This window comes from Oxyura jamaicensis, chromosome 1 (genome assembly GCF_011077185.1).
Source record: "Oxyura jamaicensis isolate SHBP4307 breed ruddy duck chromosome 1, BPBGC_Ojam_1.0, whole genome shotgun sequence".
Lineage (NCBI taxonomy): Eukaryota > Metazoa > Chordata > Aves > Anseriformes > Anatidae > Oxyura > Oxyura jamaicensis.
In genome coordinates this window covers 64,529,760-64,796,814 of record NC_048893.1, presented here as the reverse complement: position 1 = coordinate 64,796,814, position 267,055 = coordinate 64,529,760, and the positions used below count along the sequence as shown (strand labels likewise).

Genomic DNA, 267,055 nt, shown 5'->3' with positions numbered 1-267,055 from the left:
GGGAAGGGAAGGGAAGGGAAGGGAAGGGAAGGGAAGGGAAGGGAAGGTCGCCCCGAGCAGCGGTCCCGGGGGCTCAGCCCCGGCACCGCCCCCTGCCCGCCTCCCTCCCTCCCTCCCTGCTCTCCGGGGCGGGCCGGGCGCTATTAAAGCGGCGTGAGAGAGTCTCTGGCGGCGTGTGTGGGGCCATGGCGACCTACGTGCAGCTGAACACGGCGGCAAAGATGCCCATCGTGGGGCTGGGCACATGGAAGGTGACTGCGGGGGGCCCAGCCCGGGCAGCGGCGCGGGAAAGGGGGAGGCCGCGGGGGCACCGGGCCGCTGCCCGGCCTGCAGGCGGCCTGCGGGGAAATCTGCCTTTTTTTGGTTTGTTTCTCGTTCGTGATTTTTTTTTTTTTTTTAAAGGGTGTTTTTTGTGGGGTGGCTTTTTGAATTTTTGTCTTACTGGGCACGGGGCCTACGATGTGTTTCGGTGGGCGCTCTTCAGGCGCTCTCCTCCCCCTTCAGTCCCCGCCAGGGAAGGTGGCAGCCGCGGTGATGGCCGCTATCGACGCTGGGTACCGGCACTTCGACTGCGCCTACGTGTACCAGAACGAGAACGAAGTTGGGGACGGGATCCAGAAGAAGATCAAGGAAGGGGCTGTGAAGCGAGAGGAGCTCTTTGTGGTCAGCAAGGTAGGGGCCTGGGGATGTACAATCCCCAGGGAGAATGGCTTTTTTGTGCTAACCCCCCACCCCATTCCAAGCTTCTTCCTTCACCCCCACCTGCATGGAGAATTAGGTGGGATACGTGCTGAGTACAGGAGTGATGCTAGTGATGCTTTGAGCTTTTCCCAGCACTAAATTTTGCTGCAGCCCCTGACCTTGTAGTGGGTAGCTTTTAAGCAATGTCTTAATTGGTTGAGGCTGCTTTTGCTGCCTGCCGTGACCCCCTTCAGTCCTGTCTGCTGCCACTGCATCCACTGGCCTTGTTATGGTGGGCTGTTCCTGGCCACGGAGCAAGCCTTGTCTGAAGAGAAATAAGATGACTGAATTTCACACTGGCTTCCAAAAGAGATCTCTCCTGATTGGGACAGAAGTGTTCCAAGAACTTTAACCCAGCAGCTCATGGCGTGGCTTGGCTTTTTGTCTCCAGCTGTGGTGCACGTTTCATGAAAAACATCTGGTGAAGGGAGCCTGCCAGAAGACTCTTGCTGACCTGAAACTGGATTACCTGGATCTCTACCTCATCCACTGGCCTCTTGGGTTTAAGGTACAGTAACACTAATGTGCCTGGCTTTCTGTTATAGTTGACAGTTTTGAAGAGTTATACATGTTTACAGCCCAACAATGTCTCAATTTGAGAACGATAACCATGTGCCTGCACATGAGTCAGGCTGTTGATTCCTGCCTCTGAGATTCCTGCTTGCACAGCACCCTCTCTTTTAATTCTAGAAGAGGTAGACCTAGTAGTGGGGGCAGGTTTCCCTGCTGCAAGCGTAAGTTATGCTGCTCTCCTTTTGATTATTACCTCTGTGTTTTCTCTTACAAATCCAGAGTATGCTCAACAATGACTTGCTTCCTGCTTTGTGTGAAGGAGGGTGGTACTTTGCTGCCTAACGGAACTTTCCTCTGTGTTACAGACTCAGAGCAAGAGAATATCTGTCTACTTCTGTCTGTAATCACTGTGTCCTTAATATTAATACAAATTGAGTTGACCTTTGCTGTAGGAACCTTAGTGTTCCACAGACGTTGCATTTTAAAAGGTTGAAGCTTTTTAATTCCTAACTTTAATGGCCTACGTACAAAGGAATTGATGTCTGGTTGAAAACTTCTAAGCTGACCATTTCTAAGCTTAGACTTTATGTTACAGCCTGATCAAAATCTGTGTCCTACCTGTTGCTTCTGAGATCAACTGCTCTTCATGCTTTTCATAGCATCAGTATCTTTAAAGTTAGATTAATGTCAACAGAATTATCAAAGTGAAAATGTGTTGTGGTATAGGAAGGCATCACTAGAAAACACCCGCTTTTGGAAGTTCGTAAACGGTAGCCATTTCTAACTGGGACACAGGCTGTTGCAACATTCCCTTTGCCAGCAACTGAAACAATGTGTCTCCATGTGGAAGACCTGTCAGCAGATATGGTCCTTATGGACTGATGTTCCTTGGTCCGAAGTGGGTCCTTACTACAAAAATGCACAGCTCTTATGTGAGCATAAGTGTATTTTATTAAAATGCATAACACAGGAAGTAAACTTGTAAGCTGGAAATAATTCCAGAAGAGAATTGTCATGTTTCCCATAGGTATTTTGGTGAGCCAACAGACTTTGCTTTGTCCAGTAAAGTACTTCTCTTTGAGATGACTGCTGACAAAAAAGCCACACACCCACATGAAGGCAAAAGAGAAGACTGAAGAATGTAGACAATGAGTATTAGTATTTCTTGCACTAAGTTTGTGATATCATGATCTTCAGCTGGTGTTAACCTAACCTTTACAACAGAGAATGCTTCAAGTGTTTTTTCACTGACAGGCAGGAGAGGACCTGTTTCCAACAGATGACAAAGGCATGTCAATACCCAGCAACACTGATATTCTACATACGTGGGAGGTAAGTCTACCCACAGCAAGAGTCACATCTTCTCTCCTCAGCAGTTTCTCCCATGCCTTTGTTACCTTCAGCAGTCAAAGTTGTCTCATGTACACAGAACTACTTGAAATAACACACTGGTACAATGGTGGATAGTTAAATGTTTTTTGTTTCTAAGTTGTCATGAATTCCTGCAATCTCAAAGAATAAATCTTTGGGCTTTGAGACTGGAGATATGGAATAAATATACCAGTGCTTTGTTTCTCTCTCAAGGCAAACTCTGCAGATCTAAACACTTATTTTGTCCTTTTCACGAAGAGAATAAGCCATGTTAGGAAAAATGTCTTCAGATCCTTTCATGCATATCAGATGCTCATTTGGCTTTTTCTATTAGGCCATGGAAGAGCTGGTGGATGCTGGTCTGGTAAAAGCCATTGGAATCTCCAACTTTAACCATGAACAGATAGAAAGAATCTTGAACAAGCCAGGATTGAAATACAAGCCTGCCAACAACCAGGTAAGCAGCTAAGTGACCCAAGATGAATGTATTTTTTCCTGTTTTTCAAGGATTACTAAAGTCTTATGGGGTAAGATTGGAGTTTCTGCACTACTGCTTGGAAGTCTGGCAAGGAGCAGCTCCAGAATATCTTATTTTGGAGGGGGAAAAATCCCCTGAGCTTAAATCTGCTTTTCAGTTGAGTAAAACCCAGGATATATACAGAAGTGTGGTAGAGAATTGAATGATTTTCCAGCTCTTCTGTGGAGAAGCTAGTTCCTGTTGTTGATGACTTGAGACTAAAGGAACTGAACAGGGAAGGCTTTATAGACTGCTTACAGATTTGAGGAAGGCTGGGAGGAAACGGACTTGGAAGGTGGGCTGCAAAGTAAAATTGTCCGGGTATATGGGCAACACTTAAAATCTTAGAAAAGCTCAGACTGCAGAAGACTCCAGGATATAGTGTAATGTACAGGCAGTCAGTCTCCAGCCTGTGTCATTGCTGGGGACACTTCCTTCCAAAGTGCAGGGCTTTGCATGCAGCTTTCTTGAGTTTTGTAAGGTTTATGTAGGACTTCTCCCACTACCTGAGTAGGTCCATAAGAAGTGGCAGCCCACCCCTGAGTGTTTTGTCTGGTCCACTTCTCTCCACTGGTCAGTTTGGCATGACCTGCAAGCACGACAAGATCGTAGCCTGTCACAAGTTTGAGGAAGACAGGTCCTGTGATAGCTACCTGTGTTGTTTATCTAGTTTTGCCCTAAACTGCTCTAGTTATTGAAGGACTGCAGTAAGCTCTCAATCTTGAATTACAAGAACTGGTTAACTTACTGTGATAGCTTGAGCATATGTACTAAAAAGAGATCTTAACGCCATTATTCAGAAAGCTAATGGGAATGTTCTCTGCAAGTCTGTCCAGTGTCAAGCAACCCTTCTGACAACTGCAAAATTCATAATTCTGCACTAACTTCATATTCAATCCAATCTACTCTTAGGAAACTTAGAAGTCTTATCAGACCTACCACACCTCATTGCCAGAGAACATTTCACTGTAGTTGGTAGCTACTCCTCTGTCACTTGTATAGGGGAATGTTGACCTTATGTCTCTTCCACACTTCTACGTTTTCTCAACAATGGGCCTTGGTCCTTCAATACTTACTGCTTCTGAAGAAACAGTTGCAAGTCTGAAACTCTTGTCTTATTAACTCTTACCAGTTAGCCTAATATAAGATTATAGTGCTTCCTGCAAACCATTTATCTCTTAGTTGGAATTACTGGATTCTAAATGAAATGTCTACGGTGTCATTCTTGTTCTTAACTATAAATGAAGTCAGTATGCAAATTGGTTTCATTCATGGTGAGATACCAGTTTGGCAAGGCAGTAATTACACTATGATAATATTGCTAATTAGTTCCCGAAGGAAATCTGAGTCCAAGTATTTGATCATTGTCAGCGTGTATTGCAATATCTTAAAACACATTTATTATTTTTTTATTTTATTATTTATTTAAATGTATCAGAGGCTTTTCACCATGGCCCAAACATAGCACTAGATAATGCAACTCAGGAGTTTTTCAACGTGAGTTTAGGTGGGCAGGTAAGGATGACTTTGCCTCACTTTTATGGTCTGAATCTTACTTATTGAATAGTGGAGAAAATACACAACCTGGCTAAATGCTCTGTTATTCTGAGTAGATATTGAAGCAAAATAAATATGTATAACTTGCCTAAAAACTGAGTTGTGCCCTGTTGCGTCTATTTCAACATACTTCGGAAGAGAAGCAGCCATGCAAGCTTCTTATAACAGCAAGCAGCCAGAACCATAAATAAAGCAGTCAAGGGTGTAATCTAATCCCATGATCTACACTGTTGCTCCACCTGCCAGTAACATGTTTCTTTGAAAGCTTGAATGACAGTGTAGTCAAAAAAGGTTCTTGAGTTTGCCTGCTAAAAGAAGAGTACTGCTCCCCGGTGTGTAACTATCCTGGAAGTCCATCTATGTAAAGCAGCAAAATTTCATGTTCACTTAGTGCTGCCAGGTACTTGGATAATGTCTGTTCTGTACTGCATATCAGTGCATTAACTTGCCAGAACACAGATCAGGTGCACTAAGAAGTCTGTATTCTGTTACGTAGGTAGTCTTCTAGAAACTAATGGTAAGCACAAATGCATTTCTAAAAATTATATAATGAAGAGTAATCTGAATCTAGAATCTTCTGCAATTAGTAGCTACTTTCAATATTTGCACACTGGGAATATTCAGCATGCTTATTGACATAAAGCAGATAAAAAGGAATGAAACAATGCCTGTATTGAGGCAGTGTAGTAGCTGTAAAAACCTAATGCTTTTACAACATTTAATTAGGTAAGAGAACTTTGTACTCTGTATTGCTCTGCTATCCCATTGTTATGACTTCATGGTACTTCTGCTTGTGTGTCTCATTGAACTGTGAACTCCACTTCAGGAGTTATGAAGATGATGATTCATGTTAGAAATAATATGGATCAGGAAAGTTTTAAGAAAATGGTGTTACAGTTCTTGGATACCTGCACTTGCATGGAGAATTACTACAAATAGCAGAAAGGGAATGGGGATATACAGAAACAAATGCCGCATAATATCATGCGGACTATACATTAGAATAAAAATCAACCCTTGGTTGGATTTTAAAAACTAATGCTACATGAAAGTAGCTGTGCCACGGTCAATCTCTGTACCCTTGTGTTTCAGATCGAATGCCATCCATACCTGACCCAGGAGAAGCTGATCAAGTACTGCCAGTCCAAAGGGATCGCTGTGACAGCATACAGTCCCCTTGGCTCTCCTGACAGGCCATGGTAAGACTCCCATTTTGCAAGGGAGCTGGCAGGGATTACACTTGAAGCATTGAGACTACAGGTGCTCCATTAATCATTCATCAAGATACAGATTTCTGTTGCTGGGTTGGCTCTTTCCATGGAGGTTTCTTGCCACTGGTCTTTCTTCTGTGTAGGGCTAAACCAGAGGATCCTTCCCTTCTGGATGACCCCAAGATTAAAGAGATTGCAGCCAAGCACAACAAAACGCCAGCACAGGTAGGTGGGTGCTGGACAGTGGGTACTGCTTCCTGTAACACAGGATTTGTTATTCTTTAGAACAGCTAATGACAAAGGACGTAAGATGAAGAGCTTGACTCTTCATTCTCTGAGCTGCAGTGTTATGTAACAATGCAGCTTGTTTATTACATGATCTGAAATGCATTCTTGAAAGGGTTATTTGACCATCAAGAAGAAACACTTTCTTGACCCATCTTCAGATGTTTGTCTTCCCATCTTAAGCTGGTGCAGAGAAATGAGTGCTTCTATAGACTGCTAACCTCCTAGGTAGGAAGAAAACAAACCTTGTATCACAAGACTGGATGGGCTTCCACAGGGCTCCACTGCTCTTCTATTTGCACGTCAGAAGGTGCTGCTTAGACTCAGGTACAACTTGAAATGCAGCTCTGCTGTGAGTGGTTAGTTCTGCTGAATTGTACAGTTTACGGCAAACAGCTGTTGAAATAGCTTCTACTTTCTTACAGAACAAGAGTTGTTCTATCTCAGTGGCATGCTCTGCCTTCTCTCTGACTTGGTGGTCTCTTCTTGCAGGTTCTCATTCGGTTCCACATCCAGAGAAATGTGATTGTGATTCCCAAGTCCATCACCCCGCAGCGCATTGTGGAGAACTTCAAGGTGGGTGATTACAAGTGGCCTGGGTGCTGCCCTGCAGGGATGGCATCCCTTCCCCCTCCAGAGCAAATGGTTCTTTCTCAGCCTTCCAAAGTCATCATCAGATGAGGACTAGAGTATTTCTTTCTCACATTACCTATAATGAGGGCTAAGCTAAAGCTGAAATTGGAGATGCAATGAATAGAGATGCATCCTTCACAAATAGTGTTGCTGAATGCCTCCATCCTCTAAGTGCTCAAAAAGCTTCTTGAAACAGCTGGCATATAACTCCAACTTCTGAAGCAACTTCTGAAATTTAAAATGCTTCCTTCCCTCCTTCTCCCACTGCTAGTGGAGTCTTGGAAATCCAAAGGTGCCTTTTTCCCCTTCCTCCTTCTTGAAGCCACCATTTCTCTTTCACTCCAATGTGGACTTGTGCTTTAATTCTGTGAGTCTTGCTTAGTGTGATTGGTTTGAATAGGTGATTTCTAGCTGTTTTTCTTGTTAGGTGTTTGACTTTGAGCTGACTAAAGAAGAGATGGCAACTATTCTCAGCTTTGATAGAAACTGGAGAGCCTGTGCAATGAGCACGTAAGTGATAGCTTTAAACTGATAAGTTGTGTCACAGTTTTGTGTACTAGACTTGTTTAAGGTTCAGGATACTCAAACTCAATTTCCAAAGGATTCATCTTCAAAATATTTTTTTCACAGTAAAATTTCAGATGTTCATATCATGAACCAAACTATGATGATCATAGAGCAAACTCAACATTCATTTTGAGTTCAGTTGGCAAGAAGCCTTTTGTAGCTGGAATTCCAAGAAAAGGATTCTTGTTCACAATTTTCATTTTGTCTACATTGGAGATAGAAGTACGAGGCAGACTCAAATTTGTGATTAACTTTGCTTGTGGAATTTTATTTTGTCTGTCCTAACTTTTAGGTATGTTATAAAAAAGGCACTATGATCTTAATGGGTTACTGGGGAAGTGGGTGAACATTCAAGAAGTAAAGTGAGGATTTCTAACTTAAAAGCCTAAAGCTAGATACAAAGTCTTTGAAAAAGACGATCAAAAACGATCCTCTAGGCAGTAGGTAGTAAAACCTCGAATTGGTGATCTACAAAGTGTCTAGGTCCCACAGCCTGAAGTGCTCAGCCTGAACAACAGGAAGATACTTGAGGATCTTTGTTTACAAATGAAACACATCACCAAAGAAAACGGAAGTCTGAAACTGACTCTGTTTATACAGTTCAGTTCCTCCTCTGATTCTCTGCAGGGATTACAGCTGCATGTAGTATTTTTCAGCTGTTAGAATAATCTTCTCTTTGACTTCTTTCAGGTGCAAAACTCACAAGGACTACCCTTTCAATGCAGAGTACTGAAGATGGTTTCCTGCCTATCTCCAGACTTCTCAGATATGCTTCTGCTGTTGCCTTTGAGTTGTCTATATAGCTTTCTCACTGCATCAACCCTCTTTTGCTCACGAAGAAGTGTGTGTACCCAGTGACTTTGGGTGTGCTTTTTGATGTTTTTGTTTTGTTTCCTTTTGAGGAAGGACATGCTAAAATCTTTTTGAAGAGCACACTGTGTGGACTATAGTAGAGTGTCTTTGCCAAACTGCATGTCTGGAATTGGTAAGCAAAAAAACATTAAGAAAGTTTGAGCTACTAGTCACTCTTACTTTGTAATATTGTGAATTGGAGCTAGTGACAATTCTTGTCTGGATCTCGTCTGGAAGGACCAGGATATGACAGATTTTGCATAACTAAGTTGAGGTCAGATATTTTCTAACTACTTCTGGGTTTGATTTTTTTGTCTCTTTTTTTGTAACACTCCTTTCTTTTTTCCTCTAATTGGAAGTACCAGTTGATTTATTTCTTAAGTACAGCAGTTGCTACATGGGTAGCTCTTTGAAAAGTGTATAAGTCCTGGTTTCTTGGTGATATAAAAGCTGGGTTTGCTTAAATAAAATATAGTTTCATTACTGCGTGTAATGAGATGGTTATTTCAGCAGTGCTCTTAATGGCAGTGTAGAGAAGCTGTATTATGTTAGCTGTCTGGTTACACAAATGCAAGGAAAACTACTCTCCCCCTTAGAAATAACTGCAGTTGATGTTAGCTTCTCATGTGTAGCCTGCTGGCTATCTACTGAACTCATGCTACTGCTTGTGGAATGCATGGGTGTTATGCATTAGTGTGTATCAATGGCCACAGGTTCACCTTTGGCCATTGAGTAGCCTACCTGAGCCTCTCTTTAAATACTGCTCTTCCAGTATGTCTGACAGTTAATATACTAATGTTTAAGTCAATCTTTATTTTATTAAACTGGCAGTATATTTTGGCTAGTAGAAAACTCATTCCTTAAAACTCATTCCTTTAAAGACATTAAGTCTACACAGAATCCTATGGGATATTTTACATAAACAATAGAAAACATCTGCCTTCCAGGCAGGCAGCACGTGATGCAGGAAAGACTTCTGTGCTTGTACAAGCAACAAAATGGATTTCTAATAAACTCCTGCATCACGAGCTGGCAGACCAAAAGCTTACTACCATGTTTGGGGAGTACAGAAGTAAGCTTATGGCCACATTTTGACACATGAGAGACCCTTTGCTTTATTCTCACAATACATGCTGGTAAAGATTTTCAAGTTGTTGCCTTCTGAGAGCTGCTTAAGTCTATTCACAACATGCATTTAGACAGATGTAAAAATGGTGGCTAGTGCTGGGGTGACTTTCTTGGGTGTTCTCTAAAATTTCTTTCCAAGGTCTGAATTGATCTAGAGTGTGAACCTTCGTCTGAAGGAGGGTGTGTAGTCCTGACAGGAAGAGCCTTCTTTCTGAAGGGATGAAAGTACCAAAACTATTCAGGCATGATTACCCCTAAGCAGTGAGTGTAAGGTATGCCATGCAATTACAGAACCAGAATCCTACCTTCAGGCAAACTCTGCTAACTTGAAGGGCACCGTAATAAAACCTTACTGCCCAGTGAATGCAGCTGTTCTCAGAGTATTACTCTAAGTAGGCTTGTTTCCTAGTTCTGACAAAAAAAAAAAAAGGTACTGAGGAGTCATGCTAATTTAAAACTTGCCTTTCTGATGAATTGAAATTATATTGGGGGGGAGTGGGTGAACACCATTTCCGTTATCCTCAAATGCTTAAAAAAATCTTTCCAGTATAGCTGAGGCCAGACTTTGTGCAATACATGTTTGGTCAGAATAATTCACAACAGGCTCAACAGACAGGACTGAGTTAACTTAAAATGCAGTGGGGAGGGAGGAGAGAATCAGTGTCTGACTCTAAGCAATATTCTTCTCCAGTGCTGATTCTCCTAACATAAATTGATTATAATCACTTTAAAGTCTGGCCTTAAAGGCAAATACAAAAAGTTTCAGCTCAGAAAGTGGTTCTGTATATTTATAATGCAATAAATAAAAGCCCAGAGGCATCAAGAAAAAGCAGACCAGCTAATGTTCTTAGATTAGTCTGAGCTGTGACAGAAAACTGTTTGCAGCGGTGTTGACTTGCTTGGAAATAACATCTTTGTGCCAAGTGTTCCAGCAAGAAGTTATATTGCGGATCAGGGATGCCAAAATAGTACATCAGGCTCTGGTCACTTCCTTTGTTTTCATTTCACTGTAACTTTATGGAAGTTTATGCCTGAAATTTTTCCATTCTCAGAGTAGGAATTTTACTGGAGAATGCTTTCAGACAGACTGCCCTGCAGCAGAGGGAAAACCAGCAAGCTCTCTGAGAGGAGTGGTATTTTAACAGGCTCTCTGTATTTTGCTGGATGACTTAAGGGGGAAGAATTTGGGAAGGGTCATTCTGGGACACAGGGCAGCACTTAACCAACAGAGGACTTGGATGCTTGGTGAAATGAGTGGGAATAGAGGAAAAACATAAATATCTGAGGGAAGAAACAATGATGCCTAAGCTTGAACAGAAAGCTGGCTGTTGACAGAGGATGAAGAGAAGGAAGGGAATGAGAGAGATTAATGACCAAGGTTTTATATTTTTTTGAATTGAATCTTTTAATTTTTAATACTTAACTTTCTATAATTATTCATCTCCAAGGCCAGATATAATTAAACAAGGCTGAAACGGGAAGAGCCAGTCTTCTAGACTACAGCCAAGTCTTCATTTAATTTAAACCCCATGCTTGGGCTACTCTACATACCAGGGTAGACATTTCCTTTCATCTCCTAAAAGGTAAAGTGGAATGATCAAAGAATATGATATCTGGAGCCTAGCATTCCTGCCAACTGAGTTCTTCCTGCTATAACTGTTCACAGCATTTGTTTTTCTATTGTGACTTGACAGATCTCTGGACTTCTGATCAAAGAAACTTTAAAGGACAAATACAATCTTGTAGCTCTTACAATGAAATGTTTTTTTTTTTTGGTTCTTTCTCAATTTCAGAACTTGTAGTTCAACTCCACCTTGTTGACATTCTTAACTAGATTTTCTCAGGACACTACTGCAACAGTGAAGCTCGTGTGGTACTGTAGGAGCCCTAGGAAGGGAAGTCCAGCTGGCTCACAGGAAAAATCAAGAACAAGATGTGATCAGTCCTAGGACCTGTAGAATTAGTACTTGCACTCAAAATTCATGTGTGTTTTTTCAGTTGCACTCTTGCTATTTGAAATATTAGACTAGCAGGCCTTTTTTCATCTTAAAAGAAGACTTCTCGGAGAGAATAGACATGTTTCAGTAGTAGCCAAGAGCAGTGGTGAACTGGCTTATTGGGGAAATGTGTATCTTTTCAAAACCCAAGTTTGGTCTGGGTTGCAGAGGAGAATACAAGAAGCTGCCATCAGTATCAGATTTGTTTGAGATGGGATACCACCATCAGTCTTACAGGTACAATATGTTTCAGCATGCAGTTAACATTGCTTTAGGAGAAAATGGCTTGACTTCTGATATTGGAACACAAGCCTGGCTGGTTGGAACCACTCTGTATGTAATGCTCTGTAACTTAGTCTTTACTTCCCTTTGGGGAAGACAAGGCACTTCCTGCTGTTCTGAGATTGAACCAAGTGCATATTGTAATGCTTGTGCAGAGCTGTGAAAATGGGGCCACAGGAAACTCCTCAGGATATTCCTTGTATTCATTCACCAAGGTGAAGGTATTACTAGGAAACTGAGATCTTTGGGGCACAGAACGTTTGACTTGGGACAAATAACTTTCTTTTTAATCACTTAATCCCTAGTTTATCAACCGTAAACTGTCAGTAGGTATTTGTAACACACCAGACATACCTGGCCTTGTCCTTGGTCACTTAAAAGGTATAGAGCTGAGTCTTATTCTGGCAGGGCCTTGCTCATTTAAATGGAGAAGCCACTCAAAACCCTTTCACAGGTCATGTTGCTCTCGCATTTCAGTTCGTTAAAGTGTATGGCATGGGACTATTAGTACCAACACTTGCAGGACTACATTTTGCTCAAATTCCTCAGAAAATCTAGACAGCATATTCAGCTTAATAGAAGTTTTCTTAACTGATTGTTTCCTTAATTGCATGTCAAGTAAAACAGTTATTCTGCTAGGATAAGCCTGACTACAGCTGATAGCTGTTCATAAAAGCAGCTGAACTAAATCAGATTAAATGTCTACCAGCTGCAGCATCCTAGCCAACTATGGCCAAAACAAGTTTTCTAAGGTGAGTAAGAGTATTATAGTGGTGTTCACTGAATAGTCTGACTGCAGTTTAAGGTATTTAATGTTTAACAGCCATCGGTTAACTTCCTCCTTCAGTTACCTTGTGAATCTTATATTCCAAGGGAATAACTTTCACAACAACATGCTTTTGTGAAGATTTTGTTGTATTTGTTTGGGAGTTGTCTGCTGCAAGATTCATTTGATGCTCCTGACTTTTATGGTGGAGGAGATAGTAGCTGGTCTATCTCTGTTCACAATTTCCAAGCTGCTCCAGACTTGGTAATGTTCTGTCATAGTTCCTTGCATTGGTATCTGATCAAGGAGAGTCTCAGCCTACTTAACTGCTACCTGTATAAATTATTCCTGTGCTATTGATCATTCTCAGAAAGATTTATAGAAGACTTAATAGAGGGAAGTATGGGCTAGAACTCTCTATGCAGGACTGAATGCAAAAAAGTTCATATTGGAACAGGTCTGCCTTAATGTTTCTTCTCATTCTGGTTGCTTTTGAATGATACTGAGTTCAAAATAAATTGTGGAAAAACTTGAATTACATTAGATGGAAAACTGGAGCAGCAAAATGTTCTGAATTTTACCTGTTGTTCCTCAGCTATGTTCCCATGTTGTTCCTGTAAAACATGGGCATAATGTTATTTTTTCACCCAGCCCCTTTGGAACTGTTAACAAAGGGCTGACTGTACTGGAACAGATGAACTGTACAATAAAAGCTCAAGTCATGGGACAACGTTGTGATACAAAGGCAAAATGCTAAGCTATTGTCTGTTCAGTGTGGTGCTACAGATAACCTCACTGCTGACTCTGAAAGATGTATCTGAAGGTTTGCTTTAAGAGCACTGTGATGTAGCTGATGGAAACTGATAATGATTTAGGATAATTTAACCTTCTTGCTGTAGTTCTAACAGAAAGTGGGTGCTGAGGAAGTAGGCACATGGGAAGAAAAGCTGCTAGTCCTTTGAGGAACTGCTAGTCCTTCAAGGATCTTACTCAATTTCTTTCCTCTCCTGTCAATTGAATTTACAATAGCTGTAAAAGAATCCCAAGTCTTTCCTTGCCTGTCATGGCAATTATTTTCTTCACAAGCAGGTTCTATGTAAAGCAAAGGCTGAACTTGCAAAAACAGAAGAGAACAAACTTTTGAAATCCTCAGTACTGAATACAGAGGTGATTATGCTTAGTGGTTTCCTTTCTACAGATCTCTGTAGTTAGAGCAGTGCCCTGGTGACACCTGTTGGAATAAGGGAACTGGTGAAGTAATGAAAGCGTGCTTCTCAAGCAGCTTACAGCAGGCTTGCTACTGTTGTGGTCTGCTGTGAGGCAGCGGTAGTCTGACAGAAGGATATTTTGTCTGTAAATTGTATGGCTGCAGCTGTGCTGCAAAACAGAAGATACTTTATTGCCCCATAACTGATGCCACCCAGTTCTTTATCCTTCTACCTCTGGTAAAGTCTCGGGCGGGGGGGGGGGGGGAACAATTGTCTGTAAAAACAAATGAACAATCTCTGGCTTCTGGCTTGTTTGGAATTTTATACTATTATATGGCTGCTGTGATCATGTAGTCCGACTTCCTGCCTACTACAGTCTATAAACATCCTGTAAATAACTTTGATAGTTGTGATTAAGTTGGAATGTTGTTAGAAAATTCCTATGAAGCAGAGTATGTTTCAAGATAGGCTGTGCACCACAGCCTTGAGCGAGCATTGCTCTTCCTGCTGTGGATTGACAGACTGCTGCTTCAGAAAAGCTCTGGCTCTTCTCTAAGAGTATTTCTGACAGAAACAAGGCCACAGTTTCAATCCCGGGAAGCACAGCCTGTTCCCTGCAGCTTACTTTCTAACTGGGGTTATGATGATGCACTGTAACTGACCTTTTCAATTAAGCATATTGCGGGAAAAAAAAGTGCCTGTTGCAAGCACCTTTCTGTTCATACCATTGCACTAAACAGTTTGGGGTCAATGGCTGATAGGTGTTTCAGAGCAGCACTTTAGAAGAGCTGCTGTAGGAAATTAATTTGACAGAATTGCTTTCCCAGTCATAGGGCACCTGTTATTATAGCATTTTGTAAGAGTCTGAAGTAGCTAAAAGATGTCATTTCCTTTGTAGACTTAAAAACCTCAACTTCAAAGAAGATCAGCTGGCAAAGGATATCCATGAGGTCTGTATCCTAGCCCTGAACCTTAATTACATAATCATCCTTCCTCTCTGCAGGCAGTGCTGGTCCACATTGTTCTATTGGACTGAAAGAGCCCAAAAGAATTACAGGAGTTTTGTGGGTCAGAGTTCAAGAGCAAGAAGTCTTGATTAACAGATACTTCATTAGAACTTGAGCAGATGCATGGGCTGCAGCAACACTGATTCCCCACCCCAAAAACAGCATTCAGTAACATCCTTTGGGTCAAAACACAAAATGGTATTAAGGGAATGACACAAGGGTGAAAATCTACTCCTGGCTTCTAAAAGCTGTCCAGATTTTGCTTGTTAAATAAGACTGCTGCCAAACAAAATAATTCCTGTGTCCTTTATCAGACTGGATTTGCTGGGAGAGATTCACACTCTGAACGGCAGGTATTCTACTGATAAAGGCAGTATTTATATACTTGCAGATACAATAAACCAAACATACAGATCTCCTACTAGTTTTAGTGTTTAGCAATTCATAGATGTGGAAACCTCATTAAGAAAACAGCTCCAGAACTATAATTCAGGGTCCTCTGAAGTGTTGTCAATCATTTACAATGAAATTACTGAACCTGGTAACAATCTAAAATCACATTATCTACTCATAAGTAATTTAACATCAGAAGACTTTTATCTCATATTAACAGCTAGAAAATAGTTAGCATGTTTTGACCTGTTAACCAAAAATACAAGCACTAGGAGAATCTTTAAGTTTCTTTACAGCTTATCATGACTTGTGATGAAGGGGTTCAGGATTATTAAACTTCTTTAACTGTCATTACAAACTGCTAATACGGTATGTATTTTGTTACAACTGACAGCAATTACAAGATCAAAGTAAAGATACAGATAAAGGAGGGATAGAACTGTAGTTGATACTAAAGAAAGCAAACTCATGCCTGCTTGAAGTTTACTCCTCAGTAGTCCCATGAACTATGTTCTTCCATCTTGTGAAATACATATTCAACTTCTGCTGTGATTTAATATGCCTGAAGCACTACAAATCACTTCAACAATGAAATATAGTCCTTCTGATCCCTGAAGGATCTGAAGATAACATCCACCTTAGTCCTCCAAAAAGATAGTCCTTGGGGTTTTTGCATCAGAAAGAGAGCATATCATTAAAATGCTCATATCATACAGTCTTAAAGCTGAGGGGAAAAAAAAAAAAAAAAAAGAGCTTTCCCCCCTGCCCCAGTGAAAGCTCTGCAGAGCTAAAAATGTGAAGTGCAGTAAAAACTAAACCCTGATTACCTTACATTAGGGTAGTGGAAGTTCATGCTCTGTAACCTTCACATATGCCAATGACCTCGTTCTCAGAAGATAAGATAACATTTGCATAGTGGAAATTGCCAATCTTCTCTGCAATATCAAATGATTCTCATGTGAACTGGAAGTTTGCAGAATTAGATAAGTGAGTAAACCCAGGGAAACAATAAATGGCAGATCTTGCTAAGTCTGTATATAACTGTTCTGATATCTAGATGCCCTAATAATGTTGGCAGAAATAGGTGGGCACAGCTTTTCACTTTAAAAAAAAAAAAAAATGCAACTCATTCTTAAAATTGAGTTTATTTACAGTGACTCTCTGTTACATAAAGTAGCCAAATAAAACAGGAAAAAAAGGCCTTTTTTTTTTAAGAATTTCCAACTGATTTTGATTTTCAGGCATTAGTCTAAAATCCATTACAGGTGTCTTAACATACAATATCCCCACATATTTGAGCATGAAAGTGCTCTATTAAACCCTGGTGCTGGATTCCAGCAGATACGGATGTGCCAGGTACTGGCTAAGCTTACCTCTTTCTTTAAGCAAAGCTATCAAGGTATGTCTGTTAAGAGGCTATGCAATGAAAATCCAGTCCTGCTGAAAGACAGAGGACGGGGGGAAAAGGGAGGTACTCACTCATTGCACAGATTTGGTGTTGCTTCTTGAAGGTGAGGAAGGTTTCCATCTCCTCTTTAGCCAATTCACAGTCAAACACTTGAAAAGAAGATCCTGAACAGCTGACTTATACGAATTTGCAAAAGGACAAGTATAAGTTAATTTGCAGAAAGAATACCAAAAGCAGAAGTAGAAAAGTGTTGTGTTTGTTGAAGCGCTAGAAAGCATGTAAAGGATGCACGTTCGTAGTGAACAATGAAATAATGTCAAAGTTATAATGCTAGTGGAAGCCTAATTGCATCATTTTTACATCACCAAGTGGAAAAGTTACTATCTCTTTCTTGATCTGTTTTAATGATGGAGTCTTAGGTCCTTACTTTTAAAATAATATCTATCATTCATAAAGAAGTAACCTACATGGTATCTGACAAATAAAAGTTTTTTGCAGTTCTAGGTGTGAAGGGGATACTTCGTTCCACTGTCAGAATGGATTTCTCTGTGTAAGACTTACACCACTAAGAATTTTGTAAGGTATCCTCTTACCTTAAAATTTTCCTTAATATGGTGTGGAGTGACAGATTTAGAAATTACACTCACATTTCTTTGAATATGGAGCTGGATGACCACCTGAAAGAACAGAGATTTAAAGCTGAGAAGTTCTGCCCATCTTCTGAAAGCTGAAAATCATACCTGCCTACATGGCTACAGGGAGCAGCCCTACTGATAATCAGAGATGATTTACATGGGAAAAAACACAGAAAAAGCACTATAATAAGCACTTCCTGATTATTGCATGAAGTCATTTAATCGTTATTTTTCTCAAGTTGAGATGACAGCACGGGAGTGCATTGAACAAGAATTCAGAATTGGCCAGGGATGCTGTGTGTAGAAGTGGCTAGTGTGGCAATTACAGCCCACCAGTTAAAATCCAGACATTGGTGATCATTGACAATCATCTAACACTAGGTCTTTATAACTAGTCTTAGAATATTTTTTAAGCGTTACATTCTGGATGAGACAGCTGGAACTCAACTTTCCATAAAGTCTGTAAATAGTTATTTTGGCACAAGTTGGAAAACTACATGCCACAGGGGAAAATACAGTGAGCAGTGGGCAGTTGTCCCATCATTCATAAGCATAGTTTCTCTGGTAAGTCCCAGGTCAGAGAAAGCCATGGAGACTGGAATAAAAGCAAATTTCTTCAAGTCATCCATGTAAAAACCTCGGGTCTCAGCAGGACAGCATGCTTCCTATTTTTGCAAGTGTGTGGTGCTTTGGCTTTTGTTTGTTTGTTTGTTGGTGGTTTTTTTTAGATCAGAAGTTTTCTTATGTGTTTAATAAGCTCACCAAAGTTCAATTAAGAATTATCTTCACAACTTTCATCAACCAAATGATCCTTTTTCTCCTAAATGTGAAGATCTAGTAACAGCACAGGAACAAACTAGTGGACTGGATATCACAATAAGCATGAGAAAGGTTTCTGTCTGTTTGTCCTTTTTAAGCAATTATCAAGCATTTTTCTAGTTATATCAGTTTTACTCTATAAGGGCTTATCCACACACTGATTCTGGTCATTATATTGGCTCCGATATGTGTGTGAGAAGAAGTCTCACAAAGCATTCTTACCATGGCCAGCTGGGTGCTCCAAGGGGGCAATATGTAGTGACAGAGATCCCCTTGGACTGGCAAACTTAATCAGCTCTTCCTGAGGAAGGTATGAGTGGCTCTCAATCTACAAACATAAAAATATGTTGGTTTCTTCAAACACAGAAGCGACTTCAAGGTTAAACATCACTATGGTGTCCTACTAACTCCACATCAGCTTTGAAAAGACTGCTCTTGTGCAGTTATGTGGATTTTAAGAGTTTCAGCCAGTATTCCAGATTGTTTCCCCTTCTTTTCAACCCTGCCCAGCAAGGCCCAATCTTCATACATTAGTTTCCCTTTCCAGTTCCCTGCCTCATTTTTCATAATTTCTCATAGTCTGATATTGGCCTCCAAGCTCCAGCTGTCCACGTCCAGCTGGAGCACCCACCCATCATTGTATCCAACCCTACCTATTCCAGTCCTGCCCAACCCACCAGTGGTGTAGCCAGCTCTGATCCTCTCTTCACGCCACCCCTTTCCTGCCAGCATGTGGGACACACATGGGGCACCAGGAGCAGAGCGGGGCAGCCTCCAGCCCTGTGGCCTCAGCTGCAGAGCTCAAGTCCTGGCCTGCAGGAGCTTGGCCCTGTGGTCAGAGGTAAGGTGAAGCTTTGTGAGCCAGCTGCACTGCAGGCTTGTGTAACTGCAGCTTCCTGTACAAGTGAGGGCACAGAATGCAAGTCCTGTGTTTTCTATTGCTTGGTAATTCAGCCAAATACAGGTGTATTCTCACAGGGATATCAAAATGCACACCCCTGACATTAAAGCTATTTGCATGGCCAGACACGTTCTGCCAAATGCAACACCACAGATGGGTGTGATGCACGTACTGATGAGGTGAAGAATTTACCTGATTATTTGCAGGTTTGTGGTTTAAATCTGGTTTGCTCAAGAGCTAATCTGTCTGTCTACAGTTGAAGCTGGAGATTCTGATGGCTTTTACCATTCCCACACATCCACCACCTCTTTGTTGGCCTAGAAATAGCACGGAGTCAGACTTGTTATTGAATTAGGATTTTTTTATTTTTTTTTTCCCATAAGGAAAAAAAGCCTGTGGAAAGACTTCAGTGAAAACTCATCATGGCTGAGATGCTCATGTGATGTGGCATTAGTACAGCACAGTGAACACTGGGATCCTGGTCAAAGACTCAGGGTGTCACATCATGTGTCATCATACATAAAAACAACAGCTTTATTCCAGATTAACAATTATTACACTGTGATTATTTCAGTGTAATGCAACTATTTTGAAATGCTATCCCTAAGTAGACTTTCTTTTCCAAAATACCATTTTTATTTTTTTTAGAATAATTCCTCAGCTAACAAAATAAATATCCCAAAATAAAAACCCTGTGGTTGGAACAGAGTGACTGAACAAGGAGCTATTTTGGGAGAGCCAGAGCAGAGAACCTGATCCCCACTGCTGATGAATTTCCCAGGGGAGCCATACCACTTAGCTCTGTCCGTGTAGCACAAGCAGAGCTACACTCCTTCCACCTCCTATTTTCTTTCACACTAACAAACAATAAAACAGTTTGACAGCCTTAATTAGCTTGGCACCTCCAACAGAGAAGAAGCAGGAGACAATCTATTTACTGCCTTCAGAGCAGAAGAAACACCTCTAGCAAAACAGAAATCCTATTCATTTGAAGTTGCTATCATAAGCAGCAGCCTGACATGACCAGGTTTTTCCTTCAAGCAAGAAACAAAATTGTGCTTTGTTCTTGGGGTCAGACAGAAGACAGAAGGGGAAAAGCATCACTGAATTCTTTTGACTGGCGAGTCTCTGGTCCTCTTTTGACCTGGCCATGCTGAGCACAGGGGGGCAGATGGCCCAAACAAACAGCAAGCAGAAACTGGTGCCTGCGCCCAGGTCTGGAGTCATGCACCCAGCCACCAGGACCGGGCAGCTCCAGCTGCTGCAGGGTGCATTCACACAGCTTCCCTCCTGCCATGCCCACCCAGCAGTAGGCATAAAAATACCTCAATTTTGGCAAAGTGAGGCAAGAAGGAGTCCCAGGGCACAGAGCAATCGGCAATCTGGGATTCTTCACATTGGAAATTCTCCCTAGATGACTCCCAGCATGGTCAGTGGGAAGTTTTCAGGCTGTTATTTCAAACTAGCAAGAATTTTTCATCATATCAACAAGCATTCCTCCACGTATTCAGAAAATCCGTACCACTGGGAATGATCATACCATTGCCATCTGCAGGAAATAGCTCCCCTCCAGCCTGTCATTGCAAAAGAAAAGTGGGTTTAAGGTAGGCTGAATCATATGTAGTTAAAGGGATCATGTAGAAGTCCAGCGAGCAAGTGGAGCTGGAAACACGGTGGATTTCCTGGCTTATGTTTGTGCTGGGGAGAGAGGTGGCCAAGAACACTAAACTGTATGAGCACGGTAATCTTCAAGAAAATCTGCCTTTGGAGAATCCGTCCTGCAGGCAGAGGAAGGGCAGACACTTTTATGTGCTGCAGTTGGGTTGTGGGAAATCTGGGGATGTGACACAATGGGGAAGTGAGGATTTATTTAACCTGGGGGTAGAGAGAGAAGAGAAAAAAGGGAATTCACAACTGTTTGATCCTGGATAAGCAAAGGAGAGCAAAACCCCAGGCTTTAAGAGGGATGTGATCTGGATGGTGATTTGATTCATGACATGGAAATGCTGTGCAAGAGAAAATAAGGTGATTCAGTACTATGAGACCCGTCTTCAGCAGCCATGACTTTACCTTTCCTCCTGGGCACTCTGTACTGAGGTTCATTATTATGTCTTAATGAGGTTTAACAATGCTCTTCATTAGAGAGCAATAAGGACTCATCCAGTCCCAAAGGAAAAACTGGCAGAGCCCCAACAGGGCTTATGGGAGTTCAAGCCTCATACCTTAAGTCCCATGGGCCATCACATCAGGTAGAGATCCAAATAACCCAGCAGGAGGGCAGCGAGTGCTTTCTGGCACCCCTCCTTCACCAGGGACTCCTCACGGAAGGTGCCCCACAGCTGGGGGGACACAGAGCCCAGGAGCTCCTCTCCCAGCCTCACAGCTCCAGAGCATCCCAGGCAGGGAGGACACAGAAGCAGCTCACGGTACAGGACGACTCACTTTGAGGAAGGTGCCCGTTCATGCACCTGATTGTATTTGCAGCAATACCTGTCTGCTAAGTAAAATAAGACAGAGAGGCTCTAAAATTCCAACAGTTTAGACAACAATTAAACAAAATGAAATAAAAAGCAAAACTGGTTTTGATTAAACCAGTTTTGATTAAAAATCAACCTGCGAGTTTCCAGCAGATAGAAGTTACTTTATTTTTCCTACCATTGTTGTCGGGGGGAAAACCAAAACAAAACATAACACCCGGGAGTTAACAGGCTGAGCCCGGCAGCGCAGCAGGAGCGACGACGAGTACAATAGCCAGGCTTCCTATCTCAGAGGCAGCTGAGAGCACGGCCTCAGTTCCTGTCTCCATTGCTGACAATGGATATCGACTACAAAAAAATCTCTCCCACATCAAGCCATTTTTTTTCAAGAGCTGACCTCTCCCTTCCCTCCATCCACAAAAGGCTTACACCTGACAGAAAGGAGTTAACTCCCAGCCCGGCTCCATCTGCAGGCTGGGACCTTGTCTCTCCTCCTGAGAAAGGGCCTCATCTGAGATGAGTTACCCAAGGACGCACCTTACTGAGGTCTTCTCACCTCAAAACGCCCTCCTCAATTTCTTCTCGTAGTCCATCCCTGATCTCACTCTCATTCTGGTACACGAAGGCACAGTCAATGTGGTGGAACCCAACATCGATAGCAAACATCAGCACATCTCTTGCTTTTCCTTGCAGAGACTGGAACAAGAAGGGAAGTCACCAAGTCGGTATATAACAGAAAAAAGAAGTTTGCTGTCCTCCAAATCTGGAAACTTTAACCCCAAAATGATGAGGTGCTCTATTTTGAATCTTGCTTTTGTTGGTTTTCCAGAATAAGGTGAACCCTTTGGCACTTGCCACAGCAGTCACAAGAGTTGCCTGAGCTGATCTGCCTTTTTATAAGGATTGAATGCTCACATTCAGACAGCAAGGTATCTTGAAATAAGTTCTAACTTGCCCAGAGATAAAAAGCAGTTTCAGTATGAGATACTGGCAGCCTAAGAAAACGAGCCGTCCCTGGAAAGGCTGCCAGCCCTGCACGCGAACTGGCACAGGACAAGGGACGCCAGAGGACTGCAAACCACTACAGACAGTGCCACCTCCCGGGGAAAGTACACAACACGAGATGTGAGACCGAAGTAAAGCACCAAGTTCTTGGCTCAGAGACATGGAAGAGTTGCTTGATGACTGCAAACCAATTCTGGAAAATGGCACTTGAAATGGGAACATGATTCAAAACCACGACCACTGCCTACATTTATCTTAATAACATCACCTTTTTAAAATGATTTCAGTTTTCCAAGTATTTCCAAACAAAGGGTGCTTGGTTGGTTCACCTTAATTCAAAATGGTATCACATGGAACACACAGCAGGATTTGGGGTTCTTGGTTTTGTTTGTTTATTTTTTTTTTTGCATGAGGTTATGCATGACCAAGTTTAAAGTTGCTCAAGTTTTCATTTTTGCAGCCTTTCCCAATCCCACCCCTTCTGATGAATAAATAATACTGCTCCTTGTGCGTCATGGGAAAGCAGACTAACAACAACACCTTGTAGACAACACAGCACAGAGTATTCATTATCTCTGGGTGCTGCTGGAGCACGGGGAGCTCTTTGCTGTGGCTGCCCCATCACTGGAGGTGCTCAGGGCCAGGCTGGATGGGGCTTTGGGCAGCCTGGTCAGGTGGAAGGTGTCCCTGCCCATGGCAGGGGGTTTGCAACTCAGTGGTCTTTAAGGTCCCTTCCAACCCAAACTATTCTGTGACCCTGTGCAGGAGAGAGCTCCCTGTGAGAAACCACAACAGCAACTGTGCTGCTTTTGAGTGGAGGAAAAGCCATTGGAGGTGACAATACACCTTGTCATTACGTAAAGCAAGATGCTTTCAGAAAAAATAATCTATTTTATATTACATTGTGCTCACTGAACAGGACTTCAAATTTCCAAAGCCAGTGTAATGGGGTTAAAGAGTACGCCCTGTTGTTCTACCAAAACACAGGGAGTTGCAGCACAGGTTGTGTGGGAAAATCGGTATCACAAAGCTCTGATTAATTAATCTCAGTAGGTTTGGGCCACGTTTTCATTGCAGTACTATAAGAGATTTTGTGGTGACAGAGATTACATGAACAAAAATTTCCGTCGGTTAGTGTCCTAACAGGTTCCTTCAGAGAGCATTAGTGCGCTAAGAAGCCTCACGCAAGGCACTTCATTTAATCCTATTTATTTACATTTAGGCTTCTTAGTGTCTGCTGTCATCAGACCAGTCAAGACTGAAAGGGTTAAACAGCTCTGTGCAGGAGATGTTCTTGCAGCTCCTTCCTACAACCTGATCGTGTCCACAGCAGTCAGCACCTCAACCCCGTGTCCAAGGATTTTCATCAAGATGTGAAAATCACTGCAGCTCTGGGACAAGTCAAAAGAGAACCTATTAACGAGAACCCCTAACCAAAGGAGAACCCCTAAGGAGAGGGACTCCCCCTTGACCATGGCGCTGCTCTGCCAGTACCAGCACCGGCCTGGGGAGCAGCACTCCTGCCCTGGCAATACCTTGCTCAGCAAGGCACATTTCCACAATGAAACAAGTTATACATCCCACCAGTGTGAGGGCTTTCAGTCATTAATCTATTTTGGAAAACAATAATTAACTCCGAGCATGCTTTTTTAAGTCTGCCTGAAGGTTGTGGTTCACTTTGCCTTTAACTCCTTTTTCCATTTTTCACCACACATATTCCTGTTTGTTATGTTTTCTTAATTCAGGTAGATTTACCTCAGAAACATTTCCAGTTTCTTAACCACATATGTATCAGAAATGTGTTCTCTTTTAAGCTCTTTAAAGCATTTGTGACTCCTGGGCCTACTTTTGCAGGCAGGTGCCTGCTGTCTGCCAGCTTCAAGCTGGTAAAACATAAACCATCCAGGGTGGGAAACAGCAAGGGATCAGAGCTGAATAGCCCTATACTGAAACAAACTGCTTCATAAAATACCTCTGAAAGGTTTTCTGAGGTTACTGTTTGCACTTGAAAACGCTGCCCTCCACGTACAGCTTCAGGCACAAGCTGTGTTGCCAGAAGGAATGCCAGCTGCTGGGCTCCCCTCCCCTTGGTCCTCACAGCTCTGGGTGCCATGGGCTGCAGGGGGACAGCCTGCTCCACCAGGGGCCTCTCCACATGGAGATCTGCTCCGTGTGGGACCCACGGGCTGCAGGGGGACAGCCTGCTCCACCAGGGGCCTCTCCACAGGCCGCAGGGGAACTGCTGCTGCCTGCCTGGAGCACCTCCTGCTGCACCGACCTGGGGGGCTGCAGAGCTGGTTTTCACCGGTCTCTCCCAGCTGTGTTGCACAGCAGTTTTTTTCCCCCTTTCTTCAATCTGCTCTCCCAGTAAGCCCACCCAGCATCAATTACTGGCTCGGCTCTGGCCATCGGTGGGTCCCTTTGGAGCCAGCTTAAACTTGCCCTTATCTAACATGGGGCAGCTGCTGGGCCCTGCTCACAGAGGCTGCCCCTGCAGCCCCGCTAATACCAAAACCTTGCCACGTAAACCTTGCTACGATTTCCCTGGGCCTGAGTTTGGGCAGGGCAAGAAACTTGGCTCCAGTGACGGGAGGGCAGTAAGAAAAAGCTGCCTGAAAGGAAGAGCTGTTTGAAATGCCTGAGGGCCATGGCTGGCTTCAAGAAGGGCAAAAAGTAAAGCTGCAGTTGAAACCATAGGCACCTGTTTGAACCCCAGCTTGCTGAATGAAAGCTGGCTTTTTATGCAACATCTCTCTGGGGACAAGTGAGGACTGCACTGGAGAAGATCTGCTCAGTAACGGCAAACCCTGTGAGAAGAAGATGCCTTAAAACTACAGCTCATTCCCAGGAGTGCTGTCACAGGATTCATTACTGGACTCTATCAGTCAGACAAAACAGGTTATTGTGGTCTGTTATTAGTTATCAGTAAAGCCATTGTTATTAAAATTATTAGTAATGCTAAGTCCAAATGTGTATTACACATTTCATTGTAGTTTAGAGTAACTACAATTTTATTAACCCGTGGTTTTTATTCCATATTAGGATGGCTCCTTTCTTGCAGACCTTTTTTAAACATAGAACGCTTCTGTGCAGTGTTTCTGTGTAAACACCAGTGATAAATAGTTAATAAGTGAATTAAAATTATACTGGAAGTAAAACATCAAGGATTGTTTCTCTTCTACTTTCATATATAATTTGGGGATTTGCAACATATAGAACCTTTAGATTCTAGGTATGATATATATATGCATCATATAACATCAATACATACATATTTATTTAAAACTTTCTATTTTTTAATGTGTTTGTTGAAACTGGGGAATGCCAGTTTCATGAGTGCCAGAGATGAAGCCGACAATCTGTATTTTACTACTGCGCTATTGCTGTGTCACAGACTCTTTCCCTTAAGACAGTAATCCCAAAACAAACCAAAAAAAAAAAAGGAAATGAAGATTTACCAGAATTTAGAGTAATCTCTCCACCCATTTATTCTTGGCTTTATCTTGCTTTTCAAGGACTTTGCTACCTGTGCTAGCTTTCATTTGCACAGTGGCTCTAGCACGGGGCAAATAATCCCAACTCCTTTGAAGGGACTCTATGGCTGTGTTGGCACTTCTGGAAGAAATCCAGGAGGTGTTTTTCCATACCCTGCCCCTATGTAAGGTGGACTCCGCATTTTATATATATAAATATATGTATACAGCTATTTTGCAGGGTTTGGAATCTCAGCGCAGACTGTTTTGCCTAGCATTTAATACCATGTACTTAATTAAGAGTCATTCATATGCGGTTTATCTAGTGCACAAACTAACTTTGCTGTGAATGCAGAGGCATCCATGGTGACTTTTTGCAAAAGCTGCACAGGTCTGGCAGAGTTTTTGAATCTACATGCAACGCACTTTGCACACTGTCCCACTCCTCCCACTCCATGGCCCAGCTGGCCCTGGAAGCAATATAGGCTGACAAGAAACCTGACAAGAAACCCTTTGTATCTTCAGTGCAGGAGCCAAGTGCTCTGGGAAGGTTTAGTCTCATTTTCTCAGCTGTTAGTTACATCCTGAATACTTCTGAGGTGGAATTGCTCCAGTGTAGGAGCTCTGCAAGTGTGGCCCATAGCCTCCCAGCAGTGCTCCCTGCTGTGCTGTACAATAGAGTGAAAAGGGTGGAAAAGGAAAGCTGTACGTTTTACCCAGTGCAACCCTTATTTTTCTTCAAATGCAGACGTATTTTAGTTTCCACACACCATCCAGGCATAGCAGTTTTTCATAGGGCTCAGTCAGTCTTCCTCAGCATATATGTCTCCCAGACACAGTCTTGTAAGCAGTGACCCCAAATTTGCAATGAAGTAAACTACGTTATTAGTGGTTATTAAGTACCAATAACAAGCTCAGCCTCTTTCTGTATATAATGCTGTGGACAACCAGCAAATCTGTATCACCCTGAATTTTGTAAAGGGCAAGCAGCAGTGAAGAGGTCAAAGAGGAGCATGATATTTAGAACTAGAGAAGTTAACCCTCTTCATCCTCAGGAACGCACAGTATCTAAGATTGTGTTTACTGTTAATTTTAATGTGACTTTTCATCATGGAAATCTAAAAGGAAGGAGACAGAGGTTTCATATCAAGCTCAAATAGCTCAGATTTGATCCCACTCATCCTTGGGCTGTGTTTCAGAAAAGCAGTCCTGAGGCCCTGCTATGCCGGCAGTAGCAGCGTGTGCGTGTCGGAGAGCAAGTGGGAGCCAGTGTTGTGGCCAGTGCAGAGCCTGTGCCACGGCTCCCAACATCTCCTCTTCTTCCTGATCAATGCACTGTACGCAGTGTATGGCTCCACACCTGGTAAGAACTACACGATGCGTTGATGCTGATCAGACCTGTGTTTGCTTCATGCTGAGCAATGAAGCCTACCTGTCAGGTCCACAAGTGTACCGACAGGCTCCTGCAACCTCTTTTCCCCTGCCTATGGGTTGACCCCAGATGTTGCTTCTTTCCCTCCCAGCCTCATGAACACGATGTTCAAGGGCAGAAGTAATATAGGGCAGCTGTAATTTTGGCTCAGACAATGGTGAGAAGAGACAAATCCTGTGAAAGAGCTGTGCAAAGCTCTACCTGGAACCTTCACTCTGTTTTGAGTGCTGCCTTTGAACCGAGGCCCCCACCCACAGTTCCTGCTTCCTGACGCTTCCTTGGAAAGACCTCAGAAGAAAGGTTGTAGGCCAGAAAGCCTCTAACCTCAGATGGCTCTGATTCAAGTTCAAATACATTTCTTATGATGGGACTTGCAGTCTTTGGGGACCCTTGGTTATAGCCTGCCATGGCAAAGAGAAGCAGTCCCAGTGTTTGTTAATCCAGGTCATGAACTTGGATGGTCCTGACGTGGGTACAGCACTCATTTTACCACTTCTGCTCTGGGACCAGTACCACAAAGAGCACAGGGTGGAGAGCTTAGGGTTACTGCAGGGTTATGGTAAACTGCTAAATCTCTCTGTCTTTACCAGCCATAGCCTCTCTGCATGTTTAGAAAGCCAGCCAGTGCGGACAAATCACATAGCTTGTGTTGTCTCTTACAGCATCTCTGTTCTCCCCCAGGTGTTCCAGCAGCTGATGCGAAAATGTCCCCAAGGAGCCCTAATTGTTAGAAATAACCCACTGGGGCTTCCAGTATTAAAGGTGTAAGCTTTGTGCCCATTTCTGTCTACACCACATTTGGGACTTGACAGCTCCTGGCTTCCAGCACATAATAGAACACCACACTCACAGAAACGTTTGGTAGTGGGGTTGTGCTGTTGCTGGGGATAATGCAAGCTAATAAGCACTGGGAACCGAGTGGCTCCTACTGGGCAATTTACGATTTGAGGGAAAAACGGACCAAAAACAATCCAGAAAGCTTGTTTTCTAGGGAATTTATCCCATCATGGCTGCTCATGGCTTGGACTGGCGTACACTTCGTTGGGTTAAGAGCTGGCTGGATGGCCGGGCCCAGAGAGTTGTGGTGAATGGAGTCAAATCCAGTTGGAGGCCAGTCACTAGTGGAGTCCCCCAGGGCTCGGTACTGGGACCAGTCCTCTTTAACATCTTCATCGATGATCTGGACGAGGGGATCGAGTGCACCCTCAGCAAGTTTGCAGATGACACCAAGTTAGGTGCGTGTGTCGATCTGCTCGAGGGTAGGAAGGCTCTGCAGGAGGATCTGGAGAGGCTGGACCGATGGGCCGAGGCCAACAGTATGAAGTTCAACAAGGCCAAGTGCCGGGTCCTGCACCTGGGGCGCAACAACCCCAAGCAGAGCTACAGGCTGGGAGATGTGTGGTTAGAAAACTGCCTGGCAGAGAAGGACCTGGGAGTGATGGTTGATAGTCAGCTGAATATGAGCCAGCAGTGTGCTCAGGCGGCCAAGAAGGCCAACAGCATCCTGGCTTGCATAAGAAACAGCGTGGCCAGCAGGTCCAGGGAAGTGATTGTCCCCCTGTACTCAGCTCTGGTGAGGCCGCACCTCGAGTACTGTGTTCAGTTTTGGGCCCCTCGCTACAAGAAGGACATGGAGGTGCTCGAGCAAGTCCAGAGAAGGGCTATGAAGCTGGTGAAGGGTCTGGAGAACAAGTCTTATGAGGAGCGGCTGAGGGAGCTGGGACTGTTTAGCCTGCAGAAGAGGAGGCTCAGGGGTGACCTAATCACACTCTACAGGTACCTGAAGGGAGGCTGTAGCGAGGTGGGGGTTGGTCTATTCTCCCACGTGCCTGGTGACAGGACGAGGGGGAATGGGCTAAAGTTGCGCCAGGGGAGGTTTAGGTTGGATATTAGGAAAAACTTCTTTACTGAACGGGTTGTTAGTCACTGGAATAGGCTGCCCAGGGAAGTGGTTGAGTCACCATCCCTGGAGGTCTTTAAAAGACGTTTAGATGTAGAGCTTAGGGATATGGTTTAGTGGAGGACTTGTTAGCGTTATGTCAGAGGTTGGACTCGGTGATCTTGGAGGTCTCTTCCAACCTAGACTATTCTGTGATTCTGTGATCATGTTTTATTCAAAGAACAAAAAGCATAGATTTGTTTTTATTGAGAAACTAACTAAAAAGATTCTTAATATATCTCAGTAATTCCTTCCCTACCAGGTGCCATTCCTTTAAAGTCATGTATGATACATTTGAGGCATTTTTTTCATAAGCATAGCTTGTTTTTAAATTTCAGGTTATAACGAATCAGAAATGTTCTTTCAGTCTTTTGACATATTCTCAGTTTTTGGAATTGAACAGTCTTTCAGCTACTTCACAAATACAAAGTGATCGATAAGGCAGACCAGAACTTGATTTTCTTATTCACCAGTCACAAGGTACTTTAGAAGGAGTGTAAATCATTCCTGAAGTAGAACAGGCTGAAAACTCCTCATGCTGGTGACAAAGAATAGATTAGGATTTCTTAAAGCAGAATGAGGAGTGCAAGTACAAGAGAGTTAAACAGAATAATGGACCTTGCCAATATGGTGAAATAAATACCTGCTAGCTCACAACAATTTAATTCTACAGCTATGATCCAAACTGTTGATTTACCTTCCATATACCAACAGAAAACGGACATGATTCAGGACTTTCATCATAATCCAAAAAAAAAAGATTATATATAGCTGCTAAATTAGTAGTTTTTAAATGCACCCAGTCCCACAAAAATAGCACCCTTGTAAAGGTACCGTCAAAGAATACTGCTAGGCTAGAAGGTACTTTTAGGTATCAAACTATGGGAATCACTGACCCTTTTGCACTGTGGTAGGTCAAAACATACCATGACGAGCGCTTTAAAAGCATTGTAACCTAACTTCTTAACTTTCCTCACAGATGAATGATGAGATTTTAGACCACTCTTCTGATTGCTGTGTGATACTGACCTTCCTTTCTAACTATTCCTTTCTGCATTTTCCTTCCAGCTGGGTAGTCTTGCCATGAGAGCACAGGCTGGACCAACAACACAGAATGACAAGATTTAACAGAAGATTTTTAAATGACTCACTTTTTTACAGACTTGCTCTCTACAGAATATTTTCTGCTTGAGGGACATTTCCACTGCATGGGCAAAGAAGGAAGGGAGAGAGCAAGACAATTCTTGCTGGCAAAGAGCTGAAGAAAAACAAAAAATCCCAAAGTTCAAGCATGTCAGGGCTTCTCATTTCTCCTCTTATCACATTGTATCAAGTGTATTGCACAAAATCACTAACTACCTTCCAAATTTCTGGATATCACTCTGAGTATTTTCCTCTGTACAGGAAAAAATGAATTAAAATGCCTGATAGGCGTGCTAAAACAATAATCATCTAAATAAACATATACAAACTCATCTCCCAGATCAGAACTACTACAATAGCTCCTGATTTAAAAACACTTCATGCTGACACCAGCTTTCAATAACATCTCAGTTCCTGCAGTGATACATTTCCTTGAAGGTTTTTAGGAGCAAACATCACTGATGCATGTGTGATAAGGACCCTGGTCCCTGATCCAGTTGTTTCTCAAGACTTTTGGGGTTATCCCTCCCATCATGCCAGCATCTAACAAGGCCTTAAAAGGGCAGAGTAAGCCTCAAGATCACATGACCTTATGGCTATCATGGCTCTCTAGCCGTAACATATGCCTTCTTGGAAGATCATGAAGACTTTGAGGACAAAAGATTCCTCTGTATTGGAATCTAGGCATCAGCATTCAATAAACTGCTAAATCAGCAGAGACAATGACTAACTTTACCATTATTTAAGAGGAAATTAATATATAGAATTACATAAATATCAAGGATACAGTAAATAAATAATCACATGACATGAAAGAAAAAATTTCTAGATGCAACAGCTCTTAGATCCTTTCTCCAGCTGAGTTTGTCCTCCATTTCTCTTATCAAAAAAAGGTGAAGGCAGAGGTCATAGACTGAGTGCAGGTCTTTCCTGTGGAGCATTTTTACCCATCCACACTGGTACACAGATGCTGAGCTTCATGGACAAGGAACAGCTTTCCAAAACACCCTGATACACCTGGATAAGCCTATTGGGGATGCTTTTTCATGTAAATCAAGAGATAGGCTGTTTGTCCCCTGTGGAAGAAAAGAAAAAGCATAGCAAGTATGTTTGAAGATCTTGGTAATCTTTGTTGCAAGCAACCGCCCAGGTTTTCTCCTATTCATCCTTTTTGAGATTTAGGTCAGCAGAAGTGGCTCTCCCCAGTGTTCCTATGGCAGCTCATAATGCTAACCCCCTGGCTGCACAATAGCTTATGGGAGGAATTCTCTCTCTCCATGCTCATTGTCTTATGATGCATCAAAACACAAAGCATGGAGAAATCCTGACTGATGCACCTAACTTTACTCAGGATTGAGGGCGGCACTGGTGACAACCATAAGGAACAATACTGCTCCTGCAGCCCCATTTGTGACTACTCATTAATCCTGCAGGCTCAAGGTACAGCCATACACAGGTGTATCAAGTAACCAGATTGCAGCAATGCCCCTTCTACACTTCTGTATTCCCAGCTCATGCTAGGCAATATACAGTTCAAATAATTAGTTTTCCCTCTCTTTGCTACATCATTTTCCAGACCCCAGAAAAACATTGAGTGAAAACACAGAGGCTCTCACTTACCAGTTGAGGTCTGAATGTCCATACGTACTTTTAACATCATCCCACGATACCTGAAGAACAACACACAAGATGAAGGTGGTAAAAACTCTTAATGGATGGGCATACAGTGACACCAGTACAGCAGTCCTCATGAGGGTGACACAAGTCATACTTTCAGGAACTACAAGCATTTTAATAAAGCAGTTTATTACTCTTAACTTTATGAGGAAAATCAGTTCCTCTGCCTCTATTGAACATAAATTAAACAGATCTAGAGTACATAATGTAGGGTAAATGGTCAATGGCTGTTTCTGCAAAATGCAAAACAGAGCCTGAGGTCTTTTTTGGTACAGAAGCTAGAGCCATTTTGCCCTTAGCTCAGAGTATAATGTAGCAGAAGAATGAGGTGCACAAAGCTCTGCTGCTTCATTTTTCTCTCCTGGTTCTCTTTTATCAGCAGTCAGTCAGACTAAATAAGATCTGTAGGAGTGTCTGGAAAGCTACAAAGGAAATGTGGATTTGTGTCCTCACCTGACGAACGATAGAATCATTGAAGCAATACCATTTGCATTCTGTGAGACTTCGAATATAGGCACAGTAATGTCCAGAATTAGTTGATCCTGAATGAGCAACAACAGCAAAAAGCTCATACTGCCAGGCAGCCTGTAAAGAGCCACAAAGAGTAACTTTCAGTGAAGCAGTTTTCATTTATTGCTGCTGAAGAAAAGCAGCAGCCAGGACAGCAAGAGCGTGCGTCTCATAAGCAAAAATGAGAAAGATTAGATTTGTCTAGAGTACCCTGTCTTTTATACTATTGCCCTCAGAGTTCTGCCTGCCTGCTGTGGACTGGCAGTCTCCCTGGAGGTCACAGCAATGTCGAAAAGGCAGTAGGACAGCAAAGAGGCAGTAAAAGGGTGACAAAGGTGCTACGCTGCAGGCAGCACTGCACCAGCAAGGTTTTGCTGTTGCCACACTTTCCCTTGTTACTTCTTAGTAAGGCGAAGAGACCCACATTGTGGCAGATCACTCAGCTGCTTGGCAAAGCTGTTGTCTCCCTGCTAACTTCAGCTCTGTGACAAACCATAATGTACGGGAAACCGCCAGGAATGAAATTCCCCTGTCTTGGGCTGCCAACCTCTGCAGATGGTATGTCTGGGGCTCACTGAGGCTGTCTTGCCATGGAAGCTGAACCCCAAGTTGACTCTAAGACAACATCTGGATTTGGCCATCCAAATCAACTGTGTTCAAGTCTTTTTGGTAGTATATTTAGACATATACGAAAAAAAGTTATGTTAACCATTCTCAGAAAAAGAAAAGGTTTTATTTCCATAAAGGCTGATTTCTGTCCTAATAGCAGAAAGCTCCAGTTACGGCACCTTTGATGATTTAATCTAAGCACAGAAACTTTAATAATGCCTGAAATAGCCAGAATCATGGGATGTGAGACAACTCCAGACACAGGTAAAGACTGAGATGTACATTTCTGAGACAGATGCTTTTAACTGAGGTGAGCACTGGTCTGATCTCTAAGTTTTTATCAAACTTGAGCAAAGGGGAGAAGAAAATCTACCTCTTTTAAAGAAGGTATTAGGAGTATCTCACCTTTTCACTGTCATGTGCTTGGCTCTGCTGTTCTGTCAAGACTGCATTGAAATCAAGTTCTTGTGGGAATGGCAGACAGTGACTAAGTTTGTGGACGTCAGTTGATCTTTCAAAGCAGAAGCGCTTTAGTTGTATGGTCAGGGTCTGTGGCAGATGGACTAGCTTCATGCTCTGTAAAGCAATAAATGATGCAATTTAAAACCAAGGAGCAAACCCCGGGGAGCTGGGATGGAAACAGCTATTACCACCAAGTGGATGTAACAAGGGGAGCAGCTGGTGCTACAGTGAATGAAAACCAACTGCACTGGACAGCAGGTACCAAACCTTAGTAGCCCATCTATGCAGAGGAGACACATACATGTAATAAAGCCGTGATGACCAAGTTTCTCAACTTCAGCATGATCAACACTGAGACTTGGATGTCTCATGGGCTGCTTCATTCCTCATCTGCTTTCCTAACTCTAGGTTGGTATCACTCTGTTGTGGTTTAACCCGGCTGGCAGCTAAGCACCACACAGCCGTTCGCTCACCCTCCCCCCTCCCTCTCTGGGATGGGGGAGAGAAACGGGAAAGTGAAGCCTGTGAGTTGAGATAAAGACAGTTTATTAAGATAGAAAATAATAATGATAATAATAATAATATGTACAAACAAGTGATGCACAATGCAATTGCTCACCACCCGCTGACCGATGCCCAGCCCAACCCCGAGCAGCCGGCCCCCCCACCCCGGCTAGCCACCCCTATATATTGTTTAGCATGACGTCAGATGGTATGGAATACCCCTTTGGCCAGTTTGGGTCAGCTGTCCTGGGTCTGTCCCCTCCCAGCTCTTGCTGCACCCCCAGCCTGCCCGCTGGCAGGACAGAGCGAGAAGCTGAGAAGTCCTTGGCTTAGTGTAAGCACTGCTCTGCAGCAATTAAAACATCGGCATGTTATCAGCACTCTTCTCATCCTAATCCACAACATAGCACCCTACCAGCTACTAGGAGGAAAAATAACTGTCCTACCTGAAACCAGGACACACTCCCATACCTGTTCCCTTGGATCACTGACCCATGGACTGGAAGATGATGGTGCTCAAGACTTTTTAGGCAACCAAAGCAGCCACAGCATAAAATACAGATGGTGCAGCATGCTAGATAGCTGCCACAACCAGCAGGCTGTTCCTACACCATGAAAACTGGTCATGTTCAGAAGGAATTTCTCTCTTGAACAGCTTGTCTGTGAAGATTACTTTGAGTTGCTTTACTATCTGCTGGGTTGGCTGTACTCTTCAGTGACAAGATAGCTGATGTGCTCATCACCTCCTTAAACCTGAGCACCACAACATCATCAATAAATAGATAAGGTCTTGGGCAGGTGGGTTGATAGGCAACCACAGTGCCTGGTGAGAAGAGGCGAGCCAAATTCCTTGTGACATGGTCAGCAGAGTTCTGTGGAGGATGCCAAGCTGACAGCTCACTCCTGCAAGCACTGCCTTTGTTGACATTACTGTTGCTGCCACCAAGACATACGTATGCACTGCAGCCTACAAGGGCAGCCCACTCCTGAAAATATTGTGGAAAGTCCCCTCCAAGTCTTGAGCTGAGGTACTCTCCCCTACACATCTCTCTCTTCAACGTGCTTGTCTCTTCATGAAACAGCTAATTCATCTGCTGGCAGAGACCAATACTGTAAGTGCAAATCCCAGTGGAGAGCAGGGGAGAAAAGAAATCACCCTATGGTATCCTACTCTTAAGGGTATGCACAGCAACAGTAGAGTATTCTTGTCTAACCCTAGGTGACTTACATTAAAACCTAGGAAAGCATTCTTTTGTTTTTAGAGCTACATCCACAGCACAGATCTTCCTAATCAGAAAGACGCATATGGCTTATACCTAGTTGATGCTGCCATGCAGACAAATCGTCAGGTTACTCACCTCCTCTTAAATTTATATGGTTCAGTCCTTCCTCCATCCTTCCCAGTCCTACAGGGAGTTCTGGGTATAAGAAACACATGGGGAAATACTTCTCTGATTACCTGCAGAAAAGGCGTTTTCTTTTCACAGTATTCACAGAAGCACATGTTGTGACCAGTCAACTCTTCTGGATGGAAAAAGCATTGCAGACAGTCCTCCTGAGAAGACAGAGAAGATTTCTTTCAGTTGAATTCCTTCAAGCCAGTTTTATATTTCTACTTTGTTTCACAGTGTACATACAAACAGCAAAGCTACAGAAGGCCTATTTTATGCAAATGACAAAAGAATGCAAAATACTTTTCTCTCCTTTATCATGAATTAAAGTGAAATCAAGTACTGCTAGTTAGTTGGATTTTTCTGCTTGTTTTTAATGTTAAAAAGGGGATTTTGCCTGCCTTACTTTCTTCTGATTTGTATACTATAAGTTAGACTCCTTCTTGAACAACTACACAGGCAGTTAGAAAATGTGACATGTTCAGTGACCTGTACACTAAGCAGCAAGTGGCACTGTAAAACATGCTAGTCACAGTAGCATTAATGAATTCAATTTTTTAATCAAACAAAATAGGAGGAGTTTGTCATGTCAGCCCATACAGGTACTTCAGTTTTCCTTTTTTTTGTTTAACTTGATCTGTGTTTAACAACATAGTTTATTTTGTTTTCCTGCACACAGGAGAGTGACAGAAGCAAAATTGCCTTTATTCTTCTAACTACAAAGATGGAATTCATGAAGGAAGTTTACAGGAAGAAGACTTACTGGGTATGAAGACTGGCTAAGGCAGAGCTGGAAAGTTTAACCAAATGCAGAAAACTAGATTGGTGGACATTCTGACCCATCTGTTTATAAGTGACTTGTGACATTAGATGCCTTAATTTCCAAAAGGCCGTGCTTAAGATGTCTTAGGACTGGAAGCTCTCATTTAGCACTGAACCTCCAAAAAGAGCCTTTAAGTTGGGACACCCAAAACCAAGAGATTCTAAGTCACTAGTGACTTTTGAAAATGATCTTCATTTAGCCACAGTTCTTTATCTTCCACCATCTCAAGACAGCAAACATATGACTGCAAAGCTTCTCTTTATACAGTGACCCTCGTATTATAAGTGACTATACAGACAGTCACAGTCAGACTACACTGACTAGGCATTCACATATGTACACACGCATACACACACACAAGTTTGTGCCACTTCTATTGCAGTGTGACCAGATGTCCCATACGGGCCAGGACAGTCCTAAAATAGACATTTGTCCCATTATGTCAACATAGGAAAGAATATCTTCTTTGTATCAACAAAAACATCCACAAAACATCAAGAAAGTAACACCAACAGAAATACACTGTTCTAGCTCCAACTTTAGAATGAGCATGTTTGAGAAATAGTTGTGCATCTTTCACCCAGGACATACATTGTACACTATCTCCCTTTTCATACTATAGCCCTGAGAGGTCCCCTATTCTTACCCTTGCATTGGGTAAAAGTTGAATCTGGGATCTAGTCTAGTCCTTGCCCTATATTTTAGCCCAGTGCAAGACTATATCCCCACCGTGCAGCCTGGTACAGGATCATCCCCACTACGTTCATTTTCTTTAAATTTGATAGTGGTACATTGTGGCAAACACACTATAAACAATCAGCTCCCTGTGTATCCCCTCTTCCCTAGCTCTGGGTGTTAAAAATCATGTGGTGTTTCAACAGCAGTTAAGAAATTAGAATGCTGCATTGCACAAAAAAGACCCTGCTGCATGATTTTATTTTACACCTATTTAAAAGCCTCAGAGGTTCTGAAGGAGGTCCCTTTATCTTGAAACAGTACAAAGTAGTCAGAATAAGGTTCAGTTGTCCACTAAAGCTGAAAACATCCACTCCCTATTTGTTGCAGCACCCACGTAGCCGCCAAAACTGATATATCTGGATATCAAACAGCAGTACCGATTTACCAGTAAAAGGACACTGCACTGGGCAAATGCAGCGTGCCTGGCCAAGGATTACAAGTTTTGTAGGGCACTTCACTGTGGTAGCTAAGCTCCCACAGGTGTGCATCACTGTGTAAGTCTGAGTCTTATATTTAGTCAACAATCTTCTCAAAAAGAACTTTCAAGGACTTTATTTTCCAACCCCAAAATCGAACAGATTTTTTGGAAAAGTTTAGAACCCCTCAAAACAAACAAGAAATGTGAATGGGAAAAGGTGGCCTCAAAACCCCAGACAATCTGCAGAGATTCCAGATGAGTCCCAGGAAACAGCAGTCCTGCAGGGAGAAGACTCCCACAGTGAATAGACGAGAATCTCCTTCCTAAGGAAACAGCACTGCCACTGATCTTACCAGTGTCTTCAGCATGCGGGAACTGGAATCCAACACTGGGACTGGAAGGGTTAACATGTTGCTATTCCTCTTCATTTCAGAAGAGCATATCTGACAGGCCAGGTGCTCCTGTACACAGATAGTGTACAAATCACTCAACTTTGTAACCTGGAGAAAGTAAAAATAGCCAAAACATGGTTTGGGAAGAACACGACAGAAGTATTTCCCCCTGTGGGTGGGAAGGGCTGTGTGGGCATGTCACTTCACTCAGTGTCACTGCTTTAAGGCTTGAACCCAGATCTGATATTGACTTATGTGGACAGGGCACTTCCCACCATTTAAAGGAGAACAACTCCTTCCCCTCATCCCCTAGCAGAGGGAAGAGACGCATCCTGTAACATGAACAGACAGCTCAATGTCTGTTTTAATGCAGTTTTATTGTTTTGTTTGGAATTGCAACAGGAGCCCATCTTTTGTATGAAGGGAACTGCGACACTGGCTTGAGGAAGAGTCACTTTTCTCTTATTTTACACAGCTCCCCTGGGAGGAACTGCCATATACATAACATACCAACAGTGACTAATACTAATGAAATGCACATAGGTGACTTCAAAGAATGAAGGAACTGTGTCAAGACATGCCAACTAATGCTGACAGAAATTTGGGAAGTAAAGAAATGCATGTTGAATAAATTTGGTGCTGCACAAAGATCAACCGTTTTGTTTATTAATAAACTCTCCCATTAGAAAGAAGACCCTGACATGCTCTAAAGACAGGATGAACAAAAGTTAACTGTGGTTCAAACTGATGAAGCCTATGAAACCAAGACTGTCCATTTGAAAGATGAGAGAGAAGACCCAGATGGGAGATAATTCCAAAAATTTCATAGGATAATTGACAATGGATGGGATTCTTCTTAGAGAAGCAGAAGAAACCACACAGGACAAAGGCTAAAGAGCCTGGTGTTCATTCCAGTGACTGTCCTTACCAGGTCTTGGTCTTTTATCTGCCTCTTTACCAAGTTCCAGAGAGTCAGAAAGAGTTGGGCAGCATCATGTTGCATAAACACTGGACAAACAGAAAACACAACCTTGATCAGTATTATTGAGAACAGCAAGCACGTGCTTCTCACAGATGGCAAATAGACTCATTCTCCTTAACCCCATTAATCCAGTGTCCTGTTCCTTTGCCACCCTCCACCAGGGACAGAGCTTAGACAGAGCAGGGACACAAGCTGTGGTGGTTTATGTGACCTGAGCAGGCAGGGGGAAAATATGGGAGGGATTGAGTGCCCCATTGTACAACCCAGTGCAAAAGGAATGTCCCTGTCACTAGACACAGAGCCTAGCATATAACCAGTACCTCCTGCAGGACAGGGCTTTGATGCCTCATTGAGTTGAGGGGTGTATTTATTTGAGTCCATCTTACAAGCAATACAGAGAAGCTTCTGTTCTCTTTCTCATCTTCGCTACTCCACAACCTCCCCCAGTCCCTTCCCAAGGCTATTACACTCCTGAGTGATGAGACAAATGATATGGAGACCTATCCATACATCTCAAACACAGAATTGTACAAATTACTTAATTGCTACCCAGTGATAAAGCATACAATTCCCACGCAAGAAGCCAAGGATGATACAGTAATGTTATGCTTTGGCTTTCCACTCTGGCTAAACTGGCATATTGAGAACCAAAGATGGTGGGATACAGCTCATTGAATGGGTTGCTATAAAATGTCTCAAAAGGGAACTACTTCAGAACTGAACTTAGGGAAACAAATCCACGTCCATGAATACAAAGACCTGATGTTCTCAGCCCATGAGGAACTCAAGATCTAGGAACTGGGCAAAAACTATACATGGTTTACACCTTTACATTTCTGGACTATCTGTATGCTTGATCACAGGTGAAACAAATTTTGTGGAATAATTCAACACCCTGAGATGGAAGTGCTTTCAACTTCCCTGAAAGTCTGCAAGACCTGCCAAAGGTATTGAGTTCAGCTGGTTTCTGTTAAGATTACAGGCATCCCTGAACAAAGAAATCTCAGAAAATAAACCTTTCCCCATGTCTACTAGCACATCTGTGATCCAGGCAAAGTACCACTTGCCAGGATATATAACTTTATGAACCACACCTGAATTTTAAGGACAAAGTGTCAAGCTTTACAAGCTCTGTTTGGGCATCTCTCTTTAACTAAAAGAGAGAAGGCAGAATGCAGAGCTATTCAGTCTCAGAAGGAATTACATAAACAGAAATATGTTAGCTCATGTTCCCGCTTCACATAGATCTGGGCTGGCTACTGTCTTGTCCTTTTCAGTGTTGCCCCGTTTTGTCTTTTATAAGATAAAGATCAGGGCATTTGTATTCAAACTACTATTTTTATTTGTACACATAAACAGTCCCTCAGTATCACGTCCTCACTGGTCACCTGTGCATTCAACAATTTCTCTCCTTCAGGCCCATGTCCAGGTGGAAGGTGAAACCAGCAAATTCTTCTCTTAGCATTTATAACAACAAAGAAGAAAGGGATCCTTGGGAATTTGGGTAAGCTCAGTATCTTTTCCACATGAACACTTCATTCTAATTAGAAATACTATCTGTTTCACTGTTACCATATCAGTACAGTGAGACAAATCAAGCTGTAAACTGTCCAGCCCATTCTCTGCACAGCCCTCTTTCATTCTTGCCAGCATAAGTAGCTGAGTCTTCCAGCAGCCTGAGTAGCTGAGTCTTCTCATCCTTTGGACATCAGCAAGGATATCTGGCAGGGCTTTTTTTTTTTTTTTCTTCCCTTCTTCAGAAGACAGAGCACCTCACTCAAGCTTTAAAAAGCACTAAGTCATCAGCTACCTATTCCTCATGTTTCTGAATCCCTGAATGAGATGACAGAGTCTGCACTGCTTGCTAGTGCTTGAAAACTGACATCCCCAGTCTGCGGAAAGAGGTGGACGTGGGAAAGGGGCTGCTTACAATCCACTCTGTGTATTGAAAGACAGCGAGCAAGCTCTGTGGGAGAAACAGCTTTCTGCTTGCCAGACTGCATCTTCTCCAACAGCAAAAGCATTTGGTATGGGACATTCTTCCTCTTCAGTGAAGCATATGGGGGCACCGTGATCCTATAAAGAGAAGACATAACATGAATGGTAATCAAGCAGCACAATGGAGAAGTATTAGACGCCACACCTGAAGGAGCAGAGGGGTATGGCACAGAAAGCAAGCAACTCCAGAAGAATCAGAATGGGCACATTTTTAACAAAAGAAGGAAAAAGAGAAAGCCCCCATTCCCTGTTCCTCTGCACAGCTTGTGGGGAGGACGTAGAAGAGGGTAGATGGGGGAAAGGTGTTTCTAGTTTGCTTTTAGTCTGTCACTATTCCAGTCAGCTAGAGATAGACAATAAATTATATTAATCTCCCTATGTTGAGTCTGTTTTGCCTGTGACAATGTTGAGTGATCTCCCTGTCCTTATCTCAACCCTTGAACCCTTTCCATCACATTTTCTCCCCCTTTTCCTTTGAGGAGGGGGAGTGAGAAAGCAGCTGTGGTGGAGTTCAGCTGTGTACCTGGGTAAAAACACCACATTAATTTCTGAATAAGAGCCAGACTGAGCAGGACCTGAAGTGTCTTCCATGCACTAGAAGCAACATTAGTTACAGCTGTTTTCAAAGCTGCTCTTGTCTCCCACCTATTCTTTCCTTCATTTTCAACATACCCTAAAATTTCATGGGCAGGTATATCATAATGCTTGTATTTCAACCATATGCCAACTGGGAATCTCTTTATCCTCTCTAAATTTATTGCAGTCAACAGTTTTTTTCTGAGCCTTTCTTCAAATAGCGATGGTAACCTACAGCCTACATTATCTAGCTCTGCCCATTCATGGCATTTATCTTCTATGCATGCCTGTAATTTTTTTTCTCCCCACTCTGCACACTGGTGAGTGTGGAAGAGCGAGGTACAAGTCATAAAGGCTGCATTCAGGACTGCAGCATTCTGATATGCAAACATCACAGGAATTAAAGATGACTAACAAGTCAGAACCACAGCCTCTACCTTTGAAGGCCCCAGTCTGTACAAGAGAGGCACAACAGGCAGAGACCTTGCTGAGTGAGCTGAGAGAACCTAGCACTCCTGATGAGCCAATCCTTCAAATACACCTCCCATACAAACAAGGAACAGAGACAACAGTGCAACAGGAGAGCTATCTCGGGTAGTTCAAACGGGTGGTACCTTCGTAGTATCCTAGTGAAGTGTATGTTCATGAGGAACACTTGGAGTAGAGAGTTCAGACAGCAGGTCTGCCCAATGTTGTAAAGTCCAACAGCTCCTGTAGGCACAGAAAAAGAGGAAGTGACTTCAAAGATAAGCACAAGAAAAGAAAGTGAAAATCATTTAAGGGATGGTAAACTCCTTTTTGTACATATTCACCCATTCAGTGTACAGGCCCAACATCTTGCTCAGACCTTAAAGAGGGTTCTGCCTATGTTCAAGTAGATAACATTTACTTTTGTTTGGCAACTGACAGGAAAAATCCAAGTAAGCAAGGATCTTGATACTCAGATGTCTTCCTTTTTTGTTTTTTTTGGTCTCAGTTTTGAAGAAAGGAACTAGCCTGAGAGAAGTGGGAAAAGTCAGCTAGAGTTGTTCACAGTGCATACAAAAGAAAAGGATATTCTGTGCCCCAAAGCAATATTAGTAAATTACAATCAGAAATTCAGAAATTCTGAAGTCATCACCAAAGAGAGAGAGGGTATGGAACAGAAACTCAGAACAACTGAATCACATGCAGCTAGTGGTAATGAGTGATATATCTGAGACAGAACAGCACGTACACCTGAAATACTGATGACAGCCCTCGGGAGGCCAATCTAGTAATGCAGCAGAATAACCAGGACCTCGTCCATGGTTTAGCAAATCTTGAAGCAATGCTGGCTGTGTTTGGAAAGAGGACAGCATCTAGGTGTTTTCAGCTGCAGTAACCATTATGAGGACTTCAAAGGGGAGAAAGCTCTGAGATCCTCATGTAAGCCCTTCTCAAAAAACAAAATGGTTACTTGACAGTACAAAATGAGAATCATTTGCATGTTCCTCAGCAAAGAGGTAACGAATAGAAGATGAAGCCTAAGGACAAAGAATGGAAGAGAAGGCACTACAGACAGAAAATATGTGTGAAAAATAGGCAAAGCTTTATTACCATTTTTTAAGTCTGCCACACCGAAGACTACTGGTAGCCTCTGGTCTTTAGTCTTCAGCTCTTTGTTTTCCTCTTTATCACCTTCTTCTTCTGCCTTCACGTTCTCACTTGGTGACATCTCTGGCTTTTTTCTCCATTCTTGACGTCCACTTCTTTGGCCCATCAACAATATGGTACTATGACAGAAAGACTGCAGAAGGACACAGAAAAATGGGGAACACCCAGAAACTTAAGATTTGTCTTTGTATTTGATATTTTCATGATGAAAAAGCTGAAATGTCAATAAAATTAGTATGATTACTGCAGTGACATTTGGTATGTTTGAATTAGTATGGATACAGTAGCTGTGCAGTATATCAGCAAGGTAAGAGACATTGAACTGGAAGGCAACTGCATATCCTGTATTCCTTGTATGACTAAATGGCCTTCCAATTCCACAGAAATAGCCCCACCTAACCTGTGAACTCCAGATATACCTGTTCACGAAGATTTGGTGAATAAAATAATCAAAATTGTTCAAATACCAGATGATGCAAAATTTCTCTGTACAGTAAAAGCTATGCTTTAAAGCCTAAAGTACTCCAAGTATTCAAAGGGGCAAATTTCACCTTTTCTACCTTTTGAGCTGATAAGCATTTTTTTTTTTTTTTTCTGGTTGGGCTCTTCTCTGCATTGCTTTTAAGTGCCATAGTCACAGATCTAGAGGGGCACCCTGGACTCTAATTTTGAAAAGCATTTAAGCACCTAAGTATCATTTTTGTTTTACAATCCTTCAGGCAAAGGAACTGCTTAAGAGAACCATCATAATGCCTTGATTTTAAAGGGAGTATTGAATGGACCATTACTCTGACAGTCTCTTATGACTCAGCTACTGGCTCTTTAAATAAAACTCAAAAAAAAAATCACTAAACTAAAGCAAAGTAACAATACTCAAGCAAAACAATGTGATAAATGCTCCAACGCAATTAAACAAAAATTAAACATTTTTAAGAGCCCGCATCGAACATGGAAGCTGAATCAGAAAAAAATGCTATTGTTAGGGAAACATTCATAGGGAAAAAAAAAAGAGAGAGAGAAAGAAAGAAAGAAAAAATCATATGCTCAGGAATCATTATTACACAAATACTGAACAGCATGAAAAATGAACCTGAGGTCATTCCAGGTGCAAAAAGAATGAAGAAAAGCTACCAAGAAAGGGAAATAACCAAAACATCCTGGTTCTGCTTTTCATGAAAGGAAATTTTTGTTTCAAAAGCTTGTTATTTTTCAGGTTGACTCTGCCTAATAATGTTATATTTCAAAGTTTATGAAAAATTTATCATGAAAACTAGAAAACTATAAATTATTTTTTCCCAATTACCAATTTTTAAGCTTAAGTATATTTTTCCCAACTGTCCTTTATCAAAGTTACTTTTGAACTCAAAGTGTCTTACACCCAGATATGCTAAATAACATCAAATTTGCTGAGGAGATTTATCTGGGAAAAAAAGAAAAAAGAAAAACTCAGGCATTGAAAGATAGGTTCAGGAACATTGCTAATGGTATTGAAAAGCAGCAATTAGGACGGCTATGCGGGAAAAGTAAAACTGGATTTCAATTTCTTCTTCTGCAAAACACTCTGAACGCACGCTGCCTTTTCCCTGGGAAGCAATTTAACCAGGCATTCAGGTTTCTGAAAGCCCAGCCAGAGGAGCAGCATACTTCTGCTTGAGCATCAAAAGTTGGTGGATTTAGCTGGTGTAGGATCAGCCAGAGGGTGAGTAATGCCCACAGCCAGGGGGGACGCAACTGGAGACAGAAAGGAGGGGAAATGGTCAGCAGAGAAACTGAACAGCAGCTATGGGTGTGCTGGGGATGAGCAGAACTTGTTAAAAATGGTTGTTGGTAGAATTAAGGGCGGGATGAACGAGCAAGCTCGGGGCTAAGAAGCTTTGGATGATTTGAGAAGTAGGTAGAAAGATAGTAGGGCAAGAAGGTGCAGGGGTCTAGAGATGGCAGGATTTGAAGGATTTGGCTCTGTGGTTCGATGACACTCTCTCCCAGGCACCCTGGCACTGCTAACAGGAACCCTGGGTTGGGAGCAGGGACAGGAATAGAACTTTCCAACCCTTGCACAGAATCGCCTCGTTTCAGCTATAAAAAATACAGTATTGCTAAGATTTGCCATGACCTTCCTTTCCTGACAAAAACATAAAAAATCTCCCCTCACTGGAAGAGCAGGGATCCTTCTCAGTTTCCTTTGCAGATGAGGGGGATGGCTCAGTCCCACGGCCTCAGCGCACGTGGCTTGGCCGAGCCAAGCGACCACGCTAACTCTGGGCAGTGAAAAGGCAGCAGCGATGTCTGCCTCGCATCCTCCACCCCGTGATCGGCGAGCCCTCTTGCCCACCCTCTCTGCTCAGCCCAGCGTCCTCCATTTCGCTCTCGCTCTGCGCCAGGTCGCTGGCCTGAGGAGGGCCTTTCCGTCCCTGGTCGTCGGTCACTCTTTCCTAGCATCGCCACTCCTTTCCCCTCGTGGTTATCAGGCTGCCAAGGGCACCGACCTCAGCCCTGAGGAGATGGTGGCCCCCGGGTGCTCCCCAAAGAGCGGCTGCGGGGATGGGTTGGACCCGCGCCCTTCACCTCCGTTCTTCTCATGGACACCACTGAAATAACACTTTTCACTGTTCTGTTCAACTACGTGCTTGTCCAGCTCCCTTTATATACATATATTTTAGCTGTTAAAGAATATTGGTTGAAACAGAAAAGATAAACCATCCCAGCCACTACAAACACCCATTACTTGCGCTCCCTTGACGGCATGCCCAATACCCTAGCGGATTCACCAGCTCAAAAGTTATTTTCGTCGGTTAGAAGAAATACAAATGACCAAGCTGACGCGGTACGCGTTCGGAGTCACCAGGGCTCCGACTCCGTGCATGCAGTCATTTAGCCGTCCACCCGCGGCTCTGGCTCCCCGACCCCGACAAGCAGCCACAGCGCTCTCTCACGCCTCCTACCTCGCGCGTTTGGAGCCTCGGCCGACCCTCAGCGACCCCCCGGAGCCGCGGGCGGACCCTGCGGGCCGGCACGGCGCACATCGCCCCGCTCACCTGCGGCTGCCGCGGCGGCGCTGCCTGAGCGAGACTGCGGGCTGTCGGCGGCGCCTCGCCGCCCTGCTCGCCGGCTGCGTCAGAGGGCAGCAGCGCCCACTGGGCCGCTTAGTTTTGATTTCCCGCTTCGCTCAGCCCAGGGACGGAAAGTGAAACTTCACGGCGCTGCTCGCTGCTTTCCCTTCTCGTCGCCAGGGGCAGCCCAGCGGCGGGCAGGGCCGTGAGATGGCGGCTGCTTGCTGCCCCAGGCCCCGTGGAAGGGGTGGCAGGGAGCCGAGCTGCGAAGACACCGCGCTGGGGCTGGGACAGGGACCCTCGCCAGTCTGGGCCTGCTTCGCTTGGGAAAAAGCGTGTTTTAATGGCACGGGGAGACGCTGAACTCTGTAGAAAGCAAGCTGTTGCTCGGCTGTGGCTGCTCCTCAGGAGGTGTGTGCTGCCTGTGCTTACAGCGTTCCTCACCTCACAAAACTAGGCGTTTGTTAGCACGGTGTTGGCTTCTTGTAGCAGCAAAAGCAACAGGAAAGCCAAACTCTTGTCAAGGCCTACTATAAACTACATAGAAGTGAGAAATAGCTCATTTAAAATAACCCCAGTTAAGTAACTGTCTTAGAAACTTAACCCCCATTCCAACCTAAAAGACTCAGGACCATGGGCCCTGGTCCACAGTAAGGCAGCTGAATGGCAGCACCGCGGTAAACAAAGATACCCCAGCAAACCCCTGTGCCACATGATGTCCGGTGTCAACAAGGCCAAGGATGCCCAGACCAGCAGAAGTGCTTGGGTGGCTGCTCCTCTGGTGTGTGTCGGGGTTCCTGGCCTTCCTCTTTCTGTTTGTCAGCAGAAGGAATGGAGGGGCACAGCAACCTGGAAGGGAGCTTTGCTTGTTGGAGGATGGCCATCGGCCTGGCTTTGCCCCACATGAAGAGGCAGGAGAGTTTAGAGGTGAGTGGTGCTGCCCGGCAGAGCTCTCCTGACTGGAGAAACGGTGCAGGAGAAGTAGGGGATCCTGCTGTGCAAGTGGAAGAGATGTTGCTACCTTCCACAGGCTATGGGGAGCTCCTGAAGGCCTCTGTCTCCCTTTTTTTTTTTTTGCTTCCTAGAACCTCACTGGTGTCTTTGGTATGCACCTTTACCCCTCGGGAAAGCCCCTTCTTTGAGCTACTAACAAACTGAATTTGCAAGTGCTGTGCAAAAGCCTTCTGCTGTTGTTTTACTAATTTACTAAATTTGGTGGATGTTACAGAAAAAGAGAGAGAAAGAAGGGAAGGAAGGAAGAAAAGAGAGAAAGAAAAGAAAGAGAAAATAAGGAAAGAGAGAAATGGTGAGGAAAACCATGGCTTAACATAGCCCTGCCTTGCAGGCTTCTTCCTGTATAATAAAAACATTTCACAGCTAGTCAGCACAGTTGCTGGGCAGTCAGAGCTCCTCAGCTATGGCAGCACTGGCAGTAAAAAGCTTCCTGAACCGCCACACAGACATATATGGGTAGCTGTAGAGGCTGCAGGCAGAAGATTACAAATGACTCAGCATCTTTCTTGTGGCTCAGGTGGAGCCTGTTGGGAATGACTTAGTGGTGTTCACTTTCTATTCCTAGCTTGTGTGGAGTCTGCCTGATGGAAGGAAGGAAGAGAGAAAGAACTGTGAAGCCATAAATTGCCTAGAGACAGGTAAACCACCTAAGCAGATTGCAAATTGACACCAGAGGTTAAATAGGAGCTAGGTCTGACAGATCTTCATAAACCAGTGAGGAAGTGTGCAGGTGTCATGGCTTTTGGTAATGATTCCTGTGAGAGCCTGGGTACTAGATTAAGAGGAGCATATGTCTTGTTTAAGAATATTTTAAGGTTTGCCTGTGGAATCTGGTTGTGACATTCCACTTCCAAAATTGGTATTGGGCAGAAATTTGAGCCTGGAAGATACACTTAGATGATAGGATGGCTAAAAATGAATAAATTCAGTGTTTGGGGCCCAAATACACTGACTGTTGAGTGTCGTGGTATAGTATCACTTTGAAAAAAGCTGCTCGCTTCTGATAACTGCCACAGAACTTCTACAGTAAATAAAATAATCCATAAAATAGATAATCAGGATGTGGTTTAAAAAGCACTCGGAGTTAGGAACTCCACCCCTGTTGTTTCAGAACACATGAAGTACTCCACACTGGATCAGTAACTTCAAGTTCTTCATTGCATCAATTTCAATAGTTTTTCAAGGAAGAGAAGGAAGAGGGCAAGCACTTCCTCTGCCATTTTTTGTCACTTTTTTTTTTTTTTTTTTTTTTTTTTTTGTCTTTAACTGTGTTTCATGTACAAAATTTCCTGTTTCTGGTTTTGGTCCCAATTCAGGAAACTTTGAGGGAATAATCTAAATACCATCAGTCTGGGTAATACTTATTCATGTTGCTTCAATTTAAGTACCTAATCAAGTATATCGTGAAAAGGGATATTCTTCTAAAGATAAGCATTTCTGGTACTCCATAAGTACATAGTTTAGTATTTTAATGATCTAGATAATTAAATGCATGCAATGCATATAGCATATACAAGTGTTATGTGACATACTGCAAACTATAACTGACAACAGAAATAGAAATCACAGAATATCCTGAGTTGGAAGGGATCAATCTCTACATGAGGAAGATCACAGAATCACAGAATAGTTAAGGTTGCGAGGGACCTCTGGAGGTCATCTGGTCCAAACCTCCAGCTCAAACAGTGCCACCCAGAGCAGAGATCACTCTGGATGGCAGCACAACCCTCTGGCATATTGACCACTCCTCCCAGTTTTGTGTCAACTGCAAATTTGCTAAGGGTACGCTCTGTGTTCAGTTCTGTTCAACATCTTCATTAATGATTTTGATGATGCTGCCATCCAGAGAGACCTCCCTTGGCAGGCAGGAGAAATAGGCCGACAGAAGCTCATCGAGCCCCACGAGGAGAAATGCAGAGTCCTGCCCCTGGGGAGGAACAGCCCCGGGCACCAGGACGTGCTGACGGCCGCCCAGCTGGAAAGCAGCTTGGCAGAAAAGTGCCTGGGGGTCCTGGTGGGCACCAACTGGACATGAGCCAGCACCGTGCCCTTGGCTAATGGCAACCTGGGCTGCATTAGGCAGGGCATTGCCAGCAGGTCAGGGAGGTGAGCCTTCTCTACTCAGCACTGGTGAGGCCACACAGAGTCCTGTCTGCTGGGCTATCCAGCATGAGACACATGGAGATACTGGAGAGAGTCCAGTGAAAGGATAGTTAGGGACTAATGAAAGGCTGAGACAGCTGGGACTATTAACCTGGAGAACAAAAGGCTCAGGGAGGATCCTATCAATGTACATAAATACCTGAAGGGAGGGTGCAAAGAAGGGGGAGCCAGGCACTTTTCAGTGGTTTGCAGTGACAGGTCAAGAGGCAATGAACACACACGGAAACAGAAGGTACCATCTGAATGTTAGGAAACTTTTTTATTGTGCAGGTGACTGAGCACTGGCACAGGTTGCCCAGAGAGGTTGTAGAGTCTCCCTCCTTGGAGATATTCAAAAGCCATTTGGACATGGTACGGGGGACTGTGCTCTAGGTGCCCCTGCCTAAGCAGGGGATTTGGACCAGATGACCTCCAGAGGTCCTTTCCAACCTCAACCATTCTGTGATTGTCCGGATCATTAATGAAGATGTTAAACACAGCTGAACCCAGTATTGGTGCCTAAGGTACACTGATAGTTACTGGCCTGCAACTTTGCATCACTGATCCCCACCCTTTAGGCTTGGCTGTTCGGACAACTTACAACCTGCTTCACTGCTCATCCAGCCTGTACTTCAACAGCTTCTCTATGAGGATCTGACCAGAGACTCTCAAAACCCTTACTGAAGTCTAGGTAGGCTATACTCACTGCTGTCCCCTAGTCTACCAGGCTAGTCATTTCATCATAGAAGTTAATCAAGTTAGTCAGGCATGACTTGGTGAATCCATGCTGACTACTTCTGTTGGTTGTCTTGCTGTTTATGTGCCTGGAAATGGTGTCCAGGATTAGCTGCTCAAGGATCAGGGTGACGCTGACCAGCAGGTAGTTCCCTGGATCCTCCTTCTTGCCTTTTCTGAAGATAGGAGTGACATTTGCTTTCTTCCAGTCTTTGGGCACTTGCCATGATCGATCAAAGATTATTGAGAGTGGCCTCACAATCTGCTGCCTCCTTCACTTGTGGGTGCATTCCATCAGGACCCTATATCTAGATAAAAAGTTGCAGAGAGTTCTGCTAGTCAAGAAAGATTGTCATTGCCTAGGATGTGAATCCTATCAATACAAAATCTTTGTTCACTATTTTGAATTATCTTTGAGTGAACATTCAAATGTATGTATTGCATACTCACTTGCAGGTGGTCTGCTAAGTAGACATTGCCACAGGTGGCGCCATGGTCTGCTGGGTAAAGGAGAGTGCTGCTTGCAAAGGAAGAACCATTCAGGTAAATACTTAAATGTTTTATGACTCCATAGGGATAATGTAAAAAAAAAAAAGTAGTGTTTGTTTGTTTGTTTTAAAGAGGCGATTTTCTCATAGAATTTCAGAGATAATTTCAATATTCAAAAATATTCAAAAATGTTCAAAATATTCAAAATATTTCACCTGCTGCAGCCATAAAGCCTTGGACCCAACCAAAAAGGATATTTGTTTCAAAACATAGGTATTTATCCTCCAAATCTGGAAAAAAATGCCCTGCTTTAACATTTCTGATTAAAATGTTTGTTTTATCAGAAATGGTGTTTCAAAGAAACAGAGGATAGTAAACCACAGAGCAGAGGATCCATTTCTCCATTATTTTTGCAATGCCAACAAACAAAAGTCAAATTTGAGATTTGAAATCTATGCTGTTTCACTGTTCTCCATTTTAAGCTTGTATATATTGGATTATAGTGTTTTTACCTCATATTAGAGCTTGAAGAAGCTTACATTAAATGTGCAAGGAATGAGAGCAACACTTAGTGCGTTGCTGGGAGTGGTGGGACATCATTAGTACAACTGATCATATCTTACAGTGCAATTTACTTGTGGTTTATGGAATAAAAAATGTCCTTACATGACCCCTTCTATATTTCTGTATATTGCACACAAAGGGGTGACATAATGGTAGACATGCAATACAAGGATACAGAGACAATTCTGTGCTCACTAGGAGCAAAGTATATTTTAAAATTCCTCCCCATCATTTTCTTCTTCAAATGAGTCCGTTCCCACTTCTTCATAGTCCTTCTCCAGGGCAGCTAGGTCCTCACGAGCCTCTGCAAATTCCCCTTCCTCCATACCTTCACCCACATACCAGTGCACAAATGCTCTCTTGGCGTACATCAGATCGAACTTGTGGTCGAGCCTTGCCCAGGCCTCTGCAATGGCTGTGGTGTTGCTCAGCATGCAGACCGCTCGCTGAACCTGGGCGAGGTCTCCGCCAGGGACTACTGTGGGAGGCTGATAGTTGATCCCAACCTGGAATTAGGAATATAAGAGAAGTAAGAAAAAGTGCAGGAAGCAGTCACAGAGTAGAAGAAAGTGTGAGTAAAGTTACGGATGCTGCGGTAGAGGGGTGCCACTATCAAAACTACTGAATGGCACCTGCCAAAAAAAATTACAAAATAAAGTTATGAACAGTTTGATATGTGATCATTTTAATAGCTGTTTAATGCACACTGGCAACTTCCTAGGTTTCTTAACAGCTGCACAACTGAACATACAGTTTTACCAAGATACTCTGTACAAACTAATGCAGAAAGTTGGTGCCCGCTTAAAAGTGTTCAGTTTCTTAAGCCAGCTATTTGAATGACAAATGGTTCCAATGTATTATCGTAGAAATTATGGTTCTCGGCACTACTGTGAGCCAAAGGAGACATACTGTATAAGATTTCTGGGTGGGAGGATTAACTGTCAGCTTCCATAATATCAGCATTACCTTTATTGAATGTATTAATTTTGGTATTTCCTTAGTTTCAGTTGCTGCTTCAGAGGGGACCCTCACTGCCTTTTTCACATTCAGGTCTGAAAGCAGTACTTCTGTAGATTTTAACTCATACACTTCAAATATCCACTTACTTGAGTATTTTTAAGTCTGTGTCAGTGGGATGTCATTAGGAGAAAGGGCACATTTTGTACACACACACCTTTCTTAGATTCATTCTTCTCACTAGTGAAAAGCATGCAAGATCTAAAACTTTAAATACAAGTTTTCAGCTAGACTTTAAACGTGAAAGAGAAACTCATGGTCTTCTCACCTTGAAGCCTGTTGGACACCAGTCAACAAACTGGATATTTCTCTTGGTCTTGATGGCAGCAATTGCTACATTGACATCTTTGGGAACTACATCACCTCGGTAGAGCATGCAGCAAGCCATGTATTTCCCATGTCGCGGGTCACACTTCACCATCTGGTTGTTGGGCTCAAAGCAGGAGCTGGTGATTTCAGCCACTGAGAGCTGCTCGTGATATGCTCTGTCAGAAGAGATGATGGGGGCGTAGGTCACTAAGGGGAAGTGGATGCGTGGGTAGGGAACCAGGTTTGTCTGGAATTCTGTCAGATCCACATTGAGGGCACCATCAAAGCGCAGCGAGGCGGTGATGGAGGAGACAATCTGGCTGATGAGGCGGTTGAGGTTAGTGTAAGTGGGGCGCTCAATGTCCAGGTTTCTGCGACAGATATCATATATGGCCTCATTGTCCACCATGAAGGCACAGTCTGAGTGTTCCAGGGTGGTGTGTGTGGTGAGGATAGAATTGTATGGTTCCACCACAGCGGTGGAGACCTGAGGGGCTGGGTAGATGGCAAACTCTAGTTTGGACTTCTTTCCATAATCCACAGAGAGGCGCTCCATCAGCAAGGAGGTAAAGCCAGAGCCAGTGCCTCCACCAAAGCTGTGGAAGATCAAGAATCCCTGTAGTCCAGAACAGGCATCTGTCTAGAAACCAAAAGAGCAAGGTGTAAGAATAGGGGCTGTAAAATAATGAATGACTGTGTTTGCTTATTCTGAGGTGAGAGAGAGAGCAGTTACCAGCAGTATACAGCACGTGTTTCAGGTCCTTCTTGAGAAAGAGTTGGTGATAATCCTGTTCTTTGATTCCTTCACTGGTTCAATTTTTGATGTACAAATTACATTCTTACCTAGAGAGCTTCTTTCTCTGAACTTCACACTTCTTTTAGTTAGTCTAACTGAAACCAGCAATGTACCTAATCCAACCTTCTATATCAGTCTTGGTGCTCTAGTGCTGTGCTAATGATGAAGAATTACATATTCAGAACCATCTTTTAAGAACATCTGGAGCCATACAGCCAGAAAGTGAACTGCTGCACTTCCTTCTCTTGGATTAGTAAGAATGCCTCTGTATGTCTTGCAATTACTTTTCTAAACTGTCAGTTTGATTTGTAGGTAGGAAGCTTCCTGTTCTGCACTTCTTCCTTCAGCAGAACCAAACTGCTATTAGAAAACTACTGGGACTTACCAGCTTACGAACACGATCAAGTACCACATCGATGCTTTCTTTGCCAATGGTGTAGTGGCCACGGGCGTAGTTATTAGCTGCATCTTCCTTTCCAGTGATCAGTTGTTCTGGATGAAAAAGCTGTCGGAAGGTGCCAGCCCGCACTTCATCTGACCAAGAAAGAGAAATTGTAAGAAGCTGCATGGCTGTGCTCCACTGCCAGCAAGTTGGCAAGCTTTCATTCAGGGGAGGTCATGACCCAAAAATGACCAAAAAAAAAAAACAGGTGCTGGAGAAGGGAAAACTGTTTCCTAAGAATGTTTTCATTGTTGCATTCTGTTGATTTGTTGTAGGATCTGTATCCATCTGCAATAGTTGTTTTTTTCTCAAGAACTTTTGACGAGGACAAATCACAAGAAAAACAGTGTGACTTGGAAGAAGAAACTCAGGTTCTTCCCAGGTGCCCCAATTGTTAGAAATCTCATTTTTCCTGGAAAGAATCTGTCAGCCTCACACTTCAAATCCGAAGTGAAGAAAAAAGCAGAACTCAGACGGCAAAAATGTCATGATAAACAAAACTAAGAGTTAAAGGTTTTTGCAAAGAAAAGTCATACAAACCACAAATACTAGATATTGAACTGCTGGTGATCCTGCCATTTCTAGGTTTGTAATGCATATAGAGATAACAGAGTCATGGTAGAATCTGTCATTCATTGTCACAAGAAAATTAATTTTATTCTGTCTGAAGGGAGACCAAGATACAAAGGGTGTGCTTCTTTGTTCTGGTGGAGACTGGTGACATGCTATGGTGATATTAGGAAGAGTAAGCTCTTTTCCATTTCCCAGGAATGTATAAAATTTTTTATTTGTATACTGACCTACCACAGTTGGTTCCAAATCCACCATTACAGCTCGTGGCACATGCTTCCCAGTGACTGTTTCATTGAAAAATGTGGTAAAAGAGTCATCGTAGTTGAGTTGACTGTGCTGGTCCGTGAAGGTGCCATCTGGCTGAATGCCATGCTCCAGGCAGAAGAGTTCCCAGCACGCATTTCCTATCTGAACTCCAGCCTGGCCGACATGAATAGAGATGCACTCACGCTAGGGAGAGAGAGCAGAGAGAGGTTCAGGAAAACCAATGTGCGTTAATATTCCTTATTCCTAACAGTTACTTTTTCCCAGCTTTTCAAAAAAATGTTTGTCACTGGCAGCGTTTCATTTGTTTGTTCGATCTCATGACTACAGAGAGACTGTACGCATACGGATGAAAGGTTGGGACAATCCTTTAAAAATGGAGCTCTATGTGCAGTAATACATGAGTGCATGAAAGCAAGCTGAAAAATTTGTAAGTTCAGATACACAAAACCCACCTTTCCTCCTACGGATTGGCTATGCTGAGGAACACATCCCAGTTGAGTTTATTTTTACTTCAGGCTGGAACCTGACACAGCCATATGGTATTTTTCAACCGTATGTAACCCAAGACAGGTGATGTCTTTGGATCCTTTTACCCTCTGATAGCACACCAGAGTGGAAACTTGGAAGAACTCCTTTCAGCAGTATTCACCTCAGGAAGTGATTTCAGATTCTCTTGGTTGAAACAAATGTTCTCTCAAGCTCCTGAACCAGCTGTGAATTTTACACTGCGAGTGCACTGCTTATTAAGGCAGTGTCACTGCATATGATGTTCTTATTTATGTTATTTTGAACATAGATCTTGTGGTAGCTTGTAACATTAATGAAAGAGAAACAACGTGTGTAATACCAGGCTAAACTAGGCAGATGCCAACTGCTGAAAATCCTTTGCACTTACAGTACAAGAGAATGAAGGACCTGGTGCTGGATCTCATAAGTTCATAAAAAGAATCATAGAGCAGATACTTCTGAGTTGGTCCAGACTATTATGATATCGAGTGAGAGGAAAGGAAGTTTTGTAAGTAAAGCAGTTTCGGACCGCATGGAGTTTTTCAGCCTCAGTTTCTGATTTGGAGCAATTGTAATTAGAGTCTTCTGAGCTCCACCTTTGTGATCTCAATAGCCTTTTCGATAATAGTGAGTGAAAAAGCCTGGGTAGCCTGTGCTGACTGATAATTAGCACACACTCTGGCACAGTTTTGGCTTGTGCCAGTTCATATTTAACCAGAGAGTGCTTAAGCACCATTCAGAGGACAACTTATTGTCAAGAATGGTTTCCAGAGAGCAGCTCATTCACCATGGCCTGACTTTGGAGGGGGAAAGAGATGCTTAAGTATGAAGTGGGATATGCTACGTCATTTCAAGGCCAGAGAATGGTCCCCACTAATTTTTAGTTTGTAATGTAGATATATCCAATGACATAAGAGCAGATGTAGTCAGTTAACTTTTATTATTATTATTATTATTATTCTGTAACCGCTTATCCTGCAAACTCATCCTGTGGCCTGACAGTCAAATATATCTTCCCCAAACACTAAATCCTCAGGCAGAATATATAACCAGCAACGTCTCTGGAGCAGTTTTCTTCACAAATTAGCAATAACTAAAAATATTTTTTTCAGAAGCAAGAAGAGTTTTAGAAGTCACCACTGCCACAGGTATCCATCCTCAGAAGTTCATGTGAATGTGGAAAATCAATCTAAATATTTCATTCAAGGAAATATATTATTTCTATTCACTGCTCATTTTTAAGTTGCTGACTCAGAATTCATTTGCAGCAGCATATGCAACATGCTCTGAAGTGTGTTTGTGCAACCTTGTTTTTTTCAATTCAGTTGTGCAAAAGTATCTGAGTTATTTGAGTGCTGATGAGTATTCATTGACTGGTATGTTGCAGTAGAGTCACAATCTGGAGGACTACTCAGGAGTAACTGAAGGCAAATTTGTACTTAGTGAGTTCAATTAATGCTGATTTTGCACAGTGCAAGCTCCTGCTCTTCATTTAGATCCTAATGTGAATCTACAAGGCTGACAGCAAGAAAAAAAATTCTTTCCTTTTAAAAAGAAATGAGGCAAGTCGACTTTTTAACAGAGTATCTGTTTAGAGCAAAGCTACGGTTAAAAGTCAAGCAATACTTGGAACCATTCTTTAAAATCAGTTATCAATTTTTTTTTATTTTTTTATTTTTTTTTTCACAGATGGAACAAGTGAATGTTGCCTTAGAAAGTTAGTATTGTAGATCTTAGTATAGGACTAGAGTCGAAAACTGCAGAACAAGTTCCTTTCCTTTTAGGCTGACGTTCCAGGGGCACTGGTTTAAAGCAGTATCTCAGCTCTGCCTCCTGAGCCAGGATTCCTGCTGTAACTCCTGGTTTCAACTCCCATCTTCTCCTATCCCAGCTATCATTTGGAAATATTCTGACAAGTATAGAAGACAGTAACAAAGAGATTTAATTTTGCATAGTAAATGGCTTTAAAATAGATGTCAGCCTTTCAGAAGGAAAAAGAGTGGGACTTCTTCAGTGTCACAGGCAAAGTAAACTGATCTCTACATGATATTTAAATTCTGAGCAGACGCCAAACTTGTATTTCGCATTGCATCACTAAAGTACTGGGACACATCTTACAAATTGTGAACCTGACCTTTTATCCACCAAGAGACAGTAGAAAGGGTCTTTTATGAAACTAAACCTGTGACTGCTTTGGTTGTTAAAAATACAGATTACTACCTGGCCTAAATATTTACTGTAAAAAGACAGGGTTTAGTCCTGCAGATGTTCACTGCTATTCCTGAAACATACTCACTCCCCTAACTCTAGATGGCTTGGTCTGTCTCAAGGCATGACAAACACACAGAAGTGTGTATCTTGCCTGTGAAATGAGCGCTCTCATTTTGGATCTAAAGCTGTACTGGCAGAAAATAACATAGTTCTCCACTCCAGAATAAGACTCAGTGCTAGACATAAATCAGTACAAGGTATTTTTTTTTCCATTTCATAAGAGGTTTTGAGATATTTCTATGGATTTATTAAAAATATATTTTAAAATATTTTTATTTACTTCAGCACATATAAAAACTTATATTTACTTCACACGTATAAAAACCTTCATGCACTCCAGAAACACACGTATACATTGTATAGCCATGAACAGTATGGCCACTGGGGGTAAATTAATATAAAACAGACACAAAGGTAAGTAACCTTTCTGTTTTATTTCTAAAGAATTATTTCATATGAAAATTAACTTGCCTTGAGAAAATATATTCACAACAGAGAATAATAGAAAGCAAAGACTCCAGATCTAATTTATCTTACAATTCTACTAATTAGAAACTCTCTGAAGAAAACAGTGGATCGCCATGCCTTACTGCCCCAGTGAGGTATTCTGACACTCCTTTCCCGTCCTTTATGTTGTAACCAGTGAGTGAGATCAGACTTTGTGGCACAAACCACTGATAATGGCAGATCCCCCCCGGTTACCCTCGCCCATATTCTTCCCGGTCCCTGTATGGGGATGTGGGTGATCCCACACATCCCCCCTTACCATGGTGTCTCCAGTGGTGTTTCCTTCCCTCTCAGATCAGTGATAGCAGGTCTTTGCGGGAGCTCAGCTTTGAGCTGCAGGGCAGGAGGCAGCCTGGGCCAGTACCGGGCACCTGCTGCTGCACTTCAGTGTCACAGTGCTGTGGGGAATAGGTCAGAGACTCCTCAGTTCTGCCTCCTGCATCACTGCCTCCTGCCCTCCCAGCCACCCCACGTATGCAAATTCATCCAGATAGGCAGGGCTGAGATCTACCCCAGATTTCGGATTTAGTCCCATCTGGTTCTGTATGAGTATTAAATTTGAGTGCAGCCAGGTAACACACACATACTATACATATGTCACATACAAGAGATAGGCCATCCCAGTTCCCTGTTCTGACAGCATGCCAAGAATCATTCCTAAATTCCAATACAGAAGATCAAGAGGGCATAAGGAAACAAATGAATGGAAAAGAGAAGGACAGAAGAAAAAGCGAAAATTGAGAACTGGAAAATAAATAGTTACCATTTTGAAGTGTGCCCTACCAGTGCTCTTAAATGCCGGCCTGACTTAGTTCTGCCCATACTCCAGCTGCCTCTCTGTTAATGTTTCAATCCTTCTATTGCTTCTCTTTCTATGTCCAGCCATCTGGGCTCTCAGCAGTATGGGGCAGCTTTCAGTGTAGATTCTAACTTGCCTGTTGAAACACAGAAAGAAATTTTGTTCCCATTGCAGTGCTTATTGCAAGAAATAGCTGGAGGCATCACACAAACATTCAGACACCCAATTAGGGCAGTTGCCTCCACCTTTTTATTTCTTTCTGCATTAGCTCAGCACTGGACAGAAGAAGCTTCTCTCAGTGGAGAAATCCTCATTGTTTCAACTCTTTGGTTACAAAGAAAGAGGCACTCTTAATTACTTGAATCTGAGTATTATGTATTCCATCTTTAGAAACATGCTATTTAGTATGATGTTTGATCAGCAAAAATTTAAATTTCCAATTCCCAAATTTTAGGTTAATCTACTTTGATATGATATTAATAGATTGCTCTGCCACTGTTGACAACCAGCATCTAAGTATATTCTGCTTTAACTCCTACATTTTAACAACATGAAGTAGTTAGTGCTGTTTTTTATAAGCTCACATTTACTTTGGTATATTCTTTGTGTGTGTGTGTTCTTTACAAAAACCTGCAAATCCCTCTGATTTTGGCTAGGAAAAGCTACAGAGCTTTCTGGAGCCATAGATATTTTTTACAGAGGAAGAATTCCCATGATAATTTCTGCCTGCTGCTTCTCCAAAAAGCCATCAGATCATCATAGCTTTAAGGCTGAGGAAGATTGCTCTAGTGTTCTCCCAGTGGAACTTGTAACATCCCAGTCAAGCTCCAATGTGCTAGGCAATCTGAAACGTCAGTGCTTACAGCACCACCAGATGTAGAGCTCTGTTCAGGGAATTATCTCAGGAAAAAGTCTCACAGCAAATACTTGAAACAATCCACTACCCAGACTTATTAGGCATTCTTTGAGTCAACGTGTCAGATCTCGTAGCTACAGAAGCACTCTGAATTACTAAACCATTTGCAACTTAGTCCATGTCTGCACTTTCTCTGCTCCTCCATTGCCCTTCTCCTCTCTTCTGAAGTAGGCAGGGAGAGCACCTCTTTGAGTCAGTGTTAATCATTCCTCTGCCCATACCACTCAAACTCAACTGTCCCAAGACCACAGACTTGCCAATCTTGTGTTGCCAAACTGATTTGGGCATATTATTTTTCATGAAGTCTGGATTTCCTTATGTTGTGCTGTCCACCTGTGTTTCTGAGTGCTTAGGCAGAAAGCCTTCAGTCTTGATTTAGTGTAAGCTGAAAGCCCGGTGTGGGACTGTGCTCCCAGGTACCAGTGAGTTTCTTTGACTCCAGAGTGGGCCTCTAGTCTTTCTCCAGAGAAAGACCAGGCAGATGTCCTGGGCCTGGATTCCTGGAAAAAAGTTATCTTGCTCACTGCTGTCCTTCATCCTGTGTGGGCAGATGGTGACCTGGCCTCTGGGCTTAGCCTTCCTCACACAGGGCTTGTCCCATACAGGCCTGGTCACAGACTGGACTCAGCTGGAAGGGTCTGGACGTGCCTGAAGGGCTTCTTGTGCTGTGCCATAGATGCTCTCCAGAGCCACACAACGGAGCAGTGCACATAGGACTTATTACCTTCAATTATTTATGATACTAGCAAAATCCACCTCTTGGAGGGATTAAAAAAAAATAACACTCTCATACAAAACCCTACACCTTTTTCTTTATTTAAAAACAGTTACCTTTCTAAAAATAGATTTTTAAAAAATAATTTAGAGCTTAGCAGTACTCTACAACAGATCTTGAGCTGAGAACCACTAAGTCCTGTGATCTATCAGTTCTCTTCTGACTAGAGAGCAAGTTAACAGGCCACTGAAGGATCGTAACTTCTTTATCTCATGAAAGCCATCTCCTCTGCCAGATGCTCAGCCCCCCCTGCAGATACAGTTATCTAAGTGGCTCGCTCAATAGTGGAAGAATTGTAGATCAATTTAGAACAGTAACATGCCATCTTACTAAACAGTGCCCTCCTAAGAAGTTACTTGGTGATTATATAAAAACCTCTTGTTTTTAATTTTATGCGTGTGTAGACAGTACATGGTGCATGAAAGTCTTTGCATTTCCCACACATTGTGATACCTTCCTAAGTTAGATGAATGAATCACACAAAGGCTTCCCCTGTGTCCCTTTTAGAACTGTATCCTGTCGGTCTGTTGCCACCTACTGGGAGAATGGACAGCATCTCGTTTCAGGTGTTTCTGAAATCCTAGTCTAGTACTTCAGTATCTACATAGGAATCAGCTATTTTGATAAGAAATTGCAGAATCATCTCTCATGGTTTGGGTATTTCAGAATTACAGGTTTGAAAATAAAGACCAACCACTCATTTTGCAGATAAAAAGGCAAATTACATCAATTATGTTTCTGGATATGCCGGCTTTTCTTTAAGACCTTTTAGCAAACCTAACAAAATGAACTACCAGAAAGGAATCAACATTTCCTCTTAACAGTTTTGCAAAACATAATGCAGTTCTGCAGCCCTGCTGGAATTGCAGGTAATGAATACATTTCAGTGAAAATACTGATTTTAAAAAAATAATTTTATTTATTAAATATCAATAATAAATCCAGCATTAAAGTGTGGTATGTATGGCCTGTCCATCCCCTCCAGGTGTCTCTTTGTCAGTATTATGGAAACCTTCCAGATAACCATGGAAGCAAGTCAGACATAATGTCAGCACAACAGGCTTACTGTCTTGCTTCAGGTATTGTTCAAGCACAGCATTGCTTGTCAGGTAATCCAAACATTCAGGGTTTGCTTTACCTTCTATTATGCTTTTCCTCCCCTCCTAAACAGTTGCACAAGCCTCTAGATTTTCACCACTGTCCCTGTTCTTCTGATTTTACACCTTTATTTGGTAAATTCAGCTGTAGTTAGTACCCCCAGTAAGCTAACAGCCCCTTCACTTTCTGTTGATTTGAGCAGAGTCCATACAACTCCCCTTTCACTATACTTAATGTCTAGTAGCTTCTCCCGCCATTACCTCATTAGTTTAGACAGAGGTTAGTGCTAGGCAGCCACTTTTCTTCTTCCATTGTCTGCAACATCCAACGGTTTCTCTTGTTATCTTGTTACTAGTTTTACCTCAGGCCACAACTGGCCATCTGCCTGTGTGCCTGAACAATATATTGCTCTAAAATCCTCAAGCAATAGGAATATGCAAAAATACACCCTATGAAGACTGAACCGTGAAGCCATAGCTGTTCTTAGACATCCCCCCTGTATCTGTAACACACATTCTTTGTCATGGTTCTGGTTTGTTGTCTCAGTCAGTCTGAGGGAACTGGTAATGCTTCTGTCCAGCATGCCACAAGCTGGCCATTTTAAGGCCTTTGACTGAGTCATGGATACTATTCATTTAGGAATTACAACAGAACTGTCAGCATACTTGCACCTCCGGACCAGCCTAGTTATGATGGCTACACAGTTGCTGGACAAGCATATCATGCTCTAAACCTCTGCTAAAGTGAAGTTGTCCAAGTTGTGTCCCTGCTCTTAGCAGCTGGCAAAATAACCACCCCACACCATGGAATGTGTAGAAGCAAGGGAACTCGGACTAGGTGTGTGTTCTCAGCACCAACAGAATTCTCACTGAATCTTAAAGTAGGACAGCTTTACAAGCATTATGTTTAGAATTAATATGAAATAAAGACTGAGAAGTTCAGGTAACTCCTCCTCACATAGTGTCTGTAGTAGTTGTGTGGTTAGTTTTGAAGCAGCAGAATTCCTCAAGTAATATTACAGCAGCATGACTGTGTTATCTTTGTGTTGAATACATGACAGTACGGAAGACAGAGGGACTCTTCCTTCCATGAGTAAACTTCCTTTCAGGATATATTAGCAAGAAATATGGCTGTTGCGTTCTAAGGCAAAGTGACTAATGATTAGCTGGTTATGCATCCTGTGCTTGCTGTCTTGTGATCTCGTAGTGGACAACTCACTGTTTACAGTCTACTAGGGTGCCAACGGACTTGGTATGCGTGAGAAAAGTGAAAATGCAGCCACATGAAATAACGAGACATAGAGACAATCTTATGCACAGATTAAAGGCAGATTAAATTTTAAGGTTGCCCTGCATTGTTTTCTTCCTCAAATGAATCAGTTGCTACTTCCTCGTAGTCTTTCTCCAGGGCAGACAAGTCCTCTCGGGCTTCTGCAAATTCTTCTTCCTCCATGCCTTCACTTACGTACCAGTGAACAAAGGCTCTCTTGGCGTACATAAGATCAAACTTGTGGTCAAGCCTTGCCCAGGCCTCTGCAATGGCTGTGGTGTTACTCAGCATGCAGACCGCTCGCTCGACTTGGGCAAGGTCTCCTCCTGGCGTAGCCGTAGGAGGCTGATAGTTGATCCCAACCTGCAAACAACAGTAAAAAAGACAGTTGCAAAAAAAGAGTTACAAGGGATAAAAAGAGACAATAAACAGTTTAAGAAAATTGTAGAGCCACTGGTGAGGGGAAGAAAAAGAAGGAAAAACTCAAATTATGTTGGTGAAATCCCTGTCAAGTCTAATGTCATTCAAGATATGTTTTGTGTGCAAGTCAGTTCTTACTCTCATCCAAGTACAATAAAGAGACACTGACCAGAACAGGACTCTCAATGAAGAAAAACAAACGTGTTGATATGCTTGACAAAAGTGGCAAAAGTGTCTGTTCATGGAGATACTGTAGAAATGTTTCACTTACCAACAATGTATTATTGATACTGTTTTGTTGTTGTTTGCTTTTTTTTTTTTTTTATCTCATCAAGGACACTCTCAGCAGTGTCTTTAGAATGTAAGCCTTACCTTAACCTTTCTTCTAGAATGCTATATTTTAAGTTCAGAGTCTTACTAGTGAAAAGCATGCAAGATCTAAAACTTTAAATACAAGTTTTCAGCTAAAATGAACTTGCTCTTAAAACATGAAAGAGAAGCTCATGGCAGCCCTTCTCACCTTGAAGCCCGTTGGACACCAGTCAACAAATTGGAGGGACCTGTTGGTCTTGATGGCAGCAATTGCTACATTGACATCTTTGGGAACTACATCACCTCGGTAGAGCATGCAGCAAGCCATGTACTTCCCTTGTCGCGGGTCACACTTCACCATCTGGTTGTTGGGCTCAAAGCAGGAGCTGGTGATTTCAGCCACTGAGAGCTGCTCGTGATATGCTCTGTCAGAAGAGATGATGGGGGCGTAGGTCACTAAGGGGAAGTGGATGCGTGGGTAGGGAACCAGGTTTGTCTGGAATTCTGTCAGATCCACATTGAGGGCACCATCAAAGCGCAGCGAGGCGGTGATGGAGGAGACAATCTGGCTGATGAGGCGGTTGAGGTTAGTGTAAGTGGGGCGCTCAATGTCTAGGTTTCGGTGGCAGATATCATAGATGGCCTCATTGTCCACCATAAAAGCACAGTCTGAGTGTTCCAGGGTGGTGTGTGTGGTGAGGATAGAATTGTATGGTTCCACCACAGCGGTGGAGACCTGAGGGGCTGGGTAGATGGCAAACTCTAGTTTGGACTTCTTTCCATAATCCACAGAGAGGCGCTCCATCAGCAAGGAGGTAAAGCCAGAGCCAGTGCCTCCACCAAAGCTGTGGAAGATCAAGAATCCCTGTAGTCCAGAACAGGCATCGGCCTGAAAAAAAAAAAAAAAAAAAAAAAAAAAAGAAGGAAAAGGAAAAGAATAAGTGAGCATATTGTAAATTACACCCTCAGATAGAAACATCAATACCCGTATGTGATGCACAGCAAAATAGTTAGCAGTTTTACCAGAAAATCCACATCATCTGCCTTCCCCTGTAAATCTCAGGCTAGGGTATCACTAGAGCAATATATGTTTTTTTCCTAACAATAACAATGGTACAGCAATATTTGAGGTTTTCCATTTAAGTCTTCCACTCATGTGAAAACTAAGCATGGACATCGAGTAAACACATTTTTCTGTTCTGAGACAATGACAGTAGTAAAAACAAAATGAGAGCCACTATCAAAAAAACGTACAACATGTTACATGCCCTCCCACCCACCAAGTGTCTTGCTTCCAATGTAATAGTGCATACCAGTTTGCGGATACGATCTAATGCCATGTCAATTTTGTCTTTGCCAATGGAGTAGTGGCCACGTGCATAATTATTTGCTGCATCTTCTTTTCCAGTGATCAGCTGTTCTGGGTGGAAAAGCTGCCGGTAGGTGCCAGTCCGCACTTCATCTGAACAACAGAGAAAATGTATAAACTTAGAAGAGAACCCTCAGGTGAATTATTAGAAAAGATTTGCAAGGGTAAAACATATTTTGGGACACTCCTACTTTCTGATTCTCCATACTCCTGTCTTACATATGAACATGAAGAAAGCATTTTCCACAGTTAACAAAAGAAAAATAAAATCACACACACATACACAATGATTAGAAGGGAACCTCTCTAAGTAGGTTAAATTGTACTCATAACCAGTGTGGGTTTAGACAGAATCACAGAATCACAGAATCACAGAATTTCTAGGTTGGAAGAGACCTCAAGATCATCGAGTCCAACCTCTAACCTAACACTAACAGTCCCCACTAAACCATATCCCTAAGCTCTACATCTAAACGTCTTTTGAAGACTTCCAGGGATGGTGACTCCACCACCTCCCTGGGCAGCCTGTTCCAATGCCTCACAACCCTTTCAGTAAAGAAGCTCTTCCTAACATCTGACCTAAAACTCCCCTGGCGCAACTTTAGCCCATTCCCCCTCGTCCTGTCACCAGGCACGTGGGAGAACAGGCCAACCCCCACCTCTCTACAGCCTCCTTTAAGGTATCTGTAGAGAGCGGTAAGGTCGCCCCTGAGCCTCCTCTTCTCCAGGCTGAATAAGCCCAGCTCCTTCAGCCGCTCCTCGTAGGACTTGTTCTCCAGGCCCCTCACCAGCTTCGTCGCCCTTCTTTGGACCCGCTCAAGCACCTCGATGTCCTTCTTGTAGCGAGGGGCCCAAAACTGAACACAGTACTCGAGGTACGGCCTCACCAGAGCCGAGTAGGGGTCGTACCTCGACAATAGTAAACTTTTGATTTTGTTACTAGTTAAGGCATCCATGACAGAATCAGTTTTCATCTACTTGAAGGTGTCCCTGCCCATGGCAGGGGGGGTTGGAATTAGATGATCTTTAAGGTCCCTTCCAACCCAAACCATTCTATGATTTTATGATCATTTCAATTGAGAATAACCTATTTTAGTAATATTTGCTATTAAAAACTTTGAATATTCTACCTGGAGGTCAGGATCATCCCTAAAGATAAGGGAGAGTCCTGCTATTCCGTGATCTGAGCTTTGCCACACAGAAGAGTTAATTCATTTCAATTTTCCAAGATTGGTTCTATACTGACCTACTACCGTTGGTTCTAAGTCCACCATAATAGCCCGGGGTACGTATTTTCTAGTGCTTGTCTCTCTGAAAAATGTGGCAAAAGAGTCGTCATTGCTGGGTGGGTCACTGAAGGTGCCATCTGGCTGAATGCTGTGTTCCAGACAGAAGAGTTCCCAACACGCGTTGCCAATTTGAACTCCAGCTTGGCCAATGTGAACAGAGATGCACTCGCGCTACAGTGGGAAAATAAGGGGAATGGTGAGAAGGAACAATGAGTATCCTAAGTCTGTAAGCTGATTCTACCTGAAACCTCCAATAAACCAATGTTTACAAAAAAATTCCACAAGACTGGAATTAACAAAAAATGTTCTAACTCTTATTTAAAATCAGTAGGTAAGTATTTTGTCGTGTGCAGAAAGAAACGCTAAGGACAACAACTAGAGATTTGCAACTGTGTCTACACATGATGTAGAGTATGTACATGGTCTATGTGTAAATGGATGTAAGCCCATACAGATAGAAAAACTGTATATAAATATACAAAATAAACTATAGTAGGTCCCAGATGAGGAGTAGCAGCTAAATCTGGTTATCTGGGACAAGGTACAGCTATGCCGCCTTACTGACATACAGGGAAAGCAAAGGGAATGAAGTATCTTCTCATCACTCAACCTTCTATTGAACGTGTGTTAGGTGCAAAATAAGTTCACAGAAATTAAAGTAACTAAAATTAAAGTGTCCTTACTAGCTTAATTCATTCAACTCCTGATTGTTTCAGCTCATTCCCTGCGCAATTTTAATTCAATTTAAGAAGAGTTGTCTCTTACTGGAAGTGTTTTCTACTAGATTCTCAAAACTGACTATACAATCTACAGAAACAGTGTTTTCTATACTCACAGAAACCCATCAATTTGTAATCTAGGTGTACCACTGTGGCACGGATTGAAATCAGGACCAAGTAAAAAGCAATAAGGAGACCAAAGTTATGCAAATTCAAAAATAATTCAGCACGGTAACTTGTCATTATGCAATTAATTTCATTATTGTGCCACCTGCATCTATTTGTAGCATTGTTCCATAAGGGGAAAAAAAAACAAAAACAAACAAACAACAAAACAACATGCCTCTGCGTGCTTGAAGATAAAAACAGGACTAGAAACAAATGCTAAGACAGGCTCCCTTAGTGCTTACTAACCTCACAAGAGGTTGTGGTAATCTTTTCATTTCTCAAGAACTGCTTTTGAAACCCGTCTTGAAAGACTTTTAATAAGATTCACTCAACCTCTCAATTGCAAAATCTTGGACACAGTACAAGAATTACAGATTTTCCCTGGTTTAGGCTACTCAAAAAAATGTAGAGAATCATGATGGCCTAGAAATACCACAGACTGTGAACATCCATCTTTGGTCCCCCTCCTTTAGTCACTATTCTAACACTGAAGCAAAAAAGCCCCTTCAGCGCCTTCCCATCTTCACTCAGACCTTGACCAGAGCAGGGAGGAAACAAAGGCCAGACTCACTGTTCCTTATCTCGTAAAATAACCTGATTCCTTTCTTACCATGGTTTCTCCTGTGTGTTTCTTTTCTGGATTGGATGCAGAAGCGGTGGTTACTGATGTTCCTACTGTTGCACAGACAACCTGATGCGAGGGGGGCAGCGCATTCTTTCTTTGCTGGTGGGGGCCTGCAGCATCACAGTGTAGGCCGGAGAGGTCACAATCTCTCCCAGGCAACCTTCCCATGGCACCCGTTCCAGTTACATCACTAGCCTGCTTTCACCCAGCCCTACAGGCTGTTGTTAACACAGCCTTCCCAGTTAGTTCTCCATACTAAACGTCAGTTAAAAAACAAAACAAAACAAACAAACAAAAAAAGTTACGGCTGGTAACTTTTAGCAGCCAGCATTTTAACAGATAAGGCGTGTCTTCACAAATAACTGTTTTCCTTCCTTAAAATGCTTACAACTGGTGAATACACGCACGACTGGTAACTCATTTTAAAGAGTAATCATTTCAGAATTTCTTCAGCAATACTTTCAAAAGGTGGCATTTTTGTGTCTTTCTGACAAAGGTGACTGTGTCCTTCATTCAGCTGCAGTCAACTTGCGTAACTTCCCCTGATTGAAATGAGTTGGGGAACAGGTTAGACTGTAAGGAGTTCCACTTGATTGGCCATTTCATCATCTGTGGACAAAATATATAGGATTATCCCCTAGCCTCTTTTCTTTGTGACGCCTGTTTAGCTGATCGTAGACAGCTGTTCTTCAGCCCTTCAGGTGCCTACACTGTGCCAGTACAAGTTCTTTGTATCCAGCAAGAGGATGCAAAAACAAAAAAGCAAAACTATCATTTGCTCTTACTTCTGGAGACACCAGCAGTAAGTTCACATACACATGACAGGCACACACATTCTCTCTGAACATACCTTAAATTGTAGGATTCCTGTGGAACTCTGCACGGCTACATCTTTTCCCTCCATGTTAGAATGACAGCACGGAGAAAAAAAAAACACAACTAAAGATAAGTAACGGGTACTTTATTCTCAGTAGTACTGATCTTGGCCATCCCAAGGTACAAAGAGACACTTAAATATTAAAAATATATATGCTGCATCTTTCACAGAAAGTAATTATCACTCTCTGAACTCCTATGAAAATGCAGACCTGTTTCTACTTAATTAACAAGTCCTCTGCTTAATTCATGTATGCCCGTACAATGCAGACACATACTGAAACAACTCCAGAAATTATTTCAGAAATCTGTAGTGTCAACACATTAAATACAAAAGCTTTAATACACTTAATCACAGCACAAAGAAGCAACTCTACAATGAGGTAAATAATTAGTCATTTTATTGTGAAAATTAAATATTGCAGGCTTAGTATTAATTGAAAAAAAAAAAACCAACAACAACAACAAAAAAACAGATTGCTCATTTCTGCCTTCTTCCCTCTCACGATGAACTAAATCCAATACAAATGCAAAATGAGCAGTACTCATAAGAAGCAGAGGTTGCTAACCTACAATTAAGGTTGAAGTTCAGGTTAATGAGTGGCTGTGGATATTTATCAGAATTTTTAAAAAATAATGTGTGGTCTGCGCAGACCACTGATCCCCAAAACAGGCAGCTCTGCCATTTAACTGAAAGTATTACCTGAAATCTGGAGCAAACATATGTTTTTTAGGTAAACAGTCAAGTGTTGTTAACAATTTGACCTGACTTCAGAGGGAACTTTAGTGTTTTATTAACTTATTATTAATTTATTTATTAACTTAAAGTATGTAGAGCAAGGCCTTACAAAGTAAGTGACCAGTAGATACAACCTAGTCACTTTTTGGAAGAACTCAACTCCAGCCAGACCCTCTGTTTGATTCTACTTGGTTTTCCATCACGTGTTGGTTGCAAGAAGCTGTAACCACACTGACAGCTGGATTACAAAAATCACCTAGCAGTATGAAGAGCAGCTCTTCCCTATATACACGCAGTATGTAAGAAATAATGCTTCACCATAGTAAAAAGTTATGTGCTGCTCATCCTGATGTAAAGTCCTACCAGAAACAAAAACGTTGAGGGGAGGGGAAATTTTTGTGGTTTTATTCATCTAACTAGGCAAGGTGATTACTGTTTTCTGCATTCATGGGTGAGCTGCCCCACTTTATCTCACTTATCCCTATTGGGATAACTCAGGAACTAGAGAAAATTATTTTAGCAGAGCGCACACAGCATGATGACACCGAAAGGCTGCTCTCCCTGTAAAAACAAACAAACAAACAAACAAAAAACAGAAATAGCTGCCACCTCAGTGTATAGCTATTGCTAGAGACAATCAATCAATTTGAGGGGGGATACTGTTACAATACACTGCAGTGGGATACATAGAGGCTGCTTTTCACAAGTTTGGTGTGTTATACAGGATTTGCCTGCCAGAAAGGTGACTTTGTTTCCCCTTTTGTAATTTTGACTGATGTCAGCGAGCCCGCATCTTCTTGGCACAGATGCTAGGAAGGCTGCCTACATTTGCCACAACAGCTCCGTGCCCCTAAGTTGTTCTCTCCAGCACACAGTTTGCTTCAGTTCAGCAGAAGCAATATTTAAATAATCTGCGCTCTCTCCTTTGGCATTACTCATTGTCAGTCTATGATGGGTGGATGGAGAAGAAATTGTTTTACTGCAAATCTCCAGTCTCTGCCCCAGGTGGTCAGAAGTGGGGCCAGTCTGCTAACAAACCACCTGCAAATACAGCAATTTTCTTGCTACAGTTTTGGGAAGGTTTGAGGATAGCAGAGAAATCTTTTTCTACCTCTTAATAAGCTTTTGTTGTGAACGACAGGACATTGCTAAATGGTTACCATGTAAATCAGGACTTTGGATGTAGGGGTGGAAAGATGGGTTCTAGACACACAGAGACTTTCTGACATCTACATAAACAAAGCAAGAGGTGGGGAAAGAGTAAAACAATGCAACAACTTCAGTTGTTGTTGTTCAACTAGACAATAATATGGAATACCGTTTAAAAAAATAAATCTATTTCCTTACCACTGCCACGTACTCCTAAGGATTACTGCACATCAGGCAAACATAAAGCACTGTCATTTGCATTTAAGAACCGTAGGTGCAGCACAACAGTATTTGTGGCACACCACCTAGGTTTTCTGGCTTAGATATGACCAAAATCAAGGGTGCCTGTATGAGGAGGTATCAGTCACAAGAGAAACCACGATCTTCAAAATGCAACAGGCTTCATTTTCTGCAGCGTTTTTCTTCCACAGGCTTGTCCTACATCCCATGCTGGATGAACTGGGCATTTTAGATGTCTTCAGGCAAAACAGAATATTCCCCTAATTACTGGTTCTCCAGTGCCTTTCACAGTCATGCTTCCATGAATGTGACTGCAGTTGTTCAGTGAACTGCCCGGTATTGCAAGGATGGAAACTTCTTCCAAAACATCTCAGGCAGCACACTTCCTAACTGTCCATACAACTCGCACTCAAGGGCTACATCCAAATGAGCACCTTAACCAGTTATAGATGATGGAAGGTGGGGCTTTACCCTAGAGTTGGACAGACTGATGCTTAGTAGACAAGAAAATGTTAGGGATACTTCTGGTGGTTTCAAAATTCATATACCACCATTCCCTGTCTGAAGAAATGAAGGTACTGCTACACAGGAGTTCACAGGTGGTCATCTCTATTAGGACACAGATCTCAACAGTCCTTGAAGAGCCTCATGAAGTCCTCAAGACAAGCTGACACTGCAGCAGCAGCAGAGAAAAACGTGCTGTGGTGGAATACACTTAATCTCGAATTGGAGGCCTATGGATTGGAGACAATACAGCTGCCCAAGCCTGGCGGAAGAGCTGGACCAGTTTGCAAAGGAATGGCAATGATGTGGGAGAAGCTGTGGAACAAAACACAAAGCAAGACAGTTTTACCTTTTATAATGAAAGGCTAAGAAATACTAAACATACTGAGAAAGAACTAATCCAACTAGAGTTAATGGAAACCTGGACATCTTATTTCCTTCTGCTCAGTTCAGTACTTGGGCCTTCACCCCAGGCACTACTCCCATCCCCAGCAAGGTTTCTTCTTCCCAGTGGACTATCTGCAGAATAGGCATGGAGCGCCCACCACCCAGCAGAAGGGGTGTCTCCAGCCAAAGAAAACACCCACCCCCTCCACACCCCAGCAACCACATCTATGTCATGGGACCAGCCCATTCTTCAGTGACAGCTCCAGCCACCACTTGCAAGTCTCCAGCACAAGCAGCTCAAAAGCATGACTATGCTGCTGCCCTGGGCAAGCCCCTGCTTTCCTGACAGGACAGCCCTAGGAGGCAACCACTCTTGCAAAAGACATTCACCTCGTAGCACCTCAAGGTGGCAGAGGCTGAGTCTAGGACAGCCCAGCCTGCCTCTCAGTCAGTGCCTCGTCTGTTGGAAAGAACTGAGGATGGAATAACGGTTAACAGAAAACGGACTCTTCTAGAGCTGCATCCTTCTACATGGATTGCAACCGGAAACATTTGAAGCAAGCCTAAGTAGTAAGTTCCTAGCCAGTTTTTGTGTCTCCCAGAGATAAAACATTCATACAGACCAAATCTATTAAAATCAACAACTTTCTTCTGTAGCCATTAAGGGATTAAAAAAAAAAAAAAAGGAAAAAAAGGAAATCTCAGTGCCGTACCCGGATCTAATCTCACTACCACAAGGTACAGCAGAAAAGTAGCCAAGAGCATCTTTTTGTAAGGAAGTAAATAGAAGTGGCTTGACATGGACCTCAGTGCTCTTCGTAGCAATGTCAACATGGTTAAGAGCTTTTGGGACAGAGCACCTAGAAAATGAGAACAGAGAAGCTGTTAGGGTAAAGTTAAAAAACAAACAAACAAACCACAGATACTAGGAAATTAATATAAATAAGGTAAGACTTCATATTTTAGTTGGCCTGAGAGGTTTTTGTGGTTTTAGTGTTTGTTTTTTATTATTATTATTTTGGTGGTTTTAAAAAGGGAACAGAGAAACAGTACAACTTTATGATACAATTCTCCATACATTGTTTAAGCCATCAACTTATGCCACATCAGTTGCAGCTTCTCTCCTGGGAGATAAAGTGATTTACAGTGCTGGAGAAGCAGAGCTTTAAATGCCAGATGTGGATTCTTCTACATGGACTCGACTTCTACTGCAGAAGTAGTAGAGAATACAAAGAGCCCCATATTATATTTATATTTATAAAATAATTTATTACTAAGCATTTTAGAACCTGGAAAATAATTATCATCTCTGAGCATTGGTGGAGACTAAATTTTTTTTTAATTGTCAGCAAACAAATAATTGTCTTCCATTTCCTTCAGTGATACCCAGCAGAACTTCCTCGTGGCTGGTATGGCCTGGCATCATTAGTAATACATATTTAATTCTCACTACCCTTTGTTAGCAAGGGATGAACAGGATTGGGTAGGTAATACTGCAAATCAGTTAGAGCCAGATCTGAAGAGTCATTGCACAACCGTATTTGAACTGAAGCCACTCGCTCATTTAAGGACATGTTCCATAAGATGGCTTCGGTTGCCATCTCACTGGTAAAAGGACAACACCGCTATATAACCATGCTTAAGGAAGAAAAAGCAATGGAACGGCTGGTAAGAGATTACATTGCTTCTTTCCAAAGCCACTGCTCTGACTCTGGTTTCAGACAGCAGCAAATGAGATGGCTTCAATGATCACAGGGTCTGGAAAAGCTTTTACTTTCGGAACTCGCTTCTCTTAATGTGCCAGTGAGTTTGCTGTCTGTATACACTGCAAAGTCTGGAGTACTTGTGAAAGCCGTCTCACCAACAGCTCTATGGCACAAACAGATTTTCTGGGATGGACTATCACAGATTATAAGGAAGAGGGCATACAGTTCATTGGTACTGACACAGAACACACAGATGTTGATGACCAATCATAGTCCAGACTGAACTATTCTGGTAATCTTTAAGATACGTGTATCTCTAAAACTTTAAATTAAAAAAAAAAAAAAAGAGTACAAACAAAAGGGAAAGCCTACCCAAAACAGTCTCTGTTGCTTTGTCTTGCTCCTCTTCATCAGTTGAGTGCGTATCTTCCTGTTGAGTCCACTGACATTGGCTTTCACAAATGGTGTTAAGAAATGCGAGCTTCTGCTCATTGTTTAAAACATCGCAGCTGTCTACGAGCTCTTCTGCCCCCTTAAATTGGCCAAGTGGAAGCAACACATGCAACAGATAGAGCTCCAGCAACGAACTATACTCAGGAAGGCTCTTATTGCTTAGGTTGCTCAGCCAGCTACTGCCAACCTCCAGCATCACCTGGGGCTCTCCCACTTTGCTATACAACAGGATACTGCAACACAAGAAAGAAAGAGTAGAAAACAGTAGAGTTGTAAAAGTTGAGATTGCTCGCAGTTACTACCCAGAAGCAGCTATGGTCACGGCATGTAGCAAGGTTTACACATAAGGTACAGAGACATTTCCCAGGGGAGCAGTTCTCTCTCAGAATCACCCTTTTGTACTTCATCCCCTTCAAGCTGCCAGCTGGCATGCTCCAGCACGCACTGCCCCAGACGTTCCCAATGGCAGTGAGAGCAGGCCGACTATGTTTAGCACCTGATTATGAACCCAGAGGGAAAAAAAAAAAAAAAGATTCTGCAAAAGAAACAAACACAGGTTTTTTTTTTTTTGTTTGTTTGTTTGTTTTGTGAGAACAGGTGCCATGTACCACTTTCATCCTTGCAACATGCAAGGTGAAAATATCACACAATATTCAAGTCTGGCCCCCTCTTAAACTTAACTAACGCAGACCCTCTGCATGCGGCAGCCACAGACCCACACTCACCACAGCTCCAGGATCTTTGGAGGCAGATGTTCAGGGACCTGGTAATACCGCAGGAGCCATGACAGAACTTCTCTCCACCGGTTCATCTCAGCCAGCGCCTGAATGCCCACGACACAGAGGGAGCACTTGACTTCTGCACAACTAGTAACAAAGACAGACACATAAGCGCTTCTTATAACCAAATTTCCCATTGCATCCATTCTTATGAACTACTTTGCCTAGCACTTTATGGTTCTGTTCCAGCAGTTTGCCCCTCCCTTCCCTTTCCTCTACCTCTTCTCCTCCTCAAAAAGGGGAATTCGGTAACCCCAAAATGTGCAGTCTGTACCTCTGGGAGCAAGCAGGGGAGGTTTCTATGTACGTTTGATGGTTGGCAGGCATGCACAGTCTTTTATACAAAAGACAGCGTTTATTAAACGCAGAAAGCCCCTAAAACCCCGGCGGGCAGGCCCGCAGTCGCTCCCGCGTCCCGTAGCCGCCCCCCTCGCACCTCTCGGGGCCGGTGCCGGTGTTGGGGCCGGTGCCGGGCCCCAGGCTGCCGCAGCCCGCCTCACACCGCTCCAGGGCGGCGGCGAAGTCGCGGTGCAGCACCAGCAGGTCGGCCGCCTCCTCCAGCAGCGAGGCGGCCTGGGCCGGCAGCGGGGACCAGCAGGCCGGCGGCACACCGCTCATGGCGGCGGGCGGGCTGCCGCTGCCGCCCTGACCGAGCCTCGCCGCCCGCCCGCACCCAGATCCGGCTCCAGCGCCGCCACCGCCGCCCCCCCGGGCCCCCCTCGGGTGGCACGGACACGGGGACCCGCCCGGACACCCAGGGGCCGCCCTCTCCCCCCGGGAGGCCGGCAGAAGGCGGCCGCCACCGCCCCCCGGCGGCGCGAGGGCTGCCCCGGCGGCCATCTTCTGTGCCGCCCGCCGGGAAATGTAGTCCCTGTCAGCCTTGGGTCGCGTCGTGGCGAGGGACGGTTTCTGACAAAATTCTGGCTAGAGAGCGACCCAAGGGTTGTTTATTAGGGCCGCTCGTTCAGCAGCATCCTGGAGATAGGTGCTGCCTCAAGGGAGAACCGCCGTGCCACAAGCCTGTACCTGCTTGGGACATCTTTATTTAGGGTCAGGGCACGTCTCTGGCTTTGTCTCGGTGCTAAGCGTTCAGGGGTTAACCCAAGTGAAGGGGAAGCCCTTCTCACTCGTCTGGCTGCCAAGGGGAGAACGGCTAAACCCAAAGAGCAGCCCTCCACCTCGGTGCCGTAAGCAGCGGGGGGTCAAAGTGCCCCGCGAAGGTCACCGCTTTGTCCCCTCAGCGGCCGCAAGGTGTCACCGGCAGCACAAGCATTGCCGCCTGCCACATCCAAAGGTTTTCAGGTGCTGCTTTGGAGCACGGCGATAAAGTCGTGGTCCTGTGGTTTTCCTCGCCGTAAACAGCCAGCGGGAGAAGGGCCTCGGCGTGCCTGCTGGGGGAGCGCTCCCTGTATGCTCCCGCACAGGGCTCCCTCTGAAGCTCGGCTCTGATACTCTGTGCTGGGCAGGCATGTGCCTTCCTCTCCTCCGGTTATAGAATCATTAAGGTTGGAAAAGACCTTCAAAATCATCTGGTCCAACCATCACCCTACTACCACTATCACCCACTAAACCATGTCCCTAAGCACCACATCCAACCTTTCCTTGAACACCCCCAAGGACGGTGATGCTGCTCTGGGATCTTTTCTTCAACCACCCAGCACCTACTGCTTTAAGCAAATTATTAAATGAACTGGAGTTGGGTAATCATAACAGTATCTCCATCAGTACCCTACAGGCAACAGTATAACATGTTTCACATTCTTCGTTAACTGGTATTTTAAAACAATAGGGTGTCTTGGTTGCAAAATAATTGTTGCACTCCGTGAAAACTCCCTTCAGAAATGAATCTTCACAGAAGAGGCAGGATTTGTTATACTGTTTTGAAACGCTGATCCCCTACTATAATTATTTAATTAAACAAATCAAAGTTACTAATGCAAAACCTGTTAAAGAGTGAAGCACATTTTTAAAGGAGGAAGTTTCCATGCCATTTAAGTGCTTCAAGTAGTGAAGAAAGTGTGGAGACAATCCATAAAAATTGGTCCTAACTCTGTAAGTGGCTGCTTACAGGTGGCAGGACCGAGTGCTGGCACCTCGTGGTGATGGGACGAGTGCTCTGCAACACAGCAGCTTTCCCAAGGCGGTGCCTGCTTGTCTGCTGTGCCACGAGCTGTGCAAGAGGCCCCAGACAAGTTCAGCCCATTTAAGCCACAGCTCAGAAACGTTACAGAAGGCAGGGCCCAGCAACTGAGCAAAGGCGGGGATAAAGGCCTTTCGGGCTTCTGTTACTGTTGCTTGGCTCTTGCAATTTGGAAAACAACATTCCTTTTGGGGAACTACAAGTCCCAAAGTGCACTGTGGGAAGACTCTGGCTTGTACCAGCTAGTGCCCAGCACAAATTCCCAAATATGGATAAGGAATCAATTTTGAAAAAGCCTCACACTCACCAAATACTCCTCACTGAGACGCTGAAAAGCAGCGAGACAGCATGAAAATGAGGTGAGTCTGCAATATGCAAAGATTTTGTTTGAGAATGTCTCTTGGGGAGAGCAGCCAAGAATATTCTGTTCCTAAGAAGGACAGCACTGCGGTGCATGGGTGATACGGAACTGTGGCAATGGAAGGGACTTGGAAATGGGATTGTTGTTTCAGGTGGGAAAGTAAGCAGCAGGAGCTGCTGTGCTGTGGGGTGAGTCAGATCCTGTTTCCTTGCAGATGCTCTTTATTAATAAAGAACTATGGAAAGATACATGAGCTGCAATAACACTGCGCTAAGTTAGCGGCAGAGAAGGGCAGGGGAGAGGTAGGAGCTGCTCTAAGCAGCAAGTTGCAGTGTGGTTGGTTAAGAAGCTGTGGTGGAACAAGCAGCCTTCTAGTAATGGTAATTACGGGTGAAATTAATGTCTCTGTAAGGCATGGCAGAATGTTTTTGTACTTCACCCCTCTTCCTAGAGGGGACAGTGTGGTGCCTTGAAGGCCAAACTTGTCCTGTTCCCTGGCCTGCAGAAGATGGTAACACACAGACTTGTTTAACTTCAGGCCAGGAACAGTTACCCGTTTACTGGCAATTTGTTGATGAGCCAAACAAAATCCTTCCGCTACAGAACCGTCCCAGGGGAGGCAAGGGATGCTCGACCTCCTACCTCAGAGGAGAGAAACCCCAGCGGCCTCCCTTCCTCTCCCTGGCACGCTCCTCGCAGCCCAGGTGCAGCGTGTGGGCCTTATTTCTTGCTGCCATTGAGCGCAGCCGCTTGGCCGGCCCCACAGCCTCCTCCTGCTGCGTAGGGCCACGGCACGGTGCTGCAAACGCAGGAGGTTCGGCCGGGACAGGGAGTGGAGCGCGAGGCGGTTTGGGCTGGTAATCTGAGCTGTCACGTGTGGATGCTCATCACCAAATCAGAATGACGCTGTTTTTCCAGCCTTCCCGTAATGAGAATGGCGCAGACTGTTTTCAAAGCTGGAAGAGTCACTCTTGTACCTGAAGAAACCTACGCAGCAGGGCTATTCCCCTACAAAAATACTGGAGGAAGTCAATGTATTTGACTGTGCTCCTGCTTCCCGGATAACCGTTTCTTGTAACCAGAAAAGCTAAATTCAAGCAAACTTGCTTAAGAAGGAGCATCACAGTGGATTTTGTGTCGTGGGTGTTGAGGCCTGGCTCCGTGCCTCTGTTCCGAAATCTAGGGTTTTTGGTTGCGGTCATCCTGATTTTATACTGGAGAAGGAGTGAAGCGAGTTGCAGAGGGGCCTTGTTTGTGTCTTCATCAGCTGTGAATCCTCAGGTTCCCCTCCTCCCGCTCCTGCAAAGCAGTTCAAGGAGAGTTTAGAGTTACAGGCACCTGGAGAAGGCCTCCTGAGGCAAATCGCCTCAAGTATTAATCCAGATCTGACCAGCACGCGGTCACAGGGCCAGGGAGCTGGCAATCAGTCTTTTCTGCAGTCTCTTCTGTGTCAGTAGGCTGTTAATACGAGATTAGCAGCATTAGGGAGGCTAGGAGCTAGAAACTGTGAGGCCCTATGATTTGATTTGAAGCGAAAGGAACACCTTTACAGCCATACAAAAACACACAGCAGAGCTGCACATTATAAAAGGCATTATAAGCACAGCTGAAGGAAGCACGGTCTCTAGGAAAGCTGTGGAGTTTTGCAGGACTTTGTAGCTATATATAAGGCAATGAGGGCCACAGAGAGTGCAGGCCCTGGAGTGCAGCGCTCCATCTTCATCACCACGTGCTTTTGTTTGGGTCTGGCTAGAACATTATGTGCTGGAACCTGTAATTTGCTTGTAATTTCCACAAGTGGGGCACCCCTATTAAATATGAAGATATCTGGCTGCAGTTCCCTTCAATTAGCCCAAACTCAGGGCTCCCTCTAGCTCTCGGCGGGCTATCATTAGAGCCCCCGGTTGTGTGAAGGTGAATGCTTTCCGCATGTGCATTGAACAGATGGCCAAGCATGACCTTCTGCTTTCTATTTTACTTAGTATGGGGCAGAATCAAATGTATTTTTTTGTTTTAAACGTAGAACTACTACGAGCTGACTCACCTGATTTTGAACCCCCCTGCTGGTGTTCCTAGTTACTGTTTTTTAAAGCACTCACCTCTTATTTTGGTTGCATGAAAACCCATATAAACAACAGGCAAGGATGGTAGAAGACGGGAGAGAAAACCGCAGGGGTAATCGTAGCTACACTCCGGCTGGGTGTATCGTATGGCATTGAAGTGTGAGCAAATCCCCAGTGTAACCATCATCACTGAACCACAACCACCGTGTGAGGTGTAAATACTGGAAACCAGAAAACTGGAAACACAGAGTTGTTTCCAAAACTTGTAGTAACTTGAGTTTTTATTAAATAATGGCAAAAGCTTCCTGAAACAAAGGGCGATTTTGAATTGATTACGCCTCTTTCTTTGTTCCATGTGGAGCAGAATGCCAGACTTGGCAAGCCAGCAGCCAGATCATAACAGCTGTTACTTTTTATTTCATTGTTACTGTTATAATAGTAATAATTAGTGCTGGGTGGGGCATTTCATAGCTTTAAGGTGACCAGTTCGGTTAAAAGCCTAAGGCTTCTTCTTTTCTGCAACCAGTTATTATCTGTGAGAAAATACTGAAGGCTGTCATCAGTGTGGGTCAATTAAATCCTGCCTGCCTGGCAGCGCGTCTCTTTGCTCACAAGTTGCATGCCCTTCTAATGGTTAATATCTCTTCTTAGAGCCCCGCCTGCTGAAATCAGTTGTTATCTGTTAATCTCTATCTTTCCCCTTTTTCAAAAGTGAACAGTGTGCTCTCATGGTTGGGAGAAACACTTGACAAGGTGAATCCTGAAAGTACTGACACCATATGGCAAATAAGAAGAAAGAAATGTATATTCTCAAATCACATTGTTTTAACCTAGCTTCATAACTCCTCGGTACTTGTCTTTTTACATCTGTCCCCCATTTTTAATGCAAGCTTTCTATGACCTCCTGTCAGCTATCCCTGCAAACAAATCCTGCATGTTCTGCATGAGTTGGAAACTGCAGAAAACATTACACACACTAACAAACTCGTTTGTGTCTCAGACCGCTGAGCCTGGCTCTTATTTGGTTGGGTCTTGTGATGCCCATAGAAGTTGCAGCTGGAGGTTGTTTAAGGAAAGCTGGCAGCACTGCAGAGTTGCCTGGTAACAGCATCCATCGCTCAGAGAGAATCGGCTGGGAAGGGACTGTGCACTGATGCAACCTCTGCGTCTGCTGTTCCAGGGCAGACGTACCTCTGGGCACCCTTTGGGCACCAGGCTGCTGTGGGCAGGACTTCCCTACTTGCTGTTTCACAAACTTGAGATGGTAATCAAGAAGCCACTATTTATTTTATTAATTTGTCTCCAAGCTTTTTTTACGTAGGTAATGAAAAAGCAGCATCTCTCTTTGGGGTGGGATTTTCTCCCTCCTTTTAAAGATCTGCATGCTACTTTAGGGCGTTACTAGATGGAGAGGTATGATTCTGGCTTGTATAAAATTAATGCCTAGAGCAGCATATTACACCCCAGTTTCTCCTGCGAATTGATGTTCTCTTTCCCTCTGTCCCCTTCTTACTTGCTGGTCCTTCTCATCTTTCACAGCAGAGTCATAGCAATACCGGATGCAGACAAATGTAGGATCAGGTGTCTAATTAGTTTATGTCAACTTAAACATACTTGTTTACTTCCCGGCACTGGGGGAAGGGCAGCCCACAAGTGCTGTCTCTCCTGGAGGTTTTCATCTTTCAACGCAGCCTGAGCAGCCTGAAAGGGCAGGCCAGAGTTTTCTAGCTACATTTTCATTCCAGATGCCTGTTTGTGGAGGAAGTTGAAAACTCAGTCTGTATTACCAAATCTGAAATAATTTCTCATTTAGGGTTAGATCCAAAGTGTTTATTTCCAAAAAGTGACTCAGTGTAGACAACCTGGAAGAACTTGCTTGAAATATTATAGAAAAGCCAATAAACTGTAATTGCTATCTTTTGGAACTCTACCATAGATCAGGACAGTTGTGTTTCAGATATTTTTGGTTTAGTCAAAGCGAACTTCAAGCTATAACTTTCCTGTCTCCGACTGCAGTCACCCTTTGGCAGATGTAGCTGGGGGAATTCAGCTTGGTATTCCCACCACAATTAACTCTCACCCCGGATCAATGCTGGCTCATCTCTGGAAAGCAGTAACACAACAGCTTGTGTTAGTGCGTGTCAGCCACTTCACTGCAGAGACAGCAGCTGCTTTTAAACTACTGCCGAGAAGGGTTTGGACCAAGGTGGCTTGTGGCTCCGCACTGAAGTGCTTACAAATCTTTCCCAGCATTTCCAATGCGAGAGTGGCCTGGCTGTGGGGACAAGGGCTTCGGGGAGCAGCGAGAACGGGGCTGCTTCGTGGAGGAGGACACGTCGCGAGCCCAGGGCAGGCAGGGGCAGTGCCCTCTGACCAGGGTGCAGACACACCCGCGGGATCCAGAGGGCTGACAGCATCAGGCGCTGATAGCAGCACCAGCACCAGGTGGATTAGGATCAGGGTCCACGCCAGGAGTCCAGTGGGGAGCAGCTGGAGATAGGACTGCAACACAGGTCCAAGGTCTGCCCAGGGGAGAGTGACAGCACCACAGGCTCATACAGCTAGAGCAGAGCTCAGGTCAGACCTGGGTGCCCAGGATGGAGCTTAAATGGAGCCCCCATCCCTGGCCACAGGGAGCAAGGGGCAGGGTGGGAGTCTCCGCTGAGGCTGGCCGGGGCGTGGAAGGTCCGTCAGTGCTGTCAGGGTGCAGGCCCTGACAACGACTTCCTAAGCTGCTCCAGGTGTTTCCAAAATGATTGAACAGCTATATAGCGTAGTCATTTTTAAAGCAGTTCTACTGATTAATAGACTTGTACAAGTGTCTTGATTTAACTGAAAATTAAATATGTCCTGGGAAGATATATGTCAAGCATTAAAATTATCCCAAGTCATCTTAGATGCAGAGTTTATTGACTAGAGATTTCTTCCTATACAGTTGTTCTCTCTCTCAACATCAGCTTCTCTTTTCATAAAACAGAGATAATATTTTCATTGTCTTTACTGCCTGGTAGAAGGGTTATTAGTTTTGCAGTTTATGTTGTATTTATGAAGTGTTCTGAGAGCTTTGGGTGAAAAAAAATGAATTAAGGTAAAGCAAAGAAACAGAAGTATGCTGTGGCTGTGTGTACTAGCAAAAGAAAATGACTCATGAGCAAAGTAATGGAAATGAGACTCACCCATAAACATTGGCCAGTCCCATGGGGATGGTGACTGGGGTGGATTCTGCCAGAGACTCAGAACTTAATTTTTGCACTTGGGGACAGAGAGTATCTGCCCTCATGTTACTCATGAGGTGTATTTGTGAGGAAGCACCAGAAGGGTAATAGACAGCAGAAGATTATAGCTGCATGCAGGTGTGTCAGGCTGGTACAAGGGAACACAACCAAGTCATGAGGGTGGAGGTCACTGCAAACAAGAGGGAAAAATGAGAGAAACAGGGGAATCAAGAGGTCATGCTAAGTTTGAAAGGGAGAGTGGATGGATAGATATGACTGCTGACAGCTTTGGCAGTTGGGAACAGAACCGTAAGTAGTTCAGATTTGTTATTTGTGTTCAAGAACACTTATCCATGCCAGGACTCGGCATCCTGTCTTTCTCGTGTAAAATTAACCAGCAGTTAACATTCCCCATGTGCTGTAAGCTGCCAGAACAATAGGCCTATTCTAAGCTCCCCTTGCAAGAGTGTCTCATGCCAAAAGGTGTGTTCACCAGAAGAAACTCAGTTCTAGAAAGATACTCAGATAATTTTAGGAGGTGGAATCAGTGCATGCTAAATCCTCAAAGGAGGTGACTTGCAAAGTAGTCTTAGCTCTGTAAATCATTATCAAAAGCTAGGCTAGAAGCATTAGAACACTTTGCATAACGCGCACAAACTTTGTGACTTCATCCTCCAAACCACTGTTTTTTGTTTTCCTAAGTTTGCTGTGATCAAAGCTGGTTCTGTGCTCTCACCGCTCATGTGACAGCAGAAGATTCAGACTGGCCAGAAATAGGACAAACATGGGACTAAATTGCTAGAGCTGCCTGAATCATAGGGTTAGAAGAGATCTGTGAGGCACTTAGTAGGCTGCCTTCACCACTGCTCAGCAAGTCAGAGGTTAACAAAGAACCTTATTCTTTGAAAAGATAATTGACACTGAAAACAAGTCAGCCATCCCACAGCCAAGTAAGCCCTGGAGATCATCAATTTTTGTGAACAATAGCTGCTGATGTTCAGGATTCAGTGGGTTAAGTGGTTAATCCTATACAGAAAGCTGCATTCATAATGGCATTTAAATGGGGGGCATCCACCCAATTCGACCCCTAGAGAATTGCTTCCTGCTGTTACACTGATGGATATGTCTATAAATACCATGGTAGCCATTGGCAGATAATATGTTGCAGAGTTGAAAAGCCTCTTTCTATTAAGTGATACATTGATCTTCATGAAACAGCAGCAGCCTGGGTTAATGAGCCACAGAAACCAATCCCCTTGCTTTCACAGTGTGACTGTAGCCAAAGAGAAGGATGAGCCACATATTATTGCCTTCATCATTTGATGAAAAAAGTCAAAACTCTTATATGCTGTTTCTTCCTCCTGGCCAGTCATCCCCAGCCAGGCTGTTCCTTGTGTTCTGTATCGGGCAATTGTGGATCAAATCATCAGCCTTTTGCTGCAAATTGATCCAAACTTAGCATTTGTTCATCAGAGGAATCCACCAGTCCGGACAGTTTTTAGCATAAGTGTTGATGGTCCCGTGTTTTTGACATCCTATCCTGTCACGATACAAGGCCTGACTCATAAATGTGTATGTCTCAGAGGTGCTGGTACTGCATATGTATGACATGTGCTTACACACAGTACGTAGCCTTCAACCCCGTTCTCCATGCTGCCTGTTTGGTCTCCACGCCTGCACGTGCCGACAGGCCTCAGGGCAAGCATGCCACTTTGCTGGTGCTTAACCGGCTCTGCTGGCGTTCAGAGATGCCAGCCACGAATAAATTAAAATGCATTGAGTGGCTCGGAGAGATTTTGTTCTGAGTTTTTCTGTGTATTTCTTCCCTGCACTTGTCCACTTGTTTCCCCTTTGCTTTTCTTCCATTTTGTTCTCTGTCTCCTTGCTCCCGAGCGGCTGGCTTGCTGCAGATCTCAGTGCTTCTCCTGTGCCCGTGCTTGTGCTGGGCAGGCTGCTGGACATCACTGCAGGACTCACCCGGAGAAGGTGTGAGTGGTCGTCTAGGCATGCCAAGGGCCAAGGTGAAAAGGATTAGAAGAAACCAGGACTTCATGGTCTCCCCAAAACCATGCTCAGAGCTACTCACAATGTGAGGATATGGAAGAAAGGGGCATTGCGAGGGCAGAATGCTTAGGGTGTTCTCCCCGCCTCTCTCCCTTCTCTCACAAGTTTTGGCCTTCCTCCCCCCACGGCCTGACAGCGGCCTTCCCAGAGAGCTAAATTCTGTCTTTAGCACTGTGCTCGGCTGTTTCTGCTTAGAAGTAGTCCTACACTTGCCTAGCAGTGAACTAGGCAAGGAAGAAAGGAACATTACAGGGACTTTGTTTTGGGACTAGTCTTTTGCGGCTTCAGTGTCTTTGAATGTGAGACAGCCTTTTGCTTCAGAAACTTGAGAAGGAGTTAAAGTAAACTGGAACATCAGAGGATGATCATGCGATTCAACAGCTCTGCCTGCCCCAGTGGCTCTCACAGTTGGGTCTGCCGATCTCAGTGACTCAAAGAAATGAGCTGTCATTAGCTCTGAGGAGCCAACACAGTAAGAAAATGGTTCTCCATTTCCAGCAGTATCAACAAAATTGTTTACCAAGTTCCAAAGAGATATATTTTTGGCATCGCTGTGGCCTGATGTGGCCTGCTGAATGTTACTTATGAGTAAGGAGGAAAGAACTTGACTTGATTCTCAGTTATAAAGCAGAATTTGTATGGTTGACAGCTATAGAAAAACAAAGCAAGCCAAGTTTTTGTATGTTTACCTAATCTGATCTGGAGAGACCATGACGATGGGGCCCACTGCTTTTGACTGGAGGGATACGTACTGCCATTTTTGTAAATCGTGTCTCTGGTCTCTCAAAACAACCACAGCTTGAGACACCCAGGATGAAGCATCGCTTGTACGTCTAATTGTAAGTGGCCTACTCAGAGTCACACACGGCTGTGGAGAAGCTGGAAGGGGGCCTCAAACCTTTTTTCTAAGGGTGGAATTTCGGTCACAGGCAAGCTTCCTCTTCGTCATCTGAGGCCACGTCAACTGCGACTCTGCAGTGGTTTGTAGTCTCTCTTATGTCAACAGAGCCCTGGTTTGGTTTTCTAAAGAAACGGCAGAACTGAAGGTATTCCCAGGGCTCAGCCTGGGCACCAGTCTCCCTCTGGGGGGAGCCTCAACCAGCTGTGGTCTCTGCCGAGGGAGGAGAGCGGAGACCCCTGCAGATGTGGTAAGGGGGCAGATGTGGTAAGGGGACAGCTGCAGCTAAGGCTGGAACCGGAGCCTGGTGGCCTGGTGAAAATGCTGCTAAGTGGGTAACCGGGCACAAGATCTTCACTCAGGTTCCGTAAAAATACATGTGGCAGTACCAGGAAAGCTACACTCTTCGAACAGCCAGAGATGGATGGTGTTGCTGACTGCAGAGCTTGGGCTACAAATAATAACCGTGGTAGCACTGGCTTCATCCTGACTGCTGCCTAGGAAGGGCAATATGGAAAAGAGTAAGAGCACAGACAGCAACAACAGTAAAATAAATAGTAGCCTGATGAATCATTCATGCCAAGGGTTTATACAGTGCTTTACCTCTCCAAAGCACTGTGCAAAACATTAGCTGATTAACCTTAGTTAATAATGCAGGTCATTAAACGAAGTGGAATGAAAACGGTTAGAGGAAGTGTGGAGTATGAAGGTTCCTGAAATGATGAAATGATTTTGCTGGCTTTGATGGAAGGAAAAAAATTTCTTCCTTTAGGGTTTCAGTGTGTTTGCAGTGTAGGTGTTATTACTGCAGTTTTAATAACCACCTGCTTAATTCCCTGGAATAGGAGATGACATGCAGCATAGCCAAAGGTGTCTTGTTTGCTTGAATAACATCTGCAGTTATATGAGACTAATAAAAATGAGAATTATCACCAATCCTATGTTTCAGGGGAGAGAATGATGGCCAGCTTCTTGGAAGAAATCTTACTCCTTCAGCTGTTCACTAGCAGGATTATTTTTTGCACATTCCTTTGCAAAACTTAGCAATTGCCTTTGCTGGGAGATGGGATATGGTTATGGTGTGACCTACTGCTTTGCCTTAAGCAACAGGGGATGATGAAGCTCTTCTGTCACTCAGTGCAAAGGAATCATCAAATGAGCGTGGCAAGCAAAAGACTGAGAATAGTGCAAGTGAAAGCTAATGTTTTGAACGGGCTAAATCATTTCCCTGCAGCACGAAGATAGGAGTCTTTGGCAGAGAATCACTATGCAACTCGATTCCTGGCTGTGACATATTTAGGCTTGCATTATCACCTGCTGCCCACACGTATGTGGCATAAGCTCCTCAGAGAACCTGTGAAGAGATGCATTTTCAGTCAGCTGACCTGAATCACTTCTTTGTTGATGAGCCCCTGAAACTGCTGGAAGGAGAAACGTTTCATGCCAGACCAGTATAACCTCAGACCAAGCACGTAGCACTGATTTCCCAAATTCAAAGGTTGACTGACTGTATCGTGTAAGGCAGGTTTTCAATGTACCTGCAACCCGATAACTTGGTATCTCGCACAAATACAATGCAAGCAATTGGTGCTGCAGATAAAGCCAACAACCTTCAAGAAAACAGCGATTTAATAGACTACTAATAGCTTTGATACCTTTGCTACCCTCCTTATAAAGGACTACAAAAGTCTGCATTTCCTTATGACCCGGGGTACTGTCACTGTAAGCAATGAAAGCTATCAGACCTCCTTTTTTCTCCTTTTCCCCTGTCTAGCTCTCCTGAGGATGGACGATCCTGGCAGCTAGACCTGCCCCAGGCTTTTGCCTTTTGTTTTCCTGTACTTTTCTTTTGGCACAATTCAGAAGTTTTCAGTGTTGTGCTTCCACAATCACATGCTAAAATATTTGCACAGCTGTCTGATGACAGAAAAGGGGAGAGAGAGAAAATCCATTCCTCTGTTATTTGATTTAAAAAAAAAAAAAAGCGAAACAAAACAAAAAACAACAAAACAAACAAAACAACTACCATCACCAACAAAACAATCAGTCAAAGAAAACCTACAAAAACAAACCCACAACCAGAGTTTAGCACAAGGCAATTGTAAAAAAACCTTCAGTTTGTTCTGCTCTTTCACCCTGTCTGGTTTTCCCCATGTCCTTCGCCTTTCTCTTCTCATACACGTAAACCCACCCCTTCATGCTTCTCTTAAAATGCTCAGGGGTTAAAAGCCCGTGGGGTTAAAACGCCCGTGGGACTCCACTGCCCACCTGTGTGCGCTCCTTTCAGCCAGCTCCTGGAGCACAGAAATAGGACCAACTCCTACAGCTATCACCAGGCATTCTTCAGGCAAAATTCTGACTGAGGTTGGTGGAAGTTTTGGCAGAAGGACTGCAAAACTAATTACATTCCTCCCCCAAGTACATATATTGGATGGTGATGAGAGATGAGAAAATACTGCCTAGAAAGAAAGTCCATTAATAAATGAGAACTAGATGCGGGGAAGAACAGTTGATTGAATTATTTATAATGCAGTTATAAAATTGCTGAGTTGCTGGGCTTTCCAGAAACCTATCAATAACAGGCATGGCCATAGCAGCAGTTAATAAGAGCACAGACAAGCAGGAGCAAGGATCTCCATGAAAATCAGGTATGGAAATATTTCGCAGAAAGCCTAGCATAGCTAAATCATTTAGCACAGAATGTGTTTTAGAGAGGTTCTAATGGGCTTGAAAAGTCATTGTGAGTTTTTGCAAGCAGTGCACCACAGAATTTCAAGCAAAAACTGAGCAAATGTGGTCCCCTCTTTTAAAAAGAGAAAAACTGCATAGGTGCTCCCTGATAAGGCTAACTGTAGATCACAGTGAAAAAAAGGAAATATGTGCAAAACGTGTGTAAAAAGTATCACTGTGTAGTGACACTAAGAGCAAAAATGAATGCCAGTATTTAAACGAACAAATCTCGCCAGAGATTTTTTGTCAGAGTTATCTAATTAGTGACCAGTGATGACAGCAGATGCACTACATTAGACACTTTGTTGCAATGTCTGGAAAATTTAAAATTTAACTTTTCAAATCTTCAGTGCCTAAAAGAAGTAAAAGTGAAAAGGCCAACAAGACCTTTTCCAGCCTTGACATCTCTAATTCACATGCATGCACTCCCACTGCAAACAATCCACTCCCTTCCTACACGCATAAACACACTCCCTGCCTTTATCCTGCCCTCAGACCACACACACATCTCTATCCGCTTTCTGCCTTTCGCATCAGCCAGCCTCCTCCCTCGGACACAGGAACCCCTTCTCTGAACCAGCTCCTCAAAGAAAGGTGTGTTTCCACCCTGGTCCATCAAGTCTGAGAATTTTTAGGGGCTTATAGACGTCCCCAGTCACAAACTCCAGACAAAGCAGTCCTTTCTGTGAGGGAACTTCACACCCAGGAATGTGGTCTGGACATTTATGGACAAAGGGACATTCATGTTCCCGCTCCTGTTGCCTCTTAATCCTAAAGGAAGAACAAATGTGCTGACATTAGCCTTCCAGCTTGGTTTAGGAAATGTGTCCTGCTGCGGATGTACGTTTACGGTAGTTCTCTTTTTGTTTGTGGTTTGAGACTGAGGTGTGTAGGCACAGGGACACGCTGTCTCTGTGCTGGCCTGGATTCAGCAGTCTGAATGTCATTTCCAGCCCGTTAGCCTCTGAAGCGTTCCGCTCGTGAAATTAGCTTGATGAGGCGACTGATGAGAAAATGGCGCTTATTAGCTGCTGTCATTTTTATACCCTCTTCCATAAGTAATGGTACAGCAACCCTCGTGATCCCATTAAACACTTGTAGCTAGTGCTCTGACTGTGAAACGATAAAGCAGCAAACAGCCGAGGCTTCTGCATGCTGCAGGCCAAGCCCAGCCACCTCCTCTCCCCTGCATCCCTCTGCAGCTTTCATAACTCCTGGTAACCCAGCACTGTTCCTTCTCAAGATTGTCTTCTTCAGGGGACAGCTTCAATTTGAATGGCTTCATGCTATCACACCCAGGGGCACCAAGTCTCTTCCATCAAACCAAGCATAAAAATGTCTGGAGGGGAGGGGGGTCGGCAAGACAGATATATTTAATTATATGTGCCAGCCGGCATTTCCCCTATGTAAGATTAAGTGTGCAGTGCAGTTTCTGACCTAATTCCATTCTCATTTAAAATCATTGAGGAAGAAGCCATAAAATGCCCACTGTAATGCAGATTTTTATAACATGCTTTCATATTTCCAGTAACCTCCTGTCTGTATGGAACCAGGTGCCCGTAACTCTGGGTGTACTCATAACTAGTTTTTGAACAAGCCACTAAGCCGCCATGCAGGGACCGGGAGGACGCTGTTAAAGCCCAGCATCTTCAGGGTGAAGGCTCCAGGCTTCCCGGGACCGCCCCTAAATCAGCTTACCTGCTTTGCAGAGATACTTCTACACTGCCCTATCTTGCAGCATTGTCATGGCCACCACTGTACTTGGTGATGTTCTCCAAGTCCCACATTTCAGAATCACATAAGCGCAGGAGAAATGTAACTTCTCCTAAACCAAATTAAATTACAAATTTCTTTTAGTATTGGAGAAAAGCTTGGAAACTGAGTCTGAAGGCAGAAGCAAAGATGAGTAACAAGAGTTTCATTGTTACTGTTATTAAAGTTGGAGATTTTTGTAGCCCACTCACAGTTTGTTGAATTTGGTTCAAGTCTTTCTAACCCTTCTGTCTGATACTGCTGCTCTGAGCAAGTCCCATCTCTGCTGCTTCAGATTATATTGGGAAAAAAAATGTACTTATTCCCCTGCCATGACAGGATCTTTAATATGTGGATTTTGGCATCGGGAAGCCTGTCCCTATCCAGCAGGTTATGATGAGCCACCGCCAGAGAAAGCTCAAACAATTTGAATTAAAAGTGAGGACAGGAAAGTTAGTGTGGGTTTTAACTGCTGCTTGCTTGTTTTCGTCCTTACCACCTATGTGTACAAAGAGCTGTGTTTGTTACGGGCATCCTGAGAGAGGAAATCTGTCACCTTAAAAGAAGCTCTTGGCATTAGGAGAGAATAATATGGAAAGCAACAAAGAACCATTAATGACATTTTATTAAGAAGATGAGATAAATAGTCTCTCGTAAACAAGTGGTATTATTTAACTATCCAATGATTTGCTTTCCAAAACAAGCCGGAATTGTTCATTGTCCAGCAAAATAACGCCTGCTCTGCAGTTCTGACTTCTCTAAATAGAGCACAGAGTCTGTAGGTCTCTGCGCCTGCAGGCTGTCCTACCACATTACTAATGATATTTATGTCAATGCTGTAATAAAAACATTTTAAATAAGTAGAAAACAGCAATGGTAAGGCTGAGAAAGGATAATGTGAGGACTTTTTAGTTCAGGAGACAGGAACAAAGGAAGTCTGCCTGCCCTACAGCTTCCCCGTAGCTGTAGACGGGGCCTCACAGACACACTTGCACTTGCTCATGTTGGCAGAGAAAAACCTGGCAGAAACATACCCCATTGCTGCCTCAGCTGCTCGTTCACCTGCTCGGAGACGGAATTGTATCACCCTGTCCTAGCCGTTCTTCAGACACTGGTGGGCACGTATGGGCACTCAGATGTTTACCAGAACAAGGTTCCTTTTTCCCTGTTTGACATGACACAGTGTTTCCCAGGGGAAGTGACGGCTCCCTCGGGATGCTGCCAGCATTGCTACAGCATGCAAACGATGTGGATCTGTGAGGGGAGTAGCCAAAGGTGCGCGTGTGGGGAGGAAGCACTCGCTGTCTAAAAGAGCCTTCCTTGAGAATGGGTGGCTTACCCTGGTCGGAGGCCTCGGAGGAGGAGGAGGGGGCATGCGAGCATTTGGGGCTCCCATTGCCGCTCAGTTCCCACAGGAGACCACTGCTGCGTTGCCATGGCAGTGGTGACGAATTGGCAGCCAGAGCCAGCATCGCCCGTCTCCCCCAGCCCCTGCGCGATGATGCTCGGGGAAAGACGTGCAGAAGGAGCTTCGCATCCTGGTCCCCATCTCCTTTTTACTTTGGCTTCACCTTGCAAAGCTAAAGAAAGAGAGAATTGCCTGTGCAGGCTCCCCAAGGAGAAACGTGTGCGGAGGCAGGGCCCGAGGAGCGGCGAGGGGCTCTGATTCGGGCGCTCGCCCTGACAGAGGCAGGCAAACTATGAGCACCTGTCGGGGAGGAGCTGACTTGTGTGAGAAGGTCACTTCTACAGCCTTGCTCTGTGAGTACTGACCCTGCTGGCCTCTCGTGCCTTCCGCTGAAAACGTTATTTATCATTTCTTAGCGATGATAAAATACTGTTTCTCCCTGCTTTTAAGGGGAGGGGTTTTCTATTGTGCTAGCTCCTTTAAATAGTCTCCATGCAAAATCTGTGAAGGTGCTACTGCTGGATTTCCTCTAGGCATGAAGTCCTGCAGGGGCTGCAGACTTAGCCACTTGCAGCAGGTTTCTCACCTGCTGGCACCAAGCAGGCTTAACTAAAATCTGCATGGCAGTACCTGCAGTTTGCAGTCAGAGCAGCACAATCCACACCTGAATGCATTGGTAACAGGTTTTGCATCCTAGCCATCTGATAATAGTGCTATAGAGATCATTTAATCCATGATTCCAGCCTTTGTTATACATACTCATTTGTTTTTGTTAAGATTAAGAATTTTAGCAGTAAGCAAACCAAATGCCGCTTGGAACAGGTGCAGAAAGAGTATTTTTCTTATGTAGGATACAAATAATTTCTGTCCAGTGAGCCAAACAGATGCGTCAGATAAACTGCTGATAAAAAAAGGAATGATTATATTGGCACAGATCCACCACACTCTACTGTAGCACATGGGTATCATAGGCAAGCATACAAACAGACAGTAGGAAACATACAAAAGCCATGTGTGAGATCAATCTAGTATAGCTAACAATAGGCATCTCTAAATGTATTAGGGCTACAGAGCAGTATGAGAACCAGTTTTAAATTCACACTGGCAAAATATTAATTGAATCTCAAGATCCATGAGAATAATACGCTGCTTTATAAAAAACAATTATGCATTTATATTAAAAAAAAAGGTTAGGAAAAAAAAAATCAAAGGGATCTGGCACACCATAGTTCTGAAATCTTGGTTAAACGGCAACCCACTCGCAAGCAAGCTAAGATTTTCTTTTTCTCCAGATGAATTTGATGCTTGTTCTGTTCCTTGGCCAGACAGCAGCACTGGGGCATCTGTGGCTGTAATCTCATTAAGACTATTAGGCTGTGCTTGTGCTTGTGTTCTGTTGCTGGCATGGATTTAGGCAGACACATGATCCTCAGAGCACGGATGGCTCTCACAGTTGAGAGGAGATGGGCTACACTGTTTTTCATGAGGTTTGAAAATATTATAACTTCTGCTTTGGAAAGACTCTGTCTGCAAGCCAGCCGGAAAAGCAAATAGCGACAGGTCCACTCAGTCCACACAGAAAAGGGAAATTTATGAACATAGTTACTGTTTGTGGTAATGGGAGTCACATGTGTAAGTTCTCCACACAATGAAGGCAGAATACACTCCCTTCAGTGTGTAAATAGCATAAAGATGTGCCTGTGTGAGTGTTGGCATGAGATGCTGGACTACAACAAGAAAAACAGAAATCAGAAATGAATTATTTTTGTTCATTTTTCCATCATGAATTATTTGTTCATTTTCCACCCCAAGAACCAGTTCTGTGTTTTGCTTTGTTACAACTAACACAAGCACTGTAGCTTCTGCTTTTTTTGGAACATTTCACCAACCTTTAAAGTATTTTGATGGGAAGGGATGTTTCTAGGGTCAGACGCAAATTCTTCTCATTCCATTTTATTATATTACGCTTCGTTACAATTCCTTAGGACTTCTTAAGTACCCGTTTTTCCTTTTTGCGTTCCTGCATCACACAGATACTAACAGCTGGTTATGTTGCTCTTCAGCAGTGGCGTTTAAGTACTTCTGCATGTAACAGGGTTTCCAGTCCCTCTGTGAACTCTGCACATGCAGACCTCCTGCACATAAGCCAGTACCGGTTTATGTCATTCGTGCATGAGCCTTGGGAAGCCGTCTTTGCTGAATGAATGCCAGTGTACCACACAGATCATAAATATGTAAAAGTAATGGGCCCTATCCCAACAAGCTCAGATTCAGAAACGTTTAGCAGATGTTCTGGCTGTGGGGGAGGAAAACAGGAGATGAATAAATACAATACTGCAATAACAAATACTTTGTTGATGAAGCCACACATGAATTAGAATGACAAACACACCCTACCAGGACTTTGACCTACCCATAAAATAACATAAACATGTTTTATTAATAGTAGTTCCACGTTTTCAGGATCAATAAAGTGACTTCATCGATTTACTTTCCCCTTTTTATTAATACTTCTCTAAACAGTGATGAATTTGGATGGAACATAGGTAGAGTCTTTTTTATAGTTTGCCAAAGGACAGATCTAATACTACTAGTAAAACAGCAAGGTTCTCAATGAGGACCCCAGACAGAGCCTTTTGCTAGAAAGCCTAACCGTGGGTAAGGTAAGAGATTGAAGAAAACTTCCAGACTTTTTTGAGAATCAGGCCTGTTGGTTATTTCTAGACAACAACACAATGGAGCTGCTCCACACAGCTTTTTTAGAGGAGTAAAATGATGATGTTTTAAAAACAAGTATACAAAACATGGCTCAGGCTCTTTCCTAATCCAAACTCAAAATAGTAAACATGCCAAACATGCCTTCTAGACCTTAATGCATACTATGTAGAGCAAACCAGACCCAGGGGAAGCCCTGCACAGGCAGCTCTTGTGCAGGACTCGTGCAGCCCAAATTAGGTCAAGAACCAATGAGATGTCTTGGTGACGATGTTACAGGACTTTCTTTCCATTCTGCTCGAACAAGGCATATTTAAATCCTTTTCTTTAGTCCTTCTCAAGGAATAGCTGAGTAAAAGGAACTGCTGTACTCATGATTTTTTGTTTAATATATTAATTGCCTAGCATGACAACAGTTGTCTTCTTGCATATTTACATTTTGCTCATTGGAAAGCCCTTGTCTTTCTGCTTTAGGTGATCTTGTACATCTTTACACATCCAGCTGTTCTATAAGCAACCGTGAAGTCAAAATCATCTGGGCTACTCTTCCTTACTGGCCTGTACAGTTCTGGGAGGGATTTTTCTGCCTTTGTGTAGCCTTTCTTTTAGGTTGTCTCTATTAAAAAAAATTACAGTACAGTGTAGTGAAGTGAAAGTTGTGTGTTTCTCATTAGCTTCTCATATGCCCACAGTCCTGAGTAGTAGCAGCAAACCTGACTGCAATTTTAGATTTTACTACTTGGACAATCTGTGAGCAGTGAAATTACCTGGAGTGTGTATGGACAGACCCAGAGCCTCTCTAATTCCTAAAATACTCCCAAATGCTCAGTTTACACTCAACATTCAGCAGATTTGCATGTAGCTGCAGGGAAACTTTCCTTATGCGTTCCTATCTGAATGTGTATTTTCTTAGCCTGGAGGATTAGAAATGTTTTTCTAAATGCTCAAAGTTTATTGGATCAGTGGTCTGGCTTTTTATTGCCCTGTCAAGCTGGAGGAGTTTTGACCTAGAAAAGCCTTTACGTTTACAGGGTGAGCCAATAAGTAGTTTTTCAAAGTGAATTAGACTTGTATTTGCTTTCCTGTAATGAAACACCACTAGCAATTTATTTGGAACTCAGCTGCCACCCCTGCACACAACATCACTCCAGATTAGTGTGTACTTGTGTGTTCAGGGGTGGCGGAAAGGGTTAAATATTTTCATTTTATAAATATTACAGTTACTCGAATGCTCATGTGATAAATATCCACTTGCATGCAGGAGGATGTAGGGTGCATGATGACTTCTGCCTTGTATTTCAAAGACAAATTGAACACCTGTGTTATTGCTTAGGGATTAAGCTCTTTAAGTTTTCCCCGGAATTGGACATTTTTTCCTGCAGCTGATGCAGAAGACAGCAAATTTTAAGACCTCTGTAGACTAGATTTTCTCTGCTGTCCCTCAGTTTCTTCCAGAAACATTGCTTCTTTTGGAAGCATTCGGCAGCTGGTTTGTATACAGATTACTTTTACATAAAGCAAATATGCCTTAGCTATGCAAGTAGATGTGAGCATCAGAAAATAAGGCAATATAACCCATCAAGGAGATCCCGCATTGTATCGCCTCCAGCAGGCAGTGATTTAAATGCAGTGACTTTTAGCAGAAACAATTCTGTACAGGAGACAACAGTTCTGGTTAATGGAGAGCATTTCAAATGCTTCAGTGGCGCTTTGCTTTCATGTTGGGCGTTGGCTTTTACAAAGTGGCACGTATGTGGAAAGCGCATTAAACCCTCTAGCACCGTAGACATCACGCTAAGATGTACAAACTGAAGAGGAGTTTGCCAAACACACCAAATGCTCCTTACTACTGGTATGCTCCAGCATACCAGTGGTAAGGCCTCAACTGGGAGCGCACTGCGTGCTGTTCCTGGCAGTGAAATTCAGGACAGACGTGGACTAAACTGAGAGCCTCCAAAGATGAGCAGCACGAATCACCAGAGGTCTGACAACATAACCTAGGAAGACAGATAAGAAGAAATGACACTTAGGCCTGGAGAATGTAATAATAAGTGACACAGTAAGTCTTCATGCAACTAAAAGGCTGCTGCAAAGGTGAAAGGAACAAATGCTTCCTTTGTCTTTGATGGGTAGCATGAGAAATAGATTTAAATTATGGTAAAAGGGATCCAGGTGAATCACTATAGAAAAACTAAAGGCAAAAAGAGTGAATCATGAGAACAGAATGGCTTGCCTGGATAGACTGTGGTATCTGCAGCGTTAGAGGTCTTTAAGGGGTAAAACAGATGGGGCAGAGATGCTTTCACAGGGATGGAGTTAGAGGACCTCTCGGTATCCCTTCCAGCCCTGTAATTCAGTGATTGCCTCCTCATTTGAAAATTCCCTTGCTGATTTTACTCGTTAATTCCCAATGTGTCCTAGACTCTGGTCCAGGACTGTATGCTTCTAATAGAATGCTCTGTTCTCAGTATTTAAAGAGGTTACCAGTTCCCACAGGACTGGCCGTGCACCTGGCAAGTTCTGAGTTTTGGAAGGCTGTCAACAGAGAATTCAAGATTCCTTGGCCATTCTAACTGTGAAAATAGCTTTGATATCATGGAGAAACTAAAAACTTCTTTGGATTTTCTTCTGTAACTTGCCTTCCTTTCTGTAATCCTTGTCTAACTGGGAGCAGTAGCTGGCCCTTATGAACCTTTAGTTATTTTAGAACCTGAACATATAAAGAAGGCAGGCACTATTTTTGTATATATTGATTTTTTTGAAATGGGGCACTGTGCCATAACCTGACCTTATTTTGAGCAGTAGCAGCTCACCTCCTTTTAAGAGCTGAATCCTGAGCCACGGTGTTTTTCCCTGGGTTGATTTGGGACTGCTGCCTTGACTGCTGGTCAGCTTACTGGAGGTGACTTCTGGAGCGTGAGGTGCCCAGTTTTATGGTGCTTGCAGGCACTTGTTCACAGGGAATCGCTGCTTTGCTGACGCAAGGTGATTGTTATCTAGCCCAGTGCAAAGCAGCAGTACTGTAAAGGCCTCAGGAAACAGACAGTGCTGGGCTCACCTTGCACACCACAAGCCTGGAACATCAGAACTCTGTAAGGCTGAGCTGCGGGGTTTCAGTTTTCTTAGTTGGTTTATACGGAGTAGCCATTTTGTACCAATATCCCAACCCCTCGCTTTTGTGTGCTCTCAAGGGTGTGTTTTATTAGCCTAAAGTTCTGTATGGTATTGCCTTGCACCCTCCCCCCCCTCTGAACACCACGTGCACGCAGTAAAAGGAGACATGCAAAGGAAGCACAGTGCTTTGTTTTTGCTTTAGTTCTACTTGTTTAAACCCTTCCTCTTACAGTGCATTGTGAAAACTCCTCTGGGAATCTGACAGCATAATGATGCAAATAACCCCGTCATATGACTAAGCCTCTCTGTTGCTGGATTCCAAGATATCAAGGCAAAACGTCCAAGTCTTGCTGTGGATGGCATAGGCAGCTTCATTCTTGAGTGCAGATGGATCTCCAATTCCCTAATGGGAATTGCTTGGGTCCTAATTAGCATTTTACAAAGATTACTGTTAAACTGACAGCCCTCTTGATTGTTCAGAGGCAAAGTGCCTAGCCTGTAATCAGCGGATGCACTGTATGCATTGGCCTCTTCGAGAGCGTTTAAACATGTCTTCTATATTGCCATCTGTGAACCCTCTCCTCCACCTGCTTCCATCTTGCAGTAATTTAACACATCCTCAGCCTGCAGCTTTGTAGAGAAAAGCACCTTGATCTTTTGGTTATCAGCAGTCAATACGAGCTGCTGCCTCCCCTGCAAAGATCTGCTACACCACTGAACTTGGGTGCCTTCAAAAGGGGGAATATTCACTAACTGCAGGTCTTACTGCCCCTTGGCACCTGCATGTGTACGAACATAGGCACCTGCTCAGGTAAGGACAGATGTCTTTGCCAGATTTTCCACCATGTAAGCTGAGTCAGCTGGCTGTGGCTCTCAAGAGATTGCAACCAGTAGCTCTAATTTCTATGCTCATGGAAACTACATCAGTAAATAGGGTGGGCTGAACCAAGTTTGTATCAGCCAAAGGCTTTCCTCCATCTGTTCTCCGACAGGGATATAGATAGTGATTTGGGAATTATGTACTTCTGTCTGATACGTGTCACAGCACAATATAGTAAGAATTTCCTCTGCCATGTCCTGAGCTCATTTGGTACATCTCTTAGGAGCGGTATCATTTTGGTTTGTATCTCATTATTGCAGTACCTGACTGCTTTTCAAGCCAAAATCAAACCCCAAATCTTTAACAGATTACAGAAATCAAAAATTCTCTTAAGGTAGGGTTGGAAAACTGTGGCTTTGGTATGAGATTAGAACTGTATGGCTCTGGATACAAAAGGCATTTGAAATACCTCTGCTGGAAAGGCCTATTTAAAGAAACACTGGTGTACTTTCGTATTACCATTGCCATTATCATATAATCCTGGCTTTGCACCTAATTCTTAACTCCTGGATTACTCACGGTGCTTCTGTATTGGTTTGCATTCCTGCTCTGTTCGGGTGCATGTCAGCTGTCTCCCCTGGCTTATGGGCATGGTCAGCTGAGTGTGGCAAAGACAGTTTATACACATGTACTGCTTATATACAGGAAGTGGTACAGACAGGAGTGAAATATATCTAAGTGGTACAGAAACATGTAAGCACACACAGACGTGGGTGTATGTATATACTGAGTGAAGTGCTCTTCCTGACAGCCAGCTCAGATGCAGAGCATCCAGCCTGGGAGCAGTACTTTGACAGCATTTAAAAAAGCAGGCGTGTGTGTACCTATAAGCCTACCTGCACACATACTAAACGCCTGTACCGCCCCAGTGCCTTCCTGCAGGGCAGGGTTTTGTCAGCTCCCTGCCCACCCAGCACCTATGCTGCACCAGCGTCACCCGAGGGACCAGCCAGTACTTGGGCCTTCCACGCTGACTCAGTGCGGGAGACGGGGGCAGGGGAGGCGGCACGCACCCTCTGACGCGATCTCTCGCTTCGCAGCGCGCACACGAGGCCCAAACGGGAGGGTTGCCATGCCCACGGCTCCGCGCCCGCCCCAGCCAGCCCCAGGCACAAACATACTTAGCCCTTTCTCGGCGTGACCCTGCAGGCGCCCGCCCGGCCATTTCGAGGCCCCGCTTGCCACCGCCCCGCGCCCAGAACCGCCCGCAGCCTTTAAGGCCGCCGCCGCTCGAGGACCCTCCCCCAGGGCCCCGACCGTTAGCGCCGCGCACCCACCCCCCAACGGCCCCCGCGCGCACGCCCCCGCCTGGGGCACTTTAAACGGTCGCTGCTTCGCCCCGCCCCCTCTCCATCGCCCCGCCCCCCCTTTTTTAACCCCCGCTCCGCCAATCCCGTTCGGCGCGCCCCGCCCCGCCGCCAATCACCGCTTAGGCCCGTCCGATTCGAGCGCGGGGGGAGGGGCAGTACCATCGCCACGGCGCGGGGGGGGTGAGGCGGGGGCAACCTCACCGCCCGGCCGCGTGGCTGTTACCGTCGCTCCCCCCCCCCCCCCGTCTCCCGGTGCCTTTCGGAGCTCCGCGTACCCGCGGGTGGGGCGGGAGAGGGGCGGGGCGCGCGCGGGGGGACCCCGCCCCCCGCCCTGCCAACGGCCGTCGGCGGGCAGCGTCTGGCCGCGGCATGAGGCCGAGGTGAGCGGGGCGAACGGGGCCGGGGGCCGCGGGGAGCCTCCCGGGGGCTGGGAGCAGGTCCGTGCCCGGAGCTGGGGTGTGCGGGAGCGGGCTGCGCTCTCGCCGAGAGCTTCCTTCTGCCTAGCGCCGGCGCGTCCCCGGGCGGCTGCCGGGGAGGTGCGCCGCGGGCTGCCCGCGGTGGGGATGGCGCTGCGTGGGAGGTAGCCCCTCGGTCACGGGGGTGCTGGTGCTGGGGGGTGCGCGCCCACGGCTGGCAGGCGGGTCCACGTCGGGATTGTGGCTTCGAGCCACCCAGAAGCCCACCGCGCTGATCTGCGGCTGGAGATGAGCGGCTCACGCTCTGGTTATAACATGGGTAGGTTTGTTCCTAGCTTGGAGCCTGCTGAGGTACTCAGGCTAAGAGCATGGGTGTGCGTAAGTGCTTAGTACGTTGTGTGCATTCGTACCCTAAGCTACAGCTGAGAGGTATGGCTAATTGGTGAGCTTGGAACTCCGTTAGCCCTTCAGGTAATGGACAGGGGCTCTCCTCCTGGAGGGGAGGTCAGGACGACATCTTATTTTAAGCTCACCTCTCCGGGTTTCAAATATCCTGCTTTTAACTGCACTCTGCTCACACTTAGGAGTATTCTGCAGACATGCCGCGTGTGAGAAAGCCGAGCTGGTTTGCAGGTGCAGGTCACCTTCGATAACGACTGCAACACTGCTACTTCTCGGAGCAATTCACTTACTGGGGCGTGCGTGGTGGTGTGGAGCTGGTGCCGCGCTGCTCCTGGAGAAAGCTGAGCCAGAGCTGGTCCTTAGTTGGATGTACTCCTCTCTTCTTGCAGGATTCCAGAATGGCTTCAGTCACTTAATCCACCCGTGGATTACCTCGCTTATTTTTTTCCCCACCCCGCTCTGCAAACACAATGGCCATATTGCCGGCGTAATCTTAAAGCGGTATTTGGAGCAGCTTTGGTTAGAGGCAGAGGGAGAGCCCTCCATGCTGGTGCCACCTTACTTGGGCAGTGATAGAAAAGTTCTGCTCTGACTGTCCCAGGAAATGGCCAGCGAGAGTAACAGCAGAGCCCATGCCTGGGCTTTCTTTGGTGTTATGGCTTTACTTCAGTGCTAGGACCGTAGTGAAGGCTTAGGCACTTTGATCCTGGTGTCATCCAGCTGTGACAACAGGCCAGTCAAAGCTGGTTTCAGCCATGCACTGATGCTCTAGGAGTCTGTTCGCTGCCCGTTGATCTACATCTAACCAGCCTGGGGTGGAAACGTCCTTTCACTGATGGATAAAATCTTCTGTCGGTGCAGCTCTCAGTCAGGGGTCCTAGCACCAATTCCCATGTACTAGTAAAGCACATGTGTGCTATTAGGGCTTGTCTGAACCATGTGGTCTGTTATTACATGGGCGTGACGTGCAGCTTTGCCAATGCACTGTACCACTGCTGTGATACTGCTGAAATACTCCTAACGTGGATGAAACCTGAGAGAGTTTTCCTGGGCGAGTGTTTTTACTTCAGCAGATGCTAACAATAACCTCGCCTTTCATTTAAAAGGGGAGGAGGGGCCGGCTCCCAGTGCTAACTCCAGGAAGTGGCTTTGGACATGAGCTCAATCAGGTGAGCATTTCCTGCATTTTGGAGGTCTCCCAGCAGTGCCAGAGCCTGGAGCTGACCTTAGGCGTGCTATCTAGCAGGCTGTAACTGAGACGTCAGCTGTAGAGGTAGAGATGCTGTTTGTAATTTCATAGGTGGCAGTAAAGCAGTAATGGTATCGATCCAGTGTTCATTCTGTAATTTGGAAAAGATGTGATAAGGTGCAAGAGACGGGTGCTGTTTATTTGTTAGGAGGGGAGCCCAAAACAGCAGGCAGAGCCGACATATGCACATCAAATCACCACCCTTTCCTTCCTTTTTTTCCTCCTCCCTCCCCAGCTGGATGACATGTTCTGTTATAATTGCACAAGGGAGGGGGAGAAAGGGGAAAAGTGCATTTGGGAGAATGCAAGCACATGCTCTGAGTGTATATGACAGATGGGCACATAGCTGGGGTCTGTGAGGGGTGTGAAAACATTCAGAGTCCAACTGAGTGTTCGGGACACACAGACACTGGGTTACTTGTCTGTTCCTCCTAATTTTGAGGTAGTTAGGATGGGAGGTTGGTAGGGCTCTAAGAGCATTTGGTTTCTTGGTGTGAACAGTAAATTGTGACGTGGATTGTACCTGTACACATTCTCCTGCCCATATTGTATCTTGAAGGGGCACTGTGAAGCTCTTATATGTCTTGTGACAGAAACTCAGTGTCCTGACATGGGAGCCAATTTAAGGAAAGGAAGGTTGCTCACCTCTGTGGACAGTCTGTCCTTTATTCCCTATTCCTTTTAGTTTATTTTTTTTTGGCTTAGCATCAAGAGGAAACTCAAATGTCTCTTCTTTATGTTCTGAGGTACTAGAGTTGTCTCCATTCAAATGTGTCCAGTGTGACTAGGAAAGGAAATGCAAGTTCTTGATGATTTTAGGCAGCAGTAAATTAACAACAGAACTGGCTCAATTTCTGGAAAGAGGAGCCTATTTCACCCCACCGCTCTCAAGGAGAATTCATAATCTTTCTGCTAGAGGTGTGCAGTGGCAGCACAGCTTCCTGCCGAAGGCAGAACCTGATTGCTCGAGCAGAGATAGCTGTTCTGAAAGTGTTGCTTTTGCAATGGACAACATGAGAAACTGCCCTGCCTTTCTGAGAAAAGAAAGGATGCAGATGAAAGCTATGGAAATAAGGAAAACCTTTTTACCGCATTCCTTTCTATCAGCCTGCCATTTCTGCCTTCTCCCTAGATCTTCATCTGGGTTATATGTTAACCTTTCTCCTTTCTTTCCCCGATAGCGTCTGTGAGATATGATCTTTTGTGTCTAGCCACATGGTTAAAACTAGTCTAAGCTGTCCTTGCTTTGTGTCTGTTTTTTTGACACTCAACCATTTAAAACAATGACCATTTTTATTGAAAATGGTGTTTCTGTGTTTGTTCACCATTAAGGCTTTTAGCAAAATCATTCCTACATGGGCCCTGCAGGTACTGGCACAGGCCAGTTGTCTTCTTGGTCGGTTTCTGCTGGCACCGAGTGGTATACTATGGAGAATTTGACATATAGTCCCAGCTGTCAATGCTGCCAACCTTCAGGCATCCGCTGAAGCCTACCTGTTTTCTGTCTTCACCTTGCTCATCCCAAAAGAGGAGTGGCAGATACGTGTGCTTTTCCCCCACCTTCCAAGTGAGTTGTGTAAGCACCTCTGGAGCTACCGGCCCCGAGATCTCCAGGGGGTTTCTTCCTGCCGACCCTGCCTGAACCACAACAACCAGGCAGCAGGCCAGTGCTTTCTGTCCTAAGCATGTTGGTGTTTTTTTTTTTTTTTTTTTTTTTTTTTTTTTTGCTATGCTTCCTTTGAATCCACTTGTCTGGTGGTCATCCCATCCCTTGAATTGGAGCCTGCGTGCAAGAGGTGTTTCCTTGCTCTGCTTCTGTGTAGCATACCACAAAGGGGAGTTCTGGTTTAGCCTGATCTCATACATTATTGTAGGGTACAACGCATAACTTCGGTCCTTCAGTTTTCCCTTTTTTTGTGCAGTTTCTAAAATTAGGAATGTTTGATGGTATGGGTCTTCTGCTGTGTTTGTCTGCAGCAGTATTCCAGTCATATGGCTTAATTAAAATCTGGGAAATAAACCACTTATTGCATCAACTTCCTCTTTGGCCAGCAGGAAAATTGTTCTGTATTACTGCCTTCTGCCCTGCTGTTTGGAAATAATTCTTCTGAATCTGCAGTGCTTTGAAGTGAGGCAAGGCTTGCTGGGAGCTGCTGTGGTTGAGGGAAGAGGGCATTTCAGAGCACTGAAGACTTTATATTAAAAAAAAAATAATCTATTCCTTTCAAGCTTTCCTTTAGTTACTTCCTTTATTGTTGTGGCAGTAATATGCTTTGGAGTGAACTTTGTGTGATGTCTAAGGAAGTCTTAGGGTATAATCCTCTACTCTTCTAAGTAACTTGTGAGCTGAAGTGACTTAATGGATATTTTAGTGATTTCCCTTTAAATTATTAAGATCTCTACCCTAAATCTGTGGGGAGACTTATTGTTGGAAGTTAAAATGTAGGCGGAACAGCAGCATTTTTGTGGTATCACATCTTAACTTACTATCTCTGCCATGCAAGTAAAAATGCTTGTGGCCATACAAGCCCTATCTAACATCTCTGTCTTTTTATGGCCTTGGTAGAAGTGCGGTGGTTGTAATGGGATGGCTGGGAGGCCCTTCTTGCCCTTCTCTTAATGTCTCTAAATGCGCAGTGTGGACTTGCACAAACGTTAAAGCGGGCTTCTCTTTTGTCAGGTCCTGTGAAAAGGCTGATATCAACTGCTCCATTTCCATGAGACACTTCAGCTCGCAAAGATTTGCACCATTTCACACTTGTGTTTTTTTCAGGGCTCAGCAAAGAAATGAATCTCGAGGAACCAGAAACCAAATTTGGCTCAAACCTAGTTAAAAGCACAACTGGTCACTCAGTGATACCCACGTAACAGACTACCCTGGATCTGGTGTTGAGAAGTGTCCTCTTAACACTTGCAATCACATGGTACTGGGACAGAAGCAATAAAGGGGAGGATGGCAGATTTGTCTTCTCTGTTGTGTGGCCATCTGCACAGAAATGAGGCAAGTGTGTACCTAGGAGTCTTGCTTTAAACAGCCAAATGGAAGAACATTTCACTGATCTTTCCTGTAGAACAAAGTTATTTCCAAAGTTAAGCGGTCTGTGTGCATTGTGGATGGGACTCCATCTGCTGGGAACAGCAGAGAGAGAAAAGTCACCGTAGGCTGTCAGGAAGGCTAAACAGTTCAGGGGACTGTGGCGTGCTTCCAATGACTTGCTTAGCCAGGGTAAATCCCTAATTAAGTGAGGCTCCCATTGAGATTTTGGGAGAGATGTGCCTCTTCCTGCGTTGATTGTAAAGAAAGATGAGCTCAGAGTTAGTTGACTTTTTGTATAGTTTCCTTGTGAGCTTGGGGAGGTCGTGCCTTACACCTGATATTTCGTCTGGATCTCCTAAGTGTTGTTTGGATTCCTTTGGACTTTGCAGGGAGTGTAGGACTGCTTGCATGTCCAGATAATGTAGGGAAAGGCTTGTAGTCAATGACACCTGGTCTGCTTCCAGTACTTCAGAAAAAGAAATTTGTGCATGTGAAGATGGAGGAGTTGCCCAGAAGCAGACAGCTTCAGTAGCAGATCTCTGCTATTAATTTTCCAAAGTGATGGTATTCAGTGTTCCCTCAGAAAAGGCAGGTGGGCTACAACTGGGACCATCACTTTGTCTTAATACTTGTCATGTTGCTTTTGCATTGCATATAAAGCTTGTTGCATTACACTTACACCTGGAGACCCACCCAGGACTCTGCTGTGCCAACTACTGTGTTAAAGCATAGTAAAAATGTCCCTGCTCTGAGTATTTTTTTGCTTAATAAGGCATATGAGAGTGGAAGAAAGATACGATTTTCTGTTGATGTTTAGAGCGGTGAATGCTGACAAGTTTTTAATTTGGTGCATTGAATAGAAAATTATTTTATAGTGGATTTATTTCAGGATGTGAGCCAACCTTCAAATCATCCCGCGGAGCACTTCTGAAGCTGCCAAATGTCAACTTTGTGGGCTTATGGGGAGGCGTGTGTCTGTGGGAGGTGTGTATTTGTGAATGGTCTGGGAACCTTTGTCTCAGAATATCTGGTCTGCATTCACTTTAAATGGCCCTGGCACATTCTCCCTTTCTTCCAGTTCCCCTCAGCTTGGTCACCCCTCATGACATCAAGTGGACTTGCTCCTGAACTGCTCCTCAGGCAGCTCTTTGTGCTCATAGCACACTTCTTCTTGAGCTCATGTCCTTCCCAGACAGTTAGCGATGGGACTTCCTACAATCGGAAGAGGGAATGGTATTCCAGATGGCTGGCTTGTTCCCCGAGCCGGTGCCACAGTCTACTGATCCTATTCTTGATGCAGTTGTGGTTGTCAGTGTATTCACTGTGTGGTTTGTGAGGGGAGGGAGGAGTCTCCTGGTCCACTATTCCTTCCCTCTGGAATGGAAGGGAGATCCTTCTCGTGGTGCATGCTGTACATACAGCATGTAGCTCCTCTCTCATCTCCCCCGGGTCAGCTTGTTCGTCTACTGTACCCTCCTGTCTCTTCTTGTTCCTTCACCACACAGGGACGGAGCCTTCTGGCCCTGGTTGGGCTGATCATCAGTAGTACTGAGGGACAGAGTTTGGCAACCCAGCAACAGTGGAGGGTTTCTGGTGTCTCGCCCTTGCATGTTATGGCACGGTGGCACTAGAAAACTGGCTTTTTGGGTGCCTTCAGGGCAGAGTGCACTGTTTAGGTTCTTTACTCAGTGCTCCTTTTGGTTTTCTCTTCGTATGTGTGTTCCATCCTTTAACCCATTGCCCTCTTTTCTGTTTCTGGTCTCCCATAGCCATTTGCTTTCTCCCTCTGGGCTGTTTACTGTTCTACCCTTCTTTGGTGCATGAAGGAGAAACTACTGACTATTTTAGCAATATCTATAATCCTATTTCTAACTGGGGGAGCCAGTGGGAACATAAGAGCAGGGTACGTCTCATGGACTGGATTAGCTGTGCAGCTTGTTGTATTATTATTATTTTGAAGTGAATCAGTTAATGTTAGTTTAGAAATGGTATAGTCCCAACTGTGATCTAAAACAGCTAAATTGCTTGGAGGATGTCACTTGAGATGTTTGCTTCCTCTGTAAGAGAATTCTTCTGGTAATGTGCCCTTTTGTGGACGATTGTCTAGATGTCTCGTCAGTCTGGAGAGGCTTGTTTTTAGTGCTATCTGCTCTCTGGAGAGTTTATTTTTAAATAGTTGCTGAAGCAACAGTCTTGTAACATGCTGCAGTGTTAGGACAGAAAGAATTAAAGTGTTTAGTAATCTTTCAAAAGGGTAGAAATAATTGATTCTATCTTCCCTTCTCTAAGGCTAGCTGAAAGCATTGGTGAAACCACGTTCAACTAGAAGTCTAACTTCAAAATTTTCTTCCTCAAAGCCCCTCAGTTTCAGTTTGGGAACATCTACCTTTTAAACTAATGGCAAAACCAAATGTTTAAGTTCAGGAACTGCTGTGCACTCTCCTTCATTCCTGCTATAAAAACCATGGCTTCTCCCACGATTAATTCTGCCAACCTGAGTTGGGCTGTGTCTTAAGACAGTCACTGTGGCTCTTGTAACTCCTATGAAGCAGTAGAGTGTTGCTTCAGAAGCCAAATCATTTACTTTCTCCAGAAGAAGTGTTCTGTAAGCTTTCCTTCTTTGTGCCAAAAACCCAGGGTCATTGCTGTTTACCCTATGCCAGAAAATTGCAAAGAAAACCTTTTTCAAAGAGGTCAAATCTTCTTATGCTCTGTTCCTGGGGCATTGTAGGAGTTTTATATTATATCATTTTCTTGATCTGCAGTTGTCAGTTTGGTTGTGTCAGCACGACAGTTGTGCTTAATGAAGCTGTTGATTTTGTTTGGAATCATGTCATGTCACCGGTGAATCAGATGAATAATCGAAGGCAATTGCAAACATCAGCACAGACTGAGTGATGAATGGATTGGGAGCAGCCCTGAGGAGAAGGACCTGGGAGTGCTGGTGGATGAAAAGCTCACCATGAGCTGTCAATGTATGTTTGCAGCCCAAAAAGCCAACCGTACTTGGGCTGCATCAAAGCAGCAAGGCCAGCAGGGCGAGGGAGGGGATTCTGCCCCTCTGCTCTGCGAGGCCCCACCTGGAGCCCTGCATCCAGCTCTGGGACCCCCAGCACCAGAAGGACACGGACCTGTGGGAGTGGGCCCAGAGGAGGCCACGAGGCTGCTCAGAGGGCTGGAGCACCTCTCCTATGGAGACAGGCTGAGGGAGCTGGGGTTGTTCAGCCTGGAGAAGGGAAGGCTCCGGGGAGACCTTAGAGCGGCCTTCCAGTGCCTAAAGGGGCCTGCAGGAAAGCTGCAGAGGGATCCTGGTCAGGGAGTGCAGGGACAGGACAAAGGAGAACGACTTTAAACTAAGAGACGGTAGAGTTAGATTAGGTATAAGGAAGAAATGCTTCACTCATAGGGTGGTGAGGCACAGGCTGCCCAGAGAAGCTGTGGCTGCCCCATCCCTGGAGGTGTGAGCAGGGGGGTGGAACCAGATGGTTTTTCAGGGCCCTTCCAACCCAAGCCCTTCTATGATGATTCTGTGATGCAAAATGTCACCTCCAAATACAAAGGGTTGTCTTTTTTCCAGGTCTTTATTCCTTTGCTGCTCTATTCCTGTGGTCTTCAGCTATCACAAAAGGCCCTTTGTTGTTCATTTGGCTGTTAAACTGCATTTATTTTATGCTTCATCAAGCTCTTAATGAGCTCTGGGTTTGTAATATCAAAAGTCTGGGTCTCCAAGGGTGAGAGAAGCTGACAGGTTTCAAAAAACTGTAGGGAAGAACCACCGTACAGGAGAATGTTCCAGGCAAGCAAGGCTTTTTTGATGGTAGAGAACAATGCTGGTAATTCTTCATTGTGCATTTATGCATTCATGCAAACTTTGAGAAAGCATCATGCCTGTAAGTTATCAGTCAGAGTCTCGTGGTGGATTCATCTATGAGGCATAGTTCTTTGGTCCTAGGCTGTTACGAAAGCAAGGGATTTCACAGCCATGATGTACAAGAAAAATGAAAAAGAAGGTAATGAAAACAGAGGAAAGGACAGACACAGCTGAGTATGTTCAAGACATGGAGGTTTGACTTGGCCCAGCAGGCTGGTGTTGGCTGCACACTAGCCAGTCTTGGTTCTTCCTTTCCTTGTTGGTGTCACAACAGAGATGGATCTTGAAGGGAAGACTCTGCAATGGACTGGAAATGAAGTGCTGTCAGATGAACACAGTAAATCAAGATGAGTGCTAATTTCTTCTGTTGGATTTGAGGATGAATTGCCTTACAATGCTGTGCTAATTATGGCAATTGAGGAAATGATTCAGAAGAGTGGGCAGCTGAGCGTGGTCCTTCTAGCAGCTCTTAGCTTAAGCTAGGTTGACTTATTTACTAGAATTGTGTTTCATTTGCTGCAATGACAAGTTCTCCATTTTAATTCATATGGCTTAACTGGAGTCCTCTGACACCTGGCAGGAGAATGGCACAGCCTTCAGCCTGTCTGCAAAGTCAGGAATGCAATTTGGCTTTATGTCGAAAAGTTTCTTTACGGGGGTGTGGACTAGAGTTTTTTTTTCAGTGCTGCAACTTAGGTGCTAGGCTGTGTAACACAACCATGACATTTAGTGTTAATAGTTTCACTGCGTGCTGCATCATTTTCCAGGGGCTTGCTGCTTACTTTGTTGTGGAGGCAATAAATAGCCTTGCAATATCCCCAGTACGCAGGCACCTGGCAGTGGGTAGATTTTGTGATCCTGTTCTCAAATGCAGTCATGACTTAAAATAAGTAATACTTAAAATGCGCTTCATTCAGTTATCTCACTTCTCTGCCTCTATTTCCCCAAGTAGAATGTAAAAGATTAGGGTTTCACCTGGATGGAATAGCTCCTGCTGTGCATTACACAAGTTGCTGTGACCTACTGGAGCTTATGCCACAGTTAGGCACAGCAAACATGCAGGGTCTACGGAGTTTCAGTTATGGCAGTGAAATCTTTAGGTAGCAAGGTCATGACCATGAGATTGACTTGAATACAGCAGTCCTTTCCATGGAAAGGAGTGTTTGGTAGACGTTAACTTATAAGCTGACGACATTCACGTACTGCAGAAAGATTCTCTGTTCTGTGAAGGTCTTAAAAATGGTGGTGATGTGAACCCCAGACAACCCCTTCAGCTCTGGGATTGGAGGAGCTTTAGGAGTAGAGCGAGGTGGGTGGGAAACACAATGGGCTGGCCAGGCTTTTGGTAAGCATGCTCTAATTTGTGTCAGTCTGCTGGAGCACTGAAGCTGAGCAGCAGTCCACTGCTGGAGTGTGTTCTCACCTGCACATCAGCTGTGGCAGCTTAAGAGAGGCAATGGGATGTTGCAGGTGGAAATGACCTTACTTTTCTCCCAGCAAAGCCCTGACAAGCAGGAGTTAAAACTTGGAGAGGAATGAACTGAGGTCAGCAGCACCAGCAGTCTGTTCAGTAAATAATTTTCTTTGTATACTTACTCCATTCTTTCACTCATTATTTGCTCCACTTATTCTTTTCCCTTCCTACACACACACATGATTTTTTCTGGCTTCATTATTCTCTCTTGCCCTAGTTATTGCCTTCCAGAGGCCACTTGTCACTGTGACCCTCCCTCTGGCCAAGGAGCTGCCGATGATAGGTTTCCTGTAAAAGAACCACCCTTGAGCTGGGATGGACACCTACGTTCAGTGCTGGAGATGTCAGGCTGTTTTCCAGCTGCTCTTGCGAGTCCTCTTGCTCTGAGCACTGCAGTGGTTGCACAGAAGGCAGCGCGCAGGAGGCAGAGTACTGCTCAGCCAGACACAGAGGAATCAGGAGCTGTTTCCCATCTCTTTTACCTCCTTGGGGGCAGGCTGTGAGCTCTTGGGTGAGTGAGTATCTGATACATGGCATGTGTTCCAAAATGCGAGGGGAAGTCTGTTAAAATAGCCGTGCTGTTACTGAGAATTTAGGTGACGGTAGGACGAAGCATTGGTTAATGGTGGAGCCTGCAAAATGCAGCAGGCTGTGATGCTAGTGCTTGGATGTGATGCTATGAAAAGAGAAAGCTTTCAGGGTCACAGATCTGAGGATCCACAGAAACCAGCTAGAAGAAAAAGTATGATCGGGGGGGGGGGTCGGGGGGGAGGAAGTGACCTTGAATGTCTGTTCAGTGAAACAATCCAGGTGTGACTGGTGTTTAGGAAATTCTTTTTTGGGAGGCCTTTTGTTGGGGTGGGAGCAGTTCAAATGCTCCATATCTGTTCAGAGATCCATTTTGGTTTTTCACTGGAAGTGTAGTACCTGCATCTTGCACGTGATAATGTAAATGTTCCTGTCCCCAGGCTTCTGAAAGGTGTGCCAAATCTCTTTTTGTGGGCATTAAATTGACTTAAGGCCTCACGAACAGGAAGAAATGAATGTTTAGCAGGCATAGGGTAGCAATTGCATGGCAACTATTAAGACAATGGCCTGTGTATACACACTGGGGGCAGGAGGGGGGCTCTGGGTCTGCACTGCTTAGCCACCTACAGCCTAATACTTCTTGCCTGCTGTTGGAGCCTCTGTGTACCTCTCCTTTAGGGCACTGTCATCTCCTTCATTCTTCTGAGATTTTTATGCTTTCCATTGTGTTTTCTTAAATGAAAAAGCAGCTCTAGAAACAAACAAACAAAATTCCTTTCTTGCTTGCCTTGTGGTTTTCACTTAGAAGAATGATTTTCCTTTCATTGGTATGGCAGGATTAAAAACAGGACTTTTCTCAGCTAGACTCTGTTGCTGCAGAGCCTGTGGGGTAAAATGAATGTAGTGCTTGCTCTAAGAGTTTGGTTTTTACCCCCCTTGGTTTAAATATTGATAGTAGTGAAGTTAGGGATCCGAAGATACTAAATCAAGACAACTGTTCATTGTTCTCTAAACAGACTTTATATGCAGCTTTCCTATAGCTGCATTGTTCAGTGAAGTGCTTTACTTTTCAGTAAATAGACAGGCTGTAAGGCCCTCAGGTTCTTCACATCTGAAACAATAGACGTAATCATCAAAGCTAAATACAAAAGGAGAACAATTACAAAGGGCATTTTTTTTTAGGAGTGTCTTGGGCAGTGCTCCTACCTCCAGCTGCTTGTTTTTATCCTGGGGTGCTGTGTCCTTTTCTCCTCCTGTTGTCACACAGTGCAGCTGTCTGGGCACGCATGAAAAGTCTGATCAGAAAACTGATCTCCGTTTAAAAATAGCCATGCTGGAATATAAGGGAGCGAACCTGGTCAGGTTTGCTGTGAGGTCCTGTGGCTGTTGTAGTGGCATTCCTGGTCGGGTGGGATGGCTTGGTGGTGACGGGGCTACTGTCAGTACTGCTTGGGGGGTGTGGTGGGTGACAGAAGTTGGGGTTGTTGCTTGATGGGATGGATTGTATTTGGGGAGACGTGCCTTTGATACCTGTGGGAAGGCTACAGTGTCTATGAAAGAATGAAGCAACAGATGCAAAGTAATGCAGGAGAGAAAATGTGGCTAGTGGTTGGACGGGGGGCTACAAAAATCACTGTTTCTCTTGGACCATTCCTGTTTTTCTGGCTTAGGGTTTTGGTTTGAAGGCTTGTGTTGTGACCATGCTCTGTCTTTCTAGAGTCCAGGCTGACAGGAGGATGGAGCAGGGCTTCTGCGAGACCGTAGCTTCCCTGTTAGCTGGTGTCTGCTTTCCCTTGTAGCTCAGTGAGCTTCTTCAGCCGTGCTTGTGCTTGTATCAGCTGGTATCAGCTTGTGCTTGTACCAGCTGGTTTTGCAAAGAAAACTCCCCCCTCCCTATACATGACCTCATCATAATACTTGTACTAGGAAAACGTATGCTGCCTGCTTATTCTTATTATTACCAAATATGTGGAAAAACTTGAGGCTTCTAATAACTGAAGAAATAACTACATTTTCCTGTGAATTGGTGATCAAAAGTGGTTAGGCAAAATGATTGGAGTGCTACCAAAACCAACGAACCAACCAAAAACAGTTCTTAGATTCTCGATATTCAATCTCTTTGGGTTACTCTGAGCCATTTCTAGCCAGGTAGCTCCTCTTTGTGATCCTTTCAAAGGGCATTACATTGATCCAGGAGGACACCTTTACTGTGGTGTGGCCTTAGGATGGTGCTTTCATGTGAAACTAAGTAGGAGCACCCCGTGTGTCAGAAGACTTGTTTATATGGGGTAGGGTAGAATGGACGTAAACTCTCACTGCACTTGGAGAATGAAGAAAGGTGATTTTGTCTTGCTGATTGAATGGAACAGCCCCTTTCAAGAATGGGGTTTCTTACCTCTGCCAAGCAACTCAAAGCAAGATCCCCAGTGGGTCTGTGAGGGAGGAGTTGGTGTAGTCTTAAAGTAAGTGCTAGTGAAAAACTGAGTCTGAACCCTGGTGGGTTTGAGTGTTACTTGCATATACGACGTCTAAAAGAGAAATTAAAAGGAAATAAGATTGGAAAGGAAGGATCCAGCTGTCTTTCCTGTTTCACAGCAGATTCATATGAACCAGGGCGGAGTGCACAGGAGATACTGATAGTTGCTTTCTGTCGTCCTTCTGTACTTCGCTCTCTAGTTCAGATAGGCATTCGCAGCACTGCAGGATTTCTGTGCGTAGCCTGTTCTTATCAGGGAAGTAGTGTTACCTTTTAAACCAGTGAAAATAGTATTGATCCAGCCTTACACTGGAGTTCTTTCATCTCCAGCTGTTCCAGCCATTTCACGAAGAGGATAAAAGCCTGTGTCCCTTCCATTTTTGAGGGGAGGTGAACGAAGTGCAGAGTTATCATACTGTAGATGACCTTCATAAGCTCAGACAGAGCTAGGATAAGCATCTGTCTCTTTCTGTTCCCGGGATCAGTACATTAAGAAGGAATTTCTGTCTTGCAGATGTGATATATGTGTTTGAGGGCATGAAATAGCAGCTAATGCATATATTAATGAAGCCCTACTTCTGTTTTTACATATGCATACGGGTATGAATTTGCAAGATAGCGTGGGTGTGAATAGATGCAGGCCTGGGAAAATTGCGATAGCTTGTAACTGTGCCGCTTGGCACATACAATGTGTACAAACAGAAACTTGTAAAATAGTATTCAAAGTAAAATAATTTCTACCTTCTCTTCCTGTCTGAAAAGAGTCGTGAACCCTAGTATGCTTTCTGTGTTGTTTTTTTAAGCATAACTAGCACTTGCTGAGAATCTCAAACACGCACACCTGCACCCACCCTTTGTGCTGTTGGGGACTTTCTGAATGGGAACCGCTGTTGTGTGATGTTGTTCACGTCCCCAAATAGGCAAGCCTCGTAATGGTACAGGCAGGAAAGTGAATGGCATTAGTGAACCCAGCGACCATCATTAATACACACTGTGATGTAGAATGAGTGGCTGGTGAAGTTGGCATGTTGAGAAAGCTACCTCTAGGGGTGTATGCATTGGCCTGTTTTGTGACAAAGATGCACCCCTCCCAGTGCTTGGTTTTGGTGGTTTTGTTTGTTTGGTTTTGAGATTCGTGATTCGTAGTTACTTCATAAAATCCGATCTACTGAAAGCTGTAGTTCGGTTACAGGGAATGCTTCAGAAATCAATAGTGTTTTATTTGCTGTTGATCTACAGAGTTATTGAAGCACCTCTTTAACACTTGTAGCACTTCTGAAATTTCCATCGTACTTGATGGTCTCTGTGAACCACTTTTACTCCTTTAACAAAGAGCAAGAGCATTAGTAATTGATCCTGCAGTCTGTCTTTTGGTGCAACTATCACTCTGATGTAAATGTTGAAAAACTATTGATTCACAGGAAGAAACACAGCCCGTTTGGTAAATTCCTTGATTTTACTACTGAGTTGGTAGTTGGAGAAATAGGAATACAGTGTTCTAGTCTCTTATTGACTCTTGTATTCTTGTTTTTAAAGGTGTTTGGCCTTTTGAGGAATGACATAGTGGAGACAGCTTGTTTTGCTTCTAGCATTCACACCTTTTTTTTCTTTTTTTTTTTTTAACCTGTTGGTTCAGTGATTCTTGTCATTTTTTGTCTGAAAGTTCCTATTGTTTATACTTCTAACCCTATCTCTGAAGGCTTCCACTCCTCAGGCCAGCTGTGAGTTATTAATTAGGCAATTCTGTAATTACGTATCATTAACTGCTCTTTCAGGAAACCAAGAAACAAGCATTTCTGTTACTACTGACTTAGTCAATGTAATACATATTGAACTTGAGTGCCAAGGATGGACTTAATTGTGATTCTTCCCTCTGGGGTCCTGTTCCTGAAAACTCCTGGCTAATGCCTCTTAAAAAACAGCTGTCAGCTATATGCGGGAACTCAGTCCATGAACTCCGTATAAATTTGCCAGTCTTTTCAGCTGAAACTGGGAGCTATACTGAAATACGAAGTAGAGCAGTTTTTGTACTGGATGAGTTTTGGCAGCAGCTCATGAGCAGTTCTCATACTTTAGAAACTAGTAAATTAATAGGCAGTCAATAACAGGAGTTTCAAACATGAACTGAATTGGAGTTGATATTTGAGGATCGATATATGCCTGCTCGCCCATTTTCCAAGGCAGTGAGTGATCCTGTTGTTACTGCAGTACCTGCTCCTGGTGTAAGATGGCCTGTGCTGCACCTGGCTGTGATGTTTCCCAATGGATGGATTTCCTCTCATGAAATTGCTGTGCCCTAGGGTATATGTTTTCAACATTGCCCAGTACAGTGGAAATGATTTCTTCCCTGTTTGTTCCTGTGTTCCTTTTTTTTTTTTTTTTTTTTTTCCTGGTCACACTGAGTTATCTGCTTCCAAATTAAATTATGGAGATGACTTCCACAAGCTGTCAGGTGGAATCTCAGAGACCTTTCTCTGCGTGCTTCAGGTCAACCAACAGAGCAGAGGCAGCTCAGTTGGCCAGGACTAATGTATGGACACTCACAGAGCTCTTGCTGCTCCTGCTCAGCAAATTAATAGGGATGAAATGTAAGAGTAACGAGGAAAAAAGAGCTTGGTACTACTGCATTCAGAAAGGGAAGTGGCCAGAACAGCTGTATGTGGCTTCTGTCTTCTCATGCCAGCTCACAAATTTTTGTAAACCTGACTTGGTGTCTCTTATTTTTATCTTACTTTTGAAAGACTCCAAATTTTTATGACTGTTTTTAACACTTCTGATTGAGAGTCATAGATTCTCCTATATAACTATAAGTACTTACTTCTGGCTCTGCAGAAGGATAGTTAGTAAATCATTCCTAGACTAGTATTGACACTGGTGATGAGGCATAAAAAGAAATTAAATGACCCATAGACTGATGACTGTGTTTTCTTATCGTAAGAACACAAGGGACAAATATGAGAACGTGCAGTTTGACAGTTGAAGGAAGTGTGTATGGTGTGTTTATTTATTTTTATTTTTGTTTGACCCAGCTCTGACTTTTTAGAACACTTAAATGAGCAAATGACTTGCTCTTTTTCCTGACCTGGCTTTTTTATTCTGTCTCAGCTGAGGTGCATTTCACAAACGGATTTTGTGGGGGGTGTTTTGAATAGCTGACTTGCCAGATGTGAAAGCAAAACTTGGTCTGCTTTGTTGGTAAACAGTATTAAAAACAAAACAAAACAAAACAAAAAATTATAGCAGTGAGGACACACAGATTTTGTAACTTCTCTCCTGAAGACAGAATTCCTTTTCTTCCTCAGCAGGAAGAAAGGAGGCCACAAATCTAAGCTGGAACTTGGTGTCTTGACAGGAGGCATATGAGGTATTTGTTCTGGGATTTAGTTATGTTTTCAGCATCATTATGTACTCAAGATCTCTGGTTAAGGGCAGGTGAAAGGCACCTTTCCCAGTTCTTTCCTGCTCTGATGTAGCAGCCCAAGAAGCAAGAATCCGTTGTCTCCCTGTTTGATAGGGTTCTTTGGCTTTCATAGCCCCTAGGGCTTTCTGGCATGGATAAGTTGTACAAGAAGTCTGTGAGACCAGGCAGTGGGTTCTGTGGGCAGAAGATAGCTTCCCTATTCCTTTTGAGAATGAGTTTCAATATACTACACTGGTATCTCTCCAAGCGGCGTTCCTCATGAACCTGGGTTCAGATGATCCACTGAAGCTGTTTTGGGACCCTGGACGGATGTCAGCTTCATGTTTCCCCTCTCTTTCTGGTATTGAGAGTGAGCTGTGACTTCTCTACATTCCACAGAAAAAGCTGCATGTCTGGAAGTCCAAGGCTCTTGCCCAAGTGAAGTGTGAGGCTTAAGGAAAATACAGAGAGAAAGCCTATGGTTGGTTAACGGGAAGGCAGAGCCCCACCATAACCATTCATTAATTGCTAGACAGCTTCCTTTCTGCAGAATGCTTATCAGAGAGAAAGTGAATAATTTACTTAGTAATTTTCCTCCGAATGCCAGTTCCATGATGTAGGGGAAGCAAAACTTCAGACCTGGGCTCTGAGAGGAGAGGGCTGCAAAGAGCTTGCAGCATTTCAGGCCAAAACTCAATTCACTTTGGTATTTCCTGGTATTCCTTCGGTCTCATGGTAATAGGAACTTTCTCAGATGGTCCAATTCTAATGTGAAAGCTTTTTTAAAAAAAGCAGAAAACCCCGTCAAGTGTTCTGTTTTCTTGGTCTTTAGTGAAACACCTTTGGCATAAGAGGTTATCTCATACACAGTTGCAAGTTTCCTCTACCTTTCCATGAAAAAAGCTACTTAGAAAATGCTTAGTCTTTGTGATGTGTTCATAAATTATGTTCCGACTGTGAAATAGGCAAGATACTTCCATTTCCTATTATTGTTGCATAAGAGTCCAGAGCAGCACTACCCAGTGCTTGCAGCTTGCATTCCTAAGGCTTTTTATTGTTTTCTTCATGTAGTTGTATATATGCAGCAGCAGATGCAGCTTGAACTTTGATTGCTCTACTTCTTTCCAGACCACTTGTGTTTTTGGCTATGCAGTAGCCGTTCATTTGGCACATTGAAGTAGTGCACTTATCTTGGGTATCTTTGTTTCTCTGAGAATGTTGTACTGCATACAGCCTTCAAGTAAACGTGTACTGTGCTAACGGAGAGAGCGAAAACTTTCAGTTTTATACCTGTCAGCTTGACAAAGTGTCATGTTTTTTTTTGTTGTTTTGCATAGTTGGTTTTCTCCTGTGCTGAAAAGGCATTTATAAACACTACTAGAACAAGTGAGCACACGGAATTTGGAGAACTTGGAGGGCATGCACGCCAGCTCTACTCACTTCCTTGAAGCTTCTTGTTGCAAATCATTGCTCCAGTCTGGTTTGTAGAAAATGATCTTTTCTGCTTGCAAAGTTCAAACGTTATAGCTGGGGAGAGCTCTTCAATACCCAGAGGCCTGGGGCATGTAGTGCTGCTTGGTTCTCCCACTATGAAATAGAAGCAGAGGCACTAAAGACCTCCGTGTGACTTTGTAAGGTTACTGTTCCCCGTGACTGAGGACAGGCCTGTTAATATTAGCCTGGTTCTGACATAAATGCCCCATTTGTAAGTATTTCTTTTGGCAATAATGTGACTTAAATCCCATCTAAATAAAACTTGGCTACAAGCCTTGTTTCAAATTGAAGAAATAAATCTCGAGCATATGTTAAAAGTATTGTTTTGAATGTGACGGGGCAGAATAAGCTGATGCTAAAGAAAACTTGCGTGTACCTAATTCTCTTCAGCTATTCTCCTAAACAGGAAGGGCACAACCACTTTTCTTTGTTAGTAGTGAGGTGCCAAAGTGTAGCGTGTAGCATCTTGCTGACTGTGCAGGTAACAACCTTTTCTTTTCCCTTCCTATTCCTAAGGAGTACCCTAATGTTTGTGGTGGTAGCTTATGTGCTAGGGCTGTCTGCTTTACTGGGCCGCAGCCCATAAACCAAAACAGCTGCTGTGCATCACGTTCTCTTTTGTCTTTTTCCTCTCGTGGTAGGAAAAGTCCATGTTTGGAGCACAAAGCACCCTGTGCAAGGAAGATAACAGTAGGGTTGATGTTTTTAGGAGAGGGCTTGGCTCTATCACCAGCTGCTGTCAGCTTGCCCTGGACTTTGTTATGAGACAGATAGCGCTTTTGGAAAGCCCGATCTCTGGGTCCGTATGTCGAAGTGCTGCAGGCTAGCTGGGGAGAGCTCCATTTGCACAGAAGGCGTTGTGCATGCCTGCTGTCTTCTCAAGTGGGACACCCTGTAACTGTTCAAGTGAATTCGTGCTGCTAGGGAGGAGGTCAGGACTGGTATCCACAGGACAAAGAAAGTAAGGTGGATGGCACGGGCTGAGGCATGGGGTGGTGTGCAGAATAAGAACTTTGATGTGGGCAGTTTTACATTGGAATTTGAGGCAAATGTCCTTGATTATGACTTTGCCAGAAACCTTCCCCACAGTAAAATAACAGTGTGGATACCTGTGTGGTTGGAGTTGGTTCTCACACAGATCAGGTGTATTGATGTCATCCCAAATAGTGAGGCTGTGATGTTCTCCACTCCCTCTTGGTGCACGTCCAGCACCTCAGGGGTAGCCTTTCTGGGACTAGGAGCAGTCCCAGCAGGAGCAGCCTCCTCTTCATGGTAAGACACTTCCTAAAGGACTTCCTAGAGGGCCTAAGGATTCAAATTGTGGTGAGGAACGGTGGGAATTAGGTGTGCAGAAATTTTTGGCTCTTCTAAAAATACTAGAATACTAGCTTTGTAGGCATGAATCCTTGGAAATCTGGGACTCCAAATGGATTAGTTTAATTAGGAAGTAACTTTAAATTAGGATTTAAAGTAGAAAGAAACTTTTAAATTTGGAATTTGGGGGGAGGGGGGGAGTGCTCCAGAATAAATACTTGGTCTTAGAAATGTTTTCAGAGCCTTTATGTTAGGTGAGCTTGATAGCCTCTCGAAGATTTTTGTGTATGCAATAACTTAATCAACTTGAAATTTGTTTGGCCTTTGAAGGCCGTAATAGCCTTATCAGGCACTGTTAGTGGCTGAACTTAATATGTTCTGTCAAGCATGACAAGTCTAGTGTTGTGTGGTGGTTCTTGGGCAATGAAGGCAGGAGAAGGGTTGTGGAGAAAGAGCAAAGAGTCTCTGTATGAGTTCCTGTGAAACCGTTACTTTGCAGTTTAAGATGTATGCTGCAGGAAGGGCCACCTATACAGGCACTCTCCTGTCTTATTTTCCACGTTACCTTGGATATCTTCTTCTGAATGCTGGGGGCTCTGGAGGGGAGACAGCTTTGTAATGTGCACTTTCTGAAATTATGTTGCTGATAATACCTAGTGGATAGAAATAAATTGATCCATCTAGGTAGAGAGATCTCTGTACTTCCTGGTAGGATTCTGATACCGTGAAAATATGAGGAGCTTTCTGCAGAGTTGGATGATCTGTTTTACGGTAATTGTCTCTACTGTTTGCTCAGTTATGGATGGTGTCCTGCAGATTGTTTCCAGTGAACTGACAGTCGCATCCTCTCCGCAGTTCAGGAGGCAGGAAAGGCTTGGTGAGGAGAGAGCGAGGAAGGAAGCAGTGCAGTTTCATACGAGTTTGTCTGAGCTGAGATGGCTGTAGCCCTGCTTTGCATGCTCACTTCAAAAGGTCCCAATTCACGTCCTGGTCACAGGAGTTCCAGGGTAGAAGGTAGAGCTCAAAGCTCTTGCTTATAATTCCTGCATCTAATCATGAGTGTGCTTACATTCTTTGTTCCTTATTTGTTTTGACATTGGTGCTAGTCGTTCCCATTTGAATGTTAGGTTAATGTTCTCTCCCAGGTCAGAGAGATGTGCTTCTATTGAATGTGGCCAGCTGTTAATTATCTAAGTTCTTGATATAAAACTACCTAGGTAATTCAATACATTATGAAGAAAGTCTGCAAATACCTCATCCATCTACTCATTGCCTAAGCAACTTCTGGTACCATCCCTCCTCTGAACAAATCTTTAGCTAACAATTCTTTAGATGTTGCAATTAGTTGTTTTGAAAATCTTAGCGAAGATTGTCTCCTGTGGCCTGTGTTTAAGTACAGGCAGAGGTTGAGTTCCTGCCTCTCCCACCTCCTGTCATCTTAGAGCAGGCAGAAATACGGAAAAGACAATACTGTTTCACTGCCTTCGACTTGGACTGTTAATATAATCCAGGGCTTTGTCCTTCTATTAAGGTCTTATCACTCTTATTTTTACCACTTTAGAAGGTGAAGTAACCTCTTAAAAGCATCTCCGCTCCAAACTGTTTATTTAATGCTTCCTGCAAAGCCTTCCTTTCAGATTGAGTAATGCTACCAGAAAGACCCTAAAGTTTAGGGCACAGTGTCACAGTTGTGTGGGAAAATAACAGGTTTACAGGAAATTTATTGAGGGGTTTCCAAGCACTTGTGGTACTTCCTGATAGAGAGAAACATTTGGGAGTTACACTGGATCATGAAGAACTGGGGAGGTTAGCTGTGTTCTCCAAAGGCACTTTTTTAGAGCATCATCGAAAAAGGCCAGGCACACAATACCAGTGGACCCCATCTTCTAGAAGAATGGGTGTAGGTCAGCTGATTTCTGGCTTTTTTTCCTTCCCAAATTGATCTGGGCTCAGGCTGACCTGTGGACTGGCCGTAGATCAAGTTTTTCCTTCCCTTTTGAATTCAGGGAGACATATATTTGTCATTTAATGCTTTTAGTCAAACAAAGTCCTTGTCCGGATCCTTGACTTAGTTTAAATAAATAAAAGTAAATATGCCCGCCTTGAATACTTCCAGGGATAGGGCATCCACAGCTTCTCTGGGCAACCTATGCCTGTATTGCACTACCCTTGTTTATAATGTTGAATATGTCTCCTTGAGACTGGTTATCTTGAGTACGTTTCCTTTGCCTGTTGTGGCCAACCATTCATGGGATGATAGAATCATGTTGGTTGGAAAAGATGTCTAAGATCATCCAGTCCATTAGTTAATGTAGCACTGTCAAGCAGTAAATCATGTCCCTAAGCACCACATCTAATATTTTACATACTTCCAGGGATGGTGACTCAACCACTTCCTTGGGCAGCCCTTTACAACCCTTTTAGTGAAGATTTTTTTTCGTAATATCCAACCTAAACTTCCTCTGACACAACTTGAGGCCTTTTCCTCTTGTCCTATCACTTGTTGCTTGGGAGGAGAGACCAACCGCCACCTCACTACAAACTCCTTTGAGGTAGTTGAGAGTGATAAGGTCTTCCATGAGCCTCCTTTTCTCTAGGTTTAATCATCCCTGTTCCTTCAGCCACTCCTCATAAGACTTGTTATCTAGATCCTTCAGCAGCTTTGTTGCCCTTCTTTGGACATGCTCTAGCACCTCGATGTCCTTGTAGCGAGGAGCCCAAAACTGAACACAGTACTCAAGGTGCGGCCTCACCAGAGCCCAGTAGAGGGGTGCAATCACTTCCCTAGCCCTGCTGGCCACGCTATTTCTGATACAAGCCAGGATGCTGTTGGCTTTCTTGGCCACCTGAGTACACTGCTGGTTTATATTCAGCCAGCTATCAACCAATAACTCCAGGTTCTTTTCTGCCGGGGAGCTTTCCAACAACCCTTCTCCCAGCCTGTAGCATTGCATAGGGTTGTTGTGACCCAAGTGCAGGACCCACATTTAGTCTTGTTGACCGTCATGGAGTTGGCTTCAACCCATCAGTCCAGCCTATAAATGCTGACCCTTATACGTAAATATTCCTCATGCATGGGGAAGAGACTTGAGCTTCTTAGTCATGGGGTGGAGCTGCTGCCTCTCAGCTTGGTTCCTCCCTTCAGGAGTTTCATGGTGCCCAGGTAGCAACCTCAGCTGTAACACAGATTTAATTCTGTGCCAGTGATGCAGGTACACTAGGCATATTCTGGGCTAGATCACTTAGCTGGGTGCTAGATATAAGGTAGTAAGTAATGCTGTTTTCTTCTTATGCATGAAATAATTAGTGATAGCTTGAGTCTTTGATTCTGCAGCTATGGCAATCTTTATCTAGCCATGTTCTGGAAGAAGTTGCATTCATCTCAGATGAATAATGGTTGCAAACTGCTTGTGAATATTATGCTTTTCATACCATCAAGTATTTTGTTTTATTCTCAAACAGTTATTTAAAAGAGTAACACACTTTATAGTTGCATAAAAGCTTGTATGAAGGACAGCATATGGTAAACGTGAACTGTGGTTTGCAAGTTTTTGAGTCTTGGAACTACTGCTATGGTTGGTATTTAGCCCCCCAAGTAGCCAGGGTAAGGGGTCTGTGTGGGGAGCAATCTTAATAAAGTTCACAAGGAGTAAATATTTGATTCTGAATATCAAATAGCCAAGGCTTGTGCTCTGTAATATGAAAAAGGGGTGTATGGGGGTGGGGGATCCACCTCCAAAAAAATATTTAGGATACTGATAGCATCTCAAACCACCCCCAAAAACATGTTTCAATGAAATGAAAATAGTTGCATGGAACAGCTTTTGACAAAGAGAACAAGCCCAGAAGTATGACCTTTACAGAGATGTTTTTGACAGGACACATGAGGCTCTTGTACTAACCTGTTCTTCCTTGCTGGTGTAAAAATGTGAGGTATGCAGCAAACTGTTTTTTTTTTTTTTTTTTTTTTTTTGAAACACTCCTCTGAAAGTGAATTTGGAAGCTGGAGTAGATGTTTACTCTTTGAATCCCAAAGTGTCCTTAACGCAGCAGGGCTAGTAGTCATCCTCATATTTGAGTCTTACCTGCTGAATTGTGCATCAAGAGGTGAAGATTCAAGGTACTAACTGCTCCTGCCCTGCCCTGGCAGCAGTGGGAAGAAGGCTGCTGGTCACCCCATGGTCCATGGGGCTGTAACCACCTGAAGGCACCAGCCTCCTGACCCCTAGGTTGTGGTGAGGGGCAGCTGTGTGTGTATCTGTACATGCACATAAACGTGTCCACCATGAGCTCTCGTGACCTGCACGGTCCCTGTTGCATGAATTGGAATTGGGGTTGTATCTGGCCTTGGAAAGGAGCCATCCTGCCTTTTGTTCTCTCTCACTTTCTTGGTGTGTTTCCTCCTTTTCCTCTGTGTCTTCTAAACACCCCTATTATGCTGAGCTTCAGACTGGGAAGGTGGGAGGGTTTTTTTTCTGTCACTGGCTTTTTATTCAGGGGTCTTGCTCAGTGCCTGTGTCTGGTGCTCTGGTGTCGCAGATGGATTTTGTTTCTAGAAGCCAGCAGCACCTTCTTAGATGTAAAATATGCCTTTGGCTAGACAAATTGTGTAAAACTTTCTTGTTAAGTGCCAGGTGACTTGTTTTGAACAGCAACACACTCAAATTCGGATGTTTCCTGCTCTAAAGAGCTTATTTGCAAATGGCATCGCTCTTTTCATAACCTTCACTTTGTATCCCTCAGTCTAAAAATGCTTACTGCTTGTGTAGTATTCCAAGGACAACAGTTTTTGTTTTCTGCAGGAGACTGATTTTTTTTCTAATTGTGATTTGTGTAATTGTTTATAAATGAGAAATTTTGGCTGGATGTTGAACACTTGAAAAGATTACCTTTGTAAAGTTTGTTACATATTTCAACACTTTTTTTTTTTTTTTTTTTAAAGCATAAATATTCATGTGGTTCCTTCCATGACCTGAAGCCACTTTTTCTCTGGGTCAAGAATGGTTCAAAATGGCTCATAAGCTGCTGCAAATTAAGACATACTCACATGCTGGTCGTCTTTAGGCCCCTGAGGCAGCAGTAGCAAACCAAAACTCTTTATACTGTGTTTTTTTCCTTCTCCCTTCAGACTGTTTTCAGGATCAAGCCCTTTCTGTCTGCTTGTTTCTCTACACTGATCAAACTGTGTCAGTTTCAGCATCTAAACAGCTCCTGGAATTAAGACTTTAAAGGCTTGTTCATTTACCTCATCTTGCTCTGTCAAGGTTAGTAACACATCAACTCTGGAGAAAGTGAATTCATGTTTGTGTTCACAGCTTTGGAGAGAGCAAGTTCATGTCTGAATGTTTCTTGGAGAGGCGCTTCAGAGCAAAGTGCTTGTGTAATGTGATTTGTTTTACTTGCTGTAATACAGAAGAATGAAGAACTTATGTGTGGCTCTCTTGCAACACTCCAGGCTTATCAGCTCTGTGCATATAAGGTGCTCTAGCAGAGAGTTTTTGTATGTTGGGGGTAACCCCCAGGAACGCCATCATGGATGCAGGTCATGCTGTGTTTGGTGCATTCATGGATGGGATTGCTTTTACCATATACATTTGTAGAGCTCACCGTGTGGCCAGGCAAAAAGCTCAGCCTGGAAGCCAACAGTGCACAAACTGTCTGGCACTTGAGTGCTCTCGGTGTTCTGCTGTCAGAATCTTTTGGGTTTGGGTCTTTTTGAAGTGTCCTCAATCTTACTCCCCATGCCACCTTCAGGAGATGGTGAGGCAGCTGTGCATCCCTGTGCTTGAGGATGGTGAAAGAGAAACTAACAAAGGTGCTTGTCTGAAGGAAAAAGAAATGCCAGCAGTCTAATACTCCGCTTCCTTAGGCCTAACAGGAGAATTGATGAGGTGTTTGAGTGGCACCTTTTGGTCAGGTATTCAGTGTAGTGAAGCCTGTAACTGGGGTTTTAGCATTACGCTGGGCTGAGACCGCTGGCAAGAGCCTGAAGAAGAGTGCTTTCCAGTTCACGGGGCTGTGGAGTGCTGATAAATCACTTGTTGGCAGACCACATTGCTATGGCAAGGGTGGAGCCTGTCTTGCTGCTCTGTTGCCAGTGTCTCTTTATTTCTGGGTGCTAACTAGTTCTGTAAGCAGCCTCCTCAGGGTCTTCTTGGTCCTCTTTCTGTTACTGTTCGGCAGGTGCTCTGCAGTATGTTGATGAGAAGAGGTTTTGCAGTCTGTTGCGGGATTTGCCCAACCCAGAGAGCCAGAATTGTTCTGGCTGGCTGGCGCTGAATTCATCCTTCCTCTCCCTCTTGTTCATTCCTCACTTTACAAGCTATTTGAAGAGTAACGTTTGACATCTTCTGCATGTCTAAAGATGATATTAAAAGTGCATTTACTAGCTCTTCTGTTTTTTCTAGGGGAATAACAGCTGCCGCAGTTAGAGAAGGCTCCATTTTAAGAATTCCCCCTATTCACAGGTTACAGGCTGACTTGGCACAGCTGCTTGTTGACATGCGGAGCACTTCAGTGTAGGGTCGTCAGTTCAAACACAGCCACGGTCAGCAGTGGAGGAAAGCTGTTACCACGGGAGGTTTTTTTAATGAAGTGAGCTGGCAATCTGTCAGGCTCTTAGGGCACGAGTTTCTGCAAAACTGCCATAAATGGTACTTGCAAATAACCTTGGAGTCAAAGAATTAAGCAGGTGTCAATGATAATCCAAAGAAACGAAGTAGGCACACAGGGAGTAACAGGCATTGAGCAGTCATGCTTGTACAGCTGATAAATGAGGTGTTTATACATTCCTTCACCAACTTCAAATAAGAAAAATCTAGTCAGTAAAGCAGCGAGAAGCCTGTAACTATATTCATCTACGTTTTACTGTCCAGATAAAAATAGAAACCTCTAATGATAATGTTGCTGGGTAAGCAAGGCATGACTTGAGCTGTGCTTTCATGGTCAGAATAGGCAGTACTTGAGTTCCTTTTGACTTCTAGACAGCCTTTTCTGTGTACCAACGTATCACTTTAAAATAACATTTTTTAAGTTCCAGTAGGTCTTGCAGAGCTCCACTTAGCTCTGTCTTGTATGCCCTGTTCATTGGAGGTGCTGTTTGTTGTGGTGGAATTGAGGCTGGCTTTTCTTCACTGTAATCAACTCCAAAACCTCTGTGAACTCTGCATGGAATTGCCCTTCTGTGTCACTGCCCTTCTGCTTACTGGGGACCGAAGGGTGTGGTGGTGCCGTGCTTCTCTCCACCTGTTTCCATTGTTTGGGGTTTATTTTAACAATTTGGTTGAGCAGTTGAGGAGACTACAAATGCTTCACCACACTGACAAACGGTATTTGCACTGTCATTTTCTTTCTGGAGGCTGCCTCCTCTGCCCCACTCATTCTTTTCCTGCTTACCCCCACGTGCACAATCTAAGCCTAGCTAAACAGCTCCATTCATACAAATCTAGCTATTCCTTAGGGATTAAAAACAAATGAAAGTAGCTGGCCCTGAAGTTTGTTACTGAGAACAGTGATTCTAAAAGCTGTGCTGGCTGAAGCTGTGAACTTGGAGTAGGTCTCAAAACAATTTTATTTTTCCTCTTCTCCATCCCAGTCTTGCCACATTGTGGTCAGAAATCCTTTTTTTAAGTTCATGATGATTTGGGATGTTTTCTTTGACTGAAATCAATGTGTACTCTGAAACATACACTCCTGGCATGAAATCATCCACTCTAGGGAAAGCACAACTGCCACATCACCAGGGCTCTGTCTGACCTCACCCCGTGTGTGTGTGTGAGATGGGGAGAAAAAATAAATGAAGGCATTCAGTTTCCAGTGAATGTGTGCATGCTCTAAGAACTTCAGCTAAGAGTCCTTAAGCTCACTTGTATTACACTTGTGTGCTGTTTCTCTTGATCTACCCTTGCCCTTTAAAATCCCAGATGATAGATTCGTGCTTTACACCTGCACCTCTCTCACTGTCTGCCGGAGGGTGCGTGGTTTAATGGCTGAGCCAAACCCTGTGCGGCTTGATTGGTAGGCGGTGACGTAAGTGTGCATAATTCAAATGCATCGATTTCCCTGGAGTGCAGGATTGAAAGGAGGAGGCTACTCAGCAGGATGTGTGCTCTCCTTCTGGGGGAATAGTGAAGAAAGGGAGCAAAAATGCTGGAGCAGCTTGCTTTATTGTACCACGTAAGTGACAGCAGCAGCGGCTGAGGAGAATTCAGGCGTGCTCGGGGGCAGTCAGATTTTGTGCTGCAGTCAAGCAGAGCTCTTCTTGATAAAGGCTTTGTGGAGGCTGCAGGAGTTCTCCTTTAAAATGGTGGCAAGGTGGCAAAATGTGGGGATTAAATAGAGACTGGGAATGCATATAGAGACTTGAGGCTGAACATTAATTGTACAACACTAATTGAATATAGTTGTTGCTTTATTGTGTCTAGCACTTCTTGCGAGTAATCCCTCATCTTGCTGCTCTGAAGATGAGTAAATAGATTTTATAATGAGGACAGAATGTGCTTTCTTGTCAGCCTGCTTGTTTCCCACTGAATTTGTCTTCCTGTTTCTATAAAACTTCCTTCGGGATCTTGGGTGCACTTGTTACCCCATATTGCTTGTCTTTTATGGACACATGAAATGACACATGACAACCCCTGCTGATTTGAAGAAGAAGAAAAAGGCTAATTTGGATGTGTAACTGACTCATAACCCTTTAAGGGATCTGGAGGACCATGTATTTTGGCTTTGGAGAGAAATATGAAAGGCTATTGTAGAAATCGTAGTTGTTAAGCAGCGGTTGCTTTTTGCCTCCTTAGGCAGAGCTTAATTTTCTACTTCCTTACAAACATATAATCACTGCGCTATCTTTAGCTGCTTTGTGGTACAACCTCACCTCGTGAAAGACAGAGAACATCACAGACGGTTTACATTTTCCGGAACAAAACATACTCAGGAGAGCAGGCATGTTCCAAAGCTCTGCTCTTTGAGCAGCTCGCTGGCTGAAGGTGGTAAATCAGATATGTTTTAAAGCTGAGTGAAAATAATCTATGGAAATAAGATTTTTTTCTTTACCTTTTGAGGGCCAAAATTGACTCTTTTGTTTAGAGAAATTCTCCACCGTGAATAAAGTATGTAAACTTCTGAAGCCTTGCTTTGAATTCTCAGAGAATCAGATTGTCACATTGAAAATGGACCGTGAGCCAGAGCCTTAACCTTGGTCCTCTGAAACTTTTCTGAATTAGAATTGAGCATTGGTTAAAACTCACCGTAACAAGGTCCTATAATTTCTTGCGTTTTTATGGCCCTGTCCCTGTTTTAAGCAGTGATTTGAATGCTGAAGAAATGTTTCAGGCTTAGTCTTCATTCGGAAATTGTGTGCAAGTCTTATTTAAGACAGAATATCAAGTGAGAACAAGAAAAGGGGAAAAAAAATACTTGGTGGGAAGTGCTTTTTTTTTTCCAACTAAACCTGTACAAAACTACAAGTTTTGTTGAAAACTCTTTCATGATTCTTGCTATATTTTTGATGTGTGGGTAGAAATGCCTTTTTACCTTTCACTATTTTAAATTCCTAAAGTCTCTTCTGTTCTGACTGAAAGATCAGACATGAAGTCTGCAGTAAAGAGGCTAAGGTAAGTTGCTCTAACTTGCTCTTTCCAGAGGTACCATGTGATTAATGTTGAATACAAATGATTACACTGAAAACCTGAACAGCTACAATAACCTCTTGCTGACACCATTCCAAATTTAAGTTGGCTTTATTTGTTACAGACCAATTAATTCTCTACATAGAAGAAATGCATTCCCAATAGAAATGTGTGGGTTTGGCCTGGTTGACCCTTAGGGAAGCTTCTGGGAGTTTTCAAAGCGGGGACCTGAATGTCCAGTTCCTGTTAGAAAGTTGTCACACAAAGGAAAAGCACGGATGCTGAAAAACTGACAGGGCTATGGAAAAAATAATATATATGCAAAAGTCTATGCTGTTATTTGAACGAGTAGTGGCTGTGGCCATGTCTGACTTAAGGTGAGATGTGTTAATGCTCATCAGCTCCTGGGATGTGGTTGTAGGGTAGGGTAGACCAGCTGTTTTCACATGCAGTTCTGGCATGCTTTCGGCTGCCAGAAGAAGACTTTAAATAAATAAAAAGGCAGTGACTGGTAAACTTGTGGTAATTGCATGGGAACCGTTGTTGTTTGTTGCCATAATTATACTGAATTGTGGTTCCTGGCTTTGAATGGTGGAAGGGTAGGCTGAGGAAGGAGAGCTGTTCGGTGTACTGATGCAGTTAGACCAGACCACAGTGGGTGGTATGATACAGCTGTGATTCTGGTGTCTTCTGACTTCTGAATGTATGGTAGGTGTACACCTTTATGATTCATTTTGTCAAGTTTGTGTGTGTTTTTTAAGTTTAAAAACCTGTTCCTTTGGTAGCTAGTAGACATTTTTCTTTCCATCTTAGGAGGTGGTGACACAAGCTCTTGCAATAAAGCGACACGGTCATAAAACTAACAACTGCTTATAACCTAGATAAAGCAATTCTTTTCCTTCAGGAACTCTTTACGCAATATAATGTATGCCACCATAAATGGGCTATGTAGGTTGTCTCTTATATACCTGCTGTGCTTTGACTTTTCATGTGCTTAACTCTACCTCTTCTGAACAACTCGCGTAGAAAGCTTGCTTGCCCATCGATTGGCACAAATACCACGTATTTCATGAATTGAGATTCCCAAGGAAATGGGAGCAAGATTGTCTCCCATCCTGCTCTGTAGCTGTGTGTATGAGGGCTTGAGGGAGAATGGCTTGGGACACTCAGGTAGGGAAAAGCTTGGGTATTTGTGCTGACCTTTGAACTCATCTGTTTTGCCAGGCACCCAACCTAGTTGGGCTCTGAAAATGTTAATGGATGGTGTGGACAATATTGGAGCTCAAATGTGCTGTTTAAACACTTAAACATCTAACATTGGGATGCTTTACATCTCACAAGCTCGTTGTCCTCACACAAAAATGAAGCTGTGGATGTATTTCTAATTTTCTCTTGAAATTATAGGAAATGTAATTTGGACAGCTAAGATTTATTTCTGGTGTTATTTCTTTAAACAGGCTAATTTTAAATGCCTTGAACAACAGACTTCCACAACTTCCCTTGAGTGTGTGCCAAGCTGATATGAGAGCGAGCATTCAGTTTGTTCCCCAGTGCTTCTGATGTGGGTGTGAGCTTTTCTCTACTGCTTTGTCACAGTTCCTAACGGCAGCCCTTTGGATCACCCACACTGATGTTCCTCCACGTTTTCTGGGAGCCAGTTAGCTGGAGTCCTTAAAAGCCAAAGTAAGGTCCTGGAATGAAATTCCGGTTACTGTGCAGCTGCTCTGTGCATAACAAAAAGATAGTGGTGAAACTGCAAGCTTTTAAAGCTGAAGTACCATGTGGTGATAGTAAGAGAGTAATCGGAAACTTTCTTAGAAGAGGTAAGCAAGATGAAATGTCTGAGTTCTTAAAGAGGCATTTCCTTAAAGTGTCCTGAGTGGCTGAACTCATTGGGAAGATCTAGGCAAATAATTCATATTCTGTCTTTGGCAGTAAGCAGGCTGGGTGTTCGTGGCTTTGCTTGTACCACTTCTAGTTAGACTTAATGGCACTGCAACTAAAAACAAACAAAATATGTTCCTCAGACAAAACCATGTTGACTTCTAATGATTTTTATGAACTGTCACTGACTTTGAAAAATCAGAGAGACTATGTATCTTATGCTGTGCTCCCTAGGAATTAACAGTATATCCATAGGGGGGTGCCTTTTCATGGTGTGCATAAAACAGCTGAAGGATCAGGTTGTTGCCCAAGGGGTGGGTCTCTTCTTGTCACAAACCTTGTGTTTCTTTTCCTCTCCTGTTTCTGTTACAATAATTGCACAGCCCTCTGGGAGTTGGATCAAATCTCAGATCTGACTGAACAAGCCAGTCTTGTTTCTAAGGTTAGGGGGTGGTGATGGTGGTGTGGTCTTCAGGTGAAACTCTTTGTTACAGCCAAGATGGGGGGCGGAAAGGAGAAAAGGGAAATGAATCCCTTGAATCAATTGTAGCACAGCCCTAAATAACTTGAGGCAAGCATGGATCTATGCGTGTGGAGATGCTGCATGCATGTGCTGTTAGTTATTGCTTTGAATTGTGCATTAACAGGAAGGGCATGTGGCTAGATTTCCGACCGCAGAAGTGGTGGCGTTCCTTTCTGCAGTATCATTATGTACTTAATACTATTGAACTGTATGGTTTAATAAACCCAGTGAAACCACAGGACTCGGGGAGAAAGCTGTAAAAATCAGGAACTGGTTTTGATGAGCAAGCATGTTGTCTTTGGGGCTTTTGAAGGCAGAAATGTCTGTTAGCACTTCTGCTTTTATCACAGGTTCTGATTTTTTGGCATGTTTGAGATTATACTTCAAGGGTTCAGTTTGAAGAAATGTCTACTTCAGTGTTTTAATATTGAAATTTAGCATGAAAGCATATCAAGACATTAAAGAACGCTTAGTACGCTGTATTCCATATTCTCTTTTTACAGTACTATGAATGTAGGAAAAGCAAAACAATTGATTCTTCTAAGATAGATTTATGGAGTTCAGTGTAGCTCACTTGCTGGTGATGGATAACAGAGCTTCTACCTCAGGAATCTCTAGTGCTCTAGTGCTGTTCCAGGGTGGTTGCTGTTGACTGAAATAGCCTGAGAAGAGCGTCCTTAAACTCACAGAATTAGCAGCTGATTTGGGAAGGTTTATCTGTCCCCTCCTAGAGACTGTTCCCTGTTCTGTTCTTGGCAATCTCAAACAGAGAGATGGTACTGAAAGGCATCCCTCTTCTGTCTAGGAGGGTTCCCATTTCACTGCAGGATCTAAAAGAAAAGAAAGGAAGGAAGAAAAAAGAAAAAAAAAATAGCTGTGACATTTCCTGCTATTCTGTTTGTAGTTGATTTAAGACTAGAATCTGCAAAAACCATGTTGGTTACTTTATCTCAAAACTGAACATCGTATCATGATATATTAAGCTATACCTGAGCACACTATATAAGCTATGCAGTTTATTACATAAACTGTAACTGTAAATGCCATGGTATGTTTAACTCTTTGGGTGAGATTTGCAGTGCTTGTAATAAAAGCTATAAACAAATCTGTACTCCTAAAATCGGTATGCTTTTGTCTCAGTAAACAATGAACTTGAGAACTCAAAGAAGCATTGAAGTCATTAATTTGTTTGAACTTAACTGTGGTAAGGAAACAACTAAGCACTTCTGTTCCTTTTAAAATCTAAATGGCATATTCAAAAGCCAGGGGTTGAAACGGGGCTTGAAGAGTTATACCAGGATGAATTTTAAGGATTGCGGGAGCTAGGAAATGTTTAAGAATTTGCAAAGCCCTATTTGATATCTGAGACGTGCTTTTTATTTACTTTTGAGGAGACGGGTCACTAGAGAAAAAAAACTTAAGTCTTGAGTAGAAGAAATTATTTGGTAATTGCAGACTTTCTCTTTAAATGAGAACAACCTTGTTTTTAAAAATCAGGTCCCTGTGGTAAGACTGCCGTACCTTTTTATCAAAAGTGATGGTTGTTATCATATGCAGAAGTTCAGTGAATGCTTGCACAAGCAGCAGTTGATCTCTTTAACCTAAAAAACTTGAATTATTGTGCCATAACAAAAGTTTTGGCTAAAAATTGTTGTTTGGGATATTTTCTTCTAAGTTTCAACATAGAGTCAGGATAGGTTTATGAACTGGGCAGTGACAGTGTGTGGTAATAGGGCAGCCAAACTTAGTCTAGCTCCGCTACCTTGGCTGCGTGCTGTGAGAAGGGAGACTGATCCTGGGCATTATGAAGTTAGAAAAGCTTTCACTTGGTCAGTGCTTGAAGTCTCATCTAGCAGAAGGCTGAAACAAGCTGTGTGGAACAGGGTAGTGAAGTATGTTCTGCATCCCCCAGCACCTGTTGCCTCAAATAACCACTGCCCAGGGCATGTTCTCCCATGCAATCAGAGTTGTCATTTACATGGCGCTCAATGAGTTTCAGGCTAGTTAATGGAAGCAGTCTGTCTGAATCCTTCCTAGGCCTTACCCCCTTAATGGTGCTGAGGTGATTAACTTCACTTTTAGGCTGCTGGCTGGAACTCTCCTCCAGCTTTGGCCTGATAATCCTGTCAAATCCTGTTGCCAGACCCTCCTATAAGGGTACAAGGAAAGGAAGAAGGACCAGGGATGTATGAGAGCTGACCTGGTAGAGTTTTGTCAGGCCAGCATATGTGTAATAGATTTCCGCAAAACTAGGCTTTCTTCTTAATCAGCTATTTGTAGAACTGGTTTCTTAACCTGCTTTCCCCTGTAATTGACCCTGTTTTTTCTCCAGCAAAATGTCTTGTTTTCCCAAGTACTTGTAAGCAGCTACCATTAACTGCCACCAGAAACAACTTCTCATCCAAGAGGTGAACCTCGTTTTAATGAATGCGTTCTTCATGTAGCAAAATTAAAATGACAACCCTGCAAGAGCTACAGCCTGATTGCGCTAAAATTGAATGATGGGTCTTTGACTGGATTCTGTATCTATCCTGTGTTTTAAATCATCTTTGCACATTGCAAGTCATTCAAAATCTGACTTTATAAAGACAAAGGTACAGAATTTAAAGGTAAACATTTTTGCTTCCTGTCTGTACATCAGCATTACATTTCCTCACAGCTCTGTAGCACTGACAGCACGGGATAAGAGAATAATCTCTGGCTTTGAACTATCTATTTAAAACCTTGTGGTTTAGTTGCCAACTGAGAGGCTATTCCCTGTAGCCCTACTGCCAGGAATTATACTCTACCCTTGGAAAATTGTGGGTGTGGTTTTTTTTTGTTGTTTACCAATATCCTTTTTGATGTCGTTAGGTGTCTTTCATGCTGTGACCCATAAGAAACTCCGTGTCCCATGTCAACAGCTGGAGCAATGTGATGGACTCAGTTGTTTCTTGAGGTTCTTGTCAATGTTATTTTCTGATTGTTCCAGAGCTTGTTTACTGCATATTCGGATGTCACCAAATTTGGCCAGTAAAAACTCTGTTTCAGGAGAGGGGAGGTAGTTCAGTTGAACCCTTGGGCTATATGTTAAAGAAGAATGTGAAATGGGATTCAAAGCTTCAAATCTCAACTACTAGACAGTAGTTTTGTGTGTTGTCTTCATGGGTTAAGCTCTTCTGTTTAATGTTCAATGAGGTATGGGAATAAACACATTTTGTTTCAAGGTAAGAAGGAAATCTGAAGAGGTTTTGAGTTTTGTGATCATAGGGGAAAAAATGACTTGCTGCTTTTGATTCTCTTGGCTTTACCTTTTAGGGTGATGTGTGCTGGGAGCATCTCTCCTCTCTAGTATTGCTCTCGTTACATAAAAATTAATCTGCCTGGAGGTTAAATATGCAGGTCTGTCTGCAAGGGATATTATGTTAGGTTTAAAGCGTCCCTCGTGACTCCATCCTTGAGGTGCTCAAAACCTGACTGGGCACAGCCCTGAGTAACCTGCTTTAGCTGACCCTGCTTTGAGCAGTGGGATCAGGCTAGGCAATCTCCAGAGGTTCATTCCAACCTCAATTATTTGGTGGCTATTTGACTCCCAAATTTTTAATCTGACCCACTTCTCAGGAGTTTTAAACAGGACAGATCAGTGCACTGTCTTAATCAACATCCAAATCAACGTACCTAATTTAGAAAAGAAATGATGTTTCTTCTCTAGCCAAACGTGCTGGCCCAGGGAAAGGTATCAGCACGGCAGGCCTCCAGTTACACACTGCCAGGGTCAGCGTAGTACCAACTCCTGTTATAAAACTCCTGGAAGTTTCTCTATGCTAAATCCTGTCTGGAGAAGAGTTTCAAGAGAGTGAGCCATCCTGCCTGGATGCTCCAGCCAGATAGCATCTTTTTAATGTGAAAGAACAGCTGCATCTTGTTCATGTCATGCTGTCATCACCCCTTGAAGCTTGCTGTGTCTGTGGAGATTTATTTATACCCAGAACTTGTTGAGTTGAACTGAGGTAGGGCTGAAATGATTATGGGCACAGGTACGTATGTGATGTCTAGTTATTAGGTGGGAGAAGGAAAAAAAAATCACCTTAGTTAATGGATTGAGCTTGTTTGCAGATGTTTTGCATCCCCATCTACCTTGCGGCGTGTAGCTGTTGTATGGTAGAGGCAACTTCTTCCACAGGTTCCCTGCACTGCTTTGAATTCTTCCTGAGAAAATAGCAAGGTACCTATCTTGGCCATTTTGATCAGGCCTCACTTTGCTATTAATTTGCTTACCTATGCTTATGTTAATGAAATGTAGTATAACTAATGAACAGCTCTGCGCTGAAAGTGAACTGCCTTGTCCCTGGGAGCGAAGCTACGTGGGAGTCTAATGCTTGGATACTGCCACACAGAGACGGGGAACGCTAGGTTAAGCACAGTGGAGAGGTGTGTGGTTACCACTGGCGTTCTCTCCAGTGTGCCTTGCGAGTTACCCAAGTACTAGGTGTTGAGTCACCTTACGTACAAAGACAAGCTCCATACTGCATGCTGGCGGCCTGCTTTCTCTAAAGGTAGCGAGTGTGGGCAGGGGGGCGCGCAGAAGCACTTTGAACAGGTAGGAACCCAAACTGCAGAAGGGATCACCTGTTGTATCCAGTGATCGCTACTGTGCTATGCTTGTCAGGGATATACTTTCAAATTTCTTACCGCTGGGTACTGAAAGCTTGCTGTTGTTTTGATCTATTTCTCTAAGATAGTAGCACGTCTCAATCTATGTCTGCTTATAAATGTGCCAGCAACTCTGGACTGAAATAACAAAGATGTATAAGCACTAATCTGTCTGGTAAACTTTGGACCCTCCTGATCTGCTTCTTGGCTGTGTTTTTGTCAGATCTGATGGGTTAGCCAGGAGACTAATGGAAATGAAGTCGCTGTTAGGTGGCATATATGGCAAAGGGAAAGTCAAGCTCACTTCGGGTCGGGTTGAAGCAGTCCTGAATTAACTACATTGTTAGTGTATGTTAGCTATTTTTAAATGCAAATCAAAGACACTGAACAACTTTTTTTCTTTGGAGATCATGGACTCCTGGGCGCTGTAGTACATGCTTGGAGCACCAGAATAGTGCTTATTCTTTAAACACCCTGATGTAATATGGTGAACTCATTTTACTTGTACAGCTTGTAGTCATCTTACATTCCTTTATTAGCTGCAGGAACACACACAGATGTGGCATAAATTGCCTGTAGTGTTTCTTTGCATAGCATCTTTATGCCTTTGGGGGGAAAACAACACTCAAATTTTGTTATCCAAAGTAAACAACATGCAGAAGCTTTTAGTATGTTGCTTCTGCATCCTGGTGAACTACGAAAAGCACAGGGGTTTTTGTTTGTTTTGTTTGTAATTGAATTTTACAAATCTCTTTCCTGTCTTTCCTAATAACTACTTTATTAACAGCACTGTTTCTTTCAGCTCCACACACATGAGCAAAGTTCTGGAATTCCATTGCATTCTTCAGCTTTCAAGGCTGTTATGTTTTAAAATAGAGGAAGAAGTGATATTTCATCCCTCCTGGCAAGGAAATGGGGTTTCAAATATACTAGGGTCACCTCCCTCCCACTTCTTCCCTTCCCACCCCACACAACACATGCGTCAGTAAGAGGACAGGCAGTTACAGAAATGGCTACAACATTAGCTTCTTTGACAGAGAAAACTTGGCTTTATGGACCTAAAGGCCTTGAAAGCCGATAATTTTACACAGTATTATGAACCTTTAGTGAAGCTCTTTTTTTGGCTATGCATAAATGTCTGTGGTTGTGGTTAAGATCACTTGATTCTGGGTTGGCACATTAATTGTGCATATATTGTCACCTCTGTGTCTGTACAGTAAAATGAAAGCACTGGACTGGTTTGTGGTGTGTGTTCCTTTTCAGCCTCAGAAAACTGCATGCTATTAATAAACTGAGCAAGTCTTTTATTGCTTTGGTCCTTTCTCGTGGGAGAGCACCCTAGAGCTTTGTATCTCTGGTTTCAAACATTGATATCAGTCTAAAAGCTAGCACACATTTTTACTATCCTGGCAGAAATGGGTCAGGAAGCAGGGAAGAGCTGAGCTGCACCTTTGTTAATTTGATGAGCCTGCCAGCCCTCCCCTGTCCCTGTAGGAAACAAAACTGTAAATGCTTCCAGCTGGACCTTTGTCTATCTCCTGTTAATATTGCACCTCTTCTCCAGGGAGTCTGCTGCAGCCAGCTGTCATACTTGTTTTTTTCCTGGTCTGCTCCGATGGATTTCTGATAACCCTGCCACTAGGTTTCAGCCTACTCCTGTCGATTTAGTTAGTGCTTGAGGTTAGCCAGTCTCCCAGGAATGGCTTCTTGCTTCCCACAATAAGCTCATGCAGAAGCGAATGCAACTCCCTTCTCCTTGCTAACAAACACGCTGTATGATCTGTATGGGGTGTTGGTATTCTACTGAACGCATCATGATCTCATCATGTCAGACACAAGTACCTGTATGTGAAAGTACTTACCCTTGATGCTGCTCAGCTGGGAAGATGAGTGGTGCTTGAGTACTGTACCATCTCAGAGCATCTCCCTCTGGAGCAGAAAGTAGCAAATTGTGGTTGAGAGGGGAAGGAACCAGTGTCAGGGGGCATGGGTGCTGTTCATGTTCCTTGAGGATGAGGGGCTGTGGTGATACTCTTTTGGGACTAGCCTGATCTTTATATTGATATTCTGTAGAAAGAACTTGAGCATATAGGATAGAAATGAATTTAACAAATTGTCAGGAAAGGGGTGTGCAGTGCAGTAGTCATCCTGTTGTGCAATATCCTTGTGGGAACTTACTGAGCCAAATGTGCATTACAGCTATAGCCCTCTGTAAGATGGCACGTACCCCCTCACAAAAAAACAAGCAGCCAAAAAGCGGCCTCTCCCGCCCCAAACAACAACTGTGCAGTCTTGCTTGGGAGGCAGGCAGGTGTACACGTGGGGAGGAGAACGCAGGTATGTAGATTCCCATGGTGGCTTCTGACCTACTTGGGAACAAATTCTTTACATTATTTAGTCTTCAAACTGGACAAAAGCAAGCTTTCTTAGTAGCAGTATATTATTCTGTTAAACTAATGGTAAATATATGAATACTACTTTGTCTAACACAAGTGAGCAACTGTAGGGAGAGTCATTTCTTGATGCTGAAAGCCCCAGGTTGCTGTGTCTGTGGAGGAACTTGCAGCTAATCTTGTGGTAGCAGCCCAGGATCACTGAAGAGATTTCTAGGAAAGCGGCCGCTGCCGCAGTGAAGCTCTGCCACCACTGCTGGCCAGTGCAGGATTGCAGAGGCGTGCTGTGCTGCAAGTCTGTGCTAGCTGACTGAGCCTGAAGGCAGCGGATGAACGAAGCTGAATGAAGTATCTCTTAATTCCAGTCTTTTTCTTCTGAAAGCTACCTTGTCGGTCTGATTCTGAAGTTATTACCTGCCCTCAGGTAAGCCAGCAGCAGCCTCTTGGTATTTCTCCCGGAGAGAGTCATAACTGTTACCTTTAGTCTCTCTTGTCCCTTCTTGCTGCATTTAAAAGCATTTTGAAAAAAGGCCAGTCTGGCGAGTGCTCAAATACCAGATGGAGGGTGATGTTATGAAATGAGGAACTATGGAAATTATTCAGTTTGAGCCCAAGGTCTAGAACTGAATCATCTGCTAACGGAGATCCTGGAATGCCTCGTAAGACAAATTCCAGCCTCCAAACAGCAGAGTGCAAAAAGAGGTGCATCAGGGCTGTCAAACCACAGTGGACAGAAGTTGTTTCACAGTAGGTAGTTATCTGTGACCTATAAAGGTGGGCTGCTAAAGGGGCATATGTTGATATCTTGCACGAGAGTTAATTGTAGATCCCTTGATGGGGGCTCCTGGGCTTGCATTAAGTGAAAAGAGTGCTCATGCCCTCTTGTATCTCTGCAAGATAGCTGGGAAGTTCAGCTCAGGATATCTGCCTGAGACCCCCAGATATCCTTGCAGAGGAATGGCCTTTATCCAAAGAAGGAGGGAATTAAAAAGAAGTCCTTGAGGATGAAAGGCAAAGGGAGAGGCTTTTGTGTGTGCTCACTACTAGGAACAAATTCTGCTGAATGGCATCCTTGCACTTAGATTGGATTAAATCTCTGACTAATTCATACCAAGTCTTTTCATGTCCCCACCAGTGCAGCTGTATTTGAGCAGACTAGTAATGTCTGCCTCTGGAAAGGATGACTGCCATTTTATTTCAGAAACTGTGCTTGCCAAGGCCTCAGGGAGAAGAGAGCAAATCACAAAACTGCCTCCACCTCTTCCCTCTGTAACTGATTTCCTAACAGATTTTCATCTGCTCTAGGCATTGAGCTTGGCACTGTCTTTGCTGAGGGAGGCATCTCTCATGTGTTCGGTGGCTTGGGGGGAATCACTCTGGCCAGTTGAAACGGGTTCAGCATTTACAGAGTCAGATGTCCAGCCAAGTGGGGAACATGCTGCCTGCTTACTATTTTTAAGCTATGTAATAGTATGTGCAAATGATACTTACTTAGGTCCAGAGTGAAAAGTTTGACGTTACGGGTTTTGGTTTTTGCTGTACTTGGAACTCCACCTATAATGGGGATTACCTTGAAAAGTTTTGCTATGTCTTATTGCATGAGAAAATAATAGCTTAGCCAAAATGTCAAACGGGTTTTTGCATACAATGTATTCTTGTCTCCTGGTAAAAGCTTTCCTGTTAACTATGAGGTATATGAATGATGGGAAGCATTAGACACAGGATTGTGCAACAGAGTTTTCATTAAGCTGCTAGATTGGAGCAGCTGTTGACAGGCTCATAGTGAAGTTTATTAGTTGATATGGGTTGGGATTTGTTTGATTTTTATTAATATTAATGTTTATTGTTCTTGTTAAAGATCATGGTGTTTACCAGAGTGCAAAGGGTTGGGCGTTCTTACCTTTAGAAGGGGAAAGGTTTACATGGCTAGGTTTATCGAGGATTAATACTAAACTAAGTTTAAGATACTGTCCAATCAAGAGCTCCAAGATGCACATACAGTGAGAAAATGCTTTGAGGAAAGGGTAGGATTGAGATTTTTTTTCTTGTCAATGGGAATTCTGCCTGGGACAGATTATAGAAAATGTTTGGGGTACCAGTGTAAGAGAGCTTAGTGGAAAGATCTAATTTCTGAAATATAAAAGCTATGGGATTATTATGTATGTGCATGGTTTTCTTCCTGTGGGCTAATGAAATGGGCTTTACATTGTCTGTTGAACGTGTTCAGTATCTTCCCTGTTATCCAGAAGCCCCATGCCCTAAGAGTCTAGACAAGTAAGTTCCGTCGTGAAAACAGGTGTAGCTCCGTGTTGCATCTGCTGGGCATCCCCAAGAAGAACATTCAGAACTTACTGGGAACCAGTCTCTTCCTAGTTCCCTTCCAGTCCTGCTTTGTGGCTCGTTCAGACCCCTCAGTCAGTACTGCTCTTGCTGAGGTGTATAATTCTCTGCTTTTGCAAACTAAAATGGAATTGCCTGTTAGTATATTATGGTCTAATCTAGTGTCTAAAGTGCAAGGACAAAGCAAGCCTGCAGAGCATCAAGAAACAGCCTGCTGCACCTTCCCTAGGTTGAGTCCCTTGTCACTGCTGTTTCTGTTCTTAGATATGTAGACAAAATACAGAGCACATATTTTCGTGCACAACCTTTAAGGAGAAAGGAAATGTAGGCATGTAGTGATCTGGGCTACATGAGCGGGGTGCACAGATCAGTGGTTATAAACATGCCACGGGATTTTCTTTGGCAGCACTGAAATTTAGGGAGTCAGCCTGGCTGATGGAGTTCGGGTCTGTCGGGGGCAGTGGCAGATCGGGGCATGTGATGGATGTATGGACAAGAAGTGACAAGTGAAAGCAAGTGACAAGTAGAGAGTAAGGTGCTGGTCCTGTTCTGCCATGAGCCCTAGAGATGTTGCTCGATTGGACCTTTGTGGTCCAGGGAAAGGAGGCAGCAGTTCTGGAGAGGTGGGGTTAAGGTCCAGTTCCTTAGGCATTTTTTGAGCTCTGTGTATATTTTACCTCGCAATTATAAAGGCTAGGGTTGCACCCATGGGTTATAGCATGGTCTCAACCCTTCCTGGACTTTTCCTAGAATAAGCTTTGGGGTTTGTTTTGTTTTTAAAGTTCAGCAGCCTCTAAATGAAGTGGTTTGTGGGTTGGAGTAATCTTTATGGCTCTTTTATTCAAATGTCTGTTTACTTAGGCTTCTTGGCTCCCAAAATGGTCCTGCAAGGTCTACTATTATAGGAAAAAAAAATCCAAATTTAAGTCACTCTGTTTTCCATATTCACTATTCCTCCACAGAAACAGGAGATAGATACATTAAATAATCTGTCTGAAATGCTCTGTACACGTACTCAATCTGTGATGCCTTAGCTAGTTGTTGAGTGTGTGTGTGTGTACAATGGATTTATGAATCTTTTAATTCTGTTTTCTAATTCCTTTCTCCTCCACCATTTCCTTTGAGAAACTGCCTGCCTCTTTTCCACACCCATAATAGCTGAAAGTTGGAAGCAGCACAAATAAAACTTGCTTTTCTGTGTACACTTTTAATGTCTGTAACTGGAGTATTTGTTCTTTGGTTTGTGAGAGTCTGGTATGTACCAAACCACTGGGGAGTGAGCCTTGGAGTTAAAAGTCCAGGCATCCACCTGCATTGATTAGAATAAATGCTGACACAAACAATGAATTTTTTAGTTTTTTTCTGAGCTGTTAAGGTGTCTCTCTCAGTGACCTAAATGAAGGAGGCTTTGGTGAGTTGGGCTACGTGGTTCTTTGCAATTAATAATCTTTACTGACCTGTATACGGCAGAATTAGAAGATAAAAGGAAGAACTGAAGCACATCGGTGGAGACAAGTGCGTGTAATAGAAGGCATAAGCTTTCTGTAGTTCAGACATGCACTACATTAGATGCTAGACTTTTTAGGTTTCTAGATTTCATGTGAAACATTGTATGTGCTCTTTAAAGGACAATATTTTTTTCATTTTGTTATTGTGGATCATATGTATATGTCCTTCTGTTTATGTCGATTATATTTCCTGCATTGTTGTTTGTGATTGTTGCAGTCTGTTTTGGTACAAGGTTCTGGCAAATAGGAACCTTCACTTGTATAATTAAAAAAAAGTTCATATGAGTCTTATTAGTTAATCTCTTTTATGAGATTTCTTATGTTCTTTAAATGTGTGTGTGTATATATATATATGTATGTATATATATCCAGGCTCCATCTGTTCCACTGTGTTTTGGGGTAGCTTGTGTTGATCAAAGTGCTGGTAGAACCTAAAAACTTCTGAGGACTTGGATCACTGAGCTGCAGAAGAGGTCATTACAGTGTGTTTTGTAGCCTCCAGTCTTCTTTCTGCTCAAACATTCTAATTGGGTCAGAACAATGCTCCTGTTCTCTCATGTTCAGCAAAGCTTTTCTGAAAACCTATTTTCCTACTGTCATAGAATGTTGGCTCAGACCGATGAAAATCTGTATCCTGTATGATGTCAAAAGATTTTATGACTGGCTGTGCTAAGCTGACTGATTTGCTTTTTTCCCATGTGGAGTCTTAGAAGTAAAGTTTTGTGAAAGTGTCATTCTAGTCGTTTCTTAAAGGCCTTTTTTGTATAGGAGCTTTTCCTCAGATAGCATTTGAAGAACTCCAGGGAGGAAGTCCAGCTTGCAAAACTAGGTAGGAACTAACTTTAGGATGGGTTTCCTTGTCGAAAGGTAACATCAAGAACAGCTTCAATGTACTTCAAATGAGGGAATGACGTTCAACTTCCTTACCTTGTGAAGCCTCCAGGTGTTTCAGCCCCGTAGTGAAGTCACGTTCAGCTAGTGCAAAGCAATGGCACACAGTGTAGAAGCTGGGTTTGTGTTGCTCATCAGAAAATACTGGCAGTCTGCCTGCCTGCAGGGGTGGGGTATGGTTTTTATGGGAATGATTTTAGGGCTCCCTATATTGAAACAGAAGGATTTGAGTTTTGAGGATTTGTCCCAACGATTTGTGGGAGATCCATGGATTTTACCACACAGGTAACGAGTGAAGCCTTCACTGTCAAGTGTCTTTGTGTTTGGGAGGCTTGGAAAAGGAAGTGTTGCTCTCATAGGCTTAGTGAAGTGTTGGTGCCTAAGGCTTCTGAGGCAGTTGTTCACGAGGGAAGGGTGGCAAGTTGTGAGATACGGGTGAGTCCCTTGGCAAGGTTAGCATCCTCTGGTATTTACTGTGATAAAATCTGAGAGGAGGTGGAGGCAAAAGCTGGCACCGTGTTGTCGTGGGTGCACCAAGAATGAGTCTGTGAAGAAAGAAGAACTCGTGTCCTGGAAGTGCGTGTTGCCCTTTCTCCCAGAGCAGGAGGCTTGTCACAGAGCCTTGTTGCTGTACAGTCTGTGAAACAGCGATGATGATGTGTAGCTGCCTGTCCTTAGTGCTCTCTCATGCTAGTGTTTAAGATGGTCTAGTGCCAGGAAGAATTTCAGGAGGTTTTGTAGGAGATGCATGGATTTCACCATGCAGGTAATGAATGAGGCCTTTGCTGTCAGATGCCTTGAGGTTTTGGGAGACTTGTAAAGGGAAGTGTTGCCCATATGACGTGTGTGAGTGGACACGCTCCAAAAAGTTCATTGTGACAGTTTTGATTCTAGTGAGGAGTGCTACTGTTTGCTGAAAAAGGCATGTTTTCTTCTTTGAAAAATACGCGTGATTTTTTTTTTTTGCTGTGCATGTAGGGTTACTGTGTGGTTCTTTACAGCATGGTGACAGTTCCACAATGTGTCCCCAGCTTCTCAGTCACACAGTTGATGAGTAGGTTCTAGGTGAGGAGTGATCACTGCGCCAGTTACTGCTGGCCCCATGTGAAGATGTGTGCTGTGAGGGATCTCCCTGGTACATGGCTGTGTCACAGGTGTATTCAGGGAGTTAAGACCAGCTTTAGGGCAGACTAGCTTACAATCTGACAACCATCTGGAAGGCCTACTATTCCCTTACCCATTTTATAAGGGGGAAGTTACCCCTTCTTCTTCCATGGTGTCATTTCTTGTCTTTCTTCTTTCATTTGTTTGGAGTCTTTGGTTAAGCACCCTTTATGATTCAGAGAAACTGGCTAAAATGGTCAACAGCATATAGGACTTGCAGTGCCTAAGCTAAGCAGCTTTCCCCCAAAGACCAGAGGGAAAATCCTAGGTAGAACTTTTTGGGACATCGATTCTTACCAAATTGAGGAAAGAAGACAGCTGATCTGTTTCTTGGCCTATTTTTTTTTTCTTTTTTTTTAATGTTGGTGTTCATTCAGTATAAGGACTGTGATTTGATCAAAGAGAAGTGTATGACAGAGCAACAGAATATGTTTGCTGAATTCATGTAAATAAAAGGTTTCATTTTGTAGATCTAATATTTTTGGTAATCATTTTATGGCACTTAAGAACTGGTTAGTAAAGAACAATCTACATATTTTTATTCAGTACCTTCATATAAAATTGGGAGCCAAATATCTGTAGCTGCCACTGTATTTGTTTCCATGTTCTTGGATGTAATCGTATTTCTTTTCAAATCATTTCTGGACTATTTTCTCCATGTGACAATTCTGTGTGACCTGTTTGTACATATGCCTTGATTTTCTTATTAAGAATGGGTTCTTGTATTTGCAACAAGTTTGTATCTGATTTCTCTTTCTCCCACTCTTGCTCTGGTGTGATGGGATGAGGAAGGAAACAGATGGAGGCCCAACTGATTCACCCCATTCTGGTGGACAGAAGCCCACTAAATCAGGTTTGATAAGCATATAAAACACAAACGTTTATTGCCCAGTGTATTTGCTTGAATGTCAAATTTTATGAACGAGAGCAAATCTAAATACCATCTTAAAACTGAACTGACATTCCTTTTTTCCATCTGGTATAAAAGGGGAAGCTGCAAACAATGGCAGCCCTGCCCTTTTGTCCTCCTGCTTTCTCGTTTCTTGTCTGCATAATATGAAGCTAAAATAATTGCTTGTTTGTTTTTTTTTTTGTTTTTTTTTTTTTTAGGTTTCTTGTCAAAATTGTCCTCTTTTTGCCATCTGTTCCACAGCCTTGCAGCCACCCTAAACCTGCACTTTTTGATATCTGTGATGACTTAGAATGTGATGAACATATTGTAGCAAAGGCCATTTATTTAGTTTTAGCTAAAAATAAAAATAAATCAAATCCTGGAAATGGAAACAGAGCTTTTTCATTTGTTGGAATAAAGACTTTCTTTAGTGTGGTTTCCTATAGAAGGGAAGCTTATGGGATTGCGTTGTTCGTCCATCTGCTTTTCAGTTCATCCTTAATAACTTTGGAACAATTTCATCCAGAGTTGTCAGGGAATGAAAGTCTTGAAGGTAATTGATTTCCTACAAGAAAACTGGTGGCTGGGTGGAGGAGTGGGACAAAAATAGGTGTCCCCACTGTCTGCAGCATAAGCTTAACAATATAATCTGTTCTTAGGCTTTTGCTAGCCAAGTTGCAAGTGCGTGCTGGCTGCGGTGCTACAGTAAGCTCAGAGTTTCCAGAGCGTGTTACTGAGCCTTGCGTAGGCAGAAGGTGAGGGGCCATGAAGGGGAGGCAAGGACATGGAAAGTGGCTGGGCAATTGGAAATATTATGGAAAGGATGAGATCAATGGGCACTGGGGCTCTTAGAGCCATGAGTAGTGTTTTACAGTTGAAGGACCAAGTTGCCTTTCGATTTTGTACAGTACCACGTTTTGTTGATCGCTGCCTCCTCAGAGCTTTGTCTGTCGAGGGTGCATCCGCAGCATTTGCCCAGCTGTGAAACAACCCGAACGTAAGAAAGTACTTACATGGTGCTCAGAGAAACTTAGCACTCAGAAGTGGATTGGGGCAGTTACTTTGGCAAACTTTTTATCCACTTGAAATGCTGTTTTGAGCTGGACCGAACAATCTGTGAATTTAGATGGAATTAAGTCAGTCGTTACAGCTGGAAAAAATGGAGGAGAATGCTGGAAAATACATTCCAATACTAAAATATTTTACTTTTCCAGGACTAAGTCATTAGTTAAATGAGCACTTTTAACAATATCTGGATTGAAAGTGTAGGGGAAGTGATTTCTAGAATGGTGCTGTATTTGTCTGGAGTTTAGGAGCCCTGGATTTGCAGGAATTTGAATGGGTAACCCAAAATCACCGTGTGTATCACTTGCAAAATCCCTTCCAGTTTCTTCCGTTTGACAGAAGGAGGGGGTGAGCATTGCAGGCACTGGACTTTCTTTCTCATGCATGCGTTTGCTAAAATATTCATATTCATGCATCTGTGGTGACTGTGGGAAGGGGAAGGAAGCAGCACCTGGAACTATTCATTGTCTGTTTCTCTGTTTTTCACTGGGTTCCTTTGTCCTGGGCAAGAGCTGGAGATCCTGAGCGTACTTGCAGTCATGAGTCAGTGACAACCTCTTGCTATTATTGTAAATAGCAACATGAACACTGTTCTTGCATGAGTTTTTTCACAGGCTTTGTCTTTCTCTCCCAACGCTTCAGCCAAGGAATTTACAGAGCTTCTGAGTCAGCAATCAGCTGCCTCGAGACAAAACATGCAGGATACTGCAGGCTTGCAGAAGAGCCAACAGGGCATATAAATACCCTGGAAATCTGGCAAATAATTCCTGCCTGCCCTTGCTTTGCCTCCTGTAATTTCCATGCTCTCTAACATATTGCTCATAGGTTCCAAGGGCTTTGGGTGTTTACATCAAGAATGCAGAGTTTTGAGGAGTGACTAGTTGCAGTGACTGAAGCCTCTGCACTTCACCTGTGGGCATAACTGACTTAACAGCCCGCGTGAAATGGGATGTAGGCAGAACACTGAAATTAACGTGCCGCTCTGGTTGCCCAAGTAGAATGACGTGCTTTGGCAGGTTTGTCTCCTGGCTTGGCAAGCCTTGAACACAGCTCTCAGGGTGGATTTTAACTTGGAGGCCTCCCTGTGCAGCGCAGAATCAGTGCTGCTTCACTCTGCTGAAAGTACAGCGGGAGCAAGAAGTGAAACCAAAGCTGTCATTACACCTGGAATATTTCAATAATGGACTGTGGCCCAACAGGCTGAAATTGCCACTCCACTGAATTTAGGTCATGTAACCACTATTGCTTATTCTTAGGAAGTGTTTTGTCAGTCATCTGAAGTGCTGGTGTAAAGGGAGTGTTTGGGTGGCAGAGTGTAAGAGACAGGAAATGTAACACAAAATACTGTTCAATGTGAAACATTGTGCTGGTGGTAAATGAGGCATATGGCTTTAGGTTGTAGGTATCTTGTTACATCTCTGTTACCAGATGCACTTAAATTACTCCTTCAGCATAAGAGGAGATTTGCTAGGGCTCTTTATAACATTCTTCTTGAGAACTGAAGAGGAGATGCAGGCTTAAAGCACAGTGTCTTAGAGAACTGGAGCAGTTGCCCTGAGGTGCAAGCCTGGAGTACATTTCCAGCTTCACAACAGTGAAGTTAAGATCAAAAAGAAATAAAGTATTTTTTTCCGTACTGCTTAGTGAGCAGTGCTGATATGGACGTGACTTCAAAATCAGCCAGCCAGAGAAACAGCTTTGTTTGTACCGAGTCCTCTAAGGCAGTTGACCTAATAAAATCAGAATCGCTTTCTCTGGTATAACCGATTGTTATCCCATGACTTTTGTGGGAATTTTTATTTTTAATAATGAACAGTTTGGGGATGTATGTAAAGGTTTCCAGGTCTCCTTTGCTATTTCTAAATTTAAGCAATAAATACCATGTTAGGTTGGAAAACAGGAGTGCCCACACAAACTGCTGCAGAGCTGTCATACTAGGGGAAGAGACATGAGCCGTAATGTTTGACTTGGCTTCCTGTCTGCTGGAAGCAGGAAAAGAGCTGGTGAGAATCTAAAAGGTTTTATCCGAGTCCACATATTTCCTTTTTCACCTTAATACCCTTTGCAAAAAAAAAAAAAAAGAGAGAGAGAGAAAAAGCACCTCAGAGATGTTTTCACTTTCATAGTCCCAGCACATGTCTCCATGCTCCCCTACCCTATCTGAAGATTAAAGAGTGTTCTTTCTTAGAGGGCAGAGTAATTGTTTGTATCTTAGATGTAAGTACTTTTATATAAAGGAAGAAAAAGCTTTATTATATATAAAAGACAGAGAGAGAAGAATAGCTATTCTTTAAACAAAATCTGCTGTTTGTGGTCCAAACAATTCTGTACTTCTGAGAGATCCTACAAAAGCAACTAAGCGTAGCAGACCTCCTGTTAGCATATTTCATCTGCTGAGGACACCAGCTACCATCTGAAATGCTGTAGGGATCTGCATATCAAAAGAAGTTGAAAACCATAAAACTGAGGAAATAGTCTGAGAATTCCACACAGAAAATGCAGCAGACAGTTTGCAGTTTGCTTCTAGGCTGCTTGCTTACTGAGACAGGAATATACCCACAGACTCTAAGTGAGGCAAGTGTTTATACTGCTTGATGCAATGCAGGTGGGCATTTTTTTTTTTTTTTCAGTCTTGATGTCTTTTCCTAAGCATTTTATTGCTGTTACGTCTAACTTCTTTCTAGGATTGCAGCAGCCATCATTGCATTTGTCATGTCAGTGTACAAAAGCAATGTTTGCAAGCACTCGCAAACAGAAATACCAGTTGGTGATATGCCATTCTGTTTCCTCTTCTCTTTATCATGGGTAAAGACGTTGTTTTTTAAGGAGAGGACCAAACCTTCTTTTACTGATGGAAATCTAACTCCTAAAATACTTGGGGGTAGTCGTGTACTCAAGAGCAGCATGTACCCATTGCTGTGGTATTAACACAGTGATCTTGTTATCACAGTGACTGCTACATTAATAAGTCTCTATCTTTTGTTGCAAAACTTCTGTCTGCTTCCAAAGATACATAACATCTGCCAGTTGACTTGTAACTTCTCTGCTATTTATATGTAACAAGAGTTTTAATAAATCTTTTTAGGTGTACTGGCTCAGGTAAAGTATTCTGTGATTTAACAGAGAAGAGATGTGCCACTGCCTGAAAAGAGCCTTGGTGGGCTTTGGAAGGCCATGCTTCAGTCAACTCAGGCAGGACTCCTCGGGGTATTATTGATCAGTTAGGACTTTCTTCATTAGGTATTGAGAATCTGGGCTCTGAGTTTACTAGGCACAGACGTCATTTTGGGGGGGAAAAAAAAAAAAGGCAAAGGACAAACTCAGTTACATTTTCTTCTTTTTATTTCATAGGTTGATAATGCTCGTAAGCCAGAGGTGAAAGTGTCTCAGCAGAGCAACACTGGGAAATCTGGCAGACTGGAAGAGAACAGCTGCCCCCCAGGGCAGCTGCCGCGTGTGAAGCATGGAGGAAAGTAAGAACGAGAAGGTGAACCAGGCTCATGTTCTCTTCGACAGATTTGTCCAGGCTTCAACGTGCAAGGGGACTCTCAAGGCTTTCCAGGAGCTCTGTGACTACCTAGAACTAAAGCCCAAGGACTATCGTTCTTTCTATCACAAACTCAAGTCCAAGCTAAATTACTGGAAAGCCAAAGCCTTGTGGGCCAAATTGGATAAGAGGGGCAGCCATAAGGACTATAAGAAGGGGAAAGCATGCGCCAACACAAAGGTAAGGAAAGTGATCCTCTGTGGAGATGTATTCACGGGAGTCAAAATGTGTTTTATGCTTTTTGTGGCATCAGTACTATAAGTGAGATTGAGTTATAAAATCTTCCTTTGTAGGCTTGTGTCTTTGTAGTTGTTTTTTGTTTGTTTGTTTTTGTTTGCTTGTTTTTTATGTTTTTTAAACTAGATAATTACTGGGTTATGAAATTTTCTGTTGGGGTTTAGATACAAAATATGTATGTCTGGATTTTTTTGAAGTGCATCCCTTTTAATTTCAAAAAGTCTCATGTCTCTTAATAAATGCTAACTTGCCTGCCAAATTGGCAAAATGTTCAGTTTAGCATTATTTAGGAAGCAATTGCTTGAATTTCAGAGAACAAACAAAACCACAGTGTGGAAACCATACCAATTCCTTTTAAAAGATTGGTATGTGTGGCATTCACTGTAAGGAATTTCTGCTTTCATGCACCTCTTCCAGTTTATTTTACCTCGATTGCTGTGAGCTGGTATTTGTGCTACATACACCCGTGTTTGATGCTACAGTCTGAGCTTACTTATTTTCTTACTGAAAGACATTTCTTCATATCATTAAAAATGTTTATGGAGTAAGTTATTTTTGCAAGTAATCATACACTTCTTTTAAAAAAAAAAAAAAGGAAAAGGAAAAAAGTGTGGAATATAATAAAATTAGAACAGGATTCTGTCCTCCTTCATTGAGGTTAATATACAAGAGAAAGAAAAGCACCTATTGACCTCTTTGGAAAAAGAGAACTTAATTGATAAGAGAAATTAATGACTAATTCACCTAGTAGAGAACTGTTCATTAGATAGTCAGTTGTTTCAGATATGAGGACTGAAGTTTGATTTCCAACTAGATACTAGAAAGTTATTTCCTTGATTGTTTCGCTTTCCAGTTACCATTTTCATATGGATAGTGAAATTTATAATTAGGTACTAAAATAACACTTGTATAAATCACTGATGGACCAAGGTTCATTTGTCTAGCTGTTGTGGAAATAATGTGGAATATAAACTTAAGTTTATAATTGTTACTTCAGATTAGAGGTAGCAGATGCATATAGATCAACATGGAAAACAATTAAACAATTAGGCAGTGTTGGTCATCATTCACACTGAGCTGGTTCCTTCTAGAGGAAGGGGAGGGCAAGGAGAAGAGAACAAGGAGGGGAGGCAGGTTGTATTTGCCAGTGTTTCTGAGAAGCCGTTGGTGAGATGCTCAGTAGCAATGCAGGTAAAAAGGGTGGCACCTGTCTGCCTCAACCCAGAAACATATAGGACGGTGGAGTTGGGATTCAAGTCATTTTGAGCAGTGAAATTAGGTACCTGAGGGGAGGTGAAATTTAGTTTAAAACAACATTTTATTTGTTAGTACATCTTAAATTTAATACACACCTGTGATGATAAATTATTTTTGTATGGCATTAAACATAAACTTTGAATATTTTTATATGAATCACAGAATAGTCTAGGTTGGAAGAGACCTCCAAGATCACCGAGTCCAACCTCTGACCTAACACTAACAAATCTTCCACTAAACTGTATCCCTAAGCTCTACATCTAAACGTCTTTTAAAGACCTCCAGGGATGGTGACTCAACCACTTCCCTGGGCAGCCTATTCCAGTGACTAACAACCCGTTCAATAAAGAAGTTCTTCCTAATATCCAACCTAAACCTCCCCTGGCGCAACTTTAGCCCATTCCCCCTCGTCCTGTCACCAGGCACGTGGGAGAATAGACCAACCCCCACCTCGCTACAGCCTCCCTTCAGGTACCTGTAGAGAGCGATAAGGTCGCCCCTGAGCCTCCTCTTCTCCAGGCTACACAGTCCCAGCTCCCTCAGCCGCTCCTCGTAAGACTTGTTCTCCAGACATCACAAAGAAGTGATATCTGTGCATTATTTTTATATTTTTCATATATATTTCTGATAAGGACTTGTTTCCTACCCCAGTGGCATCTGCCATTAAAAGTTTGTATGTAATTCCTGAGAGATAATCACAACTATTCAAAGTAGAAGCATTCTGGGAACTGAATCATGTCTGATTTAATGTCTCCTACCTCACTTAGTTCTATCTTCCAAATTTTTAATGTAATTTACAAACCACTAATTAAAAATGCAGAAATACAAGTGGGCATGTGGAAACGAATGTGGAATTTTAAACAAAGCTTAAGATTTTACCCATGTTATTAGAACAGATACCAATTATTTCCTTAGTAAGATTGCCTTCTATGTATTTCAACATATACCAGTTTTGAAGATCTCGTCCTCTGGAGCTTAGTTCCCACTTGCCTATTTATAAGTTATGCTGGGGTGAAGTGCCATGACCAGAGTTGGGCACTTCGTGCATCACGTGTCCAGTGTCCCAGTTAACCAGAATTCAGATAATTGGGGGACATAGTTTATGAAGGCAAGATTTGTATGTGACACTTTGTTCAAGTGTAAATAATTGCAAACATTTACAGTAGTCCCTTTATTCGTTTAGCCTGAGCACCTCAAAAGAGAACAGGAAGATGATTCTCCATTTGTGTACTTCTTTCTCTTTTTTGGTTGTACAGAGAATACAGAATTTCAGTTTGCCTTTTATGTTACATTACCATGGTGTTATTACTGGCAACTAAATATAAGTTATCTGAAGGATATTGAGCAAGATGTGTTTGTGAGGGGTAAGATTGCTTTAGTACTCTGCAACAGTTGTTTGGAGTCATTGTGGGGAAAGGGAAGAAGGAATGACAAGAAGTGCCCTTGTTGACTCAGCTGTGTTTGGCATCTCCTGTGCTTACTGCTGCCTGTGAAAGAACCAGAACTTAGGTTTCTACAAGGTTCAGGAACTGGAGGAGTCACGAGAGGTGGAAAAGGAAACAGAATTATTTTCTTCTGATTTAATTGTCCCTAAAACTTGCTGTGTTTTATAACAGCATTTTTTAAAACAAGGTGACAAACTTGGCCATGAATGGCTTTGCTGATTATCATGTATTTTACATCCACAACATCTAGACTCCTCAACATAAACTAGATATTAACCATATCCTTGCGGGGGGCGGAAGCTTGTAGGAAAAAATGTTTTTTAAATTTCTGTGACAAAATTACAGGTAATTAGTTTTTAATTTGATTACATAGACCTGAGTTTGAATAGTCTGATTTTAGTATAATTCACTTTGTGTTGTGTTCTCCATTGTAATTATTTTATACTGGGAAAGTTATCAAAGAATAGAATTCACCCATCTCAGTGTGGTCATGTTGTTTATTGAATGCAATCTCTTTGAAGATTGTAGCTGTCAGATTAGCAAAATTATTACATGGTTAAATATGACACAGCTAATTTTCTTACAAGTTTTTAAAACAAAATTAAGTGGTGTTGGGGAGTTACACTTAACCCACAGTATTGAACTGGAAGAATACACTAGATCTTAGCTGATTTTCTCTTTTTAGAAATTCTGAGTCGGACACGTGGTCAATATTCAAGTCTATTTTGGAACTGCATTGCTAATAGTCCAGTGTTTGGGCTGCCTTTTTTACATATGCCTTCAGGTTCCCAAAGCTACTAAATAAATAGTGCTGTTATCCTTCCCTTCTCTTTTCTCTAGACTTGGATCTCTGCCCTTAGGTTTGTATGACCTCTTACATGATATGGTAGCCCTGTTAGAATTTACACGTCAGTTGTTAATTCTTTACTGCTGCAACCTGAATTGTTTTATTATCATTTAGGCTTTATATATGTCATTTGCAGAATATACGTCCCAGCAAATAGCAGGTTAAAATGTGGTGACCTGTAGAAATTGGCATTAGAGGACTATCAGAGAACAAAGATCTTTGTTTTGGGATAGCCTGTTTAATCAGAAGGTTAGGATCTGAGTAAGTTTTAGCATCTTTAAGAATTTCTCAAAGAGCTTTCTTGTCCAACTGTAAAGGTATATAAGGATCTGGAAAATACTCACATGACAGCAACAGTCACCACTTTGGTGGCTTTTTATTTGGTGGGTCTGGTTAATAGTCAAAAGAAAAAAAAGTACAAAAATGGTACAACAAAATGGACTGTGGCCTATATTCATGTGAATACACATAGACATGCCAGCTCTCTCTGTGGACTTCAGTTCCTCTCGGTGAGAAGTATCAGTTGACTGTCTTGGATTTCTAATCTTAAAATATCTTGCTGTATTCTTTTGTTTCCCAGAAAGTACTTCCAACACTAGATAAGCAAGTATTTTACATTCTCAAGTCATGCATGTATTAGCCTCTAATAGTGTTTGTGAGCAGAGTGGAAAAAGATGTGAGAAGATGAAAGACTTTTGATTGACAGAGGTTACATTGAAGAAAACGTATTTTCATAAAAATGCTATAGAGACACGAAGCTCGTATTTATATTATATTTACTTACTTGGAGGTTCCTTTGCTGCCATAATAGAAGCACCAGCATATGCCTAAGTTAGAGTGCTTTGACTTGCCTGCTGTCTGTGCTACTCTAAGTGATGATGGTTATAAAAGCATTGTGTTTTTCTGCTGTAACCATTCCTGTGCAGCTCAGTGTTGATGAGGAGTTTTTAGTGTTCTCGAAGACTTTCTCAAGAAAGGCTAGCTTGGAAGATGAGAGGAAAAGTCTACTTTACCTTCCTCTCAGAACAGAAAACACATGGTTGGAAAGTGCGAGAGAAGCCTTCAGAAATATTGCTGTTCTCCAGGTGCTTACGTAGCTTGGAGAGCACGCCTTGGCAGGTCTTCAAAGAAGGGTTGGAAAGAGGCAGGTGACTTGCCTGTTTCTCCAGACTTTTCATTGCTCTGTGATACGTTTCATTTTCAGGTTGCAGGTACTGCTTGAACATATCCGTGCCAGAGCATGGCAGGTAACAATAGAAAGACTGATGCTAGAATGCTTTGAAGCCATGGTAAAAATACCTTTTTCCTCCTCGGACTGTCAAGTTATTGTGTACTTGGTTGCTTTGCAGTGTCTGATAATTGGGGCTGGACCTTGTGGCCTTCGCACAGCGATCGATCTGTCATTCCTAGGAGCCAAGGTGGTGGTCATAGAAAAGAGGGACGCCTTTTCCCGCAATAATGTCCTGCACTTGTGGCCATTCACCATACATGACTTGAGGGGTCTTGGCGCCAAGAAGTTTTATGGCAAGTTCTGTGCAGGATCCATAGACCATATCAGTAAGTACAGCCGCTGCTAGGTATGGCAGCACTTCTTCGCAGGGGAGAGGTGGCTGAGGGCAGGGGATAACTCATTGAAATGCATCCTGCTCCTGCCACTGCTCTCACATCTGTATGGCGTAATGAAACACTACCTTTGTGTAGCACAGTTTGGGCTAGACCCACATGCAAAAGAAGATCGTGCCATGGAATGATCAAACATACAACATATATCTGGCATCTTTTATAACTACTAGTTTCTGAGACCTAACTTTTTCATATACTGAAAAGTACATCTAAGGTTCAAAGCTTTTTTCCCCCTGATGGATCACTTTCCTATTTTTCCTGTTACATTCCTGCAGCTGTCACATTATTCTGTTGCTCTTGAACATTGTGTGTGAGGTGTTTTGTTTGTTTGTTTTTTAGTTACTGAATGTTTTTGAACATTCTTTTAAATGTTGATCTGGAAAATGGAGGAACAGTTTTAGCATTGTTAAATTTTGGAAGAGTGGTGAAGATGTTTTCAAGAACACCACCGGCCTCTGAATAGATTTTAATTAAATAGATGTTTGTACATTGAAATGGAGAATAATTTGGATAATTCTCAAATTCTGAGAAAACTTTCTCTTTTGAAAGCTGTATGCTTCAGTACAGCAGGAGCTACCATTTTTCACTACTTCTTTCAAAAATTTACCAGACAGGTTAGTTTGCCCACCAGTCTGTTTACCACAGGGCATAAGTGGAAGTATAAATTGACACATAGTAGGTAAGATTTAGGTTCTTGTTCAATGCAACAGCTTTGTAGACTTTGTAACTTCAGTCTTGCAGATTTCTTTTTCTCTTCCAATTTCTTGTTATTTTTATTCTTCCAGTACTTTGTCATCTTCTTTTGTATCTCAGCACAGATGAAGTTCAGTGTTTAGGTGAAGCACTTCTTCATTTCAGTATCTGAAATGTGGCAGTGAGGTGTCTTACTTCAAATAGTTGTTTGCCACACTCTCATTTTCATACTTGCTACCTACACTAACTTAAGTGGAAAGAGGTGGTGAGGAACTTACTATGTCCCCACTAACCCAAAGGTGTTAGAAGTAAGATGCAGTTCAATATTACAGCTAACTTGATCAAATGACTAATCATCATCTGTGACAAAAGTGCAGTCCTGTTTGTGCTCTCTTTAATGCCTCTCCTGCAGTGCATGTTCTGGTTGTTTCCCTTGTTGTTGATTTGGGGGCTGAAACGGTAAAAAAATATTTACTTTCTTGGGAAAGGACTGGAATTTCCGCTACATGGAAGTTTCTTGGCATGCCATGACACTGCACACCAGTGCTGCTTGGATGAAGTTCTGGGAACACAGCGGGAAGAAGAAAGCAGCAGCTAGCCTTTAAATCAATTTATCAGTAATGTCAAACAGAGATGTGTGCACTTGTGCTCTTTCCTTTTTCTCTCATTTCTCTATTATCTGCTTTTTTTCAGGTATACGTCAACTCCAGCTTATCCTTTTGAAGGTTGCCTTGATCTTGGGAATAGAGATCCATGTCAATGTGGAATTTCAGGGGCTTGTTTACCCTCCAGAGGATCAGGAAAATGAAAGCAAGTAGCACTGAAATGAGTTCTAGAGAAAGGGGAAATTGTGGTAGGGGCACAGATTCCCACTCCTTAATGTTGCATATTACTCTGAGTCTTTTCCTCATGCTCCATCAATGAGAGTAATCTTCAATACACTTTTGCTTGAGTTTTAGTAGGCTTTATTCTTTCTAGTAAAACAATATCACCTGAATTACTAAGCAGAAATAATCCAAAACACAGTAGTTCTAATTTCTCCTAACATAGTTAAGCCTATTACACTTAGAAAGTATCTTTTCAAAACAACTATTTTCTTTGCATTCACGGAGGATATTTATATCAGTGAACAATCTTTGTTATGCTGTTTGCATCGTTGTGAAACCCGCTGTCCGATTGCTGTGAGAGATGGTGGCTTACTTGTCTTTTGGCATTGTGTTAATTGAATAAATAGTAGAGAACCTGTGAAGGTTTTAGTGATCCTTAAAGGTAATAATCAGGGAGGAGTTACTGGGGATGTCGCTGCCTAGCAAAGTGCATTCTTTGATTCACAGAGTGGCTGTGCAAGTCAGCAACAGCCCTGTCAACAATATAGCAATCTTGCAGTGTATCTATTGACAATGTGAGAAAAGGATTATGGATGTGTTTTTATATATTTGTTCTACTATGTGCATTGCTTCTTGTCATTAACCTGGAGTTTATCAACAGGAATAGGTTGGCGGGCATTGGTCCATCCAAAAACCCATCCAGTATCAGAGTATGAATTTGAAGTAATCATTGGAGGGGATGGCAGGAGGAACACCTTAGAAGGTAAGTGTCCTTAATTCTCTTTAAAATAGAACTAATTCTTAAATTAGTTAGAGCAGACATGAAGAAAAAAGACTTCAAAATCCTGATCAAAATCTTGAAAGACATTAGGTTAGGGAAAAAAATAAATAAAAGTCCATTTAGAAACCTGTTTTTATCAACACACGTGGGTCATATTTTTCTTCTTTCTATCCACCAGCAAAAGAATGAGATATTTGACCTGAATAATTTTTCCCACCTTCTTTCTTTAGCTAAATAGTGTTGTAACTCTTAATTTTGAAAGTAGGAGTTAAGTGTTAAATCTTCTTCTTCTGTGTAGTAGAGAATTTTATCTAGCATTTTGATGTAAATTACAGTTTTTGGGAAAGAGGTAAGAAAGAGGGGGGATGCTTTATCCCTAAATAAGAGCCTCTATTCTTCTGATGAAGCAATTGTTGCTTTCTCAGAGTTTGTAAGGTATCAGATTCAATCTTTATTTTGTGAGGACATCTGTCTACAGCATGCTGAGCATTCTCTGAAGCTATGCTCTATTTTTCAGCATTACCACTTTATCTTTCCCATAGGGTTTCGCCGAAAAGAGTTCCGTGGTAAACTAGCGATTGCTATCACAGCAAACTTCATCAATCGCAACACCACAGCCGAAGCCAAAGTAGAAGAGATCAGTGGTGTGGCGTTCATATTCAACCAGAAATTCTTCCAGGATCTACGAGAAGCCACAGGTTTGTCAGCAATTGCCAAATTTCCAATGAAAACTGCTTGTCTTTTTTACTTCAAATTTGTAACTCAGGTATCACAATGTTTAATCAATAAACAAATGACTTGTGCCAAGAAGTCAGTCATTGCTGTCTCTCTTTGAAATCTTGCTTCCCTCATTTTTGCAGCTGTTCTATACATCTGTACAAAGCAGGTGTGTGTCGTTCAGATGTGTGTCATTTTGTTCAGAAGTGGAGAACTTATTTCCCTGAGGGTTTTCAGGAAATCTGATCGGCTCTTAAGAAAAGCCTGAATCCTGAGTTTAGCTTCCTGCACTCCACATCTGCATACAAACCTTAATGTGATGATAAATATATTTTTGAAAAAAAAATACCTATATACAGGTGAAATGCTCTGTTTGTGGTTATGTTAAAGATGTAACTTTGTAAAATCATCAAAAGCATGGGAAGAAGTTGCTTGGCACTCTCCCTAAGGTTTTCTAACCATGTAGCTTCAGTTTACTTTCTTCCAAAGAGATCATTTTTGCATGTACTGTCTAACATGTTCCTTCACTTTCTTATTCTGTCACAAGGTATTGACTTGGAGAACATTGTCTACTATAAAGATGATACACACTACTTTGTCATGACTGCCAAAAAACAGAGCCTACTGGATAAAGGTGTAATACGGCATGTGGGTATTAACTTTTATATATTCTTTATGTACTAAGATTGTGGGACAACTTGGTTTTAGTATGCTAAAAGGGAAAACACACTCTTACTTCACTGCATGATGTTTTTATACAGGTGTATTTTAGAAACAAACATATGTGATTAATGACCTTCTGAAGTAGGAGCTTTTTTCTCATGCTTTTCTCAGCCATGAGAAAAGTGTTGTAAGATCTACCCTGTCTAAATTTGTATCCTTTTGTCAGTTTGAGGGTTTTGTTCACGTTAAGATAATATTTGCCTAAAGAACCTTTGGTGGCTTGTATAAGCTTCTCTCAGTTAATGAAAATGAAAAAGCAGGGAGTGAAGAAATTCTTGGAGATTTATATCCATCTTATGCTGACAGAAGCAGATTTAAAAGTAGCTTGGCCACAAATGAATACATAAGGAGTGAGGTCTTGTGCCTTTTGTGTGAAGAGAAATGCTCAGAAGTTTGTTGGCCCTTTCACACTCAGAAATGCCAGTAGGACTGATGACTGTTTTCAGTAAAAGATTTACAAAATTTTCCTTGGAATTATAAGCATTGTTAGGAATGTAAGAATTAAAGGGCAAACCTGTATCAGTGGATTTGTAGTGGATTTTTTAATGCCAACATTGTATATGCCAGTCTTAAAATAACATTATAGATTTGGCTGTTTCTCTTTAATTGTCTCTCTTTGGCAGGATTATGCTGATACGGAGTTACTACTCTCTCGGGAGAACGTGGACCAGGAGGCTTTGCTAAACTATGCCAGAGAAGCAGCTGATTTCTCCACTAATCAGCAACTGCCTTCACTAGACTTTGCCATCAATCATTACGGGCAGCCAGATGTGGCAATGTTTGACTTCACGTGCATGTATGCATCAGAGAATGCAGCTCTGGTGCGAGAGCAGAATGGCCACCAGCTACTTGTGGCACTGGTCGGGGACAGTCTCTTAGAGGTTTGTGTTTTAAACTTACCATTTGTAAACAGGGAATTGAAGTGTAAGCACAGACCATTGCACCAATCACTGAAATGTGTGCTGTCTGTAAGACAGTTAATTGTGAGGAATGCTGCTGTTTATTATATAATAGAGTGGGAGGTTTGAAAGAAGGGTAGGCATGTTGGGAAAACAGAATATTTAGAATGGTAATGATCATGCGTAAGAAAATATGTGCAGAGATTTTTGTGAAGTTATATCTATTCCATGTGCTTCTTATTGGAACAATTATATTCGCTGTGGGAACTGGCTCTAGGCCTGTTAATAATTAGCATTTTGTAGTTGGTTAAAAAGTATAGTATTGAAGAGTAGCTCTTAAGATCCTCCAGGCTATGAATAGCTGTTGGCCATAGAGGAGCATTTGGCCTTGAGGAAGCTCATGGACAATTCACCATGCATCTGTCTTCCTCTAGCCCAGTGGGAGTAGAGCTTCAAGCTAATTACTGAGCAGAAATTTCCCAGCAGACTTCCCTCTATATTTGTGGTATTGGTTTAAAATGTTCTCTAACTGATGTTTTTCCTTTCTGTTCTTCTTTTTGGAAACTATTATATTAGCCATTTTGGCCAATGGGAACTGGAATAGCCAGGGGATTTTTGGCTGCAATGGACTCTGCTTGGATGGTACGAAGTTGGTCACTTGGAGCAAGTCCTTTGGAAGTTCTTGCAGAGAGGTAGTAGAAAAAATGCTTACACTTTCAGTTCTAATCTCATCCTCCAACATCTCATCATTAGTTCCAATTCCTTCTAGTGCGAATATATAGATAGGAGATAAAGATTCTCACTGTTTTTAGAGGGTGCTTGTGCGTATAATTAAATTGAAGAAAAAAATATGAAGGAGCTGATAAGCTGAAGTATGTTTATAGAGGAATAAGAAATGTTGAAGCTGTTCTTGGTCCAAGTTTTACAAAGCAGATTAGATGAGTCTTTTATTGGTGCTTATTGGTATTACATGGAGATAGTGAGCCTGACTTACTGTCACAAGCCTTTCAGTAGCAAACTAGATGAAGATGGAGGTGCCTTTAAAGTACCAGAGACAACAAAACTCTTTGCCATTCCCTATTATCTTGTAAATATATTTTATGATTTTCTTAACAGTATTAGTAGTGATGCATCTTTACAAACAAACTTTTTTTTTTTTTTTTTTCTTTTTTTTTTCCCCTAAGGGAAAGCATTTATAGGCTACTGCCTCAGACCACCCCAGAGAATGTGAGTAAAAACTTCAGCCATTATAGCATCGATCCAGCCACCCGGTATCCCAATATCAATGTCAACTTCTTGCGGCCACAGCAGGTAACTAGAAAAATGGTGCTTCTGAATATTTGTAATCTGCATTGTCTCTTTGTAGGGGAAACTGTGCTCATGTTTTGGGACTGATAATGACCTGACTGTGGCAGTATAACTTGGAAGCAGTGAGATGCAGATATATCAGACAAGAGTCAAGCTCTTTAATTTCTGTTTTGTCTAGAGTTTAGGAGTTGTAAAAATGTGCTTTTAAATCATCTGTATTTTTGATTTTAACAGTTTTAACCATGCTGTGATGATACATGAAATCTATAAACGTGTCTGTGCTTGCATTTTCTTTGTACTGTCTAGTATACCAGTCTATCATTACAATTTGGTATCCACTAAGCAGCAGCAGTCATCTAAACTATTCAGCACTGACAAATTGTCCCTTGTTCTGGAGTTTTTGAGCTATAGTTTTCTGCTACATAAGAATACTTGTCTTCTTTCTTTTGCATTCGTGTTCTCCTGCCCTTTCTTTATGGATGTTGGGTACAGAGCATGTTGGTCATTTACATTTTTTTTTAATCACTTTAGGTACGCCACTTGTATAATACAGGAGACTTGAAAGACATTCACCTGGAAATAGAGAACTTTGTGAACTCCAGGACACCAAAGCTGACTCGGAATGGTAGGCCTTGTTACTACTCCATTCCTTTTGGTATTCTGGGGCTGAATTAGTGCAGGGCACGTGGAGCAATGTCACTAGTGTATTCTTTAGTCAGGCTCTTTTTCTGTAGAAAAAGTATCTAGCAATTGTTTTGTCAGCAGTCTGATTTTTTTTCCAATCTTTCAAGTTTCAATTAGCATGCAAATATATTTTTGTTTACCTAGTTTCCTTGCTTTATACTGCTGCAATTTTTCTAGAACGTCATGTTATCCAAGCATTGCTTTTCACCTCCCTTATCCCCGTAACAATGTCCTTACTTAGAGTGCAGGAGGCTTGCCTGAATTCACTCTAACAGTAAACACAAAATTCTTATAAAAATAACAGAAGTTATTTCTAGTACAGTCTTTCATGTTTATGCTTTTCTTTACTTAATCTCATCTCCTAGCTTAACTAAATGGAACCTTACTTTACTTATGTTATTCTGAAAGCTAGATGCCTTCTGAGAAGCATTTCAGTATCAGTCTACTTGTCCTATACCCCAAGGGGTATGTTGAACATTTCCATTTGCGCACCTTGACTTCGAATGTCCAGATAGCACTGGGGTCTCTCTGAATGGTGCTTTGCTGCTAAGCCTCCTTTCACTGCTGAATATGTAGTCTTTGAATTTGTTCTTTGGCCTGCAACCATGTCCCTTTAGGCTGTAATCTTGTCAGATCTTGCAGTAAGGCAAGGTCAAAATAGGTCAGCACTTCTAATGGAAGATTTTCAATAGGAAAGAAACAATTACAAAAGTACATTTGTAATTCTTGCATTACAAATAGTGTATCTGGGCTTTAGAGAGCATTGTACTACTGCATATCCCTTTGATAATATTTAAAACAAGCCTTTGTAACTACTTTATAATTCCTGGGGCTCTTTTATAAGGGCTAGGGTGAAATGTCTGGCAAGATACAACTTCTATAATTACTTTTTAGCGAATGAAAAATCCTTTCCTGGATCTAAAATAGATATGATAGCCTTTAAAAACAATAATAATAATTTTGTCCTGTGTTGCCCATTGTAGAAGGAGCATATTGTTTACATGAAGGTTTTATTTGTCTATTCATATTTTTTATGATGTAGTTAAAATTCATGTAAGAGATTTTGTGTGTTTCTACTTAACAACCTGATTTCTTACAGAGTCTGTAGCTCGCTCTAGCAAATTGCTCAATTGGTGCCAGAGGCAGACAGATGGGTACGCTGGTGTAAATGTTACAGATCTCACGATGTCATGGAAAAGTGGCTTAGCTTTGTGTGCCATCATCCACAGATACCGTCCAGACTTAATGTAAGTAATTGGCTCTTTTGAAGATCTGGGAAGGGCAAAACGTTAGTTATATTTCAAACAAATACGATTGAGAGTGAGGCCATGTGTTTGTGACTTATGAAGTAATGGATTGAAATTAAGTCAATTAAGCCTGATAGAAGCTAATGTACAGTGATTCACCAGCAGAGTGGAAGATCCTAATAGCTTGATGAATATGAAGGTAAATGTGTTGTCATTTTATTTTCTGGATGATTTGACAGAATTAAACTTCAAATTGGTATTGTCTGGAATTCATTTTTGTCAAACAGCTCTTCACTGTGAAACTAGTCAGGAATAGTTGATTGCTTCAGTTAAATTTCTTGTGAACAATTCTCTACACAGACCTTTTAATCTCCTGTTTGACGGTAACTTTTTTAAAACTTTAAGGCTGCCTTTTACAGAAGTAGTGACTCACTACCTGAATGTCGCTGTTTGTAAACTAACATGTTGTTTGGATGAAAGAGAGGCTGTCCTCTTACACTATATATTGAATAAAGCAGTAGCCCCATTCTAGAACATGAAAGCAGTGGCTGGCAGAAGTATTAGTATCAAAGACTCTGTTAGTTTAATTGAACTCTGCAGTGACTTCAACTTCCCAAAGGGACATTAGAAAAAATAAATGCCAGAGATGTAATTAAAGGCGTAATCCAGTAAAAAGCATGCTAAATAATTGTGTGGTTGTTCCCTTCCATGTGCACTGAATTGCTTTGCTACTGGTGCACTCAAGTTAACTGAGCTACTCTTTTTAATAGATACATAACTTGAGAAGGGTTCAAGTGAAAGTATTCTGTACTGTGTTGCTTTTCAGATAGCTTATGGAGAGTTATATGAACTATGTAACTTTTTATAGAGTTTTAGCTTTGTGTATATATATACATATATATATGTATATATATATATTTCTACAAGTTTTGGAAAAAAATAGAACAAAATAAGGGGTCAGTCAAGAAAAATGGGGACAAAGAGAAACTTCATTTAGAACTTAATTTAGTTCCAAGCACATAAAAGATTTTACATACAGGAAAGCAGTAGAGTTTTCCAGCAACGGAGGAAGTGAAGATGTATTTTGGGGAATAATCAAGTTCTTAAGAATTTAAAAATTGGTTTATTGGAGGAGCAACAAATGAAAAAAGAGTTAAGTTTGAGTCAAAGTTCACCATAATTAAATAGCATCAACTCTGCAATACAAAAGGTATGTTGACAAGTAAATTTGGGAGATTTCAGAAAAAAATGGCAGCGGATCCCTCATTTCTTTCAGAAGACTGATTGCCACTTGATTCAGTGCATGCCCTCTTTCTGCCCTTTGCAGAGACTTTGATTCTTTGGATGAACACAATGTGGAGAAGAATAACCAGCTGGCCTTTGACATTGCTGAAAAAGAGTTTGGAATATCTCCCATTATGACTGGAAAGGAAATGGCATCTGTTGGTGAACCAGATAAACTGTCAATGGTGATGTACCTCACACAGTTCTATGAGATGTTCAAAGACACCATCCCCTCTAGTGGTAAGGAGTTTGGGGCAGGTCTTTAAGACTTAAAGATAGCTGCAGAATAAATGTGTGAGCTTGAGTTATCTTTGTGCTTCTTCCACATGTACTTAGACTAGTCACTCACTAACTTTACAATAAGTTGTCTTATTGGTGTTTATAAAAACAAGAGCATCAAGAGCAAAAAGAGGAGTTAATAAATACAAAGTAATGCCCTCAAAAGTCTAAACTCACTTCACTATTTGATGACTTCTCTGCTCTTTTGCTATTATTCAGGGGTTCATCTGTCTTCACTAATGTGAAATCCCTGGCTAGTATTTGTTTAGTAGGTAATTTTGAAATACTGGTCAAATTTTATATCTATTTTTTACCATCCATGAGTGGTGAGAGTGACTTCAGGCCAATGAGAGGCAGGAATGAAAGATATTTGATTAAAACTGTAGAATATAGTTGCTTAACATAAGTGAATATTGCCCATCTCTAAATCTTAATAATGTAATAGCTTTTTTGTTATTACTGATGATCTTAATTTCAATTCTAAGATATGTCTGATTCACGTCTGTAATTCTGGGGGAAAAAAATAAAAAGTGTGTTTAATAGCCATTTAAAAATACAGTCTATATCTGTTAGGTATTATTTGCAAAAACTCTGAACTCTTGTTACTAATACTGATAATCATGATGCTCTTCAAATATGAACGTAAATACAGTATTTATTCTGGGTGTTTATAAAGCCTAGAAGTAGAACTGATTTTGGCAAAATGAAGGAAGAAGCATAGCTGAGAAAGGTATTAATTTGGGAGTCTTTACAATCGTTTTGTACAGAGTGCTTAAGGAAAAGAGTGGTATTTTTAAAAAAAAAAAAAAAAAAAGGTGAGTCCTTCAGTTGTGTTTTTAATAGTACCACTGCAGAAATAATTTCATGGCATTCCCTTGTCCTACCTGTTTTTGCTAACAGATAGTGTGGACCTGAATGCAGAAGAAAAAGCTGCCCTAATTGCCAGTACCAAATCTCCTATCTCTTTTCTCAGTAAGCTGGGACAAAGCATCTCTCGGAAACGTACTCCAAAGGTAACCATACCACGGTCTTGATAACAGCTGTGTCTACTAGGCTGCTGTCCAAGTAGGTGGTACTGCAAATGGATGTGTCTGTCTGCTATGTATCTACAAAAGACCATGTGTTATTCAGCTCTTGTCATGAGACAATACATGACCTTTAGAATTACACTGGTCATATGCACTCTCAATTAGTGGTATATTTCGGTCTTAAAATCCTAGCTTTTTGGTAGAATGTGGGGATATACTTTGTATTGGAACACAATTGATTGCTCAGTTCCCAGTTTGTTGGAAGTGTTGAAGAATGTTAGGTAGAGTTTCCAGTATGTGAAACCCCAAAGTGTGGGGAGGGACAACATGCAACAGAAAAAAAGCACCTTTTGTTAAACAAATGGGCAATGACCTAGAGAATTAATTAGTTGCAATACAAAACTTATTTAATTGCACTCATGACATTTGTCAGAAAGGTATGCGAATCCTTATCTTTCTTTTTTTTCTTTCTTAATCTGTTTTCAGGACAAAAAAGAAAAAGAACTGGATGGTGCAGGAAAGAGGAGGAAAACCAGCCAATCTGAGGATGTAAGTATTAAATTAAAATTAATTCTCCAGAAATTATGCTTTGTTGTATTTATAGAGGAAATATTTTACTGATGCTTATGAAAGAAGAGTACACTACAAATGATATTGCGGTTTTATTGTAATTTACTTTATTATTGGTGCACTCACCAAATCAAAGTTTCATTTAGTAAAATAATGCAGCAGAGTCAGAGGTTTCATTCATAGTTGAACTGTAGTCTCCGTTAGTGCAAAAGGCATACATAACCACTATGCTCCACAAGGTAGTCCCTCAGTTCAAGTGCTTATAGCCAAATAGGTGCAAGTGAGCTAAAAGTTAGTACTTAGAGTAGTCAGTGAGGGTTGAAGATAGCGCTTTGCTTTATCCCATCACATTCATGAGTGTTTCAACTGTGGTCTCTCGGGTAGGTAACTGTATCAAGTAAGGTTGGAAAGATAGTTTATCAGAACATTTGATGGCATACCAAAGAAAATTAAAATGTGAGCTTGCAAATGCATGCCAATAGATTTGTTTTCTACACAGTTAGAAATCTATTGCAGCAAAGGGGAAGAGAGAAAAGGTCGTCTGGATGTATCTGTTAAATTTTGATCGCACTGGTTAATAGGAGGATGTCCCTCGAAGCTACAGAGAAGAAAGACCTACATTGGTGAGTGCCCTGACGGAGAGGAGGATTGATGCTGCCATTGGGAATCAGAACAAAGTCAAGTCCATGGCAACCCAGCTACTGGCCAAGTTTGAGGAGAATGCACCAGTGCAGTCTTCAACCTTACGAAGACAGGTATGAGATGGTTAATAAAACACTGTATTTTGGAATCATGGCACAAAATCATGAGTAATAACATGCATTCCTCAAGACTGGACGCTAGTGGTACTCTTGTACTTCAAAGGCTCTCCTGGGGAAGAATGAAGGTTACTCAAAAGAGAAAAAATTTACATCTGGGAGTATGGGATGGAGAGCTTACTAATGAAAGTCTACTTTCCTGTTACTGACAGTATTATGTGATCTCTTTCAAAAACACCTTACCAGCAATTAGGTTTCTTGTATAACTACTTTTGCTGTTGAAAAGCTTTCCAGAAACATCCCATTTCTCACCTCTAAGAGTTATCATTTAAATTCCGATTAAAACATTTTCATGTCAGGTTATATGTTTGTTCTTGTGAACTGTGATTAAGTTTTTTTTATCTTTATGCAAGCACAGCAGATAAATGTCTGGGAATTTCATTTCAATCAGGATATTTATATCATTTCAAGTGAGACTTCCTAACAACTGCCGGTTATTCAGGATATTATCTGAACTACTGCAACTGCCGGGTAGTCATCTTTGAAGTGATGCCGAGTCACTTGAAGATGCTGCTAAGCTGTGTAGTGTCAGCAGTATAAGCCTCAGTATGGTTTAAGTGCCTGAGTTCTAGCTCTGCTGCATAGTCTATCTTCATAGCTTGTGCCAAGCTCTGTGCTGCCCTGGCCAGACTGTGAATGGGACCTTACCCAGCTACTTTAAGTCTAGTTCAGGTGTATGTATGCTACATTACACAGTGGTGTTGGTGGCATAGCATAATCTCAGAACAATTACATTTATTCTATTGTTTGCCAGTCAAATGTTTCCTCAGCCAGTGCATATTGGCTGGAATAACCGGGCTGAATTGAAGAAACAATGAAAATAAAGGGAAGATCAAAAAAAAAGTGCAGTTTCCTATTTGTTGATGTCTTTTCCCTTTTTATATATGACTTGCTAAATGAATTCTCCTCTACCCTATTTTTTTATTAAATGTTTGTCTGTCTGATTCTGTCTCTCATTCCTTTGGCTTTCTTCGAGTTTCCTTTGCTATTCTATCATCTCTCCTTGGTCCCATCCCAATTTCCCTACAACCTGCATGCAGCAGCCTGTCCTGCCTTATCAAGAACGTGTTCACAACCAACCATCCAGCAGACGAGAGCAGGGCCGTCTAGCTCCCATGCCCCAGTGGAAACAGGTAAAGAAATTGGTTATGAATATGATATGTGCACCCAACACCAGCTATCACTATCCTGTTTTTAAACCAGTCCTTTTCCAGCAAAAATATCATTTTTAATGTGTGAGTCCATTATTTTAAATAGTTTAACTTCTAATGAATAAATTCAAAGTCTGCCTTTGGTAATAATGCATGGTTGATTGTTTCAGGAGGACTTAGTCATATTTATCCTTGTCTTATGCTAGTTTCATCTTCCTAGGTCTTCAGTGGATGTTTCATCAGAAACCTTGCCTATAGATGCAACGCTGTATTGTCTGAAGTATTTCTAGATTATTTTCTTAGAAAACAATAGAGAATATGTAGGCAATTGTTGCAGCCAGTGAGGTTAAAGATGTCATGCCATCTGTGGTATTAAAGCTCTTCATTGGTGTAAAGAGTGATATTGATTGTCAGTTTTGCTATTCACATGAAATACTACGTGTTCTGCAATTGGAAGAGATATTTCAGTTTCTGTGGTTTCCCTTTCTATGTGACAAACCTAGCTTTCCTTGCGAGCTTCTCACCTTCATTGCATTGCAGATTCCTGTATTACTGTGGATTAAGTAAATTTTATATTTTCTGCCACACACAGTGACAGAATAGGGATCAACAGAAGAAAGATCAGTAGGTATCATATTTTATTTTCTCTTTTGTATGTTTTAGCCCATTGTTATTACTGGTATTTTTCTTTCAGCAGTGCACTTTGAAAGCAAGGCATGTGACAATCTGTTCAGGCAAACAGGGATACTTATCTCACTGGCTTTCTCCGCCTCCTCTCTTTCTCTGTGCAAATCACCTCCTCTTGTTTCTGAGAGTGCTGAAATATATTTTTATGACAGCCATAATTTAGAGAAACATCTGTTTCTTTCTGGTTGCAGTTTAATCATAGCGTGCTTTTGGAGTCGAGAGGAAGAAGTTTGGAAGTTCACTTTCAGGTGGATACTCATCATCCATGATTAAGACAGATTTTAATTTTTAAGAATACTTCCAGGTATAGGGGAGAACCCAAAGAAGTGATACAGAAGAAGTGTATGTGGCTGTACATTACCATGTCAGTTGATGAACACTGCTTATGTCACCCTCCTTTTATTCGGCAGAGACATTGACGGCTGTCTGTGGGGACTTTTCCCCTCAAGATTGGTGCTGAAGTTTGCTTGACCTTTTTCTTTGAGCTTTGCTGTGTCAGCAGAAGATGGTTGGTTCTTGGGTCCCGAGTTTATTTTGGATTTTTCGGTGTTTTTCATGTAACAATGAAATGGAGAAGAATAAAAGCGGGTCTAAAAGATGCCCAATGTGCAAAATACATTAGGATCAAAGAAACAGTTTATATGGTCCCTGTTTGAAAGGTTCCTTAGGACTTGCCCAGGGAAATAAAGGATGTCAATGGTCTTCACATAAAAACTAATTGGGAATATACAGAACCATTTCTTCTGGACTGATCAGAGATCAGCTGAGCCTGAAAGCCATGCACTGACCCACACAGCCAGCTTTGTCAAGCTTGGACAGAAATCCATCCTGTGGGAATTTGTTGCTGAAGCAGTGCTTCGGCTGACTGCTGAAGATTCTGAATTCTGTTTGCTTAGGCACAAGGAATCTGACTGCTGTGAGACTGCGTGTTACTTCGGTACTGAAACGGCTTTCTACAGTGACGTTAGAAAACTGCCTGTCAGAGAAGGACCTGGGAGTATTGGTTGATAGTTGGCTGAATATGAGCCAGCAGTGTGCTCAGGTGCTGAAAAGCAGTGGTATGGCTCCTGACAAGGTCTTCAGGGGGAATTTGTGTCTGCTAGAAAGATCTGCTCATGAAGGGTCTCTTGTTTGGCACAAATGTCAGAGTTCACAAGCAGAATCTTCTGTTCAGTGATTCTGCATAAGATTTATCACATAATGAAAGAATTCTACTGAGGAGTCCTTTGAAGAGGAGCAAAGCAGTTCCTGAAGGGGACAAAATGGTGACCTGCTTTTGAAGAAAACAACAAGTTACCTCATATACTTGCCTGCAGGCAGAATGAGGTTGAGGTCCTCAGGGGTTCTTGGGAGAAGGATAGTTTCGTGTCGTGTGATTGATTGGTTTGGTCCTGCATCTTGGAAGCTGCATGGAAGAGGAAAGTGTACTGCAAAAGCAGCAAGAATAATTATAGGGGAGAACTGGATGTTCGTCTAGAAGGTGGTCTGGGTTGGACCAACCCAATTTTTTTTGGAGAATTTACATCTGCCTTAGGCTGTGGCTTGCCAATGTCTGTCAGATGGACTTCATTAGCTGTCCTTGCTTATCAGTTTAAGACTAGGATTTTGCTGTTCCGTGGAGTTAAAGAGTTACCAGCCAAACAGTTTCAGTTTATAATGCAGAGCCTCTCTGTGTCTGCTGTAGAGGTCGGATAGGGATGGCTTGGTATGACAGAATTCCTAGAAAGAGTGAAGTCTTGGCAGAATCTGTTCTGAAGTGGTTTTTACTTTCATCACAAGACTTTCTTGTTATCTGTCCTGAAAAGGGAAAACCTTGAAAGGATCAAGCAGGTTAAAAACTTCCTCAGTCTGCTGCTGTAAGCATTCAGTGTGGCCTGTTTTTTCTTCCTGAATTAGATTGCAGTGTTTGCTTTGTTGTACTACTCTATTTGGGAATGCTGATCTATGTTGTCAAAACTGGGTTCATGCTACTATGAACATCTCAGCAGCAGCTGGTAGTGCATGAAGATAATGTTTGTGTATGTGGACAGGAGAAATGTGCATTTTTTTGTGATGTAGTATCTGTATCTCTTAAAAAAAAAAAAAAAAAGCTGGATTGCATTTTGTGGTATGGTGGATAATCTCAAATTAACCTCTACTTGTGCTAAAATATCTTCCACGTTGCATTCTGTTGCTTTCCATTTTCACTGCTTTTGAGAAAGAACATCTCATCAGGGATCATGAAGCTATTGGAAAGCCATGTAGTCTATCCAGAAGAGTATCTGACTGGTTATGGTGTGGGAGACTAGCCCATCAGGCTGAATTTTGTCCTGGATTCCAATCTATGAACTTACGGTCTTCAGCATTTTTCTGCCATAATTTCATAGCCTCCTAACAACAAGAAGGTATGTGTGTAATGCACAACTGTAAATCGCTGATGTGTATGAAGATGCTTGTAAGATAGAGATCGCATGTTGTGCAGCACAAATCTCTTCTGCCTCTGGACATCTGATGTTTGTTCTTTTAAGAGGATTTCCTGATACGTGATAAAAGTGTGTTAGTAAAAACCCTTCTCAGTAATTCTGTTGGAATTGTGATTTTGAAAGAGATGTACTGTATGAGATGACCACAGTCAGCTGGATCTGAAATTTCAGCAGAAGAGAACTTATACCAATTATTTCTGCAAATACTGTTTTCCTACTTAATTTCTCATTTAAATATGTTAAGTCTTTCTTTCCTTGTTCCTGTAGCCATCTTTGACTTTGCATGCTTAGAGATACATCCTACTGGAGGACTGAACATGTACTTCATATACCCATACAGTGTTATATTCCATGATGTGCCGTGAAAAATTACACAAGTTTGGGAATATACAGAAAATTCAGATGCAAACTAGGCCATGGACAGTCTATGAACAGCTGTAGTAATTGAAAATGTTACCTCCCTTTCTGCTAGAGATTAGTGCCTTCACAGCGGAGCCTTTTGAATGTTCCTCATCCACTTCAGTGCAAAATCATGTGGCTTAGTTTAAGCTGCTTGTAGCATCTGTTTGAATTAGAGTTGACTTTTTTGGTGAAGGGGAAGAGAACACCCAAATAGATGTTAGCGCCAGCTCAGCTGTCAGGACCATAATGAATATCGGTAGTATCTTTACACAGCACGCTGTTTCTTTGGAGGCTATCTAGCAGTGACTCTGGAAACAAACATTTTTTTTTTCAGTGCAACAAGTTCCAGATATGCTCCTGTGAAAAGGAAAAAAAAGCAAGCATAAGATACATTAAATATCTAGAAATGGTGGGGAAAAGACTGTACGTAGCAGGGACATAAAGAACTAGCAAGGCATGTTCTTTCGGTATATAAAAATGAGGACATATATGCATTGTGTAGTATGCAGTTTATTCAGTATGGCTACATACTGCATTGAAAGCAGGTGTATTTCTCTTCTAGTAGAATGGCAAAGCACAATTTAACTTGCCTGAGTTGGTTTAATATCTGTAAGGTAGAGAAACTGAGAACCGGATACTGTGACTTGAGTTGTATTGTTAATAAGCTGCAAGCAAGAGTAATCAGGTCAACAGGACAGATATTCTTAAACATTGCAAGGCACAGCACTTAAGTAATTTTTCATGAAGCAACAAGAGCAGTCCAACTCTGCCACCAAGAGTTTCAAGTTTTACATGTGACTGAGCATAAGACCTTGACTCTGACTCAGAAACTGTTGCTTGAATTGATTATTGCTATAACTACATGCTTATTGGCTGTCTCTAGAATAATCTGTCAAATGGATGTGTGATCATGTAAATAGGGGTGAAAATTTTCTCTCAGCTTGGATAAAATGTGGCTTTAGGTCATTCATAAGAGCTACGAGCATAGGATCATGGTCTCAGCTTATGCATTCTAGCCTGTCTTACAAAGTCAAGGGTAATGTTATCTTAGCTTTTCTACCATTATTATGTTTTTTTTTTTTCTTTTTTTGTTTTTGTTTTAAAAAAAGATGAGGAGTAAGGAACGTTGTCGGACCTGCCCCAAAAAAGTGATCATGCTCTCTTCTTCCACTCCACCCTCCTCTCCACCGTATCCCAGGCAGCAGGTGATTCCCTCCGCATGCTCTGTCCCTCTCTCTTCATTACTGCTTTGTACAAGTGACTAAACTGGTTACCAGACATCCCACTTACAAATATATTTCCAATTTTATTTTTTCAGAGGGTGATAGGGCTTCTTCAACCCCTTAGAATAGAAACACAGCATTAACTCAGAAGAAGCATCATTTTGATGATTGACTAATGCACTGGAGATTCTGAGACTTTACTCTAGGGTAATTGGTAATTACAGTAGCCTTCTTCAGTTTTGAGTTGCAGCAAAATAGAGCTGAAATAAAAGGGCCATGTCTACCTTTAAGGTATACATATGCTTCTTAGAAATTCAGTAGGTGTGCTTTTGTCTAAGTATTAGAACATGATCTTGTATTACGTATCATTCACTGGCCAAAGGTTCCTTTTTTTCTAAACAGAAATTAGTATGTTTGGAGTAGTTCAGGGATGGAAATTGCAACTTTTCTCCATCTCTGTTCTTTGTTTATAGAAGTGTGACTGAGAATTTGCTCTTGTATCCATGAAACTCTTTCAGATTTATTGCATGAAGTCCTTTTTTGAATTGTTGTTGTGGCCTGTACATGTCCAGTTTGGTCCTTCAGTTTCCCCCACATCCAGGCCTTTGTCTCAAGAGTTTGTGTTCAGTCTGTCTTAGTTTGCATTTGGAGTTGTGTTGTTCTGAACGCAGTATATACATGTGAATCACATGGGTGTACACATGTATTTGTTGTCCTTCTAGTTAAATATTACCTGAAATCTTTGAATACCCGTGTCTCGTTTGTTATACATGGTCATCCTGCTTCTCTGTCTCTCTTTATTTTTGTTCCATTTTCCTACTGCAGTAATAAATTCTCCTCCTTCCTGATCAACCCTTAACTAATCTTTAGTTGATAAAAAGGCAGCTACAGTTCCATAGACCCAAATAGATTTCCTCAAAGGTGGAAAATGTTTCTTTGCTGAGCACTTGTTTTCCTATAAACTCTACTTTTAGTGGAGTAGAAAAGGGACATTCTTGAAAATATTGTTTGACTTGTCTTACTGCTGTGGTTTCTCAGAGTACAGTTACATGTTACATTTCATCTGCCCTCACTACAGCCTCTGGACCACACTTCCTCTCCTGCTTCTCCTAGGTCAGATTTGTGCAGACTAGTTAGGCCTGCTTACCAAACTGATTTTAAATTGTTCTAACAAAAACAGTAGTTTGTTTTCTGGCACACTGTGGACAGTGTGGTGCAAGGAAGGATTCAGGAATGCACATCTGGGTAAAATAGGTGGGGAAAGCCCTTTTCATTAGCAAAACCCACATCTAAACAGAGTTGACTGTAATGAGAAGTTGTATCATTACAAAATGGTTGTGGTTGAAGGGACCTCTGAAGATTATCTAGTCCGTACGCCCTGCTCAAGCAGGGTCACCTAGAGCACATTGCACAGGATGGTATCCAGGCTAGTTTTGAATACCTCCAGAGTAGGAGACTCCACAGCCTCTGGGCAGCCTGTTCCAGTGCTCTGTCACCCTCACAGTACAGAAGTGCCCTCTCATATTCAGCTGGAACCTCCTGTGCTTCAGGTTGTGCCCATTGCCTCTTGCCCTGTGGCAGGGCACCAGATATTGTGATAGCTAGCAGCCTTCCTCTCATCAAGATCCTTTGAAGATTTTCCCCAAGGTTATGACGGAGAAACTAACTTAAATGTTGAGATTTATTTTTTAATCTATGGTTTGGCAGTCACTTTCCATATTTAAAAAATGGACTTTCAGTTTCTGAGGACCCTTTAGCTCTGTATTTTCCATCCCTGTCTTCTCCAAGTATTTTATTTGTTTGTCCTGTGACTCTCTCTTACTTGCCTAGCTCAGTCATGAGACCTGACTGCTGCTGGATCTAAATGTACATAGACCATTTTCTACCTCGTGTCCTGTAGGAAACAATTTTGCTCAAATTAAAAAAAAAAAAAAAAAAAAAAAAAAGCATTGTCAGCTTCCTCCTTTTAACTCCAGAGGAATTTTTACCTCCTGTGCTACAGGAGTAATCTGTTAGAACCAGTATTTGAGGGACCTGCCTTTGGATACCTTTTTTCTTCCTTATTCTTTTTCTGAAATTATCTTGGCCCACACCTCATAGTGAGTCAAATGGATCTATGTGCTTGTTACACCGATGTATTTTAAAAACTCTACACTTCTAATGCATTCATTCTACCAATTCCTTTAAACTTTCTATTTCTTTCCTTTGATCTAACATCACAGTAGATGTCGAGTGTCTTACCATCTTTATTGTACTAATTTTATTACACTATGGTTAACAGATTTAATACGAATCTATATGAACTTTTTTTTTTAATATCTTCCCTACAGGAACTAAGTCATTATTGCCACTTTAAAAATATTCTTCTCAATAAACTGTTTTTTCTATCGTTATGACTTCTTTTCTACCTACATTCTAAGAAAAATCAAATTCAGTCTTTTTTGACTAGGAAGTTGGTCTGTAATTGTTATTAAGATCATAATTTGTTGCCTGCAGAGAAACAGGGAACCTGGTGCTGACTTTCTTGGGGAGCAGAGTCCCAGACAAGGAAGGGTAAAGAGCATGAACAAATGGCATGGATGCTGATGACACAGCTGTGTGCAATACAGGGAGCAAATGTACTGAGTAGTGAAGCACTTATCCTAATGCTGCTGTTAACATGCTGAAACTGCTGAGAGTCAGTTAGGAGCAGTCAACTCTTTCTGCGTGATGCGCACACAAATGCATAACAAGCCTTCATCAACAGTTTGCTATATGCTTGTATTTTGCCATAGATTTGGCACTTAAGCTCTTCCCATTCTTCTTTTTCTCTCACACCTCTTTTTGAAGTATGCTGTGGCTGTAGCAGAACAAGAAGAGTTGTTTTGCGCTAGTTCATGCGAACACGGTTGCATTGTGTTCACTGCTTGCTTTCTGGATGGTTAAACAACTGGCATTCCATCCTGCCTCCTACAGGCCAAAGTAAAAGGAAAAATGATGAGGCATTATTTAGTATAGAGGGCTGAAGCCTTCTTAACAATGAAATATTCAACAGCCTGTCTCAATGATTCAGTATTATCCAGAAGCATGGGAAAAGGAAAGATAGACACTCAAAAGAATTGGTTAATTTGAATTCATATTGACAAATTAATTGACATTCCAGTAAAGGCTTTTAATGAATTAAGTCATAAATGGTAGCCAGCTATAAAACTTGTAACTTCAAAAATGTGTTTTACACAAAAGACACTTGTGGGCCGAATGTTTTCTGTCAGGCAGTAGGAAATGAATAAGCATGTGTCTGCAGTGACACAGAAGCCCACAGCTTTATAATAGGCCCTAGTTTTAGTGAAAATTATCTAGTAGGAAGGAGTAGGTGGAACCGAAAGCAGCTGAAAATAGAGAGTATTATTAATGTGTTTGAATGGGAAAAGTGTTTCTCATTGATTGGGTGTGACCCCGATTTTCTGTTCTGCTTTGGAGAACAGTTAACAGTATGTAGCAGCACTTTAGCTTTCTTGACAGATTAAGCCTGAGGTTTCTTCACACACACAGTTGTAGTTCCTGGTCCGTTTACTTTTGAACACTACAAACAAATTAGCTGAAAGCTGTATGATGTTGCAAGTGATACTCTGTCCTGTACAGCAGGCCAAGTCAGGTCTTTTTTCCATGTCACTGTGTGCAACACACAACAATTCAGCAAGATTGATATGAAAGACCAGAATAGCAGAGGTGTCAGATATAGTGATTGGGGTGTGTTGACACGATGGTGCAGTAAGAACAAGTATGACAGAATTGCAGAAGTAAAATCGGCAACTTCTGTGCTAGTTCGATTTTGCTTCAACCAGCCAGTCTCATTAAACATCCTCTCTTTTATAAGCACAGCATTCTCTTTTCATATACAGTCATCTTTAAAGAGCTTATTTAATTCTTTATGAACACTGAAATATATTGCCCTAAAAATGTGTGTTTCTGTGCAGAAAATCTGAGAAACACAAACGTGCAGGTGTAGATGTGTAAAGGAAATTCTCGACAAACAAGCACTAGGGTGAAATAAATTGGTGAATAAGTTCCTTTGTGCATGGTAAAGCCTCATCTTGATGAAGAGTTTTTTTTGTTTTCTTTTGGGTTTGGGTTTTGTTTGGTTGGTTTTTATTTTTGTTTGGATGGCAATGCCAGAGAGAGGCTATGCGCTTGTTTGGTTTTGGCTGCAGCTGTCCCAGGTGGGAAAGTTGTGAATAATGTCTAATTCAGCTGATTTTTTCTTAGCCTGGACTGTCAAACTATAGCTCTTCATTAGAACATTAATGCAGTACACAGTGGAAATGAAAACAGTCTTTGGTAGGGAGCTTCTTCCTGCTCTGCATGTGAATTTCCCACCTTGTGTCTGGCGTTTTGTTGTCTTTTCCTTTGGGGGATTTTTTTTCCTGGTTTGTTTACTTCTTCCCTCCCTCCTTACCTCACAGAGATCTCCTCGTTTTTTTTCTGACGACCAAGTGCCTGAGAATGTTGAACAAAGGGCATGTCAGCTGGCTGCCCTCCTGGAGTCCAGGCCTGCCGTGAGGCATCAGGTGACTACAGTCCTGCCTGTCTGGTGTTCTGCATCAGGGGGTGATTCTGGGTACCACTGGCATCTGTGCTAAGAGGGGTGGAAAAATTCACCAGAATACAGGGACCATTGCCTGTACAAAGTTACATGGCTAAAAAGAAAAGATCACACTCATTTTGTGTAGTATTTTTTATCATGTTGCTGGTTTTTAGCTCTTTTCTTGAGGAATGAGAATGTTTCTGTTTCACAAAATAGTATAAACAATAAGGTAAAAAACAGCCTGCAAGCTTCAGAGTGCATGCTGAAAGGAAACTGGACCATGGATCAAGTCTTCTCACAGTGGTCATTTACCAGTCAATTGCTCACCAGATTTACTTGCTTCTGGAAGCAAGAACATCTGTGTTTTCCAAGCATAACTGCTGGCTCTGAAGTACTACTTCTGTGTCCATATTTCCTACATACTTATTTCCAGCAACAGAGTTGGCAGCTTGTGCAGATTTTCTTTGATTCTACTGTACACTTTTGGTTTGGTTTTGTGTTTAATATTCTCTTCTGTTTGTCTTCTCTGACATAGGGGAGCATGCCAGTTTGAACTGTGCCTTCTTTTGTTTCTCATTCCTAGCTGTTTTCGGTTACCTTCAACAGCCTTTGGCAAACTGGAGTGCCTTTGGAAAACACCATCTACATAAGCGATTATTTTTTCAGAATTTATGGTTTTGAGTTAACTATCCAAAACCAAGCTGTTTTCTTGAGCGGGGATATAAACAATCCTAGAACTTTTGTTGGTGGGCATAACTTTTCTAAGGGATGTCAAAAAGGAATTTATAACAATTTGGTCACTTTAAATTGGTGTTCTTTGGGGATGCAGTCTTTGCTGATTATTAAAATCAGTGAAGCTGTTCTCCAGGAAGGCAAAATGAACCTTTGGCTGGATTTGAAATAGGATGCTGGGGTCATAGAAGAAACAATGAAAGACTGGGTAAGAAGATTCCTTTAAACATATTATCATCTATTTGTTAATGGGTGACACAACCGAAGATCTCAGTCATGATCCAAGGACAGCATGCTCACATGTATTTCATTACTCAGTTGAGGTAATGATAAAGAATTAACACGAGGACCAAAACATTTACTTCCTACCTTTTGTGTTGCTCTTTAGTACTTCTAGGCTCTTCTTGAGGATGGAAAAGATTAACAGCATTACACTGCAAAGAAAAAAAAATCTTATTTCTGTATTGTGCAGAATTAAGGATGAGAGAAAATAAAGGGGAGATGTAGAACACAAAGTAGAGGATAGGATGAAGCAGGTAAGGCAGAAAGGAAAAAAAAAACAGATGTTAGAACACTGCAGACAATGATACATTATGATGTGAGATTTAAGGAAAGAAATCAAGAAAAATTAGAATAGTAAGAGAGAATGCAAAGTGAGAAATTTTCAGAAAATCAGTTTGGTTAAATGTTGATGATCTTAAGTACAGAAAATCGGTGTATAAAACAGTTATATTTCTGAAATCCCAGCTATTTTACATTTTGCCTGGTAGATTCATTCTTGAAGCTAGCCTATTCTAAATTGCTAGAAATAACTGTTTTTGTGGGTCAAGCAGCTATATGACATTAATTTTTCCTTTTTATAACCCAAAGCACAATTATCTTTTTTTAAAATTGAAAATGGGTCAAATATTTGAAATTTACATATTTATTTTTTTCTTCCAGATAGAAACTGTACATTCCTGTAAATTGCTACCAGCACTGTGTGATATGTTTAGCTACCATTTTTTTTTCCTATTTAGATTAAGTAGGTTCTTGGGAGATGGGCATTAATGAACTATAGAGATAATGAGAGGCCAATTTTTGGGCTCTTCTGTGGAAAAACTGGTTTCAGAAGGATGCACATTCTCAGTTTGGGATTTTCTGTTTGCCATTTGATAAGCAAATCATTGAAACAACATTGAACAGCAGATTGCATTTTATTGTTTCATTCTTTTTAGCATGATGTTTCAAATCTGCTGACATTAAATGTTATGTTGGAAACTTGATGCTGATAACTGGCAACACATACAAGTTAATTTCTTTCTCTTCCACCCCTAAGGAGAGCAGGCTTTTAGTTTATATAGTTAAAATATAGAAGAGGTCTCACATGGCCTGAAATACGATCATAGTGTCTTGAGCCAGTAATACAGAATAATGGGAGGCTCAGGAGGAGCAGAGGAAATTGATCTGGGATCTGTGCCAGTGGTTTAGCTGGTTGGGTTATAGGAGGCTGGACATCTGTGGAAGTAGGTAACTGCTTCCAAATGGCCCTAAATAACTTAAAACTAAATAAAGGGCAAATTAAGAATAACTTATTCTGGCTCACTAGGGAGAAAAAGACCCTTGTAGGACAACTTGGAAAAAATGTCCAGTGCATCTTCTCTGATAATTACTTTTTTTTTGCTCATGGGAAGAAGGGCCTGTTTTTGTTCTCATTTTCTCCTGATTTTCCTCCATAGTCATGTATGATTGCTTTGATTTTTATTTTATTTTTTAGCCTGAGACTGAACCGTCTCGTCGATTCTTTGTTGACCAGTGGGAGCTCTCCCTTAGCCTCCGTTCTTCTAATCGCCCTTCTTCACCTTCATCTGACTCTCTTCGACAGGTAGCATTAGCCTGAGCATTGCAAGGTGCACTCAGCTGTCTGCTTGCCCCACCCAGGGACATACCACAGGAGATGGCTAGGCTTGCGCTGCTTCACCTGCAGAATGCAATATCTGTGCATATTCATGCACAAATGAGAAACCAGAGACAGCCTGTTGCATAGCTTGGTTATTGTCAACCCTAAACCAGTTTGAAACTAAGTATATTTAACATTTGGTGCAAATGACAAGGCTTCTGGTACATCCCACTCTCCAATCACATTTTTGAGCACTAATGGTCTAGCTTTGGAGTAAAGCTTTCTTGTTTTGCTTGCTGCTTTTCTTGTGAGTTTGGGCCAAACTACGGAATATGTTTGTGTGTATATGCTTAATGGATAGTATGAAGTAGAAAGTACTTTGGCTTTCTGAAAAATCACTGGGAATTTGAACTAGTTGCAGTTGTCATGTGTAAAACAAACAGGAACTTGACTTGACCTAAGCTGAAGTGGGTTCAAAATGTTTCAGAACTTTCTACATCTTGAAGGCATTTGCCCAAGGGAGGAAAGATAAAATGCTTCACTGAAAATCGAGTGTTAGGCCAGACGTCATGTATAGTAAAAAAAAAAAAAAAAAAAAATATCAGAAACACAGAGCCCTAAATCAAAAATTCAGCAACAAAATTTCTCACGCTAAGTAATCCATGGTATTGTGAGTTAATATTAGCATAGTCACTGTTCAGGCACAAAACTTTATATGTGTTGGTCGAAATTTAAAGATCCTGAAGCACCTGCAATTAAGGTTGGATGAAGGTTTCAAATCAGAACTTGTTTAGTAGAAATCCAGTTTCAGCTAAAAGAAAGTTTCTGTTAAAAACACCCACTTCGCATGGAAGAGCTTGAACTGTGTTTTAAGAAAGCGTAAATGTCCTCAGAGGTTTCCTTTTAGAGGAAAATGGAAACCTCTTGGCCAGACAATGATGGTTGCCAGTTTCAGATCAATGCTGAATGAAAGGAAGAAAAAAATCCAGCATATTCCATTTTAAATGTAATATTTGACGAAATACAATATATGACATTGAAATACAACTGCACGTGTGTGCACATAAGCTGAGGAAGTATATGGAATTCTGAAATTTTTCAAAGACAAATCATGTTTTTTCTTGGATATGCAAGTACTGCAAGTGTTCTACATATTGGGCTTAAATTAGTATACAAGCCTGTAAGAACAGTGAGTATAAGTTCTTTATGGTGAGAAATAAACCTTCTTTACAACAGTGACACAACTTAATGAATTAGGACTAAAGCAATAGCAATGATAATCTCTGATGGCCGAGCACACCATTTTTAAAACCATTTCCCCCACAAGTACCTATCCTGTGTGTTTTTTTTGTTGTTTTTTTTTTTTGTGATGCATCCTGCTTTTCTCATGTCTGAACATGTGAAGGTTATATACATTTCTAAAAGGCTAATAACCACACTCATGAAATTTATGCTCTTACTAGTTGTAGGAAATAACTAGTGTGCTTCAAACAAGTTCTGATATGGTTAAAGGGGGTCTTGAGGTAAGACTCCAGCCTTTTCCTTCAGGTTACTGTTATACCAGAAGCCAGTGTGTGTCTCTGCTCTTTCATTTGCTCAGGAGACTCCATCTAGAAACATTCATAATACTTCTTAGTCTGGAAAAGGAAAATTGCTTGGCGTGCTCCTTGCTGCTCTGAGTCAAATACATGGTGTTTGCAGTGTGATTAAGCTAACACGGATGTAACCACATAATTTTCTTAACTATGTAATTACTGCTGATGGCTGAAATTATTTCCTGTGAAGAACACTTCCTCTGCTCCTGCAGTGACCGAACTTGGCTTGCAAACACTCATTTTGTACTGTGTAAAGTAACAGCCAACCTGCCTAGATTTCTCAGAATTCTGGAGGGTTTTTAGATGTCCAATTTTGGTGACAGTCAATATCCTTGATGGAGAAAAGCCTAGTCATAAAGCCATGTTCAGTGTTGAACAAATGTGTGTTCCAGGTGTATGCAGGTATGGCTTCAATGTGTTGGATGAGGTTCTTGCCTCTTTTTCCCTATAAAATTTATGTATTTTTAGCATTGCAAAAAAATATGTATTTTTGAATCACTGTGAGTTCATGATTTAAGGATTTCTTCCTGCTCTATGAATGCTCTGTAAACGAGTTCTTTCCAATTGCTAAGCATATAAGTATATTGTGCTAAGCATATAAATATGTTGCAATCAGCATGTTACCTTAGACTCTGTGACATGTCTTCTAAAAATTTTTGATTGTGATGCCAATTTTACCTGGAATGTAAAATCTTTACCTATATTTGCTTTCATCTTTGAGAAGTATATATGTTCAGGGTTCCAGGTGCGAAATACCCCACAAGCAAAAGTAAGCTCTGCTCTCTTTATCATCTTAGTATTTCTACAGCACATACAGAATGCAACATGCAAACCTTCTTTTTCATGGTTGCAGTTGATACTGGACTGTTCTAGTGATTACTGATGACACTAGTTTTGCTGTTACTACCTGTCACTTCATATTGTCCACAGTTTTGGCATGATTTCACCTCTCTGCACCTTTTTACCACCTAACCTATTATCTTTTTCAGTCATTTTTTAAATTTTTTTTCTTTTCTCACTTCCCTTTTGTTTCATTCCATCCATCTGGTAGAAGTACATAAAGATGTACACAGGCGGCGTGAGCTCGTTAGCTGAGCAGATAGCCAATCAGCTTCAAAGGAAAGAGCAACCCAAAACCCTTCTAGACAAGAAGGAACTGGTAAGACGATGTACAGAAGGTGACGTGTGTTTTTGATTAGATGTTCTGTAGATCTGAAGTATTGTGAGTGTCTGGTTGTTAGCACAGCTGATGGAATCTATAGTAGCTTTGTGAAAGGTTCCACTTCCCTTTCTCCATCCCCTTCACTCTTGTTCTGGTTTTCCTTGCAAAATGTTTGAATTTAATCTCAGTGTCTAAGGATTGTGTATGAACAGTTAAGAAACTTCCAGTCACATTTATGAAGATGTGTTTGGTCCACTGGGGCTACTTCAGCATTATTGTTTACCAACTTTGATAATCAAGAATTGCTGTTAGAGGGATTTCTAATGTTTTTGCCTTTCCATCATATGCCTCCTTCTGTTATTTACTTCAAGGTCATGTTTAGTAGTACTTGTGTTCACTCCCCAATCCAGAGCTTAAATTACTCTTCACATTATGTAGGTGTGGTATCCTAGGACTTCCTTCACTGGACTTCAAGGTTAGTTTTTGGTGTCCCGGATAAAACTGATTTGTGTCAAAGAACTGCAGCACCCATGTGTCAAAGAACAGCAGCATCCAGATGCTTCTGTATCTGCAAAGATGTGGAGAAGATATCACCACACAATCTTGAGAGACTGGACATGCACAAATTTAGTCATGCATATTTCTGTCTAGGGTTCACTCAAAAAGGAGTTCCCCCAAAACCTGGGAGGCAGCGATGTCTGTTACTTCTGCCACAAGCGAGTCTACGTGATGGAGAGGCTGAGTGCTGAAGGCAAGTTCTTCCACCGCAGTTGTTTCAAGTGTGAATACTGTGCCACCACTCTGCGACTGTCGTCGTATGCCTATGATATTGAAGATGGTAAGAGAAATTGCTTTTTTTGTCAGAATTCTTTTAACCGTCTTGGAAGTTTGAGTTAGGGAAGGGAGTAACTTCAGTTCCAAAAACACACACTCTTAAACTGTTGAAACTACATGGATAGATATACCTAAGAATATAATCAAATATACCTAACCAGAAACCAGAGCAATACGTCAGGAGATGTAACTCATTTTGTCATCCAGAAATTGTGCATGTTGAAAATAATGATTTGAAATCACATATCACTTGTGAAAAATAACTTTTGTCAAAGAGTAGCAATGTGTTGAATTTGTTGCTTGAACAGCAATTAACAAAAATTTCTAATTTTCTGAAGAAAGAATGAAGTAGAAAGTGTCTTAGATAAATCTTTATGTATATCAACAATATTGTTTCACAGCTGTCATTTATCTTCACTCCTATCTCAATAGGAAAATGTACAAAATGATGTAAAACTAGTGAGATATTAGATGGAAAGGATTCTATATGAGAAATAATTGTGTATAAATCAAAATAAGTGAAAAAAGCTCTAGAACTAATCCTTTTCCACATTCATTGAAGCTAAGATGAAGTAAAAATTTCAGTAAACTTTATGCCATAGAATGGAACTCCAGAATATTCTGTACAGACTGGAAAGTTATAAAATAGATAGAAACCTCCTGTGGGTAGCTTGGAAGATTTTTTATTTTTTTATTTTTTGAAAATATTGGGTAGGATAATGCCCATGGAAATATCAGCTAGGCATAAGGGGCAAAAAAAGAACCAAAATAATGTATCTATTGATGATGAATTATATAACAACCTTCAGTAATGGACTCGCCCTGTCCGCAAGGATTGAGGAATCACACCAGTCTCGCTAAGAAACACATTATTCCTTGGCCAGAAGGTCAGCAGACTTGGCTTATGAGTTTAAAGGGGGCAATGCTAATTTTGTAGTCAACACATAAAAGTAACAGCTTCATCAGTAATTAAAGTTGGGACAAATTTGTTTTGAGCACAGCTGCTTTTTAGTGCATTCAGAAGTAATGGAGTACTGGATTAAATGTTTAGCAATAACAGACTGAGCTCTTCTGCCAGTTCTATGGGATGAAACAGTTTTTGCCACCATATTTAGTGATTCCCTCTGCCAACAAGCTTACATACATAGCTATGGCCAGATAGTTTCAATTATGCAAACAGAAAGCTTGGAGTCTCAGCACACTTATAGCATTGATTCTGAAATGATAACTTAATGTGATTAAGTTTCATATACATATGTGTATGAAGAATATAGGTCCAAACAGAAATGTGGTATCCTATCCAGTCTAATCGTTGTGAAAATCCAGCTCATATTTCAGTCTGGGTTTTCTTTGAGAGAAAACTAACAAGGTATGTGCACATAGTTGCTATTCATCTAGTTCTTTTCACTGAAGAGCATTCAAAGTCTGAGAATTTTTATATAAGAGCCTTTCTGTTGTTTCTCTTTTCAGACATTTCCCCCTGAAACAAATTGAATGAGCAGTTTCTGAAAGAGTCAATATTAATAAATGTTTGTTTAAGCATAGACTTCTCAAAAGATAGCATTTTCCATTTTTATGTCATAAAAAAATAATTAGAAATTGCTGCACTAATACCAGTCCAGAGAAACTGGGGAAACCAGCAAAAGTCAAAGTATTGAATTGAAATGCATTAGTGAAGTTGTAGGAGTAGGAGTTCGCAGAAGCAGGGGATGCTGTGAGCTGCGGACATTGAGCAGGGTACAGTAACAAAGGTACGCTGGCAGATAGCTGTGCTAGCAGTTTGCTCCTATTGTTAATATTTGCATTGGAGTATCACTAGTGCTGCTTTGGCTTCCTGACAGCATTCAGATAATGATGAAAGCCTATCTAGGCTTCTGGGGTGTTACTAAATCAGTAGTGTCACAAAAGGTTTGTGAAAATGAATTGTTGCTTGATTGTCCTTTCCACAAGTAGCCACTGTGCATTTTCAGAGATGGTTCTTTGGGAGTTAACACCATCCTCTCCCACTTTCCTCTGCTGGTTTTATTCATTCTTGCTTTTTCCAAAAGTGCTTCTGCCAGCTTTTCATGTGATGATTTCTTTGTTCCCCACACACAGCCGCATTGTTAGCATGTGATACCACACAAGCCTCACAGCTTTGCTTTGGTGTTTGATAGGATATTAAGCTAAATGGCTGTCAGGCACCCAATAGAAAGGAGGCTAGCTAGCAGGGGGAGAGAGGAGGGCTAGAGTTAAAACTTCAGATAGTGTTTGTCTCCATGCATACTGATTAAACTAGATGAAGCAAAGAGAAAGGCAACAGGAAATAAGTTGCAGTGAGATAGGCATTTATATTGTGTTAAGCTGCTTTGTTTTCATTGTCGACCGTCATTTGTATTCTATCTGCAGGTAAATTCTACTGTAAGCCTCACTACTGTTACCGACTCTCTGGTTATGCTCAAAGGAAGAGGCCAGCAGTGTCAGGAAAGGTAAATCATTATTTTCATCTAAAATGTCAAGTTAATAGATTTTGATTCTTGACATTGAAAAAGTAAATGTTATTTTTTATTATTCAGAAAGTAGAAGAATTCATAATGTATCAAGTTGCTTTCTGTCACGGTGCCTTGCAGTTCTATAAATTTTGTTTAAAAGCAGTTCTGTAATTATCACTTCTCTTTTCATGATTATTATAAAATAACATGCTGTCCCATTCAGAACAGTATTTTGATCTGTTTTCTTGTTAAACAGAAATGCTTATTCAGTTCATGTAGAGACTAAAGGAATCCTGCTAATGGTTTTATTTTTCCTTAAGATGAAACATATTTGCATTTCCTCTAAAACATGACATTCTGACCCATCTGCGTAGGCTATAAAGAAGACCTTCAGTCTTTTCTGAATGTTTGCTATCTGTTAGTGGGAACCTGTACGGAAAGAAAGGATATCCTTTCTACTACACAATTGTAATGGAAGCATTTGTGCTTTAAACATAGGATTGAGACCTACTGTGCATTACAGAAAGGTGTCTCTGCTTTTGTCTGTACAATCCAAGGCATGTTAAACTTAATTTGTCTCTTCAACTCACTTTTCAGTATTTTTGTGGTACTCTGTGTGAGCAAGAGTGAGCAAACGATATGGTAATCTCTTTGCATTCAAGTTCCGTTAAGCTTCCATGACACAACCTGTCTTTCCCCCATTAGATTATATTTCACCTCTGTGGTGGTGATGGTTGTTGTCTTTCTGCCTGTTTCTCAGTTTGTTTTTTTTAGTACATTCTAACTTTGGGGATTTATCCCAAAATTTGTGCCATACTTTATGCCAAAAAAGAAAGACCAAAAGTGAAACTTGTATTATATTCCAGATAAGCAGACTTGAGGAATCTTAATGCTTTGGTTTTCTTGGATATCCAGCTTGTTTTTTGGAGCTTAAATAAAGCAATGTATTGAGAGGGAATGTATTTCATTCAGACCTTGCTTTATGTGATGATAAAAGGGTATTTTAGCTGTAAGAGGGACGTCTTCCTAGTTCAGTGTTTTCAGTACATATAACCTCATATGAAAAAAGAGCATTTTTGATGTACTTCCAATTTGAATATGAATTTAATCCTCTCCTCCCCTATCCTTATAGGACACCAAAGGACCTCTGCAGGACGCTATGGCAAGTGATGGAAGTGGACGGGCAAATTCCATCTCCGCCTCAGCAGAGAGGGCCCCAGGTAGCTCCGCTTCCTTCTTTAGCAGGGTGGTGCAGTACTCTCTCATCTTCTTTGACAGAGTTAGGGTGGCAAGCCAGCGCCTGCAAAGCACAGTTTCCTCGATTGGGCACCAGGTAGCCCAGAACCCTTTGGACTCCTTTTTCATGTGTCAGCTAATAGCTTTTGGGGTTCCCTTTCTCTATGTCCAGTCAGAAGTTCTTGTGCAGATCTTAGGGGAATTCTGTGGGCAGTCTGCTGACCAGTAAGATTTAATGTGACCCGACTTAAAAAGCTGTATAACTCGTGTGATTTTTGGGGTGCCATGTGAATTTTGTGCATTATGTGAAAGTCTCAATATATTAATATTTTGCATTGTGGCTTTGAGGGCCTAGATTTTCGGTCCTTTCAAGGACATTATCTGCAATAGTTCCAGGAAAACACAGATGCACAGTTAAGGGTCTCCTCTGAGTGGGCCCAGATAAAGAAGCTTTGTCTGTAATGTATGTATCTTGATGTTAGTCAAGTTTTTCTGATACACTGGAATGACTTGCAAACTGGATTTCTGTGTTTGCCTGAAATCTGGGAGTGGTTTCTCATTCTCCCAAGCTTTTCTTCATTAATCTGGTACTTGAATGGGAAAGATCCCATTATCTTGGGACTGTGTCTCCTTTGGAACTCTGGGTATCTGTGACAGCTGATGGGATCGGATTTCTTAAACTTTCTGAGTTTTGTGGTGCTGGCAGGTCATGGTGCTCTTCCCTTACTGCCAGAATCTGTGCTGCTCCTGGCCACGGCTTTGGAAATGGGGTAGTGAATGTGTGTGTCTTACTGTGAAGTATTTTTGCCTTTTAACTTAAAATTCTAATTCCTTCTAACATGGGAGAAGTGTCTCTGCTACAAATGCTCGTTCACCCAGCCCCTAAATGTTTATTTAGTGATGTAAGAAAGAGATTTGATTTCTAGTATTGGTTCTAGAACACTATGGAAAAACTAAATCAGTTGCTTTTAGAGGGAGAACATATTTCTAGCAAAACTTTGAGAAAAAAATGTTTTCACGGTGCTAGTTGATAAAAGATCTTAAAAACATACAGGCAGATAAAAATCATGCTTATGTCTGACTTCAAGTATTATTCTTACAAGCTTTTCTAAGATGGAAACCAAATGCAGTGAGACTGAAATTCATTCTTACTGCGTGCAGCTGATTCTTTAAGTAATTACTTTCACTCTTTCCTTTGTCATTGGTGTGGAATTTCCATAGGGCAAAATAGAGGAAAGAGAAAGCATTGTGGAAAATGACATTTGCAAAATGCCTTGGACAGATGCGATAACTACACCATTTTTTGTACTATTGGCTAGACAATTAAAATTGTTTTCTCTAAAGGTGAAGAGTTGTGTTTTTTTTTTTCATTTTTAGTTTTATGTGGAGCATATTCTTTAAGATATATGGAAAATATATTTCTTGGAACTGCTATTCACAGAGTATCTCATATGAGAATAAGGCAGCTTAATGGGATAAAGCTACTGGTGATGAAAAGTTTTTTTTTAAAAAAAAGCATTTAACTGTATATCAACTAGTTTTTCAATACAATTGATGTCAAAGTCTCCTTCTGATTTAGTCCTTCCAATTGATCAAATTTAATTACATTTATCAGTGAGCCTTCAGTAAATAGCATCTGAGTGATCACTAAGTAGGACAAACAATAGGCTGTGGTTTGCTGTAAACTGATCAGACGTTTCCATCTCTTTCTATGTAGTAGTGGTACAGGTGGCACCTGTGGTGGCACGATTACAAGAATGGTCATATTTCCAAAGAAGTAATATAGAACAGACACGGTTTTATCAGACAGCAAAACTTGAAATCTAGGACTCCTGTTTGCTTGCTACTATTCTAAAGCAGTGCCTGACTGTAGCATCATTTTTAATCTTTCGCAGCTTTTAAAGCTTTGTCTTTTGTAGTGCACAAAGTGCAATAGGGCATACTCAGCTGCATGTAGCCAGCTCATCTTTAAAGCAGTGTAATATGTTGCATTCTTGCGTGCATGACAGAAATACCTTTAATGGTAGAAGAGTGAGCTCTGGCTCTGCTGTTCTCCCACTTTCTGCTAGAAAACTGCCATTTGTAGCTGAGATTTAGTTTTCCTTGTGAAGCAGGTTCTAAGTGTATTTTAAAATTTCTGGTTTAACAAGGATTAAGAAGCAGGAGGAGGCTAAGTGCAATGCATTTTAAATGCAAGCTACAGTGTCATTAAAGGCAGGTCAGTTCCCCATTAGTTAGTTTAACGGTCATGTCCTGCAGGTCCTTATCTTTAGCTCAAGTTCTTGTTGGATAGGCCAGGAAACTGGAAATGTGCTTACAATTCTATAAGGCTTGGGGGGGGGGGGAAGTGAAAAAACACCTCAACTTTTGAATTACAAAGCTTCATGATACACTGGAAGAATATGGTATTATTTCTGAGTAATCAAAGGGAATCTATAAGATTATATCTCTAGTCCTGACTTCAAACTATGTGTGCATAAGCTTTCCTGAAATTTATTAACTTCACTGTGTTAGAAACTGTAGGCTTTCTGCTTTCACTGAAGAGTAGATTAATGCCTTAAGCAAAAACCTCTCTGAATTAGAGACAGAGGCAGAGCTGTTTCAGTGCTCCACTTCAGCCATCTGTTAGATTGACCAATTAACAGGTTGTATATCTGAAACTGTTTGACCTCCTTTCAGAAAAGTGCTGCCAAATTTTTTTGGTAGTAGTAATTTCATACCTTGAGGTCTGAGCCAGTCTCAGTAGTGAGGCAGATGTTGATGAGGAGTGTAAGTTGCCTCTAAAATTATTAAGTAAAACAAAAGTGTAGAATGCATAGGTTTCATTTCTGATGGAAATCTAAAGATACCTTAGAATACAAAAGGAAGGTGTACAGCAGAAACATCAATTCAACAATATATAAGACAAAAACCTTTCTGTTCTTAAAATTTATACCCTCAGAGTTAAATTGAGTCCTGAATTAGCTTGTTCAGTGACCATTATAATGACTTGTAAAAGACCTGCTTTTTAGCTGCCACAGAATCCCAAGTAAATGCATGGGGTTTTCCCCTTCACTCAGTATCTCTTTTACTCTGCCGCCAAATCTGGTCTCTTCTTTTTTAGCCAGATTAGTAATTAAAATTAATTCAAACACAAAATAACATTCAGCATATTCAGTCAGCTGGGGTAAGATTGGTCACAACAAGCACGTTCTTGTGATGTGTTACTAACCTGATTGGCATGTATTAACTTTGCTAAAGACGTCAGTCCCTCGCTGGGCAGCCACAGGCTTGCCTGGCATTAAATGTTTTGTCTGTCCCTTGTAATGACTATAGTTGTAGAGTACAACCTGTGATAAGCAGGTTGAGATTTTCTAGCAGTCAAGTAGAACCACTATTTTTGTGAAAGTGTTGCATGGTTTGCCAGAGAGCCTGCGTGACATCTTATGTAGTGGTTACAAGGAATGTTTTCAGGGAGGTTATGCCTCTTGCAATGCTGATTGGGGAAGGGACAACAAGCTTTTGAGTGAGTGATGCCATTCTCTCCTGGGAAGGGAAGTTGGGAAAAGCGGTTACTATGCTTTTGGTCCTGCTGAACTGTGGCATGCTTGTCGTAGATTCTGTAACCTTTCTCTGTATTCTGTCTGCCTGTTTCTCTCTATCTTCTGCGTTTGCCTTTGTTCCAAAGTTGCTGCTATTGCCAAGGGAAAAAAAAAATACTTTGCTTCTCAACTGTCTCTCCCTGTGATAATCTGTAACCACCATGTCTTGGATTTTTTTTTTAATATTATTTATGGTATTTTATATGGTTTTAATGTGCTTTTAATGCAAATGCTGATTTTCTATTTGTTCTAAAGGTCTGTAAGAATATATTCTCAAACTTCCAGCTCTTTCTTGACAGATGGACTTGGAACAGTCTTTACCCATATCAGATTTATGATAACGCTCCTTGGGGTGACTTGAGGTGGTGATGTTTTGTTATGTTTTCCATTTGAAGCTTGTCTTCTCACAGCAATACATTTCTGCCTACTTCAGCAATAGGAAGTTCATAAGGGAAAGACCTGCTAGGGAAGCTCATACTTCAAAATATACTGCAATAATATGCATGAGGTCTTTGCAGTAATTATTTACCTGTGAAAGATTTAAGAAACCAATTATAAGCCATAGTATGCAACACTGAAAATTTAAGTACAAGGTAGAGGCATTAGGTCTCCTACTTTACAATCACAAAAATATATATAGTATATACGATACAGGTGTGCAATATGAAAACAATATGACAAGGTAAAAATAAAAATCTTCTATGGGTGTGCCTTAAAAGTTTTCAGGGAGCAATGTTATGAGCAAACCCTTTATGGAAGACCCTTAAACATGTAATCTGTTGCGTATAGTGAGCAAAGGTGGGCTTTACAAGGGGAAGTTATTTTGCTGACGTGGAGAGCTAGAAAAGGGTGAATGCTTCCTCTAAATGGTATACCCTATAAAGTAAATTAACTGAGCCACATTTTCAAAAGGATCTTAAAACTGTCTGTGATTTTCACAGTCTTTATGAATGCATACAATAATATTTGCACACACTTCTACTTCTGTGCCTAATGAAGTACAAATACATCTTGTATAAATTTATATATATAAATCGGCAGCTTGTTCATAAACATTGCCCCTTCACAGTTCCATTAACATACATTGAATATGCCTTGTGAAAATGATTCAGCTCAAAGCTATACTGCTTGCTTGTACATACAAACACATCTTCATGAAATCCTCCATTTGGTCACTTCTTTTCGTTATTATTCAGTTTGGGGTTTTATTCATTTTAATTTAGGGTGTTATAAACACTATATTACAGATGATACAGTGAACTAATTAATTCTGTGACAGACTGTTGGTTTGTGATGCCTTCATTTTAAACCACTAAACTCTGCATTTATAAACATCAATACCCCTCCCCACACCAAAATTCTTTTTTTATTTTTTATTTTTAAAAAAGGTACATCCATATTTTGGGATGTATCACCAAACTGGGAGGAAAGATAGTTCCTCTTCTGCTGTGCCTTGAAGTTTTTCTTTTTTGTTTGGAGTAACAGTGGTGTTGTGTCCTGCAGGACAGGGCACATAATACTGAAACCTTTTATGGGGTTTCATACAGCTCCAAAGAGATCTAATGCAAGATTTATTTCTCTGCTGGAAGATTTAAAATGTAAACTTAAGAATCAGATCCTGTGTTTTTGGAAGCTGAGGAGAGTGCGTGGGTTGCATGATTAGGACCAAGGTTCGGTGCCCAGTGAATCATTGCTCAATAGCAAGCCAGGAATCTCTCAGAGGAGATGTTCTTGACTGTTCCCAGTCCATCATGTTCCTTGTCAGTGTTCTTATCAGGATTTGTGTGGCTTTGGTGTGAAAGAAAGGAGAATGCTAAAGGAGCAGCAATTTGAATCCCAGAACATTTGGAAGGGCAAAGGCACGACTGGAACGTTATTTGTTCTGAAGAGCTGAGATGCAGCTGACCTAATAAAGCTTCACTGAAAAATCCGAGAAAAAGATCTGGGGGCTGAGGAAGAATAGTGATGTGGTTAGTTCATGCTCATGGCTGGATCCTGCTAAGAACACCTTTTTCTGGGGAGCAAAAGGTCTCCCGATTCCACCTTTCTCTCTAGCTTTCAGACCTGTAGACTTGTTTCACTGAAATATTTGTTTACTGTTTGTTATGTGTGTATTCTGAAGGGTGATATGAATTTTTCTGGGCACTTTTAAGAGCTTCATTACAAGTTTATGCATCTTAGAAAAAATATTGTGTAAAGGAGTTGGATTATTTTAATTGTAGAATTAAAACATTTGTGTGTGTTGTGTTTTGTTGTGTTTTATTTTTTTAAAGTAGAATCTAAGAAATAATTGTTTTGAGGAGACTGTTTCCCTCAGAGAAATGGAGGGAGTTTAAATGAAATAAGCTCGGTGACAGAAAATATTTGTGAGACAATTAGTGCTCAGAAAGGCTTCATGTCTCCATTGTATAGCTTCTTCGAAGATTTTTATTTATGCAGTTGTTTTTAACCTGTTTTTGTTTTGGGTGTGTGTCTCTTTAAATTATGTACTACTTGGTTTTCCTGTTGCTGTGAAATCGAGACTTTTGTTCAATTGTGTGAAATGTTCAAGGGAATAAATTCCAAACAATCTTCAGGTTTCTGAGTTTTTCTTTGTCATCCCCCTTCTTCTTCCACTAGTTCCAGGTGAGCAATGCTGTGGGGGATTAGTAACTGGGGGAGAACGAAATGAATAGAACTAGCAAGCTTGAATACCCTTCCAAAGATATTTTGGGGAGCTCCATGCACGTGTAACTGCAAAGTGCTACAGAGACTTCTGAGGGCAGTTCTGCTCTGGCAGACACTGGATCTGGTAACTTTTCAGTCTACTTCTGTACTTTTTTTTAAAGCTTTTCTTTTTTTATTTCTATTTTATTTATTTTATTTCTATTTTGTTTTGCTGTTGTGTTGTGGTTTGCTCAGCGTGCAGGGCATACACTGCCCAGACAGCATTACATGTTTCTGTAGAAAAACTGGTAAGGACCCCCGTACCAAATATTCTACCTCTTTGCTGTAGATACACTGTCAGTGTTGTGGTTTCACTGTTTTTTTTTTTTTGTTTGTTTGTTTGTTTGTTTGATTTGTTTGTTTTTTTATATGGGAGGCTGTATTGTGTGCCTTGCTACAGGCCAAAGTTCTTTCTAGCACTCTGTAAACAGGGCAGTGAAACGCATCTGTGAGGGGAGAGGAAGAACATGAGGCAGTGTAAGCCAGCACTGAGGAGCAGGGAGGCATAGCCTTTACATCTGGTGTGACAGGTAAGCTTTTGGGCAAGATCTGTTTCCTCTTACTTGTACAGCAGCAGCTGAGATGATGGGGTGTTAGAAGTGATGGAAAGGCATAAAATAAGTAAATGTGAGGCCATTTAGCCAAATCCTGTGTCTTATATTCTAGTTGGTTGTTTCTTTCCTCTCAGGAGAATGACACATGAGGAGATGACCTCCATGCCTCGAGACCATTAATAGGCTATTCTATTACGTTCTTATGACCAACATGTTGAGTTGTTTCATAGCTTTGAGCTACATTTTCCTGTTCTCTAAGATACACTGGGTGAGCCTCTGTTAGGGAATCACTCTGTTTTGGAGGGAGGTGCTCATCCCCATCTGTGGTGAAGTCAGACAATCCTTGCTGTTCCCAGTACAGTAGACATTATTTTCTCCAGTTTTTAGCTGAAAACAAATATTTGTATAATGGGGTGCTCTCAGGCAGTCTCACCTCATTCTTTGCGAAGTCTACACAGATCTCTCATGCTCTCTGTTTCTGTCCCTGTGGTTCTTCCCTAGTCTGATGACTTCATGTGTTCTCTTACTAATGCCTCAGGGAGGGGTTGAGCTCTGGATCCAGCCCTGGCAGAGGGGTGGTGCCAGGGAACTCCTTCCATGACCCTGCCACTCAAAAGTCACTTTTTGTTAAAGACGCCCTAATTTTGCTTGTGAAGCAAAACTGAACCTTTGTCAAGTGTTATTCTCTTCAACACCACGCTTTCTCCTCACTCCCATTCCAACCTAGAATATTTACCTTAAAATTATTTAATCTAGAGGAAATTTTATTCTATAAGTAAAGCCCCAAATAACACACTGTCAAATACGATTATTTTTAAACTTTGTTAAGCAAATGAACTGGCCTAAAAATGAGGAAGGAAAGTAGAAGATTTGGGTTGGGCTATGTTCTTGCTGGGTGTACATGCTTCCTTGCCTTAATTCAGTAAAGAGAATACATTGATTTTCCAGAATGTTATTCTAGGGTCTTGACTCTCACAGATTTGTCCCTCATTTGCATCCATTGCTTCTGAGAGTCTTTAACATTATTTATGGCTTGTTGTACTTGTTAAATAGATTAAATATTATCTTTGTCCTACAAATAAGGAAAATGAGCTGTCATGTGTACTTTTTTGCAGTTACTATCCTCACTTGTAGTTGCCAAAGAAATAATCTGCAGAAAATCTTATGTGGATGCTAACTACTATTTATTTACCCCAGAGCTGAAATGGAAGGACTGAACTTCACAATTTAAATAGTACTATATTAAGGACAAGCTTTAAAAGCAAGGTAACATACTTAGTGTGTAAATCACTTTAAAACATTGAGGTAGTGAACCATTAAGAATGCACAAAAGTCTGTGGGGAATGTGAATGCTTTATTTCCTTCAAAATAGAATTACTTCAATTGAAGCTCAACTGAATTAGCCTTTTGAGGCATTTGGAAACTTCCTTGTAAGATTTGAGCTTTAAGGAATATTAAGGTGTTTTCCACCATGCATCCCAAAACAGTTTACTTAATCAGATTAATTTTGGTAGCAGTTTTGTCAAGAGAAACACTGGCATAGATGATTTCTTTTGCAACACCCAACACTAGGGTAGTGTAGAAAGCCTGCTGTGTACAAGTTGTTTCACATTTTTGACAAAATAATCTTTTTCATCTCATATGGTAGAAAGTTAACATAACTATTTCATGTAGATCTTTTCCTCTAATTTTCTGTAACAGTGATGAGAAGGCATGAAGTACTTCAAAAATAATAAAATGAGTGAATAAATATCTATGAATATAATAATTAAAACAAGACAGTAGCAGTTTTACCACCTGCTTGTGGACAACAGCATGAGATACTAAGATATGCAGGTGGTAATATATCTTCAAATACAAAGGGGAAGCAAGGGGACAAAAGCAAACTTAAAAATAAATTTGATATTTGAAGAGAAGGAACAGATACCACAGAGTTAACAGTGAACCTGTTTTCCTGCTTCTATGAAGTGTGATAAGGAGAAAGGTGGAGTAGTTGTTGAGCTGATCATAGCAATGTAGAGCTTATCTTAGGCTTTCAAAACAAAACAGGGCAGATGCTCTTTAAGGACGAGATGGCACTTCTATGCTCTGTTTAGTTACTTACAGCCTCTCTCAAAAATGCATGTTTAGTCTGACATTTCTCATGTTTGCTGTCATCCCAGAAGGCTGTGTTTTCTTTTTTTGGAAAATTTCATAACTGTCCTTTCTGCTGTTACAGAAGTTTATCTGATGGCCTGGGGGCAGTAGTGTTTAAAAACAGACTTTTTTTTGTACCCAAGAGATGTTTCAGATACTTTCAGGCTTCGGTAACTCAGTGATTTAAAACATTAGAACTGATGTGTATGTTATCTTTAATCAATTAGGTCTTTTGGAAGCTTTGTTTTGGAACTGTCATAGATTTTGAAAATACCTGGCTATATACCTATGTAATAGTTTTCTTAGCTTCAGAAAAATTCCCACTAACGTATGAAGCTCTGGATTGCTTGGAATATTCAATTGCTTTACAAGTTACACAAGAGCAGGTGGGATAAATGCAGATATTAGGAAAGTACGCAAGAGAGTAAGGGGAGCAGATGCTGATGTTTATTGGAGTGTGTGCAACTTCTACTTAGGACAAGTATTCCCCAATATATTTTCCTGTAATTGCCAGTGTAAGATTTCAGCCTGTTCCATTATCAGCAATTCTTAACCTTGAAAAAAAATGATAGAAATTCAAGTGAGGACATGGTTAGTATCTAAATATATTCTGAGATCCAGTAATTATGAAATTCTGTTGTAAATTGCAGCAGAAGAGAAACTGGTTAGTTCAGTATTTGAAAGAAGATATCCATTCTAAAGCTATGTTTTGAATCTGATTGCAATTTGAATGGGAAATTGAAAATATTTGGTATTCCAAGCTTTATTATTATGTATGATTAAATTTCTTGTTCCTGATTGTTCATTCTTTAATGGTGAAAACATTTTCCAGGATCCAAGATGGAATTGGAAGAGCAGACTTCTATTTAAAAAAAAAAAAAAAATAGGCCTGCCTTGTATTGATAGATTCCTCTGGTACTTTTAGATGGAAGTGCCCTTGGTTCAGCTTTTTGTTATTTGCACAATGGGAATCACCTTGTCTGATACCTCCTGGTGAAATGAGAGATTTCAGAAGGCTGCTACGTACAAGTGGTGAGAAATGGATGCCACTATGAACAAGCTCTCTAAAGTCTTATGTAGTAGAGGAGAAACTTTTTTTCTAACAACATAAAAGAGGTTACTGTTTGGATAAGATAATTACTGGACAGTCACTCTTAAATATTAATTTCAAAGGAACGTAACATACGTCACTTTAAAAAGGGGAAAAACCCTGAGCCAAAGTCAAGGTGGTTTTGGAATACAGTGTGGCCTTTCTCTCTTTTCCTTTTTCTCCATGAAAGTTCCTGGGTGTACCTCATCCCAGGTGGCTCTTTGAGGTAATATACCTTTAATTGTTGGCAGGACAAAATTTATCCCTGCAAAGTAATCTTTAGCTAGATTATCTTTTACTGCTCTTCATCCTTCCCACACTCAGTTTCTTTCAGAAAATTGAAACAAGGCCAGGCAACAAATGATAGAGCTGATCAAAATGCTTGGAGAGAACTCAGACATCTTAGATGATACCAACAAAATGGAAAATGATAGGCAATACATTATTGACTTACCAATATTCCTGGATAATGGACATACCAATAATTAACCAACTTAAAAAATATAAGTTGATGTAGGGGTTTCATCTCCCTAGTACTTTTAACCTGTTTAAACATCAGTGAAAATTGAATCTGTGCAAATGTTAACGTTCTCTGCTAGAAAAGCTGCATTAAGGAGAATGAAGCTTAGCAGTGTACACTGGGGCTTGGATTAAGTGACTTAATATCTCCTTTCCCCAGTTTATTTTCTCCACCCACTGTCTATAACACTGGACTCTTTCCAGGAGTCCAGAAATATATTCCTGGATTGTTCTATACCTCTGCTGTAGTGAAGACAGCTTTTCTATATTATTAAAATATGTCCTGAGCTTTAAACTTTCATTATGTATTAATACAACCTCATGCATTTGTTATGAAAAACACCACGTATTTCTCAAACATAATTTATGGTTTAAGCTGCAGATGAATTTTGACTTGTTTTCAAGTCACAAATGTGAATTAAAGATGACCTTGAAATAAAACTGATTAATATATTCACTTTTGCTGGCTTCCACTAAAAATGAAGAAAGATCGATCAACTTGTCAGCTGTTTTGCTCTTGCTCTACCAGTGCTGTAGGAAGCAACATTTTGTCAGTTTTTTTTTTTTTTTTTTTTTTTGACAATTCTACGAGTCTGTTTTAACTGAATAGTGTGGGAGCAGGGGAGAAATATTGCAACATCAGTAAGATGGATTTCTAAGTTACTAATTCCATTGACTAGTCAGTCCAGTTCACATTTGTAAGTGTGAAGAGAATGGGTTTCCACCTTTACTGACAGTATCGGAGATATGAAGAACTTAGTTGTAGCTGCAGGTTGTGGAGGAGGACTTGCATCGTCTTAAGTTTGTTTCTACAGTATCTATGGTTTCTACCATTTCAGAATTCCTTGAATATTTTATTGTGAGTTATTCCCATACACGTGACAGTGGTTTTGGGGTGCCTTTGAGTGCTTCTTCTCTGCTCTTCTTTGCTTAAGAAGCCAGTATTATATCAACAGGAATCTCACTGATTTTTGTGTGCTGTTGAATCAAGTAGGCTCTAAAATTTCTTGGTCTGCACTAGAAATTGTGCTGGTTCTTTAATAACTCCCTATTGGGTACTTCTGCATCAGAGGATATTTAAATAAAACAACTTTGTGTGTGTACAGTTTAATCTCCCTGTTTCTCTGTTTAGTTCCCAGATTTGCTAGGATGAATTGGTTTGGTGACAGTTTGAGGACTGAGATTTGAGGGGTTAGTAGAGGTCTCAGGCACATCTTTTATAAATTTAGTTAGGTATTATTTATTGTTGAGATTGATGCATGTGTATTAGAGACAAATTTAAGTAGGGTCATCTTCTGGTTTGAGCTCATTTTGAATCCTGTGCATGGATGTTTTGGATGTTTTACTTATGAATAGATTTTGCTTTCTTACTGTACTGTCCTCTTTGAATTTAGAGCTTTTATGTTTAGCAGAACATGATATGGAACAAGCTGGAAATGCAGACAAGACAAAATTCAAGATTTGACAACTTCCCAATATAGTTGAATAATTCAGGCTCCCTGAGGATTTGAGAATACCCTAGGATAGTAAGAGAGAACATTGAGACATTACATCAAAATAACTTTGACACTTGATGACTATTATGTATTTATGTTCAGATAAATGCACTTTTCTCTGTTTGAGCAGGTGTTTTATTATGCTTTTGGCTTTGTGGATGTGCTTATCAAAATTCAGGGGATGCAACCAGGAAATGTGCAGTTCTGCAGTATGTGATGTGAGGCTTTGTGAACAAGCAGTGAAAAGAATTCGCCCATCCTGCAGGGGCTCTTGCTGCTGGTTTTCTAGAGACCTTTCTTAAAAGAGAAGATAAATTTTAAAGAGTGGATGCATCTGGCTTTAAAAACTTCAAACTTCTTCCTAGCCTTAAAAAACCCTATTTAATGCACTTCTGTAGGTCATTTTAGATTTAGCAGCTATATGTTCTGTGTATTTCATATCGTGCAGTACCAAAATTCTTAAGTGGCTAGATACTAACTTTGGAGAGGATTAAGGAAAGGATTTCTGGCCATGTCTCTCAAAGAAATCAGTTGCACTTAATTAAATGGGATATCCTAATTGACTTACTGTTTCAGTATGTACAGCACCCAACAGCGTGTGCACGTCAGTACTAAGCACCCCGTTTTGGTGTACTCTGTGCTGTAAGCACAACAAACATCTCATAGGAGGTGCCTTTGCTCCTCCTGCTTGTGTAAACCATATAATTGTGATGCCTAATATCTGACATTTGTTAGTCCCTTCCTTACTTCAAAGTATTCTGTCTTCACTTAAGGTGAAGCTGAGAGAAAAGGGTTGGAGCTGGGCATTCTGGATCCTGTTTCTGGCACTGCCACTAATCTGCTGTGAGACTGACTTGCTGGTATTTAATCTCTGTGTCTGGACTTGTGCAGTGCCTCTGCAGCACTTACCTACTTCCAAAATAGGTTTGTTTTAATATGCTAATACTTGTAAAACTTTCTGAGGCCCTTAGGTGAGGAGTGGAGCTGAAGTACAAAGAGGCAGTTAAAGGAATTAAAGTGAACAAAGGTGAAACTTTTGGGGAATAAAATGAAACTCAATCTGACATTAAAACAAATGAAAAATGAGATGCCAAAAATGCTATTCTAGGTCATTTGAATGATCTTCTACATAACTCAGTGATAATTTTTGTTGAAATGCAAGCAAACTTCAGAAACCTTAACCTCAAAGATATTTCTTACAGATTAATGACAATGGAATCTGAGGACATTCAGCATATCTTACCCTGTGTTCACTGCATTGCTTTTAAACTCCCACAAAAAATTCTATCTTCCATCTCAGTATTTTGTCATATGTGATATGACGTTGTATCCATGGCAGTTGCTTTATCTGATACAGATATCTGTGTTCTCAAACATTTGTGTGAAGGAAGTAATCCAAGAGATTGGAAAAGAGGATTGAAAACAAACAGGTAAAGCATTTCAGACTATTACAAAAGCACAAGATTTGAGAAATCCAGAATGAAGATTCTCCTGAGAAATGTATTAATTCATTCCCTCTTTTGCAAGTGTTTCTCAGATTCTTTTATTTGAGTTGCTGTGGGTCCCTGAGGCCCCATCTGAATCTGTGCAAACTACTAAATCCATATTTCACAAGACATGACATCTACCTTGGAGAGCTTGCAGTCTTATCAGATTTGACTAAGAAAATGAAGTGCAGAGGTACTGCATGATTAATGAAAAACAAGTTCTAGTACAATGACACAGAAATGATTTAGGCAAAGGCAGGTAGTTTCCCTTGGGGGGAAAATTAATTGTTCTCAGATTCCTAGTTTTGTCATATATCTTCAGCAAGTGTTATATCAGGGAGTAATCCTGGCAAGGTTTCATCTGGTTCATGAGAATAATCTGGGGAAAACAGAGATGGGATACTCTCACAAGAGGAAATTCTTAGACCTTCCCGTAGTCTCCAAAGTTGCTGAAATCAGGACGAAGAAAAGGACACATTCAGGAAGGCAAGGAGCAGTTCAGTGTAGGAATGTTATCTCTGTTCATATGACTTTCTTTACAGGAGGCAGGCCATGTCAAGGCTGAGAATAATTGACTCTGGCAGCTTTCATGCAACAGCTAAGCAGCCCGTCCTGTTAGGAAAAACAGTTCCATTTGGATGATCTATGTATTGTTCGTGGCCCATTGCTCTTCCAAAGTAAAGAATCAGATTTTAAAATGTATCCTATTTTGGATGTTGTTTGTGGATTTTTAACTGATCTGTTGGTTGCATGAGAAACTGCTCTTGGCTTTCAGGTAGCTCCCCTCCCTAACTAATAACATAGCATTTTTCTGGCACATGTAGCCTCATCAGCCCCTTTTCTCTCAGTTGTGACCGATTTCAGACTTTCGGCTTTGGGCCCAAATGCACTGACAAGGTGGAATGTCAGATAATGGATAATGAATGCACTCTGCAACTGTTTCCCACTAGCACGCTACAAAATAGCCTGGGGAATACAACATGACAATTTGAGAGAAGCACCTTTCCTCTCTGGAGGAACATTAAAAAGCAAAGCTTTAGCATCTACATGAACTGCATTGAAACAGACCTTGCCCATGCATACAGCACCATATGTATTTAGAAGAAATAAGGGTTGGGCATCTTCAAATTCCCCTATGCATTTTTTTTTTGGGTAGTGTCAAATGAATTGACTCTATAACTTGATGTGGGCAAATTGTTCATCATCTTGTAATGTTAACTAAACCTGTATCTCCTGCTTACTTTTGTCCCTTACCTTCCCTTAGGTAGGTTTGTGAACTGTAATGCTTTCCTTCTGATAGCGGACGACTTCATGGTGCAGGCAGTTGGCTATCAGTAGCGTTTCTCCTGTTTCACATTTGGTAACAAGTTTGACAGTGGCTTTGTGGCTAGCCTTCCAGACATCTTTTAGAAACAAAACCAAGTGTTGTGTGCAAAGTGTGTTCACATAGACCAAACTTCTACAGATCCCTTGTTGATGTTGGTAATCAGTTGAGCTTCTGGACTGCATTCTCTAATGGAGAGCTGGTTTATGTGCAAAGTAAGTTGGAGGTGTATGACCAATGCTGCATCTGAAGTGTGTAGATATATAAATGAATTTGAAAATTGCTGGGAATGTTCTTCTTACTTTGTTGGGATTTTAAGACAGAGAGCCCTTAGCAAGCTTACGGGATATCCTGGCTTGACCACATCCTTTTAGCTTTAAGTTTAGGTAGATTTTTCATCTTTTCAAATTTTTAACACAGTTTTATTGATTCATTTGGCCACAATTAACTGTTTATACTGTGGTAGAATTGGTTTGATTCTCTTTGTACATGTTATACTGGTACAGGGTCTTCATGATTGGAAGGTTAATGATAACTTATTTTTATTGAATAACATGCCTGAAAGATTATATATGCTGGTGAAATGCATATAAATGGATGTCAGCTTGATTTTCAGTCCTTTTCACCTTAGAGTTATTGATACTGGTCTTTGTCTCCAGCCCAGGCAGTGAACCAAGCATCTCTTTTTTTCTTTTATTTTTTCCAGTATTCCATTCATGTGGTTTAATTATATGAAAATGACATTTTATATTTTACTCTTCTTTGAAAAGGCTGACCAAAAAACAAACAAACAAACAAAACGCAAAAAAAACTTAACATTTTTTTTTTTAAAAAAAAAAATATATTGAAATCTCAGATGAAACAAAAACAAAACAAACAAACAAAAAAACAGTATTCTTCTAGTTTTCATCCTTTTTTTCTGCTTGTGGACATTCCAGCTATGTTGGGGTATGTATCAGAAGAGAACAAGTTAAAAACAGCCTGTGAAGAGAGATTTCTTTGGAAATAGCTGAGCCTAGCTCTGCGCTGTGTTGTGTATAAAGACTTCCAAGTAGAAAAACTCTTGTTTTATGATGATTTGGTGAATTCTTTCTTTGTTTACCTTCACCTTGATGTTCTTCCATTACCCAGAATCCTTGGTTTTTCCATGTCAGCCAGAACTGGCAGAGCAATATTCCAGGTCAGTTCCCCTGTTACTGTGAACTCAGGGCTGGGGAATGTAACACAGATCATAAAAATAGATTTGGCTGAGGTGCTATCACCATCTAGAGAGAATGAAATGAAATGTGAATCCCAGCTGAGGAGGCAGTTCAGTGCCACTAAACTTTGAAAGGACTAATACAACATAAGGCTTAGCAGCAGGAAACAGTAGAGACCATTGTGTGCCTGGAAATGGAAGGTAATGCTCCCTCCTTCCACCTGAGCAAGCTGCAGTTTATACCATAAATAACCCCGGTAGTTACAGCCAAGGGCACAGCAGCCACTTGCCCACATAGAAAGGTTCAAGCAAGAGGGAAAAGCACTCCTGGCAGTTGTCTTCATGAGATTTTATCTTATTGGAGAGGGATTGGAAATTAACGCCACTAATTATGGCAAGGCCTAGGTAGTCTTTTGTGTGAGAGACTGAGATGTTACGGGGTGAATAATTGTCCTGAATAAGGGCTGTTACGGGAATAAACTGATAAACTGCAAAGAGCAGAGAAAGAAAACAGAAGTTGTCTTGGAGGTCAAAACATGTGAGGATAAAATAAATGTTGCCAAAGCTTGGGCTGGGTTTGAACTTGTATAGGAGAGGAAAACAAGCAGCTGTATTCTGCAAGTATTTAAGTACAAGCAAGATGAGGAAAAACAGGAGTGGGTCCACAGAGGATGAGTCTGAGATTAAATGCAGTTTTAGGTACAGCCAGGAAAGCAAGTGGATATTTGGCCTCCAATTTCAGTTGGGAGGGTGGCATTGAAGGTGGGAGCAAAAGATGTTAGTGTATATATAGCAAGGTTTGGAAATGGAAATTAACCCAATGAAGCTGGAAGCAAAATTTAAATGTTACTATATTGTATGTGTGGAAGTAAAATGAGACCAAATAATCTTTATTTCAGAAAACTGGAAAAACTGTACAGTGAAACTGAGCTTTTTGGTATCAATTTATGTTTAAATCAGGCTATCCTGATGCACCCTGACTGGTCAAATTCAGGGTAATGCTATGTGACTGCTGGGTGACAAAAGTATGACGTGCATATTAAAAAATATTTTTTGAAAAAGGGTAATCTGAACAAGTACAGATTTGTTAATCTCAACAACAGATAAAACACCTTCTTTGAGGGGAATAAATAAGAACTGCTAGTTCTGCAAATGAAGTCTTTTGACCTCATGAAGGTAAGTGGTATAAAATGTGACACAGATTCACCAAAGACTGTGCCAGATGAGCCTGACAGCTGTTATTGATGAAGTAACTGATTACCTCCATGAGGGAAATGCAGTGCAACCAAAAATTGGACTTCAGTAAAGTACCTGAAAGCTGGCACATGGAAATAATTATTTAAGCTGGGTAAAATGTGGGGGTAGTACATGAAGTGTCAAGTAGCTGAGGAGCTGGCTTAGATGAGAGTTTAGAGGTTTTATTCAAAACGGAATTAATGGAGTTGGGTAACACCCACAGACTATGGAGTTTCAAAAAAAAAAAAAAAAAAAATGATCTGGGGACTGATCTTTGTATTGCTTTTGCTAAGGTTACTAGCCAAAAAGGAAAAATCTGCTAACAAAGTTCATTGCTGAGGCAACATTTCAAGTCCTCATCAATGCAGAGGAGGATAGGCTTGTCATACGCTAGGAACTGCATAATGGTGTGGACTGTAGTATTAAAAATAGGAATGTAATAGTAGAAAGTACCAGGTCATGCACCAAGAAAGTGATTTGGCTACCAGCAAGGTGCTTATCAGTTGAAAGCAGAGAAGGAGAAAGATCTGAATATCAGTCAATAAACAAAAAGCCACCAGTATTATGTGGCATATAAATAGGCAAATGTGTTCTCAGGGTGTATCAGATGAGAGATTTCTGGCAGGGCTGTATGTTACACTGATAAGACCTCATCTGGAAAGCTGTGTGCAATCCTGATCATGCAGGTTCTGGAAAGATTAATCCAAACAGGGACAGGTGCAGAGACCTAGGGGGTGATCAGTGCACTGAAGAGCTTATCTCATGAGAGGAATGCTCGGTTTGTTTAGCGTAGCAAAACAGAAGCTAGGAAAGATTAAGCTCAGTAAATAGTAAGCTACGTAAGGGTAAACAGTGGCTTTCTGTTTAAGCTAAAATACTAGAATTTTAAAAAGATAGGTGAGTGTGGGTTAGAATTTAATTAATTGAGTGCTACGGTGAATGAAGCTTCTGTATACTTTTCTCCAAATGTCTGATTCACATGCCCTTGCAATTCTCTGGGACTCATGATGTTTGTGCTTGCGAACATCTCATGTACTTTTTTCCCTGTGGTTCATTTCTTCTCAAACTCTGTTTAAAAAATAAATAAGTTCAAGTCCAAAGAAAGTTTGAAAACTCATTCCAAACGTGACTTTTTCATCCCCTCCCTCTCAACGTCTTTAAGTATTAGTGATATTTGCGTGCTCTCTAACTCTGTAGACCTACCTGGCTTGACCAGTAACAGTTTTGACATCATGCAGCAGGCTTGTCCCATGGCTTTCCTACTTGGTCTCAGAGAATACGTCCAGCCTGTGGCCAGGCCTTCCCCAGTATTTATGGTGTAGGCTCCAGTGCCGTTAAAACATCCTTATTTTTTCTCTCAGTGAGGAGGATTTAACATTCTTTTCAGCATCTGTTAGCCAAAAACACTAAGGTTCCCTTTTGCAGTCTGGCTCCCCAGCAGGTTCTGCCAGTAGTGGTGAACAGGATAATGGCATAAGGTATTTTCTCACTTCATTTACCTCCCTCTGCCTCAAGTCCTATTTCTCCCAATTGCTCAATTTCCTTAAAAAAAAATACAGTCCTGACTGTTGCATTTGTTTATTCACTGACTTATTCTTTAGGTCCTAATGTAAATGGGCTGGAAGAGCCCAGCCTCGCTAAGCGGTTGCGTGGCACACCTGAGCGAATTGAGCTGGAGAATTACCGACTGTCGCTGCAGCGGGAAGAAGAACTAGAAGAGGTTCCTGAAGAGACGCTAGCAGAGCATAACCTCAGCAGCGTGTTGGACAAAGGAACAGAAGAGGATGTGCCCAGCAGGTTAGTACACAGTGTCCATCAGCTTTCTTATAACTGTCCCAACAAACTGTAGCCTGTTGTTCCCTTAGCTTTTTGTTTGTTTGTTTTTAACATATGGTTTGCCAGGTTGCTCTTCCTAAAGTTCTTGGAAGTATTTCATGTATGTACACAAATATTTTACATTGTAGTTTCTGTTCTTCTAAATGACTTACTAGCATTCTTATAACTATAGAACCATAGTGCCATGGATAACTATAGTACCATAATGACATGAAGTTCAGTCCTAAGTTGGAAAGAAAAAAAAATATTTAATTTATTTTGAAAATGATATTAAAGACAAATGAGTCTTTTGAGCAAGCAGAACACAGGTTTCAAATGGGAGTGGGTTCCAAAGTTAACTTCTGTCTATTTTGCATCACAATTTAATAACGTTTTTAGTTCAAAGACACAAGCTTGACACACGTAATTCTGACTGAGTGGTGACGCAAAGCCTAAGAGACCTTAGTTTGAAGCAGTACTTTTGCCTATTGAAAAGTATGTTGCACCTTTACAAATTTTCCTTTATCTGCAAAGGGATGTGTAAACATATTAGGATCCAAGTATTTGCAAATAGAGCAGATGGAAATAGGTGCTGTGAGAATCAGTGAGAGAATATTTGATGAAGAATGCTTCTGAACTTTATAATTAATCTCACACTTTTTGAATTCTCAGTCTCTTAATAGTGGTTTCTAATAATCTACTTTTCTTTGTAGCAATAACAACCCTTAGCTTTTCAGCTTTCAGTCTGCACAGTACTCTTCTTGAAGTAAACTCAGATAAGCCTGTAACAGCATTAGAGCCTACAAACATACTCAGTGTATGCATTACCTACATGAATAGGGCTGTATAAGAAATTCTTTATATTTATGCATGTGAAATTGAACTGAATTGGTGTAGTGAAGAATGCAGCTATGTTCATTAAAATGTTTACAGGATTTAGGTTGAACAGCAGCTATCATTTATATATCTTTAAATTTGAAAGGGCAGCATCTGAAAACTACTAATAGCCTGAACTCTGACATTCTATGATTCTTGACAGAGAGCATGTATATTTGGATGCATGAAGATGTAGCTCAATGGGACCTTCTGGGCCTGGGAACTGCTAATAACTTGTACAGCAGTTTTCTCCAAAACTTAAATAATACTCTTTGGTTAATTTCTTAACATAGTAATTTCTTTAGAATATGCTATTTTGACATATTTTACACAATTGGGAACTGGAAGCATCTGGTTGAATAATCATGGGACTATTTAATGGGAAATGAAAACTCTGCTTGCTTTACTCATCCCTCCTTTAGCTCCCAGGTCAGGCCTAGGACTTAAATCTGTTGAGACAGTTTAGGCATTAATAATATTGTGAGGTTGATGGTCCTCCATGTTTATAGCTCTAAACCAATATTCACTAGTATGATGCCCAATTATTATTGGTCATGATTTCAATAAATCAAAACTCTGTAGGCCTGGTCAGTGAATGGCAGAAAATTTCCAAATAAGAGAGTTTAAAAAGTGGAACTTTGGGTATTTTGGGATACGAAGCTCTTGGTCATTTCCAACAGTTGTTTTGTAAGACTGTGGAAAGAATACCTACACCATTAGGTTCGGTAGCTTCATTTCCTCACATAAGCTGCTACCTTTAGCTGTCTTTGTATATGTTCATCTTCATAACTTGAATTGAACTAGGTATTTGTGTCTGTAATAGACCAAATTATTAGATTTTGCTTGTGCAAAGCAGTGTTTAATGGGCAATTCACACTCTTTTATAGAAAGGAAGGAGAAAAGTTACTAAATTGCCTGTCAGTTTGACTTGGAAAAAATTCTGTCCCAAATCCAAACACTGCAAGCAATTTACTTACAGCATTGGTAAGTGTGTGGGCAAACGTCAAAGAGAGAGTTTTCTAGATGATACAGTTATCTGTTATCTTCTGTTCAGCTGTATCCACTCCTTGATATTTCATAGAAAGACCAGAAAACAAAGGGAAAAAGTCTCACCACATTTTCAGCAACAAAAGAAAAAAATATATATCCCTGCAACAAGCCAACCAAAGCCCTGATTTGATCATCTTCACTGTCTCGGTGCAGAACTGCAGGGTAGGCTGAGGAAATGCAGGACTTCTTGTTCCCTCTGTGTCTTACGGAGCAATGGATTGGGCTTCAAGGTTCACCTGGGTATGAACTCCAAATCAGGCTCTGCATTGGGTGCCCAGCTTCCCTACACACATACATGCATGTACACATGGGTATACACATTGCAGAAAAATTTTACAGAAAGTATTATTCAAAGGATATCTTTTCAAAAGAGAATTAATCTTGCTTAGGCATCAACTCCTCAAGAGGGAAAAATTGTTTAAGCAACCAAACTCTGACTACACAGCATTTGAGAAAACTCTCTAAGTGCCTTCATTGGCTTTAACTTGCAGTAACTTTCAGAATGTCATCTGCAGTTTTGGTTTAATACTCGGTTACAGCGACCTTGCCAAAGAGCGTGGTAGGACAGCTCATGCTGTGTGGGACCTGTATGGCAAAGGAATAGACGAGGTTCATTTCCAATTTAGGTTCCTTTCCTCAGCACTATATCTGTGTAGGAACATCTCTTTAAAGAGGTATTCAACTGGTTATCCAAATTCCATGAAGTAACCAACTTTAGTCTTTGATCACTGCTTTATAGAAACAAACAAACAAACAAACAAGTGTCAGCTGTTGAATTATTTCTTGTGGCAGAAAATCACCAAGCTGAAAGGAATGCCCACTATACCACGCCATCTCACTGCTGCCTCTGAGCTTCTCATTTCTCAGTATTTGAAGGTCAAACAAAAAGCAGGTTATAAATAAAAGCCAAAGAAGGTAAAGTGAGCTATGTGATAAAGAATGTCTGTCGTCAATATTACATGAGATAAGTGAGCTGGTTGAAGAGCAGCAGCTCGTCCCATTCAGCAGTCATGGCAACAGTTGGAGTAGCAGTAAACCTTATTGACAGCACATGAAGAAGCCAGCATGCAGCACCTGTCAGGTTTATTTCCATACTAAAGCGTAGGAAAGTGTGCTGCTAATCAGGGAGGAGGGAGAGAGGGAACATCACTTTTTATCTCTGTGACCATATCTGTGTAAAGCCTTTGGAAAATACTCCGGTCTCCTGGAACATACACCAAGTCCTTGGCATGCAATGGTGTCTGTATTCAGTTTTCACCATGGCCTGATAAAAAATAAGTATTCAATTTATGCTGTGAAAATGTGGGTTATAACTTGAACATTTCACATATGTCAAAATCATGTTATATATATGCAGAACCACGAGGAGAATTTAAGAGCCAATGGACAGAAGTATACGACAATCAGAAAATGAAAAAAAGTGTTTTCCATATTAACATTGCTATCAAAAACAGTTTCTCATTCTAACAGATTAATAGAATTATATGAACATTATATATTCATGTAATGGTAGAGTAATTTGATGTTCTGAGCCTGGATATGTTTATTTGCAATACAAAAGAAAGGGTGCTGCTGTGTATCATTTTTTTGTAAAGTGTCAGTTTGTCACATAATGAGTGCTTATGTAATAAAAACTCTGTGTATGGGAAACAGAACTACAACTGTACAAGTTATGTTAAATATATCTTATTTTTTATCCAACTGTTCTAATAAATGCAATTCTTTTTTGACAATGATCTATTAAGGATAAACAAAGGAGTAGTACCTTGTCACCCTGCAGATGCATTCTCTGAATGTGGTATGGTTCGCATTCATTTTCCAGTGACAAATGCAACCATCTTTCTTTCCAGTATCTCTAGGTAGTCGGGAATGTAAGAGTGAGCTAGTTTAAATGTCATTGTGTAGACAATGTTACATTTCTTGTCCCTGCTACTTATACAAAGAAAATGCTAGAATTGAACAGAGATGTCTAATAAGCACTAATGATTTATTGTTTTGCATGTTTTAGACTTTGCTGTGCAAATAAGCTCATTATTGTAATTATCCTTCTACTGCTTCCTATGGTTTCTTACCACTATGTACACTATATACTTAATTGGATACATATAATAATTCTATCTGTGATGTAGAAAGTGAGGAATTTTGCGTTTTATGTCCTGTTCGCCTTAGCTCACATGCCATAGTGCTTGGCACCTGGTAGTTGTGTTATGTGATCTTTCTACTCCTGAAGCCTCTTGTGGTTGTCCCCGGCAAGTGCCAAAAACATCTAAGCTATCTAAAATGCTAGAAGAAGCTGCCATTATCAAAATATATGACAAAATATGTGATCTTCTACATTATGACACTGCCAAGCACTCTTGCACCAGTGTATCCAAAGCAATGTGGTATTAGGAAAGTCACTTCTTTCTACTATATTCAAGTATGGTCACGCCTGTAACAATACTGCACGAGTATTTGTACATGGCTTTACAAGCACTTTTATGCTGCTTCACCCTGATTAAAAAAAAAAAAAAAAAGCAGGGCAAGGATCATACTGCAGGCCACAGATTGTGCTGTCACTAAAATGCCTATGAAATACTGAAAGCATAAAATTAAGTATTGCAGTTTGCATTATATGTTTTGGACTTTGGTGTATTTTAATTACTTGTGGGTGATCTAAGACTGATCTATGAAACATTTACTACTTGTTTCTTTATCTTTTTTTTAAAACCATTACAGTAGTTCGGAGTCTGAAATGGAGGAAGAAGATGAAGATGAAGATGAACTGCTGCTGCCTCAGCAACCCCCTTCAGACTTGGGTGGTGTGCCATGGAAAGAGGCTGTGCGCATCCATGCCCTCCTGAAGGGAAAGAGTGAAGAAGAGATTGAGGCTGAGGAGAATCATGAGATTGAGTACAAAGAAGAAGAAGAAGAGGAGGAGGAGGATGACGAGGAGTATGAAGAGGAGGAAGAGGAAGAGTCTAGTGAAGGTTAGACAGATTGATTTGTCCTTTCTTTCTGCTAGACAGCAGGGAAAACTGAACTGCATATTTGCCATGCAGAATAAGAAATATTTGCTTTGGAAAACTTTGCTTTCACTTTTTTTATTACTTTCTTTTTTTGAGGGAGTTACTGTCAAGGGAAGCTTTGGTTTGGTCATTTTGGATACAGAAGATCTTTCCCCAAAGGGCAGTTGCAGCACTAGTACCAACACAGTATGCTTCCCGTATACCCTGCCAACATGTGCAACTCCTAGCTTTCTGACAATGTGTTGCTTTATCGTTATTTATTATGATTATTGGGAATTGGATTTGAACAGGCCTTCATTATTTGGCAGCAAGAACTAGAAGCAGTGTGAAGGCAGTGTTTTCAGGGCTGTGGGGTGCCTCATTCAGGGGTAGTGCCCTAGCTGGCAGCAGGGCATGCCCGAAGAAGCTGCTTTTAGCTCTCCCTAGAGCTTTTAGTTCTCCTCTCCTCCTTGGGAAGTCAAGGAGTTCAGGGGATTCTCATTTTCACTCTAAGGGATTTCTGTGGAATATCTTAGGGAAAGACTCCTTCCCCTGTGTGTTTGTCTCGGTCATCAAAATGCAAAGTTTGTGCTAAGAATAGACATTTTCAGTGTTTCACCACCATTCCAATTTTCTTACTGATCTTGTCTTTGTCTTTGTACTTGTATTTCCCTTTTGTGAAGACTAGTAGACTCCAAAGAGCTTCTTCACAAAGGTCTTTGGCTGCCTGCTGCAAGCAGAGGTCCTGTTATTTTGGCTATTAGTGCCAGTTTTGTTCACGAGCTCAACAGGCTGTTTGCCTATTTTTTCAATGTAGGAGCTGTGAAAGTCGAGACTTATTTTTAAGTATGGTAACGTGCATGTTTAGTCTGGTAAATCTTGGTGTTCTCAGGCCAGTGTTTTTTCTGTTGAGCAGTGTTCCTGCCATACAGCAGGAATAAAGAAGGGGTCTTGGGGGATTTCCAGACAGTCTGTCTTTCTGATGCTGTCCTTTCTCTGTGTCTTTCTGTCTTTCTCTCTGTCTCTCTCTCTCTCACCATTGCTTGTGTGTGTACACACGTGTGTCTGATGTGATGTTATGGATGTGTGGTTCCCTCTGCTGTAGAGGGGGAGTATTGCCCTTGGGAGAGAGAGCTGCAGCAAGGTCTCTGGCTTCAACGTCTCTCAAATGAAGAGGACACGGGTACATTTAAAGGTACCCGTATACCATTTCCACTAACATTTCCCCTAAGCGGGGGAAAATGTTTTAAAGAGCAGGTCCCACATGAGAAGATTTCGTGTTTTATGTAATTGCATTACCAGCCTTCTAAAACTGATTTGATAGCTGTTGTTACCTTCATCTCCTGATCAAAGTGCCATATATCAGGTCTGACATTGCCACTGATTTTAGGAAAAGGACAAAGTTTCCCAGTATTTCAGGATATCTAGAAAGCCTGGACGATTTGTTAGTGTAATGAGCATGAACAGCGACGCCACATATTTAGGAGTTCCATATTTGGTCCATACGCACAGACTAATTGTACCTGTGCAATAGGTCAGACAAATAGGACACATCAGAAGTACTGCTATTAGATTGCCTGTGTGAGCAAACTTGCCTTTTTTGTTATTGTCCTTTGTGAATGTGTGTCTGTGGGGAGAGTCTGTTGGGGAAGCTAATCAAACTGTGGAGATCCCTCAGATTTTTCAGTCATAAAATGGGCATTAAATGAACCTGACATTCTTATCTGACTAGCTGTGTTATTTTCCATAATGCATTTTGTTTCAGTTTATTTTGGATGGTTAGTTTTGTTTTGTTTTAAGCACTTGATCCTAATAGTTGTTTAATCCCTTAGTCCCTCAATGTGGTTCATTAGAGCCAGAATACATAGGAGGAAAATCCAAGTGCCTTCCTGCAGGTAAGAGGGCATACCCAGTTGTCAAAATTGCCTATTTTGCAACATATGGTTGTAAAAACAGTAGCTTAGCTTCTGACTTTTTTTTTCCCAAGGGGGAAAAAAAATGAAATGAGATTTTTTTTTTTTTTTTTCCAAATTAACTTTTCAGGTGGTAAGTATGAGAAGTATTAGTAAGATGGCTAAAGAGCATAAATGAAGAAGTTTCCCCTGTTGTAGCTGCTAATGTTCTCTAGACCTGGCTTCCAAGGCGTTGATTTGTGGGTGTCTTCTCGTTCCACTGAAAGTTAAAAATTGAGACTGCCCACTTCTTAGGAAACGCTGGTAGGTGCCACAGAGGAACTGGAGGGGAAGGCTACCTTTCCAAATGTAAGTGGAATTAATGTCCAGCATCCTGTAAAGCTTAGCCAGCAGTTTTCAGGGAGGGCTACACAGCTGTCATTTGAAATTCTGAAGCATTTAGATCTCAATGAAATGTTACGTTTGCCTGTCAGCCAAGGAAGAGTCCTTCACAGCTGGCTGTGCTGTTTAAGCTGCTATTCATTTACTGGAAAGGGTGAAAAGGGCCTATGTCCTAACCAGGACAGGCCTGGGCCTCTGTCTGGAGACTTGCAAGGTAACCGATGGTATGTGTGTTACACTGATCTAAATCCCAGAGAAATCCATTTTAAAATGTACAGATCACGTGGGACCTGCTCTTTTCTAGCCTTGCTGAGTGACTATATACTTCTCAGCCATTGCTGGCAAACCTAAACCTCTTAACACAAAATTCTGTGTGGCAATGCAAGTGCTAACTCTACTCATCTTGGGGCCTGCATGTGAGTGCTTTGGTATGCAGTGAGAAAAGCCCAGACTCCAGTCCCTGCAAGATGTCCAGTAGCTCTGGTTAGACCATGCGGTTGTGCTGATTGCTAGGAAACTCTCTGATGAGGTAACAGAGACATAAAAATGCTAAATACTTGGCTAAAAAAAAATGCTAAATACTTGGCTAAATTGTGAATCCTGCTCTGCATTTGAGTTTGTGTGTCTGAACCCTTTTCCTCTTCAATGACCAGCTGGCGATTCTGTCCTTCCTGCAGTTCCTTCTGCCTGTTTTTTTCTGCAGTTTTAATGGCAAATGTCACACACAGTCATTCCTGAAGCAGAAGTCTCAAACAGTCTGTCATAACTGAGGAAAACATGGCCAGGAGAGAGGACCTTCATTAAAACCAGACAGCAGAAAATGATGAGTGCAGCCTCTAAATGATGCTAATTCTTCTTGTTTCCTTCAAGCCCTAGTCCAGCATATGAGAATCTAATTGCTTTTGAGGTTTTAAACTGCTGAAAAAGTGTTTTGCCCTACAAAGTGGTAATCCGTGTATTTTGAAAATTGATTTACTACTTTATAAAGTAAGTGGTCATTTTACTTTTTGGGATGAGTCATTTGCTTTTGAAGATCACTCCTGCAGATGCTAAACACTTTGTCCCCTGTAGAATGAGTTATTTAAATATGGGCAAATGAAACCTGAGCTATAGTCCCAGAACAGACAGCAATGAGGGACAGGGTCTATCAATATATCTACCTCAGGTTAGATGCTCCCAGCGTGGACATTCTGCAGCAGTTAAACAAGTTGCTTATCAGTTCCTTTAGTGATGTGCCCGTTGTTCCCTTTGACAATCCATGTATATCTGAGCTTTGTGTAGACAGGTAACTGAGGAATAATGCAATTTCTTTTAAACAGATTCAGTTTTGCAACAGGAAGTCCCTTCAGGGGAGGTGGAAATGCCATTAAGTTATGATGAAAATGATGATATTCTTCAGAGAAAAAAAAAATATTGTACCCTTTGAACAGGCCATTTTGTGCAAATTAGCAGTGTGCACAAAGTGCTGTTTTAAATGTGAAAGTCTCTGCTCGTGTGCACATGCACATATACACACAAATGCAACTATGAGATTCATCATGTAATTTAATTCACAAGGAGATATTTACCCAGCACAGAAAGGAATATTTAACCTGGTAGGAGGGTATGATAGACTTTTGTTTTGGTGAATCATACTACTAGTTGTTCTATGCCTTTAAAAGCAAGATTTCTTTGACAATAATCATGAAGAATAGGCTGAAGGGGCTGGAAATTTCTACTAAATTGGTGTTTACATATCACGTATCTGTTGGACACCCAGAGAATGTCTTTAATTTCAGCAAAGCTGCCTGCAATAGAGATAATCTACAACGAAGTTTTTAATAGCATCTTTTTGCCTCTGGAATGGCATTATTCAGCTTTGATGGGGAGTCTGAAGAGTGCTGTGTTAGTGTATGCGTGCACATGATGCTGAACTTTTTCTGCCTGTCTTGAAAACTGTCTTAGCCAGTAATACTCTCTTTTCTTCTTTTCTTATTTCCTTTCCTATGATGCGTTACCTTTCCTTTCCACTGTTGTCCCATGTTTTCCTCCCTGTCCTCCATGCCACCCTGCCCATATTCTGGTATGCCATGTCCTCCTTCTGGTAGCTGGAAACCTTAGGCTGCAGCAGATTGTAAATCCGGTTGATCCTCTGGAGATCCTGGCAGATGTGCACTGGACACACATCCGTGAAAAAGAGGAGGAGGAAAAAATGGTGCCAACCTCAAAGTCCTCCACCTCCAGAGGTAATCTTCCCCTGTCCCACACCATCCGTTCCTAAATCATAGTTGAAGCCGCGTAGCTCTGATGCTTCTGTGCCCTTGAAGAGCAGTATACTTCAGCAGGGGCAGCTGTGATCCAAAGGAACTATTTCTGAAATTACACTTGGTTAAACCGTTTTGCTTTCCAGGTCAGTGCCCACTTAAAATGACTGCTTTCTCAGCGCTTTGGTGGTGATGACTTCCTCTGACCTGTTTGTGTGCCTGCTTTGACTGTATAGCATTCTTCCTCACTGTACACAAGATTCGGTAGTACTTGTAGTCAGCCCATGGTAACTGACGTTAGGGGTAGGTGCCAAGTGCTTTTTGTGGAAGTAAGGACTCTATGCCTCTTCTAGGGAAAGTTAAAGGGTTATGTTGCGTACATACTACAGCAAAGCTTGAACAGGGTCAGCTTCTTTATTGGGCCTGTTTCTCCACTGCTGGTTCTCAAATTGTTTAACTTCATCTGGTGTTATCGGGGAATGATGGAGTTCAAAAGGCTTGCATCTCTGACCGCTGGTTGTTTTGACTTCCTGTATTTAAGATTTGACAGTATACGTATTTTGCCAACAGTCTAGCCGTTTTATAAACACTTTCTGTCAGCCTCTACAGTCCTTGTTCTAGACTATGTTACAGTGTGTCTTAAGGTAAGTATGTCATAGGTGCCTTACCTATGCAGAACCTAAGCTTAGTGAAAGTTAACGATGCTGTCACTGGGTGGTGATCTATCGAAGTCTACAACTGTTGTGCCAGAATTGTAGGGGGTATAAGTATATTATGAGAAGGGGAGTCTTCCACAGGAAATGTTCATGAAGCCTAGGGCTTTACCTCATCCTGACATTCCAGTTAATCATATTTTCCTCATAATTCTAGATGACTTTTCTTTTGTTTATTTAAATCATGGTCTAACCTGATACACAGTTCCGATACAGGTCAAGTACTTCCCTACAAGTAAGACATAGGCTGTGTTCGACTGCCTGTAACATTCAGTATTCCTCAAGTACTTGCTTAATGTTTAAGGAACACTAAGTAAAAGAAAATGCTAACACGATTTCATAAGCTTACTGCAATTGAGGTTACTTTAGCTTCTGCTTGAGGGTCTGTGACACTATAGTTTGAGTTCTTTCTTTAAGTTTACATTTTATAATTCCTGTTTTTCCATAGCGTATTTGTACAGCTGTGCCAGCAAACTAGAGGAAAATCTGTGTTGATTGTTCCAAATTGATTTTGTCACCTTTCCAGCTTCTTTTGGGAAGCAAAGCAATATTATCTTCCCTTCCCCTCAAACTAGGCCAAGCTAGGAAAATCCTGATCAATAGATCAGCTGCTTCAATCACACTCTTAACCCACTACAGGTATGTGCAGGCATATCAGCAGTTTGTTTTTTAAAAGGATCATTGCAAATAAGCATTTTTGGACACGCTCAGAGTTTTCAATCTGAGTTCAATAGACAAATTTGTTCCTGCATGAGCCATGATAAGAGGTTTTTGGAGAGCTTATCAGAGTAGAGGTGGTGATGAGGTTTGATCTGAAAGTTTAGGACAACATGGCAGTACACAGAAGCCCCTTGTACTTTGCATTAGGTGCTCCTCCTTGTCTGCTGGCATTCAAACCCCAGCAGCTCAGCTCCATCTGTTAGTTACCTTCCTGTACAAAGTTTGAAGTGGAGCACAGCAGCAGCAACATGCTAGTCAGATGCTGCATTTTTTTCACTGTGCCACCTGTATTTCCTCTAACATAGCAGATCCTAAAGGAAGATTTGGCTCTTGTTATCTCAATTTAAACCCCAAGCCTGCAATTGGTTGTTTAACATCTCATGTGTTTTGTTCGTGTTTGCTGCTGAAAAATCTTCCTTTGTCACTCTTCTGTTTTAGACGCTTACTGATGGTCTAATTTTGATTTCTTACAATTTATTGTTTTTTAAATTCAGCATCCGACCTTCCCTCCGTACGCCATGAGGCGGTACAGGCGTGGCTGGAGACTGTCCCTGGAGGTAGTTTGGTGATGTTCTATGTATTCCAATGCACAATAACCCTGCCCGTCTTTTCTCCATGCCTTCAGCAGCTGAGCTGGTACTTTAACCCTGGACTTATGGCCCTATCGCTACTGCATGATTGGAATTGGAGGGAGGGAGGGAGGCAGAGGGAGTGTGCATGCACGCCTTGCTCAGACAGTCCGTTCTTGCATGAACTCAACGTTTGTTGTAACCCTTCTGAAGGCAGGCCAGACAGGTTATCTTTGGTGTAACAGAGGAGGAGGAACCTACCTAGCTGAGTGTTTTGATTTGCTTTGTAAACTGAAAACGGGACCAGTCGGTACTCCCCTAGCTCCTTGACTAAAAGAACATGGGGCTTTCTTGCAGTCAAAGATTCAGTGACAGTGCTGAAAGCAACTGCAGTTATGTGTAGCAACTACAAACTAGCTATCTGGTGAAGAAAACAAGACAGAAGATTAAGGCTGAAGCTGGGATCTTTGGGAATAGTGGTGGCTGTTGTCTCTCCTTTGACTTGGGGATACCCATACTTAAGAAAGGCTCAGGAAAGCTGAAGGATGGTAGAGCTCAGTTGCTTTTGTTGTGTGTTTCTCAAAGCTCTATTACAAAACCAGTGATTCTGGCATCAGGGTAAGGGAGCAAACCTGTGTAAAGCAGTGAAAGTCAGGAGTAGTTTGTGGATACGTAGTTGATCTACAGCTAAGCTGCTCTGCCAGATGAGGATAGCTAGCTCACCTATAAAACCTTGCTTCTGTTGCTGCTTTGGCGAGGCAGCAGTGGTTTACACGATGGCTGCACTTGGTGCAGTCTGCTCCTGGCTGCTAGCTGATACGAGCAAAATGCCGATCCCAGTTTCTGTCTACCGTAGTGCGTAGCTTCTCAGTTACCATGTGACAGCTTTTGGCCTCTTGCTCCTTATCCTAATTATCCTAACTGCGTATACGTATATGCACAGTATATGTATAATGTAACCAACCACCTGCAAGCTCTCCACGTTCCTCAAAATGGGATCCCCTTTGCACTGAGTTGTTACTCATCTATGCACCTGTAATCTTCTGTTGAGGTTTGTATTCCAAACTGTTTGAGTTGATTTTTCTCTTCTTTTCCCAACACTCCCTGTGTGCGTCATGTCACCTTATGGTTTCTGGATCTGAAGACACCTGTGTACATATGAGTATCAGATATTCCTAACGTCAGGGTTACGTTTTTGCAGATTTTAATTAAGATTGTTCACATTTGTGAAAAAAATATCCTGTGACATTATTATTTCCAAAGCAACATAGGTTAGTGCGTACTTAACCAACCAGCAGACCAGGGCACAGTTTGTTTTGTTCAGTACATTTGTATATGCCCAAGGAAAGTTTAGTCTTTGCTGCATGACTCAGTCTTCTACACTCTAGCTATGTAAGGTTTTGCATTTTATAAGCCTCAGACGTAAGGCAATATGCCAGTGCTTTATCACATGTATGTGGAACTGCCTTTTCACAGTAGTTGACAGAAAACAAATTAACCCTTATGTTTGTCTGTCTTAATGCTACAGGGGGGAAAAGCACGGAAAAATAAATTCTTAGCTTCAAGGAAGAAGACAAACTGTCCTCGGAAGGGTGCTTTGAAATAAGCAAAAACCTGTGTTAGATAAAGAAGAGAGGCTGTAAGACCTCAGTTTTAGGGAGGGCTGGTTTATTTTTAAGGTTGTCATAATTAGTAATGGTAGCATATAAAAGGTTCCAAATGCCACATCTTCACTAGTAAATAAAAAGATCAGTGCCAGCTCTCTGACTCTGAAGAAAGTTGGCAGAGCATGATTCACTTTCATGTGGCTAAACTTCGTTGTCGTCCAGAATTGGGGGACCTCAGACGGGCTCATTTTGGATGCAGCCTCCAGCCCTACCATGGGGAACTAACTGCCAGGAGTCCTCTAGAAATGACAGCATGACACTGTATGCTTTCAGGTCTAGAGGCTTGCAAGGCTTAGTTTACTGGTAAATGGGTGACCAAGAAGGTTGTCATCATTACAAGACTGAATGCTATGTGTATAGTTAGCAAACATTGTGGATAGTAATACATGCTGACTGCATATGCATTTGCAATAGGTGGAGATACAATAGTTATATGTCTGTGGTTGCTGTACCGGTATTGATGCTAAGTTGCTGCACAAATACAGAAATGTAGTTGATTGATTCTACTGTGGGGGAAAAAAAAAAAAAAGGAAGTGCTTTTTTGTATTTAAATTATGTTTGAAATTATAACATTCTGTGAGAATGTGTAATGAAAAAAAATCTAGTGAATCATCTCTATCATTAGAGATGACTCAGCATTTCTTAGTTGTTTTTAAATTATTTTTATTTAAGTATCGCTTACTAATGAAATTTAGTTTTCTTTTTTCCCCTGTAATTAAATCCTGTCATGAGTACTAACATCAAATGCCCTTTTCAGGGTTATAAATTCAAGAATATTATCTTTTTTTTTTTTTTGGACCCAGCAAATCACATTGATTTATAACAGAAAAGGAGAATTTTAAATCTCTTTATTTCCTTAAAAATATCTATTGATTTTTGAGTTAATATACAGCATATTAAGTCTCTTAGATCCTTTTACCAAAGAGTGCTGTAGCTGCACAGCTTTAAACAGTTTCCAAATGTAATAATGATCAATCCTAGAGCAAGACTGATTGTCTCTGATTTACACCCTCAAAAGCTTATTTCAATTTCTAGATGAACGGTTGTGATACATTGTGATATTTCAGTCTTCACCTAATACACACATGCGATAAAGTGATGGTAACTCTTCTGCTCTAGAAATGAAAAAAAAATGCTAGAAATACCATAAACTGTTCTGTTTTGATGGCCACCCAGTGCCTTTCTTGTTGAATTTTACACAAGGCCAGCTCCTCAGAAAAGTCCTGTCTGCTTCCAATGCTAAAAATTCTTAGAGAATCCCAGGGGGCAGGCTCTCCTTGATTTCTGGGAGTCTTGAAAGTATCATTTCACAGTATACATGCTTCCAGCTGACAGACTTCAGAATTTCTTGTTTTGGCAGTAATCAATAAATATATCCACTATGAATAATCAGTGCAATTTAGAGTATACCCTTTTCACTGTATAGATTTTTTTTCTTTTCTCTCAATACTTGAATATATTCTAGCTCCATGTGAGGATAATGATGTGGAGGATGAGCTGGGCACAGAGCCTGCAGACACAGAAGGGCAGGCGGGTGAAGAGGGAGACACGGGTGCAGAGCTGGATGACGGTAGGGTACCACTGTATATTGTCTGAACCTGTTATGTGAATAGAATTGTATTGGTAGAATGTACTTCGTATGAGAGTGCTTAAGCGTAATCACATTTTTAGTGATGTAGAAGTTTCTTCCAAATAGTTGAGAGGGACCTGTAAGTGAAGGACAAAAAGAAACAGAAGAATCTCTGTGCCATGGGTTGTAAAATAAATTTATTGCATCCTTTCACCATCTTCTGTTTAGAGGGCTCAGTCTTGTGTCCATATTCAGTAATTAATCGTGCTGAATAACAGAAATAGAAGTAAATTTGTGAAAAGGTCATAGTATTGTGCCAAGTATCTTCCCCTGCTAGTGCAGAAAGAACTTCATATGCCAGAAAACATTTGAAAAATTTCCAGAAAATTAAGAAGCTATGACATCAACTACCTATTTAGTACTTTTGATTAATGATCCATCATTTACTGCTTAAATGACTCTAAGACATGCAGAAAGGAAGTGAAACATTATCCTGAACACCTGTTCAGGATATGAAAGTGATTAGCACCATATGAACAGAAAGAAAAGATTATGAAAGATTTTGAAAATTATAAACACGTCTTGATGGATTTGTATCCAAGATCTCTTGTTTTTCTCCCCTCCTCCACCCAATCTGTGTAATTAATGGTCAGATGACATCCCATCTGATGCAGAAGCCGAGTTCCGCTTACATCAAGGTGACACAGAACAGCCAGGACTAAAAGTCTCTGAAGACGAAGAAGATGAAGAAGGAGCAGAAGGTACTTCTTGCAGTGTGACAGAAGGTAATAGCTTTCCCAGCGGTGTTGGAATGATTATAATTGCATTCTGGATGGTCTATACAGTTATTTGATTATTTAAGAGAAGACAGTCTGTTAGATTTAAACCATCTCACTACTCTCAGAGGCAAGGCATGTGCTTGCATTAACATTTTGTAAAGAATGTTCCAAGGCCATTGATTACAGTTTCCTAATATGTGAGAGCCCATCTAATTGTTTGTTGTTGTAGAAGTTTTTACATAACACTTTGTTCTGTTTTGGACATTTACAAAGTTTTGACTAGGTTCCAGATGTCCAATCTAGAATTTGCAAGAAGCTGAGGACTTTGTCATTTCTAGCTGTGTGTAATGTTAAAAATTTAGAATATTAGCAGTCTTGTTTTGTTAAACATATTTTTGTTTCCTGTAGATCCATGCAAGCCACCCATCCCTATCCAGTCAGCTAGTGACAATGTTCTTCCTCTGTCTCCAGCTGATAGTCCCAAAGCAAAACAAGCAGAGGTAAGAAAGAGAATCTTTCAAATTTTCTATTTAATACCTGAAGTTCAATAGAACAGTTGGATAAACTATTGAGAAATGACAGCAGTGTTCTTTTCTGCTTTCCTGTCTCTGTAACTGATGCTGACCTTCTTGAAATCTGACTTTATTTAGACTTAAAAAACAATGTACTATCTTTCTTTCCTACTTTCAGAGTGTGGTGGCTCTATTACAGTCACACAAGTTCCCATCACAAAATCACAAAAGAGTTACAGGATTTTTTCATTTCAATGCACAGTTATCAAGATATATATATATATATATATATATAATGCATGAAGGGAGTCATAAGGTGTTTCCTGTTTATCCTGGTTTTACTATCCTTTCTGAACCAAAATCAGATTCTGTACAGCTGCAATTCAAAATTATAGTTGTATTACTTACCTAGTAGCAACCAAGGCAGTGCTTATTTATTCTAGAGTAACAACATATTTCAGCTCAAGAAAGCTAAGTTGTTTACTGAGGTAGTGTCAGCACGCAAGCTTACTGTAGTGATTCCAGCTAATAGGATGTAAGAACAGAACTACATGACCCTTGAGATGTTTGTTTCAAATATTTCCTTTAGTGTTTTGTTTTTGTTTTTTTAAGGAATTGCTAAGTGATTAGACTTTCCTTTCATTAGATTTTTCTTATCGAGTTTTGTTATACACCAGTTTACTTGTACAATGGACACATTATAGGATAAGGCCAGTTTACTGACAGCAATTGTTGACAACGTTCTCTTTCTATTAAAATTGAGGGTGGTTTTTTTTGAAGGCCATCTAATGATTCTGTTAGACAAAGTTACTCTTTATATCAGGACAGTGCTTAAATGCAGTACTTAAGACTTGGGTGTTTAATGTGATGTACAAGCACACAGAGAGATTTGTGCTCTATTGATCATGTGTCAGTTAAACCAAACTTTTTGCATTCAAAAGAATGCTGGTGTGAAAGATGTCATTGGAAAGATAATGCCTGAACTCAGTAAGAGGAGTCCTGTGCCAAAGACAGAGATATTAAAACAGAATTGTGCTACTGAGTAATGTAGCCGTCTCCATATAGGAGGTAAAAGACAAGACTTTCCAGATCATTAAAGGTCAAGGGAATTACAGCCTAATTTGCTCTTAAAAGAGAAAGCACCACTTGCTTTAAGACAACATTCCAGCAGATGCTAGCCAACAGGAAGTGCTGTGTTAATATGAGCTTGAGAGACTTGAATTAAATTATCTGAGGTGCGGGACCACCACAGAGTTGGATATTGAAAGGGAGAGCAGGAAAAGATAGAAATGGATTTCTGGAATTTAGTTCAGTTTTGCTTCCAAAAATTAGACTTGCTTTGTTGTCATGTACAAAAGACTGTTTATACAATGGGACAGAAAAACAATCCATTCCTGATCCTAAGTGACATTCTATGCCTGGGATTGAGATGTCATAGGTGTTTGGCTTTTTTTTGGTATTTTGATACTTGTGTGGTGTAGCAGCAAAAAAGGGAACAGCATTCTAACATGCCCAGTGACTATTACTATTTCTTTTTTTTTGTATTTTGTAGAATGTAACAGATCCTCTGGCTGCAGTATCTTGTGCAATAAAATCTCCAGAGGCACGCTTCTTTCCTGAGCCTTTCCTTCTTGAGGAAGGACCAAAAGATGAAATTCCCAAAGACAGGAAAGCTAAAAGCCCTTTGGTGCCACTCTCTCCAGTGTTATCACAGCCAGCTGCATCATCAGAAACCATGGCACCTACATCTCCAGCAGAATCTCAGCCAGCAGCACCAACACAGGCTTCATCCCCAACATCTTCTCAAACGCCTATCTGTTCCCAGCCTTTGCCTTCTTCTGAAACCTCTATTCCATCCCCAGCGGAACCTCCAGTATGTTTCCAGCCTGTCCCAGCCTTAACATCTACTCCTCTAGCCAAACTGGTTCTTAGGAGTCAGGATAGTGAAGTGGAAAAACTGGGGAGCCCTACTACTGCAGAAGAAGCTCTGAAACGTAGTAACCTCGTGGAAGAGTTCTGGATGAAGAGTGCTGAAATCCGGAGAAGTTTAGGGCTCACCCCAGTAGACAGAAACAAACGCTCAGAGTCAAACTTTACTGTACCTGCCCTTGAGACAACTCCCCTGAAGGCTTTTAATAGCGAGAGTGTTTCAGGGGATGAAAGGACGCATTTTGTGAAGCCCCAGCCTGCCCCAAGAAGGCAGGGACTGTCCAAGTTAGAAAACGAGCAGATTTCTCTGCTCACTCCAAAATCTCCATCAGAAAAAGAACTGAGGAGTTCCAATGAAGTAAAGAGAGATGTATCCAGCAGTTCAGGACTTGGCCTCCAGGAGAGCTCATCTAACATGAGAACTTTGGCTAGCCAGAGCTTCAACACTTCCGACTCTACCATGCTTACTCCTCCATCAAGTCCACCACCACCACCTCCTCAAAATGAAGAACCTGCCACTTTGCGTAGAAAGAGGCATCAAGCAGTTTGGCAGAATGAGGCTGAATCCAAGTCACCTCCAACACCAGCATCAACGCCTCCTGTGGCCCCACGCCATGAGCCAACCTCTGCTGTCAAAGAGTCAACCCAGGCCAAAAAAGATGATGTGAGGAAGTCTTTTGCAGAGAGTGTGGATGAGATTCCATTTGCTGATGATGTAGAGGACACATATGACGACAGGACAGAAGACACAAGCCTTCACGAGAAGTTCTTTACCCCTCCAACAAGTAGGCCAAGGCCAGAGAAACCACTTGTTTTGCCACTGGTCAGAGAAAATGGTGGTCTGCCCTCGTTGGAAGGAGGGGTTAACCAAAAGAAGAGAGCATTGCCTGAAATATCTGCAGAGGCCAAGGAGCTTGCTGAAGAAAGAATGAGAGCCAGAGAGAAGTCTGTCAAGAGCCAAGCACTACGTGATGCCATGGCTAAACAGTTATGTAAGATGAAAGATATGGAGATGGCTGCAGCTGCTGCTGGGGCCACAAGGTCACGAAAGGCATCTTCTATGCCTTTGAAGACCAAAGAATTGTTTTATGACTCTCCAAAACATTTGGCCTTGAAAATGGCAGAGGGGTCCATGCTCAAGCATGATGCTGCTAGTGAGAAGTTCTCCACTCCTGCTGCTGACATGGCTGGACCTGAAGGTTCTGTCACCTCTTCAGAGGGCTCCAGTGGGAAGAGTAAGAAGAGAACTTCTATTTTCTCCCCTCGTAAGAACAAAAAGGAGAAGAAATCCAAAAATGACAGCAGGCTTTCTGACAAATCTAGTGGTGGGACAGAGGAAACAACAAAATCTAGGTCTTTATGGAAGTCTGTTTTCTCTGGGTATAAGAAAGACAAGAAGAAAAAAGCTGATGACAAATCCTGCCCAAGTACTCCCTCAAGTAGTGCTACTGTGGATTCTGGCAAGCACAAAGCTTCTCCATTGGTTACAGCTGCAGGTATAATAGATATGTGATACAGCTGGGTATCCTTGAAAGAATTTGGCTGTGTGATATTGTGCTGAATGACACTGATCCTCACTGTCAAATGAGAGAATTGGAATAAGTAAAGCAGCTAGAATTGTATGTTTTTGTGTATTTACAGAATTAGTTGATATGCCAATGGAAAAAAAAGGATCCTTAAGTGGAAGCTTCACTCTACATATGCACAAGGCATGTCCATCTTCTGCCTTCAGATGATATGAAAAATAGGCACCATTTGCTGGAGTCAGTTAGTTGTGACATTTCATCTCTGTTTTAAATCTGATTCTCAACTTTTCCATGGGTGGTCTGTTTATTTCAACCTGGTTCTGTGGATTCTGAAGGCTGCAGAGACGCAGTCACTCCTGTGTTCTCAGTGATCTGACAACTGTCTGCTGATCTCAATGTGGGGATTCTGTGGTCTCATGTATGTCTCATGCCATCAGGTGTAGGCAGGGATGTTTAACGGCTACATGTGATACATTAAATAATCTAGCCATAAACATAATAAAACGAAAACATTACATTTCTCCAACCATGTGAAAATAGCCAGAATAGTGCCTGCTGCTGTCATCCCAATAGTGCATCTTTCATAAGAGCATTGATACAGCAGAAAAGGAGAATTGTGGCCATGACTTTTCAGCACTGTTTGCAGAAAGTGATGCATACGTAGAATGAAGCTTCTAACTAATATCGATCGTTTTGTGGAGCAGTGCTTTTCTGACAACTGTGTAATCCCAGGCAAAGCAGCTGAGACTGCTTACGACTGTATTTTTGTAGTTGAGTCAAACAGCTTACCGAATTCTGAAATGTTTATGGGGAGAAATGCATTGTTGTAGTGTCACTGTTTTTCTAACTTCCCCTTTTTATTCCTGGCTTCTCAGATTTGCAGCTCCGTCGGCACCTGAGTTTTTCGGAGGACTCTGACCTCTCCAGTGACGATGTTCTGGAACGCTCCTCCCAGAAATCCAAGCGAGAGGTAGGCGGGGGGAGAATGCATTTTAGAGGGATCCTGTAATCATGTAGATCAGAGGCTCAGAACCATGGCAGAAAGATGTGTGATTAATTTTGACATCCTTACTTTTTCTTTTGTGGAGCAGGCTTTCCTGGAAGCTGACTGGCTGTTCTATCCCAAATAAGTTGGTTTCTCTTGTTTTCACAATTACAAGCTACTCCCTACTGTTATTGTATGAAGGATGTGCTGTCTCACTGTGACATTACTTTACAACTGAGTATCACAGTCTGAATCGTGAATTTTGTCCCTGTTATGAGCATTCCAATAACATATGGAAAACAAAAATAACTAGCTGCAATGTTATTGCAAAAAAGTAACGAGATAGTCCTCGCTTGTTGTAAGGGTCCAATTTTAGAACATTGTTTTACCAGCCTCTTTGATAGATTGATGTGGTAGAATTCCAAGCAAACTGTAGGCAGAAATACACTTGTTCATGCCTCAAGAGCACAGTCAAGACAGGTTGTCAACCAAAAGGTCAGCTGTAGGTTGCAGTTTGCAACTCATGCAGGTTGCTATATATTTCCTGGGAGAAGAGAATGTGTATGGTGTAAATTAGTACCTTCTCTTCTTAGAGGACAAGTCACTTGTCTCTCCTGCTTTGACCCTGTTTCATTTGAGGATTTCTTGGTAGTTCCTGAGTGTTTCCATATGTCTGTTTTGAAGATAACAAATGTGAAGATGAAATATGTAGTGATTCCTTATGAAATCCCAGTATACAGTAATTGCTCTTAGCCTGGTGTCTTCATTCCAGTGTGGTCTGTTGTGAACTCTGCTTCTTCTGAGGAAGTTTTTTCTTATTTCTGAGTGACCTTCCCTAGCTAGTGCAATGATGTGATGGCATAAGATATATCAACAGCTTTCTAGCCAAAATAGTTTCACTTTAAGTGGTGCTTTAAGGAAGTTATTGAAGAGAACAGAGGAGACACCAGTACATCCTCATAAAAGCCCAGAGAGAAAAACACATTTTTGCAACATGGAAAAAATATGGTGAGAGTCAAGTGCCAAAATTAGATGCTTTTAAGTTATTTCATTTTTAGAATGGCATTATTCCACTACTGTTAGAAAATGTAAGGATCTGCTCTACTTCCGTTATTATTAGCTTCTAAGCTCTGCTAGGCAGACTTTGCAAGGTTTAGAGGAATAAGTTCAGATTTCATTGGCACCACAGAATGCTGAGGCTTAAGAATGAAAAACTGGTTCTTCCTATCCTTTCCTGGTGGTGCCTGGCCACCTGTTAAAAATCATAGGAAGAAGAGATTATCTCAGAGGGTAGTGTCACAGACACAGTGATCTGTACCTCCTGGCTCAAACCTTTCATGCAGTGTTACAGAAATCAGTCTCAAATAGCAGAATCTTGTTGATACTTGTCTCAGATGGCAAAGGTATTGGAAGTACTGCAAATAGAAATGTCATAGGAAAGGCTTTCTATGTACATATAGTGGAATGAATTAGTAAAACTAACATATTTAAGACTGGCATAAGAAATTGATGAAATAAGAAGGAATTTTCTGTATTTACTTACCTCCCTTTCAGTCTCTCTTTCTCTCTCTCTCTAGATGATCTGAGAGGAAGATTATTTTGTTTTATTTGATTCCCTTTTTTCTCTCCCCCTTTCATTCCTCCTTGCATGCCCTCAAGGTGTTTCATGAGAAATTCTGCATTTTCCAAGAGATGCAGAAGAATGAGGTACCCGTGGCTAGCAAAGAACAGAAGTGCAATACAGGGGGTTCAGATAAGAGTTACAGAGCTACTGTTCTGCCTTCTATGTTCCTTCAGGAGGAAGCAGGGCTTCAGTAAGGCACATACCTGTTTTCAGACTTGGGTATGCCGTGATGATGCCTTGGGTATTGCCTGTTTTGTTTTTTTTTCTGTGCTGAGCTACTTTCATTTAAAATGGCTTTTGCAGAAAAAGATACTGTCACTAGGCTTTGTGGGGATAGCTGTCAGATAGCGAGAATTGTAATACTCAAAATATCTTACCACGTTTGCCAAGGATATGGCAGTAGCATCTCATTTCCTCCTCTTTGCTGTTGCTGAACTTCTGTGAAGCACTTTCTGTGCTCAGCATCTGCCTGTTTTCTGAAGGAATAGTTTTTCAGTATAAATTTATTTAGAGAGAATAAATATGAGAACTCCACTTACATAATTTTACTGCATCCTGTCCAAGGATGTGTAACATACATGCAAACACTGGAATGTGTTGCTGTCAGAAGAAAAGTAACTGAACTTTGGGACTGACAAAAGTGTGTCTGTACAGATTTGGGGTGGGAATGTTATGTCTTCTAAGTTACAAACTACCTGCTACTTATTGTGGGTAAAACTCTTCTTCTTCTGTGGAGCATAACTTTTATGTGAACCCCTCCACTAAATGGAAATGTCGCTTGTGCTGCTTTTTCAGTAATTATAGCGAGCTTGCTTCCCAGACAGCTTGCTCTGTTTAGCCTGTTCTTTGTGATCAGCAGTGAATTACTTCAGTGCTGTTTAGTGTAGCGTCTTTCAAGAGAAGTATCCTGTAATGAATTCCTAACGTGAATGTCCTGTGGGTTCCTTGTGTATAGGTGTGTGTCACTGTGCGTGTGTTTGTCATTGTTCCTGTGCAGTTGTGATACTGTGATCAGACGTGTTTTACTACCACAGGTAGTTTGTTTTTTAATGGTGTTTACAGATGTGCTTAAATTGTTCTGTGGCTTTTCATTTGTGACTGTTTTTAGTTAATTGAATGTGAAAATGCAAAATGCTGGCTGTTTGCCCAGAATGGCACAATGCCCTCTGTACTTCATGGCTCAAGGGAAATTCACCTCTCTCACAGACCTTAGGTAGTTTACTTGTCTTATTTTCCAGAACAATGTAACTTAGAATGTTCTTGGGTAGAGAAGGTAGTAGTCTTCTCCTCTCCTCCTCTCCTCATGAACATCTCATGTTTTCTCTCTATTTTCCCCTCCTTTTTTCTTTTATTCTCCTAATTTTAGCTCCTCAGGCTCTCTGGAGGTCCTCTTTTTAGACAGTGAGATTCCCCTAATGTAGGACATATAACCCACTCTGAGCCCATTTGGTTTTTCTCCAGTCAGAAAGCAATGGGAAAAATTATTTCTATGAAGTAGAGATTATTTAAAACCATGAAATAAACACAACTTCCAGAAGAGGTTGTAAAAAAGTCTGAAATGGAAAGTTGCATGACAGAGTATCATGTGATTGAGCATGAACATCCCCCAGCAAACAAGCCATTATTCCAGATCATAAGCTGAAACTTTGTATGTATATGTGTGCTTACTTTCTCAGCGGACATTAAATCCATAGGTGGATAAAGGCCAAAGAAGTCCTCTAGAATAAAGTATTTTCAGGTTGACTGCATCTTAAAAGAAGCTGCCAAAGCTAATTACCTTTGGGAGGAGTGCTAGAAACTTGATTTTGTGGACAGAAGTTCCATTGTGCTTAACCAGTCTGGGCCACGTTCAGCATTTGCACAATTCTACATTGCATTTAAAAACAGCTTTGTCTTTTTTTTTTTTTTTAACTATGCATCTGTTTTCAATGTTGAACTGATTTTGCTTCATTTTGTATGTTTTTTATTTTTATTTTTTTCCTTTACCATTCCCCCTTTAAAGTCGATTTATGTACCACACGCCTTGGCATTCAAGAGATCATATTCGTCAAAGGTAGTGTCTCCATTCCCACTAGTTGGCCATTGTTGCATGTATGTCCCTATATTAACCCATCGAATCCATAGCTACCCGTCACATGTACACTAACATCACAAACATTGACTGTGCATGCGTGAGATGTTAGCAGACATGGGCAGACAAATCTTTGTAGAGGTTATCTACCAAAAATGCATTGAGCTCCAGATTGTCTGACTTATTAGAATGCATGCAATTACCAGTGCACAGCAGTGCAGCACTGTACAGATTGATGTGGGTGATCTTTGAGCTTCAGAACAAATTGGGTTTCTAGGCAGTTAAAGATGAATGTGTTTTGTTTTGTTTTTAATACTTAGAACATGAGTTTAAGTGAATTTTCATGCTTTCCTTCAAAATTGTCCTTCAAAATTCTTGGGTTTACTGAAATCTCAGTGAAATTTTGTATCAAGCTAAAATAAAGATAGGAATTACATTTCTATTTCAGGAATGCTGCTGCTGTCTGAAATTATCATCCTGTCTTCACAGTCATACCAGTATTAAGGGGTGTGACCTGTGTGACTTTTCCTTCTGATTTGGATATCATTGTGGATCTTGAATTAAAAAAGAGAAAGCAAAGGTTTAACTTCTTGGAGCTCTAACAATAGTGCTTGCTAATCACCTCTCTTAGGAATTTTTAGTAGAGACATGGTCCTGTGTTATAAACCTCCACTCAGTGAGAACAGTAAAACAGAGATAGAGTGATCAGTGTGGTAGTGCAATAACTAGATAAAGGAAATTTCAGGGGTGGTCTGTCTTAACGTTTTGTCCTTAAACTTGGCTATCAGTGGAGATATCACCAGAAGTGGAAGACATCTGCGTCCAGCTGTCCCATAAAGACCACACATGTAGGTTGGAAGAGAAGAGAGTTCTTCTCTTCACTGTAATTTGTTTAATGCAATTATGAAGTTCCTTGGATGCTCTTGAAATCTATAAAAGGAAGCCCACCTTAGATTACAACATAACAAGCTAATTACCTGAAAAGGTACTAAACTCCATTTCAGTGACGTTAAAAATTTAGATTTATATATTTTTAAACTAGTTTTCTTGGGAGAAAAGAAGAGGAAGAAATACCTTTCTATCTCTGTAAATGCAGGATTTCTCCTATTGAATGGCTTCTGGTGTTGTAATATTCCAGTTTTAGTTAAGAGATTGTTTGCTCTGTTTTATACCAGGCAGTTTTGTGGCATGGTTCTTGAGATGAGATTTCTCCTCTCACACCAGAACATCATTCTGCTTTAAAATGTATTTTTGCCTTCTTGATTCAGAGAAGAATTGCACCAATTTACCCAGGCAGTCAGTACCACCTATATCAGCATAACTCTCAACTACAGATGTTCTTGCTCCAGAATAAAATATTTTATATGGGAAGAGTGAAATACCTATGTAGCTACAATAGTCATATATTTATTTCTTAGCTTATACTGCTGTAACTGTTCACGTAGACATGCCTTTACCCTCTTCTAAAATGAAATCAAGGTGACTCACTTATATGGTAGTCTTACTGATTTAACTAAGTTCATTAGTCTAAATCTATTGAGAAATAGATTAAAAATGTATTTGATCTTAGTGGAGAGGTTCCATGTAGCAATGGTAGACAGAAATGGGACATTATAGAAAATCACAGCTTTGCAGTTGGCTTATATGCTTCTTCACTCCTGATTTGACCCTGAAATTTTTGCTCACTGCACTGTGAACACCTTTGCCTACAGAAGCTTGATTTTTGTCACAGTCATGGCAAAGACAGAACACCTCCCTTCTGCGATTTTGGAAGAGAAAATGGTTTTCCCTCCCCCCATACCTCTGGGCATGGAAATAAAATCTGTTTTTTCTTCCTTAAGAGAGCCTACACAGAAGAAGAACTGAATGCTAAGCTGACTCGGCGAGTACAGAAGGCTGCTCGTAGACAAGCCAAGCAAGAAGAGCTAAAGAGGTTACATAGAGCTCAGGTAGTGTCTCAGTCTTCTTGTCATGGCAGGAAATTAACTCCCTATGAGAGCACCGTGATCCTGACATTCCTCTGAATGTATCAGAAGAGGAACCAGAGCCAGAACTTTCCTCTGTTTCTATGATTGCCTATACTCCTACTCTGTCTATCAAATGTGATACCATGCCCAGACATGGGAAGAATTACTGAAACTTGCCATAATAGTTTTGCAGCGAAAAAAATGACAAATAATGACCATAGCACCTTGCTACCAGGAGATAAGTGTGGTACCATTCACTGAATCAAATAGTGGTAGCAGGATAATACCTGATGAATCTGCACCAATGATTGCTTTACTAAATTATGCCAGTGGGTGCAGTGTTACTAAATTAACCTTCAATCACTAGAGAATCTGCTGGCACTGTCTGTAGGAGATGGAATTTGTTTGAAACTCAAGGTAGGGGGTCAGCTGACTAAATGGCAACACCTTTCACTGTATTGTTTAGGAACAGGATTCTAGTTGTAACAGATAAGTGAGTATGCAGGTATCTGTAAAACGAAATGTTAGGATGCAGGGCGTGAGGGTCCTCACTGGAGGGGACTGTGATGCTAGCTTTCAAAGCAGTGTCTTGTTGAATGCCAAATACGTGTTTTTCAAAAGGCTGATTTGACTGAAATTACTTAGTGCTAGATAAGTACTGCTGACAGACCAGAATCACTGTTGGTGAGGTTCTACTCCCTTCTTTTCTGAACAGATCATCCAGCGGCAACTTGAACAAGTAGAAGAGAAGCAGAGACAACTGGAGGAGAGAGGGGTTGCTGTGGAGAAGGCCCTTCGGGGAGAAGCAGGTATCCAGCAGAGCTTGGTTTGCTTTTTAATCGAATGCTTGTGCAGTAGTCCATAGCTGCTTGGATTTTAGAGGTAATTGGACCATTATAGCCTAGAATTAGAGTCCAATGTGAATCTATTCTCCCTTTTCTTCCGTCTTTCTGAGGCCATGTTGTTCTCACATTTCTTCTAATCTTGAGGCTTACTTAATGGCAGAGACTTAGTTCACTTGTCTTGCCTGAGGCTCAGGAGCTAATCCTCCAATTATTAGTAGTGGATTTCTATTTCTGCGTATTACTGGATATTACAGCTAGAAAACTGCAGAGGTTTCCTAGCTGCAATTCACTTAAAGCTGTCACAGTAGGAGAACCCTGTTTGTACATTCAGAAAGTAATTGCAAAATTGTGTGTGCTTTCTCTATTGTGTTGGATTATCAAGGCAGTGTCCTTACAAGGGACCATCACAGAACATCTTCCTCACTGCACAGCCCAGCACACTGACAACTTTTGACAAAGTTGTGCAGAGCAGAAATGCAAACATGTACTGAAAGGTATCCATGTCAAGCTGTTAAAGGAATGCTATGTGTATTTGCAATTATACTGAATGAGTTTCACCTGATCTGGCAAAACATGAGTGGAGGAGTACTTGGTTGAGGTAATGCTGATAGTAGTATAATAATCTGGAAAAAAAATAATCCTTACTTTCACGGAGTCAAATATCCAACAGGCAAATGCAGTATGCATATATCTGACAAGACCAGGATTATGTACCTGATTACAAGGATCAGAAATCAGAAATGGTAAGAGTGGAGCAGGTACTGGAAAAATGATTTGTCTTGTTGCTTGGATTGAAGAGTGCCCCCTATGCCTGTGAAGATGGTACTAGATTAAGCAGTGAAGGATCACCGGAGAAAATGTCTGTTGAGACGTCCCACTGATTACTACTTCGCCAAGTTTGTTTGTGCTTGGTGCTCCATAAAGGCATGCCAAAGCAGCAGGTCTGAATGGTTACCAAAGCAATTAAGTTCTACATGTGTGCACAACTATCTTGATGACTTCAGTGGTTTTGTGGTTCTTACTGGCTTTTTAATTTGTGGGTTCAAAAAATAACCTTCTGCAGCAACTCCTTCCTTCTCTGTGGTGGTGCCTCCTTCCTTATCCTGTGTATTTCTGTGTAGCCCCACTCTGATGGCTGGCCTGCCAGTTACTGCACTTACTAACACCACTGCTTATTTCTAATCCTTCATTTCACTTTTCTTCTTTTCATCTGGAACTCAATCTTGATTAGTCAGCTGCTAAATGACCTTCATGTAAGACATGTCAGTACAAGTAGGAAATCTTAGCAGCTGAGAGAACATTCTTCACCGTAATCTAAAAAAGTCCAGAAAGGGCAAAATATGACCAAGAGTAAGAGTTGGTATGTTGTACGGAAGGCTGCAGACTTAAACCCTTGTTTAACATCTCACTCCCAGCTCTCCCAAAATGAAGCAGTCTTAGATGAGCTTGTATATTTGTGAATTTCCTAGTAGAATTATTAAATTGTAGGTCACATTGCAAAATGAATCTCTCTCCTTCAGGAAGGAAGCCCATAGGGTATGTTTTGCTTCTAGTTACAGAAGCTTAACTTCATCATAAAGAATTCACAAGCTCCAACTCTTGCAGTTATTTCCAGGGATTAACAAGAAACACATTCTGTTGGGGAGGAAAAAAAAAAAAAAAAAAAAGCATGTCATAACCTATGTTGACTGAAACATAAGAATAAAAATGAACACCATTCTTTATCTCTCTAGCTAATCTTGCACAGACATTTTACATATGTTTGCAATAAAATAACCAAATTTCTTCTTAGTTTCTAGTCTGTGACATCACATTCCATAAGTACAATTAATTTCTGCCTCCAATATCCATTAATTGTTCAGGAGGGCATCATAATTTTCTTTTCATCTGCATTGTCTTAAGATACTCAGCTAACAGTGGCCACTGCATTCAGCAGGGCCCTTCTGTGAAGGTGTGGGGTAATGCTCTTGTCCCTGATCAATTCTTCCCTAATTAAACTGTATAAACAAAATCTAAAACATGGAAGGGCAGTGTTTTTTTTTTTTTTATAAATAAATATATATGCACACACATATATTCCTTTTAATATGCTTGTACAAGGGAAAGAAAGAGGGGAGGGTGGGAGGTGTGTGCCCCACGCACATTCTCTGTCCAGGTAAATGGAGAAGGATTGCAATGCAGGATCAAAGTAACAGCTGTCCCATAGAGACCAACCAGTATTAACTGTTCTTGGAGATAATATTGGGCTCTGTAATGATCAGGTTATTTGGCTTCCCTCCCTGTAGGGAAAGAACCAATCTTATGCATTTAAATATGAAGTTTCTTGCAGTATTAGTAGTAGTTTCTTACTACTAGGTATTTGAAATTCCTGACAGAAGAAACATGATTTTGTAATGATTCTTTTCTTTTTCTATTGTAGAAACAGATAGACAAGGCCATCTGAACAACTTTTCAAAGTCATTTATCATCTTTTATCAAGTTGACTGTTAGTCATCTTTTCTCTCAGTAAAGCATTTCAGTTCTTTATTTAGAAGTCTTCCATCAACTTCAGTTTTTCATATCTCTGACCTCTGGACCTTTTCCCTTTTTACAAAAATATATCTTTCAGTTGGACTGGTAAGAACAAAAAAAGTACTGTGGGTAAGAATTTATTTACTTTTTTTTTCCCCTTCTATTTTCCATCCATTTTGTTTCAACCTTAGTATGTGTTGGCCAAGTGGCTTATACTGAGCAGATAGTCAAATTCTTCACAGCAATGCTTTGTGAGACTATAGTTAATTTGGATCCTAGCAATAGTTACAAATAGCTCAGTACTCTTTCCAGGAATGTCAGTCCTTATCTGATAGCTTTCAAGCTGGAATATGATGATACTAGTTGTTTAACTAGTCACACTCAGAAACATTTTAGAGTTCATTTCTGACTTTAATTTTGACAAAATAATCGCACCTTCCTCTATAACTTCTTTTCTTTTTTAAATTGGCTCAGCCTCAGAGAAGGTGCAGTTGGCCTTCTATTCTTCAAAGAGCTGAATGCTCAATCTAACATTTAGTTTCTGATTCAGAAAATAGTCTCACACACTATGATTACTTAATTGCCTTAGTATGTTGTCTGTTAATGTCTTTGAAGATCTCACCCTTTGGCAGTTGCATTTATAGTAAGAATGAATGACGTGGAATATAAACTATTTAAGCTGGTAAGTTTATCATACACAAGGTGTTCTAAGCTTTTGTCATCCCTTTTCTTCCCCCCCCCTTTTTTTTTTTAACCTTTCTTTTGCATCATGGCATTTCACTGCCAATGTAAAGAAAGATAATCTCAGTGATTTCCTATTTTTCTGCAGTGTCCCAAGAGTGGGATCACTATTAATGTAACAGTGCTTTGTATTATAGTGCATTCGCCTGTCTGGACATGATTATGACTTCTGTTTTCCTGTGTGGATTTTTCACTTTTTCAATTACTACCTTGAAAAAATATGTCAGCTCTGAAATTTCCACAAACCTTTTTCTTCTTCTCAATTATTCTCCTTTAGCGTGAACTTTGATAGTCATTTTTAAGAGCTAGGAAAATGTCTTTTAGCGTCAGATCAATACTGAAAAAATTAAGAGCAACCTCTTTTCATCAAGTGAATCATATGCAGTGAGAAACAGTGCTCTCTGTACTCCTATGTGTCTCTTCCCTAAAGAATAATTATACAGTGCTAGACTCGTGGTGTACCTGTCTCTAGCAGCTGTGGACATGCATGTCTGTTTCACACACAAATGGAGGTTCTTCTCTGACACAGATACTGTGTCATTAGCAGAAACCCATCTTCCCACACTTAGGTATCTGTCATTTGTGTCAGCACTCAGTGCCTTTTACTTGTTTGCCATACCCACGCTTCCTCCACTCACTCACCGCCAAGAAATCAATGCTTATACCTGTCCTGCAGCTCACCTAAAAAATCAGTCTTTCCTTCTGATGTTGCTCAGCATGAAAGCAACAAGAATAGCTCTGCTTTTCTCAATGAGAACAGGAAAGACTTCAGTGTCAAGTACTGGTGCAGACTGAAATAAGTGAAGCGTCTGTGTGTAGACCTTTTGATTTTTCTCCGTGGACGTCCTTGCCTGCCTGCTGGGAATTTTCTCCTCATCTTCCCAATATGTTTGTGACACATATATATGTGTATGTTTGTGGTACATATATATATGTGAGTATGTGTACATATATGGATAAATGAGACACATGATTTTATATTCTATGTATGTGCAAACATATATAGCTGCATGTTTCTTGTTGTTTGTCTTTTTTGTTTCTGTCTGTATGTCTTTCTCATATATTGCTTTGATTGTGTGGGGCTAGGGTGGGTATCTGATTCAATAACTGTCTTCACCAATTCCTTGTTATAGACTATTGGGGAGAGTCTTATTACAGTGACCTCATCGACTTGCATCTGGGTGGTATGTATAGCTGAACCTCTCGCTGACACTAACCCTGCTGACACTCCTTCCCACCCCTCCCTTTACCTACTTCTCCCATCCTTGGCTCACAAACAAGAAGAAACAGTCCTTGCACATAACTGGCAGAACCCCTTTTGCAGCTCAGGAAGAGGAGATCCTGGCATATTTCACAAACCATGTGTAAGGCTCCCTCTTCTATTCTCCACAGCACTAATTATTTCAAAATGTATTCACTGTTTTCACTCCAGCCACCTTCCATGCTGGAAGTAGAAAGCCATTCTGGATTTTGCTTCTCTGTTGCCAAGTCCAATTCTACCATCCAAATACTCTTCAGAAAAACACTAAATACAATGGGAACTGCAGAACTGACCATCTCCCAAGAGCTAACAGCACTCTAAAGGATTAGTTATGCCATTGCCTCCCTCTTCCCCTTTTGATTCTTCCAGAGAAAAGAGTATTTTGATGATCTAACAAAATGCCTCCCCAAGGGACTTCGGAAACAGTTGTAGATGACAGATACTTCTTCTTTCCTGTTTTGTCTTATCACGGGGTTAGGAGAGAATCTACTGGCAGAGTTCCAGTCAGTTTTGGTGTCATCTACTACCAGTCTCCAGTCAGCTCAGTTTGCATCATTACGCATCTAATAAGCTTCTTGCTGTGTTGTTGTGTTTTGTGTTTTTGTTGTGTATTTTTTTTATATATCTCATTTAAGTGCCAAATGTGAGCATTTGGCCCATTTTTTTCCCCTCACTTGATGACTATAATGATGTCATCACTCTGTGCTGTCATTCTGCATTTTTTTAATTAGAGATACTTCCTGAATCCCTTAGTAAGTGGGTAACTTTTGGTTTGTAAATGGCATTTGTTTAGCATTTGTCCATCTTGAAAATTGAAATTCCCTTTGCTCATTTAGTCACCCCAAACCTGTTCTTCTAAAATGAGCAAATCTGTCAGTGTATCCAAGAGAAGGCAAACTCTGCTAGGTTGCATTGTCATCTGAGTCTCTTATTTCATTTGTCTTCTCCTCCAGAAGGAGGAGAAAAATCTGTAGCCAGCTGTTGGGAAAGACTCCAAATTGTCCTGACACCACAGGCCATTCATTAGGAATATTCACATGGGCTCAAGTTTCAAAACGGAAGACTTTCTCTCCTTAGTAGACCTAATTTGTTGCCCAGTTCCCCTGTGGTAATTTTGGTGTGATAGTCCTCCATTAACCCTGTGCTTCATTCACTGCTCAGTCCATCTGGCATTCCTTCCTGGGGTGTCGTCTGCAGAGAGGCTCTGAAATTCTCTTCCTAGGTATGCCTATTAGGGCTGGCCCATATCCGTATGATCCAGAGTAGGAGCTGTAAAAGGGCTGATGCTGAATGACACTTAACAGATCCTTTTCCCCATCTAATGCTATTTCCACTATACCTCTCCATCCTCCCCTTCCTTCTCCTCCTAATGCCTCTTTAGAGATAACAGTTCCATCAAAATCACTGATGGTGGCTTTAAGAAAAGCAAAATAATTCTTACTTAAAGGGACACTGTCACTTAAAAAAATACCGTGTTGTAGAAAATCTCAAAACTGAATTTACTTTTCATCTTTTTTGCTTTTTCCATTTCTCTGAGCTCAGACAGTCACCTTAGAGTGGTCATTTTTAGTCTTCTATTACAAACTGTTTTTATTTATATGGTGACTCTGACAGCAGTCAGAGACAATGTTCACATTCTTTTTAAAATGGCTGATAGTTTTTAAAACTATTTCAAGTTTCTGCTCATCTCAAAAATACCTTTTATAAAGAAAAAATTAAAAAATGTATTGGGCAGTATCCCTTTAAATGCAATGAGCCAGTATAGCCTGCTGGAGTATGTGGCTTTATAATTTAGTTTTGTTGCCTCTGTAATTTGCTTTGTATTTGCTTTGGGGGCTGCCAGATCACTTTTGCCAGAGTGGATACGTTACTCTGATGATACTTGTCACTATTGAGTGGCAAATTCAGAGCTCAGCTCTCAAAGTTACACATCCGTGCAGGCTGCTGCATCTGGGTGGGGTGCCATTAAAGCCCCTGGAGCTGAGTGTGACTGCATGGTCCTTCCGGAGCACTATAAGCAGTTAGGACGGCAGTGTGGATTAATTATTCTACTGGCAATTTGTGTCTCTGAGGAACAGGCATGACTCTGAAGTCATGCGGTCAGTAGAATGATAAGCAAATTCCTTGAAAAGTGATCTTGAAGTTGGTGATATTTTTTGAAGTGATTAGGGCATTGATTTAATCTGGATTTTCTTTATACTAATGAGAGTTACATTTCATTTAGTTGTTACAGACTATACAACAACTTCTGCAAGGGTGTGGTAACTTTTGACATCTTGGTCAAGTTTCAGTTTGCAGGATTACAAATTGCTATCCTAACTACCCCTGTTGCTCTGCTCACATGCCATAATTCCCTCTTCCTGTCCTAAAATATCATGTGCTGTTGCTGTGAAGCAGATGCTTCATTTCATGCTACAGATGGTCCCATTTCAATTCTGAGTAATTATTCCTATGTGTATATTGAATGTTATAAGAACATTGCAAAGTTTGCAAAGTCAACTGAAATTAAGATTGTGTATTATGCTGATTTATCAACAGATTTGTAACATTTAAATCCACTGCAGTGAACTGTGCCACTTACCCTTACGGAATAACTGATAGCAACACTAGGTTGTCATCTTCTGTGTAGATCCTCATGGAGAGGAAATGGGACACGGTCTGTGGATTTCACAGATGTTTGCTGGCAGCTGTTGAATGGTGAGACTTGAAAACATGGATTCCGAGCCAGACACTGAAAGGATATAGTACTCTGGTGGATGCATACTCTTTTTCCCTTTTATTCACTCTTTCCAGACAGTCCTTGTCCTAATCCTATCTTTTTCCATCCAAAGCTCCTTACTCCACTTCCATTTTCATTCTCCATTCCAATTTCTGCTTCTCAGGCATTTAATTTTAATCCCTACATTCTTGACAAATAAATCCTAATGTCTACCCTTAAGACTTCCTGTTCTTCCCCCCTAGTTGTTCCTAGTCTTTTACTCCTACTTCTTTTTTAATCCTGGTGTTTCCACTGACTCAATCCACAAAGATTCCATCCCTGCCACCGGCTTTCTCACAAAATTTTTGGGTTCTGCTCCCTTTTCTACCCATTATTCTTTGTTTGGACGATCCTAAGTCATACCTTCTCAATGGATCTGTTTTCTTCCGCCCCTTACCTCTCGTCTTTTCTCCTCCCTGTCTCCCCTCCTTTAGTGGTTAGCATTCTTAGTCTCCTTGCTTAGTTCTTAGTCTCCTTGCTTAATTAGCAAGTCCCAGCCTCAGTTCTTCCTTTCCCACCAGTTTACCCCTTGTCTGTCTGTGGAAGGTACCTTCATTGTTCCCTCCACATTCAAATGGTCAGTTTCCTTTTCCTTGCACCCAGCAGGGAATCTTTGAGGGAACAGCCCCCACACTCCACTCTCGTTTTACTCTTGGCTAGACTATGCCAAGATAGACAAGATGGGTGTAAGGAAGAGAGCTGGTATGTTTGGTAGTGCTGATTTCAGACATTTGTTCTTTCTTGACAAGGTTATGAACATCAGTTAAACATTAGAAAAAAAAAAAAAAGGCATGATTGTGTTTTTATTTTTTTTTCATTTTGTTTAAAGTGCACTCTACCAGAACTGTACTTATTATTAGCTTATTTAAAATACTTGAGCTAACTATGTTCTTTAAAGTCCTGCAAATCTACTTCTACAGGGCCAGAGTCTGATACACTGAAGTGGCAATAGTCCTAATTCCTGTGATTGACAAACACAGCTCTCCTGCAAGAGGGTTGGAGTTTTAAGATAAATATTCTTTCTTGGTCTGCAGCTACTTTTGACATTGAAGTGAATTGGTAACGTTTTCTTTGCAGTCATTTTAGAGCAGTAAAGAGCGTTTGATAAGCAGAACTTGTTAGAGTATAATTAGAGTACTTGTTAGGTATTGTAAGCAAACAATTATTTACCTGCTTCTTTCTGCACACCTCTCACAGCTGCACACAAAAACAAGCAGTCTTGGAAGTCAGGGCCAGTGTAGGACTGTATTATTTCTGATTACATTTTGAAGTGCCTTGAGATCTAATAGGAGGCAGAAGACTTCTGTGCAGTCATTTATGTGTGTATTCTGCTCTACCTATTGCTTTGCCTAGTGTTTTGTTTTTTTTAAGCCTTCTCACCATTTTTTTAAATTATTTTTTTCCTCTCTTCTACCGGATAAATAAAGATGGTGTTCAGTTTACATGGCAATTCAGTGGTCAGTGAGTTTTGTCCAGGTTGCTTACAGTGATCTTTAGAGGATATTGTTATTAACACAGTTGTAGTACTGTTGTCAGCAACCTTGAGTGACATATTTAGGAGATAGTTGTCAGAATTCTTTCCTTCAACTTTATAATACCTTTAGTTGTGTGCGATGTTACTGTCCAAGAGGTGGTTTTCTGTATTCATGCTCTTTTATAACAACTTCATCAAATAGTAAAGCTGGAATGTTTTATTTTTCAGCCACTTCAGCTTCTGACCATAACTGATTTTTAAATGATGGGAAAGAGAATATTTCCTGTTCTTGCTGCAGTTTGTCTTACTGATCTCTGTTGGACTGATCTTTATGTTAAGCAATGAGGTAAAGTTAGAGCTCCTCTGTCTGTTAAATGACCGATGGAAGTTGTTAGTAGAATTAGAATTTCTGAAGCCTCACGCTCTTAGTTTGTGAGGTTAAGTGCTAGCATAATGGTGTGTGAGAATGGAGATGAACCTCAGAGATGGATTTCCTACGCAGTGTTGCCATATGCTGATTTCCAAACTGCCCTTATTAGTTTAGTCAGCAAAATAGAAATTGAAGCCTTTTAGATGAAAGATTTGCAAAGTATGTGATCCCATTTGGTCTGTGGTATGTCTGCTCAAGTAATTTTTATTTGCAGTGCCTCACTATGTTTCAGAAATCATTGCAGCTCTCATACCATAGGACATACACAAATAATAAATAGTGAGCCGTAGTTTACAGATAGTGGTATTTGCCACCCTAAACTCTTCACTGTGCTTTCTTCATCCTCATTGCACGTTTTTACTACTGTTCTTCAGATTATGAAGAAGTATTATGTAGCTACAGCAGAAAAGGACAAAAACAGTCTTAAGTATTGATCTTTAAGCAAAAATAAAAAGTAGAAAAGACAACAGTCCAGTGTAGGTTGTGCGACAAAGAACAACATAGAGTGAAAAGAAGGTATATCTTCATGGTAGCTGTACATTTTTTCTACCTTGTTTTAGAGAGATTTAGGAGCTGTGGCATTGATTCTTGTTTTGGTTCGTGATTTCCACCATTTTATCAAAGTCTGTAGTCTTTCAAGTGTACTATGGCAAGCAATGTCTTTCTAGTCATGGCTACATTAATTCAGAAAGATGCAGGGAATGCTTCTTTTCACGGAGGCAAAATAAGTGCAGTCACTTCACTGATGGGCTGTGGCTAAATTGTTAGGCAGGGTACACTTGGGAGCTGGGCTGTGCCCCTTCCCTCAATACACTGCAGCTCCTGGCTCAGCACTGGTCACCCTGTGCACCCTTCTGAATTCCTCTGCTTGCTGCCTTTGGTACTAGGGCTGTGGGCTGCTGACCTCTGCTTTGAAGAGGTCAGTGGATTGTTTTACAGGCACTTCAGAGAAGTTGGCCTGTGGCATTGAAAAGGAACAACTGGTGATTAACACAATCTGTTTGTGGCTCTGCCTTGGTGGGGGGGAGATGACAATTTTCTGTCCAGAAGCCGTGGTTACATGCAGGACTCTGGCTAACAGCACAGAGGGAACCGAAGAAGCGAATGGTCACAGAAATGGTTCTTCTCTTACCCGTCAGCTCCTTCAGAACAAACCACATCAGTGGGGCAGTGGTTTATTGGGTTTGTGTGGCAAGGGTTTGGTAGCAGGGGGTCTGCAGGGGTGATCTCTGTGAGCAGAGCCCAGCAGCTGTCCCATGTCAGACCAGAGCCGGCTCCAGATGGCTCCAAAAGGGACCTGCCACCAGAGCTGAGCCAGGGAGTGATGCTGGTTGGGCCTCAGAGAGAGCAGATTTAAGAAAAGGGAAAGAAAAACTGCTGCACAACAGCAGCTGGGAGAGAGGAGTGAGAAGCAGCCCTGCAGCCCCCCAGGTCAGTGCAGGAGGAGCGCAGGAGGTGCTCCAGGTGCTGGAGCAGCAGTTCCCCTGTGAGCTGTGGAGAGGTCCCTCATGGAGCAGGCTGTCCCCCTGCAGCCCACGGGTCCCACCTGGAGCAGATCTCCACGCTGCAGCCCGTGGAGGAGCCCCCGGTGGAGCAGGTGGATGTGGCCTGGAGGAGGCTGCGGCCCATGGAGAGCCCCCGCAGGAGCAGGCCCTGGGGCAGAGCTGCAGCCCGTGGAGAGGAGCCCACGCAGGAGCAGGGGTCTGGGGGGAGCTGCTGCCCGTGGGGGACCCGTGCTGGAGCAGTTTGCTCCTGGGGGATGGACCCTGTGGTACAGAGCCGTGTGGGAGCAGTTCTTGAAGAGCTGCCACCTGTGTTAGGGATGGACCACAGCCCCCATTCCCTGCTCAGGAGGAGGAGGTAGAAGAGGATGAATGGGGGGGAAGGTGTTTTGGGATTGCTTTTATTTAGTTCTCACTAGTCTGCTAGAGATAAGAAGATTCATATAATTTATTGCCTATGCTGAGTCAGTTTTGCCTGTGACAATAATTGTTGTGATCTCCCTGCCCTTATCTCAACTGTTGAACCCCTTCCATTGTATCTTACTCTCCTCCCTCAAAGGGGAAGGGGAGGAGAGAGCAGTTGTGGTGGAGTTCAGCTGCATAGCAAGTTAAAAACACCACAAGCTTGTATTGCTGCTGCCTGCAGCACTCTTCCCATGCTGTGGATGAAGACCTGTGCTGCCAGACCGAATGTGGTTTTTTTTTTTTAAGTAGTGGGGACACTAACAGAAAGGCTGTGGCGTGTTGTTGTTCTTTTTAATTTCTTTGACAAGAGTTTTTTCCATCTGGCCTTGACTCTGTGGTCAGGAAAATTTTCCTGCAGTGATGATAATGTTTTTAATTTGAGCTCATGAAATGGTGATTTTTCTTCTCTAAACAGTCATGAGAAAGCTATACTATATACTGTAGGTTTAGGGATGGCTTTGAGAGAAATGAGAAAACGCATAAAGATTTATGTACTGTAATTAAACAAGTGAAGGGCAAGGTAAATGAGACAGCTTTTAACACTATATGGTAAACTAGAGTGTGCCTTTTAATAGTACTGAATGAGATGCTCAGCCTTTTGTGAAGAGTTTGTTTAAACATAAATGTGCACAATGAGAACTCTTGCTGTATAGTTGTATGTTTTATCTTTCTCAGGAATGTGAATGATCTGATGGTACACTCAATATCTGAACATATCAGTGTGCTCTAGGTGATCTTTTCTCTGGATCTCTTTCTGAAACAGTTAAGAGGCTTTATTCTTGAAAGCCTTATCTGAAGGGATAGTGAAATATATGGCATGGGATACAATTAAATATTTGTTACTGAAAAGATTGAAAAATCCTTCTTCCTTTCAGGAAATTTTATCAAATCTTTCTCTCTTTAAAATTAGAAAGTTCCTATTTCAGTCTGTGTATAGTATCTGTACCACTTGTATGAATACTTGTGTTAGCAAGGTTGGAGAGGCAGTTTTCATAAATGTCACTTTAGTGAAGTTTTTAAAAAATATATTTTAAACTCTACTGCATTATATGTTTTATATAAGGTGTTTTTAGCACCTTTTGGAGCATAATTGGTATGGTTTTCACAGCTTTAGAGAACTATAACAGGTAAGTTTTCAGGTTGCAGTTCAGTCTGTTGTCATTATTTAGTAAATAAGGATCACTTTAAAGGCTTGCTAATCATCCTGGGATGGACAGAAGTTGTTTTGAAAGCAACTGTAATGATCATGTAACCTGTATTCATCGATGCAACTATAATTTACATCTGGATTAATTGGAAAGTGTCATAATAGTGCAGGTTATGTTCAGTATCCTACTGAAGAACACTATTAACATTTCCAGTAGCAAGATTATTATAGATAATATGGACCTTGTAACTTGATGCAAGGACACGTTTTCTTAGACAAGAGTGGATTTTATTTCTGTTAAAAACAGAATAACTAAGAACAAATGAAGAAAACATAATTATAGGGAGTTTGGGGGGGGGGGGGGGCTGTATTAGTCTTCTGCTATGTAAGTCTTGTGGCTTCTTACCAGAGACCAAAGGTGTTATCTTTTCCTAGGATGTGGCATTTTGCTTGTTGATGACAAAAGTTGGTAGTTTGTGGCCATGTCACAATGAGATGAGTGGTGTTTCCCTATACCAGGTATTTAATTTCTGATCAAATATGGCAAATTGAGAATTCTTCACCAAGTCTCTAAGTCTGTAGTTCAAAGTTTAGAAATGTAACTGCGTTTGAGTCAGCAACATCCCCCACTCCCCCCAAATTCTGAATGAAATCTCAAACCCTGAAAAATTGAAGTGGATTCTTCCATACAGTTAAACATCCGTCTCCTAATCTCCCCCCAAAAGAACTGATAGACTATTAATTAAGAGTATAAAAGCTTATATGGTAGAATATTGATGTTGAATAGGATAGGATGTGAAATAAAAAATGTAATGGGTATCATGCACTAAATGCTCTGTTTTGTATGGAAGCTTATTCTTCATGGTGGGTAGCCTGTGTGGTTTGGTGGGTCTGGGGCTTGTTTTTGCTTTTGTAACCTCGATCTGTGAAATGGCAATCATAGGAAAAACAGCTGTAACACTTTTCATTTTAAATGAAGAAGTCAGAAAATTCTGAACAGCTAGAGTTAAGGCTCTGGTACTGTCAACTAATGTTGGTACGATGCTTTATTTGTAACTGTCACATGGCTGACTGTGGAACCCCTCCTAATGTTGCCCCTTCCTGCCCCCAGTACAGAGGCTTCTGCCTGCCTGAGAAAGCCACGCTGCTCACAGGCTTTGAAGCCAATGTGCTCTCCCTCTCACACCAGTGTGTCCTCCGTGTGCTGGTCTAGTTCTGTGATGGTCCCTTCTAAAGCTTTTCCAGTTTGCCAGTAGTCTGGAGTTTTGTAAAGATGTCTTCAAACCATATATATATCAAGCTTTGCTGACTTCTCCAAATTATGAGTAATTCTTGCCGTATTATTGTTGTGGAGTTTATGCTTTTTCCAACACAGAAATGCCTTCTCTTGAATGCAAACCCTGTACAAATGTGGTTGTGCATTGAGAGCAGTGTTTCATTCTGCTAGCTTTGATGTTTCAGGCTCTTTGATGCCTTGGTGCATATGTTCTCCTGTAATTATTAGTGATACTGGTTATTTTTTACCATTTCTCTCTGCAACATGAAGTACAGCTGAAAGGCAAATTCTCAGTGTTAAAACAACCGAACCACTGTAGAGATGAGAAATGTTTCTCCTCTGCTGGGTGACAGAGATGATGAAAAAGATTCAGTAAGTCACTAACAGAATTTGTAAGCTTTTGAAATGAGAATGTCAAAGGACAGTTCTAAATTTACTGTTTTAACCACACAAAGTCTGTAGTTGATTGTTCCCCCCACAGACACTGATGTGGATTTTTTTTTACCCATGGAAGAGCTGATTCCCCTTCTAAGCACTGCAGTCCAACTGAGTACGTGTGCTCACCATGCTTGACACAGCAGATCCTAGCAGACAGGTTGCACATTAATCAGATTCTCCCTGTGACATTCCCTGTCTGAAGGAATTATTTTCCATTAAAAAAAGACACTTTCACCATCAGTGGATGCTGCCATGGTGGTAAGAGCATGGTCCTGAGAAAGATTTACGGTAGAGTGGCTGTTTACAGCTGGTGTCCTATGCATGCAGGCGAGACTTTTTGTAACCCTGCTTGAAGTTTGCCATTTATCAGCAGGAGTTAAATGTTCATCTCTGCTCATCCTGACATCTTGTTCACAAACATTTTGGTTAAAGACTGTGTGATTGAAAATGTATGTTAGGAAGAAGTCAACAATAACCTCCTGCCTGGTAATTCCTGCTCAGGAAGAATTCACCAGTACCTCAGCCTACCTCTCTTATCTGTTACCTGTGCTTACTAGGGACATTATTCATCTGTAGACTATATCCCTTGTTTCTGCTTCTCCATTTCTTGTATTTTTTCTTTTCTTCTTGTGTTTCCTTTCTTTCTCACTCTTACGCTTTTTGTCCTTTGCTTGTCTTTTATTTCACCCCTTTCCTCCTCTTCCGTTCCACTTCCAACTTCCTCTTCCTCTCCTGCCTTTTCCTCTTCCTCGTTTGGTCCTATTGAAGTTGAGCCCAATGCCGGGACACCACGTCGTAGACCTCTCTCCTTCTGCCCTTGCTGTGCCCATGAAGGTAACGTAACCTCACATGCTCCCTGTTCTCCCTGACCACAGCTGGGTTTCCATAGCAGAAGTAGTCAGCGAGTGACCACAAGGTCCCAGCCCCATCCCCACCCTTTTCTTGCTGTTTCCCCAAACCAGCCTTCTCAGTAGCAACCAGGTAAAGAGCTTTTATGGGCCTATGGCAAGTTACTAAAGGTACAGTATCCCTTTGGTTAGTCCCAGCTGTGCTAGGGAGGGTATAGAGACTGGGAGGGACGTTGGTCAGCAGCTGCGGGAGCAGTAAAGTTCCACTCAAAAGCTTCTGTTTTTCTTTGGTGGCTTCGATTTCTCCATTCCTCCTGAAAGATGTTTGGAAGGGGTGGGGTAAGGGAAGAAAATCTCCTTCCTTAAGTGACCTTTTAATTAGTATATATGGATTAAAGGAATACTGTGTCTTTATAAGGACTGGTTTGCAAAACATCCTTGAACTTTAAAAGCCAACAGACCTTAAGCTAGACCACTTTCCCCTCATCTGTCTTGCTGATTGCATTCTTTAACTGTCCCAAATGGAGTTTGCCATAGAGTTTCCATTGCCAAGGCATGGGGGAAGGGGGCTGTTTATGTGTGTTCATGGTGTAATTTTGCTAACCACTTACTCTGCTTCCCATGGTGCTCCCTCACGTCAGTTGTCAGTGCTCCCTTTCCAGTCCTTCCATCATTCCCCTGCTCATTGGCTGTTTACAAATATTTATATATTTCATAGGTCAGTAGTCTTGTTTTTTTTTTTTTTTGCCTTTTTCTTAGAGGCATTTGTTTTCTATACATCCTGGCATTGGAAGGGATGGGGAGACTTCCCAGTGCTCTCATGGCGCCACAGCACTGGACATCTGCATGTGTGGTCTCCCTCTCCTGTTGCCATACGGGCATACTGTGCAGAGACGCTCAGAAAGGAATGCTTGGAACTGAGCAACACACTGGTTGGTATAAAGCCCAGAGAGCCGGAGGCTCTTAGGGTGGTACAGCTGGGTCTGAGATTCCCAAGGGTCTGCTCTTACAATTTTTCGAGGGCAGGTATTCTCGCACTAAGCTGCAGTGTACAGGAATTGTAGGCCCACCTTTGTTTAGCTCCAGTGCAGCACTTCTCTGATGAGATCGTAAGGATGAAGGCATGTCACAGGTGTGAATTAACTAGCCGTTGATGTTGTTATACTTGGGTAGTGTTTCCAGAGTTAGTGTATTAAGCTTGCTGCATGATTATTTTGGCATCAAAATGGCTATTTAAGAGGTTTTTGCTCTTGATAGCATGACTCCAAAATAACAAGCTTAGACAAGGACGTTAGTTACTTTAGTATGCCTAGGTTACATGCCAGCTGGTAGGATGCAGCAACCAGAAAATGCTGTAGAGCTTGATTTGAGGCTTTGCTCCCACCTCCATTTCTGTGTGGGTCGGCAGATTGCTAGTGTCCTTGTCAGTGTTTGATAAAAGTCATGGCACGCATCTGCAGGTAGTTCAGTGTGGATTCAGTGGCCCCAAACCAGGAGTTTGCTAGGAGGAGCTTCCCTGGGAAGCTCTTGGGTTTGATAAATGTCAGCAGGAGGCTTTGGGATCAACACTCTGCAGTTTATTCTACATAACTCCTGACAGGTACGAGATTGATCAGTGGCCTACTGAGTAAGCCTAGGAGTCGGTTTGGAAATAAATGAAATAGCAACTGGGAGTTCTGTATTAGCCCAAGATTTTTGTGCTTTTGCTTCTACATTAGCAAAGGTGTCTGGTGGTTCTCTGTTTCTTTCCAGTGCTGATGTGCAATACGGTAGAAGTAGTTTCTGTGTTCACTGTGCAGAGGGAATCCTCAAGGTGGCTAGGTGTATGTGGCTAGTAGAAGTCAAAAAAGATTTATTTAGCTGTGGGAAAAAAAGAAAAGATGAGATGTTTCTTTTTGCCAGTAAAATAAAGATTGAGGACATGCAATTGAAGCAAATAAGGGTAAAACACATGGAGTGGCAATTGAATCTATTTCTAATGAAAATACACTTAAGGAACTGGCATGAGGAACCTTAAGGCTTTTCTCCTAACAAAAGGAAAAGTGAAATATTTAACAGAAGTCTGGGCTTTCCGCAGTAAGCGTGAGGAAGAAACAAGCAATCACAAGAAAATCAGAAAGCAAACAAAAATCAGGCTCCAAAGACAAGAAAATCCTTTTGGAGGTGACCTCCACTCTTCCGTCTGCTCTAGGCAAACTGAATGGACCCGGCTTGGGAGTGCTCTGGCAGCATCTTGCTTGGCTTTCTTTGCACATTTTGCCCCATTGCTATTTTCTGCCATTTGGACTTGTAAGGATTACACTGCGTTACCTGGAAATTTAACAAGTTTCTTTTTTTGCAGGCATGGGAAAGAAGGATGATCCCAAGTTGATGCAGGAGTGGTTCAAACTGGTGCAGGAGAAGAACGCCTTGGTTCGCTACGAGTCTGAACTGATGATATTGTGAGTGAACATGCAAAGCTTCAAAAGAGGGATTATTTTAGAAATAGTAGTAGCAGATCTGTCACTACTGTCTTCCCTGTAATGCCTGAAGGTCAGCAGTCTCTCAGCTTGATTCTTGGCAGAGATATGAATCAGACTGTTTCAAAAGAGCACTAGAAGTAGGAATAGTAAGGAGTGTAGGTTCCAACTATTTACGTACATGAAGAAGTACGGTTGTTTGTTCAGCTCTGAGCCCTTCCCAAGATGTTCTGGGATAAAACACATGTTGTTCACACAGGTGTCTTGACTTACACAGAAAGAATCCATGATTCTTCCTGGTTTTGGTAGATATCACTTCTGAGTGTAGCCAAAACTGTTTAATTCCATCTCCTTTGCCATGTGGGCCTCTTCTCTGCCTGTAGAGGGACTCTGGTGCTTCTCATTTGGGCTCAGATGAAAAGTATTTTCCCTGTTAACAAAAGAGGGAGTTTACTCAGTCTCCATGGTGCAAATTCACTGAATTTAGTTTCTGAGTATGGCAGCTGACCTGGGTAGTGTGGAAACTCAGTGTCTTTTTTGGTGCCTGTGTCAGAAAAGCCCCAAGGTGCCTTCTGCATTTGAATCTGAAAAGGCAGTGTCCTGGCTTGTCCTTAGTTGATAAGTAACTTTTGTCTTTAGAGTGGGAAGTGGAAGGAGATACGTAGAGGTAAAATATGATTTTATGGTGATTGCAGCTTTGTTTGTTCCTTTACACTGTTTTATATTTAATCAACATAATATTGCTCAGCTTTGTGTATTGCACTTCCTAGCTGAAGGCAAAGAACCTGAGATACTGGAAGTACATTTTGCATCTGTAAAATACAGTTATATATGTTAGGTACCTTTGAAGTTGTTCTAGAACAGATTGATAAAATGCATGACAGATATCTAGAGAAAACTGGGACATAAATTGAGAACAGATATGGAGCAGTTGCACAGAGTATTTTAATACACGCAGAACTTGGACTCCTGGTGTGTTTCCCTTCCAGTGCTCGGGAGCTAGAACTGGAAGACAGGCAGAGTCGATTACAGCAGGAACTCCGGGAGAGGATGGCAGTGGAAGGTGAGAGCAGTAAAGAACATTTCATAGTTTGTATGTACATATTGCTAGTCTTGTGTGTGCTGACAGTTTTTGATATCTCTGTAGATCATCTAAAAACAGATGAGGAGCTCTCAGAGGAGAAGAGGATCCTGAATGAGATGCTAGAAGTAGTGGAGCAGAGAGATTCTCTCGTGGCTCTCCTTGAGGAGCAACGGCTTCGAGAGAAAGAGGAAGACAAGGACCTGGAAGCAGTCATGCTCTCCAAAGGTTTTAGCTTGAACTGGTCCTGAGCTTGACACATTTACCTCTGCTGGTCTGCGTTGTCCGGTTGGCCTACTCTGAGTTCGCCAGAATTACATGGATAGGAAGATGCTGAAGGGGAAATCTCCAAAGGGTCTGCCAGCATGCAGTGATTCGGTTTGAAGCACTCAGAAGCCTTTTGATAAGTGTGTTGGTTCCAGAAGCTTAAGTTTTACATGTCTGCAAGCCAAGTTGAAGATGAGTTGAGTTTGTGGAGTCTCCTTGAGGGTCCTGTACGATGGGCCTCATTTTTTGTTGTGTGGTAGGAGGGACAGGAATAATCCATGTGTGGGGAAGGGGGTTAAGGGAAGAAGTACCCTTAACTAATCTGGATTTATGGCAGTCCATTCCTTTCCCATTTTTACTACACCAATTCTAATAAAAGGGAGGGAAGTGGCAACCCTCTCTGGAAAACCACAGCAGCCTGTAGCAGCCTGTATGGTGGAGTCAACTATCCAGAAGAGCTCCAGAAGCCCAGGGCAGTACCTTCTTTGCTTTAGTCTTCCTCCTCACCAAAGAAACCTGCAGTTGGCCACGATGCATGGATATGAAGAAATACGAGACAGAGAAGACACTACTAGCATTTGTGATGGAACTCTCTGTCTCCTGGTTTTTAAAGAGATTTGGGCATCAGAGGACCTGCTCCCTATCATAGTCTCCTAAATCTTTATTGTTGGGGAAGAAAGGGGAGAAGAAGAGAGAGGGAAGATGCCCTTCTGCTTTGCTACACACTGGAGAGACAGCTACTGCTGGCCTTCGTCTTCATGGCCACGGCTCAGAGGCTGTTGGGCTTCTTTGTTCTGTTTTTGTTGCGACTGTTTTGACACTGGAAAATACAGACTGTGGGACAGTGGTAACTGTGTGCTGGGGCAGGGGTGTTACCAAGCAGCATTCCCTGGCTGTTAGGCCCCTAAAAGGGAGAAGTCCTTAAGTGACTGAAACCACCATTAAGACACTTCAGTGTTTTTATTTTTTCCTCTGTATTTTGTTTTTGCACATTGGAAACGAAGCTTAAGTCCTGCCTGGGCCCTCAGTCACTTTGACCCTTTTATGTCGATTAACTTATTTTTTTAATACTTGAAAGAAGATTCATTTTTGTATCTTTTAGGAAAAAAATGGATGAGTGATGGGTGTGTGTGCCTGCTGCATCCTACAACTTCCACTTCTAAATTACTGGACGTTGTTACCTGTGGCTATTTATTAGTGTTCTTATTAATAATTTTAATGTTACACATATTTGAGTGTGGAGGGAGTGTTTTAACTCTGTTAGAGGAAGACACTACTGCGGATTGTTCCCGGCTTCACAGCGAGGGCAGCCTTTGTGGACCCCATGGATGTATCCTGCCCTAGCAGATTTCCTTTACGACAAAATCCTGCGCACTCATGGAGTTGTAAGAATCTATTTTGTGCTCCTAGCATACTTTTCTTCTGCATCCCAGAATCCCTCTGTTGGACTAATAAACCTATAATTTATTTAAATTTTATAACAAGAAAGCCAAAAATGTGAGGTAGAAATATCCCATAGATCTCTTTCTCACTGAAAGATGGGACCCTCACACTCTTTAGATACAGCTAGAGGGACTTCCATGAAAACAAAAATAGCACATTTCCTGCTGCAGCTGTTGGAAGAAGCTCCTTTTGGCTCAGCTAGTGAAGCTGCTGCTTTTAAGCCATGAGGGTACTCACTGTAACCGTACATTAAGTAACGAGCAGGACATGCACTGAGCAGTTCAGTACCATCCACTGTTGTACAGTTTCTCAGAGCATACTACATCCTTAACTTGTTGCACAGAGCTGAAATAGCACTGTGTGTTGGGTCTGTGTCCCATGCTTAACGTGATGTGTTAAGAGGTTGTTCTTTGTGTTTTGAGTTTGTGGTTGGTTTTATTTTTTTTATTTTTCGTTTGGTTTGGTTTCCCTTGAGTTGTTGCCTATTCTCTTTTCTTTTTTTTAAAAAAAAAGTACTAAGCCTGCTCACCAGTGTCTTTGAGGAAGCGTCCCCTTCACAAGCACGTTCACACAGCATGCTGGCTCTTTCAGCTTGAATATACGCCGTTGGTGCAAGATACACCAGCAGGGCTGAACATCCTTTAATCTTTTGTCCTGGGATAGAAGTTATCAAGGTTTCTTGCTGTTGACTCTCTACTTTCTTCAGAGAGGTCTTCTGTAAGCCAGCATCTACAACCTGAATTCACCTCTGACTCATGAGCATATCTCAGGCTGAGCAAGAATAGGTCAGACTGCCTCCAGGGTCTCTGAGCAGGGCTGGCCCTTAGCTGTGGAAACATATTTTATCACCTCAAGAGTTTCCCCTTTGCCCCCTCTACTGTCTTCTGCTAAGGCATTACAAATTAAACCCAAATGCTTGTGAAACAAAGCAGATAGGCAGCTGCACTGCTAAGGTTAACTAGACGTGCTAGAATGTGGTGCCTGTTCTACCGGCATCACGGGACAAAACTCTTCAGGAGTGCTGGCCTGCCAGCGGGATGGCCAGCAGTTGTCCCCCTTCGTCAGCGCAGAGGCCAGCAGCGGAAGCCTCATGGGCAATGGGAGTTTACAGCCTGCTTTTGGAGGGCCAGTGGAAACTGGAGAGGAGGGAAGAAAGAGGGAAACGAGATAGTTTACAATAAACTGCCTTGCACAGAGAATTGGCCTCAGTCCATTTTATAGTGCATTATGTGTAAGGACCGCATCTAACTTTTAGCAAAAGATCACTGAATGTGAGCTGTAGAACAGAAGTAAATCCTCAAGAAGAAATACCAGATGACTACTTTTCCCTTTTCATGGTGGAGGACACTGACTAGATTTTCGCAATGCCTAGGAGTGATATCACTCGCGGGTGTAACAGTCTCCTGCAGCGGAAGATCACCTTTTCTAAAACTGAACTCTTTAGGTTATGCTAAAGTCCTCCAGCACTGAGAACAAAAATGAAAACCTAACATTGCACACAGAAATTAATTGAAAATACATGAAAGGGAATCTTAAAAGGCCTTTTTATATCAAATGGTTGTAAAAGGCACAACTTGTATTTGCTGTTCAGTTGCACTTTAAGAATATAACTTGCATATCAGATACTGGGTTTTTTATCAGATACTGGGTTTTATCTGAATATTTTTAATTCAAATTTTATATTTTTAAAGCTGAAGAAGGCTCTTGTGACCACAAGATTCCTTATTTGTATCAGAATCCAAGTCGGATGTTCTAGCTCCTCGTGCTGTCCATGCGGGCAGCAGCTCATGACTCAGCCATGTGCACGCAGTGGCGTGTGTCCGTGTTGTGTATGAGGGAAGAGAGAAGGCCCTCAGCTGCGAGCAGGGGGCACGCAGGGCTATCAGCCCGCATGCCCCGATGTGGCGGGGTCCCGGCCCATACCAGGGGCTGGGTGCTTCCTCCGTGCAGGAGGAGGAGAGCTGAGCTTGGAACCTAACTCGGGTTTGGTTTTAAATGGGCATGCTGAGGAGGGGGCAAGCACTTCAGTCCCCTAAGGGGAAGGAAAGGGACAAAGGGAGGGAATACCTCCTGGAAACACTCAGGAGGCAAATGAGGATGGGGGAGTGAGGACTGCCAAAACAACCAATCTGCTGTTTTCACAGTACATTTTTTTTTAACTATTCTGTTCCTTTTATCATCTTTTCATTAAAACTCACAAATGGCTGTAAAATCCTGAGCTTCAGAGAACTATGCATGGGGAGATGACAAGTATCTTTCAGCTCCAACTTTCAGTTAACCAAAACCCCATGGTCTTGCTAGGGCATGTTACGAACCACTTTGCTAAACGTATTTTAGAGCAAACTGCAAGTTTTAAAAGTCCATCTTACTCTCTATCTGTCTCTGCATTTTATGTAAATATTTGTTTGTATGTACAGATACCAGTGGGTCCTTGGGTTACCCCTGCGGTCAAGAACCTGAGTTTTGTGCAAAGCCTAGGCCTCTGTTAGAACAACACAGTGCTTGCATAGCCCTAGTCACCACGTTTGTGTGCACTCTGGTGGTTTTTAATATTTTTATACATCCTAATCCTGAACATTATGAAGTATTATAAGTGTTCTAGACTGCATGATCTAGAGCAGCCAGCAGTTCCATTTTCTTAGCAGCTGTTCCTAAAATGTTCACAGCTACACCTTGTTTGGTTAACATTCTTTTAAAATGAGTTTTCAATTAAATGTTTACACCAAGCACCAGTGGATGAGAAAGGTGTTGCGTTATAAAATCTCCTGTGTACAAATTGAAAAGTCACCATATGGCTGTATGGGAATCTAAATCATCACTGTCTGCAATAAAGAGAACTCTTAAAGCGTACTAAAAACCAGCCTGTATATAGTTGACAGAGAGAGATTGCTTGCTCTTGACTATTGCAAAATAACTGAGATTAGAAGCTTTCCAAAAGCCTCCACTTTTGAATTGCTTCAGAGTACTGCCGTAGGCAGGGTAGTGGGCAGATGAGGATGTCACTGAAAGTAGATGTGAAGGGGAGGATGCCAAGTTGTGATGGCATTGCAGTAATTTAAATACTCTCTGTATCTGTGCGTGCATGCGCGTGTGTGTGCGTGTGTGTAAAGTCTATTCCAGGTGAAGGGATCTGCTTTGGCATCTTCCCTTTTGAATGAAAGTAAACTCTGATATTCAGATTGGTCAAGGCTTTTATGGTTGGCATTTATGGAGTGTTAACAGAAAAGCATATACCCTACCTGTAAAAAAAAAAAAAAAAAAAAAAAAAAAAAAAAACCTCTGTTTCAGCGTGTTTTCTCCTGTTTGGTTGTGTTTCATCATTTGTTTGTTTTTATGCACACTTGCTTCGTTGGTGTTGAGATTTTAGCACCTCAGATGGCCAACTGAACTAAAACAAAAAAATAAATAATTATTTTTTCTTTTTGTTGCTGGAGTTCCCATTTGTTTCCCTTGCGTTCATTCCCACAGCTGATGATAGAAGAGGAAGCCAGGAGCCTAAGGGAAGGTGATCCTGAGATGAGATTAAAAAAACAGGTGTTACAGGAATTGACTTTGGCTTTCCTATTGTCAGAACAGTTTGAGCCCTTCTGAATTACCTGGAATACAGATGGATCTTGACAAAGCCCTGATACACGGTCCTCCTTTCTCCAATTGTACATTGCTGCTTCTATGAAAAGAAATTTCAACAAATAGCTAAAAAGGGGTGAAGGTAATCAAAATTCAATTGCAGGAACTAGGATTTAATTTCTATAGTTGTAGTTCACTTCCTTAGTTTACAGTACTGGTGTGAGTCCTGGTATAGTAGAGCTCAGCAAAACGAGGAGTGAGTGACACCAAGCGCCTCTCTGCTGACTTCCCACTTTGCTTTAGGCCCCCACCACTGCACGCCCTTGCTTCACCTGCTCTGTGGCAGCTTAGGAAGGTCAGCTAAGCTCTACACAGCTCCAGAGTGGTGTCTTCAACAGCCTGGAAGGATCCGGAGGTGAAACCTCACCAGCGTGTGCCAAGACAAGCTGTTTCACCCAGGTATCTCATCTTAGAAAAGAACAGATGTTCAGCTCGAGTGCTGGGTGTTGCATCCAGTAAATGCCAGGAGTTTAAAGCCCAGAGGAATTACAGCCACTCCACGGCACTGCCGTGATCAAGTACGTGAGGCAAATCATAAGACTTGTGCCTTTTATTTAGCAGGCAGAGAACACGCAGGATGTGGGAAATCCCGGCTGGGGAAAACCAGAACGATGAATCTTACTTTCCTGCCCGCCCACCCATCTTCAAAACAAAGGATAAACTCTGGTGTTTGTAAGGCGGCTGTTTTAAAGCAGGCCTTCTAGGGCACCAGGAAGGGGATGAGGGGCCTGGGGGATTCCTCGAGGGCGTGCACAGCCTGGAGGCTAGGGATGGCAGGCCGTGCTGCGGGTGGCAGCAGTGACACGGCCCTCTCCTTCATTCGTGCACCTTGGTAGGGGGTGGGTGCTTCTCTGGGGACATTTCAAACCCCGCAGTTGTTCCTGTCTTTCTTTGGTCTCTTGTTTTCAAAAATAATGAGAAAAAGATAAGTTACCTGGGAGGGATCTCTGGTGGCAGAAGGCCATGATTATTTCTACTCTGCGCAGGTCCCTCCCTTGGTGCCAAACAAGAAGTGGGTATATGGGAAGTGACCCCTGGACCCCCAGACACAGGAGCTCAGCTCCCATTCCTGGCTTAGGGAACACGACATCCTGCCTCTCTAATTACACTGCCATCTTGACAGCTCAGGGGCTTCCCCTCAGTTTATGCCCATCAAGCACTCGGGAAGGCTGGCTGATTGCAACCAGATAGCCAGAGGTGCTGCTGTTTTATGATCAAGCAGCCAGGCCCACGGGGAGACCATCCTGCCTTGTTTACTCCGGCCAAGAGCTACGCTGACCCTGGAGAGCCCTGAGATGAGTGGGGTCACGCTTCCTGTACAGATTAGCCATGTGTGGGTAGGAAATAGCACCAGAAAAAGGCTCTAACAAAGCAATCCTGTCTCAGGAGCCCTGCATGGTGGCAGCTGTTGCTTTCAGTTTCAACGGCTGATGAATGTAGCCCTCGGGAGCCCCGACCCTTCCACACGTGGCCTTCCTTCCGTCGAAGCTGCCTCATGCTCTGTGCAGAGAGCGGCGAGCCAGCGGTGGGGTGGAGAACTGGGACCCTCCCCAGATCCTGGGGTCCAGCACTGAAAAGCAGCGACCATGGCAGAAGCACGAAAACGCCGCTGGCTCTGAAGAGCAGCATAGGAAGGAAGATTTAGATGGGTTTGTTAGGAACACATAATGCCGGGATGTGGCAGCACCTCTTGTTGGCAGCAGAGGAGAGAGATCATGTAATACAGCTACTGCGCCTGGATAAAGGCAAAGATCTAGGGTGTGTGTTTGTTGGTTTGTTTTCCACTTCTGTGTATTTTTCTCTACATTATACAATCTGACGGGAAAAAAAATAGCTAGAAAGGAGTTTTGCCTAATAGTAAGAGAGAACAGTAGGTGAAAAACCTGGCATTCTGGCCTCGTGTTGAACAGTTTATGAAAAAAATGCTGCAACTGCTGCCTACATTAGCAATTGTGCTTTTAAGTTCTGCATATAGGAGAATGCAAACCCAGTCCTCCCAGGACGTGACCTGGCTGCACGTCTTTCCAGGGAACGGGACTGGAGGAGACTCACTTTAAAACTTTGAGCACGGCCTGAGCGCGTCTTCCTCCCTCAGATCCTAAGCAGCAGCAGCAGTGGAGCTGTCAGGAGAGAGAAGGGTCCTACAGGTGGCAGCAGGCAAAACCCACAGTGCTGGCATGTGGGTGCTCGACCGCATCCTCCCAGAGAGAGGGAGGATGCTTCTGCTTCTTGTTAAGAGACATCACTTGATGGAAACGATGAAGTTGCCTCCTTCCTCTTACACAGCACTCAAAGGAAGAAAAAAAATACACCCTGTCCAAAACAAACCTCATAAAAAGTACCGTTCCTCTTGGCATGTTTGCTATAGATGCCTGTAGGCAGCAAGGGAGTAAGTAAACAAAGATTTCCAAACTTGCTGAGTATGTGGTGCTTTTCTGAATGTCTCAGATACGGAACCACGTGGTTTCTTGTAAGTAAAAGATAACGTCGCTTTATTATTAATATTTTGTATTAACATACATGAAATAATCCAAATTACTCAAACGCCAGAAGCCAAAAATTATGCAGATTTTTGAGGAGAAATATACAGCTACTTTGGCTAAGAAGAAAGAGAATATAGGAGCTTTGCCTACGTGGGGCTAGCAGCGCTTCCTTTCCAAGACCAAGTTCAGCAGTTTGCAAGAAGGAAATCTCCCTCCAGATCTTTGGAATTTAGAAAACTTGGCAGAGGCCGGGTCTCGTTTTGTTTCCCTGCACAGTTCCTAGTAGGAAGCCATCCAAAGGGTGGACAAGCGCATTACTGAAGCCTGACTCAGAACCCGTTTGCCCTTGATTTTGCAGGAATCCCGAAAACACCGAGCCGCAGCCTCGGGATGCCCGCGTCACAGGATCACAGAATCATCCAGGTTGGAAGAGACCTCCAAGATCACCGAGTCCAGCCTCTGACCTAACGCTAACAAGTCCTCCGCTAAACCCCATCACTGGGAGCGGTGCGCAGGGTGACCCGGCCCGCTGGGAAGGAGAGCGAGCGTGACAGGACAACTCTAAGAGAAAAAAAAAAAAAAAAAAAAAAAAAAAAAAAAAAAGCTGTATTTGGAACGGCGCTAGAACCGCCGGCACGGATGTAAGCACGGCGGGACGGGCTCCTCACGGCGCCCTGCGGCAGCCGCTGCCCGTCGGCGGCCGATGGCGCCGGCTCAGCGCCCCCAGGGGCGGTCCGGGGCGGTCCGGGGCGGAGCGGGAAGCATGAAATGGCGGGCGGGCGGCGGGGGAAGGGCGAGAGCGGCGCTGGGCGGGAGCCGCGAGGGACGGGGCAGCTGCTCCCGCACGGTGAGTACGGCGCGGTGCCACCGCCGCCCCCTCGGGGGGGTCATCTCCGCACCGGGGAGGGAAGAGGAGGGGAGGAGCGGGAAGGCGGCGGGGCCACCACCGGGGCCACCACCGGCCCGGGCCATCGTCGCTTCCCCGAGGCTTCTGCGCTGCGGCCGGGCTGGGCTGCCCCGGGCGGCCGCCGCGGTTCTCGCCCGACCCCCTCGGGCCACTTCTCGTCCCCCCGGTCCCTGCCCGGCGCCTCTCTCCCTGCGGTTCTCCACGTTCTTTGTTCCAGCGCGCTGAGTCCTGCCTCCAGCCGGGTGTTTTTATTTGTATTTAACTCGCCGCCCTCCTGCCGCGTGCTGCTTGCCCCCCCGCTGCCGCTTGGTATGGCGATGGGGCTTCCCCCCGCCCGCTCTGACCGGCCGCCAGGTCACCCCGCTGCTGCTCCCGCCGCCGGCTTTGTCCCCCTGGGCTGCCCTCTCCCAGCCCGGGCGGGGCCGTGCCGGGCGCTCTCAGCCCGGAGGGCTGGTTAGCGGGGAGTTAGTCCTGTGGCAGGGACCCCCGAGGGACCGCTGCTTTCCAGCAGGAGGGGTGGCTGTGGGGATGAGGGTGGCAGCGAGGGAGCAAGGGAAGAGCAGCCCCTGCCCTCTCCTGCCTCTTGGAGCAACAGTTTGCGGTCACTTTATTTTGTAAATAACAATGTTCTATAGCCTTAACCAAAAATCGGGACACCAGTGCCTCAGACCTAGTTAAACCACCGCAATCTTTGTGTGGAAGGCCCAGGCTCCTTTCAGAACAACGTGCCCACTGCTCTGATGTTTCCTGAGGTATCTGGGTCAAAATCTTGTAGCATGCTTCTTTCACGGTCTCCTCGAGTTGCTTAAACCCTTTGGTGGAGGAAGGAGCAAGGTGGTTCCCCAGCAGGAAACTGTTTCTAAGGTGTGCTTTCTCTTCCCTTGTAAAGGACTTTTTGCAAAAGTCCACTTGTGTGGGGGGGGGGAAATGATTGGGGTTCTCTTGTCAACTTTTTTTTGGTCTGTAGTCAGACCGAAACTTTTTTTCACCTGCTTATGAAAACATAACATTATGAAAGATACTGGTTGAAAAGGAGGTTTTTCTGCATGGTTTTTCTTCTCCTGGCATTTTTTTTTTTTAAATATAACAAGCTTAAGCCTTTTAAGAGCTTTCTTTAGGGTAAAGCAGCATCCCTTCCTTGTCATCTCCTCGGGGCTGATGGTGGTGTACAAAACCACTGGGGAATGCATTGTATAAAAACAAGTCGTCTTAGTAGTTCATTTGCTTGAATTTGTGCAACCTGTTCCTTCCCATATTCCTGCCTTCTCTTCTAGATCTCCCCTGTCACTGAGTAACTGATTGGCAGCGCTTAGGGACCGACCAGGACAAACTCCCGTTGTGTAGGTGGAGAGTGTAAGATCTGACTATAAATGTTCTGGATAGGTTGCCTCTTACTAAGAAAGATGTGAAGGTCTTTCATTCTTACTTGTCTCCTCCTTCTAGTATTTATCTGGTCATATCTGCTGCATTTGGGAAGGAAAAACAAGACCATTTGGTTAGGTGGCTTTGTTGGGTTCCCACCAGTCCCTTGCCAATTTCTTACAACCACGGTAGGCCAGCTGGAGCTGGCACAGCTCAGCTCGCCACGAGTTCAGCTCCATGCCTAACCGCACGCTGTCGGCAGGATCGTGCTGCCTGTGCAGGCCTCGAGTTCCCGTTCTCGGGACTCACGTGCTCGCACCCAGCGCTAGAAGGCTGTGTTTGAGTAACGTGAGCGCCTTGTAGAGGTGCTCGGTGGGGCTTTTGATTTCCATTAACTCCAGAGCAGTAAGAGCCACGATACTCATAATTAGGGAAGGCTGGTGTGTGTGTGTAGTCTGCGGGTGCTCCTCACTAGGGTCAGTTATGCCATGTTTCCTGGTATTGTTTTTCCTGTGTAACAGGATGGCGGGAGTCATCGTCACTCCTCAGAAGTCTGAGGAGCTGGCAGATCAAACAGATTATTTTGTGATAAGATGAAAATGTTTTATCTGGAAGCAGGCAGGCACATAAATCCTGCGACCGCCACCTTTGGCGACCTTTCCGAAGTGGCTTGGCATCTAGAAGTTATTGCTTCCCCTTATTGCAGGGTGCATGGGTGAGTAGGACATAATACCTGTTACATCCTCAAGCTTGTAGTAGCTCCACACATGGCCTGCTGACATAGCTGCAGGGTTGTGGCTGTGAGAGGTGGGCTTCTTGATAAAGCTGCTCCTGTTGCCCCTGGATATGAATTAATAGGCAGCAGGGGGTTAGGGGAATCAGTTGAGCCGATGGTTTTCTCTATTGAAAGGAACTGACTGTGAAAGAGCAGGTTTCATTTTCACCACTTAGCAGTTCCTCGGCTGAATTTACCAGCAAATCTGATATTTCTTTGCATAGCACCTTCCTCTGGTTTTCTCTTAGCATGCTGTGGCTTTTGTCTGTGTCAGATTGCACATTATTTGGTGCTGGAGTTATCTTCATCTGTGTGCCGTACCAAGCCAAATGCTTGCAAATATTTCTAATTAGGGAATTGAACTTGTAGATTGACAGAAGGTGCAAAGCTCCTACTTGAAGTTTGATCCTGTTTTAGTTTTGGATGGCTTATTGTGGGATGAGGGAGCTGGGCTAGTTAAAACTCATCAGTTAATGATTGTGGGATGGATATAGATATAGCTGGTCCTTTCCCCAAAGATTTTGAATCTTTTTGACCCAGGTCAGAGAAAGGTAGGGAAAGTTAAAATGTAGAAAGAAATATTAAGAGACCTGTGGAGTGTCAGGTCTCCCTTTTACAACAGATTGCTTTCAAATCCAAAAGCTTCTGTGATTGCCTTGATTTGTACCAGTTGTCTATAGGGAAAGGTGTCCTGGCATCCTGCTATTGTCTTGACTATGATGGGAAGTGAACAGGACTCTGTAACTGCCAGTGCCAGGCATTAGGCACCTTACATCAGGATGAGATAGCATGGGTTGTTCCCAGCATGATTTTTGGTAGGGCATAGTAGCGTGATAATGTCTCCTTTCTGTACACGTTTTTGCAATAGCTACTCTGAGTCCTCTAGTCCCCACCTCCCAGCCCCCGGTTTAGTTACAGCATTGTTAGGACTGCTTTGGGTGTATAGTAACTTCAGTTCTTGATCCAGTCACCTGGCTTTCCTCTCCTTGCACCCATACAGCATGTCTTGGAGATGACAGAGCAGGCCTCCTGGTCACGGTGGGGTTTGGCTGGGCTGTCCTTGGTGGCGAATATGCGGAGAAGGCTGTATGCTGCAATATATCCTTGTGTGTGACACTCCCCACAAAAGGGGAGAGGGGTCACTGTGGCTCTAAACACTTTTTACTTTGAGTGTTTTGCTCAGAACTGGACTTTAAAATCCCAGGCCTCTTACTCGGCTTTGGCTAAGGTGTGAGCAGGGGAATTGGGCTGTGTACACAATCTTTGCCCACATGGGTGCTGGATTTTTGGTGATGTCAGCAAGCCTGCTCTATTTCCTGTCAAAGCACCCCAACCTTTGGTTAGTTCCTGCTACGTCCTCACTACAGTGTCATGGTGAGCGAACAGGCAGTGCCCGGGTCTCTCTCTAACTTACTGGGATGTTTCTTTCATCTCCTTAAAGGAAAGGAAAATAAGTTACCAGTGTAACTCCCGGTGGTTTGGTTTAACTCTTACTATACCCTTAGATTAACAGCTATACCAAGCAAATTTGCTTGTATCAGCAAGCTGCTGTATTTTGGTTTTGTTTTTACGTTCACATTTACATTTTTACATTTGTATTTGGTTTTGCATTCGCTTTCTGGGACACAACATTAATCAGTTTCCTCTTAGGCTTAAACTGAAAGTGAAATAGGCAGCGTTATTTCGTGCACAGTCATGCTTTTTCTCGTAGTAAAATCCATACTCTTCCCAGTGCTCACAGACCGACGGCCAGAGGCCCCGAAGCAGTGTCAAGGAGAAGATTGATGCGGGTGCGAGAAGTCCTGTGCAGCAGTGAGAAATGGTTCCCCGGGCTGCTCGCAGTTCTGCTGCTGCGGTTTCCAAACAGCTCCTGCTGCACTTCTTTGGAAGAGAATATTCTCTTAGCTGTGTGTTCTTGTTTAAAGGTGCTTAACAGAGATCACGCTTTCTTTGTCCTCCCAATGTTGATGAGGAGTTGCTGTCAAAAGGGTTTAGTTGGATCAGAGTGCTGTGTTGTTACCATCCCTTTCAGTTGTGCAGTTTGATGAATGAGCTGCTCTCTGAGGTTCTGGAGGATGCCTTGGCTCCTGTCTTAAGAGATTCCATCAAGATGATTCCTTTTTATTTTACCGGCTTCACCTGTTTAACTTCTGTGGCAAGAATAAGAATTTGAAATACAACAGAAGAGGAGAGGGTTCTGAGGGCCAGCACGCTTCATGTCACCAGAAGAACGGTGTCAGGCTTTTCTGAGGATCACCTTGTCTGCTTGTACCAATGCACGGTTGCTTTCCAACAGACAGAGGTGTTTATAGCTGTGGTGTACTTGGCCCTTAGAAGGAAGGAAGCCCGTTTAAAATGCGCCGCGGTGTTTTGCAGAAGTTCTCCAACACTGAGATGGTGCTGTGCATGCTGTCAGAGTGGCTACGCGTGCCGTTGTGAAGATCTGTCTCTATCCTTTTTTCTGTAACTGCTTAAGACTCTTTATAGAGGGTATTCAGAGCTGGGTGAGGTGAACGGGCTCCACTGTAATTGGCCAGGGGTGTAGCCCTGCTCTGCAGGAGGGGTGCGGAGAGGAACCTGTCCTGTGCCCAGCTCTGTTGCGTAGTATCCCGGCCAGTGCCCGGCTGCCGATTGCATCAGCAGGCTTGTTTTTGTTCAGCGGGGAACTTTGGTCGGGTTCCCTTACGACGTACTGTTCCGTGCACACCTAGTCCCAAATGTCCCCTGCTGATCCTGCACTTAAAATTAGACGCTGGGAGCATCTTTGCAGCTTGTGTCTTTCAGGAGGCACTGTGGATACTCCTTGTATGTCTGGGTCTGGAAGAGTAGTTCTTGTCCAGTAATCGGGTCTGGGGTGTGCCACAGGTAGTGTCCCTATGTCCGTCTTTCTTTCCTTTCCCTTCCTTGCTCACCTAATGTCCCAGTTAGGCAGTCAGCTCACTTGCATTCCTTACTGCTGGCATCAGCTGTGAAATGCACCGAAGTTTCAAGGTGAAGTGGAATTGCTGATTTTCTGACTGATCCGTGCTCATGCTGGCACGTTAACAGAGTATGGGTGTTCAAAACGAGGGTGTTCCTGTCTTTTAGTTGGCGTGGCCAGTACTGTGTCCAGTCCTCCTTTACAAGCTCTCTTGGTAGCCAGCTCTTGTCTGAGCTTGCCCAAGTGGCACCTGCATTTGCCAGAGCCATTACTGCCAGGTGGCAGAGGCTGCCCTCTCTGTCCCTGGGGCTGAGTGCTTTGTCCCTGCTTGACTGTGGAGACAGGCCAGAGCGTCTCCTCAGCTGGTGCACGTGCCCCCCGCACGTGCCCCACCATCTGCACAGGCTCAGTCTCAGATCAGCATAACCACATGTGCTGCAGCAGTCAAGATCCAAATCTTGCACCTTCCCTTTTGGGTGTGGAGGTCCCCAAAATATGGAGATGTGCAGATCCCCTTTGGGTCCAGCTGAAGCCAGGTTCTGGCTCGCAGCGTTGGGGCAGTTCGAGCTGCAGACTTTGTGCTGACTAAACCTCAGCCCTGGTGCACCCATAGGCTGGCTTCTGAGAAACGCTGAACAGTGTTGTCATGCTGCCTCTGGCACTGGTCTGACAGAGAAACCACAGTCATCATAAGGGCCTACTCTTTCCTCTTCCTCTCTGAAGAGGACTAGCAATGTGTCAGTGCTCCTTCCTGTTCACTGAGGGTGCCACCTAGGGACTGGGTGAGAGCCTTTTGAGCTGAATGAAAATTCAGGCTGAGGAAGTGGGGTGGCTTTTCCCACTAGGAAGTCCCAGAACTGCCTCTGCCAACCGGAGGGTTGCTGTAATTAATGTGGTCAGCATAATCTCCAGCCAAAGGCACAGAACTGAAAATAATGTGAAACCTCTGGGAGACTAAATATATCCCTAATAAAAGGGTCAGTCTGAAACTCTTCTTTAGATGAGTCTCCAGTACAGCTTCTCTTTCAAAAAGGGGAAGAAAAGCCCCACTGGACCAGCTGCGGTGTCTGAGCCCACGTGCACAGCTGGGGATGCTTGCTGTCCAGGCTTAGGCTCTCCCTTAGTGCTGTGTGAGTGAAAAGGAGCCAAAGAGAAGCTGCTCCAGCTTCTGTTGCTGCCAGGCCTTGGTGTCCCATTTAGAGCACCAGTGCCACAGACTATGGGGAGGTAAATATGCAATTAAACTGCTAGGAACAAAAATATTCAACACGTTTAAATGTATTTTTCCATCAGTGTTATGAGCAAACAGCAGGCTTCTTCCTTGCTAGAGTGCTTGGAAGTGGTGTTCCTCACAAACCTTAGAGGAAGAAGCAAGCTGAAGCTGAAAGCGAGAGAAACTAAAGCTGACAGGCTCGAGCATTTCAAAGTATTCTGCCCCATGGCTTGCCAGTTTTACCACTTCTGAAATGAAGCAATGATATATCCTGTTTGAGACACATGCATGGAAAATGCCCGAAGTCTGGAAGCTGTTGCCTATAGTGGGAAGTTCCTGAGAAACCCCAAACCAGTAGCTGTGGTATTAGCCAGGTGGTGCCAAGCAAGTGATTTGGTTTCATGGTAGCATGTGTACAAAGAGGCTTGTTCAGCCCTTCCTTCATCTGGCTGGTACTTTGTGATGTCTGCCTTCCCCAGCCCCTCACCTGAGCTCTTCTTTCCTAAGCCGTAACGAAATGCCTACGTTAGGAGGACAGTGGGTCTCGGGGTAAAAGCTTGGGGCCTTCTGAGAGCTGTTAGAGGCTGGCACGTGCTTTGCAGGCTGAGCAGTGATGAGGGTAGATCTTCAGTGGCCATGATAACATGACTTGTTAAACTTGGTACTGCCTCATTTAAACCTTTTTTTTTTCAGATCAATAAGAATCTTCCTCTTCACTGTGGATTTTCTCCTCCTCCCCCTGCGAAGCCTGAGGTGCACGTGCAGCTGCTGTGTGAGCGGCCAGGCTTCTGCCACAGCTGGAGAGCTGTGGGGAAGGAGCCTGGTATCGGCCCTGAGCCGGGCTGTGCAGCTCCTTTGGGATTTATGCACCAGAAAGTGTGTGTGGCAGAGCGGTGCGGGCTTCCTG

At 42.1% G+C, this 267,055-nt stretch overlaps 7 protein-coding genes and 2 long non-coding RNA genes across 19 annotated transcripts in view; 4 read left to right on the top strand and 5 right to left on the bottom strand.

Moving 5' to 3' along the window:
* LOC118178230 overlaps positions 1–3,694 on the bottom strand; it is a 15,422-nt gene extending 11,728 nt beyond the window's left edge. The window contains exons 1-2 of the long non-coding RNA XR_004756105.1: positions 3,535–3,694; positions 927–929 (exon numbers count right to left, since the gene is read on the bottom strand). This is a non-coding gene — a long non-coding RNA (uncharacterized LOC118178230). The remainder of the gene's footprint in view (positions 1–926; positions 930–3,534) is intronic.
* LOC118178199 (aldo-keto reductase family 1 member B1-like) lies at positions 92–8,733 on the top strand. The gene is made up of 10 exons (XM_035346515.1): positions 92–251; positions 505–672; positions 1,133–1,249; positions 2,509–2,586; positions 2,960–3,082; positions 5,792–5,898; positions 6,054–6,135; positions 6,688–6,771; positions 7,256–7,338; positions 8,086–8,733. Exons 1-10 carry the CDS (start codon positions 186–188, stop codon positions 8,126–8,128), a joined length of 951 nt encoding a protein of 316 aa, XP_035202406.1. The 5' UTR covers positions 92–185; the 3' UTR covers positions 8,129–8,733.
* A 21,350-nt stretch (positions 8,734–30,083) lies between these two features.
* On the bottom strand, positions 30,084–58,761 carry USP18 (ubiquitin specific peptidase 18). 3 transcript variants are annotated; one of them, XM_035346466.1, is made up of 12 exons: positions 46,082–46,203; positions 45,918–46,051; positions 42,919–43,108; positions 41,955–42,051; positions 40,697–40,842; positions 38,713–38,792; positions 37,746–37,892; positions 35,482–35,577; positions 33,462–33,632; positions 32,391–32,522; positions 31,881–31,930; positions 30,084–31,336 (listed from the first exon to the last, which is right to left on the bottom strand). In XM_035346466.1, exons 2-12 carry the CDS (start codon positions 45,996–45,998, stop codon positions 31,288–31,290), a joined length of 1,239 nt encoding a protein of 412 aa, XP_035202357.1. In that variant the 5' UTR covers positions 45,999–46,051; positions 46,082–46,203; the 3' UTR covers positions 30,084–31,287. The 3 variants fall into 3 exon arrangements, with proteins under 3 accessions (XP_035202357.1, XP_035202364.1, XP_035202373.1); XM_035346473.1 differs by having other exon boundaries at positions 46,011–46,051; positions 46,082–46,183; XM_035346482.1 differs by lacking the exons at positions 45,918–46,051; positions 46,082–46,203 and adding an exon at positions 58,728–58,761 and having other exon boundaries at positions 42,919–43,089.
* LOC118178194 lies at positions 46,664–64,960 on the top strand. Its single transcript, XR_004756096.1, has 3 exons — positions 46,664–46,952; positions 50,373–50,459; positions 64,656–64,960. It is a non-coding gene; the product is annotated as an uncharacterized LOC118178194 (long non-coding RNA).
* Positions 50,728–58,075, bottom strand: LOC118178154 (tubulin alpha-8 chain). 2 transcript variants are annotated; one of them, XM_035346455.1, is made up of 5 exons: positions 57,918–58,075; positions 54,334–54,556; positions 53,477–53,625; positions 52,255–52,935; positions 50,728–51,475 (listed from the first exon to the last, which is right to left on the bottom strand). In XM_035346455.1, the coding sequence occupies exons 1-5, from the start codon at positions 57,918–57,920 to the stop codon at positions 51,182–51,184; spliced, it is 1,350 nt and encodes a 449-aa protein (XP_035202346.1). In that variant the 5' UTR covers positions 57,921–58,075; the 3' UTR covers positions 50,728–51,181. The 2 variants fall into 2 exon arrangements, with proteins under 2 accessions (XP_035202346.1, XP_035202338.1); XM_035346447.1 differs by lacking the exon at positions 57,918–58,075 and adding an exon at positions 56,700–56,723.
* On the bottom strand, positions 62,262–69,166 carry LOC118178143 (tubulin alpha-2 chain). Its single transcript, XM_035346437.1, has 5 exons — positions 67,403–69,166; positions 65,863–66,076; positions 64,561–64,709; positions 63,456–64,136; positions 62,262–62,878 (listed from the first exon to the last, which is right to left on the bottom strand). Exons 1-5 carry the CDS (start codon positions 67,583–67,585, stop codon positions 62,585–62,587), a joined length of 1,521 nt encoding a protein of 506 aa, XP_035202328.1. The 5' UTR covers positions 67,586–69,166; the 3' UTR covers positions 62,262–62,584.
* A 273-nt stretch (positions 69,167–69,439) lies between these two features.
* PEX26 (peroxisomal biogenesis factor 26) lies at positions 69,440–75,049 on the bottom strand. Its single transcript, XM_035346496.1, has 5 exons — positions 74,687–75,049; positions 74,197–74,337; positions 73,391–73,704; positions 72,026–72,172; positions 69,440–71,240 (listed from the first exon to the last, which is right to left on the bottom strand). Exons 1-5 carry the CDS (start codon positions 74,866–74,868, stop codon positions 71,137–71,139), a joined length of 888 nt encoding a protein of 295 aa, XP_035202387.1. The 5' UTR covers positions 74,869–75,049; the 3' UTR covers positions 69,440–71,136.
* Positions 75,050–90,971: 15,922 nt separating this feature from the next.
* Positions 90,972–253,359, top strand: MICAL3 (microtubule associated monooxygenase, calponin and LIM domain containing 3). 7 transcript variants are annotated; one of them, XM_035346355.1, is made up of 42 exons: positions 90,972–91,234; positions 148,831–149,206; positions 154,162–154,369; positions 155,822–155,938; positions 156,617–156,718; positions 157,279–157,434; positions 158,001–158,101; positions 158,800–159,057; positions 159,652–159,767; positions 160,260–160,386; positions 160,915–161,008; positions 162,167–162,314; positions 163,642–163,838; positions 164,778–164,890; positions 165,392–165,454; positions 166,057–166,230; positions 167,334–167,426; positions 172,105–172,200; positions 174,715–174,771; positions 176,661–176,765; positions 179,271–179,378; positions 182,040–182,147; positions 182,802–182,988; positions 185,373–185,452; positions 186,588–186,675; positions 205,620–205,815; positions 210,478–210,728; positions 211,852–211,941; positions 215,128–215,265; positions 217,211–217,273; positions 220,418–220,522; positions 221,176–221,307; positions 221,710–221,801; positions 223,366–225,238; positions 226,144–226,238; positions 229,880–229,930; positions 231,790–231,897; positions 232,631–232,724; positions 237,146–237,196; positions 249,953–250,052; positions 251,060–251,133; positions 251,218–253,359. In XM_035346355.1, the coding sequence occupies exons 2-42, from the start codon at positions 148,943–148,945 to the stop codon at positions 251,400–251,402; spliced, it is 6,858 nt and encodes a 2,285-aa protein (XP_035202246.1). In that variant the 5' UTR covers positions 90,972–91,234; positions 148,831–148,942; the 3' UTR covers positions 251,403–253,359. The 7 variants fall into 7 exon arrangements, with proteins under 7 accessions (XP_035202246.1, XP_035202256.1, XP_035202272.1 ...); XM_035346365.1 differs by lacking the exon at positions 237,146–237,196 and having other exon boundaries at positions 90,973–91,234; XM_035346374.1 differs by lacking the exons at positions 172,105–172,200; positions 174,715–174,771; positions 176,661–176,765; ... (1 more) ...; positions 182,040–182,147; positions 237,146–237,196 and adding an exon at positions 247,532–247,597 and having other exon boundaries at positions 90,975–91,234.
* A 6,413-nt stretch (positions 253,360–259,772) lies between these two features.
* The window catches only part of BID (BH3 interacting domain death agonist), a 19,616-nt gene continuing 12,333 nt past the window's right edge, over positions 259,773–267,055 (top strand). The window contains exons 1-2 of one of the 2 annotated variants that reach the window (XM_035346428.1): positions 263,401–263,412; positions 264,207–264,209. The gene's annotated coding sequence lies outside the window, so the exon portion shown is untranslated. Of the gene's footprint in view, positions 259,819–263,400; positions 263,413–264,206; positions 264,210–267,055 lie in introns of those variants that run through there. The other variant, XM_035346419.1, reaches the window with a different exon arrangement.

What these genes read in the sequence shown, in the direction of transcription:
- LOC118178154 (XM_035346455.1), bottom strand. An exon ending in TTTGGAACCAACTGTGGTAG is followed by an intron (nt 53,626 to 54,333) that starts GTCAGTATACAA and finishes TTTCTTGGTCAG; the next exon opens with ATGAAGTGCGGGCTGGCACC. An exon ending in GGTGTCCAACAGGCTTCAAG is followed by an intron (nt 51,476 to 52,254) that starts GTGAGAAGACCA and finishes TCCTAATTCCAG; the next exon opens with GTTGGGATCAACTATCAGCC.
- PEX26 (XM_035346496.1), bottom strand. Translation starts at nt 74,868, where the DNA reads ATGAGCGGTGTGCCGCCGGCCTGCTGGTCCCCGCTGCCGGCCCAGGCC. An exon ending in ACCGGCACCGGCCCCGAGAG is followed by an intron (nt 74,338 to 74,686) that starts GTGCGAGGGGGG and finishes CTTTGTTACTAG; the next exon opens with TTGTGCAGAAGTCAAGTGCT. An exon ending in AGCAACAGAGACTGTTTTGG is followed by an intron (nt 72,173 to 73,390) that starts GTAGGCTTTCCC and finishes CTCATTTTCTAG; the next exon opens with GTGCTCTGTCCCAAAAGCTC.
- MICAL3 (XM_035346355.1), top strand. Translation starts at nt 148,943, where the DNA reads ATGGAGGAAAGTAAGAACGAGAAGGTGAACCAGGCTCATGTTCTCTTC. An exon ending in ACTTCTTGCGGCCACAGCAG is followed by an intron (nt 160,387 to 160,914) that starts GTAACTAGAAAA and finishes TAATCACTTTAG; the next exon opens with GTACGCCACTTGTATAATAC. An exon ending in CATCTGACTCTCTTCGACAG is followed by an intron (nt 179,379 to 182,039) that starts GTAGCATTAGCC and finishes TCCATCTGGTAG; the next exon opens with AAGTACATAAAGATGTACAC.
- LOC118178143 (XM_035346437.1), bottom strand. Translation starts at nt 67,585, where the DNA reads ATGGGAAGGTTGCCTGGGAGAGATTGTGACCTCTCCGGCCTACACTGT. An exon ending in AACACACAGGAGAAACCATG is followed by an intron (nt 66,077 to 67,402) that starts GTAAGAAAGGAA and finishes TTCCCACTGTAG; the next exon opens with CGCGAGTGCATCTCTGTTCA. An exon ending in TAGATCGTATCCGCAAACTG is followed by an intron (nt 64,137 to 64,560) that starts GTATGCACTATT and finishes TTTTTTTTTCAG; the next exon opens with GCCGATGCCTGTTCTGGACT.
- USP18 (XM_035346466.1), bottom strand. Translation starts at nt 45,998, where the DNA reads ATGTGCGCCGTGCCGGCCCGCAGGGTCCGCCCGCGGCTCCGGGGGGTC. An exon ending in TTCAATACACAGAGTGGATT is followed by an intron (nt 38,793 to 40,696) that starts GTAAGCAGCCCC and finishes CTGTTTGTCCAG; the next exon opens with TGTTTATGCAACATGATGCT. An exon ending in ATGATTCTATCGTTCGTCAG is followed by an intron (nt 31,931 to 32,390) that starts GTGAGGACACAA and finishes GTTGTTCTTCAG; the next exon opens with GTATCGTGGGATGATGTTAA.
- LOC118178199 (XM_035346515.1), top strand. Translation starts at nt 186, where the DNA reads ATGGCGACCTACGTGCAGCTGAACACGGCGGCAAAGATGCCCATCGTG. An exon ending in TGGGGCTGGGCACATGGAAG is followed by an intron (nt 252 to 504) that starts GTGACTGCGGGG and finishes CTCCCCCTTCAG; the next exon opens with TCCCCGCCAGGGAAGGTGGC. An exon ending in ACTGGCCTCTTGGGTTTAAG is followed by an intron (nt 1,250 to 2,508) that starts GTACAGTAACAC and finishes TTTCACTGACAG; the next exon opens with GCAGGAGAGGACCTGTTTCC.